Raw genomic sequence first — 288,358 nt, 5'->3', positions numbered from 1 at the left:
TACACTGGGAAAGGAGATATCATCCGTATGGTATGATTTTTTCTGTCTGATCACCAAAATAACTGAAGATGGCCGAAGTAGACAGAATATAAAATGTAGACTGTCTGAATATACCTATAAACGTATGTCAGGCTACTAAGCCGTGGTCGGAATAATTTTTTGCTGAAACCAAACGTGTCGTCCCAGTCTGCGGAGGACTTCTTCAAGAGCGTTTCTAGCTTATTCGAAGATCTAATTTACGTCTTGGCTCGCTACTGACGGAAGTAAATTTCCGTTTGCGGCGGCCTGATGTAACATGTTTTGAAAACTAGAGCCCAACTGGCCCGTTGCTGTCATCTGCTGTTGCCGTCACCTCAGGATGGCTGGCTGGTAAACATCATCTTCATCATCTTCAGCAGTGGTATTTAGATGCCGTTCAGTTTCACACCCTCCTCCTTCCGATAAAAATGATTTGTGTGTTTAATGATCTCTATGGCCTTCCCGCCTGTGGCTCCTGGCTACAAAGCATGTTCCGGAACTGCAGATCTACCTGTTCTCCCTTCAACACTTTCCCTTGTATTGTTATAGTATTTTTTGATTATTCTTTTAGTTTCAACCACGTTCCTGCTCACATTCACTATTCAACCATTATCCTGTATATTCCCGCTATTTCTAGCGGTTTGCCAGCATCCTTGGCCGACTTTAAGTGTTCCTGTATCTCCCAAGCATGTTTGTAGATTATAGCGTTATGTTTTTCCGTTAGCATCTTTCCTACGCGGTCGGTTACGCCTTTAATGAACGGCTGGAACACCTTGGATTTTGCAGACGCTCGTACATCTCCATCATCTTTTCGTGGCTGTGTTAACGGTCTTTTTCTATTTCAACGGCCGAATGCCCATTCTTCAGCAACATATTGCTGAGATACTCCAATTTCGTGTCGAAAATTTTAATTACATCATTACAACAATCACATTCGCTAATGAAATTCGTCATAAGTAATCCGTCACAATTTGGGAAGAATAGTGATGTCTACACCTATAAGAGTAGAGGACAAAACGACCTTTATTACCTATGTATAAAACGGTCAGTGTCACAGAAAGGAGTTCTATAACCAACAGCAAAAATTCTTTATCTTTCGCTAAATAACATAAAATGTGACAGGTAGCAAAGCAAAATTTAAATCTAACATAAAATCATTTCTGCTAGACAACTACTTCTATCACATGGACAAAATTCAGTTTAAAATCGGGTAGCCAAGATGAAATTGATGAATCACTATCAAGAACTACTCTGATGGCTGAATGAAAGACCGTTATTTCTTAATGAATGATACAACAGGGTTTCAGATCTTACGTAAAGGGTAACAACACTTGTCTCTATTTATAAGATTGTCAGATAGTCGAATTTCAATGTATTCTTTTAAAACACAGTCCCAGTAGCGAGTTGCAGGGACAACCATTTGTGTCTATTCATGCAACATTTTATGTCCCTCGGTAATACAGTGCTCTGCCTCCGCAGATTTCTCAAGCTGAAACAAACGTGTATGCCGCTGGTGATAACACATCAGTCTTCAATGGTACAAATTGTTTGAACAGTTGTGTACACACCGTGCTTCCTCAATCCCAAGCCATCCTTTACTGAGCCCAGGAGCGCTCTAATCATGGCCGGCAGACGAAAACCATTTTTTACCTCATATATTTTCTAAATTCTTCCTATTGTCGAAGACATGTTACAAGCAAAAGGTAGGAAGACCACCGATTTACATGTATCTTGTAATGGTTCCCGCAAAGGACAAAACTGGAAAGCACGACGAATCTATTAGGCTGTGAAGTCAATCTGCTTGAACACGTCTTTAAGGTTATCCAGCTCTTGGGTCCAACTTTCGGCGTCTGAAATGGCATAAGCTCTTCTTTCCGAAGTCCGCACAATCCCCATGCATTGTAACAATGGGTGGCACCTCGACTTATACAGGTAACGATCTGTGTGCGTGGGCCTTCGATAAACACTGTGTCCCAGTGTCCCATCACTACATCACAGCTCTGAAGCAAATCTGAGCGACCAAGAAACAAATACTTCAATCTCGATATAAGAACCATAGCATTGCAAATATGATGTTCACAGTTTCTGACTAGAGGACCAAGAACAGACGCTAAAAGTTAATATACGTTCTGGGTCATTTTATTAGTGCAGGTCACATACATTCTAGAGCAAACTTGACTGATCTATGATCCCCTCGCCATTTTTCCGCTAAATGGTTTATGACCCCCTGAGTGTTGATTTAAGACTCCCTGGGGATAATCCACCCTTCCGAGAACCCTCTCCCTGACCACTCCCCCTCTATCTCCCCCACCACTCTGGAAATCTCCTATCGGCCCCCTCCCTCTCACCAATACAAGCTTATTTTCAAAATGCCTCTGAGCACTATGGGACTTAACATCTATGGTCATCAGTCCCCTAGAACTTAGAACTACTTAAACCTAACTAACCTAAGGACAGCACACAACACCCAGCCATCACGAAGCAGAGAAAATCCCTGACCCCGCCGGGAATCGAACCCGGGAACCCGGGCGTGGGAAGCGAGAACGCTACCGCACGACCACGAGATGCGGCCAAGCTTATTTTCAGGTCTCACTAATTGGCAATGATTGTTGCATGGCATACCTTTTAAGATATTTACGTCCATGTACACGATGTAACTCAAATCAAGGAATGCATTGAACCTGTCCCATATCTATGGACTATTTGCCTTGGTGTGTCTATGGACACATTGGCAAAGTGCCCCACAGATCCCTCACTGACAGAAAATAAAGTGCAGCATTGAATTATTGAGTGATGGTGACATGCTTCTTTTCTTTACCAATTTATCCACAGGCATGCCAAGATAAATAACCTGTGGATGAGTGACAGGTTCAGTGCATCTCTTGATTCGAGTTACAGCATGTACCTGGATGCAAGTAACTTATATGGGCATACCATGCTGTGAAGCTGATCCAGGGTGTGGCTTCACCAGCACCTCCCATTCGTCCTTGCAGTATGCAGAGAGACGTCGTTATCTTCCATGGCATGGATGTGAGGTGCCGACTTTGTTACAGCACCCCGATCTTTCGAAGATAATACGGCTTTAATATCTCTGAAACTACATTGTAAAGGAGATTATAATAACTGTAGAGGATAAGCAGACCTCTATGATGCCTCAGATGGAGTTTTCATAGAAACATTTGAAGACAATTACGAAGAAATGTTTACAGCACACGTGAGAGGTTTAGATTCCAGATTAATACCGCTAGCTATGATTAGCTTCAAAAGTTGGCTTACGATTTGACAAAAAATTTTGAATTGCCTCAAGGATTTAACAGAGAAAAGAAATTGGCAGGTAAACATTTCTATCAAAACTTTATGAAGGAGCTCCCTGAAACATCGTACAGAAAACGACGGCCCACAAGTTTAACGTGTTGTGCCAGGTTCAGTAGACCCAAAATTCAAAGGCTTTTTAACCAAATGTATTTATTTATTATTCTGTACTTTTGTTATTTAAAAACATTAACCAGTTCGTGAACCACTTACTGGAGACCTAAAATCTCTGTAGCAATCAACATGGGTTCCAAAAACAAAAGTCGTGTGAAACCCAGCTAGCTGGTTTCGTCCATAAGACCCAGAAAGCAGTAAATACAGGCGGCCAGGTACATGCCGTGTTCCTTGAGTTCTGGAAGGCTTTTGATACAGTTCCGTACTGCAGACAAGTGAACAAAATACGAGCATATGGAATATCAGACCAACTTTGTGACTGGACTGAAGAATTTCTAGCAAATGGAACATAGCGTGTCATTCTGAACAGAGAGAAGACCTAAAGGAAAGCCTGGTCATGTGGGAACACGACATAAAATTAATTACGGGTAAGGCAGATGCCAGAGACATTCACTGGAGGAAATCTCAGGAGGTGTAGTCCATCAACAGAGTTAGTAGCTTACAAAACCCTCGTTTGACCAGTGTTTGGATATCGCTCGTCAGTATAGGATCCATACCAAATAGAACTGATAGGGGAAATAGAGAAGATCCAAAGAAGAGCACGACATTTCGTTACAGGTTTATTTAGTAAGCGTGAGAGCGTGACTGAAATGCTCAGCCAATTGCAGTGACAGACTTTGCAAGAGACGCACTCTGCATTACGATATGGTCTACTGTTCCTAGACGAGACAGCTAATATATTGCACCGCACGCGACTAGAACAGGAAAAGGGGGGAAGTTATATTGGTACTGAAAGTACCCTCCGTAACACAAGGTAAGATGGCTTGCAGAGTATAGATGTATATGTAGACGTAGAAACCTTTTTTTGTTTCTTAAAAACTATATTTTGTTGCACGTCCAGTAGTACCCGACACTTTTCGTAAGTTCTCCGCTTTTGAAGTCTTTGAGTTGGTAAGAGTTGATGGTAAAGTTCGAGTGTGGCAAAGACCCCACGTTGCCATGGACCTGGTTGTCAACAAGGCAATATGCAAGATGGCGGTGGCTCCATAATGGCTTGGCCTGTGTTTAGTGATCCACCTCAATCGATCATTGACTGGAAGTGGTTATGTTCGGCTACTGGGAGACCATACATGGACATCATGTTCCGAAACAATAATAGAAGTTCTGTGGACGACAATCTGCCATGTCATTGGGCCACAGTGGTTCGCGATTGGTTTGAAGAGCATTTGGCACAATTCGAGCGAATGATTTGGTCACACCCACATTACCCAACCTGAAGCCCATCGAACATTTATGGAGCATAACAGAGAAGCCAATTTGTGCACAAAATCCTCTACCGACAACACTTTCGCAGCTGTGGACGGCTATAGAGGTAGGATGGATCAATATTTCTGTAGGAGGTTTCAAACTACTTGACCATTCCTCAAGCCTTTTAGGCTTAAGATAGTTAATAGTTTATTTTGTCTCGGAATTACTTTACCTAAATAGCCTGAAATGATGCCTAATTGTAGTATTCACACGTCTCCCAACACTCGGGACATCACGTTTTCTACTGATGCTCACTTCACTGTTCTGCTCTACAGCAACGGTTAATACTTGACGTATTTAGGTAGTACCAAAGAAGATAATTTCCAGAGTAACAGAACATACCCAATGCGCGCTTCTACTCACGAGATGTTGCATCGCAGGATTCGCTATTTTACTGGTTTCCTCCTGCAGTGAGCAACCTCTAAACCTCCAGAGAGAGCTTCATGTTGGAAGCATTACCTGTATAGCATTCCCAGACTCCCTAGCGAGTGAGTTAATATATTCTCAACGTCGCCGGATAATCCTGTCGACGTTAGCTTCATTATCACCGGAGAAAATTAATTGCTACCGTGTGCTCTATCGCTGCATTTGTCTTCGGCCAAATCCAGAGCTGTGTGCAACAATTAAGCAGCCCAACTCAACAGGTTTCTGCCTCGCTTCCTCTCGGTCTAAACTCAGTACCGATAACTATCTACTGAGTTAGTGATATAAATAAAAGCGATGCAGTATTTTAAGTATTAAGTGAGGATTCCAGAAATATACTGCAAAGACCTACATATTCCTGCTGTCGGGACCATAAAGACAAGACTAGAACAATTACCGATCGTACCGAGGCATTTAAGCAATCATTTTCCCCACACTCCACACGCAACTGCTACGAAAAGAAGCCCTCAGTTACTTTGTATAATGTGAAGTACCCTCTACCATGCGCTCTACAATGGTTTACGGACTATGTACATGCTCTGTGTCAGATTTCTTCCTGCTGTAACTTATTTTTTGCGTTACATTCGAACGGAACACATAGAAGTAGTCTCTTTCTCCCTCTTTCTTAGACCTTGATACTTTCGTGTATTAGGGGAACGCTCATCCGAAGTATGAGAAACTATTTGTAGTATACTTTCTACATAAATCACGCGGCCTATGCTGTTGGGAAGACCACTAGGGCAGCCTATCACCACGGTGCTATGTTTCGCTAGTAACCACACTACGACAGAGCAGCAGCTATGACAAGGGCACGTATCCAGGAGTAGGGTTCAAACATCGTTGTGGATATCCTGAGTTAATCGTTTTAACATACTCCGGAAATATGTATGGGCTTCTCATCAAAGATTTCGCCTGAAATGCTTCCTTTTGTAGTAGGTGGCCGACATTTTCCTTGTAATTTTTTTGGCTGTAAAATAACTCAGAGTTCAACAATGATAAAAAATCAAAGCGTGATGTAATTTTAGTTCACTTTGCACCCAGAGCTAAAGTTAGGGACTCATTTCGTCGAGACAAGAAGCCTACTTGGCATGTAATTGAATAGCTTTTTTTCTTTGTTGACATTTGGTCATTGCCGTAAACCCATTCGTTACACTTACATAGCACATTCTTCATCATTATTCTGCTATGCACTTCATGAATTGGAACTTACAAAAGATTTACGAAAGTAAACTCCGTCCGAACAGGTCTTGGAAGGCTCAGTGATACCGACCGGCCGCCGTGTCTTCATCAGCCCACAGGCGTCACTGGATGCGGATATGGAGGTGCATGTGGTCAGCACACCGCTCTCGACGCCGTATGTCAATTCACGAGACCGGAGCCGCTACTTCTCAATCAAGCAGCTCCTCAGTTTGTCTCACAAGGGCCGAGTGCACCCCGATTGCCAACAGCGCTAGCCCAGCCCGACAGCGCTTAACTCGGTGATCAGACGAGAACCAGTGTTACCACTGCGGCAATGCCGTTGGTCTTGCAAAAGATTTGGGTATGAATAAATGATTGATATGGGAGGTATGTAAGAAAAGTAATGAGACTGACAACATTGCAAGCGACCTAGGAACGCTGTGTTGGTGTATTTGTGTAGACCGTTGTGTTCATCCCTTCCAAATGCTCAGTCTGACTTTGAGCTCCATACAGCCACCACGTGATTTCTGATTGCGCCACTAGTCCAGTTGTGTGTTTGTTGCGTGTTACCAAAACGGAAAAGCGGAATTCACGACAACATTATGCAATCAAGTTTTGTGTTAAACTTGGAGAAGCCGCGAGTGTGACCTTTGAAAACTTGAAACAGGCCTATGGGTAACATTTAATTTCAAGAGCACACGATTTTCGCCGTCTCATATCATTTTTGGAAAGCCTAGAACATTTTGAAGATGAATCTCGCTCAGGGACACGTATACTTCAAAAATCGACGGAACACATCGAACGTGCGCGTGCTCTTGTAAAATCAGACCGACATTTAACAATAACGATGATAGGTAACTTGTTAATCTTAAACAATTGTAGTGTACATCAAATTTTTACCGAAGTTTTCCACATGCGTTAGTTTTGTGACTGAATGGTACCAAAAAACCCCGCAGTGAGCAGAAGGACAATCGAAGAAACGTATGCGTTGATCTTCTGGAGAGGTTGCCAATGACCACAAATGGTTCAGCGCTGTGATCGCTGGTGATGAATCACGAATTTTTGGGTGCATCCACGAGACAAAGCGCAAAAAGTGAGGCGACACACACCGGGACATCTAGAATAAGCAAATCAAAGATAAAAAAAACGCTCATTTGCTTTTTTGATAGTAGAGGTATCGAGCAGAAGATTTTTGCAAAGATGTCCCTGAAGTGCTCAGGAAAAAGGATGAAGCGAGTGAGACCCAACATTTCGGACAAGTGAATGCATCATGACAACGCCTCATGTCATACTGCTGCTTCCGTCACGGGATGTTTGAGCTCAAAAGCCTCCCTATTGTTCCACAGACCCCGTATACCCCAGATCCGAGTGCTTGTGCCTTATTTCTTTTCCCGATTTTGGAAACTGCGTTAAAAGCATGTCATTTGAGGACTTTGTAAAACAAGGAGAAGAATGTGACCTACATGTTAAAGGCCCTACCAGCTGAAGCCTTCCAGTGCTGCTATCACCTCTGGGAACAATGTCTCTGCCGGTGTATTGCTGCCGAAGGGAACTACTACGAAGGGGACGATACTGTTGTTTGAAAAACTAAAAACTTTATCAGATTAAAAATCAGGCTCATTACTTTTGTCACACACTTCGGACGACACCACTAGAAACTACTTGCGAAGTAATTGTGGCACACAAAGTATCTTCACATCATGTTCACAATGTACCTAGATAGTTACATCACACATACATTCATCAAATAAAGTTTTGCATCACCCCTGTTCCCAGAACTATTGAAGATAGACGTTGACTGTGAATATTCTATCACAGACACAGTGTCTTTGACTGCTCAGAGATGTCACTAAACCCACCGAAAGATATAAACAATCATGCATGAGCTGCGCCTATTAGACGGAGGGGGTCCGACAGCTGATCAGTTCCAGTCATTCCACCAGGAAAGAGGTACAGCTTGTGTTGTCTGTAGTTCAACCATGTCCAGACGGTCAATATCGCGGTTAGATCGCGTCCGCATTGTTACTTTATGTGCGGAAGGGCTCTCAACAAGTGAAGTGTCCAGTGAGCCAAAGCGATGTCGTTAGGACATGGAGGAGATACAGAAACTGTGCGCAATAGACTGCATGATGCGCAACTTCACTCCCGACGACTATGGTGAGGCCCATCTTTCCAACCACGATAGCAGCGCGGTACAGGTGGACCTGATAACATAACGAATGGACCGCTCAGGATTGGCATCACCTTCTCTTCAGCGATGAGTGTCGTATATGCATTCAACCAGACAATCGTTGGACTCTTGTTTGGAGGCAACCCGATCAGGCTGAACTCCTTAGACACACTGGCCAGTGAGTGCCGCAATGTGGACGTTACCTGACGTTTTGAGGTGTCATTATGTGGGGCCAAAGTACTCCGCTGGTGGTCGTGGAAGGCGCCGTAACGGCTGTACGATACATGAATGCCATTCTGCGAGCGATAGTGCAACCTTATCAGCAGCGTACTGGCGAGGCATTCGTCTTCACAGACGACAATTCGCGCTCCCATCGTGTACATTTTGTGAATGACTTCCTTCATGATAACGACATAGCTCGACTAGAGTGGCCAGCATGTTCTCGAGACATGAAACCTTTCGAAAATGCCTGTTTATGGACGAAGTGACCCACCAAACACTCTGAGGGATCTACGCCGAATCGGCGTGGAGGAGTGGGTCAATCTGGCCCAACAGTGCTTTGATCAACTTGTGGATAGTATGCCACAACGAATGCAGGCATGCATCAGTGCAAGAGGACGTGCTACTGGGTATTAGAGGTACCGGTGTGCACAGCAATCTGGACCACCACCTCTGAAGGTCTGGCTGTATGGTGGTACAACATGCAATGTGTGGTTTTCATGAGCAATAAAAAGGGCGGAGATAATGTTTATGTTTACCTCTATTGCAATTTCCTGTACAGGTTCCGGAACTCTCGGAACTGAGGTGATGAAGAACTTTTTTGATATGTGTATTTAAGGGGTTAAAATGGCATTTAATAATCCTTCACTCCTTTGGGTAGACAATAACACTGCAGGCGATGTTGATGCATGTGCAAACTTGTTTACCACAGAGCAAAGCGTCCATACTAAACACATCGGCGCGTCCTCACAGCACTAGGCGGAAAAACTGTGTGTCGCATTGTCCACCGACAGCGTGGCCACTCTAACAGATTCTGTTTACCAAGGGATTATCTAGGGTGGCTCACCTTAGAAAAAGTGGTTCAAATGGCTCTAAGGACTATGGGACTTAACATCTGCGGTCATCAGTCCCCTAGACTTAGATTTCCGTAAAACCTAACTAACCTAAGGACATCACACACATCCATGACCGAGGCAGGATTCGAACCTGCGACCGTAGCAGCAGTGCAGTTCCGGACTGAAGCGCCTGGAGCCTCTCGGCCACAGCGGTCGTTGGCTCACCTTAGACTTTAGGCGACTTGATTAAGATATGTCTTCCAGTTCTCATCTTGTAACCTCCCCACAAAAATCATAATAAGAAATGAAAATGAACCATGAACCAGGTGTAACCTCCCCTCGGAAATAAGAATTAAATGAATTTTAAATATTGTAACCTCGGAACAAAATTGGCTCCCATTTATAATCTCTGTGCAGAAATGCATTCACATTTAATGTTCTCACAAAATTCTTTTCTCATTTAATGTTAAGTTCGAAACAGAAAAATTCCTAAACCCAAAAATAATAAAAAAGGGAAATTCAGTAACCTGGTAAATCTTATGACGACAGTAGCGCTGCGCCACGGCCCTGTATTCTGAATAATAAAAAAAAGCAAAAATTATTACCTCAATAAAAACTGCGAATGTATCTGCTCTTAACTAAAAAACTTTCGGCACAGCTCCGTGCAATCCTGGCGTATGCTTTGTGGCTCGTGAAAGAAATTAATTATTCATTGGATAAAATCTTTAAATTGAAATGAAGGCTTTTTTTTAAAAAAAATTTACTTTATATTATAAAAATTATTATTGGCGCATTTTTTGAAAGAAATTGGATGACAGTTAACATACATTACTAGATATACGCTAGGCTGTTTCTTTATCTTCTACAATAATACCCATCCTCCAGAGTCCCGACGAGAGCAGACTGCCGACACGCGCAGACACGCGCCGACTACTGCTGACTACTGCCAACTCACACAGACTACTGTCGACTACTGCCGACTCACGCAGACAACTGTCGACTACTACCGACTAATGCCGACTAGCAACAACTAACTACATACTGCTCTCTGATCAGAGACTCTACTAAGTCTTGCCTGTTGCAGGCAGCACATACATCGCATACCTCTTACATAACCCTCCACTGGGGGGGCAAAAATTTGGCAGCGATGATGAGTCAATTGGACTTGCCATTGACACCGGTGTGTCAGACCCACCATACTTGCTCCGGACACTGCGAGAGGGCTGTACAAGCAATGATCACACGCACGGCACAGCGGACACACCAGGAACCGCGGTGTTGGCCGTCGAATGGCGCTAGCTGCGCAGCATTTGTGCACCGCCGCCGTCAGTGTCAGCCAGTTTGCCGTGGCATACGGAGCTCCATCGCAGTCTTTAAAACTGGTAGCATGCCGCGACAGCGTGGACGTGAACCGTATGTGCAGTTGACGGACTTTGAGCGAGGGCGTATAGTGGGCATGCGGGAGGCCGGGTGGACGTACCGCCGAATTGCTCAACACGTGGGGCGTGAGGTCTCCACAGTACATCGATGTTGTCGCCAGTGGTCGGCGGAAGGTGCACGTGCCCGTCGACCTGGGACCGGACCGCAGCGACGCACGGATGCACGCCAAGACCGTAGGATCCTACGCAGTGCCGTAGGGGACCGCACCGCCACTTCCCAGCAAATTAGGGACACTGTTGCTCCTGGGGTATCGGCGGGGACCATTCGCAACCGTCTCCATGAAGCTGGGCTACGGTCCCGCACACCGTTAGGCCGTCTTCCGCTCACGCCCCAACATCGTGCAGCCCGCCTCCAGTGGTGTCGCGACAGGCGTGAATGGAGGGACGAATGGAGACGTGTCGTCTTCAGCGATGAGAGTCGCTTCTGCCTTGGTGCCAATGATGGTCGTATGCGTGTTTGGCGCCGTGCAGATGAGCGCCACAATCAGGACTGCATACGACCGAGGCACACAGGGCCAACACCCGGCATCATGGTGTGGGGAGCGATCTCCTACACTGGCCGTACACCACTGGTGATCGTCGAGGGGACACTGAATAGTGCACGGTGCATCCAAACCGTCATCGAACCCATCGTTCTACCATTCCTAGACCGGCAAGGGAACTTGCTGTTCCAACAGGACAATGCACGCCCGCATGTATCCCGTGCCACCCAACGTGCTCTAGAAGGTGTAAGTCAACTACCCTGGCCAGCAAGATCTCCGGATCTGTCCCCCATTGAGCATGTTTGGGACTGGATGAAGCGTCGTCTCACGCGGTCTGCACGTTCAGCACGAACGCTGGTCCAACTGAGGCGCCAGGTGGAAATGGCATGGCAAGCCGTTCCACAGGACTACATCCAGCATCTTTACGATCGTCTCCATGGGAGAATAGCAGCCTGCATTGCTGCGAAAGGTGGATATACACTGTACTAGTGCCGACATTGTGCATGCTCTGTTGCCTGTGTCTATGTGCCTGTGGTTCTGTCAGTGTGATCATTTGATGTATCTGACCCCAGGAATGTGTCAATAAAGTTTCCCCTTCCTGGGACAATGAATTCACGGTGTTCTTATTTCAATTTCCAGGAGTGTATATATAAGTGCAGAACATGAAATAAAATATAGTGCACATGCACGGAGTACAGAACATATCAAGCAATGACAAAATGTATACACAATGAGTACAAAACATATTAACAAATGGCAAAAGTGCAAACGCACTGTAGTACAGAACATATCAGGAAATCACAAAATGTATAGGCAATGAGTACAAATCATATTAACAAATAACAAAGTGCACACGCACTGTAGTTCAGAATATATCAGTAAATCATAAACTGTATACGCAATGAATACAAATCATATTAACAAATGACATAAGTGCACTCGCACTGTAGTGCAGAATATCAGGAAATCACAAAAAGTATACGCAATGAGTACAAATCATATTAACAAATGACATAAAGTGCACACGCACTGTAGTTCAGAATATATCAGCAAATCACAAAATGTATACGCAATGAATACAAATCGTATTAACAAATGACATAAAGTGCACACGCACTGTAGCTTTTCTTTTACTATTTTACAAGAACTAGGATAGGAAAGGGAAGGATTGCATCATGGTTCAAATGGCTCTGAGCACTATGGGACTCAACTGCTGAGGTCATTAGTCCCCTAGAACTTAGAACTTGGTAAACCTAACTAACCTAAGGACATCACAAACATCCATGCCCGAGGCAGGATTCGAACCTGCGACCGTAGCGGTCTTGCGGTTCCAGACTGCAGTGTCTTTAACCGCACGGCCACTTCGGCCGGCGATTGCATCATGGTTGTAGCACATTAGGTTGCACGCAGCTGCACTGAAAGTCCATATCTCTCTACAGATGCACAACACCAAGTGAGACAATCTGAAGTTATCTTCCTTGAAGTATTGATCAGTGTATTGATCGTAGTAATATTCCATGTTATCATTTTGGTAGTACATTAGGTACACCAAACAGTGGGACCATAATAACATCTCCATCGCTCAAGGTGGTGGACAGCATGTCGTGTCAACACCACGTTCTTGTAAGGTACACCAACGTAGAATTAGTGCAAAAACCAAATATAGTGCTCCATGAGCATGAGGATAGACAGGACAAACGGATATTGCAGTAATTTCTGGTAATTAGGTCAGAAGGTAATTACTTGTCTATCAAATGAGTTGATTAATTAGTGGCACTCATCGCCCAGTTACTGAACATTTCTGTACCATGTATGAAGTATTACAGAATAATGTTCATAAGTTATCTGTTTACAGAGAACATTGGCACTCATTGACCAGTTACAAACCATCAGAAGTCATCAATAAAAGCAGGAGCTAATGAGTGTAGCATGAGGCTACTAGTATTCATATATATAGCATAAAAGTGACATAATACAAATTTAAAATATAAGAAACAGTGGCATTCGTTGGCCAGCAAGTATTGAGTATTACAAAACATTTTTCCTCATTCAAGTGACATATGACATATTTAAAAATAATTATTGGCACTCTGTGGCCAGTTACAAACCATCAGATGTCATCATTCAAAACAGGAGTCAAAGAGTGTAGCATCAAGCTACTGGTATTCATATATATAGCATGTAAGTGACATAATATAAATATAAAATATAAAAACTGTGGCATTCGTTGGCCAGCAAGTATTGAATATTACAAAACATTTTTCATCATTCAAGTGACATATGACATATTTAAAAGTGTAACACACTGTAACTATTACTCAAAGTCTGTGATTAGAAAACATCATTCAGTATTACTCATAACTCTTTTAAACTAGTAGCAAAATTTGGGACTGGTAATACAATTTTTTTTTTGTTGCTAGCAATGCATTGTGTTGGGATCGATAATTAATTGCTGAGGCATAACAATATTCGCATTTGACTTATTGCTGCAAATGAAGATGGGTAACGTCATTCGTCATGAGCCAGCTGTAGCAAGGTTATGAAACAAATAGAGTATATGTGATCACATTCATGAATGACACACACAAATGGGTAAAAAAAATGCAAGTATAATGACCAACTGCTTACAGCACATTAATTTCATGAATAATTTCTCCTGCAAAAAATACAAGATGGATTATTAAGCTGAAAGAAGAAACGCATATTATGCTGAAAAGTAGTGAACTTCGAATTAACAGGTAATGAAATGTGTATTAAATATATATGTTCTCTAGCTGTCCTTTCCAAAACCTTCAGTCATCATACCATGCGACATAAGACAAACTGTCAAAACGAACTGCAACAAATACCTAAATAACTACATAGCATTTCTTAACTAACAGTAAATATATAAACTTCATCATTATTTTCATCTGCAAAGAAAAACTTCACTATCTATATCATCATAACTCCATTATTATCATCACCTGTAAAGAAAAACTTCATTATCCATATTAGAATATTCTGCATCACTATTCATCATAATTCATTATCATCTGCAAAAAAGTCACTTCATTATTCATTATACAACTATTCATAGTATAGAGTTCTTTATTTCTAGCATATTTCATCATTAAAACTAAGATGTGTAGTTCTGTCTGACAGTCTGCATCAATCGCCTCGTATTCTGAAAGAAAAAATTACTTAAGACTGCTATTATACGATGTGTATAGTATATTCTTGTTAATGCTTGTTAATTCTGATCCATTTACTGTTCGTGACGAGGTATTGTATCTTCTTTCGTTCATTCCGAAAGTGAAATTCCCATAATTTATTTATTTTGCACATTGTTTCTTTCTGAAAATGATGAACAATGATTAATGTCTTACATTTAAATCATATACCCATTAAATAAAAGCTGGTTTCTAGTGATATAATTAAGCATACAGCATAGTATGACACAAAACGTAAACATAGACAGTGTTCAGGTGCAAAAATGTACACAGAGTATCACAATGTAGCAGCAAAAAATGTAAAATAGTCACGATGTTGAGATATCATAAGACAAAATGTCAAAGTCAGTTGGTGTTTGTTATATCTTAAATATTTCATAGTGCATACAAACAAAACAGTAAAACAATCATACATACATGAAAAATGGAAAATGTGCACGGTCTAATGTGTAACAACAAGAAATGCCTCTCTTTGTTCAGCTTGTATGTTGTGTAGTTGATAGAGGCGAGAGTTGAAGACTTTAATGGAGAATGAATTTGATAAAATTAATATGTCACTAGATAGAATCGCATAATTGGTCATAAAATATGTAAGTTCATCTGGAAAAATGTGCACTTGTCAAGAAAAAATACGATAATCATAAGTAAGTGTTCATGTGAATAAAATTGCGTAAGTGGCCATAAAAAATCAGGAAATGGCATTACAGTGTGATAAATCATAAAGTATGTTCATTCAATAAAGTGTTTGATGTTGGAGATATGGTGATTCCCTTTGGTTTTTCTGTTTCTCAAAGTTTCGACGTGTACTACATTGGGGTGAGGAATGCTGCGAATTCGATATGGACCTGCATATAGAAGCTCAAATTTACTACATCTACTTTTCCTCTATTAGATAAATAATGTGTACGTACTAATACCTTCTGTCCAATGTGAAAGTCACGGCGTGTACAAACCTGTTTTTGCTGTCTTCTCCGGCGCTCTGCGGCACGTTTGATGTTGTTCAGCGCAATGTCAATTATTGCATGGTGTCGTAGTCGACGAGATGTAGGAAAGGTTACTAATTCTTTAATTTTGTTAGGTGGTTCAACATTTTTCAGTATAACAGTCGGAGATAGCATAGTAGATTCATTTGGTATGGAATTAATTACATCCTGGAATGAGAGTATGTGTGTGTCCCAATCAATATGTTTTTTATGGCAGTATATTCTATACAGTTTGCCAATTTCTTTCATTAATCGTTCACAAGGGTTCGAAGAAGCATGGTACCTGAATATACAGATCGGGGAAATGTTTCTAGCTCGTAACATACGTGTCCATATAGCAGATCGATACTGTGATCCATTGTCGGAAATTACTTTCAATACATGCCCTACATGAAATAGAAAATGTTTCACAAATGCTTTCGAAACAGTTTTAGCAGTAGCTTTGCGTAACGGAGTGAAGGTAACAAATTTTGAAGTGAGTTCAACAGCGACAAAGATGTAGCAAAAACCTCTATTAGTTCTGGGAATCGGACCAAAGATGTCTACAGCGGCCATGTGTCTCAATTTAACAGGTACAATGGGATGTAATGTAGGAATATGTGAAGTCGTATCTGACTTAGCTTTCTGGCAGATTTTACATGACGCTAAAACTCGTCGAATACGTTTCTCCATGTTGGTAAAATAACAGTTCTGTCTCAGTATAAGAAAACATTTTCTGGCTCCGTAATGTGCGTAACTTAAATGAGTATACCAGATTAATTTGTTAACAAGCTCGTCAGGAATGCATAATAACCAATTGTTGCTGTCAGGGTGAGAGCGGCGAAACAGAATGTCATTGCGTACAGTGTAATGGTTTCTAATGGTAACATTATTCCTATCTTGCCAAAGGTGTTTAATTTCTTTTCAGACGTTGTCTTTACTCTACTCTTGTGCTATGTCTTGTAATGACGACGAAATGAAATTTTCAAATGCAACTTGTTGAATGTACATGACGCTGAAATTTACTTTGCAGAAGTTCGTTGCGATGTCTTGCTGATTGTTGCTGAGAGGACGGGATAGTGCGTCTGCTACAATACCGTGTGCACCGGGAATGCGAACAATTGCAAAATCAAATTCCTGTAAATAAAGTTTCCATCTACTTAATCCGTCGTGTGCAAATTTAGCGGAAAGTAAAAACTGTATCGCTCTATGGTCTGTATATACGGTCGTATGTCTTCCATAAAGAAAATTCCGAAATCTCGTAAATGCCCATACAACACATAATGTTTCAAGTTCTGTAACAGAATAATTGCGTTCAGCAGGTGACAGAATGCGACTCGCAAAGGCGATGATTTTAATTACTGTGCAATCATCTTCCTCCATTTCCTGAAAAATGTGTACGCCTAAAGCGGTGTTAGAGCTGTCGGTGGCAATGGAAAAATTTCTAGTATGATCTGAGTAAGATAAAAGAGGTGCATTCAACAAGGCATGTTTCAAATAACATTTTCGTGAACAAGATTCTGTGTATCTGAAGTATTGGTTACGTTGCTGAAAGATGCAACCTGTACTGTATCTAGTCAAATTCTATCTGTCGTGCTATTATTTTCTGGAGGATGCTGTGGCATTTCCACTATTTGTACTGATCAGTTATTTCGTCCTGACGTATTACGTTCGGGATGATATCGACTGTCTGGTTCATTCATGATAATTTGTTGTTGCGGATGATTTTGCTGCTGGTAAGGCCGACTGTTATTAAACGTATGCTGAAAATTGTGCTCATTACTTTTACGTCTGTCATGATAGTCACTTCTATACGGTGCATTGCGATAGGAATTGAAATGGTGTGTTTTCTGTACGTACTGATTTCCTTGTTGCTGTGGGTTACTATTTCTTGGAGCTGACGCTATATGTGTAGGCGGCGAAACATTAAAGCTTGGTTGACCTTGTACATTACATTGTCGGTTAAGTATGCTAACCGGCTGGCTTTGATGCTGTTGCGGTGAAAAACGTCTATTGTTACCAAAATGTGTTTGCGACTGCTGACAATTTTGTATATACTTATGATTACAATTTTATCTGTTATTAAAATTAGTTTTGTAGTTGTCATTTCGGGAGTGTCTAAAGAGAACTGTCACTTTCGGTAAAATTTGTCATATCAGGTTTTCTTTACACGTTTCTAATTCTAGATAGATCGATAGTTAAAGAGCTACTTTGATAGATATAAAGGATAGTAGAAGAGAAGGCAGCAGTGCAGAAAACTAAAGATGAAACAGCACTACTACGGCTCGGGGCCCTGTGCACGCTATGGCACATATTCATTAAAGCGTAATGAATCCCCTGAGGTCTATTTCGCGCTGCCAATAAATTTTATTTTCTGCGTTACAGGCAATGCCGGTGAAAATTCGAAAGAAAATTGTTGTATCCAGTCCAATTCTAGTTTCTGCATTACAGGCCAAGCTGATAAAAATACAAAAGCAAATTGTCGTATCCAGTCCAAAGCGTGAACCTGTGTTCTCTCATTATTAAATACCTTAGATTTTTTTACGGATAAAAATTGCTTATAATCAACGTTATCGTATCTGAATGTCTGAACAGGTTCAGGATTGTATGAGAATCTATTTGTCTGTGATTGTTCGGAATCTAAGTCACGTACTCTCTGTAAATTACCTAAATTATACTGGCTGTGTGAGTGTGACAAATGTTCGGAATGTGCCGTATACTGTGACGTGTTATTGACTGAAACATTTTTCATCTCAGTCACTTCTTGTTGTAAAGTTGACAATTTTCTACGTAATGTATTATTGGACGAATCTATCTCACTGATCGTCTGGTGTAAATTTTGGAATTCAGGTGTTTGATTAAACGAAATCGGTGAAGTATCGTCAGATTTGGTGTCATTATTACTTTCAATAACGTCAATACGACTGGCCAATTCATCATATTTTTCAGTCAGTATTTTTACCTGATTATCGTTTTTAGTGTCACAAGCATTAATTTGTTTTTGTATTTTATGTGTGGTTTCGTTCAATTTTTTAATGTCTGCTTTGATGACATCGGAATCCTGTATTAGTTCTAATTGTTCAAGTCTGTCGGTCACTGTCTGAAAGTCTACTGTGTGTGTATCTGTTTTTGATTTAAGATCGGAAATTTCATCACGCAATTCGGTGTTCAACTGTTTGATAGTATTAATTTCGTCTGATACTGTAGCAATATTGTTGTCTACGTAGGTTTTTTCTTTCGTAAACAATTTACGTTTATCTTCCTGTCTCTGTGCGGTAATTGTTTCCATGACTTGTCGCTTTACTTTATTCTGTTCCTGTATAAATTTACGGTAACCCGTTTCACTGTTTTGTAGGTGGTGATTAAAACGTTCATCAATTTGACTGTTCTGTTGGTCGAATTTCGCGTCTACTTTTGCATCCAGTGTGCGCGAAAGTTCTGCTGACATTAATTTAAACTCGTCGCGTAACTGTGTTGCGTTTTCGGAGCATTGTTTACCGACTGCACTAATTACGTCTCTAAGTGATTCTGTTGTAGCTGCTTGGGTATTCCTTAATTCTTGAGCAACGGATCTAATTTCTTCACTACTTTTCCTAGCACAAGCCTTAATTTCCTCACGTAAATGTTATTTAGTATCATGACATTGCGCGGCAACGGCTGTAATCTGTTCACGAAGCTGTCTGGAATTGTTGTCTAATTTTTCATTAAGGTTGTCATGTTTTTCATTAAGTTGTTTGTTCTGTTCATTAAGTTGTTTGAAATTTTCATTAAGCTTGTCTTGTTTTTCATTAATTTCATTAATTTGTTGTTTGAGACTTTCACTAAGTTGTTTGTGATTGTTGTCATGTTCTTTCCTGTAATTCATGAAAAGGTTTCCCAATCGAATGTGCACTGTTAGTTAGTCACTACCTCGGAATCAAATAAATCTGTCGTATTTTGAGTACACTGTTCATTTTCGTTAGAAAAATTCATCTGTTCACAATTCAAATTTTGCAAATCGGGCGTGTCGAACTGGGCAGCGTTCATTGTAACAGAACGTCCCGCATCATCAATCGTCGTTAAATTAACAGAGGACACAATTGAATTTGTTTGCTCATCATTAGCATTAAAATCATTACTAGTGATCAGTACGCACTGACTGTCTGTAAATGGAGGACTATCATTAAGACACTGAGTGTCGCAAGTATTATCGGTCAAATTATTAGAGTCGGCTATTTCACTCATTACACATCGCGATGTACTGTTAACAGTTTTTCGCGGCATTTTCACAAATCAAAATTACGCATAACTGAAACAAAGACAATGCTAAATGCAACAAACACAATTATAACAAACAGCAACAAATTGTCGATGATCTGTGAAAGAATAAGTGACAAATTAGTAAATGCGTTGCGCCAGATGCAAACTACGTTTAAGTAAATAAGAGCAGATATATGACTACTTCTCAGAAGATTCACAAAGAAATACGATCCTGGCCGGATGTCGCCAAGTGTAACCTCCCCACAAAAATCATAATAAAAAATGAAAATGAACCATGAACCAGGTGTAACCTCCCCTCGGAAATAAGAATTAAATGAATTTTAAATATTGTAACCTCGGAACAAAATTGGCTCCCATTTATAATCTCTGTGCAGAAATGCATTCACATTTGATGTACCCACAAAATTCTTTTCTCATTTAATGTTAAGTTCGAAACAGAAAAATTCCTAAACCCAAAAATAATAAAAAAGGGAAATTCAGTAACCTGGTAAATCTTATGACGACAGCAGCGCTGCGTCACGGCCCTGTACTCTGAATAATAATAAAAAAAAAGCAAAAATTATTACCTCAATAAAAACTGCGAATATATCTGCTCTTAACTAAAAAATTTTCGGCACAGCTCCGTGCAATGCTGGCGTATGCTTTGTGACTCGTGAAAGGAATTAATTATTCATTGGATAAAATCTTTAAATTGAAATGAATGCTTTTTTTAAAAAAAAATTACTTTATATTATAAAAATTATTATTGGGGCATTTTTTGAAAGAAATTGGATGACAGTTAACATACATTACCAGATATGCGCAAGGTTGCTTCTTTACCTTATACAGTAATACCCATCCTCCAGAGTCCCGACGAGAGCAGACTGCCGACACGCGCAGACACTCAACTACTGTCGACTACTGCCGACTCACGCAGACAACTGTCGACTACTGCAGACTAATGCCGACTAGCAACAACTAACTACATACTGCTCTCTGGTCAGAGACTCTCCTAAGCATTGCCTGTTGCAGGAAGCGCATACATAGCATACCTCTTACAATCTAGAGATAAGTTACTCAACCAGTTTAAGTGAGTATGGTTCTTAGAGACAGACAAGTGCTTAAAGCCCCTGCACTCGCACAAATTTATCGGCCGACCTAACAACCGAACGACCGACCGACCAATTTCGTGGCAACCTACACACGTCCCGACCGACTGCACTCGGCGATTACGGCGCTGCACTATTGTGGTGATCTGCTTATCTTAATATCATTGTGTTTTATGTTTTACGAGGTCCCATTTCGTGTTATACAGAAACAAAACCGGGGGTTTGCCTTCGGTGCCTTAGAGGGGAAAAACGCCGAGCTAAGGCTGTGGGAAAAGAAGGGGCTAATGCAAGGAGAGAAATTCACCCCCCTTCTGTCAGTTAAGCAGTTAGGCACCGATGACTTTCGTCCTTATCTCAGAATGGATGAGTCATACATTTCGCAGCTGCTGAACATCATGAAAACATTCTTAACGAAAAGGAATACACTCACAAGAGAGGCTGTAAGCTGCGAAGAAAGACTGTTAGCTGTAGTACTCTTTCTACCCACCGGCAGAAGTTAGGACGATCTCAAATTCAGTGGTGCTGTATCCCCACAGTTATTACCTAAAATGATTCCTTAAACCTGAACCGTGACTGAGAAAATACATCAAGGTAAGGCAAAGTAAGGCAAAATAAATAAAACAAAAGCTGTTCGTGTAAACGTTATTAACTTATTAGTGTATGTAGCACAATAGTTGAGCTGTAAGTTTAAGAAACTCATTTCAAATTCGAAGACGAAAGACTACACATGGTGGTGGCGTACATTATCAAATTAATACAACAAAGATATAACAGAAGTCAAACCCTTACCAGCTGTCAGAACTATAAAAAAAGTAATAACAGTAAAAAATTCCCACATTTTGTTCTTCATAGGTAGAGCTTGGATACAGGAAGGACTTTTTCAAAACACTTATAACAATGAAGCAACTAAATTTTGTGAATGAACCTACTTTACATGTTGATATTTCAGTTTCTATATTTCATTTATGTCATGTATCGCAAGTAAAACCTAAATAAAGAGGCTTTTATGCTCTCTACGTTCCTCGCGAAACCATTAGGGATTCGTTAAACAAATGAAAAAATGCTTAATTTCTTGAATTTGTATTGCCATAAGTTACTCCTAGTACGACGTGCCCCATAAACATCGGCAGTCCGAAAATTTCTCCAGTGACTCTGTCCTTAACATTTCTTCCGTCTCGCACCCTGTCATGTATATTAAAACAGCATTTGACCCCGCGTGCAGTAACAAAACACGAACTCTTGTTGGGTGGTTGGCAGGGCAGCGCTACATACGCCAAAATTTGTTGCGTGGAGTGGTGGGAGTCAGCTGTTGTATGGTCCTACCTGCTCGACATCCCGACAAGGAAAATTTGTCAGTCTGTCTGTCGGTCAAAACACCTACACGTCCAATTTATCGGTCGGTCGGTTGGTGCGTGTTTAGGGCCGTTTATCACTGCCTGCACCAATACCAGGTGTAGAAGTGGGAAACTGGAATTTGCCTGCAATAATTAAACGTCTGTTGTTTGAAACTGATAACCAATATTTTATTCAAAATAATCTCCGTTGCTATTTATATATTTCTGTCACCCCTCCGGTAGGCTATGAATGTCACGCTAAGAAAGCAGTTCTTCTTTTGAAGTGAACCAGCCAGCGAGCCATTTTCGTACACTTTCAGTGGAACTGAAGCGTTGTTCAGCGAGAGCGTGTCCCAGTGATGGGAACAGATGATATTCGCACCAAGGCAAGTCCGGAGAATAAGGTGCATCCCAACCGAACACCTCGACCTTTCTCCTCACCCGTTTTTCTGTGTGGGATGAGAAGTTACCGTGGAGCAGTATGACTTTGTGTTGCTTTTTTCCATATTACTGTCTTTTTTCACTTAATGTTCGATTTAAATCGATCATTTGCTGTTGGTAGCGATGAGTGTTAACTGTTTCACCAGGTTTTAGCAGCTCATAATAGATGACACCCTTCTGATATCACCAAACACAGAGCATTGTCGTCTTTTCAAAGCGATTTGGCCTTGCAGTGGACGTCGATCGTTTCCCTGGATTCATCCATGATTGATGACGCTCAGGATTCTCAAAATATATCCATTTTTCATGACCTGTCATTATGCGATGGAGAAACGACTTTCTCTTGTATCAGCCGACCGCAGTGGACACGCGGTTCTAGGCGGTGCAGTCCGGAACCGCGCGACTGCTACGGTTGCAGGTTCGAACCCTGCCTCGGGCATGAATGTGTGTGATGTCCTTAGGTTAGTTAGGTTTAGGTAGTTCTAAGTTATAGGGGACTGATGACCTCAGAAGTTAAGTCCCATAGTGTTCAGAGCCATTAGAACCTCTTTTGTATCTCGCGAGCAGCATTTCACAAGCAGTCTTTCGATATACTTGCCGTTAATCATTCAGTTCATGCGGAAGCCATTTTCCCACCTTCTGCACCTTTCCCATAACTTTCAACCGAAGAGAAACGGCTTTCTGCGTCACATTCAATTGTTCCGCGAGTTCCTGTTCAGTATGAGTATCATCTTCATCCAATAAGGTCTGAGATTCGTTGTCTTCGAACTCTGTCAGTGGTTCCCCGCGCTCGTCGGTTCTCACGTCAAAATCACGACCTTCGAATTATTTGAACTACTCGAAACACTGCGTTTCCCAAAGAGCATGTTCGCTAAAAGCTTCGACAAGCATTCGATGCGCTTCTGCAGCATATTTCTTCAAATGGTAACAGAAAACGAGTGCTGTCCACAAGTCGTCGTTCGTGGGCACAAAACTCGACATGTTTACGGGTTTGAAGCAGATACCTAAGTATGAAACTTGGATTACTGAGTGCTGACATTCGTCGTCAGCCGTTACAAGGAGCAGATGGTGCTGCAGACGCGGTTTCACGGGCCCTACACTGACGGCTGTTGTTGTTGTGATCTTCAGTCCAGAGACTGGTTTGATGCATCTCTCCATGCTACTCTATCCTGTACAAGCTTCTTCATCTCCCAGTACCTACTGCAACCTACATCCTTCACAATACGTTTAGTGTATTCATCTCTTGGTCTCCCTCTACGATTGTTACCCTCCACGCTGCCCTCCAATTCTAAACTGGTGATCCCTTGATACCTCAGAATATGTCCTACCAACCGATCCCTTCTTCTAGTCAAGTTGTGCCACAAATTTCACTTCTCCCCAATTCTATTCAGTACCTTCTCATTAGTTATGTGATCTACCAATCTAATTTCAGCATCCTTCTGTAGCACCACATTTCGAAAGCTTCTATTCTCTTTTTATCTAAATTATTTATCTTCCACATTTCACTTCCATACATGGCTACACTTCATACAAATACTTTCAGAAACGACTTCCTGACACTTAAATCTATTCTCGATGTTAACGAATTTCTCTTCTTCAGAAACGCTTTCCTTGCCATTGCCAGTCTACATATTATATCCTGTCTACTTCGACCATCATGAGCTATTTTGATCCCAAAATAGCAAAACTCACTTACTACCTTAAGCGTCTCATTTCCTTATCTAATTCCCTCAGCATCACCCGATTTAATTCGACTACATTCCATTAGCTTCGTTTTGCTTTTGTTGATGTTCATATTATATCCTCCTTTCAAGACACTGTCCATTCCGTTCAGCTGATCTTGCAGGTCCTTTGCTGTCTCTGATAGAATTACAATGTCATCAGCGAACCTCAAAGTTTTTATTTCTTCTCCATGGATTTTAATTCCTATTTCGAATTTTTCTTTTGTTTTCTTTACTTCTTGCTCAATATACAGATTGAATAACATCGGGGATAGGCTACAACCCTGTCTCACTCCCTTCCCAACCACTGTTTGTGTTTCATGCCCCTCGACTCGTATAACAGCTATCTGGTTTCTGTACAAATTGTAAATAGCCTTTCGCTCCCTGTATTTTACCCCTGCCACCTTCAGAATTTGAAAGACAGTATTCCAGTCAACATTGTCAAAAACTTTCTATAAGTGTACAAACGCTAGAAACGTATGTTTGCCTTTCGTTAATCTATTTTCTAAGATAAGCACCCCCGAAATTCCGGTTTCGTACATCTACACGTGGTACATGACATGAAAGGTGTCTAACAACTAGCAATTTACGCACTGTACTAAAAATTCCGCTGTCTTGTAATATGCCACGATCGCACTCGTAGCTTCATATCGCTGATAACTCCTCTCCGTATCTTTCAAGCACCACACTGCCCCTACAAAGACGCTGCATCGTAGCGAAAACCAAGCAAAAACAGTGTCAGCTAGTGACAAAAGTTTGAAACACGTTTCGGAAATTTTCAACTGAGACTGGTGAAATGAAATGTCGTGTGGCGAGGACCACCCGTAGAGTAGACCGGGTGCCTGGTGCAAATCTTTTGAGGTGACACCACTTCGACGACTTGCGCGTCGATGAGGATGTTGACAACACATACCCAGTCCCTGAGCAGAGAAAATCACCGACCCAGCCGGGAATCAAACCCGGGCCCTCTCATGGTTCAAATGGCTCTGAGCACTTTGGGACTTAACATCTGAGGTCATCAGTCCCCTAGATCTTAGAACTACTTAAACCTAAGGACATCACACACATCCACGCCCGAGACAGGATTCCAACCTGCGACCGTAGCGGTCACGCGGTTTCAAACTGAAGTGCGTAGAACCGGTCGGCCACAGCGGCCGGCGCCCTCTCATGGCATTGTGCGACGCTGACCACTCAATTGCGGAGGCGGACACTGATACTGGTAGGGTACAGAGAATCTTTCGCCCAGTACAGTCAACCACGCAGCGTGCGAGACCCGGCCAGAGCTGAGTGCAGCGAGAGCAGGTTCGGTGGGACCGGCTGGCAGCGTAGCAGCGAGAAGCAGACCGGCGGCGCTCGCAGGCCGCGATATCCCGTCGTGTCGGACGCGGCCTCGCCGCCGTCACGCGCCGCCGCCGACGCACGCACACGCAGCACGCAGCGCGCGGCACGCACGCAGAGGTCGCCGGCCGAGCGCGCCTCAGGGACAGTCGCTCCGCATCCTGCACGCACCCACACGCGCCGGCTCCCACCGGAACGGCAAGAAACACACACACACACGTACTTGTTAGCGACATAAGTAACGCCAGTGTCACCAAAAGTTCGTGGTGAATTCTGCCACGTCGTGGTCCAATTTCCCAGACTCTGGGAACAGAAGTAAGGATGACGTCGAGCTGCTCCATGAAAGGAGACTGGGCAGGGATGACGTCAATCGGTTCGAAGAAAGGACACTGTCTCTATAGGTCTCTCAGAAACACCTCATGACCTCCTCGACCTAAACGCTCTTTTCCGAACAACGCAGCCCATCGGGGCAAAATCCTTTCCGTCCCGCACTGAACGAGAGACTTTTCCTGCAAAGTCACCCACCCACATTGAAGGGTTCCAACGACCAATTTCTTCAGCCTTACAAAGAAACGGATGTGAAATACACTGAAGCGCTAAAGAAACTGGTATAGGCATGCATATTCAAATACAGATATACGTAAACAGACAGAAGACGGCGCAGCGGTCGGTAACGCCTATAAAAGATAAGTGTCTGGCGCAGTGTTTAGATCGGTTTCTGCTGCTACAATGCCAAGTTATCAAGGTTTAAGTGAGTTTCAACGTGGTGCTACCGTCGGCACACGAGCAATGGGACACAGCATCTCAGAGGTAGCGATGAAGTGGGAACTTTCCCGTACGACCATTACACGAGTGCACCATAATATCAGGAATCCGGTAAAAGATCAAACCTCCAACATCTCTGCGGTGGGTAAAAGATACTACAACAACGGGACCACCGACGACTGAAGAGAAACGTTCAACGTGACAGAATTGCAACCCCTCCGCAAACTGCTGCAGATTTCAATGCTGGGCCATCAACAAGTGTCTGCTTGCGAATCATTCAACGAAACATCATCGGTATGGGCTTTTTGAGCCGAAGGCCCACTCGTGCACCCTTCATGACTGCACGACACAAAGCTTTATGCCTCCCCTGGGCCCGTCAACACCGAAATCGGACTATGACTGGAAACATGTTGCCTGATCGGGCGAGTTTCGTTTCAAATTGTATCGAGCGGATGGACGTGTACGGGTATGAATGCACGGACTGTGCATGTCAGCAGGGGACTGTTGAAGCTGGTGGAGGCTCTGTACTGGTGTGGGACATGTGCAGTTGGAGTGATATGGGACTCTGATACGTCTAGATACGACTCTGATAGGTGACACGTACGTAAGTATCCCGTCTGACCACCTGCATCCATTCTCGTCCATTGTGCATTCCGATGGATTTAGGCAGTTCCAGCACGACAATGCGACATCCCACACGTCCGTAATTGCTACAGAGTTGCTACAGGAAAACTCTTCTGAGCTTAAACACTTCCGCTGGCCACCAAACGCCCCAGACATGAACAGTATTAACCATATCTGGGATGCCTTGCAACGTGCTCTTCAGAAGAGATCTCCACCACGTCGTACTCTTAAGAATTTGTGGACACCCCTGCAATTATCATGGTGTCAATTCTCTCCAGCGGAATCCGTGGCAACGATTGAAAATGTGCACCACAGTGGGATTCGAACCCAGGACCTTCCACTTACTAGGCAGTTTAGCCAAGCGCTACCCGGACGCATTGTTGGTGAGTGGTGATGCTTGGTGAGAGTTTGGATCGGCCGAAACGCGTGCCGAGATAGTCAGCACAGTTACAATAAGGACTTCGTCAGGGTCGCGCAGTGGTGAACGCACCTGAGTAGTAAACGGAAGATCCCAAGTTCGAATCCAGCTGCGGTCCACATTTTCATTGGTTAGCGCTAATTGCGCGTAAAGTTCCATTACAGAAGACATCAACAGTCTCTTTCCTTTCTCTGCATTACACCTTCAGTTTGCATAACGGGTTTCTGTCCTCATTCTTGTGGCGGATATAGTAACATCACTTCGGATGAATCTATTACAGACACCCTGCATTCTGCGGTGTTTCCCCTTTTTTGGGGTGCAGGAATAAATTTAAAATTGTCTTGTCTATTTTTTCCACACTCCCGTTCCTAAACACACGTGCATCAGACTTGTAACACCCCACCCGTCACTTAGCTGGTTTTGGAGTGTGTTCACCCCACCTAATTGACTAACAGATCAACAGAGAGTGCAAAACTGCCGCAATATCGGATAACGCAAAAAAGTAATATGGCCCTGTGACTCCTGACTGAACTGCGGTGGCCGTGTTGACATTAATTTATTCAGAATTGATCACTTTTAATGAAAAAGGGGTGCACATTGATGTTATATTCAGCTATTGACACAGATGCAAATATTGAACATAAAATTAATTAAGAAAGTGGCTTGGGATTTCTACTACTTGATTGAAAACAGATGCAGTCGATTAGCACAGATTTATTTTAACTCATGACCTTCAATCATCACATTACATGACTCTTCTGTCAGGCAGTGGTAATAATTTGCGTGTGCGTGGAGTAACTCAAAAGTAATTCCTATCGACTGACCCAGGCGAAATGCGAAGTGTGAGAAGAATTCTACAGTAAACAGCCCATGAAACCCTCATGGAAACTTTGTCGATGTGATCCAACAAATTAATTAGTGGCCGGAGCAGGCGCGATATCATTGAATACAGCGTGGCGGAGCGGCGTCGTTGTGTGGACATCGGCCGACCTCATGGTGCTGCAAGGCTGCGCTCGTCTATTCACTCCTAGCTATCTTGCTCAGTACATAGCTCAACCAAAACTTTCTATCTCCAAGGTCAATCGTTCCATTTGCTAAGTCCTAAAACTGCCGCAATATCAGATAACGCAAAAAAGTAATATGGCCCTGTGACTCCTGACTGAACTGCGGTGGCCGTGTTGACATTAATTTATTCAGAATTGATCACTTTTAATGAAAAAGGGGTGCACATTGATGTTATATTCAGCTATTGACACAGATGCAAATGTTGAACATAAAATTAAATAAGAAAGTGGCTTGGGATTTCTGCTACTTGATTGAAAACAGATGCAGTCGATTAGCACAGATTTATTTTAACTCACGACCTTCAATCATCACATTACATGACTCTCCTATCAGGCAGTGGTAATAATTTGCGTTTGCGTGGAGTAACTCAAAAGTAATTCCTATCGACTGACCCAGGCGAAATGCGAAGTGTGAGAAGAATTCTACAGTAAACAGCCCATGAAACCCTCATGGAAACTTTGCCGATGTGATCCAACAAATTAATTAGTGGCTGGAGCAGGCGCGATATCATTGAATACAGCATGGCAGAGCGGCGTCGTTGTGTGGACATCGGCCGACCTCATGGTGCTGCAAGGCGGCGCTCGTCTATCCACTCCTAGCTATCTTGCTCAGTACATAGCTGAACCAAAACATTCTATCTTCAAGGTCAATCGTTCCATTTGCTAAGTCCTAAATTGCAGACATGCTCACTCTTTCTCAGGCAAGCTGAGTAAAGAACGCCACGTCCGCACTCTAGGCAAGCTGGGAACGGAAGACCCCTACTGAGACTCCTGCCAGTCCGCTATTCGCCTCGGTTTCCCCTCCAGCAAAATCACTTATGCCAATTGCAGCACAAGTTGCGTTAATTATACGTCGCTTTCCAGCGCCGACCAATGCCTGCTCTGAGAAGTGAACAAATTCCTACAAAATTTCCCTTCCTCTCATCTTCTTCTATTTAGCTCCCCCCAGGCCACCCATCAAGGTTAGCGTCTGCACAAACACCAAGTTTTCTGGAATTCTGACTCCCAGGAGAGTACTTTGAATTCCTTGGTCTTACGTTCCCATCGCAGGCCGGCGTATTTCATTCTGTTGCTCTTCACTTGATTTACTTCAGACTCTGTGGACCGTGAATTCAGCGTGAAGTTGCTATAGTCATGAACACGCATATTTTTACCTCTGTTGACCGCTCCACCATAGCTTTGCACGGCTTTCTCGCATGTTTCACAGAAAACGGGACGACGGACATTTATCAACAGGTGTACAAGTTCTCCGTCTGTTTCCTGGTAAACCAGCATGGAGTCGGGGTCAACCACCCACTCACTGTCACTCATCTTAAGGCGGCTGGAGGCCGCGCACCGTTACCGCTTTCTCAGAGCTTGAGCCTCCCTAAGGTGCCTATTGTCACTTCCCTTATCTGCTCCCCCGGCCGGCCATGGTCAACTCTAAATATTTCCCTGGGGTAAACTAACATCCAGTAAATCGACTCGTTTCCACAAAGTTTTCATGTTGTGTGAATTACTTTAAAACCATCACCCGACATTAATTATTCCACTAAGTCCATACTATACCCTCTAAAAGATGCATTGTGCCTTGTCAGTCATTTTGTTCAGCCCTACTGTTCGCTCAACGTGAGTTAGGTGATCTTTAATGACTTCATGTCAGGGGCATAGTTCTTGCCATCTTACAGACTGTGTCTTTAGAAAACTTTTTGCCTACACAAAACCTAAAGTTGAGCATTCTCAAACTTTCTACCAGTGCCGAAGATTAATTATGAGTTTCAGTTCTCGTGAATATTTTTAAAATTAATGAAAGCTGTTCTGTAAGTTAGTCATACAACAAATCAGAAACAGTTCATAATTATCACTGAAATAACCAATAAGAACCACAAGATATTGAAACACATTTGAAATGTATTTTCTAACGTATCTCAAACGGAGTGAATCTCGTATTTTCGCTATCTATCCTTTACAACATTTATATAGATATCATTGGAGTAAATGAGTTCGCTTACTGAAAAGCAGAGACGTTGATTCTTCGGTAGTCCAACACACAGAAAAAGAAAAATGGTGCTAGCTTTCGGAATGAATCCTTTCTCAGACAAACACGCGCGCGCGCGCGCGCGCGTGCGCACACACGCACACACACATATGAGGACGCGTGCGCACGTGCACACACACGGGCAAGCACAACAATCTGACCTGACACAGTGCGCTATTTATTTATTTGAGAAAAAGACGGAGCACAAGTTCGGATAGTGTCAATGATGGGGATAGAAATCGGCCTTGCCCTTTCAAAGGAACTCTCCCGGCATTTACCTGGGGAGATTTAGGAAAGTCACGGATAATTTAAATCTGGATTGCCGGATGACAAATCAGAGATTGGATAATTTTAATAATTTGTTGAATGACAGCAATGGCGTCCCGACGCACCTCGACAGCCAGGGCATTGTCGCCCTGCTTTCAGCGCACACGCTGACCTGGGCTGATACTTCCATCCCACGCCGCTTCCGACTAAAGCGTGTCCGACGTAACAGTTCTTTGTATAACATTGTTGGAAGAAATTAAGAAGGAAGTGATACACAATTAATCCATAAAAACAAGTAATTTATACATAAAAATTACTGAGCATACAGGATTACGTGCTAATGAAAAAAGGGTAAATATCTGATTATGAGCTACAAAATCCGAAGTGATGCATCTTTGGCAGCAAAAGCATTCGCTTTGAAGATAGCTGACCGCTTGAAGTAGGGAATATCTTTAGTAACAACGATACAACAGATATAAAAATACAGGTTGTATCGAAAAGAACATCCAATTAAAAAAAGATCATCACTACGAGAGTCACTCCAAAAGAAATGCACACTATTTTTGTAAAAATACAGTTTTCATTCTACTTGTGTGAAAGTCTTACAGTGTGTGGATACATCCTTCCCGCTTGTTTTCAAACTTAGTCCAACTTGTTCCCGTGAGCGGCGCCGTCACAGCATGTCTTCAAGATGGCCACTACATTTGACGTTCGTCGGAAGCAACGTGCTGTCATAGAATTCCTGTGCTGTGAAAACGAGTCAGTGGGAAACATCCACAAGAGGTTGTAAAAGGTGTATGGAGATGCTGCTGTCGATCGCAGTACAGTTAGTCGGTTGGCAAGCAGTTTACGTGATGAAAGCGGGCACAGCAATATTGAGGATTGTCCTCGCAGCGGCAGGCCTCTTACCGCACTTTCTCCAGACAATGTGCAAAGAGTTAACCAATTGGTGACTGCTGACAGACGCATCACAGTGAACGAATTGTCACGCTGCGTTGGGGTAGGGAAAGGAAGTGTCTGCAGAATACTGAAAGTGTTGGCGTTAAAAAAGGTTTGTGCCAGGTGGGTTCCCAGTATGTTGACAGTGGCTCACAAAGGAACAAGAAAAACGGTATGCAGTGAACTTTTGCAACACTGCGAGAATAGTGGAGATGAATTTCTTGGAAGAATTGTGACAGGTGATGAAACATGGCTCCATCATTTTTCACTAGAGACTAAGAGGCAATCAGTGGAGTGGCATGATGCAAATTCACCCAAGGAAAAAAAAAAAATTCAAAACCACACCTTCTGCTGGAAAAGTTATGGCTACGGTGTTATTCGATTCCGAAGTAATCTTGCTTGTGGACATCATGCCAAGTGGAACCAACATAAATTCTGATGAATATGTGACGACACTGAAGAAACTTCAAGCTCGACTGAGTCGTGTTCGACCACATCGGCAAAAGCAGGATGTTTTGCTGTTGCGCGACAATGCACGGCCACATGTCGGTCAAAAAACCATGGAAGCGATCACAAAACTCGGATGGACAACACTGAAACACCCGCCTTACAGTCCTGACCTGGCTCCATGTTGCTATCATCTCTTTGGGAAACTGAAAGACTCTCTTCGTGGAACAAGGTTTGAAGATGATGACTCCCTTGTGCGCGCTGCCAAACAGTGGCTCCAACAGGTCGGTCCAGAATTTTACCGTGTGGGTATACAGGCGCTGATTCCAAGATGGCGTAAGGCAGTTGAGAGGTATGGAAATTATGTGGGAAAATGAAAATATTGTTCCTAAAGCATGTATCTACACATTGCAAGACTTTCAAACATGTAGATTAAAAGACGGATTAAAAAAAAAAAAGTAGTGTGTCTTTCCTTTTGAGTGACCCTTGTGTTATGTTATCTGAGACATGTGCGTGAACAACGTATTGTTGGACCGAGCAGACTCTCCGGTTTTACATGGTTTGCGCTAGGTAGCAGCAGTGTGCGCCCACTTCCGTTCTAGTAAAAATAGTGTCCGGACAACAAAAAGTGTTTTGTGCTCTACGTTTTGCGCAGTGCGGGTCACTAATAACTGTTCAGCGTAACTTTCGTACCAGGTATAGTGCGGATCCTCCTCCAGCACAGAGCATTGGACGATGACATGAACAATTCCGAGAAACAGGTTGTTTGTGTAAAGGCAAATCGGCAGGCCGTTCCCGGGTGTCTGACAATAGACGTCGAATGCACCCGCCATTGTTTCACAAGAAGTCCGCAGAAATCTGTTCGCCGTGCAGCTCGACAGCTCAATATGCCCCCGATGTCCGTCTGGCGTGTGTTGCGTCGACCTTTACACATGAAACCATACAAAATTCGGCTTCTGCAAGCTCTTCGTGAAGCTGACAAACAACAGCGTATGGAGTTCTGTAATTTCATTCTTGGCAAAATGGAGGATGACAGTTTTATTCCACACTTAATATTCAGTGACGAGGCAACATTCCGCTTAAATGGGATGGTGACTCGTCACAATGTGAGAATATGGGGTACGGAACAACCACATAAAGTTGTACAAAGTGAGAGGGGCTCTCCAAAATTTTGACGTATGTCGTGCATTCTAAGGGGGCGTATTGAACACCAGTGGAAAGGAATGAAAAAAAAGGACTTTTGTTTCCTGATCACCAAAAAACTAAATTAACTGTATATGTTTATAAGTTTCAGAAATATGGATGTGTCCAATCTGAAGATTCTTTTTGATACACCCCGTATTCTTCCGTCTAGCAACAGCGAATGAATCACTTTTTAACTTTATCAATATTTTATGGAGAAGATCACTTAGTACTAACTTCAATATTCGCTTGTATCAGCTGACTGTTATGCCGGTAACACTGTACGGATGTGAAACATTAATATTTAGAAACAAGGATGAAGAAAAATTATTAATATTTGAAATAGAAACACTAAGAAATATTTTTGGATCTGTATGCGATGAACATAACATGGAATAAGAAAGAAATGGAGAATTACAAGTACTGTAGTACACACAGATTTAAGTGTCAAGAAGTCCTTTCTGAATGTATTTGTATGGAGTGTAGTCATGCATGGAAGTGAAACACGGACGATCAATAGTGTAGACAAGATGAGAATATAAGCTTTCGCAATGTAATGCTACAGAAGAATGCTGAAGATTAGATGGATAGATCATGTAACTAATGGGGGAGGTACTGAATAGAATTGAGGAGAAGCGGAATCTTTCGTAAAACTTGAATAGAGAAAGGGATCGATTGGTTGGACACGTTCTGAAGCATCAAGGGATCACCACTTTAGTAGTGAAGGGAAACGTGGAGGGTAAAAATAGTAGAGGGAGACCAAGAGATGAATGTAGTTGTTGTTGATGTGGTCTTCAGTCCTGAGACTGGTTTGATACAGCTCTCCATGCTACCCTATCCTGTGCAAGCTTCTTCATCTCCCAGTACATACTGCAACCCACATCCTTCTGAATCTGCTTAGTGTATTAATCTCTTGGTCTCTCTCTACGATTTTTACCCTCCAAGCTGCTCTCCAATGCTAAATTTGTGATCCCTTGATGCCTCAGAACATGTCCTACTAACCGGTCCCTTCTTCTAGTCAAGTTGTGCCACATACCCCTCTTCTCCCCAATTCTATTCAATACTTCATCATTAGTTATGTGATCTACCCATCTAATCTTCAGCATTCTTCTGTAGCACCACATTTCGAAAGCTTCTATTCTCTTCTTGTCATAACTATTTATCGTCCATGTTTCACTTCCATACATGGCTATACTCCATACAAATACTTTCAGAAACGACTTCATGACACTTAAATCTATACTCAATGTTAACAAATTTCTCTTTTTCAGAATCGCTTTCCTTGCTCTGAGAAGTGAGTAGTCCCCACTCGGAGATCCGAAAGGGGGACTATTTTACCTCCGGAATATTTTACTCAAGAGGGTGCTATCATCATAAAACCATACAGTAAAGCTGCATGCCCTCGGGAAAAATTACGGCTGTAGTTTCCCCTTGCTTTCAGCCGTTCGCAGTACCAGCACAGCAAGGCCATTTTGGTTAGTGTTACAAGGCCAGATCAGTCAATCATCCAGACTGTTGCCCCTGCAACTACTGAAAAGGCTGCTGCCCCTCTTCAGGAACCATACGTTTGTCTGGCCTCTCAACAGATACCCCTCCGTTGTGGTTGCACCTACGGTACGACCATCTGTATCGCTGAGGCACGCAAGCCTCCCCATCAACGGCAAGGTCCATGGTTCATGGGGAAGGAATGATGAATACACTAAACATATTCAGATGGATTTAGGTTGAAGTAGTTATTCGGAGATGAAGATGCTTGCACAGGGTAAAGTCGCATTGAGGGCTGCATCAAACCAGTCTCTGGGCTGAAGACCACAACAACAGCAACGTACACTGTACCACATGTAAAGAAGAGAAGATTGTACTGGAGTGGCCATACAGTAATAACGATGGAGAATAGATTGCGTAGAACAGCTTTCTGCAGTACTATAGAGGGAAAGAGAGGAAGAGGTAGACCCAGAATTAGCTGGTGAGATAGCATCGAGCGGGACACAGCTAGGAAGAACATCAATACTGAATGGACGAACAGTCCACTCGCCAGGAAGAAACAGATGATGCTCGTAGAGCAGGCTTATGTCCGATAAGGCCCTTACTACATGTAGAACAAAAAGTAAGTTAACACACGGTTTATTCCCCATTTATGACTTAGTTTGGTCGCTCAGCAGTGTTTCTTGTTACATTATCTTAGGCTTACTATTGGTTAGCGGAGTAAAACAGGTTTATCGGGAATCGAAATACGAGAATCGTTATAGTCTCTAGGTAATGGTGTCGTTTTGATTGCGTATAGTAAAAAAAAGGTGTAAGTTTCCATTAGCCAGGTGTTTCCGAACATTACTGTGACTGCCTTGCAAGAAGTACATTATATGCAGCATCGCGCCAGGGGAACAACCATAAATGCCATCTCCTTGACAACCCACGACGTCGCGGCTTCATGTCCGTGTACAGACTGCATGCGCGCGTCCTGACCACCTTGTAACTTGGTGCGTGCGTACATGCGGGAACCGGTATTCAAATATCCGCGTTTAATATGCAGTGGCCATCTGTTCTCCTCGGATTACCGCTCAGCGACCGGATCGAGAAGCTACGAGTTTGTACCAGTGCTGGAACATACACTAAATTATTTCGATGGAAAGTCTGTTGTTGGCTACAAAAGAAAATCTTTTAGGAACGTGGCGATTGCTCTAATCTGTCTCTGTTTCTGTCCACGGATAAGGGAATCTCCTATTACAACCCAAGATCTTCGAAATCTGGTGCAGGCAATTAAGAGAATAGGGTTCAACGGCAGATTGTCAGTAATAGAGACCGGATTATATGCATATGCATGTTGCATGGGCATTTGCTTATTTGGCTCCTCTTCACCGGTTATTGCAGATTATCACTAAAACTAGTGACGATGCACATTTTCGCTCTATCTTTAAAATATTTTAAAAATTTAGACTGGTGGTCTGTAGCTCGATGTAGTTTTGATGTCTCTCAGATTGACCGCGACCGAGAACTGCGTGGAATCGCTAACCGAGAGGTCACTAACTAGCGAAATCATTACAGAAGAGGAACAGGAACACGCAGACAGAGTCAATGCTCCCGCGCTCCCAGCCCCGGTTAAACCCCACCGCTATCATACCGTACGCGACGACAATAATTAAATTAAAGTACGCAAGCTTTTAGTCGCATGTCCATCGTTTCAGTTTAGCTTTCTATTTACTTGTACACAGCGGAACATATTAACGACGTGTAGTGTGTAACGTGTTGTGCACCATGTCGCCCAAAAAAAGAAACGTCGCTTCGTGGACAGCTGACCATCTTGGAACATTTACATCTGACGGAATTGTTTTATATTGACGGGTTCGCCAGAAAAATCGTTTCGTGCCAAAACAGTTTCGAATAACCAGCATGTAAAGACAAGTCTTTATATCGCAGGAATGCAGAAGAAAGGACCACGACAACAATTTCTTACAAAAGCAAGGTGCAGTAGCAGGGGTTTGTCTAAAGGTAACCGAAAAAAGTCGGATCTATGTGAAGCATTCATTGCAAGCAATATTACTCTTCACAAACTCACAAACCCTATCCTCAACGGCATTGGCGGATTTACATACAGGCCTACGAGGCACAGGCCTAGGAGCGGCACCTTAAGGGGGGCAGCATTTGATATTCTGTACTCATTTTAACCTTTTAGGTTTGAAAATAACTGCGCTTACAAACGACAAAAATTTTTAATATCGCTAAACAACTTGCTAGTTTAAATAAGCCTTAAGAACGAAATTCGACAATACAAACTTGGAAATATACATAGTTTTCTTGGTGACTGAGTGGAAATTTAACACTGGGTTTCTGTCTGGTATCGTCTTCATGATTTTTCAAAATATTCTGAAGTAAGCTGTTAGGACGGCAATCTACAATTCAATGTTTGAAACGTTATTAGTCCGAGAATGTTGTCGGCTTCTACTTAACCCCACCATATTTTCCCCGTGAAAATACCAGCACTCCTGAAAAGCTCTGATAAACTATTCAGCGTTTCTTGAACACTGTAACATGTGTCTGCCTCAGTATGTAAAACCCGACTCTAATTCAATTTTTTGTAGGAATTATGGAGAAGTAGCAGGTCAACCTCGCATTACTGTAATTAATGTGAAAACTCTGTGGTTTTCAATATCTGAGCTTTGATTTAATGACACCCGTTTAATAAAGCATGTTGATACTGGGAATGTTTTACATTTTTAAACACATGTTTATATATAAATGACCTAGTAGATAGTGTCGGAAGTTCCATGCGGCTTTTCGCGGATGATGCTGTAGTATACAGAGAAGTTGCAGCGTTAGAAAATTGTAGCGAAATGCAGGAAGATCTGCAGCGGATAGGCACTTGGTGCAGCGAGTGGCAACTGACCCTTAACATAGACAAATGTAATGTATTGCGAATACATAGAAAGAAGGATCCTTTATTGTATGATTATATGATAGCGGAACAAACACTGGTAGCAGTTACTTCTGTAAAATATCTGGGAGTATGCGTGCGGAACGATTTGAAGTGGAATGATCATATAAAATTAATTGTTGGTAAGGCGGGTACCAGGTTGAGATTCATTGGGAGAGTCCTTAGAAAATGTAGTCCATCAACAAAGGAGGTGGCTTACAAAACACTCGTTCGACCTATACTTGAGTATTGCTCATCAGTGTGGGATCCGTACCAGATCGGGTTGACGGAGGAGATAGAGAAGATTCAAAGAAGAGCGGCGCGTTTCGTCACAGGGTTATTTGGTAACCGTGATAGCGTTACGGAGATGTTTAACAAACTCAAGTGGCAGACTCTGCAAGGGAGGCGCTCTGCATCGCGGTGTAGCTTGCTCGCCAGGTTTCGAGAGGGTGCGTTTCTGGATGAGGTATCGAATATATTGCTTCCCCCTACTTATACCTCCCGAGGAGATCACGAATGTAAAATTAGAGAGATTAGAGCGCGTACAGAGGCCTTCAGACAGTCGTTCTTCCCGCGAACCATACGCGACTGGAACAGGAAAGGGAGGTAATGACAGTGGCAAGTAAAGTGCCCTCCGCCACACACCGTTGGGTGGCTTGCGGAGTATAAATGTAGATGTAGATGTAGATGTAGATACGAAAAGAACAAAAGCAGAATATCTAATAATATGTGAAATGCACTTCACAACACTTTAAAAATTTTGTTTATTTATTTACTTAGTTACACTTTTTTGTGAAAAAAAGAAGAAACTAACTTTCGTTTGTCTCATCTATTGTGCAATGTAATAGTACCTGGAATCGCAAATTTTATATTAAACTTCTTAACAAAGCTTTTTTTCTTCGAAGAAAGGTTATTTTTGGTTCAAATGGCTCTGAGCACTATGGGAGTCAACTGCTGTGGTCATAAGTCCCCTAGAACTTAGAACTACTTAAACCTAACTAACCTAAGGACATCACACACATCCATGCCCGAGGCAGGATTCGAACCTGCGACCGTAGTGGTCGTGCGGTTCCAGACTGTAGCGCCTTTAACCGCTCGGCCACTCCGGCTGGCCAAAGGTTATTTTTATTTTATGTTGGAACAAAAGGATCGTGTAGACATAACAGTATTGTTCACACAAATACAACACACCACACCAACTGCCAACAAGGCTACTTTAACTTTGCTATCTCCTCTGCCTACAGAAACCGCTAAAATGTTATAATTGGGATAGGAGTCGATCCAGTACATCTCACTGCACGAAACTGCAAAAATTATTATCTTTTTAAATCAGAAAGACAGTGTCAAGATTATGCAGAACATATTTGCGTCCCAGCTAAAATTCCGCCGACAAGGGAAACAGAAGCCAAAAAAGGGACTGTCCCGTTATCTTTACAAACGAATACCAGCCGGCAGATGTGCTTCTACTGTTCACTGACAACAGCGAAACAGGCATTGTCGTTCTTTCGTAGCACAGTTACGTTAAGTAATCAGAGTTGGTCAATTCGTCGCTCCGTGTTTACAGGAAAAATTTTTGTGCTCGTGTCCGTGTTTAAAGCAAAGATGTTTGTGCTCATTTGCGGCGCAGTACGATTAGAATTGGATACAGTCTTCCTTTCTTTCCTTTTTCAATTTTTTTGCTTTTGTTTTGACTTTTGGTTGACTATTTTGTGCCTTAACATGAATAACACTGAAAAATGCAAACATACAAAATGAAGTGGGGCAGCATTTCGGAAATTATCGAAGAAAAGGTGAGAACGACAAGCCAATGTTCTAAAAAGGCTTCGCAGAGTAGATAAATTATTCGCAAAAATGTTGCCGATTCGACTTCGAGTTCAAGTAGTAAGTTACACGTGATACATCAGCAATTCAGCTGTTGTAAAAGAAGTAAATACAGACGAAACAAAAGTTGAAAATGAAGAAAAGCAAATTGTTTCTGATATCGAATTTCACGAAACACTAAGTACCGAGTCAGACATTACAAAAAGAAAGTCCGCAGCTCGTGGTCGTGCGGTAGCGTTCTCGCTTCCTACGCCCGGGTTCCCGGGTTCGATTCCCGCCGGGGTCAGGCATTTTCTCTGCCTCGTGATGACTGGGTGTTGTGTGCTGTCCTTAGGTTAGTTAGGTTTAATTAGATCTAAGTTCTAGGGGACTGATGACCATAGCTTTTAAGTCCCATAGTGCTCAGAGACATTTGAACCATTTGAACAAAAAGAAATAACCTCGTTAGTGATGATCCTGCAGAATGGTGTGTCAATGAATCAACAATCGACATTCTCTTACAATGTGCCATTAATTAAAATTGTAACGATGATTTTTCTGATCCGAGAAGATCAATATGCAATAAAACCTGATATTTGAACAAAACTACATTTTACCGTAAACTTTTAAATGGTGAATCAAGTTTGCGTGATTTTCTAGTATACCCCTGTAGCAACGGTGCTGCTTTTTGTGCACCACGTAAATTTTTCGGAGGTAAGGCCGTGATTAATACTAATTGTATTGCAGATTGGAAAAAAATATTTAAAATATTTTATCTCATCATGAGAATTCACTGGAACAAAACAATTCTAAGTTATCACTCTTAACCAGAAAAAAGTCACTTGGGACAATGGATAATCATTTTGAGTCATATGTTGGGACAGAAAAAATGTACTGGCACAATGTGTTGAAAAGGGCGTTTGCAGTAGTGAACAAGTCGTAGACTTCCCATACGTGGACACATTGGAAGATTCCATTCATTACACAACGGTCAATTTATCATGTCTCTTGAACTTATAGCCGAGGCCAGCTGGTGTGACCGAGCGGTTCTAGGCACTTCAGTCTGAACCGCGCGACCGCTACGGTCGCAGGTTCGAATCCTGCCTCGGGCATGGATGTGTGTGATGTCCTTAGGTTAGTTAGGTTTAAGTAGTTCTAAGTTCTATGGGACTGATGACCTCAGATGTTAAGTCCCATAGTGCTCAGAGCCATTTGAACCATTTTATTCCTGAGTTTGACCCTTTTCTCGCAGAGCACATTGAACGATATCGAAATCCAGGGCAGGGACCGACAAGTTATCTATCTTCAACAATCTGTTATGAAATAATAAAGCTTCTTTCTGAACGAACAAAAAGAATTATCATAAGTGAAATAAAAAAGGGCAAAAACTTCTCTATAATAGTCGATTCTATTTCGGACATTTCACATATTGATCAATTATCTTTCGTACTATGTGAACGTGAATGGTGAACCTATTGAACGTTTTCTTCTGTTTTTGTCAAACCCGGGACACAAGTCCGAAAACTTAGCTGAGGCCGTACTAAAAGTGCTGTCTACAAATTCCATTGATATTACTGACTGTAGAGGCCAGTCATACGGCAACGGAAGCAATATGTCAGGAACCTACACGCATTAAAGAACGAAATCCGAAAGCGCATTATGTGCCTTGTGCAGCACATTCTTTGAAGTTAGTCGACACTAGTGACGCAAGCTGTTGTAGGGAAGCATGTTCATTTTTCAGTGTAGTGAAAATCCTTCATTATTTTTTCCCTGCTTCTACACAGCACTGGGATAAACTTCTCTCTTTCATGAAACCAGGGAGCAAAACAGTAAAAAGTTTATCAAAAACACGTTGGTTAGCAAGAGAAGAAGCGTGTGTAAGTCTATATTAAAACTGGTAGGGCGTTATCAATGCCCTCACACATATTGCCAACAATACATTTGAAAAACCACTTTTGCGAAATGAGGCTTCTGGTTTATTGAATCAACTCAGCAGACTAGAAACAGTATTCATGACGATAGTTTGGAAGGACATACTCCAGAGATTTAACAGTGTAAATCTGAAATTACTAAGTTTAAATCTTGAGACTAAAATAGTGCATGAGTTATATGACTCACTTGTATAATTTATTGAATCTATTCGCGGCATATTCGACAATTACGAAAATAAATCCATGGAGCTTGTGACTAATATAGACTATGAATCCACCTATAAAAGATCACGAAAAGCAAAATTCATGATGACCAAGAAGCGGACTCTGAAGAAGTTTTTCTGACTGGAAGGGAAAAATTTGGAGTAGAAACATTTCTCCCAGTACTCGACAACTTGAACGCCGAATTAGTGTGGAAGAAGGAAAGCTGTAGAACACTGTTGGACTCCTTCACAGTCTTCAGTAACCTTAAGAACAGTTCACCTGACGATATTGCTGAACGTGCAGCAAAACTCCAAGCGTCATATGGCGCAGATTTACAGCCTTCCTTCCCTAGTGAATGTGTATATTTCGCGGAAATTTTGAAATCTCCTGAGATTAGTGATATACCAGTCGAAATGAGTAAATTTTTATAGAAAGAGAGGTTACAGTCCGTGTTTCCGAATGTTGACATTGCTCTTAGAATATTTCTGTGTATGGCACTTACAAATTGTTCAGCAGAACGCTCGTTTTCATCTCTTAAAAGACTGAAATCGTACTTACGTTCTACGTTGTCTGAGGAGAGATTGAACGATTTGTCAATTCTTCACATCGAAGCCGACCTCCTAAGTGATAACCATCTGAACTATGAAGATATAATCAAAGAGTTTTATGCCGTCAAAGCACGACGCAAACTTTGCTGACTGGTGAGTTTGTTTATTTATTAATATTAGTTTTAAAAATTTAAGATTATAATGTGATTTTTATTATAACTTAGAACACATTCATTGGATTTACAAACTACGTATTAGCAATTTATTTTACAATTACCGTTGGCAGAACGCGGAACTAAATCCCGTTTACATGCAGACGTGGCCGAAGATCCCGACAATACTAAAGAATACTCGAATGACCAATGGAGCTCTGCGCTGTACAGTCAAGTCATACTGATACTGTAGTACGCGGTGTTCAAAAAGTCTCTCCGCAGTGCATATGATCGTTAGCCGCGCGTGCTGCATGCCGCAGTGAATATACCAAAATGAAACTCTGTGAAATACAAGTTATTAATTTATTGAATATTCATTTTAACTTAAAAATGTTCACATTAAATGTTGAAAGTGCCCCCCTCCCCCTGCTGTGAATACACAATTCAATTCGTTTAATCGTGTTTCCAAACAAAAGCTGTAACATTTCTTCTGTAACAGAAGCAGTGAAAGCCGATATTGCAGTTTTCAATTCATCGATGGAGTTAGGACGGTTTTTTTAGACAGTTGCTTTCTCTGCACCCCAGAATAAAAAGTCAGGTGGTGTTAAGTCAGGCGATCGTGGAGACCAAAGTCCCTGTGAAATTATGTGATCACAAGAACATCAGCAAGCAGTGACATTGAAACGCGGGTGCACCATTTTGTTGAAAATAACGTTCAGTATTTCACTTAACACAAGTTCTCCTATGAATGGGTACAGAATATCAGTGCAGTATCGTTATGCGTTTATTGTTTCGTTGAAAAATATGGGACCCACAATTCGACGTCTAGAAATTGCAATCTATACTCCTATTTTCACAGAATGAAGTCGTTCCTCATGAATACACAATGGATTTGCAGTACCCCACATACGAGAATTTTGCCAGTTTATGTACCCGGATAAATTAAACCACACCTCATGAGTGAAAAACGTTTTATTAAGAATATCTCTTCCATTTTGTTGAGCGAAATGTTTGAACCATAGACAATAATGTAGGCTCTTGCCTTGCCTTGCCCTGCATTTTTCAGTTCTTGCAGGACTGTCAGTTTGAATGGGAAAAGTTCTAATATTTTCCAACAGCTGTGCGGGCCGTTCCAACACTAACATCGACTGCCTGGGCGAGTCTTCTTACTGACTTGTTCAGCCTCATGGACATTTTATCGGAAAATTCAACTAGTTTATCCTCAGACATTCATCCTCAGACAAAACGCTTGGGCCGCGCGGTATTAGCCGAGCGGTCTAGGGCGCTGCAGTCATGGACTGTGCGGCTGGTCCCGGCGGAGGTTCGAGTCCTCCCTCGGGCATGGGTGTGTGTGTTTGTCCTTAGGATAATTTAGGTTAAGTCGTGTGTAAGCTTAGGGACTGATGAACGTAGCAGTTAAGTCCCATAAGATTTCACACACACACACAAAACGCTTGGACGACTAATTCTCGGTGCATCTGTTACTGAACCCGTACTTCGAAATTTGTTAGTCAAATCTCGCACAGGATCGCGATGTGGGAGTGTTGTCTCCGGGAAAACTTAATTAAATGTTTGACGAACTGAAACTGTGTATTTGCCGCCAGCTTTGGACACTTGTTCCACTAAAAACACACGTTCTTCAATGGTTAGCATTGTAACAGGGACAAAAGGGAATCAAACGAACAAAGAAACTAAACTTAAACGTTCGCGTTAACACGTAATGACACACATCAACGATACTACTGACGCTGGCTGTGATAAATGAAACAGTGGAATGGTGGGAGAGTCCACTTTAAGGGAAGTAACCCAGGCAGGCGAACAATCATATGGCACACGCGATCAATCATACGTCACTCCGGAGACTTTCTGAACACCCCGTATACTGCAACTGATGCGCATTCTTAGCGTCTGCTTAAATGGCTGGTTATCGCGGAAATATACGTTATCGGAAGTACACTCAGGTAAAACACTGTTAATAATAAAGTAGTTCACTTTTATCGATAAATACATAAAAGATTTGCTAATAGCGTTACCGCTGGCAAGAGCTATGGTGAGAGCAGTAGCTACGGTACAAAACTATTCAGCCCTTACATGGATTAAAGGTAGTGTGCACACTTACTGTGCAGCATCTAGCTACACAGACCCTAATGCTTTACACGTTAACTATTAGATTATAAAACAAATTTGATTTTTCCACACTAGTCTGTAAAATTATGTAATAGCTAATCCATTTCAGTGTTTGTTCGTCTGTATTTAGTTATTAGTTCGTGAACCGAAATCTCTATTTAATTTTTATTTCTTACCCTTTCCTATAGATTCACATATTAATGACGCACGTGTTTTTTTATCTGCTACACATTCAAGTTACAAAACGACAGTTTAATTTTAATTCTGAACGCATCTCTGTAAAAGTAGGTGTCAATTTCTAATGTATGACACGGTCGCTTCAATTTTTAGATCGTAGCACAACATTTTTTTTTTCGTTTTCAACGGTTTCGTGGAAGAGAACACATTAAAAGTGAATGTATAACAAAAATCCGTTGTCTCCTACACGCTCTGCTGAATTTTTAGGCCATAAAAGAAAAGTTATTTTCCTTGCGTTCGTTTCTGTTGTCTTTCGGCAGAAGGATGTGTTAACACCATGCAGTTTTAGGTTTGTTTTATCCGCTGCCGTACACCAAGTACAGTTTAGGAACCATATTATATTTCGATTGAGCGCGACTAGACCGCTGACGCGTCCTTTAGAACAACGAATAGCAAAATACGGAAATAGCTCACAGTGCTCCCACCCAAAACGGCAATTGTGAATTGATCGGGTGATATTATTTAAAACATGTGTTTCTCGAGGGGGGCCAAATTTTTAAATCCTCAACTGCTCAAAGGCTTCCTGGGCAATTATTGCTTAAATCAAAATATGCCAGATGAATCAAGATCGTGTAAAAATTACATACCGAGAATTTATGTAAATGTTCTGTAAGAAACACGCAATGAACCCAAGGACAGCATTATCTGGACTTCAGCTGACGAAACTACAGACACTTGTGGTCGTTACATTGAAAATGGTGCTTTAAAAGAAGAGCCTTCTTCTTCGTATTTAGCGGCTTGCGAAGAACTTGAAAAAGTAAATCATTCTACGATCGACAGATTTGTGTATGAGGGTATTAGAAAAATATGTCCAGAATCTTCTGCAGATGATAGGATGTGTGTCTTAATTCATATGCTGCTACCTGTATGATCAAATCAGGCAAAGCTTTCCGAGTATTTTATTCCAATTTGCTTCATGAGACGTGCTTTGCTCATGGAGTACTTCGCCTTGCTGTAGAAGTACGTTCCACGTTTGTGAATGTAAATAAACTGATGTCATCCACAAAGACAGTGTTTCTAAAGGTTCCTGCTCGCATCAAGACATACAAAGAAAAACTACCAAGTGTGCATTTAATTCCTGAACTAGTGGTAACTCGTTGGCGTACGTGGGTCGAAGCTGTGTTGTTTTTCAATGAACATATCGAGGCCATTAGAGGAGTAGTAAACGACTTTGATAGTGCGAAGGCTTTGGCAGTTTGCCAGTGCAAGGAAGATTTTAATGATTCCGGTATGAAGACAGGCATTGTTGTGATTGGCACACACTTTTCCCATATACCTGCACGTATTAAAAAGCTTGACACTCAAGGTTTGGCGCTGAATGAATCTATTCAGTTAGTGAATAAAATTATTCTAGTAAACTTCTAATTACCAGAGGTATTCCCAAGGAAAGTTTGAAAATATTTGAAATAATAACCAGTGTTTCAACACTTGTGCCAAATTTGATAGTTTTATCAATGGTACAGATAAACTTTCACCAGAAACAATAAGTGCCAACATAGCACCCAAATTCATATACTGCCCAGTTACCTCAGTTGATGTACAGCGGTCCTTCTCTGCTTATAAAAATGTTTTGAGTGACCGAAGACACAATCTTACTAACGAACGTTTGGAACAGTACTTGGTCGTTTATGTTTACAATAGTAGAAAAATGCAAAATACATTGTAAATGATGCTTTAGTCCAATTAAAAGAATGCTGTTGAAAAAAATTCATGATTGTATGTTGGTTTTTAATATAAAATATTACGGAATTTTTTAGCGTGCGCCTCTGCGTGCGATGTATCTCGAAGTTGGTCCTATAAATATGGATAGTTTCGCTGCGACTCACACGCATAGCAGCCGCTTGTTACCGACAATAGCAAATGGAAATGGAAATGAGCGTTTGGCGTCATTGGCCGGGAGGCCCCTCGCGGGGCAGGTCCGGCCGCCTTGGCGCAGGTCTTATTACATTCGGCGCCACATTGGGCGACCTGCACGCCGGATGGGGATGAAATGATGATGAACACAACACAACACCCAGTCCCTGAGCGGAGAAAATCTCCCGGGCCCGGAGGACGGCAATCCGTCACGCTGACCACTCAGCTACTGGGGCGGACCGACAATAGCAAAGAAGGAACAATAATAGAAACAAGTTATGCGACCCCATTTTGTAAATTTTTAGAAAATAATCCCAGAAAGGCCCCGTGACTAACTTCTACCAGAAAGTATTCAGAAATTATCAGCGTACCGATTTTTCGCGTGGCCGGTGCTCTTCCTCGTAATTGATATGCGCACTTCGAGATATAATGCAAGTAGTTAACTACCATAATTTTTTATTATTGATCTTTCATGTTTCGACACTTTTCATGCATTTTAGGCATTTTTCACGCATATTTGCATCCATATTTCGAGGTTCTTATGATGCACATAATCCGGTCTCAAGTCATGAACGTCTTCCCAGTTAAAGTCTCGTGGTATATGACACACAGCTTGCTTCTTCATCTAGAAGTGGGTGAAGTCTTGCAACTAGTTTAAGGTAGGATCTGAATACTAGAAATATATACTCAGAAAACCATTTCATGGTGTGTGGCAGTGGGTACTTCGGGTAGGCCTACCATTGTCCCTTCCCCCTTTTACTGTTCCAGTCACGAAGAATGATTCCTGCTATGCCTCTGCCTTTCTCGAATCCCTCTAATTTTACTCTCTCTGTCTTTTGGCGAGATATACCAACAGGAAAAACTATGCTAGTTCACTCTTCTAGGGGCGTACGCTTTCGGGACTTTAATAGTAAATCACCTCGTGGTACAGAACATTTCTCTTACACTGGAGTTGACAGACCATCTCTGTGACGCTTACTTAATGAACCTGTAGCGAAACGCGATGCTCTCCATCGTATCTTATCTATTTCCTTAATCAGTCATATCTGGTATGGGCCCCAGACCGACGAGCAGTACTCAAGTATTGATGGGAAGAGTGTTTTGTAGGCTGCGTCCTGTTCTGTTAATTTTCTAGGGGACTCTTCCAGTCAACCTCACTCTGGCGTCTGTCTTACCTACGATTAGTTTACGTGGTCGTTCCACTGTAAATCGTTCCTAGTTATTTTATGAAAGTAACTGCTTCTCATATTTCCAAGAGAATACGTTCCTAGAAGAGTCAACCAACGTGCTGCTTCCTGCGGCGTACATCCCGCGAAAATACCATGAAAGGATAATTAAACACATACGGGGTGTTCAGAAATTCCTGTCAGAAACTTCTAGGACTTGTAGGGGGCAGAGAGTATATAATATTTTGAATAGCATGCCCGGAAACGTCATCCAACGACGCTACAGAGCGTTATAGACGCCAGCGCCTGTGGGGTGGCAATGGAGGAGGATAGATGTGTCAATATGAGGAGCGCCGATGACCACGCTGTTCAGCGCCCGAAAACCTCTCTCAATATGAGGAACGGGTCCCTGTATCGGAAAAGAACGAGTCGAAAATTATAAGCGAAAACCGTTCTGATACCTCTGGCAGTGGAATACGCGTACCGATGCTGTTGTTATATATATTCGTAGTAACAACAGCATCGGTACGCGTATATATATACACTCCTGGAAATTGAAATAAGAACACCGTGAATTCATTGTCCCAGGAAGGGGAAACTTTATTGACACATTCCTGGGGTCAGATAAATCACATGATCACACTGACAGAACCACAGGCACATAGACACAGGCAACAGAGCATGCACAATGTCGGCACTAGTACAGTGTATATCCACCTTTCGCAGCAATGCAGGCTGCTAATCTCCCATGGAGACGATCGTAGAGATGCTGGATGTAGTCCTGTGGAACGGCTTGCCATGCCATTTCCACCTGGCGCCTCAGTTGGGCCAGCGTTCGTGCTGGACATGCAGACCGCGTGAGACGACGCTTCATCCAGTCCCAAACATGCTCAATGAGGGACAGATCCGGAGATCTTGCTGGCCAGGGTAGTTGACTTACACCTTCTAGAGCACGTTGGGTGGCACGGGATACATGCGGACGTGCATTGTCCTGTTGGAACAGCAAGTTCCCTTGCCGGTCTAGGAATGGTAGAACGATGGGTTCGATGACGGTTTGGATGTACCGTGCACTATTCAGTGTCCCCTCGACGATCACCAGTGGTGTACGGCCAGTGTAGGAGATCGCTCCCCACACCATGATGCCGGGTGTTGGCCCTGTGTGCCTCGGTCGTATGCAGTCCTGATTGTGGCACTCACCTGCACGGCGCCAAACACGCATACGACCATCATTGGCACCAAGGCAGAAGCGACTCTCATCGCTGAAGACGACACGTCTTCATTCGTCCCTCCATTCACGCCTGTCGCGACACCACTGGAGGCGGGCTGCACGAGGTTGGGGCGTGAGCGGAAGACGGCCTAACGGTGTGCGGGACCGTAGCCCAGCTTCATGGAGACGGTTGCGAATGGTCCTCGCCGATACCCCAGGAGCAACAGTGTCCCTAATTTGCTGGGAAGTGGCGGTGCGGTCCCCTACGGCACTGCGTAGGATCCTACGGTCTTGGCGTGCATCCGTGCGTCGCTGCGGTCCGGTCCCAGGTCGACGGGCACGTGCACCTTCCGCCGACCACTGGCGACAACATCGATGTACTGTGGAGACCTCACGCCCCACGTGTTGAGCAATTCGGCGGTACGTCACCCGGCCTCCCGCATTCCCACTATACGCCCTCGCTCAAAGTCCGTCAACTGCACATACGGTTCACGTCCACGCTGTCGCGGCATGCTACCAGTGTTAAAGACTGCGATGGAGCTCCGTATGCCACGGCAAACTGGCTGACACTGACGGCGGCGGTGCACAAATGCTGCGCAGCTAGCGCCATTCGACGGCCAACACCGCGGTTCCTGGTGTGTCCGCTGTGCCGTGCGTGTGATCATTGCTTGTACAGCCCTCTCGCAGTGTCCGGAGCAAGTATGGTGGGTCTGACACACCGGTGTCAATGTGTTCTTTTTCCATTTCCAGGAGTATATATATATATATATATATATATATATATATATATATATATATATATATATATATTCGTAGTAACAACAGCATCGGTCCGCGTATTCCACTGCCAGAGGTGTGGTTCTGTACCTCTGTACCTCGAGGTGGTTTACATGTATATATATATATATGATGTCCATTAGAAATGGACTCCAAAATGCAAACGTTAAGTGCTATGAGCACTTGTTTGTAATATCATCGCAGAATCATCCTGCATATGCATACATTCACAGACGCCGGCGCTTATAACTTAGATCGCCCTGTAGCGTCGTTGGACGACGTTTCGGAACATGGGTCCCTGTTCATAATGTAATGTACTCATTCCCCTCTAATGGTCCTAAAAGTTTGTAACGTGAGTTTCCGAAGACCATATATCGAAATTGGACTGTTGCTGACTGGAAATATGTTGCCTGATCGGACTAGTATCGTTTCAAATTGCATCGAGAGGATGGACGTGTACGGGTATGGAGACAACTTCACGAAGCCATGGACCGCGCATATCAGCAGGGGACTGTTCAGGCTGGTGGAGGCCTTGTAATGGTGCGGGGCGTGTGCAGTTGGAATGATACCACTCTGACAGGTGCCACGTGCCTAAGCATCCTCTCTGAGCACCTGGATCCATTCATGTCCTTTGTACATTCCGACGGACTTGGGCAATTACAATAGGACAGTGCGACACCCCACACGTCCAGAATTGCTACAGAGTGGCTCCAGGGACACTCTTCTGAGGTTAAACACTTCTGCTGACCACGAAGCTCCGTAGGCATGAACACTATTGAGCATATCTGGGATGCCTTGCAAGGTGCTGTTCAGATGAGATTTACACCCACTCGTACTCTTACAGATTTATGGACAGCCCTGTACGATTCATGGTGTCAGTTCCCTCCAGCACTTCTTCAGACATTAGTCGAGTCCATGACACGTCGTAGTGCGGCACTTCTGCGTCATGACAGTGATGGCCATTGAGTAGAACTTTTGCAAGTGAAGATAACCATTTCGCATTATATCTAAGTAAATGCAAGCACTTTAGCGTGTTTTTTTAATGAAAGAACTTATAAAGTGGCACTAAATACCCAAACAATCCCGTGCAGTGTGCGAGCAGGCGACGTGCTGTTGACCAAAACATCCATGTAACTGAGAATAATAGCCATCTCAAATCGATTGTGGCTCTAAAGTAAAACATTTAAAAAGTGTTTGTGGCTGGTTGCGTCGTTCACCAAGCATCATAAACTGTCACGGAGTTGACAGGATCCAACATGGATAAAATAATGGTTCAAATGGTTCAAATGGCTCTGAGCACTATGGGACTCAACTGCTGAGGTCATTAGTCCCCTAGAACTTAGAACTAGTTAAACCTAACTAACCTAAGGACATCACAAACATCCATGCCCGAGGCAGGATTCGAACCTGCGACCGTAGCGGTCTTGCGGTTCCAGACTGCAGCGCCTTTAACCGCACGGCCACTTCGGCCGGCGATAAAATAATATTTAAAACGATTGTCTGCAATGCTATTAATGTTAAATTAGTGCTGCCAATTGCAATAAGCTTTATGAAGCGCTACGAAACTTAGGATTACTTGATTGTCATCTGTTATTGTACGTTATATCGTTCCCCCAGAGGTTGCAGAGGTTGCAACTGGGAGCACTAATTTAACATTAATAGCATTGCAGTTAACCTTTTTAAATATTTATTTTGTCCAAGTTGGATCCTGTGAACTCTGTGACCGTTTATGATGCTTGGTGAACTAGTCAGATGCTATTATTTTGTTTTTGACTTGAGCATAGTTGCTCTAAATTATGACCATTGCTTTCTCGCAATGTAATTTTACGATTTGTCAAAACTTCATTCTGATGAAGACACCCTGTAGGTGTCGAAAACTAGGTCAATTGTACCAAAGAGTTATCTGCAACCGGCTGGCTGTATAACTCCTATGTTTGAAAACTGGATATGGGTACTGAAAAACAGCCATTTTTAAAACTGTTACATCTTTCCCGTACCGTGGCAGTAGTTTTGGTGCTGGTTTTCAGTCACAGCAGATGTGAAGCCTTACACTGCCGAGATAGAGTCCCCAGTCTTTCCTCTGCCACTTCCTCGTACAGGCCTTACTGAGTTACACAGCTGCAGAAAGGGGCAGTCCCAACACCAAGAACGAAGTAAACATGGCTGCAGGTGACCTACCCCACATCTGTCCCCTTTTCCCTGCTGACCATCTTAATGATGAAAGTTGTTTACCATTTATCTGAACGCTAAAAAGACCTGTCAAGGCTCCCTGAGAATATCCACAGTCTATAGAGATTTACCCGGTGGAAATATTGTGGTAGACTCTGAAGAACACCATCATCCAACAGTGTAGTAGTGTTCATACGTGGGTGTGTCAAGTGAAAACCTTAAATATTTCTTTAAATATTATTTATTATGCAGAAGTGGTACAAAGCTGTATCACTTTTAACAGAATCTCCCGCACGCTCAATGCAAGTTCTCCAGCGCTCACAAAGTGCATAAATTCATTTAGAAAAAAATTCTTTTGGTAGTCCACGCAACCACTGATGCACCGCGTGGCGCATCTCTTAATCAGAACTCAACTTCTTTCTACCCATTGTGTCTTTGAGTGGTCCAAACATATGGAAATCACTTGGAGCAAGGTCTGGTGAGTATGGTGGATGAGGAAGACACTCAAAATGCAGGTCTGTGATTGTTGCAACTGTTGTACAGGCAGTGTGGGGCCTTGCAATGTCATGTTGCAAAAGGACACCTGCTGACAGCAATACAGGTCGCTTTGATTTGATTGCAGGCTGTAGATGATTTTTTAGGAGATCTGTGTATGATGCACTGGTGACAGTGGTCCCTCTAGTCACGTAATGCTAGAAAAGAGAGTCAGTATAACCTTCCCTGCTGATGGTTCGAAACTTCTTTGGTTTTGGTGATGAGGAATGGCGCCATTCCTTGCTCGCTCTCTTCGTTTCCGGTTGGTGGAACTGAACCCAGGTTTCGTCCCCAGTAACTATTCTTGCAAGGAAGCCATCGCCTTCTCGTTCAAAGCGCCGAAGAAGTTCTTCACAAGCATCAACACGTCGTTGTCTCATTTCAGGAGTCAGCTGCCGTGGCACCCATCTTGCAGACACTTTGTGAAACTGGAGCACATGCTGCTCAATGTGGTGTGTTGGCTCATGACTAATCTGTAAAGATGCTGCAATGTCATCCAGTGTCACTCGGCAGTTTTCCTTCACTATGGCTTCAATTGCTGCAATGTTCTGTGGAGTCACAACTCGTTGTGTCTCACCTGGACGAGGAGCATCTTCCACTGAAGTCACACCATTTGCGAACTTCCTACTCCATTCGTAGACTTGCTGCTGTGACAAACATGCATCACCGCACTGAACCTTCATTCGTCGATGAATTTCAATAGGTCTCACACTTTCACTACGGAAAAACCGAATAACAGAACGCTGTTCTTCCCTGGTGCCAGTCGCAAGTGGGGCGGCCATCTTTATACTGATACTGCGACGGTATGTGTGCATCTGCACTATGCTGCCAACTACAGACCATTCTGCACGCTGTTTGTAGCACGCTTACCAACTTACAGGATAAGGGCGCGAAATATCGATTTGTTGATACTAATTTATGGTTTAAATTTGACTCAGCCACGTATATGCTTTTTCTATGCAACCAAACGCATTTGTCGAAATACCATTGTATTCACTGGAAGAGAGATTAGAACTTCTAAACAAAACAATATTGAACGGATAAGTACTACACGTTTGCAAATTCAATACCTTTAGTCTTCTCCCTGCCAAATTAAGGGAGTATTCTTGTCAGTCAGCTTCGAATATATCATCTGAGAACCCAAATTTGACGCTTCAAGTAGGAAGAAAGTTACGCGTCATTCAGTTTGGAAGCGCACGGCTTTTTGTCGCTCACCGGAGAGCAGTTGCGAATGCGAGCACGCTCGGCGAAAGATTTGATGGTACATACGAATGAATGCCTGTCGGCATGGGCCATCTGGCGGTTTACTGCAGAACACATCAACTGCAGCCTCAGAACTACTGAAATATCGTGTTTTGTGGCAGCTTTGATTTTCAACGAATGTTTCAAACCCATTTCGAAATGTCAGAAAATCATGGGAATCGACGGTCGATACTACTGAGAAACGTTTCCCATCCATCGTGACAATGATCGCCTGCAGTACGCCGACCGCTACACGTAGAACAATTCCCGCGAACCGCGGACGCCCAGAAAAAGTGGGAAATGGAAAAAAAAGGCCAGGTGACCTCTGCATCTGAGAAGGGCAAAAGAACGGACCTGCAGACTTACAGACAACAGCACTAATATAAGTTTGTTGCAGGGTCTATGAACACATTCTCATTTCGAATATAATAAAATTTCTTAACACTCGGAAGTTTCAGAAAGCATCGCTCGTGCGAAACTCAGCTGGCCCCTATCTCAAGTTATATACTGCGACCTATGGATGAAGGACAACAGGCAGATTTCATATTTCTAGACTTCCGGAAAGCGTCTGACAAGGTGCCCTGTTGCAGGCTGCTAGAGAAGGTACAAACGTGTGAAGTAAGTTCACAGATATGGTGCAAATGGCTCTAAGCACTATGGGACTTAACATCCCCTAGACTTCGACCTATTTAAACCTAACTAACCTAAGAACATCACACACAGCCATGCCTGAGATAGGATTCGAACCTGTGACCGTTGTAGAGGGGCGGTTCCGGACTGAAGCGCCTAGAACCGCTCGGTCCCGGCGGCCGGCGTTCACAGATATGTGAGTGGCTTGAAGACTTCTTAAATTACAGAGCCCAATACGTTGCCCTCGACAATGTGTGTTCATTAAACACTAGGGTATCGCCACGACGACCCCGTGAAATATGATAGGACCGCTGTTGCTCTCCGCATATATACACTCCTCGAAATGGAAAAAAGAACACATTGACACCGGTGTGTCAGACCCACCATACTTGCTCCGGACACTGCGAGAGGGCTGTACAAGCAATGATCACACGCACGGCACAGCGGACACACCAGGAACTGCGGTGTTGGCTGTCGAATGGCGCTAGCTGCGCAGCATTTGTGCACCGCCGCCGTCAGTGTCAGCCAGTTTGCCGTGGCATACGGAGCTCCATCGCAGTTTTTAACACTGGTTGCATGCCGCGACAGCGTGGACGTGAACCGTATGTGCAGTTGACGGACTTTGAGCGAGGGCGTATAGTGGGCATGCGGGAGGCCGGGTGGACGTACCGTCGAATTGCTCAACACGTGGGGCGTGAGGTCTCCACAGTACATCGATGTTGTCGCCAGTGGTCGGCGGAAGGTGCACGTGCCCGTCGACCTGGGACTGGACCGCAGCGACGCACGGATGCACGCCAAGACCGTAGGATCCTACGCAGTGCCGTAGGGGACCGCACCGCCACTTCCCAGCAAATTAGGGACACTGTTGCTCCTGGGGTATCGGCGAGGACCATTCGCAACCGTCTCCATGAAGCTGGGTTACGGTCCCGCACACCGTTAGGCCGTCTTCCGCTCACGCCCCAACATCGTGCAGCCCGCCTCCAGTGGTGTCGCGACAGGCGTGAATCGAGGGACGAATGGAGACGTGTCGTCTTCAGCGATGAGAGACGCTTCTACCTTGGTGCCAATGATGGTCGTATGCGTGTTTGGCGCCGTGCAGGTGAGCGCCACAATCAGGACTGCATACGACCGAGGCACACAGGGCCAACACCCGGCATCATGGTGTGGGGAGCGATCTCCTACACTGGCCGTATACCACTGGTGATCGTCGAGGGGACACTGAATAGTGCACGGTACATCCTAACCGTCATCGAACCCATCGTTCTACCATTCCTAGACCGGCAAGGGAACTTGCTGTTCCAACAGGACAATGCACGTCCGCATGTATCCCGTGCCACCCAACGTGCTCTAGAAGGTGTAAGTCAACTACCCTGGCCAGCAAGATCTCCGGATCTGTCCCCCATTGAGCATGTTTGGGGGACTGGATGAAGCGTCGTCTCACGCGGTCTGCACGTCCAGCACGAACGCTGGTCCAACTGAGGCGCCAGGTGGAAATGGCATGTCAAGCCGTTCCACAGGACTACATCCAGCATCTCTACGATCGTCTCCATGGGAGAATAGCAGCCTGCATTGCTGCGAAAGGTGGATATACACTGTACTAGTGCCGACATTGTGCATGCTCTGTTGCCTGTGTCTATGTGCCTGTGGTTCTGTCAGTGTGATCATGTGATGTATCTGACCCCAGGAATGTGTCAATAAAGTTTCCCCTTCCTGGGACAATGAATTCACGGTGTTCTTATTTCAATTTCCAGGAGTATATATATATATATATATATATATATATATATATATATATATATATATATATATATATATATGATTTTACGGACAGGGTGGGCAGCAGTATGTGGATGTTTGCTGATAATGCTGTGACATACTGTGAGATGTTGAAGTTGAGTGACTGTAGGAAGATACAAGATGACTTAGACAAAATTTCTAGTCGGTGTTATAAACGGCAGCTAGCTTTAAATGTCGAAAAGTGTAAGTTAATGCGGATGAGTAGATAAAAAAAAAAACGAAATGTTCGGCTACAGCATTAGTAGTGCCCTGCTTGACAAAGCTGCGCCGTTTCAATATCAAGGCGTAACGTAGAAAAGCCATATGAAATGGAACGAGCACGTTGAGAACTGTGGTAGCGAAGGCGAATGGTCGACTTCGGTTTACTGGGAGAATTTTAAGAAACGTCTGGCTCACCCGTAAAGGAGACGGCATATAGGACGCTAGTGCGATCTATTCTTGAGTACTGTTCGAGTGTTTGGGATCCATACCAGGTCGGATTGAAGGAAGACAACGAAGCAATTAAGTGGCGGGCTGCTAGATTTGTTACCGGTATGTTCGAACAATTTGTAAGTGTTACGGAGATGCTTCGGGAACACATATGGGAATCGCTGGAGAGAATGTGACGTTCTTATCGAAAATCTCTATTGAGAAAATTTAGAGAACTGGAGACCTGAAATCTACTCTGTAGAAAGAATGAGATTTTTACTCTGCAGCGGAGTGTGGCCTGATATGAAACTTCCTGGCAGATTAAAACTGTACTCTGTAGAAATCAGCATGGGTTTCGAAAAAGACGATCGTGTGAAACCCAGATCGCGCTATTTGTCGACGAGACTTAGAGGGCCATAGACACGGGTTCCCAGGTAGATACCGTGTTTCTTGAGTTCCGCAAGGCGTTCGATACAGTTCCCTACAGTCGTTTAATGAACAAAGTAAGATCATATGGACTATCAGATCAATTGTGTGATTCGATTGAAGAGTTCCTTGATAACAGAACGCAGCTTGTCATTCTCAATGGAGAGAAGTCTTCCGAAGTAAGGGTGATTTCAGGTGTGACACCGGGGAGTGTCGTAGGACCGTTGCTATTCACAGTATACATAAATGACCTTGTGGATAACATCGGAAGTTTACTCAGGCTTTTTGCGGATGATGCTGTGGTGTATCGAGAGGTTGTAACAATGGAAAATTGTACTGAAATGCAGGAGGATCTGCAGCGAACTGACGCATGGTGCAGGGAATGGCAATTGAATCTCATTGTAGACAATTGTAATGTGCTGCGAATACACAGAAAGAGAGATCCCTTATCATTTAGCTACAATACAGCAGGTCAGCTACTGGAAGCAGTTAATCCCATAAATTATCTGGGAGTAGGCATTAGGAGTGTTTTTTATGGAATGACCATATAAAAATTAATCGTCGGTAAAGCAGATGCCAGACTGAGATTCATTGGAAGAATTCTAAGGAAATGCAGTTCGAAAACAAAGGAAGTAGGTTACAGTACACTTGTTCGCCCAGTGCTTGAATACTGCTCACCGGTGTGGGATCCGTACCAGATAGGGTTGATAGAAGAGATAGAGAAGATCCAACGGAGAGCAGGGCGCTCAGCTACAGAATCATTTAGTAATCGTGAAAGCGTTACGGAGGTGACAGATAAACTCCAGTGGAAGAGTCAGTAAGAGAGACGCTCAGTAGCTCGGTACGGGCTTTTGTTGAAGTTTCAAGAACATACCTTCACCGAGGAGTCAAGCAGTATACTGCTTCCTCCTACATACATCTCGCGAAGCGACCATGAGGATAAAATCAAGAGAGATTAGAGCCCACACAGAGGCATACCGACAATCTTTCTTTCCACGAACAATACGACACTGGAATAGAAGGGAAAACCGATAGAGGTACTCAAAGTTCCCTCCGCCACACACCATCAGGTGGCTTGCGGAGTATGGATGTAGATGTAGATGTAGATTTGAAGCTGACTGCGGAACAATTCTCTACTGCTTCCAACACACATTGGGCGTAGGGACCACGAAGATTATATACGAGAAATTAAGACATGTACGGAGAAATATGGACGGACAGTCGTTTTTTTCTTGCTATGTTGGCGAGTGGAACAGGAATGGTACAGAGCAGAGAACCCCCTGCCACGCACTGTACGCTGGATTGCGGAGTATCTATGTAGATGTACATGTGGAAACTTGTCTGTGAAGCAGCTGGATTCCGAGGTCGCGGAAGGACTCGTTTCCAGGACAGCAGATTGACCGTGAGTATGAACACATTCAAACAAATTCATTTTAAATCTGATAGTAATCATATTTGTATCTTCAAACACGTATTGCTCGAGACTGTGCTCCTCAAGCTGACAGAATGGATTGCAAATATACTAATAAATATCTTTCTTTCTTTCTTTCTTTTGCTACCACCTTTATCCCGCATTGTGCGCAGGGTCGGCAAGGTTAAGTACGGAATTGGCATGGTTAATTTTAAGGGGTGGCTGGATGCCCCTCCTGCCGCCACCCCATACCCACCCACTACGGAAGTAGTGTACTCCAACTGTCTGCGTCGAGTGGAAATCGTGAAATAGTGTGAATGTGTTTCAGATGTCTGCGAGTCATGTAACTGAGGCGGGTTGTGGGGTCCAGCCCGGTATTCACGTAGGACGATGTGGAAAACCGCCTAAAAACCACATCCAGGCAGGCCGGTACACCGGCCATCGGCGTTAATCCGCCTGGCGGATTCGATCCGGGGCCGGCGCGCCTACCCGAGTCCAGGAAGCAGCGCGTTACCGCTCTCGGCTACCCTGGCGGGTGAACTTACTAATAAATACACTCCTGGAAATGGAAAAAAGAACACATTGACACCGGTGTGTCAGACCCACCATACTTGCTCCGGACACTGCGAGAGGGCTGTACAAGCAATGATCACACGCACGGCACAGCGGACACACCAGGAACCGCGGTGTTGGCCGTCGAATGGCGCTAGCTGCGCAGCATTTGTGCACCGCCGCCGTCAGTGTCAGCCAGTTTGCCGTGGCATACGGAGCTCCATCGCAGTCTTTAACACTGGTAGCATGCCGCGACAGCGTGGACGTGAACCGTATGTGCAGTTGACGGACTTTGAGCGAGGGCGTATAGTGGGCATGCGGGAGGCCGGGTGGACGTACCGCCGAATTGCTCAACACGTGGGGCGTGAGGTCTCCACAGTACATCGATGTTGTCGCCAGTGGTCGGCGGAAGGTGCACGTGCCCGTCGACCTGGGACCGGACCGCAGCGACGCACGGATGCACGCCAAGACCGTAGGATCCTACGCAGTGCCGTAGGGGACCGCACCGCCACTTCCCAGCAAATTAGGGACACTGTTGCTCCTGGGGTATCGGCGAGGACCATTCGCAACCGTCTCCATGAAGCTGGGCTACGGTCCCGCACACCGTTAGGCCGTCTTCCGCTCACGCCCCAACATCGTGCAGCCCGCCTCCAGTGGTGTCGCGACAGGCGTGAATGGAGGGACGAATGGAGACGTGTCGTCTTCAGCGATGAGAGTCGCTTCTGCCTTGGTGCCAATGATGGTCGTATGCGTGTTTGGCGCCGTGCAGGTGAGCACCACAATCAGGACTGCATACGACCGAGGCACACAGGGCCAACACCCGGCATCATGGTGTGGGGAGCGATCTCCTACACTGGCCGTACACCACTGGTGATCGTCGAGGGGACACTGAATAGTGCACGGTACATCCAAACCGTCATCGAACCCATCGTTCTACTATTCCTAGACCGGCAAGGGAACTTGCTGTTCCAACAAGTCAATGCACGTCCGCATGTATCCTGTGCCACCCAACGTACTCTAGAAGGTGTAAGTCAACTACCCTGGCCAGCAAGATCTCCGGATCTGTCCCCCATTGAGCATGTTTGGGACTGGATGAAGCGTCGTCTCACGCGGTCTGCACGTCCAGCACGAACGCTGGTCCAACTGAGGCGCCAGGTGGAAATGGCATTGCAAGCCGTTCCACAGGACTACATCCAGCATCTCTACGATCGTCTCCATGGGAGAATAGCAGCCTGCATTGCTGCGAAAGGTGGATATACACTGTACTAGTACCGACATTGTGCATGCTCTGTTGCCTGTGTCTATGTGCCTGTGGTTCTGTCAGTGTGATCATGTGATGTATCTGACCCCAGGAATGTGTCAATAAAGTTTCCCCTTCCTGGGACAATGAATTCACGGTGTTCTTATTTCAATTTCCAGGAGTGTATATATTTCTGAAATTTGGCTGAATTAATCCCAGGGAATGTGCGGAAGGAGTAATGGGATAGTTTTTTTGTATTTTAATTTATTAACTCGTTATTGCAAAAAACGTGATCAGAAAAACACTAGAAAACAATTTTTTCACACATCTGCCGCTCTATTACATTTTCAAATTAAAAAAAAAAAAAAACTGTGCTATTACTGCGTCGGAATTTGCGGTAGGTGAAGAAAATCTCTTTCTTTTTTTTTAAGTTTCAGGAAAGATTTGCAGACTGTAAGATTTTCATCATGGGGACCCCTCATTTTGGACAGAGCAGCTTGAGCTCCTAGGAAGGGGGGCTTACTAATGACTGAATTTCTTATAAAAATCAGGAAACGTTGTCCAATAACTAATAAATAATGTCCAAAAATATTATCATTGGTTGCCTTATTACTTTTTCCTACAAAAAGATCGTAAAATGACTAACTGAGAACAATGGATCCTTAAGTTCTTAGGGCACGAATATTTTATATCAAGAATGTCAGTTTTAGAATGTTGCCACCTTTGCCCCCTCCCGGACAAATTTCAGCGGACGCCCACGGAGTCAGAAACTCTCCACGCTATAGGACGCCTCTGTCTACTGCAGAGAGAGCGGGACTGCACGCGCCCTTCCTGGAATTTGCACTCACCCCGCCGCCCACTGCCACGTGCGCACCGCCACGGGGGTCCAGACGTCAGACGTCGCAGCGAGAAGCGAGCGGCGAGCGCCGGGCGGCGAGCGGCGCGGGGGCTTCCGCCCCTGACCCTGCGGCGCGTGGCGCGTTGCTAGGAGACGCACCGGGGCGGCTGGCGCGAGCCGCAGGCCTGCGCCCGTTGCTAGGCGACGGGGCCATCCACGTGCCGCCCACCACGCCCACTCCCCGCAGCTGCCGCCGCCGCCGCCGCCTAGGCCCAACTTCCGCTCCGCGCTGCTGCGCCAAAGCATATTGCCCGGGAACTCAGTTCCGGAGGAGCGCTTTGATCCCCGCCTCGCCGAAATTAAAACGTATTCCACAGAGCTAAACATCGTCAGCACTGCCCTTTCATTCTATAGAGTAATCTAGTTTCGAACTAAAAACGAATATTGCTGCTGTTTCCACGTTCGAACGAGCTTTGGTTTATGACGGTGGACTGCCTTCACACTGTAAAGGTACAGATGTCGATAACGCCACAATGCGTCGGATCTTACCCTTATCATTCCAGGCCCTCTTGACTATTATCTGTTTCATAATGACTAGCCACTGACTCTGAGCTCATATTCCGGTAACATGACATAAAAAAAGTCCTATTATACCTTACCGCAATCGTGGAAAAGTTTACTTTTATCTGGTGTCCGAATATCATGTTGTAGATGAAAACGCTCAGGCGTACACTATAATACGAGAAAATGTACTTCATCGAGAATTTTTTGGCGAGTGTCAGCTTTGAGGAGTCACGGAAACCAGATTGTAATTAGGAGAAAAACTGCCTTTTCACAGTCTGAAGATACAACCATTCTCTACCTGTAGGCAAATTTCCGCTGGTGTCGTGATAATGGCGGATGCAGATTGCTGCTATTCGGTTAATGATGATACGCATGAAGAAGAAAAAAGTGTAAAATTTGTGCTACAAACATGACTCTACATAAAGCGCCAATAACACGTGTTTAATTTATTAACTTTTGAGCCCCCATGCATCGTCTACTCGGGTATGGTATGTTTCCGGACCTCTGAACAGTATTTGCAGTTAAGTATTCATTATCGCAGTGTTTACATCGTGGCTTTCTATCAGACAGGAAAAAATCTTACTGCCATTCTTTATTGTATACTAATGTGAGATAGTCTTCGTGATATTATTAGTTGGCTTGTAATTGTGTCATGCATCACTTACAGAACATTCCATTTTGATCAGTGCACGTGCTTGCGTTGATGCCGAAAAGAAAATAAGGCTTCAACAGTTCCGTACCACAACCAGTAAAGAGTAGTTCTCAGAGTCTCGGTATCAGTGAAAGTACAGAGAAGCGAATTTTGTAAGAATGCAGAGAAACTTCATGTCTTGTATCACTAAACAAAGAGTACTGGCAGGCGGCAGAAGTATGCACCGGACGAGCTTTCACAGGGAGTCATAAGAGGAAAATTCCACGACTTCAGTGTCGAAAAGCAGTTTTCAATGCTAACATCTGTATTCAAGAAGATGAAGATTGAAATGGAAGACTTTCCTGATATGAAATTAAAACAAGATGCACAGGGCTACACTGCGATAGCACCCTCTGATTCTATGGCGTAATCTACACTGAAGAGCCAAAGAAACTAGTGCACCTGCCAATATCGTGTAGTGCCCCGGCGAGCACCCAGAAGTGCCTCAACACGACATGGCACGGACTCGACTAATGTCTGAAGTAGTGCTGGAGACAATTGACACCCTGAATCCCGCTGGGCTGTCCACAAATCCGTGAGAGTACCAGGGGGTGGAGATCTCTTCTCAACAACACGTTGCAAGGCATCTCAGATATCCTCAATAATATTCATGGCTGGGGCGTTTGGTGGCCAATGGAAACGTTTAAACTAAGAAGATCGTTCCTAGAGTCACTCTGTAGCAATTCTGGACGTGTGGGACGTCGCATTGTCCTGCTGGAATTGCCGAAGTCCGTCGGAATGAACTATGGACATGAATGGATGCAGATGATCAGAAAAGATGCTTACGTACGTGTCACCTGTCAGAGTCGTAACTGGACGTATCAGGGGTTCCATATCATTCCAACCGCACACGCCCCACACCATAGGCAGGGTCCATGGATTCATGAGGTTCCCTCCATTCCCGTACACGTCCATCCGCTCGATACAATTGGAATCGAGACTCGTCCGACCAGACAACATGTTTCCACTCATCAACAGTCCAATGTCGGTGTTAATGGGCCCAGGCGAGGCGTAAAGCTGTGTGTCGTGAAGTCATCAGGGGTTCCGGATTGGGCTTTCGTCTCCGAAAGCTGATATCGATGGTCTGTCCTTGAATGTTTCGCACGCTGACACTTGTTGATGGCCTAGCACTGAAATCTGCAGCAGTTTGCGGAAGGATTTCACTCCTGCCACGTTGAACGATTCTCTTCAAAAATGGTTCAAATGGCTCTGAGCACTATGGGACTCAACTGCTGAGGTCATTAGTCCGCTAGAACTTAGAACTAGTTAAACCTAACTAACCTAAGGACATCACAAACATCCATGCCCGAGGCAGGATTCGAACCTGCGACCGTAGCGGTCTTGCGGTTCCAGACTGCAGCGCCTTTAACCGTACGGCCACTTCGGCCGGCACGATCCTCTTCAGTCGTCGTTGGTTCCATTCTTGCAGGATCTCTTTTCGGCCACCACAGCGCTGTCGGAGATTTGATATTTTATCGGATTCCTGATATTCACGGTACACTCGTGAAATTATCGTACGGGAAATTCCCTCTTCATCGCTACCTCGAAGATGGTGTGTCCCATCACTCGTGCGCCGACTATAACACGGGGTTCAAATTCATTGAAATCTTAATAACCTGCCATTGTAGCATGAGTAACCGATCAAACAACTGCGCCAGACACTTGTCTTATACAGTCGTTGCCGACCGCAGTGCCGTATTCTACATGTTTACATATCACTGTATTTTAATAAGCATGCCCATACCAGTTTCTTTGGGGCTTCAGTGTAGTTTTGTACTAAAAATGAATCATGCCCCTGTTTTCACGTTGAGGCATCGAATCTTACCCTTACCAATCTCTGCGGGATCCGGGATGCCTCGCGTAAGGTTTTGGCTCAGCTTCCTCTTCCTGCAGAAGGGACGTGAGGATGTCGGTCGGTTAGGTCGGTGGGTAAACATACGAGTCACGGAGCGTTCTCCGTTGACGCGAATAGATACGCGGCGTATATGTTGTATGCTTAGAATAACGCACATGGAACTATATGCATTTTCTATTGTCTTCAGTCCGAAGACTCATTTGATATAGCTCTCCATGCTAATCTATCCTGTGCAGGCTCGTTCCTCCCCCCCCCCCCCCCCTCCCGCCCATAACAACCACATCCTTCTACATACGTTTGAACCTGCTCACTATTTTCAAATCCTTAGTCTCCTTCTACAGTTTTTACCCCCACACACTTCCTTCCGTTACCAAATTGACAATTCCTTGATGCCTCAGGATGTGTCCTATCAACTGATCCCTTCCTTTACTCAAGTTCTGCCACTAATTTCTATTCTCCCCAATTCTATTCAGAACATCCTCATTAATTATGCGATCTCTCCACCTGGTCTTCAACGTGCTTCTGTTGCATTACGTTTCAAAAACTGCTACTCTGTTCTTGTCTGGACTATTTATCGTCCACGTTTCACTTCCACACATGGTTACACTCCAGGCGAACACCTTCAGAGGAAAATCTTCTCAATACTTGAAGTTATATTCGATGTTAACAGATTTCCCTTCTTCAGAAACGCTATTTTTTCCATTGTCAGTCTGCATCTTATATTCTCTCTGCTTCGGTCTCCATCAGTTACATTACTGCGCAGGTAACAAAATTCATCTGCTACTCTCCGCCCCCGGTAGCTCAGTGATCAGCGCGACAGAATGTCCCTCCAAAGGGCCCCGGTTCGATTCCAGGCTGGGTCGCAGATTATCTCCGCTCAGGGACTGGGTGTTGTGTAGTCCTAATCATCAACATTTCATCCCCATCGATGCGCAAGTCGCCGAAGTGGCGTCAAATCAAAAGACTTGCACCCGGCGAACGGTTTACCCGTCGGGAGGCCCTATTCACACAACAGTGATATTTTATCTACTACTGATTTCCGAATCTAATGCCCTCAGTGTTATCTGCATTACTCCGACTATATTCCATTAAACATGTTTTACTTACATTGATGTTTACCTCATAATCTCGTTTTAGGGACACTATCTACTGCCTTTAACAGCTTTTCAAAGTTCTTAGCCACGTCTCAAATACTTACTGATTTATCAGTGAACTATTCGGTTTTTGTTTCTTCTTTGTGAATTTTAAATTCCCTTCCAAATTTCTCCTTGGTTTTCCTTACGGCTTGTCTAACCAGCACTTTGAATACCTTTGATGAACCCTACAAAACTGTCTCACTTCCTTCTCAACCACTACTTTCCTATCATGTTCTTCCACTCGTACTCGTACAAGTATGTCTCTACATTCTCCGGAATACAAACCGAACTTATCCAATGTCTGCTTCTACCAGTTTTTCCCATTCTTCCGTAAATGATTCGTCTCAGTATTTTGCAACTATGACTAATTAAATTGATGGTTCGGCAGTATTTACATTTTTCAGCAACTGCCTTCTTTTGAAGTAGAATTAATGCCTTCTTTCCGAGGTTAAAGGGTACCTCCCTTGTATCACATATGCGGAACACCGGATGGAATAATATTCAAATTTGTGTGAAATCTTATGGAACTTAACTGCTAAGGTGATCAGTCCCTAAGCTTACACACTACTTAACCTAAATTATCCTAAGGAGAAACACGCACACCCATGCTCGAGGGAGGACTCGAACCTCCGCCGGAACCAGCCGCACAGTCCATGACTGCAGCATCTGAGACCGCTCGGCTGATCCCGCGCGGCAGAATAATTTTATCATGGGTAGCTCTCCCAGCGATGTTAATGATCCAGAGGGAACGTCATATACTCTAGGGGCCTTGTTTCCGCTTATGTCTTTCAGTGCTGTGGCCAAATTCTTCTCGTAGGATCGTATCTCCCATCTCCTCATTACCTACTCCTTGTTCTCTTTCTAATATACAGGGTGAACATTAACAAAACCGACAAATTGCAGAGACGGATTCCAGACTGGAAATGGAGGAAGAAATGTCTTATGAACACGTGTCCAGAAATGCATCGTTGCCACGGTAGATGGGGTTGACGAAAGGAAGCTCTTCTCACCACGTGACGCGTGTTCCTTGTGTGTTGCAGGCTGTGTGGCTAGCACAGCGTACTGTAAGCAGCAGAATGGTCCGGTATTCATGCCGGGAACAAGCCGAGATGGTGTTTGTGTACGGCCAAGCAGATGGAAACGGTCTAGAGGCAGCACGGCTATACGAGAACAAGTACCCCCATAGACACCAACCTCACCATACAACATTTCAAGCCCTCGTTTGGTGTGTGTGTGATCATTAGTCCTGTCAGACAGACGAAAGTGCAGGGAGGCGGAGGACTTTGCGAACACCAGATTTGGAGAACCGGCTTCTACAGGATGTTGAGACGAAGCCTAGTACATGCTCTAGTCACGTGGCCTGCCAAAGTGATGTAAACCAAAGTACGATTATGTGCATCCTGCATGACAACCGCTACTTACCCTATCCCATGGAGGCCACTTTGAACATCTGCTGTGACGTGCATGAAACGCAGCTCTGTACTTTGTTCTGGGACAATTTGTTGTTGTTTGCACTCACACCGTCCATTTCAGGGCACATACTCATAAGACCGCTTTCCACCCTTATCCTCCATTTCCATTGAGGAATCCTTCCCAGTAGTTTGTTTTATTACTGTTCGCCCTGTACTGTTTCCTAGTGTGTACCCCTTATATACACACTGTATATATTCCTTCCACTTTTCAGCTTTTCCTGTATTTCTCGTTACTGGCTTCCCATCTGAGCTCTTCATATGCATACACTCGCTCTCTTTTCACTGAGAGTCTCTTTACATTTCCTATAGAGAGCATGTACCTTTCACCCCCGTTACACACGCATCTACAGCCTTGCATAAGTGGTACGGGGTACCTTATGCTACGCGCCGTAAGGTGGATAGCTGTGTATCGATGTAGATATAGATGTAGATTTGCCCTTTAGCAATTCATGGTTAGCCGTTTTCATTTTGTGTCAGTCTCAATTTTTAAACGACTGTATTCTGTTCCACCTGCTTCATTTGTTGCATTTTTATATGTTATTATTTCGTTAGTTGAATTCAAAATATCCTGAGTTACCAAGGATTTTTACTGCACCTCATCTTTTAACCTATATGATCCTCTAATGCTCCCCTTATTTCATCCCATAAAGTCACCCATTCATTTTCTGTTGCGTTCCTTTCCCCATTTCAATCCAGAGTTGCCTAACGTTGAAAGGTCTCTGTTGGATTTCTTTCATGTTTAATTTCTTAAATCTGTTGTCATTTACGGCATAAATTCCTCTTCTAAATTTACTGTGGCGTTTCTGACTATCTGGGAGGAGACTGAGTAGTGGAACGTGTTAGTTTTACGCACAAACAAGAACGATCTGTCACACTACCACACTTTAAAACACAGTTTATATGTAATTCATGTCACACAGTCTCATACGGAACCTACATCCGCTTTCTTTTATATACTGTATATGATAAGATACTGTCATCCCCCTTCCCATCTGTGTGAGAGGATGAATGAGCAAATGTATTTGTAGTTGCATGCCTCAGGGTAGCAGACAAGCCTGTCTGCTAGAGAACAGTAGGACCAACGTCGGAACAGGTAGCTACGCTTTCTAAAAGCAGAGAGGTTTCTATCCTTAGTATGGTTCTGTCCGTCCGTTGTCATGTTGGTATAGGAAGCTGCCCCTCTGGCCACTTCCGTTTTGTATTTGGGGAGCACGCTCGGTAGGAGCGCAGGTCAGTCGGTCTGGGGCGAGCGTCTGAAGTGGTAAGATCTCCGGCTAAGGGCGTGTCTGCTAAGTCCGCAGGACAATGGATTTCTTAAGTTCAGCCTAACTGAAAATTTAATCACCTTTATTTCAGGTTTAGCTCTAAAATATCTAATGTTATCTTAAATTGCAGCGGAGTGTAATTCTTGTGAAGTTCAGATTATTTTCTGGTAGTTGCTTTGTCACTACTTTGTGAGTAAAGTGGAACCACGTGTTGATCAGTAACTCTAACTAAGATCAATCTTAAATGCGAATGCTTGTGTGATTATAACGTCTCGTCTTGACATCATTTTTCAATATAGCAACTTTTCTTTATGTTCAACCCACGTGGGGTGTACTTTGCGAGACCAGTACCACGTGCTTATATAACTGTTTGACCCGTCAGGTTAACAGTAAGACGTTAGTAACCAGTTCGAGGTTTTTCTTTTGTAAATTGCTTTTCGATCTAATTTATTTTAATTATCAAAATTATTGTGGAGTTACACTCTTTGTGTAAACCAAGTTGACCACGTGAAGCATGTGGTGTAATCATCAAAGTAGCCCTCAGCTATTCTTTTCGCGAAGATTTCATAAAGAGTTAATATGAATTTAGTATACCAGTGTGTGGTAATTACATGATGGACAGGATTGTGCTACGAACGTAATTTCTTTGGGTGAAAATTTGAACCTGTTGGTAGTGGTTAACTTTCTCTTGCATACGTTTCAACGTTGTTTGTGTGTTGTTTTATGAATGCAGTGTTGTATGCAGTCTCCCAGTCTTGGCTCCATAATTGATGTGTTCCGTAAGATTGCAGTCTCACATTTTCTCAATCCTAAATAAGGCACCAGTTTAGTTAGGAATCAATTTTAATATGCTGAAATTTCAATGATCAATCTTAAAATAAATTTCCAAATATAAACTGATTTATTTCTTTTTATTTAAATTCTCTCTTTTATATATATATCACCGGTTGTCGTATGACTATTAAAAGATTATATAATTAATGTTCGTCTGGTTGGGAATTTGGTAAGCTAGACAGGATACCTGGTGAAACAGTTGCTTAGTAATGCAAGATTAACTTCCCCAGACAGCTCACAGCTTTTAACCCGCTTTTATTGTCCATCAGTACCGCTTTCATCATAGCAAATTAAAGTAACAACCTTACAACGTTCACTCTCAAGCCTCAAAGATCTCTGTTTCCTTAAATTTATCTAGGTCCCAGCTACATAATTTCCTCTCTTTTTGCAATTTCTTCACTTTTCATTTTCAGTTCATAAGCAATAATTTATTCTGAGAGATCACGTCGTCACGTAAAGAATATCTTACTCTTTAAAGCTTGGTTTCGAAATCTCGGTCTTACCATTATGTAATCAATCTGAACCCCCCCAGTGGCCCCAGGTCTTTTCATGTATACAACCTTTCATAGCAACCCAGCGGAAACTTATAGGATAATGACTAACTCAATTGAAAATACGAATAGAGTGCGTGCTCATGTACTCTGAGTGGACTCTTAGATCTTCGTAGAGGCCTTTATGGACAGAAAACATAATAAATCTATTGTCAGTCATAAACTATTTAATTCAAAGATCCCTTTTCATGGCTCTGAGCACCATGGGACTCAACTGCTGAAGTCATTAGTCCCCTAGAACTTAGAACTAGTTAAACCTACCTAACCTAAGGACATCACAAACATCCATGCCCGAGGCAGGATTCGAACCTGCGACCGTAGCGGTCTTGCGGTTCCGATCCCTTTTCATGATAATGTGTTCAGTGAGTACGTTATGTTGAAGAGAGGCGATTGTATACTGAGAAAACACGTGCTACATTGGCATACCGTTAGGAAATTATTACAGTTGTACATAAACCTGGGAAGTCTATCGTCCGGAAATGGTTCGGCAGAGTGCCCGATGCCGAATTAATACGCCAGCTAACAACAGATCAAAAGGAACAGTTTATAAAACCGTCAACGACTGGGCAACGCACAGCTCCGAGACGATCTCTCTGTGTAGCTTCTTCATCGTTCTCTACGGCTGGAGCACTACTGTACTAGCAGGACTATCCGGAAAGGAAACTGCGTCAGGCTGTTCATAAATTATTGGCATAATTATAGCAGAGCTACTATAACAACTTAAAACTAAAGCTTTCTATTACACAGGCCAATCACTGCACCTTTAGGCAAAGAGCCGTAACAATCCTTAAACCTGACAACAAAACAAACTTTTCGCTTTACTTTTCAACCTGATATAAGGTATCATACCTGGTCCCGACCTCTGAGAAAGGCATTGTCAGATGATCTGTTCAAAGAGAACGAAGGGCATAGAAAAATAGTAGAAAAGTAAAAGACAAAATGAAACTAGCTTCTGTACAAAACTACACGCAGCTGTGTACGTTACATAGAATAAAGTTCGTAACTTTTAAATACGAAATATGTGATTAAATTGTACATGATTTAAAACTGATTGTTACATATATAATGATCTCAAAGTCAAAATTAATAAAACATCACACAAGAAAGGGTGTAGGTAAGCTAGACGTATGCCAGGAACAGGTTAAAGACGTCCACCATAGACTAGACTTGCGGTCACATCACGTGAAGTGTAGAGAAGCTAGTAGGACAGAACTTTTATGTGGAACTAATACGAGAGAAGAGCGAGTCTGCAGAGAAAGGAGCCTTAGCAGAGGGAACACGCAAAAAGTAGGGAGGAGTCACATAGTAACACTTGAGAAAATACGTAGACAAAGTCTTTCTTAGGGAAATAGCTCTGTTCATTTATTAACGGAGGCGTGTATCTTTAAAAAATAGTTAAATAAATAAAAACAAAAATTCAAGCTCTTCAAGTGCATCCAAATGGCCTCCTTTAGGGAGATAATGACAGATAAGAAGATGTTAATCTATGTGTCCTACTCTGTATCCGCATTTTTAAGCTGAGAACCAACTCCGGGGCGTTACAATGTTCTCCAAAGCGGATAACAGAAGATGCGTTCGTTTGAAGCATTAAAATTTCGGTCGGGCACCACATTTTATATTATATGTGAGGACGGATTATTGTCAAAGGAGGCTAGGAAATTTATTATGTGTGTGGTTCATATCCCGATATTATTTATGTATGAATTCCACTTAATATCAAAACATTTGTATTCTCCTTTCTTCTCTCAACGTAGTGCACTAATGAACAACGATACTAACGCGTGCTCAGATGAACCCAAATGACATCATACAGAAAGTTGTTGTACCGCTGGAATTCTCATTATGTTAGCGGTAGACAGAGACGTCACACCTTCATTGGCAGCGTCCATTTCGTTGCACGTGGTAATCCGGTCAGGTCACTGGACTGATATTCTCGAGGCGCTACATTGAAATCAATCTCCATCTCTTGAGTTTATCGTTTTCTGTGGTTTCCATCATGGTGAGTGTACAGATGGCTCTTTTCTAAAGGATACGGCACTTTTCTTAGTCTATCCTCGTCCAAACAGAAATGTGCATCACCATTGATGAGCACATTATTGACAGGACATTCAACCCAATTTCCTCTTATTTTAGTTTGGATTTAGATAGAACAGTTACCTGTGTAATTACGATGGCTTATTAAGTCATACAAGAATTAGATGAAACGTGTGATTGTCAATAAATTGGATAAATTAAGCGTTTTTATATGATTAATAGCTTCAGCTCTCCTCTTACATCGGACCAAGGTTTTACACATATGCTGATCAGCCAGAACATTATGACCACAGACAGGACGTCCGAGCTGAGCATATATATATATATATATATATATATATATATGGGGATGTTGCTTTCCACAGGAGCATGACAACGTCACGCAGGCTGTTCATAGAGACACGCGCCGTTTATTGATTAGCATTGTACTGTTGAAGAATGGCAACACGATAATGTCGCATGAGAGGTACCACGTGATGAATCAGGATGTCTGTGATGTATAGTTGTGTCGTCAGAGCTCCATCAGTCTGCACAAGCTGTGGTTGGAAGTCCTATCCAATGTGTTCCCACTTCATGACATTGCTGTGCCTCTACAAAACAATGTTTAATGGTGGCTTTTTATTATTATTGTTTATTATTCGGTTTTGTAATTAATATTTAATTTTATACTATTCTGACTTTTAAAATGTTTGAACTATAATGCAAATCTGAATCAAATTAAAATTATCTTCGGCTAATTGAGTCTTCAACTAAATCAAGAAAAATTATGTACTAGAAACATCAGGTAAAAATTTTTTTAAATGTTGAAATTCGAATTTAATTACTACCATCATGGTTTATATTTTTAGCTTGGCTCCTCTATCGAGATTGTCTGTTGGCGAGCATAATTTTGGGACGTGATTTACGACTAAAAGATGTCGGACTTAGTTTTGTGAAAAGTGAAATTTTAGATGCAGGTTCTATTCTCAAAGCAAACCAAATATATTACACTCATTGATGCCGTTAATACACGATTATTCAGTAACAGACATCCCTACACAAAGTGAACAACATTAATTGTCAAATTCATGAAAAAGTGAAGAAAAAGGTATGATTAGTCGTCATAATAAACAAAATGAAATTAAATAGTTATTATTATGCAAAATGAACACAAATAACTAAATCTCTACATAACACATGTAACGTTTCCTTGGAAAAATTTATAAATAACAGTGCTGGGAAACTTCTACATTATTTGATTTTCAAACGCTGAGCAAAACTGAACGTATTCAGACATTTCTCTCTTTACTTATTCTGATCAACACAAAACTGACACACATTTTTTTTTAGCGGAACGCAAATAATCCCTACAAAAGAATGGCCCTGACTAACAATAATCTATACCTTTCATGAATCACTTACCTCACAAAAATCTTCGTTACTGAAACTACTGCAATACTGCGAGCGCCAATACTGCCAGCTAAATAAAAGATTCTAACTATTGAAGGCACTAACTATTAATAGGCATAGTTAGCAAATGAAAGATTTTGATGGAGAGCAAACAATATATTTACCTTAATAGTGTTTAAATGCCATAATATATATATCAGTTCCTGATATCCAGTCTTACAAATTTCGTTTTTCTGACGGACACAGGTCCAGATCGTCCGCTCTCAAATCTCTGCCATCTCTCTCCCCACATCCACCACTGCTGGCGGCTCACCTCCAACTGCGCAATGCTACGTGCTGTTCACATCCAACTTCCAAAGACTACACTAGCGAATATTGCAACAATGCCAACTAGCCACAGACTGCCCACAGCACAGTCAGTGATTTTCATACTGAGCGCTAGGTGGCGTTACCAACATCAAAACCTAAACAGCCTACTTACACATAGACCAAGCAATACATTTGATGACCGTACAAGGTAATAGCTGACCAGGAAGAGAGAAAACAAAAAAGTTGCGAATCATTGTTCGCTTAAATTACATAGATAATCGCAGTGTTTTTCGTCAGCGATAAAATCGTCTCAGTGCCTGCACGAAAACACACAGTCACGAAATCCGCTAACACTTGGGTAAAGATTATAAATGGAAGAATTGGACCACTCACGAGGTCATTGCCGCACACATTGACGATGATCATCTTGGGTAGCGCGTAACTGTGATTCACCTCTGAGCATAATATGACGCCATCATCGGCTCTCCATGCTCTGCTGTCACTGCAGCACAACACGGCCACTCGCGCTGCGTGGTGTTAAAGCAACTCATTGCGAGATCCAACCTTCTATATGTCGTCAACCATTAGTCTATAATCTGTACTCGTACATCCATTACATATATTCTCGTTACAGGAGACACAGTTTACTTGAAAGTCGCTCGCCAGGTATCAGCAGATACAGGGTGTTTTAAAAATGACCGGTATATTTGAAACGGCAATAAAAACTAAACGAGCAGCGATAGAAATACACCGTTTGTTGCAATATGCTTGGGACAACAATACATTTTCAGGCAGACAAACTTTCGAAATTACAGTAGTTACAATTTTCAACAACAGATGGCGCTGCGGTCTGGGAAACTCTATAGTACGATATTTTCCACATATCCACCATGCGTAGCAATAATATGGCGTAGTCTCTGAATGAAATTACCCGAAACCTTTGACAACGTGTCTGGCGGAATGGCTTCACATGCAGATGAGATGTACTGCTTCAGCTGTTCAATTGTTTCTGGATTCTGGCGGTACACCTGGTCTTTCAAGTGTCCTCACAGAAAGAAGTCACAGGGGTTCATGTCTGGCGAATAGGGAGGCCAATCCACGCCGCCTCCTGTATGTTTCGGATAGCCCAAAGCAATCACACGATCATCGAAATATTCATTCAGGAAATTAAAGACGTCGGCCGTGCGATGTGGCCGGGCACCATTTTGCATAAACCACGAGGTGTTCGCAGTGTCGTCTAAGGCAGTTTGTACCGCCACAAATTCACGAAGAATGTCCAGATAGCGTGATGCAGTAATCGTTTCGGATCTGAAAAATGGGCCAATGATTCCTTTGGAAGAAATGGCGGCCCAGACCAGTACTTTTTGAGGATGCAGGGACGATGGGACTGCAACATGGGGCTTTTCGGTTCCCCATATGCGCCAGTTCTGTTTATTGACGAAGCCGTCCAGGAAAAAATAAGCTTCGTCAGTAAACCAAATGCTGCCCACATGCATATCGCCGTCATCAATCCTGTGCACTATATCGTTAGCGAATGTCTCTCGTGCAGCAATGGTAGCGGCGCTGAGGGGTTGCCGCGTTTGAATTTTGTATGGATAGAGGTGTAAACTCTGGCGAATGAGACGATACGTGGACGTTGGCGTCATTTGGACCGCAGCTGCAACACGGTGAACGGAAACCTGAGGCCGCTGTTGGATCACCTGCTGCACTAGCTGCGTGTTGCCCTCTGTGGTTGCCGTACGCGGTCGCCCTACCTTTCCAGCACGTTCATCCGTCACGTTCCCAGTCCGTTGAAATTTTTCAAACAGATCCTTTATTGTATCGCTTTTCGGTCCTTTGGTTACATTAAACCTCCGTTGAAAACTTCGTCTTGTTGCAACAACACTGTGTTCTAGGCGGTGGAATTCCAACACCAGAAAAATCCTCTGTTCTAAGGAATAAACCATGTTGTCTACAGCACACTTGCACGTTGTGAACAGCACACGCTTACAGCAGAAAGACGACGTACAGAATGGCGCACCCACAGACTGCGTTGTCTTCTATATCGTTCACATCACTTGCAGCGCCATCTGTTGTTGAAAATTGTAACTACTGTAATTTCGAAAGTTTGTCCGCCTGAAAATGTACTGTTGTCCCAAGCATATTGCAACAAACGGTGTATTTCTATCGCTGCTCGTTTAGTTTTTATTGCCGTTTCAAATATACCGGTCATTTTTGAAACACCCTGTAAGTACGATATTGCAGTGCACGTATTATTCCAAATTACGATGCAAAGTGCCATGTACGCATGTCCGAAGCAACATTGCATCGCAATTTGGAATAACACACACACGCTGCAATATCGTACTTATCGGTCAACACCGGGCAAGCGACTTTCAAGTAAAATGTCTCCCCTATGCAGGAATATACGCAATGGATATACGAGTACAGGTCGTTGGCACATGGTTGACGACATAGGGAAGTTTGAAAGTAGCCGTCAGTCCTAACTGGGTAGCCAAATGGTATGGCGACCACTACTGATAAGCGGGAAATCTGGGTTCGAGTCCCGGTCCGGCATGAACTTTCACTGTTACTACTGCACACTCGTGGTCGTTCTGCCTGTCAGAGAGAACTGAACCACTACCGCCAGTGCTGTGTTACGCGAAGACCCGAATATGTCCCCTGCGTACTTTACTGTTTTTTCGCCACGCAGTGCGTATCACAAGTAGAAGGACGTAAACTAAGTGTTCTGAGTTCAGTGACGAACAGTTAAATGTTTCAGAGGTAGAACGCCAACATTTTGCATTTGCGTGAGACGCGAGCTTGCAGACTATTTACATTTAATAATAAACAACTACCTGCCACCTCGACATTGGTGGCGCTACCTTGAAATGAAGTGAAAAAATAAATAAATAGAATAAAATAAAAAAAATACAAAAACACCTCAGAGGAATTACCGGAATAGGACGTTAATCGGCAGATGTAGTGTACACGTGCAGACAAGGAAATGATGGTGACAATTTCAGAAAATCTGGATGATTTATTCAACAGAGAGGTCTTCACAAATTGAGTACGTCAATAACACGATGGTCCACCTCTGGCTCTTATGCAAGTAGGTACTGATTGATAGAGTTGTAGGATGTTCTCGTGACGATCGTCGCACCCAATTCTGTCCAACTGCCGCATTAGATTGTCAAACTCAAGAGCTGGTTAGAGCGATCCGGCTGTTATGCTTCTAACTTTCTCAGCTATGGAGAGATCCAGCGCCTTTGTAACTCAATGTAAGGTTTGGCAAGCACTAAGACAAGCAGTAGAGACTCTCGCGGTGTACGGGCGGGCACTATCTTACTGAAATCTAAGCCCAGGATTACTTGAAATGAAGGATAACGTAATATCCGTCCGAAGAGGGCTCGTAAGTCCCAGTGGTACCGACCGACCGCAGCTTCATCGTCCGTTGACAGGCGCCATTGGATGCGAATATGGGGAGGCATGTGGTCAACACACCGCTGTCTCGGATGTATGAAGGATAACATGATGTTCGTCCGAAGAGGGCTCGGAAGACCCAAAGGTACCGACCGACTGCAGCTTCATCGTCCGTCGACAGGTGTGATTGGATGCGATTATTGGGAGGCATGTGGTCAACACACCGCTTTCCCAGCCGTCGTCAGTTTTCATGACCCGAGCTGCTACTCCTCTATAAAGTAGCTTCTCAGTTGGTCTCAGAAATGTTGAGTGCATCCCGCTTGCTAACAGCTCTCGGGAGACACAGATGGTCACCTATCCAAGCGCTAGCCAAGCATGACAGCGCTTAACTTCGGTGATCTGAATGGAACTGGTGTTACCAGTGCGGCAAGGCAGTTGGAAGGACAACATAATTGGGAGTAGAGTGTCATCGACGTACCATTGTGCTGTAAGGGTGCTGTGTATCACAACCAAAGTGATCCTGCTGTGAAAATAATGGCACCCCAAACCATTTCTTCTGGTTGTCGGACCGTATGGCAGCGACAGTCAGGCAGCATCTCACTGCCGTCTGGAGCGTCTCCAGACTCTTCTTCGCTTTCATCGGTAGGGGAAGTTGGGGGAATTACACGCATGTGGGTAATCCCACGCAGGCTGATTTACCTAGTTTGAATGGCGCAAGCTGTTCCCAGTTGGTGCTACACCCTGCCGGCAGGAGTAACAACTACTACGCGGCTTACGCCAGCCATTTTCCAGTGGCATTGTTGGAGCAGTGAAGTATTGTTTATTTTAGGCGTGTCTCATGTAATTTTGGTCAGCTGTATTTTGCAAGGTAAGTGCTACTATAAGTTGCTTTAATGTAATTCTTGCGTATCAACCGCTAACCCTAGATGAAACCTTTAATTTAATTGTAGATTTGTCCCGCTATTTGAATTATGTCCCGAGTTACGCTTAGGTTAGTCATCGAACATACAGTGGGGTTGCAAGTGCGATCTTTTCTGTATGAGAAAATGACCTCTTTTTACATCAATAAAAATGTAAAAAACGAAAATTATAAGAGATGTTTGTAGAATTACATTATTTCGTTCTTAAATATAGTGTTTACTATTTTAGTAACTAATAAGCAAATAAAAATATCAAGTATTGTACATTTATATGGTTTGTTTGTTTTACGTGTTATTACCTAGTACTTTGCGTGTCATTACCCTCAGGGGTGGGGAATACCACGCCTCTGCACTTATTTTAATGTTCAAAATTAAGGTACTCTTATAACTACTTACAGACGCTTGGAATATGTGGAGAAATGTCAATTGTATAGTATGTTCTTATTAGGTTTTAATGATGTAACGAATGGTTCACATATATTTTTCCTTAGGTGCGTGTATTTCCCCCACTCTCCCCTACTCCATTCGAAGCGGGAAGATGCGTGAAGACAATTCTACTCCAGTCAGATTCCAGGCCGAAGATGTGTCTGGAGATGCCCCGCACAGGGGTGGGACGCCTACCCCACTGTCATACGTCCCGACAACCAGGAGCGATGGTCTGGGGCGCCATTTCTGTTCATAGCAGGACGCCTTTGGTTGTCACCCAAGGCACGCCTACAGCACTGTATTACGTCGACGATATTCCACGTTCCGTTTTATTGGCCTTCATGGCAAGCCGTCCTGGGCTTACATTTCAGCAAAATAATGCACACCCACATATGGCGAGAGTTTCTACTGCCTTTCTTTGTTCTTGCCAAACCCTAACCTGGCCAGATAGGTCACCGGATCTCTCCTCAGTTAAGAACTTTTGGAACATTATGAGCAGAATCTTCCAACCAGCTCGTGTTTTTGACTTTCTAATGCCGTAATTGAACAGAATTTGGTGCGGTATCCCTCAGGAGGACATTCAACGACTCTACGAGGTGCATTCAAGTTCTAAGGCCTCCGATTTTTTTTCTAATTAACTACTCACCCGAAATCGATGAAACTGGCGTTACTTCTCGACGTAATCGCCCTGCACACGTACACATTTTTCACAGCGCTGACGCCATGATTCCATGGCAGCGGCGAAGGCTTCTTTAGGAGTCTGTTTTGACCACTGGAAAATCGCTGAGGCAACAGCAGCACGGCTGGTGAATGTGCGGCCACGGAGAGTGTCTTTCATTGTTGGAAAAAGCCAAAAGTCACTAGGAGCCAGGTCAGGTGAGTAGGGGGCATGAGGAATCACTTCAAAGTTGTTATCACGAAGAAACTGTTGCATAACGTTAGGTCTATGTGCGGGTGAGTTGTCTTGGTGAAACAGCACACGCGCAGCCCTTCCCGGACGTTTTTGTTGCAGTGCAGGAAGGAATTTGTTCTTCAAAACATTTTCGTAGGATGCACCTGTTACCGTAGTGCCCTTTGGAACGCAATGGGTAAGGATTACGCCCTCGCTGTCCCAGAACATGGACACTATCATTTTTTCAGCACTGGCGGTTACCCGAAATTTATTTGGTGGCGGTGAATCTGTGTGCTTCCATTGAGCTGACTGGCGCTTTGTTTCTGGATTGAAAAATGGCATCCACGTCTCATCCATTGTCACAACCGACGAAAAGAAAGTCCCATTCATGCTGTTGTTGCACGTCAACATTGCTTGGCAACATGCCACACGGGCAGCCATGCGGTCGTCCATCAGCAATCGTGACACTCACCTGGATGACACTTTTCGCATTTTCAGGTCGTCATGCAGGATTGTGCGCACAGGACCCACAGAAATGCCAACTCTGGAGGCGATGTGTTCGTCATTCGGCGATCCACCAAAACAATTCTCTCCACTTTCTTGATCATGTCGTCAGACTGGCTTGTGCTAGCCCGAGGTTGTTTCGGTTTGTTGTCACACGATTTTCTGCCTTCATTAAACTGTCGCACCCACGAACGCACTTTCGACATATCCATAACCTTATCAACACATGTCTCCTTCAACTGTCGATGAATTTCAATTGGTTTCACACCACGCAAATTCAGAAAACAAATGATTGCACACTGTTCAAGTAAGGAAAACATCGCAATTTTAAGTATTTAAAACAGTTCTCATTCTCACCCCTGACGGTAAAATTCCATCTGCCGTACGGTGCTGCCATCTCTGGGACGTACTGACAATGAATGCGGCCTCATTTTAAAACAATGCGCATGTTTCTATCTCTTTCCAGTCCGGAGAAAAAAAATCGGAGGCCTTATAACTTGACTGAACCTCGTATCAATCAATGCCAAACCGAGGAAGTGCTTGCATAAGGGTCAGAGATGGACCAACGCGTTATGACGTGATCAGTTTGTGAAGATCTTGACTAAATCATCCACTTTTTCTGAAATTGTAATCATTTGCTTGCCTGCACATTTACATCACCTTTACCGATCTCTGCCCCATTCGGATAATTCCTTCGTGATTACTCGTTGCTTCTTTTTTTTTTTTTTTTTTTTTTTTGGTTTTCTCTCACAGGGTACTTTCCGCAGGTGCAGAATGCTTTCTACACCGTCGGGTTTCTTTGCTGCTTGAAATGAGTTGAAATCGCCCGCAGACTAATCGGTAACACCATGTAATCATGTGCTCGCTTTGTCCACAGTTAGTTACGTTTGTAGACAATCTGTGGCAACTCGGTATCCACAGTCCACCAATGGAACGACAGAAAAATCAAACTGTTGTTGTTCACGTTATAAAGCTTTCTGTTTCTGAAAATCTGCTTTACTCCGAAGATGGCGGAGTTATTAGTTAAGGTTACGATGTATTTTCTCCAATCATATATCCGTCTACCTTATCATACCGTAGTTTTGCTTCTGGCTGTCGATAAAACTGTATACAACGCCAGAGAGACAGTGCTCATATTCTAGATAGCAAGCAACACATACTCCTTCGATTGTCCTCATTTCGCTTTTACCAGTGATTTCCCTACATTACTTCAAGCGGACATCGGGGTCCCATCAAGAAAAACGTGGATAACTTCCTTGCTGCTGCAGCAAATTTTCATATGTTACAATAAAAACGTTGCCAATCATATTTTTACTGTTGCGAGCTTAGTTCCATATACAGTAGATGTTATCTTAATAACGTTTACCTCTCTCTGTTGCAGAGTTTTCGCTGAAACAATTTTCCTAGGTGTCTTGCAGCTGCGGCGGACAGTGGCCCAAAAAGGTAGCCTTGGGTTTCCCGGGAGTGCGTTTCCAGTTGAGTTGTTCCAGTGTATCTCTTGCTCCGCAGCCACGCTGCAGAATGTGAGTACATCTAATTCTCCGCGCCCCGAGGAGAGAAAAGCTTTTAACGTTTTCGCAGCAGAACCGACTACACAAAGCATATGTTGGAAATCGGCTTAACTGCGGAATAAAAGTCGCTTTTCATGAAACTACCACTAGCTCTTCAGGGAATCCGCACTCGAAAGCGCACGCCTGAGGTAATGAGTTCTGTTCTCCCCTGCGAGCTCACACGGCTTTCTGCGTTAGGTCTTTTACTGAGGGAGCTGTGTAAGGTTAGCCGGAGACTTTCTTCTGAATATCTGGGTGCAGGGGTAATGTACCAGTAAGCTGGAATCGTGACCCTGACAGAGTGGTTGTTCTCGGATTGAATACTTGGCAGACTATTATCCTACGCAGCCAGAGTTCGAAGCTCCAGTCCCCATTCTACAGCCTATTTATATTTCTCATGAAAATACATCTCGATTTCTTGAAGGCAGGCTAACATTGTGTTAACAATCGCCAAATTCTTTTCTCTCCTGTAACTAACGAAGGGAATTTAAAATTTAACGTCCCATCGGCGAGCATCTAGACTCACGCTCTAAAATTAAGGATAATGCTGATACATGGTGAAACAACGATAAGGTGGGCGGTTTGCGGGTTAAAATCACCTCAGGGTATGCGGTGCTTTTGACCTGCGGTCGTCGCACCGTGGCGCTGACAGCACTCCACATACACAGAGGTTTGTTGGTGCATGTCAGAGTACGGTGCAGCGAGCAAGTGTGCAGACGTTTTCAGTCGTGCTAATGGTGACTGTGTGTTCAAAATGGCTCAAAGAACACATATTGATTACGTTATGAGGGGTAGAATACTAGGGCGACTGGAGGCTGGTCAAACACAGCAGGTCGTAGCACTTGCCCTCCGTGTGCCACAAAGCGTGATCTCAAGATTATGGAAACGATTCCAGTAGACAGGAAACGTGTCCAGTCGCTACAGTTCGGGACGTCCACAGTGAACAACACCTCAAGAAGACCGATATCTCATCAGTTGCCAGCAGATGGCCACGGAGCACTGCAGGTAGCCTTGCTCGGGACCTTACCGCAGCCACTGGAACAGTTGTCTCCAGACACACAGTCTACAGACAACTGAACAGACATGGTTTATTCGCCCGGTCACCTGCAAGGTGCATTCCACTAACCCCTGGTCACAGTACATGGTCATTGGAACAGTGGTCCCAGTTTACGTTCACGGACGAGTCCAGGTATAGTCTGAACAGTGATTCTCACAGGGTTTTCATCTGGCGTGAACCAGGAACCAGATGCCAACCCATTAATGTCCTTGAAAGGGACCTGTATGGAGGTCGTGGTTTGATGGTGTGGGGTGGGATTATGATTGGTGCACGTACACCCCTGCATGTCTTTGACAGAGGAACTGTAACAAGTCAGGTGTATCGGGACGTCATTTTGCACCAGTATGTTCGCCTTTTCAGGGATGCAGTGTGTCCCACCTTCCTCCTGATGGATGATAACGCACGGCCCCACCGAGCTACCATCGTAGAGGGGTACGTTGAAACAGAAGAATCAGGCTAATGGAGTGGCCTGCCTGTTCTCCAGAACTAAACCACATCGAGCACGTCTGGGATGTTCTCGGGCGACGTATCGCTGCACGTCTTCAAACCGCTAAGACACTTCAGGAGCTCCGACAGGCACTGGCGCAAGAATTGGAGGCTGTACCCCTGCTCGAGCAACTGATCCCGTTGTACGGCCTGTGTACGTCTGCATGGTGATCATATCCCATATTGATGTCGGGGTACATCCGCAGGAAACTGTGATGTTTTGTAGCACATGTGTTTCGGGACGGCTTTCTTAATTTATCACCAATACCGTGGACTTACAGATCTGTGTCGTGTGTGTTCCCTATGTGCCTATGCTATTAGCGCCAGTTTTGTGTAGTGCCACGTTGTGTGGCACCACATTCTGCAATTATCCTTAATTTATGAGCATGAGTGTAGTTGGGAACAGAACAAAAGCTTGGATTCGGCATGTTACACACTGGTTTTCCTCCATTTATTTTCTTTACGGCTGATGAAAGAGATCAGCAGCGCCATTTCCTACACTCGGTCTCTAACTGGTTCAGGGAAACCATGGAAAACGTAAATCTGGAGGATACACATTAAACCAGTGAACTATGGCTGTTGGGTGATGGAGCCGTATCGAACTATTCCTGTTGCCATAACGTTTCAATCAGACTCATACTATCAATTAACTTGATATACAGGAGGTGGACGAAAATAAGGAAATACGAACAACAGAACACATTCCATGCCCAATACGGCGTAAAAAAAGTCGTTGGCATTCTCACCAGGTTCCACCCGTCTCGCAATATGTAGAGACGGTTCCCGTGTGGTTTTCAAGGTAATCTTACACCATTGTTTCTACAAAATAGTGGCAAGTTTAGATAGCGATGCTGGAGATGAATAGCGAACACGCACTCTTCACTCTAAAGTAGACTACAGAGGCGCAGTGTTATTGAAATGTGGTGACTGTAGAGGCCAGAAGAGTTGCGACAGTTCATCCTTATGCTCATAAAACCAGTCCTGGATGATGCGAGCTCTTTTACAGGAGTCGTGTTATCTTGGAACACGGCATTACCAATGGGGAAGACCCGATCAACCGAGATGGCCACATAATCCTTGGCATAATCCTTGTACCCGTAAGTCCTTCCGAATACCTTGATATGGGGACCCAAACTGTCACCTCCGTCATGATCCACCGTTGGCACGTAAGCTCAGTCAGTAGTTGGAAAAAGTGTGCAATAAAACTCATCCGAGCAAATAACTTTCTTCCATTGCTCCACAGCCCAGGTCTTACGGCTTCGGCACCACGTTTTTCTGCTTAGAGCAACTGCATCACTAATGTCTGGTGAAATTTCTGCTCGCCCTGCAATTCTCACCCTATGGAGCTCCCTACGTCCTGATGATGATGATGATAATCATTATTATGATGATGTTTGGTTTGTGGGGCGCTAACTGTCCGGTCATCAGCGCCTGTAGGAAGTCCCAATTATTACACAGTCCAATTTTTACGCAATGCAATCTAGCCACTGTCACGAATGATGATGATAGTGATGATAATGAAATGGTGAGGACAACACGAACACCCAGTCCACGGCCAGAGAAAATCCTCAACCCGGCCGAGAATCGAACCCGGGACCCCTTGATCCAGAGGCAGCAACGCTAGCCACTAGACCACGAGCTGCGGAATCCCTTCGTCCTGTTTTGGGGCTGACAGCGTTCGTGAGTTCGACACTTAGCTCTGCAGTAACTTTTGCAGCTATCGTCGTCTTATTTTTTCGTCTCAATCCTCTTCAAAGACCGTCTGACACGATCACTCAACTGACATTTTCGTCCGCGTTGTGACGTAGAGGATGATGTTTTACTGCTGTCCCTATATGCGGTGCAAATCTTCGATACGGTGCGTCTTGAAACACCAAACACTTCGGCTGCATTGGTTACAGGAGCACCCACCATACGAGCGTCAACAACTTGCCCACGCTCGAGTGCAATTATCTCCGACACAAGGAACTCACAGTTACACGGAACACTGATCTGACCACGACCCGCGCTTGAAGCGTATTGAGGACACTGGACAGGTGTTATCCGCTGTCATATACAAAGGCGCCACCTGCACGTTTGGCTAGCATCTTCATTCATGTTCAAGCAAGCATTTGTCGCGGTTCTCATATTCTTGCCCAACCTCTATAGGTGACTATTTAAATGAAGAGAACAGAAGCTCCATTCTCTGTGCTGCTTATCAGTTCTCCTTATAAACGTCCATCTACATTTTTATCAAAATGTGATACATGACGAAATAGTAGTCAAGAATTTACTTCATTGAGGAGGAAAGGGTGGAAGGCTTAATAAACGGTCTGTATTCCTCGCGGCTCTACCACAAATAATCACGCACGCCTAAAGTTGGCGCTTGCGGAATACAGTATTCAAGAGAAAAGGACGTTCATATTGCTCGAGGTTAGGTAATCACAGTATTTACTCACTACGTCGGAAGGTCAAGGTCGTGTACCACACGAGAGGACGACACAGCCTGCCTCATACAGGTACACTTGCTGGCCGTGCGTCTTCTCCTACTCCTGTTTAACACAGCCATTCTAGAAATGACAGTAATCCGGTTGCTACTCTCCTCAGTTGCGATAAAAAGACCGTGTCTGTTCCAAACTGACTGGTGTCGTTTTGGTTATTATTCAAAACATCATGTTCATTTCCATTGACTTCTGCAAGTAACAGAAAAAGCTGTTCTAAATTTCGACCCAGTATTTATACAGCACTGATCATTTCAGCACTGCAGATACTTCGAGAGGCGTTCAATAAGTGAAGCAACGCTTTTTTTTCCTGAAAGCAGGTACTTTATATTCAGGATTCCAATACACCATATTATGCCACACTGTTTTTTTTTCCCCCAACATAATCTCTGTTCAATGCGGCGGTCTTATACCTCCTTACCGGCAGGGACTGTATCCCGTATGGTACCACTGTAGTGATCGACGTCGGAGCCAACGTCTTGCAGCATCAATGGCCTCCACATCATCTACCTACTGCTTCTCGTGGAATGCATCCTTCACTGAGAAACAGATGAAGTGCCCAGCGGGCACACACATGTGAGTAACCCAACTGGTGGGCGAGTGTATCAGGACTACCAACAGAGACGTCCAGCTGAGGAGCAAGGTATTTGACTGAGACCAGTCGATCACCTCGAATGAGAGTGTCCGCACGTTCCACCATTGTAGAGGTCATAGCTGTGTGCGACTGGCCGGCACGCCGGAGATCGGCCAGGTTTGCGCGACCTTGTTGCGATAATGAGGCCCCCTTGCCCAACGACTCACCGTGCTTTTGCTCACTGCCAGGACTTCGCAGAATTCTGTAAGCGACTATGAATATATAAGATGCTCTGCTTTTTTGGCAAAAGAAACTCAGTGGCAGATTTCTCTTAGAAAGCAGCTCCGTTGCAGACTCTATTTTGAATGTTATATATAGCTCCGCCAGCTGTCGGATCCTCATCAAACTATAGGGGCTGAAGCCGGAATATTCGAAGGTGTCCAACAACAAATATCGCATTTTTCAACCGAAAGTGGCCGAGAAAAAGAATATTTTGCATTAGTTATTGAACACCTCTCGTATATTATCATTGCCACGAACATCCAAATGACCAGCCAGTTACATGCTCATCTGTAATATTTAGTGCCAATGGTGCTGGAACCTCCCTCAAAGACGAATAAGAACGACAAAAAAAGGCTGGTAACTTACAGCGAAGATCACAAGAAATGCATATTAATAAAAGTAATACAGACATAGTAACGTGAAGTGTAATAGACCTAACCTATAGCCCAACCGTTGCGTTTGCATATACAGTATTGACATTCATGTATAAATATTTCTATATAATTTAGAAAACCCAATCTCATTAACTATCTAAACACAATGATGATAATGGACATTAGCAGGTGAATCATGGTTGAATAGTCCGCCCCAGTAGCTGAGTGGTCAGCGTGACGGATTGCCGTCCTCCGGGCCCGGGTTCGATTCCCGGCTGGGTCGGAGATTTTCTCCGCTCAGGGACTGGGTGTTATGTTGTGTTCATCATCATTTCATCCCCATCCGGCGTGCAGGTCGCCCAATGTGGCGCCGAATGTAATAAGACCTGCGCCATGGCGGCCGGACCTGCCCCGCGAGGGGCCTCCCGGCCAATGACGCCAAACGCTCATCATCATCATCATCATGGTTGAATACAAAAATTTGTATAAATTCAAATCTAAACACAATTATTACCAGAAATACAACTAAACAACACACGTTTGGTTTTGCCTTGTGAACTACTTTCTTTGCTCGGAGATCGGTAAGAATTTTTAGACGTCAGCGCGCATCTTAGCGTCCTTGTTGCGGGGGTATTTCTCTCAAGCAAGAAAACGTATTTCGTTTTTAGATTTATGTTAATTTCTCCATAACAATTTACACTCACATCATTCCTGTATTCCACACTATGCGCTATTTCAGGATGAAAAAGCATAATTATACACATATCTAGATTTTCTGGTACCCTCCGCATTCTTTTTACGCGAGGGGATTTTCGAAAGCGGTTCATCTCACACTATGGTTTTAAGAAAGTGACTTCTCTGAAGTAAGGACGGTAAAATATTTAGGCCGTCACATTTGCAGGTACTCAGTCCTATCATGGAAAACTCGGTGCAGCTAAATCAAAAATAGCTGTCATACTGAAGGCATGAAGTTCCTATTTCATACGGAGAAATTCAGTGGACGACGGTGAAATGTAGCTATAGTGAGAGATTGACTTTCTTTCAGCTTAAAATCACTGTACTTTCATAACTGGTGCTGTCATTCATATTATTACGCTATATATGTGTATATGCTAGCTATGAAGTATATTAATGTGAACTCCACTGAAACTAAGTGAATGTATAAAGAATAAAATACAGGTACAGCAATGAAGCATAGTACTACTGTAATACTATACAGATTTCCTTTGTTTTCCCTTGTGAAATACTTCATGTAACTAAAATCAACGTTATGAGGTTTGGCCAGAGGTCAAACATAAAGGCAATCTGGGTATTTTCTTCTGTACAACAAATGAAGTAGAGTTCTTCTTTTGTTCGCGTCGTACTTGGACGTCTTTTATCCCCGGCAATTGTAACGTAAGCATCCACGTTTCTATGTACCTTAATTCTGATATAAACTGAGAGCATTGTTTACCCTGTTTGTGGAGTTCATGTACAATATCAGACCTGATTTTCTCCCATGCTAATAACCATAACTTTGAACGATTTTTTTCAGAGGCCGTAAAGAAAAGATCGGCGACGAATTGTTCGAAGATATAACGATCAAACACATTACGTGATCTTTCGTTATTTATACTGTATTGGTAATCAGAACCTCCGTGAGTCTGATTATCCGCCCATTTCTTTTAGTTCCTTGTATATATTTTTTCCGTAAGAATCTTGTTAGGTTGCACGGTCAATTGCTTTCGATCAATGACGTCGGTAGTCGCTTCACTGGCTTGGTTTATAGTATTCCAGTCATAGACTGACATAAAACAGAGAAGACGAAAAAGGCACAGTCTAATAAATACACTCAAGACACTCTCTGGTGCGAAAGTTGTTACTGTTCGACAGATGGAGCGATAGTAGCACTCCAAGCGGTGAGAAAGCAGGCACATACGTCGTAAAGATAGTGTGTGTTTTTAATTATTTTCTACTTAATTAACGGAATAGTTCTTATGTATTGCGTTCGATGCGGTAGTAGGTTACCAAGAGACACGAATTATCGTGCAGCCGCATAACACTGATTCATTGACATAAGCTACTACTCATTCATGAAGAAATACTTTCGAATATATCTGTATTCGCTGCTTATTCCGCTGAAATCAAATGAATATAAATAAATTTCATGCATCAGAAGCATATATTTCCGTTATTGGCTGTTGCTATTATCACAGGCACTTCCCATTACACTAAAAAAACTTTTATGGAATCCAATGATTCACTCAACTTCTTAATTTACGAATATTTGTGTAAATATAATTACTTTTTCTTCAGAAGCGAATGCGTTGAAAATTTTTGCCGTTTGTAACTCAGGTTTAGCAATAATTTTGGAACTGGTATCTCCTGTGTTCCGAAACAGTTTTATTGTTGTTAACTATTATCACGTCTGTGTAGGTTTTCCCTTAAGCTACAGTTGCTGTGGCTTATATGATACGTTTAATAATGTAGGTATTTCATTCCGTATAGGTTTCCTACGTTCCACATTCAATGATTTGGCTGAAACTGTAGCGAACAAAACTCTGCTTTCTTGTGTACATAGACGACTTTCTATAAAAGTTCAAGTCTTCTGGTGTTTACTAGAAATGTTTTACTGTTACAAGACAACGACATCATTCGTAAATAAACTGTCTTGTAATGCACCGTTCTGTATCTCCCAGGGTTCCTAGGAAACTAAATAATCAGAAGTGTGATGTAATATTTCAGTTGTTTTCGATTTTATGGAACTACATACGCTTCATATTCTAAAAACTATGTTATAAATCTGTCTAAACGTTAGTATTCGCACTCATCCGATATCGTCTTCAGAAGTGCAGCTTGCTGGCCGATGTGGGAGCTGCTATCGCTGGTGGTAACAAAAACGAGGGGAGGTGTCGCGACTGTCAAGTTGGATTGTGGATTAGTTGCATATCCAAACAAGGGAAGGCCGACCTAGGATGCTCTGTAGCCGTGGGTCGAGTGAAATGTCTTTGAGAGCATAGGCGGAAATAACAGCGGAAGTTGAAGCAAGGCTCGGGGCTCTAGTCTCGGCATTGCAGCGGCGCGGTTGGCGCCATTTCGTGGCATCGAGATTTGGTGATATCTCCACTTTGCCTATAGAGCTTGCGGAAAAGAAAATGAAAAAAGTAATCTTTCATATGTGTCATTCAGAATTCTCCCATCACATGTGAGTTCTTATTACTGCTTGTTAGCAGGTTCATAAAATTGGTAATTAGAGTTCATTGTTTTGGTACCGTTTCTTCTGAACCCATCTGGCCTTTAGTCACGTTTTTTGTTTCACCTTCTCTGTGTTAACTCTTTGCACTGCGGAACCATTTTAACAGTAGTTTCAAAAGATATGTTTCGTGAATAGATTTATAAATTCAAAGACTGGAGTTTCTTTTGTTTGTTCGCTTGTTTAAGCACATGTAACGTTTCTGAGGCTGTATTACTGCCACGATTAGCGTCATGACAATGCAGTCATTTAGCTGATATACTATGTTTATCTGTGACATTTCGGAGGTCATTAATGAGAACTGCAACAAGTCCTTTGCCTCATCAGATAACGTTTAACGACGTCTAGTGAAGTGTAACCTCGACCGAAAAATGTTGTTGTTTCAGAATGTGTAGAGATGTATCACTGCTTTCAAGTTACTCTTCGAACAATCTCATTTAATAATCGTAGGAAAGCGGAATTTATTCATTGCACAACTGCATTCTTTGCACATTAATTTTGGAGAGGTGACTATATATATCTAGTAATATATCACAAAAGAAAGCCACCTCTACATTGATATGAAAACAGACGTGGCAGTCTTACGCTGTAATAACAAAAGAACAGCAACACTTACTCTCCAGGAGGATTATTTCATACAGAAGGCTAGGTATTTCTGAGACACGGCATACGGAACAGAGGGAAACGTGGACTAGCGGCATAATACGGTTCGATTTATCACCTACTGTGCTACACACAACAATCAATAAGACAGATAAGCAGGATATATTTTCATTGAGATCAAATGTTCAAAATGTGTGTGAAATCTTATGGGACTTAACTGCTAAGGTCGTCAGTCCCTAAGCTTACACACTACTTAACCTAAATTATCCTAAGGACAAACACACACACCCATGACCGAGGGAGGACTGGAACCTCCGCCGGGACCAGCCGCATAGCCCATGACTGCAGCGCCCCAGACCGCTCGGCTAATCCCGCGCGGATGAGATCAAATCACGTAACAGAAAGTTCCTAGTTTGCATCCTTTATAGACCTCCTAAAGTAGGCGGTGTTGCCTGCTTTAAAGCTGCTCTATTAAATCTCGAATCGGTATAGGAGCGACAAATGACCCAGCAGTTTGGTCCCTTCCCCCCCTTTTAAACCAAACAACCAACATAGGAGCATATAATTATAGCCGGTGACACATATAGATTTTCTATTCAACAGTCCTTACAGTGTGGAATTTAAGCGGATGATTTTGTATTCAATTGTAACGTTACTTCAGCTCACATCTATCTAACACGCAACCAGTAGTCACACTCTCATCGACATATTTGTAACGAAATCTACAAACAGAGTAATTCTTACACACTAGCTGCTCCTAGAATGTCTGCTCATGACATAATTTTCATGACGTGCTCCCTAGAATGCCCCAGAAAGAAACCACCACGAACTTAATACCGAGAATTCAAAAGCATAAATTTCTCAGAACTTGCAAATGGGGCGCAAGAAAGAGTCTGATGGACAACTTCTATTCCCCTGCTTGAATCTTGATGGATTTACTATCAAACTTAACTCATCTATATGAGAACTATGCTCCCCCAAAAACCGGAAAGGTAAGGAAACCTGCACCTTGGCTAACTGAAGAACTAAAACAGCTCATGAATCTCAGACGCTGCACATAGAGCGTACAAACTACGCACTACTCCTGAAAATCGTACTGAATACAAGCAGAAGCGGAACAGTGTCAGTCAAGCTACGAAAAATATTAAACTCAGACACGCCCATGCATTAACAGACAACAGATAGAGAGCGACTATCCTACTGAAAAACCTGCTTGGTCTTGATACAGGCAAACCAAAAGCTGCAGCTGATCGTACCACTACAGCCGAAGAACTGAACCGGTACTTCAAATTACCTACACCTACAACTGAACCGCAAACGAAACAGAGGCTCATTGATTAGTTCGTGAGGATAGACGACTATAGCCACGAAAATTTCTATATAAAGCATGTTACGTGCAATACCATCAGAAAAGCCACCGTTCCTGTCGTATCAGCATCTACCGCACACGATGTCATGACAGTCCAAATGATGGAGCTCATTATCGACCTATTACTGCCCACTATAACAGGCATCTTCAATCTCTCCTTAACCACAAGTGCTTTCTCTGAGGCCTGGAAATGGGGACTAGTTAATCCACTAAGTAAAAAGAACCTTGCCACACCACCCTCTGATTATGGACCTACACTATGTCATCAAAAGTATTCGGACACCCACAAGAATATACGTTTTTCATATTAGGTGCATTGTGCTGCCACCTACTGCCAGGTACTCCAGTGACCTCAGTAGCTATTAGTCATCGTGAGAGAGCAGAATGGGGCGCTCACCGGAACTCACAGACTTCGAACTTGGTCAGATGATTGGGTGTCACTTGTGTCATACATCTGTACACGAGATTTCTGCACTCCTAAACATCCCTAGGTCCACTGTTACCGATGAGGTGCTGAAGTGGAAACGTGAAGGGACACGTACAGCACAAAAGCGTATAGGCCGACCTCGTCTGTTGACTGACAGAGACCGCCGACAGTTCAAAAAATGGTTCAAATGGCTCTGAGCACTGTGGGACTTAACTGCTGAGGTCATAAGTCCCCTAGAACTTAGAACTACTTAAACCTAACTAACCTAAGGACATCAAACACATCCATGCCCGAGGCAGGATTCGAACCTGCGACCGTAGCGGTCGCGCGGTTCCAGACTGCAGCGCCCAGAACCGCTCGGCCACCCGGCCGGCCCCGCCGACAGTAGAAGCAGTTCGTAATGTGTAACAGGCATACATCTATCCAGACCATCACATAGGAAATCCATACTGCACCAGGACCCATTGCAAGTACTTTGACAGGCGGGAGGTGAGAAAACTTGGATTTCATGGTCGAGCGGCTGCTCATAAGTCACACATCACGCCGGTAAATTCCAAACGATGCCTCACTTGGCGTAAGGAGCGTAACCATTGGACGATTGAACTGTGGAAAAACTTTGTGTGGAATGACGAATCACGGTGCACAATGTGGCGATCCGATGGCAGTGTGTGGGTATGGTGAATGTCCGGTGAACGTCATCTGCCAGCGTGTGTAGTGCTAACAGTAAAATTCGGAGGCAGTGGTGTTATAGTGTGGTCGTGTTATTCAGGGAGGGGGCTTGCACCCCTTGTTGTTTAGCATGGCACTATCACAGCACAGGTCTATATTGATGTTTTAAGCACCTTCTCGCTTCCCACTGTTGAAAAGCAATTGGGGGATGGCGATTGCAACTTTCAACATGATCGAGCACCTGTTCATAATGCACTGCCTGTGGCGGAGTGGTTACACGACAATAACATCCCTGTAATGGACTGGCCTGCACAGAGTCATGACCTGAATCCTATAGAACACCTTTGGGATGTTTTGAAACACCGACTTCGTTCCAGGCCTCACCGAACGAAATCGATACCGCTCCTCAGTGCAGCACTCCGTGAAGAATGGGCTGCCATTGCCCAAGAAACCTTCCAGCACCTGATTGAAAGTATGCCTGCGAGAGTGGAAGCTGTCTTCAAGGCTGAGGGTGGGCCAACACCATACTGAATTCCAGAATTGCCGATGGCAGGCGCCAGGAACCTGTAAGTCAATTTCAGCCAGGTGTCAGAATACTTTTGATCACATAGTGTTCTTCTATATAGCATTCTTGATGGACTCTCCAAGCAGTTACAATATATAGTCAACGACCAGCTAACATACTAACTACAAACAGCCTACTAGACCAATAGCAAACCGGTTTCTGCCTTAGAAAAGGTAACAGATTATCTGAGGTCTTCCATGAATGGACTGTCATGTGACTTCAGCAAAGCCGTTGACACTCTCGACTTCGACATTTGACTTGTCAAACATAGTAGACAAACTTTCTCACCAAGTGCAGTCACCAGCAATGCGTCGTGTCCAGCACCATAATGTCACAATGGAGGCAGGTAGTACTAGATATCCTCCAGGGCTAAGTACTTGTCCTATAGTCTTTTCATAAACATCACTTTTATGCTGATGACCTCGAATTCTATGTAAGTACAGAACCAATAAACCTGAAGAAAGCTGTCGAGAATTTCAGTGCTGAAATGTATGCACAATGAAAATAAGCATATAATATAGGTTAAATCTCAACCCATCCAAAAACCCAAGTTGTTCAGGTTGGTCATTCTAGGCTCTTTAGCAAGACATATGGGGAATTCCTGCTAGTTTAAATCCTAAGTGGGATAAATATAAACTTCTCTCTCCCAGCAAAGAGCCTAGGAGTAATAACAGAAGAAAATCTAAATTGGATTGAATACGTAATTGCAATGTGCAAGAAGGCATCAGTACGTTTTCTGTAAAAACGCTCTTCCCTCCTGACCTTTAAAAGGAATTTTTACAGAGTCTTATACTTACAGTTATATTATTACGGTGATGCTATCCTGCAAGGACATTCACAGAAAAGCTCGGTGAGTCTGGAACTGGTTATGAATGTGTGTGTTATACCCGTGACGTTCGACTGTTTAATCATATTTCGCCATCACATGCACAAGTACCTGGCTGCGTGCAGACAAGAGACTAGAGTTCCATACAGTCTGTCTACTCCATTGTCTTTCCAGTACACGCTGACCCTCACATCTCTCCTCGACATCATCGCTCTTGTCTGAACAACATGGCAGAACAGCCGTTCCCATCAGAGCAAATTCGTTTCTGTCCCACTTTATCGCTCAGCCACTTTCACCAAGTCCTTCTCAGTAGCGGGAACCCGACTGTGGAATAGCCTCCCGCATTATTTTGGAGACCTGAATAACATTTCCAGTTTCGGGAGACAGTTAATGATATATCTACTAAATCAAAAATAATGATTACCAGTGTCCCTGTACGCACTCGTTACTCTTGTACATCTTCTTTCCAACCAAATCTTTCTCATTTCCCAGTACTCTTAGGTAGTGAACTATCCTTAAATTTCCTTTCCCAGAACGCACTACATGAGTTAACGTCTGTTTAGCACATCTATAAATTCTTTTTTTATCTACCACCATCGTTATTGTTGTTATTCTCCTTATTGTTAGTATTATTATTATTATTATTAGTGGCATCAGCAGTAGCAGAAATATTGCCAGTACTAACTTTATTAGCTATTCGTACTGTATATTCACACTGTCTTTGCAGACACTCATATAATTTTACTAATAATTGTTATATTAAAATTATTGTTACCTTTAGATAACTATGATCTAAAAAAAGGTACTGTAAGTGTGAAACCAGAATCCGATGTAAGAGAGGGTCTGAAGGGCCTAATCCGATCAGGTTAAATAAATAACTAAAAATATATAAATAGAAATATCTCAAATGACAAAAAAGCAATAACAAGAGGACAATAATTTCACTAATTAATAACAGGCCACAATTTTTTTTAAATGGAAAATAACAAATATACACACACAGTGTCCCCCACAACCTACCCTCCGTCCATCCTCACCCCAACGCCTTGCTTCATTCACCTCCTACATCTCCCATGATGCCCCAGTCACCATGCAACATGTGAGCAAGCCAATGTTCAATGTGCAAGAGGATATTTTATGTACTTTGAAGTGTTTAAATGTGAACAATGAGCTCCATACCTGTACTGTGTACATCTAACACCTACACAGAAACAGAACATTCAATTCCAACAGGCGGAAATTTTCTTATCCCTGTCACAAACATAATCTAAAATAATTCAAGTTAAGAGAAAGTAGGCAAGGTAAGATATACAGTTCGTTCCGGTGGCCCGTAATGGGGACACCCTTGATAATTCGAAGAGAACCAGGAAAATAGTAATACTTGATGCATATTTACCGTCATGATAATGTTCCTTACGCATCACCAAGGTGAAACAGATATAGTGGATGAGTGTAAGTCAGAAATATTTAACATTCGTGGATATATGTTCCGTCTTTGCAGCTTAAAGAAGGCAGTTTTTTTTCAGTTGGAATTAGCTGAAAAGACGGAGCATACCTCCATGAATATTGAAGCAACTAAGGAACTGTGGAAAACGGAAAAAATACAAAAATTTAACATATTTACTTTTTCACATTAATACAAAAGCAACATATGTAGATAACTGCTAGGCTGTTGTACCAAAACGTCGTCAGCAGAAAACAGCTTACAGTTCTTAAATACATGGACCACATTACTGCTTTGAAGATGTACAGAAATCTACCCATAATTTGAACCGATTTCAGTAAAACCGGGGGTTTAATGAATAAAATCAGAGTAGGTGCATTACAGCTCCAGCTTTGTCATTGGATTGAGAAGCTTCATGCAGATATAAATCGAATCGAAACGTCGTTCTCAAGTAGGTGAAATTAACATACACTCCTGGAAATTGAAATACGAACACCGTGAATTCATTGTCCCAGGAAGGGGAAACTTTATTGACACATTCCTGGGGTCAGATACATCACATGATCACACTGACAGAACCACAGGCACATAGACACACGCAACAGAGCATGCACAATGTCGGCACTAGTACAGGGTATATCCACCTTTCGCAGCAATGCAGGCTGCTATTCTCCCATGGAGACGATCGTAGAGATGCTGGATGTAGTCCTGTGGAACGGCTTGCCATGCCATTTCCACCTGGCGCCTCAGTTGGACCAGCGTTCGTGCTGGACGTGCAGACCGCGTGAGACGACGCTTCATCCAGTCCCAAACATGCTCAATGGGGGACAGATCCGGAGATCTTGCTGGCCAGGGTAGTTGACTTACACCTTCTAGAGCACGTTGGGTGGCACGGGATACATGCGGACGTGCCTTGTCCTGTTGGAACAGCAAGTTCCCTTGCCGGTCTAGGAATGGTAGAACGATGGGTTCGATGACGGTTTGGATGTACCGTGCACTATTCAGTGTCCCCTCGAAGATCACCAGTGGTGTACGGCCAGTGTAGGAGATCGCTCCCCACACCATGATGCCGGGTGTTGGCCCTGTGTGCCTCGGTCGTATGCAGTCCTGATTGTGGCGCTCACCTGCACGGCGCCAAACACGCATACGACCATCATTGGCACCAAGGCAGAAGCGACTCTCATCGCTGAAGACGACACGTCTCCATTCGTCCCTCCATTCACGCCTGTCGCGACACCACTGGAGGCGGGCTGCACGATGTTGGGGCGTGAGCGGAAGACGGCCTAACGGTGTGCGGGACCGTAGCCCAGCTTCATGGAGACGGTTGCGAATGGTCCTCGCCGATACCCCAGGAGCAACAGTGTCCCTAATTTGCTGGGAAGTGGCGGTGCGGTCCCCTACGGCACTGCGTAGGATCCTACGGTCTTGGCGTGCATCCGTGCGTCGCTGCGGTCCGGTCCCAGGTCGACGGGCACGTGCACCTTCCGCCGACCACTGGCGACAACATCGATGTACTGTGGAGACCTCACGCCCAACGTGTTGAGCAATTCGGCGGTACGTCCACCCGGCCTCCCGCATGCCCACTATACGCCCTCGCTCAAAGTCCGTCAACTGCACATACGGTTCACGTCCACGCTGTCGCGGCATGCTACCAGTGTTAAAGACTGCGATGGAGCTCCGTATGCCACGGCAAACTGGCTGACACTGACGGCGGCGGTGCACAAATGCTGCGCAGCTAGCGCCATTCGACGGCCAACACCGCGGTTCCTGGTGTGTCCGCTGTGCCGTGCGTGTGATCATTGCTTGTACAGCCCTCTCGCAGTGTCCGGAGCAAGTATGGTGGGTCTGACACACCGGAGTCAATGTGTTCTTTTTTCCATATCCAGGAGTGTATTAGAATATTACTTCGAGTGCACTTCAGTCGAGAGTCATACGTAAATTATCTGGTGGACACTTTTGGAAGATTGAAACTCTGTTAGGCAACTGCTTATAAGAAAGTCACACACAGGAGAAAAGTGTGGTGAAATGCTGGAAGAACTGAAAAAGGACCGACGCTTTGTGTAGGCACCAGCAGTTGATCGTCATCGTAAGCAAATATTGTGAGCCATGCACAAATAGACTAAAACTATTTCAGTGTTTAGTCACAGGTTAATTCTCACAAAAAAGTAAAAAAGGAAAGAAAAAATGAGCAGCCACTGCCAGTAGTGCTATTTACTGAGAACAAATGGCGCCGTCATCAGTTTAGAGCAGACGAGATTATCCTCTGAAGGATGATCATGTTTGAAATTACGTTTAGCTTACCACATATAATGTTGGATATCCTCCATTGTGGAGAGTAGGGGTTCTGGCGCCTACAGCAAAAAGTGACGTAAGAAAATGGCTACTTCACTGTAACTGGCTCTAACAAACAACTAAAACAACGTAAACATCTTTCTACAATAAGAAATGAATTAATTTTCTGTTACTATGCATAAAGAGTGCATCATTTTATTGCTTTTTTGGCTGTGTTTCAAGAAGTTCATATTTTGCGGAATGATAACAAAGAATCAACACTTTTGCAACATCAGTGGTTATATACAAAACTAGCGGTTTGCAAAGACGAAATACTGCAAAACTATGTGCCTGTCGGAGAAGTTACAATACGTATGTAACTGTTGTAACACAAGATTCACAATGCATAAATTTTTCCGTAAATGCAATATTCATTGAAAGATCATTAATTATAAATAAGAACGGGTGAAAATTATGTAAGCCAACAAAATCTGATAGGTTGCGCGGCGCATTAAAATAAATATTTTTCTCTAACGTCAGAATTTCCTGTGAGCGTTACTGAATCCGGTAGAGGGCATTTCCACTCTTCAGTTTTAATGACTGATTGCTCTAGCGGTTGCTGTTGCACCGGTAGAGGACACAGATCACTCTTGTCGTTCACATTTAGTTGCACGTTTTGACCCAGCATAGCACTTGCTTACTAATGGAGCGATACACCTGGAGTGAATACACAGTAAATGATGTGCTTGGTGCTTACTATATAGCGATGGGGTTTTCTGCACCCAAAATTCAATATTTGGAGTGAGTTTAATCTACTTGCCGTATTTACTCATGCTCATCAAGTGCGTTTCTACGCTGGTGTGTGGGCAGATGTCGGTGACTGTTCCATTGGGTCATACACCTATCGAGGCCATTACATGGCACCAAAAATTACAATTTCCTAGCCAGCGCATTGCCAGAGTTGCTGGGTGGCACGCCACTCGCTAGAAGACAGTGCATGTGGTTCCAGCATGACGGGGAACCGGCATATTTCAGTCGTCCTTTGTGTCGATTCTTGCACCGATAGTTTTTCCAGAAAAGTGGACTGCCAGAGGTGATCCTGTGCCACGGCCTACTCCTGGCTTCTTTGGTATGGGGAGAGATGTACAACCTTGTTGACAAAACCTCTGCTCAATCCTGCTTGCCTGGGTAGTAGCAGCAGCAGGAGAAATTAAGAATACCCCTGCAGTCCTTGACTGTGTTAGACAGAACATGGCCCACCGGTGTAACCTTCGTTTACAAGCCAGCGGAGGCATTTTTGAATTTCTACTGTAAGTGAAGTAACTGTGTTGTGTTAATGTTGTTTCTTGATAAAAAATGAAAAAATTCTTGTGTTATATTTTGTCACTGTGAGCAAGATCTGGTATTCTCATGAAATGGTGCCTCACAGGAAAACTCATTAGAAAAAGTGTTTTTAATGTCCAGTTCAACCTCCCATAATTTGTTGGCTTAATTAATTTTCATCCAGAGAAAAGTCCTTCTGCAGGTGTAAAACGTCTTCACAGGAAAATATGATATTAGAGAAAAATATTTGTTTTGATGTCCTCTGCAACCTCCCAGAGTTTTCTAGTCTAAATAACTTTCACCGTATAGAAACAAATAATGAATAACAGTTAATCATGAAAATAGTGCTGAAATAGGTTCTGTCTAATATTATGAAATAAAAATACAGATTCAAAATGTTAATGAGATACTGCTCCCTATATATGAATTTTATGACAGTAGATATTATAACAGCTTGCTGGCTATTTGCGTACGATAGAATATAATTGTGTATCATACAATAGTCGACTGATGAAATACAATTCTACATACAAAAATATTACGATAGTGCATACAAAATGAACATCGTGATAGCGAGATGAATGTTTAAATTAACTTAAACAATTATATTATCTTATGATGTATGAATTACATGAAATATAAGGTTGTTATACAGGATGTTTCACAGTTCCTGTTACACACTTCTAAAGGATGTAGAAGGGACTAAGCAGATCAAGTCTTACATGGGAATCAATGTCCGGAAGCAACATCCAAAGGTGCCACAGAGCGTCAAAGTTACAGGCACCGACGTCTGTAAATGTATGTATATATAGGGCGATTCCGCGATGATCTTACAAACTTTCAAGCATGATGGAAACGAATAAATGTATGAATTTGCGGTAAGAGACCTTGTACTTGAAACAAACGAGTCGAAAGTTATAAGTGAAAACCATTATGATAACTCTGACAGTGGAATATATATGTGCGGGTACTTTTGTTGCTAAGAAAGTAGGGTAGGCAAGTTTCAGACATGGTAATATTGACTAAAATAAGTAAAACATGTCTAGTAAACATGGGCTGTAAAATGAAAACCTGAGAAGCTACGGGCACTTGTTCAATAGAGTAGATGTGTTTCACACTAGCGAAGATAAACAAGTGTACATAGCTCCTTAGGTAGGCATTTTAGAGCCAATGTTCATTGGACATTTTTTCTTGTCGTGGTCCAAGCTACCATGTCTGAAAGTTGCCTACCCTCCTTTCTTAGCAACAACAGTAACGGTTCGTGTAATCCACTGTTCGAGGTATCTGAACGGTTTTCGCATAAAACTTTCGATTCACTCGTTTCCGGTGCAGGGACCCTGATGTCACATTGATACATTTATCCGTCCCAGTCATTCCTGAAAGTCTGTAACATCATCACAGACTTACCCTTTGTTTACATATACTTACAGGTGTCGGCGTCAATAGCTTTAATGCTCTGTAGCGTCGTTGGATGACGTTTTCGGGAGATGGGTTCCTACGGAAAACTTGTCCCCTTTACAACATCTAGAAGTATGTAACATGCATTCTGAAACACCCTGTACATTAGTACGGTCCTCAGTGTCAGGTTAGTGTCTGAGTGTTCTTACTGTCGATAAGAGGAGTGTAATTTTATGTTTAAAAGTGAATGACAACTGAGTAAATTTCTTTACAAAGGCTAGATTGGATAAATCCTGCTGTTCATTGAGAAGGAATACTACACCTACCCTACCTTCCTTTGGGAAAAGATAAGGCATATGCAAAGACAGTACTCAAAGATGACCCTCCCATTAAATAAGACAAGCCCGGAGAAGTTTCGAGACCCGATTCAAAGGACAGGTAGTTGCCTTAGGTCGGAATCAGCAATACACACAACCATCAGTAGGCACTGAGAAGCAAGCATTACAGACAACCTCCAAGTAATGCACCCTGCTGAAAATGGTAGTTTCAAACATCAGATTGAGAAGGTATAAATAATGTACATAGTTAACCACGTCGTCTTATAAATGAACATGTTGAGTTATCGAATTCAGTACGTTTCGCAAAAAGGGATTGAATGATAAGATTATAGAAATTATAGATCATACTAAGAAAAATGAAAGTAAAGCGACAGCGAAGTCATTAGAGACGGAGCTCAAGCTTGGAATGATGCAAGGATGAGGAAGGAAATCGGTCGTGTCCTTTCTAAGGAACCATCTCGGCATTTGCCTTGAGCGATGCACAGATACCACGGAAAACCTAAATGTGGATGGACGAACACGGACTTGCACCGAATATGAGTCCAGTGTGATAATAGCTGCGCCTCCTCCAATGGTGACTGTAAGAAAGCAATAGGGATATGTTACTACTACTCGAAGTATTCGATGGCGCACCCCGTAATATAGCTCGCGTGGTATCGACGTAGAAAACCTATAAACCCTAAGTCTGAATTTCTATACATTGAGGTGAAAAAAGTCATGGAATACCTTCTAATATCGTGTCGGACCTCCTCCTGCCTGGGCTAGAGCAGCAACCAATGTGGCACGGACTTTCCTGCGCAGATATTGAACCATGCTGCCTCTATAGCTGTCCATAATCGTGGTGCAGGATTTCGTAGTCGAACTGACATCACAATTATCTCCAATAAATTTCCGATGGGATTCATGTCGGGCGACCTGGGTGGCCAATTCGTTCTCTCGAACTGTCTGGAATGTTCGACAAATCAATCACGAATATTTGTGGCGCGGTGACATGGAGCATTGTCATCCATAAATATTCCTTCGGTTCCTTCGGTGTTTGAGAACATGTACTCGATGAGTGGCTGCAGATGTTCTCCAAGCAGCCGAAGATAACCGAATACCCATTCCGTTCCATGTAAACACAGCGCACATCGTTGTGGAGCCACCACCCTGCTGCAGAGTGCCTTGCTGACAACTTTGGTCCATCGCTTCATGGCGTCTGCGCCACACTTGAACCCTACCACCAGCTCTCAACATCTGAAATGTCCGCCCCTGGTAGCTGAGTGGTCAGCGCGACAGAATATCAATCCTAAGAGCCCTGGTTAGATTTCCGACGAGGTCGGAGATATCTCCTCTCAGGGACTGGGTGTTGTGTTGTCCTGATTGCCATCATTTCATCCCCATCGGCGCGCAAGTCACCAAAGTTGCGTCCAATCTAAAGACTTGCACCTGGCGAATGGTCTACCCGACGGGAGGCCCTAGTCGCACTTTTACATTTACATTTACCATCTGAAATCGCGTCTCATCTATCCAGGCCAGTTGTCTACGGTACAGCCGATGTGGTCCCCATAAAAGGACAGGCGATGTCGTGCTGTCTAAAAAGGCACACGCTTTCTTTGTCTGCTGTCACAGCCCAAGGACGCAATATTTCTCTTCGCTGTCCTTAAGTTCGTAGTGTGTCCCACGCTGATTTCTGCCATTATTTCACGCAGTGTTGCTTGTCTGTTAGCATTGACAACTCTACAGAAACGCAGGTACTCACGGACGTTAAGTGAAGATTGTCGGCCACTGTATTGTCCGTGGTGAGAGGCAATGCCTGAAATCTGGTATTCTCAGCACACTCTTGTCACTGTGGAGCTCGCAATACTGAGTCTCCACAAATTTTCTAAATGCATTGCCCCATGCGTCCGTCTCCAATTACCATTCCGTGTTCAAAGTCTGTTAATTCCCGTCGTGAGGCCATAATCATGTCTGCCACATTTTCACATGATTTACCAGAGTACAAACGGCAGCTCGACCAATGCACTGCCCTTTTATACACTACTGGCCAGTAAAATTGCTACACCACTAAGATGACGTGCTACAGACGCGAAATTTAACCGACAGGATGTAGATGCTGTGATATGCAAATGATTAGCTTTTCAGAGCATTCACACAAGGTTGGCGCCGGTGGTGACACCTACAACGTGTTGACATTAGGGAAGTTTCCATCCGATTTCTCGTACACAAACAGCAGTTGACCGGCGTTGTCTGGTGAAACGTTGTTGTGATTCCTCGTGTAAGGAGAAATGCGTACCATCACGTTTCAGAGTTTGATAAAGGTCGGATTGTAGCCTATCGCGATTGCGGTTTATCGTATCGTGACATTGGTGCTCGCGTTGGTCGAGATACAATGACTGTTAGCATAATATGCAATCCGTGGGTTTAGGAGGGTAATACGGAACGCCGTGCTGGATCCCAACGGCCTCGTATCACTTGCAGTCGAGACGACAGGCATCTTATCCCCATGGCTGTAACGGATCGTGCAGCCACGTCTCGATCCCTGAGTCAACAGATGACGTCTGCAAAGCAACAACCATCTGCACGAACAGTTGAACGACGTTTGCAGCAGCATGGACTATCAGCTCGGAGACGATGGCTGCGGTTACCCTTGACGCTGCATCACAGACAGGAGCGCCTGCGATGGTGTACTCAACGACGAAGCTGGGTGCACGAATGTCAGAACGTCATTTTTTCGGATGAATCCAGGTTCTGTTTACAGCATGATGATGGTCGCATCCGTGTTTGGCGACATCGCGGTGAACGCACACTGGAAGCGTGTATTCGTCATCGTCGTACTGGCGTATTATCCGGCGTGATCGTATAGGTTGCCATTGGTTACACGTCTCGGTCACCTCTTGTTCGCATTGACGGCACTTTGAACAGTGGACGTTACATTTCAGATGTGTTACGACCCGTGGCTCTACCCTTCATGTGATCCCTGCGAAACCCTACATTTCAGCAGGACAATGCACAACGGTATGTTGCAGGTCCTGTACGGGCCTTTCTGGATGCAGAAAATATTCGACTGCTGCCCTGGCCAGCACATTCTCCAGATCTCTCACCAATTGAAAACATCTGGTTAATGGTGGCCGAGCACTGGCTCGTCACAATACGCCAGTCCCTACTCTTGATGAACTGTGGTATCGTGTTGAAGCTGCATGGGCAGCTGTATCTGTACACGCCATACAGGCTCTGTTTGACTCAATGCCCAGGCGTATCAAGGCCGTTATTACGGGCAGAGGTGGTTGTTCTGGGCACTGATTTCTCAGGATCTATGCACGCAAATTGCGTGAAAATGTAATCACATGGCAGTTCTAGTATAATATATTTGTCCAATGAATACCCGTTTATCATCTGCATTTCTTCTTGGTGTAGCAATTTTAATGGCCAGTAGTGTACTTTGTGCAAGCGATACTGTCGCCGTATGTGTATGTGGATATCGGTCTCCCAAGGCCTACGTCACGTCAGTGCAAATGTTTGTAACCCCACTATTCCCAGCCTTCGCTGTAGATAAAGAAGATGTCGTACCCGTAAATATTGCAAGAGGTGCGACGAGTGAAAGAGATTTGTCAGGAGCGACAAACGACCACCGACGTGGTGGTAGTCGTGGGCGAGCAAATAATTAGCTGCCTGTTTGCCGAGGGCGCGGGAATGCGGCGTGTCTCTCCGCCTGTTGGCAGTCTTTGCTGCTCGGAGCCGCCGACGTCCGCGGCGCTATCGAAGAATTCCAGGAAGGCCCATAAATAAAGCTGTGCCGCGAGCTAATCTGGCTGCGCCCTGCCCGTGTTTTTACCTTCCTGCTCCGAGTTATGGCGGCAGCGCACGCACCAGTCTGCCTGCCTCTAGCCGCCACCATCACCACCAGCGGCACTACACAGTCACCACAGTGGCGTCCTCCCATCTCACCGGCAGTGCACCATGCGAAACAAATCACAGCATTATTGAGCTATGAGTTAGGTGTGACTGAAATTGCACGACCGCACTTACCTGTAATTACGTGCCAGAGTTTGTTACAGAAAACGGTTTGACGTTTTTGGGGATGTTGACTGTGCTTTTCTGTTTCGCAAAGTGCGGAAAGGGAAGACCATGTTAGATATGTTATACACCAGCTTTCGCTACTGTAATAAAAGATTTATTTCAACCATGTTAGTTTCGATTCATTTTAGTAACTGTAACAAAGTGGTTCATCGTACACATCTGCTTAGCAAGATCGTAAACAGTTATCACGTCTTAAATTACTACACTTAAATAGTACTAAATTACTATTATTATTCACTATTTCTTTCGCTGCTTCATTCGTAACATTCTTTTACATATAGGTGTTCGATTTTAGTACAATGCACTTCAGTGCCACGAAGTATATTTTCATTTTCATGCTGTGTAGATCCATTTATATCTCGTCTGCTTTGGTTAGTTACTGCAGGAATCCACAGCCTTTTGATTTGTGGTTCTGGAAGTGTGTGCCATTCCTCCCCCCCCTCCCTATCTGTGTGTGTGTGTGTGTGTGTGTGTGTGTGTGTTTGTGTGTGTGTGTGTGTGTGTGTGTGTGTGTGTGTGTGTGTTTTTTAATATTTTCTGACTGATGTGTGTGTGTGTGTGTGTGTGTGTGTGTGTGTGTGTGTGTGTGTGTGCAAGAGAAGGGGATGACATATCACGTGTGTTTGTGGAAAGGTGGTAGGCATGTCCACCCTTGTATGTGTATGTGTGTGTCTGTGTGTTCGTATGTTTTTTGCGTGGAATGAGCGTATTTTGTATCCTAACTTCTGTATGCACAGCAGCCATAAAAGTTAAACTAACAAAAAAATTCACTTAAAGAGGAGCGTAAAGGATTTATTGGTGGCCAACTCCTTCTACTCCATTGATGAATTCCTTATTGGAAACAACTGATGTGTCTGTGTGTGTTACTAACATAAAATAATGCTAATATTAGTAGATTCTGACATCCGTACAAGTTCAGTGCAGTAATGCGATCATTGTAAATAAGTGTTGTAAAATGACTATTATATTTAGTGTTTATTGCTTCATGAATGAAAATATGTTTAGAAGTCTTCTGGTTTATTCCTCATCCATGACGATCATGCCACTTGGAGTCTGTGGAAGGTTCATTAGTATAGCCATATTTGTTTTCCATTGTAAATATTTATTGTGCATTCTTGTTCTTCTGACATGTTCTCCATATTGGAGAACCTCCTCACTACAGATCAATTAGAACGAAAAGTACATTTGATCTAGTCATATACATATATATATATGTGGGTCTGAAGTGGCAGGCAGTCTGATTATTAATAGCATAGTATCATACGATATCCGACTATATGCTGTTCACGTATTTATACCATCATTCAGTCTCCAAGTTTGTCCAGAAGGTTTAAGATTTAACCACTGCAATGAGTACACTTCATAGGCAGCAAGCCCCACAACCCCCTAACGGCGCTAAATATTGTAATTTGTAATTCAGTATTGATTATTATCGTCTTTTATCGCATTTAATTATAACAGGTTGCAGTAATATTCCGAGCATCTTCAGATCTGTTAAAGCAAATAAAAGATATGCTGAATTTGATACTGCATCACTAATCTGAAACACTCTTTTGATAAATATAATAGTGTGTACCATACTGATTGTAGCCGAAGAGCAGCCTGTCAGTTTTATTCGTTCTGCCCAGCTTCAGTGTTTTGGAATTGTAGAGGAAACTGGGCAAGCATATTAGGATGTGTTGTCTTCTATATGTGCTGCATCAATCTGATAAAATCATTGTGGCAAAACAAAACAGTTATAAAGATGAAAGTAGGGTCAGTAGATTAAAACAAACTAGAACGGTAAAACATCCCGCAGTTCTCATGTCGTATACATTTTCCTGCATCTTGAATCTTCAGTTTGCTTCTTTTTGGGAGCATTATGCGAGAGGGCGTCGTTTCATTGGATCGGGAACACATTATCTACAGGCTGAACTCTGCTAATCGGTTGGACCCGTTGCCCCATCAACCAGTGTAGGCATCGTAGTGGAGTATCTGTTCCAATGTTCATGTGGCGGCACGTGTCTTTTAAATATCTTTGTAAAGTAGTCTGCCTCCTTCGAGCGATGAGCGAAAATTTCAATTTCGTTTAGTACATTCAGGAACGGACACTTTCGGAGTGTATACATTACATCCCTGTGCTGTTTTATGCACGGTCCAGGCACATTAACATCACCACCGCCTATTTTCGACGTCAGCATGCTTTAGGCACTCACCGACGGCAAGTGGCAGTAGCAGTAGTGGAGGGTACATAAAGCATGTCGGGAGACGTGGGAAACAACGCAGTCGTTGTCGTAATACGAAAATGGAGCTATTTATCTTACTTTCAAAAGGGCATGAAAATTGACTTTCGGGCCAAGGGTGGAAACATTTCCGAAACGGCTAAGTTTGCAAAACGTTCGCATGCCGCCGTGGTTAAATTATACCGTACATGGCAAAATGGCGCTATCCAAAACTGGCGCCGAGGCAACTGGTGGACCATGGGCCATAGGTGACAGGGATGAACGGCGGCTGCAGAGATGTGTACGGGTGAACAAACTTGCCAACTGTTGAGCAAGTGACGACCTCGATGAACCAAGCTGCTACCAACAGCGTCTCCTCAACGGCCATTCGGCGAACGTTGCTGTGCACAGGCCTCCGGAGCATACGCCTGATTCATCCACCCATGCTGACTGCTGCTCATCGGTAACGAAGGCTGGATGTGGCACCGTAATACCGCATCTGGACGTCCACTAAGTGGCGACATGTAGCGTTCTCAGATGAATCATGTTTTGGGTGCCATGGGATGGATGGAAAACACCATCCAACAATCGCCGAAAGGGTCCAGGTGGGAGGAGGTAGCGTTATGGTCTGGGGAAAGTTTTCGTGAGATTCCCAGATGATAATACAAATATGCATCTGTCCATTTGGACCGTGTCCACCCTTACAGTTTGTTTTTGCTCAGCACGATTGCATCTACTGAGCCGGTGCGTTTCTGGCGGCAGTTTCCATAGATCGTCATTTTGATCTTTGAATCGACTTAGATGCTTATTTGTCTTCTGCTCATCTTTGGCGGCGCGGATTGAACGGCAGCGCGAGCGCTCTGCTGGGGAGGTGTGTCGGGATCGGCGGTGAGCGAGAGTCACGTGGGACTGTGTACGTAGGCAGGACGGCAAGATGACGAGTCGGACAACGAAGGAGCGGGGCCAGCGGCTACGGCGTGTTGAGTCGGGAGGGCAGATCCGCCGCCCATGGTGATTTGGTTTTCCTGGAGGTCGGGAGGACTAACTCCTTCGAGTTTGTTATAAGCTACGCCGGCCGGTTGAATTGGAGTCACCGAGTTGCTTCGGTGGGTTGCGTGCGGCTTAATTGAGTATGCCAGTGTACTAAAAATCGTTTGGAATTGTTTTAGTTGTTTATCACTTACCTCGGTGTCGTGACTATCTTGACGGCAGTTGAGGAAGTGTGGCTACGCCCTATATGAAGCGTGGTTAAAGACGTAGCTAGAAGTGCAACGAGTAGTGAGGAAGTCCGGCTCTGGCGTCTCAAGACACACCGAGATACGTCCTCTGTTTTACCTTGTAGTTCATTTGGTATTTTGGCGTGTAAGTGTGCGCAGAGATAATTCTTGTCATCTTAACTTTAGGGCATGATTTTTAGTGAACTTATTAATAAAAATTTAAGGGCTGGTACTGGCCATGTAACTCACGGAGGCTAATTTGTTACTATTCAGTTGTATTGATCACCTGTTCTCTAGATAAGATTGTGTAGTTTATGTCTCAAAATATTGTCTGCCGTTGATGTGTGTTGTGTTACAGACAATTGGCAGCGGTCGACGCGAGCATACTGGCAGCTGAGCACCACGGGGGCAGAGAGATATTTAAGGCCCTGTCTTCTCCTTTACATCTAGGGTTATGTTGTCACGGTTGCGTGAATCCATCTTTCCGGCGGAGAATTAAAGCATCTGAAGTCCAATTGCAGTGCAAAGTTGAGTACATTTCTATGTCATTTCCTGTCTCGTGGATCTCTCGTTTTGATTTGAATCCTTGGTCTGCTCGCGTCTATCGCTAATTCACACGCGATATTGAAGTAACCTCATTTTAGGGGTATTGTCATATGGTCATGTTCTAGTTGTAATCATTGTAAAAATATTGTTGATTACTCAACTGAGTAAGTAAATTTGCAGATTGGTTTGGTAAAAATTAAAGCAGGTCCTTAATTTTTTTAGTCATTTCTATATAGTTTGTTTAGGAATGTTGGCTAGCCAAACCTTAAAAGATCTGTGTTCTTACCCTTAATCTGTTCCTCAACTGATTGGCGGTAATGAGAGTTCTGATGGGAATTGTATGAACATTTTTACTATTTAAGTAAGGCTTTATCTGAGTATATTTACCTAGTCATACTCAAATTTCAAGTTTTATGGGTCTTGTTCCGGTTAAAGAAAGTTATTTGTTATTTGTACAAGCGATCTGGCCTTGTAAGGCAGTCTCCTGTATTATTGTGATTGTGATTTTATAATGCTTTTGATTGTAATAAAATACGTAGCAATTTCAACGGATTACTATTGTGATTTTGGTGTGTCACTACCTTTACCATTACACAGCAGGACAATGCAACGTATCACACAGTTTTCAGTGTAAGTTCGTGGTTCTAAGAGCACCAGGATGAAGTTACTTTCTACTTCCCAGGCTATCGAACTTCCTGGCTTAAAACCAAGTGGAGAATGTGTGAGACCACCTCGATTACGCTGTTGCCGTCATGGATCCTCGAGAGAAAAAGCTAGCGCAGCTGGTCACAGTAATGGGGTCAGCATGGCTTCACAAACGGTTCAAATGGCTCTGAGCACTATGGGACTTAACATCTGAGGTCATCAGTCCCCTTGAACTTAGAACTACTTAAACCTAACTAACCTATCGACATCACACACATCCGTGCCCGAGGCAGGATGCGAATCTGCGACCGTAGCGGTCGCGCGGTTCCAGACTGAAGCACCTAGAACCTCTCGGCCACAACGGCTGGCATGGCTTCACATCCCTGTCGGTATCTTACAGACACTCACTGACTCGCTTCATGTACGTCCCGGTACGGAAGCTGGTTGTTCTGAATTTTGACATATGATCACGTTACTCTTACTGCGTAGTCTATTTTGTATCGTATGCTTCGCGTCGTTTAACTGTGCACCGAACGCATTGTGCCTACATGTTCCTTAAATCGTGTTTGGAAATAGCCGATCACTTGAGGGATCCAGACTAACTGCTCAATAAACAAAACGATTCCACATTCACGGCTTATTCTAAAATTTAGATAATTTTCATTTACTTGAGCCTTTCATGTGTCGCATCACTAATGTCGTTTCTGTTATCATACTGAAGAATCGTACATGTACACTGCTTGACAGATGCTAAGAAACAACTGGCAGTTGCTACGGGACAACCAATAACTGCTCTGGAACATCCGATGATATTGAAAGAAAATGTAGAGGGCGGCACATCTGGACTGCAATATAGCCTGTGAACGAACGCTCTGTATGCATTCGACAGTTCATGTAACACATTTTGACGGAGGCTGTTGTGGAACCGATTAGTGCGACGTTCGCTGTAGTACGGCAATATGTCTGCAAGGCATCACCTGGGTGCTTACGATCGTGGGCGAGCAGTTGGACGACTCAGCGAATCTGAGCATCGCTGCTGTGGCCACGCTTAGTGGGTGTGTCCAAACATGTCACATCGTGAGGGTGGAAACGCTATGCGAAAGAACGCCGGTGGTAGCAGACGCATCACCACACCACAAGAGGATCGATATGGAGCCCTGGTATCCGAAAGAAACGGAGTTCTCACTCCTGAGCAGACCGCTGCAGACCTCGCATCCGCTACCGGTAAACATGTCTCTGCCAGAACCATTCCCTGCCAGAACCATTCCGTGACGATGAAATCGGGCTGGTTTGTATGCTTGTAAGGCTGCATAAGGCATCCTACTTCAACTACGTCATCATCAAGAAAGAGCTGTATGATGTAGGGTCAGCAACAGTGATCCACAGTGGTGTTCTCCGACAAAACCCTCTTGACTGTGGCAAGTGATTCTGACCGCCAAACTTCATTTACCGTAAGGACCACGAGGATAAGACACGAGAAAGTTGGTCTCGAACGTAAGGCTTTTGGACAACCGTGTTTCTCTTGCTCTATTTGCGAGTGGAACAGGAGAGAAAACGACTAGGAGTGGCATAAGGAAACTTCCGCCATGCAACGTACGATCTTTGGCTATGTATGTAGATGTAGATAGTCTCCAAAAACTATCTGGAAATAGCTGCTTTCAGTCACTCACTCTATTTTTTATACATGAATTAACTGTGAACTGTGACAAAAACATTCACTGTTACGTTAATTTACCAATTTACCAACTGCGCTCTTTAAATCATCGAGAAGGACCATTGTGTGCAAACTGTGAGTCATAAATGGCCAGCATTACTAAACGTCTGTTGAAGAAAATCATAATAATTACTAGTAAGGCAGTCATTCAGTCTAGCATGTGATGATAGCTTCCAAAGCTGCACAGCTTGTCACGCACAGTCTGAATATGAAATACCCACATTACAATTAATCGCGAGCTGTCACGCCCGCCTAGTGCAGTTTTCATTCAGGTGCTTCCGGTAAATACTCTTTATTGCACATGATACAACGAGAGGCATCAGTGTGGGATAAGTCTAGAGTCACTGAAGATCATGTTGCTCGCACTTTGGCTCATAAATAAATATATAGCCCGAGCAATTTAAGTAGTTAGCTGAAGAGATAACGGTGCATTTTTGAACCGGCTGAGGTATAGCACACCACAGAAAGAGATGCATGTTTCTTTATGTTACAGATAGCTGAGAAACTTGGCTATCTCATAGTATTTATCTATTACACTCTTCTAATAGTCCACCTCCTCCTCCCTGCCCTCTCTATCAAGCTCCTCCTTCTCCTTCTCTTTCTCCATCTCCTGTTTCCCCTCTCTCAGTCCACCTGCTCCTTCCCCTCTTACTGTACATCTCCCCCACCCCTTTCCTTTCTGTGTACATCTCCTACTCCCAATCTTTCTGTCTATATCCTCCACTCCCTCTCCCTGTTTATCTCCTCCTTCTCCTCCTTCTGCGGCATTAGAAGGAATTAGGGATGCCACTGTATGCGGCACCACATAGTCCAACAGGATCTGTTCGATGTACTGCTTGGCTTTAAGGCCAAGAGTAGAAAATCGGATGTACAAAATTACCGGCCAATTTCACTGACATGGATTTGTTGTAATCATGGAATATATTTTGTGTTCAGTCATAATGACCTTTCTGGAGTCTGAGAAGCTCATCTGCAGAAACCAGCACGGTTTTAGGAAACAGTGGTCATGCGAGACACAGCTGGCCCTATTGTGCATGATATACAACAGGCTCTAGATACTAGCTCCCAGATTTATACCATATTTCTCGACATTCGAAAGGCATTCGACTCAGTTCCGCACTGTCACTTGCTACAAAAGCGCGTGCTTACGGTCTATCCGATGACATAAGCGGTTGGATAGAAAGTTTTCTAACAGACAGAGAGCAGTATGTCGTCCTGAACGGGGAGACTTCGACAGAAATAAGCGTAACTTCCGGTGTGCCCCAGGGCAGCGTAATAGGTCCTCTGCTTTTTACGATTTACATAAACGATCTGGTTGATGGTATTGACAGTGGCCTTAGACTGTTTGCCGATGATGCTGTAGTCTACAGGAAAGTAGTATCACACAAAAGTTGTGAACAAATCAATGAGAATTTGCAGATCATAAATGCTTGGTGTAATGACTGGCAGTTATCTCTCAATATTAGTAATTCTAACCTTCTGCATATAACAAGGCGAAAATCCCCATTAATGTATGAGTACAAAATAAATGCCCAGTCTTTAGAAGCGGTAATGTCCGTCAAGTATCTGGGTGTGACTATTCGAAATGATCTCAAATGGAATGATCAAATTATACAAGTAAGGCGAACTCTAGATAGCGGTTTATTGGTAGAATCCTGAAGCGATGCAGTCCTGCAACTAAGGCAATAGCTTACAATACGTTAGTTCGTCCAATCTAGGAGTATTGTCCGTCTGTATGGGACCCTTACCAGTTGGGTCCGATTTAAGAGATTGAGAAGGTCCAAAGAGGAGCGGCACAAGATTCGTTACTGGTACATTTAGCCATCGCGAGAGCGTCACAAATCTCATAGAAATTTTGAAGTGGGACACACTTGCAGATAGACTGCGCGCTAAACAGAAGGGGCTGCTCACTAAATTCCGAAATCCGATCTTCACCGAGTATGTAGAGCATATATTATTATCACCAACTTTCAAATTGCCCAATAATCCCCATTCAAAGATAAGGGAAATTAGAGCTCGTACTGAGGCATTCAGACAGTCGTTTTTCCCTCGCGCGCGATCCGCGAGTGGAACAGAGGGGGGGGGGGGGGGGGGGTCGGGGGAATTCAACACTTTGTGCCCTCCGCCACACACCGCTTGGTGGCTAGCATATATGTAGATGTAGATGTAGAAGGCCACCATAGACAACGACAAAATCTATATTGCTCTCAACACTGAAGCCTCCCCACACACATCACAGAACCTTGGAAATCTGTGGCTTTCCGGACAACATTTGGCAGGTACCGCTCCACACACGAACGTAGCCATCACTTTGCGTCAGAGAATATTTGGACTCGTCTGTGAATAACACATTTCGCCAGTCACTAAGTTGCCAGTTGACTTGAGAACGGCAGAACTGAACGCGAGCTGCAAGATAATGCTCTGTCAAGCGGGTTACTCCACCAGAATGTCTGAGTTTTAAGGTCCTTTCTCTTACACTGATCGGACACAGCCACTCCAGTAGCCTTTCTGAGATCGTCTAGCAGTGCCCTGGCGGTATCCGTAAGACTCCTCAACACAGAGATGGCCAGATATAGTTCTTCACGTGGAGATGTAATGCGTCAGCGAAGTTGTCCAACTCGACTTTTGTACTAACCTGTCTCTCTGTAGCGCGTCCACAACTTACGGATGGCATATGGAGACTCACTGGCATCTGCAGCAATGGACCGTAAGTCCATCCGTTTTGGATCAAACAGCCCGGCCTGGCAACTTATACTGCATCAAGACATCGCACTGCGTGTGCTTGAAAACAACGTCCAAAAATTGACAATCGCCGTATCTGTACCTCACTATCAAACACTGGGACACCGGTACTCACCTCCTTCCGAGGTGTCACCTGATTCTGAGTGCCTAATACAGCCAGTAGATTTTAATTGTTGCGGGAACACTGTGTCTTGACGTCTAGATGCGTTTACATATTTTTTTGTTTCTTTAGTCCTTTCGTTATCCGTAAAAGAGCCTCTCCCCTTTCATGTAGTACAGCTCTTTGAAAACTGAATTTCAGCTAAACTTAGCACTCGTTAAAGTCAATCCTAAGTAAGCTGAGGGAGGTAACATAACACTGTTTTACATGATCCTCACAGCTTGTTCGTACAAAACACCTCACTGAAATCTGTCGCCACCGATTATCGTACCCTGTCTATATTGCAATATTCTGTATCAGAAAACAATTGTAAGTTAAACTGTCTTGTTGAGATTCATCTTTGCAATAGTACAACAGTGTACGAAGGCTTTGGTAACTTTCTCACTGTAATTTCATTACCTGAGAACGTCTATCATAGTGTTTGCAAGGCAGAGCAAACTGATGATAATCGGTAGCACATTTCTGCATTGTCTTTTTACTTTTGCCTTCCCAGGGGACACCGCCTTATCGAAGGTACCTTCAGTGACGGGCGGAAGGATTTGCGTGCTCCGATGAAGTCAAGAGCCGTGTCGGCGGTAGCGTAGATACTGGCAGGGTCACCCAAGCCGGAGTGTTCTTGACGAAGGAGCCAGGCAAAGTGTGTCCCGCAACATAGGGCAGGGAGAGCTCTATAGGCGTAGTGAAGCCAGCTTGCGTAAAGTAGTAAACCTAATACAAATCCTGGTCCTCCAAGTTGGGGATTGGGCAAGCGGCTACCAACCCCTACCTGTAAAAAAAAAAAAAAAATCTTCTTCAGAAACCTCAGAGTAAAGAATCCGGGCGGATTTATGGACGACGACGTGGCATTGTTAAAGGCAAACGAAAACGAAAAAAAAAAGATGTGTTTATTGGAACCTGTAACGTAAAATCACTGTACAGGGCGGGGCCCCTGAGGTCAATGCTAGATCAACTCGATAAAACCAAGGCAGGCATAATTTCCCTACAGGAAATACGATGGAATGGACATGGAGTGCTCGATATGGGAAGCTGGATAATTTTCTACCATGGTCTAGAAAGGCACCATGAATTTGGTACAGGGTTCGCAGTAACACAAAAGTTTAAACACGTAGTGAGTGGATTCACTGGAATAACGTCTAGGATCTCACATATGAGATTGAAGACCCGATTGTCAAACTACTCATTGATCAATCTACATGCACCCACAGAAGTATCAGAAGACCAAGGTAAAGACACCTTCTCTGAGAACCTCGAGAGAACTTACTACAGATGTCCTGTGTACGACACTAAAATAATTATTGGAGACCTCAGTGCACAGATTAGCAAAGAAGAACATTACCTCCCAGCAATAGAAAAGCACAGCCTCCATGCATACACAAATGACAATGGCCACAGAGTCATTCAGTTTGCACTGTCACATAACATGGCTGTAGGTAGCGCTATGTTCCCACACAAAAGGGTTCATATAGCAACATCGTGTAGCCCTGATCAGCGTACTTTCAACCAAATTGATCATTTAATTATTGATGGCAGGCATTCCTCATACTTACTAGATGTACGAACTTACATCTACATCTACATCTACATGATTACTTTGCAATTCACATTTATGTGCTTGGTAGAGGGTTCATCGAACCACAATCATACTATCTCCCTACCACTCCACTCCCGAACAGCGCGCGGGAAAAACGAACACCTAAACCTTTCTGTTCGAGCTCTGATTTCTCTTATTTTATTTTGATGATCATTCCTGCCTATGTAAGTTGGGCTCAACAAAATATTTTCGCATTCGGAAGAGAAAGTTGGTGACTGAAATTTCGTAAATAGATCTCGCCGCGACGAAAAACGTCTTTGCTATAATGACTTCCATCCCAACTCGCGTATCATATCTGCCACACTCTCTCCCCTATTAATTGATAATACAAAACGAGCTGCCCTTTTTTGCACCCTCTCGATGTCTTCTGTCAATCCCACCTGGTAAGGATACCACACCGCGCAGCAATATTCTAACAGAGGACGAACGAGTGTAGCTGTCTCTTTAGTGGACTTGTTGCATCTACTAAGTGTCTTGCCAATGAAACGCAACCTTTGGTTCGCCTTCCCCACAATATTATCTATGTGGTCTTTACAGCTGAAGTTGTTTGTAAGCTGGGTAACACCCAGGTACTTAGTTGAATTGACAGCCTTGAGAATTGTACTATTTATCGAGTAATCGAATTCCAACGGATTTCTTTTGGAACTCATGTGGATCACCTCACACTTTTCGTTATTTAGCGTCAACTGCCACCTGCCACACAATACAGCAATCTTTCTAAATCGCTTTGCAACTGACACTGGTCTTCGGATGACCTTACTATACGGTAAATTACAGCATCATCTGCGAACAACCTAAGAGAACTGCTCAGATTGTCACCCAGGTCATTTATATAGATCAGGAACAGCAGAGGTCCCAGGACGCTTCCCTGGGGAACACCTGATATCACTTCAGTTTTACTCAATGATTTGCCGTCTATTACTACGAAATGTGACCTTCCTGACAGGAAATCACGAATCCAGTCGCACAACTGAGACGATATCCCATAGGCCCGCAGCTTGATTAGAAGTTAATGTAGATTGAGACCACAACCTCGTAATTGCAAAACTAAGAGCTTGAATATCCAAAGCAAGAAAAGTCAAAGGAACGCCCCAAAGTACTGTGAGAAGGTTTTAGAGAGTCTTGAATTATACACCCCTAGTGTAAGTGATAACCTGTATCAGGAACGGAACGCTTGCAGGGATGCAGTCATTAAGGCAGCAGGAGAAGTGCTAGGGAAAGAAGGAAAACAACCGATAAATACCTGGTTTGATGAATAATGTAAGAGAATAAATCAGGAGAAAAATCTGGCACACAGGAAAATGCTTGAGAAATCCTATAATCGTTAAGCAGTAAGACATTATCAAGGTAAAAGGAAAGAAGAGAAACTGCATCGGAGAAAGAAAAAGGAATGGGAAAGAAAGCAGATTGAAGAACTGGAGACAACTGGAAAAACAAATGATGCTAGAAAATTTTATCAGAAGATTAATAGTGAAAGAAGAGCATTTAAGCCACGCATCGATCTGAGTAAAAGTAAAAATGGGACACTACTAACCGATGATCAAGAAGTACTGGAGCGTTGGGTAGAATATTTCAGTGAACTGTTGGATGCTTCAGAGTCCCCTATTGAAGATATCCCACTCGCTCCAGAAGACGATGCCATAGTACCTCCCCCTTCCCAAGGAGAAGTGAACAAAGCAGTTGCCCTATTGAAGAACAATAAAGCACCAGCGACTGACAATATAACGTCTTAACCATTGAAAATTGGAGGAGTTGAGCTAAATCGTAGGATCTACAAGATTGTGTGCCTCATCTGGGAAAAGAAAGAGTTACCAGAAGAGTGGAATGTAGGGATAATGTGTCTGGTGCATAAGAAAGGAGATCTATTTGAATGCAGCAACTACAGAGGCATAAAACTTTTAAATATTATATATAAAGTACTATCAAATATCTTGTTTAGTAGACTTTCATATATATCAGAAGCCATTATTGGAAGCTATCAATGTGTTTTCAGACCAGGAAAGTCAACTGTAAACCAGGTATTTACTCTCCGACAAATAGAAAAGAGCAATGAATTCAATGTTGCTGAGCACCATCTTCTAATTGACTTTAAATCTGCATATGGCACAATAAACCTGGCCAAACTTTATGAGGCAATGCGGGAATTTCGAGTGCCTGGAAAATTGGTGCATTTAATAGAGGTCACCCTAAAGTATGCCCAGGTACGGTGCGAGTGCAGTCAGGGCTATCACCTGAGTTTCCCACTCTAACTGGGCTAAGGCAAGGAGATGGGCTTCCCTGCCTACTTTTCAACCTGGCGCTTGAAAAAGTGGTACGCGAATCGGGTGTTCAGACATGAGGAACCATCTGCTGTAAGTCTGTACAATTGCTGGGATATGCAGATGACTTGGATTTAATGAGCAGAACACTTAGAGATCTACAAAGTGCATTTTCAGCTCTAAAGCTGAGTGCAGAGAAGATGGGCCTCTGAATTAATCAAGGAAAGACGAAGTAGTATATGTATAATGGCACTGGAAAGTGGAAATGAGCGTATGGCATTGTGGGACGGGAAGTTCGGGGAAGTTCGGCCGCAGAGGGCAAGTACTTATTGCATTCGACGTCACATTGGGAGACTTGCGCGTCGGATATGGGGATGAAATGATGAGGAGAACAACACAACACCCAGTCCCTGAGCGGAGAAAGTCTCTTGCCCCAGCCGGGATTGGAACCCCGGCCCTTGGCGTGGCATCCCGCCACGCTGACCATTCAGCTAACGGTGGTGGATAAAGGCACTAACCAACCATTACAGCCCACAATAACCCTTGATGAAATGACGTTTGAGCGAATGGAATGTTTCACCTATCTGGGCTCAAAGATAGAAGCAAATGGCACTACCTTTACTGAGATTATGGCTCGCATAAGTGCTTCTAACCGCTGCTACTTTGGAATGTTGCGACATTTTAAATCCAAGCTTATATCACGATGGACAATGTGCCGACTGTACAAAACACTGATAAGTCCAGTACTTGCTTATGGCTCAGAAACATGGACAATTACGAAGCAGGGTGAAAACAAACTGAGATCACATGAAAGAAGTATACTGAGTAGGAGTTTTGGATATGTATATGGAAATGGGACCTGGAGAAGGCGAAGAAATGACGAACTGTATGACTGTTATAAGGAGGATGATGTGGTAAGGTTCATAAAGCTGTGTAGACTGAAATGGGCTGGACGTGTAATGCGCTGTCGACGACGACATGAACTCATGTCAGATAGTCTTATCTTCTGACAGAATGTAAGTTGTGTATATTTCTCACCAATTTTTGTAATTATGCTACTATCTTAATGAAATGTTTGTTTCATTGTGTATATACACGCTGTGCCTCATTTTTGTGTTTTTTTGTGTTTAGGTAACTTTAGCAGTGTTACTTGAAAATGGCCTCAAGGCCGAAATTGCAATCGTTATAATAAATATTTCATACAGTCAACGGCGACTATGATGTCTTTTAAGAAATATTATATGACTGTGAATCCCAACCATGAGATGTTAATCCCGCTCCTTTGCTGGTCGTGAATTTCGGTCCGACCAGCTGCAAACTTTCTACACCACTTGCGAACGTTTTTGACATCCATGCACGACTTACCATACACTTTTGTCAATTGGCGATGGATTTCAATCGGCGCAGTGCCCTTTGCGTTCAAAAACAGAATAACTGCGCGCAATTCGCTCTTCGCGGTAACATCCAACGGGAGCTCCATTCTCAACGACTACCAAGCCAAGACTGAGCGCCGCAGCGCGGCGTGCGCATGTTTACACACAGGGCGTGAAGCACTCTTCACAACAGTGTGACCAACTGCCACACAGAGTTCTGTACTTATAAAAAAAAATAGGAGACCTTACTTTTGGGATTACCCTCGTATCATATCCAAGAATAGTAATTATTAGACGATTAATCTGTTTTTGTGTGGTTTGAGATCCGAAAATACATCTTTCGTATTATATGTAACCAAAAAATTCCGCTATAATAATGTTTGGTCGAAAACAAATTTGTTTTTACAAAGGAAATGTATTTATAGTTAAAACGTTTTAAGCAAATGTTATATGGTTCTTGACAAATGTTGGAGCCAATATCCTAAGAAAACTTTGATGTACAATCCCGTAAGTTGACCAGCGTAAAAAATATTAATTTATGCTTGAAAATCCTGTAAAAAAATTTAATATTACTGATCACAAAGAGAAAAGGTGAATAACTTGTAACACGAAAATCTTATACAATTACTACAATTACTTTGCTATAGTGAGTTGATTATGAGTCATCCTGTAATAACGAATTGTGTTGTACCGGTTGTTATAAAACTGTAAAAATAAACGTGGGAGGGTCGCAGGTTCAAATCCTGCCTCGGGCATGGGTGTGTGTGATGTCCTTAGGTTAGTTAGGTTTAAGTAGTTCTAAGTTCTAGGGGACTTATGACCTAAGATGTTGAGTCCCATAGTGATCAGAGCCATTTGAACCATTTTTTAAACGTGGGAGATGCCGCTGGGGACTGTCGTATTGAGACAGATTTTTGAGCAGACCGTTTGTGACTGGTTTTGTGCATTGTTGATTAAATGAGAGTTCGCAAAAAGTCAAGTGTTACATGTTGAAACGACGACACCCTGCGCCAATGACGAGTATTTAAAATGTAGTGTGATTTAATGAGTTAACAGTTCTCTCTCGATCTCTGGCAGTGTTATTGCAACTCTGCAGTAACGCACGAGCTGATTACATCGAAGTTCACCCTATTATTATATTTTAAAGCTGATTTACATGGGCTGGGCTTCAAAGCCTTCGGTGTGTACGTGGCCCGCTGCGCCGTGGTAGGACCACTGCACCAGCTGCAGGACTTTCATTACGAGCGCCGCGACTCGGTGTACCAATGAGGCTTCCGCAGAATAATTTAAAGCAGTTAATTATACGGCGCAACCGGTCGCTCTCCGGCGACATCACTTATTAATTCCTCAATACTCGAGCGAGTTTCGCTCAAAGACTCTACTTTGGAACGAAGCATTAACTGGCGTACTGTACAGCGGTACAAATAGAGCGACGACAGAATTAGCGTGCGAGACTTAAGCCCCTTGTAAATGTTGCGTCGCAGCCGTGGGTGGCTTCTGGCGCTTAGTCTGTACCTAACTGCACCTACCACGAGGAAGATCGTTTGATCCGGAACAGGTTACGTGGAATCCCCGATGAAATGCGAACACTTTTTCACTTCATTTGTATGCATCACGTATTCTGTACTCAATAAGTCATACTAGCAGGGCGGCGGTCGGCTTCATCCGCATTACAATGTTGATTGCCTGCTGCTGTGGAAACGGCTTCATTCAAAACAGCGTGGTTGACTCTAAAGTTGATTAAACAACAAGCGAAAACACTATTTCGCGCTTTGTCCTTTTTCGTGAACTCCATAGCATGGTTTTGCTACGGCTCTGAGATACGGAGAGTATTAATCAAAGTCCGTAAATGATGAACTGTGTCATCATTTATGGCTCCCACGAAACTAATTTTCTGTGGATTCGTACTTTACATGTACGAGTGGGGCAAAATGAAAGCGTCGTGAATAATTTCATTACTCCACTGCATCGTTTTGGAACAGCTCTGAGCTACGTAAAGTACTAACAAAGGTCAGTAAATAATATACGATGTCATCATTTATGGCTCTCACTAATTTTCTGTGTATTCGTACCTTACGTCATGTACTGGTTGGGCAAAATTAAAGAGACGTGGAAAATATTTCTAGCACCTTAAGTTAGGCAACCTAACTTACATATTCTTCACCAGAGACAGGTGACAATGTTGAGCTGCCTATCTTAGGGTATATATATAATATTTTTCATGCCACTTTAATTTTGCCTACCCAGTAAGTTTTTGTTGGCGTTACTGTTACGATACGTATAACAGAAACGTTCTAGGCAAGTGGAAATAGTCGCGTGGCATTATTGGCCGGGCATTAGTCAGTTAGTTACACATTCCATAGATCACTTGAATGAGTCTGTTATTGAAATCATGCTGAACAAGTTAGTTTAGGAGATACGCATACTTCATTAGTATTAACATTAATGAACACATTATTATTTTTGGTCTTACTCTCACAACTACTTTCTTTTTTACTGGCTATCAGTTGTCCAGGAGAAATGATTTTGAATTTGATTTAAAACTTGCTTCAAGACATATCAGAAATTTTATGCTGTAGGGAAAATGGTAAATATTTTTGTTTCTGCATACTGAACACCTTTCTGAGTCACTGACAGCTTTAACAATGAGTAAATGGAAATGAGCGTTTGGCGTCATTGGCCGGGAGGCCCCTTACTGGGCAGGCCGGCCGCCTTGGTGCAGGTCTCATTACATTCGACGCCACATTGGGCGACCTGTGCGCCGTATGGGGAAGAAATGATGATGAATACAACACAACACGCAGTCCCCGACCCAGCTAGGAATCGAACCCTGGTCCGTAAAACGGCAATCCGTCACGCTGACCATTCAGCTATCGGGGCGGACGACAATAGGTAATAAAGCTTATCTTTCCCTCTAGTCTTATAGGTATGAACATCACTGTTCTTATTCTGATGGACTGCTTATTAAAAATTTCACTAGCGAATATGTATGTTGTGACTACGCAGTTAAAATGCCTGTCTCCTTCAAGAGGCATGATATCCGTGGGTGAACACCACGTGTTATTATTACTGCTCAGTTTTGCTGGAACCAATACATTCTTTTTAAGTGACGAGTTACCTCAGAACATTGTCATGTTTGAAACGTTTGTTTCCAAGATTAGCAACTATACAAAAAGAGTAAAAGTAGCAGAACATAATTTTTTAGAAGCTCTATAATATGCTTCTTCTACTTCAAGTTTTCATCAATAAGTACACCCAAAATTTGGAGCATTCTGTCCTATTTACTGACTCATGCTCATATGCCATATAAATTTTCGTATGACTCTACTGTTGTACAGAACTAAATGCAGTACTTTTTTTTCAAATTTTAGGGAGAGGCCCTTTTCAGAGAACCACTTGATAATTCTTTGGAAATATGGTTCATCAACTCTTCTGTCGCTTTCTCTTTAATGGAATTTATTACAACATTAGTATCGTCTGAGAAAATGAGAAAAGTAGCAGTTTTGTTTGTTGAATGTTAAGTGGAAGGTTATTCACGTATATGAGGAACAGGAGAGGACCCAAAATTACAACTTGTGCATCTCCCTTTGTGATTTTTTCCCACTCACTAAAATGTTCTAGCTTTCCGACATAGTCTGAATTATTCAGCACAACTTCTGAATTCTGATTGTTAAGCATGGTTCAAACCAGCTGCGCGTAAAGCCATCAGTTCCATAAAACTTGAGTTTTCTAAGGAGGTAGCATGATCTACTCAGTCACGCATCTAGGAAACATCACAAAAAGTACCAGTTGGCAATTAACACAAACACCCAGTCGTCGAGCGAGCATGGGACCGTATGATCTAAAGGTAGTGACCCTATTCACTAGACCACTTTCTACATGACGGAATAGTTCATGGTGCGCTGCCGAGCTTACCGCCGAGGTGTCGGCACCGTGCTTTTATCTCCCCCCCCCTCCACCCCTCCAGGTGTTCCCATACTGGTCCGCGCCCAGGCACCGTGCTTTTATCTCCTCCCCCCCTCCACCCCTCCAGGTGTTCTCACACTGGTCCGCGCCCAGGCGCGGATCGTCTAGCATACGTTCCGTTCGTGGTCCATGCTCAGTGGTGCACGCCGGATCTGCCTGTTCTCGAAGTCAGTTCGTGGTGGAATGTCTTCTTTCTCCTTTTAATCAGATTCAAAGCGGGTTCGCAGGTCTTACTAAGGATGTAACCGCTATCTCGACGGACCAGCGGTTCCCATACTCGAATCTTGATAGATTCTTTAATGTCACAGTCCCACTACTTGGACGTCTGTGCCAGGACCTTCGTCTGGTCGTAATTCGTTTTGTGTAATACCGAGAGGCAATGTTCAGCAACCGACGACTTGTTAGGCTGCTGCAGTCTGGTGTGCCGTTGATGTTCTTGGCAACTATCTTCGATTGTACGCACCGTTTCAGCTATGTCAGTCAAGCCACATTCGCAGGGGGTCTGGTAGACTACGGATTTCCAATGTTCTGGATCGTACTTGACATTACCAAGCAGTACCTCTGTCTTAATTGGTGGGCGGAAGAGAGTCTTCACTTGATGTTTTTGAATAATTCCCGATAAAGCGCCACAGAACGGAATAAATGCCATCAACCCATCCTGCTGTTTCCTCTTCCCTTTCCTCCGGTCGTACAGTCGGTGTGGGACGTAGAGCTCTCCGAATTTTCTTCTCTGTGTAGCCGTTTTTCCTGAAAATCGACCTCAGATGTTGAAGTTCTTGGTTAATGGACGCTGTGAACCAGCGTTTTGAGGACGCCGTTTCTCTGCACTGAATGGTGGCAGCTGTTTGCATTTAAGTAAAAGTCGGTGTGCGTCTTCTTACGGTACACGCTGTGACCCAATGTGCCGTCAGCTCTTCTTCTAACCAGGACATCCAGTTAGGGGAACATTCGATCCATTTCGACTTCCACGGTAAACTTGATGTTTTTGTGTATGAATTGAGATGTATGAGAAACCATTCAGCTTGTCTCTGCCATGTATCCATATGACAAATGTGTCGTCAACATAGCGGAACAAACAGGTTGGTTTCCACTGCGCTAAATCCAGGGATTCCTCCTTGAAATGTTCCGTGAACAAGCTGTCGACGACTGGTTAAACTGGACTCCCCATGGCTACTCCTTCCGTCTGCTCATACTATCCACCGTCGAAAAGAGTGTATGTCCATGTCAGGACGTGCGTAAAGAGACTCATCGTCTTTGTGTCAAGTTTCTGAAGTCAAGGATTCCTGCAAAGGCACCCACATAAAGAGAGGGACTACATCGAAACTCCCAAGGATTTCCGAATCACGAAGTCTGAAGTTGTTAAGACGCTCGACAAAACCACTGAGTCGGGGATATGATGTGTACATCTTCCGACTTAACGGGCTAAGCATACCCTCCAGGTATTTTGCAAGTGAATACGTCGTCACTGCTGGACGCATCGCGCCAGGGCACAGACCGCGTTGGGAACACCTGGAGGGGGGGGGGGGGAAGGAGATAAAAGCCCGGCGGCTCGGCAGTCTCCCCGCCTCCTGGTCGGCGCCGAAGCTGTGTGCGATCCTGACGCTAAGACCAATGCCTTGGCTGATATTCTCGTGTGCAGCTTCCGGTCGACGACCCAATTGATCCCGCCCATGTCCGCATGGTCACGGCCCGAGTCCACCAGTTTCTCGGCACACATCACCCTGCTGACCTCATCACCCCCGTCACGGATGAGGAGGTTACCCGGGAGCTTTAGTCCCCTCCACCCTCGGAAAGCCAGCGGCCCTGACACAATGACCAACCAGCTTCTTGAACAGCTTCCCCAAATCTCCGTTCCCATCCTTACCTCCACTTTCAATTCCATCCTCTCCACAGGTCAATTCCCTTCCGCATGAAAACATGCGAAGGTGATCGCCATTCCTAAACCTGGGAAAGACCCTCGCTCCCAGTTATCGTCCCATCAGCCTCCTTCCCGCCCTCTCCAAGCTGTTTGAGAGGCTATATCCTAAGCGAGTCCTTGTCCATGTCGCCCAGGAGCGCGTACTACCCGACGTTCAATTTGGCTTTCGCTGAGGACACGCCACCACGCACCAGCTACTCCGCCTCGTCGAGGAGGCACTGGACGCCATTGAGCGTCGGGAGCACTTCGGGGCCATCTTCCTCGACGTCTCCCGGGCCTTCGACCCCGTCTGGCATGTGGGTCTGCTTTGTAAGCTCTTTGGGCACGGCTTCTCCACATCCCATGTCCATCTCATCGCCATCTACTTTGAAGATCGCACCTTCCATGTCTGGATCCCAGGAGGCACCTCCACCAGGCGGCGCATCAGGGCGGGTGTTCCGCAGGGGAGTGTGCTCGGGTCTGTCCTATACAGCCTTTTCACGGCCGACACGCCCACCATTCCACAGGTGCATCTGGCCCTGTATGCCGATGATATGTTGGTCTATGCTCGCTACCGGAGCAAGGCCCTCCTCCGTCAAAAGCTCCAGTCTGCCACTGACGGCCTCGTCGAGTATGCCACGAAATGGCGCCTCGCATTTAACCCAGTCAAGACACAGGCGCTCATCATGTGTCAGTGCCGGTGGCCCATCGATTACACCCCAGTCACTGTCCTCAGTACCCCTACCCCGTGGGCTGGGACTGCCAAATATCTTGGGATCACCCTGGATAGGGCCGTCACCTGGCATCCCCACATTCAGGATATAAGGTGGAAAGCCTTGTGGCGCATTGGCCAGCTCTATCCTCTCATCAATACGATCTCCTCCCTTCCCCAGCATCTTGGCATCCTCCTCTATACGTCCCTGATTCACCCCATCCTCGAATATGCTTCGGACATGTGGAGCAATGCCGCGCCTACACATCTCCACAGCCTCCAGATGGTGCAAAGCCGTGCTCTCCGGCCTGTCCCCCGCGTCCTCTACCGTTTCCCCACCCGAGAACTTCACTTGCTTGCTGGTATCCCCCTTCTTCACGACCGTGTGTGTTCCTCCGCCATTTCCTTTTACCACCAATCCCACCACTCTGCCAATCCTCTCATCCTCCCCCTTAGCACCCACCTCCATCGCCTGGCCACCACCCGTCAGCCTGACCTCCTTCTCCACTGATCCCTCTTCACCACTTCTCCCCTCCACTCCTGGACCCTCGTTCCCTATCTTTCTTTCTCCCCCCCCCCCCCCCTGCCGGGTTGATGCACCCCTCTTCCACGCTCTTTCGTCCTTTCCCTCCTTGTTCTTGTCCTCCACTCCCTCCATAGTCTCTCCACTCCTGGACCACTCCACTCCCTGCCTCAGTTCTCCTGCCCCCTCACTTTGCTAGTGTCTGCCTCGCCATCAGTTTGTCGACGACCGGTCAATTTGGCCTTCGTTTTTATGGGCTTCCTTCTTCTCTCACTCTCTCTACTGCTTCTTCTCTCCTCTCTCATTCACTCACCGGCTTGTCAAATGAGCCTTTCGTTTTCCTGCTTCTCGTACGATCCCTTCTACTATCTTATTCTATTTTTAAAAAAATACCCACCACCAGGCCAGCCACATGAGGCCTTTCGTTTCCCTCCTCTTCCACTGACTCACTCTCTCTCTCCTGTCGTCTTTGGTTAAAAATAAAATGCATGTGCACACCACCGTGCAGTTCCATACCTCCACGTCACTACTCGCCACACCGCCAAGAGGAAGGCGAAGAGCCACAGGGCTAGAACTTCCTACTCAAGTCGAGGGTCCACCCTCGTCAGTGCAGCGTCAGCGTCAGCGCCTCGGCAGTCAGCGGCATTCCGAGCTGAGATGCCATCGCGTGCGGACAGCAGTGACGAAGCGAACGGTGTGGCGGATCGCTGTCCGGTCGAGGTCGCTTGGCCGGCGGCCCCATCCGGGCCCCCACCAAGGACGACCCCGCAGACGACAATCGACTCCGAAATGGCTACGGGAATGCGTTCGAGAAGTCGTTATGCGGCCGCGGCTTCGGCCGCGGGAGCGCGTAGCGCGGCGGATCGGCAATCAGCAGAGCTTGCTCTGCTGGAGGTCTCTTCCTACCCGCTACCTACGAGGGATCGGCGCATGGAAACGGAGTACGAGGAGAATGCCACTGCTGGGTTGGAGCGGCGTTATGCGGACGCAGCTACGGCTGTGGAAGCGAGTGGTTCGGCCTTTGCCCGTCACCTACGACGTTACGAACTTGAAAGAATAGCGCAACGCAGCAGAGATGGCACGTTCACTCTGCGGACGTGGGTTTTCCCTTGAACGCTGTTGCACGTGCACTTGATGTTGGAGGACCTCCTACCTCCTGCCCCACTACTACGAGCAGTGCTGCGGACCAAGTTTCGACTCCCCACCCTACGGCGCCGGCATCCCGTCCCGTGGCCACGAAGAGCAACACGACATCGCAGGGCACGTCTTCAAAGACGGGCGTTGACACAGCACCAGAAGCAGGGGAGGGCCTTGCCCTACTGCTGGGCCTCATACGAGGGGAAAAATCGGCACATGAGAAGATGTAAGTGGAGCAGGTGTCGTGGAAGCGCCCAGCTGACGCAAAAGCGACCACAACCAGTACGAAACGGCCACAGGCGCCGTCAGCGGCGCGCCCACGGTCCGCACGCAGCATAACGCATGCAGGAAGGGGACCGGGGCCCCACAAACGCCAGACGAAGACCGCGTCGTGAAGCCGAAACCCAAGCACACCGCCAGGACGGTGGTGGTCGCAACAGCCGACAACATCGGCACCGATAACTGATTCTCTGACCTCACCGAGGATGGTGGGATGACTACAGAGAATCAACAGCAGAAGAAGACGCCCCCATGTCCGCCTATCGTCATACAGTACACGGGCGCCTTCAAAACCTTCGAAGAGAAGATAAAATCGGTCGTGAGGGGCAACTCACAACTCGCGTGACAGGACGCGAATTGTACAAAGTGGTCACACACACGACTGACGACTACAAAGGGCTCATAGACTTCGTGATGAAGGACGGCCTGGACTGCTTCACCTACTCTTCGGAGCCAGTGAAAACGCTGAAGGTGGTCTTCCGCAAACTCCCCTTCAGCATGGACCCAGCATACCTAAAAGAACTCTGGGTGTTGTGTGATGTCCTTGGTTAGTTAGGTTTAAGTAGTTCTAAGTTCTAGGGGACTGATGACCATAGATGTTAAGTCCCATAGTGCTCAGAGCCATTTGAACCATTTGAACCTAAAAGAGATGATGGAAGCCATGGGCTACAACATTTGTGCTACGTCACGAATGAAGTCGCCAAAAGACAACTCCGACACACCACTCTTCTTGGCCATCCTCGACGACAACTTGAAAAATAGGAAGATTTTCGAGATCAAGAGAGTGGGCAGTGTCGGAGTTACGGTTGAAAAACTTCGCAGAATAAGAGTGCCTGTGCAGTGCTTTAACTGCCAGGGCCTTGACCACATCGCGAAGTTCTGCCAGCTGCCCCCACGATGCGTGAAGTGTGCAGGAGCACAGCTCAGTCGAGACTGTACAATCCCAAAGGCCGACCCACGACGTTTCTGCAACTGCCAGGAGCAACACGTGGCGAACTACCGTCGATGCAGCGCCTTAAAGCGCGCAGCCGAAAACCAGAGGGGACGGATGGCCCCTTCGAGGCCAGTACAGCAGGGAATGAGCTACGACACAGCAGTGAGAGCAACAACAGCCGGGCCAACGCGACGACGTCCAGACGCAGCCACAGACGACCTTGGCCGCGGACGACAGACGGAGCACGCTACTGCCGCGGCTGACGCGACTGGGAGCGGATCCGAGACGGAGCAACACCAGCAGACACCTGTCAGGACGGACCAGGGGTCAACGACCGTCACGGGCCGCCACCGACCCACAAACAGCCGAACGAGCCCAACAGACGACACCGCGCCAGGAGAAACCAACTGCAACAACCGAAACAGCAAACTCGAGGCGATGCTAAACGAGTGTAAACAGCTCGCTTTGCAGATTCCGCTGATTATCGTGGCTGGAGTGCAAGCGGTCACCCAGACCAACACCACAACAGCAACTCCAACGCCCAGAAATGGCTAACACGCCAATACTGGGAGTCACTGCCTGCGTCTGGAACGCTAACAGCATCCGCACCGAGAAGGCGAGTTCCGGCAGTTTCTGCGCGATGAGGCAGTGGACGTTTGCCTCGTCACGGAAACTCACCTGAAACCAGGTGTCAACGTGCGGGCAGCAAATTACTGCTGCTACCGCACAGACAGAGAAACGGCGGGAGGTGGAACAGCGGTGTACGTGAAAACATCGTTGCGACACCACCCTGTACAACTTCCAGACCTGGCGACGGTGGAAGGCACTGGCGTCGCAGTCAGTCCGTCGGCTGGGAAGATTACGTTCGTCGCAGCATACCGGCCAGCGAGAGGGACACTACAACCAGAGGACTTCGAGGCGCTGCTGGCAATACGCGGTAACCTCTTCATCGGTGGCGACTTCAAAGCCAAATACTCGGAATGGAGCTCCCGAATAACGAACAACAGCGGACGGCGGCAACTCCGAGCGGCCAGGAACCACGATGCGATTGTGGTAGGTCCTTACGACCCTACCATATACCCACGACGCGGCCTTCACGACGTCGTCGACGTCGCCATCATCAGGGGGGCCGCCCACAACACAGTCGCTTCTACCCGCTGTGCCCTGTCGTCAGATCACTTGCCAGTGGTATTCGACATGGACACGGGTGGGGTAGCACTACCGGAGAGCCGCATACCGCTGCACAACACCGACTGGCACGGAGAGTCGCCGCCACGCCCGACCCGGACGTAATGGGAGCAGACGAGGCCATCGCACCATTGACGCGTCTCACGATGGATGCAGTAGTTGTAGCCACACCGCAAGGCCCGAGGAAACCAAGGGACTACTTCCTCCAGACACTATTTATTCATTTATTTATTTATTGCCAAATTATAGACCTGTTACCTGATGTTTAATCTTACAATTTTCGTTTTTCATCTTTTTACAGTTTTCTTTCCTTTTGTTATATCTACAACATTTACAAAGAATGATACTTTTCATAATAAGGATAATTTATGGTTGAAATATAAATAATTTTTTTAAGAAGAATATAAAAAGAAGACAGGATAGAGGATAGATTTGTTAGTAACGTCACCGAATGTGACTGACGGGGAATACTTCGGAATGGTTTCTTCGAGCCGTTGACCGCCAGTCACACACACACAGCCGGTCGGAGTGGCCGTGCGGTTCTAGGCGCTACAGTCTGGAGCCAAGTGACCGCTACGGTCGCAGGTTCGAATCCTGCCTCGGGCATGGATGTGTGTGATGTCCTTAGGTAAGTTAGGTTTAATTAGTTCTAAGTTCTAGGAGACTGATGACCTCAGAAGTTAAGTCGCATAGTGCTCAGAGCCATTTGAACCACCACACACACACACACACACACACACACACACACACACACACAAATGGTTATTAGTAGAGAAATAATGTTGCTTATCCTATTTATTACTAATCCTATGTATTAACTACTTTAGGTGCCCATCCATGTACAGCATTTGGTGTTTTCTTGGCTAGATTGCCAGCACTTTTGCTTATTTACTGTCACATCTCAGCTTCCTCCTCCTGTTCCTCCTCATTGTCACTATTTTCGCTGTCACTGTGGGTATCGCTGTCCATCCTCTGGAGGTTGCTGTTACGCTGCACATAGGCAAGTCTGTAATGTCGTGTCCGCATATACTCTTCATTTGTCGTTTTTGAAATACTGTTTGTCAGTGCGTTTAATTGTGCCCATTGTTCTTCGTCTCTTATTGCTGTGTATATATGTATGCCTGTGTCTGTCTAGTCTAAGTGTAGTGTATGTCTGTTGTTCGCGTATTGCCCGCAGAAAAAGACAGTGTGTTCCGGGGAACCTTCTTCCTCGCATGTGCATGTGGGTGTCTGCCTCAGACTCACGCGGTTTAAGTGTGTGGTGTAAGGTCCGTGTCCGGTTAAGAAATGTACCATACCGCGGCTGGAATCGATATGTCTCATTCTCAACCGCTCCCTTATGTCAGGGAGGAAGTCGTGCAGTCTACGTCCCTTATCACTTACATCCCACTCACGTTGCCATGTATCCAAACGCTAACTTTTAAGGTGACGTATCGTCTCTATGGGCACACCGGTTATTGTGTGTACCCTGTCTAGTCTCTCCACCTTTAACCAGTACCTTGCAACTCTGTATTTGATCGCGATATCTATGGGGAATATTTCGAGCACCACACACAGTGCATCCGCTGACGTGGTACCGAAGGCTCCAGGTAGCCTAAGTAGGACACTTCTCTGTCCTCGTCTGACGGATGGTTTGTTGGTGACCACTTTTAGTCTATGTGCCTACGTGCTAGCTGCGAAGCTGAGTACTGATTCGAAGAGCGCACAGTGGTATGTACGTATGGCTGGTAGAGGACATCATAGACGCCAGAAGAATTGGCTCTTTCCTGACTGGCTGGCACAAGAGACCCCTCCGCAAATCGAGAGTTGAACCGGCGCCGCCGCCACATTGCAGCCGCAGTAGCAGACCACCGAAACGAAGACTAGGCGGGGCGGTTTTCAACGCTCAGGATCGATGATGGCAGCGCATGCTAAACCACAAAGAGGTTCCTGCGACGCCGCCAACGCATTCCGCCGCTGCACGTGGGGCGTAGGCCAGTCAGCCTCCTACCTTCCAACTCCAAGGTGTTTGAGCGCCTGTACGCGAGAAGTTTGCGCCGCCACGTCAGCGAAGAAGGACAGCTTCCCGACGAGCAGTTCGGGTCCCGCCGAGGACACTCGACACAACAACAGCTGCTGCGACTCGTGGAGCAGGCGATGGGAGCGCTGGAGCGTCGTTAGCACCTAGGGGCGGTGCTACTGGACGTCGCTGGCACCTTCGACTGCGTGTGGCACAATGGCCTCCTGTACAAGTTAGTTGTGCAGGGAGTGCCAGTGTCGCACGTCCGCCTACTCCAATCATACGACCAATAACGCACCTTCCACGTGCGAGCCTACGATGGGAAGTCTACAACACGCCCCATCAGAGCGGGAGTACCACAGGGGTCCGTCCTCGGCCCTCTACTGTACTGCCTCTTCACTGCAGACGTCCCGAAACCGCCGAGGGTTCACCTGGCGCTCTACGCGCTGTTCGCGAGGAGTATGAACGCGCAACTGCTGCTTCGCCGCCTGCGACGAGCTCGGAGCATGGGCCACCAAATGGTGGCTCAAATTCATCGCAGGCAAGAGCCAGGCGGTGATTTTCACGCGGAAGAAGGTGCCAGCGGACGTCAGGCCGGTGCAGATCATGGGTGGCCCATACCATGGTCACGTACTGATCGATACCTCGGCGTTACCCTCGACAGGCACCTGACGTGGAAGGCGCATATTCGGGAGGTGCGGGCAAAGGCGCTGGCCAGGATGCGCCTGCTGTACCCGCTGCTGAACCCAGAGTCGACATTTACCTCCAGACTGCGGCAGAACAGGCCGGCCGGTGTGGCCGTGCGGTTCCAGGCGCTTCAGTCTGGAACCGCGTGACCGCTGCGGTCGCAGGTTCGAATCCTTCCTCGGGCATGGATGTGTGTGATGTCGTTAGGTTAGTTAGTTTTAAGTAGTTCTAAGTTCTAGGGGACTGATGACCACAGATGTTAAGTCCCATAGTGCTCAGAGCCATTTGAAGTTTTTTTTTTTTTTTTTTTTTTTTTCTTTTTTTTTTTTCGGCAGAACACTCCATCTAACGCTCATCAGGCCAGTGTTGGAGTACGCTGCCGCAGTCTGGGGAAACGCGGCTGACACTTCAGTGAAGATGCTCCAGACCGTGCAGAACAAATCCCTCAGGCTCGCTCTGCACCTGCCACGCGATTTACCCACGAGGGATTTGCACGAACTTGCCGGAATACCGCCACTTAAACAGCGCTTCCGGCAAGCAGCGGCAAGGTTTTACGCGGCAACGACTGAAGCCCGACAACCAACTCGTCAGAGGACTTGGGAATCAAATCCACTGGCGGCCGACCACACGCTGGCCGGACCTGCTGCGCGAGTAGCGACTACGCACCAGCAGGAAAAGATGAGGAAGACCTCACTAGTGACACCAAGACTAATGGAAGTCATGGCAGGGTCGGCAGTCAATTCGTCTGCGCGCCTTATGTTGTCAACGTGGTCGCTTGCCGAAATATTGTGAACGTTGGACACCCAGCTGTTCACCCATGAACTCTGTCGTCACAAAGTATGCCGGGAGAAATTGAAGAATCACACTTTCTAGATATTCATACAGAACGCTTTAGGAGGATCCTCACAACTGGATACTCATCGGCAGGGTACCAGATTTCATTTCAGTGCCAAGACATAGCGATTGTGTATCCATGAGCCGTGGCAAGCCGTTAGATGGTAGTCCAGATACTACTACTTGCAGTGGATGACCGCTAACTACGGATTATGACTTGGAGGAACCCTCACAACAATGCCACCATGTTGAGTAGTGTCTTTCGTACAGCCACAGGACGTCGTCACAATAGGCTGCATGATGCGCAACTTCATACACAACGTCAATGGCGAGGTCCATCTTTGCAACCACGACACCATGCATCGCGGTACAGATGGGCCCAACAACATGCCGAATTGACCGCTCAGGATTGGCATCACGTTCTCTTCACCGATGAGTGTCGCATATGCCTTTAACCAGACAATCGTCGGAGACGTGTTTGGAGGCAACCGGGTCACGCTGAACGCCTTAGACACACTGTCCAGCGAGTGCAGCAAGGTGGAGCTTCCCTGCCGTTTTGGGGTGGCATTATGTGGAGGCGGCGTACGCCGCTGGTGGTCATGGAAGATGCCGTAACGGTTGTACGATGCGTGAATGCCAGCCTCCGACCGATAGTGCAACCATATCGGCAGCATATTGGCGAGGCATTCGTCCTCATGGACGACAATTCGCGCCCCTATCTTGCGAAAGACTTTCTTCAGGATATCGACATCGTTCGACTAGAGTTGCCACCATGTTCTCCAGACATGAACCCTATCGAACATGCCCGGGATAGATTGAGAAGGTCTGTTTATAGACGACGTGATCCACCAACTACTTCAAATGGTTCAAATGGCTCTGAGCACTATGGAACTCAACATCTTAGGTCATAAGTCCCCTAGAACTTAGAACTACTTAAACCTAACTAACCTAAGAACATCACACACACCCATGCCCGAGGCAGGATTCGAACCTGCGACCGTAGCAGTCCCGCGGTTCCGGACTGCGGCGCCAGAACCGCACGGCCACCGCGGCCGGCCCACCAACTACTCTGAGGGATCTACGCCGAATCGCCGTTGAGGAATGGGACAATCTGGACCAACAGAGCCTTGATGAGCTTGCATCAATGCAAGAGGACGTGCTACTGGGCATTAGAGGTACCGCTGTGTACAGCAATCTGGACCACCACCACCACCTCTGAAGGTCTCGCTGTATGGTGGTATAACATGCAATGTGTGGTTTTCATGAGCAATAAAAACGGTGGAAATGATGTTTACGTTGATATCTATTCCAATTTTCTGCACAAGTTCCGGAACCGAGGTGATGAGAAACTTCTTTGATGTATATATGGCCGTGGCTTGGCAACAGGAAAACGCCCAGATTGTCGTTGAATTTGACACGAAGACAAGCCGCTATGCGAAAATAAACAGACGCGCGCTCGCTCGCAAGCAGCATAACAGTCGAGGCGCGCAAACAAGGCGTGCTCGCATCACCACTACCGAAATCAGATTGCCGATTGAACCACCCAGACACGATTCACGATCCATTCTCAAAGCTTTACTTTCGCCAGTACCTCGTCTTCTGTCTTACAAACCTCACAGAAGCTCTTCTGCGCAACTTTCATGACTAACACGCATGGAAGAAGGCACTCCTGGTGAGGCACTGCTTAGTGGCATCCTGGGGGAAGTTTACTGAATGATTTCTGGGTGTTTTCGGTTGCCAGATCACAATGTAGTAGTGATGAAGAGTAGGCTGAAGTTCAAGACATTAGTCAGGAAGAATCAATACGCAAAGAAGTGGGATACGGAAGTACTAAGGAATGACACGATACGTTTGAAGTTATCTAACGCTATAGACACAGCAGTAAGGAATAGCGCAGTAGGCAGTACAGTTGAAGAGGAATGGACATCTCTAAAAAGGCCCATCACAGAAGTTGGGAAGGAAAACATAGGTACAAAGAAGGTAGCTGCGAAGAAACCATGGGTAACAGAAGAAATACTTCAGTTAATTGATGAAAGGAGGAAGTACAAACATGTTCCGGGAAAATCAGGAATACAGAAATACAAGTCGCCGAGGAATGAAATAAATAGGAAGTGCAGGGAAGCTAAGACGAAATGGCTGCAGGAAAAATGTGAAGACATCGAAAAAGATATGATTGTCGGAAGGACAGACTCAGCATACAGGAAAGTCAAAACAACCTTTGGTGACATTAAAAGCAACGGTGGTAACATTAAGAGTGCAACGGGAATTCCACTGTTAAATGCAGAGGAGAGAGCAGATAGGTGGAAAGAATACATTGAAAGCCTCTATGAGGGTGAAGGTTTGTCAGATGTAATAGAAGAAGAAACAGGAGTCGATTTAGAAGAGATTGGGGATCCAGTATTAGAATCGGAATTTAAAAGAGCTTTGGAGGACTTACGGTCAAATAAGGCAGAAGGGATAGATTACATTCCATCAGAATTTCTAAAATCATTAGGGGAAGTGGCAACAAAACGACTATTCACGTTGGTGTGTGGAATATATGAGTCTGGCGATATACCATCTGACTTTCGGAAAAGCATCATCCACACAATTCCGAAGACAGCAAGAGCTGACAAGTGCGAGAACTATCGCACAATCAGCTTAACAGCTCATGCATCGAAGCTGCTTACAAGAATAATATACAGAAGAATGGAAAAGAAAATTGAGAATGCGCTAGGTGACGATCAGTTTGGCTTTAGGAAAAGTAAAGGGACGAGAGAGGCAATTCTGACGTTACGGCTAATAATGGAAGCAAGGCTAAAGAAAAATCAATACACTTTCATAGGATTTGTCGACCTGGAAAAAGCGTTGGACAATATAAAATGGTGCAAGCTGTTCGAGATTCTGAAAAAAGTAGGGGTAAGCTGTAGGGAGAGACGGGTCATATACAATATGTACAACAACCAAGAGGGAATAATAAGAGTGGACGATCAAGAACGAAGTGCTCGTATTAAGAAGGGTGTAAGGCAAGGCTGTACCCTTTCGCCCCTACTCTTCAATCTGTACACCGAGGAAGCAATGACGGAAATAAAAGAAAGGTTCAGGAGTAGAATTAAAATACAAGGTGAAAGGATATCGATGATACGATTCGCTGATGACATTGCTAACCTGAGTGAAAGTGAAGAAGAATTAAATGATCTGCTGAACGGAATGAACAGTCTAATGAGTACACAGTATGGTTTGAGAGTAAATCGGAGAAAGACGAAGGTAATGAGAAGTAGTAGAAATGAGAATAGCGAGAAACTTAACATCAGGATTGATGGTCACGAAGTCAATGAAGTAAAGGAATTCTGCTACCTAGGCAGTAAAATAACCAATGACGGACGGAGCAAGGAGGACATCAAAAGCAGACTCGCTATGGCAAAAAAGGCATTTCTGGCCAAGAGAAGTCTACTAATATGAAATACCGGCCTTAATTTGAGGAAGAAATTTCTGAGGATGTACGTCTGGAGTACAGCATTGTATGGTAGTGAAACATGGACTGTGGGAAAACCGGAACAGAAGAGAATCGAAGCATTTGAGATGTGGTGCTATAGACGAATGTTGAAAATTAGGTGGACTGATAAGGTAAGGAATGAGGAGGTTCTACGCAGAATCGGAGAGGAAAGGAATATGTGGAAAACACTGATAAGGAGAAGGGACAGGATGATAGGACATCTGCTACGACATGAGGGAATGACTTCCATGGTACTAGAGGGAGCTGTAGAGGGCAAAAACTGTAGAGGAAGACAGAGATTGGAATACGTCATGAAAATAATTGAGGACGTAGGTTGCAAGTGCTACCCTGAGATGAAGAGGTTAGCACAGGAAAGGAATTCGTGGCGGGCCGCATCAAACCAGTCAGTAGACTGATGACAAAAAAAAACCGGAACCATGATCGTACCGAGATGTGTATCTCGACGTCCAAAGGAAATCGAAGGCATTGAATGTGTTTATTAAGGACGTCAGATATATGGAAATCGCGTGAGGGGACATCGGGACTATATGCAACATGTGTAAGGGCTTCCAAGCGGAAGTGTGGTCGAAACAACAGCCACGCCAGCTCCGGGAAAGTCTTGATGACCTTTTTTTTTGCATGGTCCCGCTGCTGACTGGCTTTCTACAAGACGGATCACCTATAGACGCACAGTGGTACGTGGACACTTTGCCAAAAGTGAAGTGCGGCATCAGGTTTAAACGCCCAGGGATGTTGAAGGAGGGCATCATCTTGTTGCAAACAATAGCCGCGTACATGCTAGCAAGGCTGTTTCAATTACGCTGCAGAAGTTTCACTGGGGACCCCTTATACGTCTTCCATACAGTCCCTACCTCCACCCATGAGATTTCCAAATTTTTCAAACCATGAACGAAGACACGGCCGTCGAACTGCTTCGGACGACAAGACGCATGCTTGAGTGCAATCATGGCTCCAAAAGCAACCTCAAACAAATTTCCTGTCCCACAGTGGGCAAAATGATTAGATTGTTGCATACGTTCGTAGCGCTTTTGTTTTGGATGTTACTTTTCCAGTTGCTATGGGTTTATTTATCGGTTGTCATTTTTTATTCGTAGTTCTCTGTCCCTATTTGTTGTTTACATACGGGTATTGTAATTTTATCATTTGCAGATAGTGAGTAGAGCTATGGAAGGTAGAAAATGGAGTGCCAAGCGGAGAAGTCGGAACATATCTAACATATTTTTCTGTTTGATTTCAACAGAGGGTAGAGTATGGTTTTCTCGTTTTAAGGAGGATCGTTTTCACGTTACTGACTATCCACTTTCAGAAAGATCTTGCGGGTTTGTTGTTCTTTGAAACGCGTTAATCCTCAATGATCCATGTCAGTGTACTCGATAACTGGCAAATGTAATGAACTGTGATCATTCCGCCATCGTACGACAGTTACGTGCAATGGGGAAGGTTAAAAACATCTGGTATATGATTACTGCATGCTCTAAACCAAAACCACAAAAATCAGCGGGTGGCTATATGTGGAACATTGCTTGCTCGTCGTAAATTCGGTTGTGAACAACACCGACCATTCCCATCCTGTATCGTTACTGTTGACGGGAAATGCTTTCTTCATACTAACAGTAAGGGAAGGAATGGAATGTTTGAGCTCAAATGTGCTGTTTTCTGCGAATTTCTTCCCGATGTGTAATCTTTACTGTTGACATTTATTGTCTACAACTGAGACGTCTTGCAGACAGAATCAAGAACAACGACCAGTAAGACTGTGTGAAGTAATGATATTGCACGATAACGCCCGCCCACATTTTGCTGCCTTATTCACCCGATTTTGCACCCTCAGATTTTCTCCTTTTCCGCTCTCTGTCAAACAACCTTCAAGAAGCCTCTTTTCCTGAAGGAATGCGCTCCGAACGTGGCTAGACGACTTCTTCGCAGCCAAACCAAGAGATTTGTACAGTCGCGGAATCGAAACGTGACCCTAGCGTTGGCAGACTGTTGTAAATAGTAAAGGAGAATATACTAAACGGTCAGAAAATTGTGACCACCTACCTAATGGGCGATATGGCCACTTACGGGACGGATAACGGCGGTGACGCTTCGAGAAATGGAAGCAATGAGATCTTGGTAGGTCGCTGGAGGGAGTTGCATACAAAAGTCGCCTAATTATCATAAATTCGATGAGCTCTGACGTAACATTCAATCAAATCCCAGATGTTTTCGATCGGGTTCCGATCTACCGAGTTGGAGGGCCAGTACATCAATTGGAATTCGTCGTTGTGTTTCTCGAACCACTCCATCACATTCCTGGCCTTGCGACATGGCGCATTATCTTGTTGAAAAACGCCGTCGCTGTCGGGAAACATGAGCAGTACGTGGTCTGCAACCAGTGTACGATACCCTTGGCCATCATGATGCCTTCCACGAGCTCCACTGGACCCATGGCAGCCCACGTGAATGTGAATAATGGGAATAATGGAGACGCCGCCAGCTCATCTCCGTACTGCTATTCTCTTGGAAGACGACGTATTCGCAGCCCGCCCACCGGTATGTTGAAGAAGGTATCGGAATTCATAATGCTGTGCCACTGCGCCAACGTGCCAATTTCAGTCGTAGCTGCCGATGCCGTGGTGTTAACAGTGACACATGCATGGGTCGTCGGCTGCGGAGGCCCATTGTTAGGAGTGTTCGGTGCAATGCGTATTCAACACACTTGTACTCTGACCAGCGTTAAAGTCTGATGTTAGGTCCACTATAATTCGCCAACTGTCCTGTCTTACCAGTCTGCCCAGCCTACGACGTCCAACATCTGTAATGAGGGGTGGCCGCCCAACCCCTCGACATCTGGTCGTGGTTTCACCTTGGTTTCGCCATGTGTTGGAAACACTCACCACAGCACGCCTCGAACACCCAACAAATGGTTCAAATGGCTCTGAGCACTATGCGACTTTACCTTCAGAGGTCATCAGTCGCCTAGAACTTAGAACTAATCAAACCTAACTAACCTAAGGACACCACACACATCCATGCCCGAGGCAGGATTCGAACCTGCGACCGTAGCGGTCGATCGGCTCCAGACTGTAGCGCCTAGAACCGCACGGCCACTCCGGCCGGCCACCCAACAAGTAATGCAGTTTCCGAAATGTTAGTGCTCATCCTTCAGACCATCACAATCTGCTCTCAGTCAGACTCAGATAGATCGCGCTCCATCGCCATACTGCATACGGACAGCTCGCTCGCTGATACTACATGCACCGTGCGTGTGGCTGACTAGCAGTCATTCCTCGCTAGATGGCACTGCTTTCGCCTGGACGGATTTATATCAATAAGTAGGTGTTCATAAAATTCTGGCTAGTCAGTGGATATTATTGATGACTAAAATCTCTGTCATGTGTATCTATTCCTTTTATTAACTAATGGAAAAATGCTATCAATTTATGCACCAATGTAATATTAACGGTTGTGGCGATTACTTTTGAGATAATAAACTCTTTATTTACTTTTTTCCACTTGCCTCATTTCCATTTGTCTGTTGCTTGTACTACCGAAAGAAGTTATTGTATCAGATCCAAATCAACGTTCTCCTTGCCGAAGAGCAACAACCGTGGAAAAATAAGTCAGCACATAACACAGTATTGAGAGAAATCCTAAACAATAAACGGCAAGTCGACGTATGCTTGATAAAAGGTCAGTGAGAGATAAACGGAAACGAAATTGCAGGTAGTCTGGCCGAACAGGCAGTATTTGAATGCAAAGGAAAACCTCTTAAATTACGACAAACGAGTCCCTACAACAATAAAGTCGACTAACAAGAAGTGGAATACAGCATGCGCACAAACCTCGAAATCTGGACGCCGACATAATGCCAATATGTCACTAGTAATAACAAGCAAAATTCGGTGTACGAAGAAATGGCGTGGCAGAAAGTTTGCACCCACTATAGCACGATAGACATTCAATAACGCATGCTTCCAACAGTATCCACATTGCACGATGCTGTTGAGTCGCCATTTGTGAATGTTCTCCATTTTTCTCTCTATTTTATTTCAACTGGCTTAACATAGTTCCACATACTGTCTATTTCTGAACATTCGTTTTAACTATTTATTTCTCTCCACGTACTTAAGCGAAGTTGTTGTATCTGACCTACCTAAACTAGCTGAGAAACGTATTTAATAAATGTAAGAATTAAGTATTAAATGATAAAAATTGTATGTAGATGACTGTATGGGTAGAGCCTTAAGGGTTACCAAAAAACTAAAGGTATTGGGAACAAGATGGTGAAGGAAAGCAGCTCTGCCTGTTTCAAAGGAACCATCCCAGCATTTATATGGTGTCATTTAGGGAAATCAAGGAAATTTAAATATGGATGACCGGAGGGGATATGAACTGATCGCCAACCGATACAATAAATGACGTTTGTTTAACATTAACAGTAAACTAATATACCGTACAGTATGCTATTTTGAAATGATTTTCATTACCTTCCGTTCACCACACTGGCAGCCCATAATTAAAATAATTTCCTCAATGAGTGTTGCAGAATTAGTAACTATGCAAAAAACATATAAATGTAAACCTACATTGTTATTACTACGTACTAATCTAAGGGCATGCTGTCAAATACGTTTGTGTCCCTACTCTTAATTTCTTGAGAATAAATTATTTAAGTTCATTATCGGTGGGTCACATCTGACGTCTTCTGGGGACAGTGTTTTGTCACAATGCCATTAGACATCACTTGCGTTGCACATTCTGTTGTCACCTCGCTGGTCACTGTAACAATTTTTGGTTAGCAGATACTACAGACCTGCCCCGTGCCACGGCTTCGAACGGTAGCACTTAGTAGCCACCGCCGGAGGACTTGTCCGTCGTAACGTTAATAGAGTATTATCTGCACAAAGTCTATCTATTTCGGTATGAGGATTCCTACCGTATTTCCTTAGCCTTCACATAAAAGCGGAAAAACGCAGCGGGGGATTTTAATTCAGTAATATGTACAGGAGATTACTTTAGTAGTGGAATGTGTCTGTGAGAAGATCGATGTGTGAAGCATACAGCTAATACCACCTTCATATATTAGGAAAAGATCTGACAGAGAACGCGAGAAAATTATGTTCCTATTTAAAATCGCTAAGTGGCTCTAAGTCTTCCATCTAGTCACTTGTTGACCAGTTTGGTGTGGCAGTTGAAGATAGCAAAACGAAAGCTGAGGTTTTAAATTTCTGGTTCAAGAGGTTTCACGCAGGAAAATCGTACAAACGTAGCGTCATTTGACCACCGTATTAACTTTTCATAGCTGGAATTCACAGTCATGTAAAATTTCTCGAAATACATCATGTTTACGCCAATGACTGTTAAACTTTTCATTTCCACTATTGCAATTTCGGCCTTAGGCCATTATCAAGTGCAGACGTTTTGGCTTTAAGCCATGTCTACTTTATCCAAGCTAACACATTTATATGTCGTTGTCATTTTCTGTTATATACATTCGTATCGCTGCCAAGTAGTGCGAGCACACATGTTCATATATCGTAAAACGCCACAGTCTGTACATACATATGTTCGTTCCACCATCAATAGCAGCTTTTGCACTTAACCACAGCAGTAGTTCGCTGCATATGTCAGCTTGTATAAAGTAGACATGGCTTAAGGCCAAAGCATATGCACTTGATAATGACCGAAGGCCGAAATTGCAATAGTGGAAATAAGAAGTTTAACAGCCATTGGCGTAAACATGATGTCTTTCAAGATACTCCCGTATGGACGACTTACTAATAAACATGCTTAGCACAGTCACAATTGAAGGAATTGAAAACAAATAAGTCAGCAGGTCTGGAAAGAATCATAATTCGGTTTTTAAAACAGTCCTCTACGACATTGCTCCCTCGCCTAGCTTCCATTTGTCGTTAATCTCTCGTTCAGCGCCAAGTCGCAAACGAATAGAAAAATGCGCAAGTGACTCCTGTGTATAACGATCTCCGGCGGTACACCGCAAGATTGCCGCCCTTCGATAGTGCCATTCCAGCGCTAATCGAAGGGCTAGGTGTTACAGGTGTCAGCCAGCCAGCCCAGCAGAGCCGCAGCGGTCCAGCAGCAGCAGCAGCAGCAGCAGCAGCAGCGGTCCCGGTCCCGGTCCCGGCCTGCAGCAGCGGTTCCGCCGGCCGCAGCCAGCCAGCCAGCCAGCCAGCCAGTCCTCCTCCTGTGGCAGCAGCAGCAGCAGCAGCCCCGGCCCCGTCCGCGGCAGCAGCAGCTGCGGCGTTCCTGCCACCCGCCGTCGCCGTCGCCGTCGCCGTCGCCGTCGCCGTCGCCATCGCCGTCCGACCTTGGTCTTCGTCCGTCTGCGTCTTCCTCCGTCTTTGTCTTCGTCTGTCCCCAGTTTGTGTCCTTTCCTTTTCGTCCTGTGCGTTTTTTCTCCCTGTCGTCATGTCCGCCCCCACCACCACCGCCACCACTACCACCACCGCCATCGTCTATACATCCCCTTCCGCCGCCTCCATCACTATAACATGGTGTGCCCAGTCACACCCCCCTCCTTCCATCCCACCTCTCCTCACTCTCCCTTCGCCCTCGCTCTTTGTCGCCCCCTCACCCGCTTCTTCCTCTCGCTCCTCTCGTTCTGATCCTTTCCCCCCACTCCCCCAGCCGGCCGCGGTGGCCGTGCGGTTCTAGGCGCTCCAGTCCGGAGCCGCGCTGCTGCTACGGTCGCAGGTTCGAATCCTGCCTCAGGCATGGGTGTGTGTGATGTCCTTAGGTTAGTTAGGTTTAAGTAGTTCTAAGTTCTAGGGGACTGATGACCACAGCAGTTGAGTCCCATAGTGCTCAGAGCCATTTAAACCATTAGAACCCACTCCCCCAGCCTGTCACTGCAGCTCCGGCTAGGGTGGTGGCCCGTCGGGCCACTGTCCACGCCCACCTCTCCCCGTCGCCTTCGCCATCACCGCCGCCACCGTCATCATCGTCGCCGTCGCCTTCGCCTTCACCGTCACCGTCACCATCTCCGGCGCCGATTGCTGCGTCCACGCCGGGACCTGTCCCTTCCCATCACCTCCCTATAGCTCCCGTCCCTCATATCACCACCCGCCCTTCTGCCGCTGTTAAACGCCCTAGTGGCACCCCCACCTCCTCCGCTCCCAAAAAGGCCCCACCCCGACCTCCATCCCCCCCCCCCCAGGGTGCCATGGATGTCTCCCCACCTGGCCCTGCTCCCTCCTCCTCCTCCTCCTCCCCCCTCCTGTTTATACAAATACCTCCTGTCCCATTCCGATCCTTCCTTACTCGAGGCCCGGAATCTCTCCCTCCTCCTGCGCCAACACTTCCCTGGTGCCCCCATCTCTCTCCTTACTCCCAGACGGGATTCTGTTCTCATCTCCTCCCCCAGCCCAACCCTCCATACTGACATCCTCTCCCGCCTCCCAATCACCCGTTTTGGCCCCAACGCCTCCCTCACCCCTGCTCCTTCTCCATCTCCTACCTGCCAACCCCAACACCCGTGTCGCCCGCCGACCCTCACCGCCGTGATCACTCGGCTCAGTCCATCGATAACAGAGGAGGAGGTGTTGGCGGAGCTCAAGGCACATCCCACGCTGGAGGTGCGGGCGGTCCGCTGCATTTTCAACTTGGCCGGCCCCACCCGCCTTATGCGGGTTTTCTCCGAGGACGCCCCCTCCATTGACCGTCTCCTGAAGGAGGGTGCCCTCCTCTTTAACCAGCAGTACAAGGTCGACCCCTCCCGTTCCCCTCCTCAATCCCTGCGCTGCCAGAGGTGTCTGCACTATAATGCACACCCAACAGCTGAGTGCCATGAGGCCCCCACCTGCCCGCATTGTCGGCAAGCGCACTTCCTCCGGCAGTGCCCTAATCTTCAATCCCCTCCCTCCTGTAATACCTGCAATCTCCCCCATCCCACCTACTCCCAAAAGTGTAAAGCCCAACCCCCTCCAACCGCTCCTGAACTCACCATACCTGTCTGTCCTCTGGACGCCCCCACCCCTCCTGGCAATTCCCTTCGTCCCCCCCCCCCACCGCTGAGGACATCATCAGGTCCCTCACCATCGTCCTCCAGAATGTTCATCCCTTTCAGCGCCCCACACCCTCCAACAGATCTCCCTCGCCGCCCGTTCCATTTTCCACCTTAAAATGTACGCCACCTATTCCAACAACCAGGCCCATTTCACCTTCTCCCGTCTTGACACCCTCGTCTAAATCCCTGTCATGGCACGACAGCACCATATCCTTTTCAACAATATCTGCTCCCTTCCCGCCAACAAGAACCTCTTCCTGCACACCCTTGCTACCCACCATGTGGATGCCTTCCTCCTCAATGAAACCTTCCTCCAACCCCACCACTCCATCCACACCTCCCCCTATCTCCTCCACCGCTCCGATAATCCCCTCCCAGTTGCGCGTGACGGAGTTGCCATTGGTCACCACCGCCAGATCCCCGTTCGGCTCCAACCTCTCCTTCCTGACCCCACCGAACACCTGATCCTTAGTCTCTTCTTCCCCGGTCTTACCATTACCTGTGCCACCATCTATGTCCGCCCCAACGCCCCCATTCCTTTCACTTCCTCTCCCACATCGACCGTACCTTCTCCTCCTACGTGATCGCCGCCGACCTCAACATCCATAGCCATACCGCTGCCCAGTTACAGCGGTGGCATCGGTTCCTCTCCTCCCTTCAAGGCGACCTCCACCCCATCCCCCAGCACACCCGTCCCGAATCCAACTCCACTCCCGATGTTATTCTCTCCTCCCCCAACCTCCTTGGTCGCATTACGGTGGATGTCCTGGAGCCTATTGGTAGCGACCATCTCCCTGTCCTCCTCACCGTTTCAGACGGTCGTCGCCCCCGCCCCGACCCTCGTCATGACCCTCCCCCTAAATACGTCCATGACTATTCCCGTGCCAACTGGAATGCCTACCGGTATACCCTCTCCACCCAGGTCGATAGCCACCCTTTCACCTACCACCATCCCGATGATGTCACCCATGCCGCCTCCTTTCTCCAGCAGACCTTTTCTGAGGCCGTGGAGGCCCACGTCCCTACTGTCGCCATCCACCCCCACCGTCATACCTTACCCCCACAGGCCGTCCTCCTCCTCTGTGAATCCTGCCGTCTCTACCGTGCCTTCCTCCGCACGCGTGACCCAGACACACTACGACGCCACCGGCAACTCCAGCGACACATTCGTAATTTGCTCGCGGCTAAGAAACGCCGGGACTGGCGACAGACATGCACCCGTTTAAATTCTACCCTACCTATCAACTCGTCCAAGTTCTGGTCAGCCTTCCGTCGCCTTACCAGAACTAAACCCTCCCCCTACTATCCTCTTCTCCATGATGATCACCCCTTCCCTGACGCCTTTAGTAAGGCCAATCACTTTGCCTCCTACCTCTCTGATGTCTTTTCCATCCCCGATGATCCCCAGTTCGATTACTCCCTCTTCACAGATATCCACGATCGAACTGATACCTCTGTCCCTCCCCTCGCTCCTGGTTTTGCAATACTTGGACAACATTGCACACATGGAACTCAATGCCCCTATCACTACACAGGATCTCATTGCTACACTCCACACAAAACGCAACACCGCTCCTGGTCACGATCGTGTCACCTACCGTCACCTTCGTGAAGCTCCTGTCTCTTTCCTCTCCACCCTGGCCAGGCTCTACAATGTGGTCCTGTCCACCGGTTACTACCCCGACCTGTGGAAAACCTCCCATATCCTCATGTTCCTAAAACCTGGCAAACCACCGTCCGCCGTCTCCTCCTACCGTCCCATCAGCCTTACCTCGGTCTTCAGCAAGGTCCTGGAATCTATCCTCACCCGCCGCATCCACCAGCATCTCCGCTAGCACCACCTCTTTCCCGTAACCCAGAGTGGCTTTCGGTCGTCCTTCTCATCCAACGATCTTCTCCTTCACCTCACTCATCTCCTTTCCAACCAGCTTAATTCCCGTCGCTCCGCAACCTTCCTCTCCCTTGACCTCGAACGCGCTTATGACCGCGTATGGCATTCCGGTCTCCTCTTCAAGCTCCAAACCTTCGCCCTTCCCATTAACTACGTCCGTCTGATCGGTTCCTTTCTCTCCCGCCGTCCTTCCTATGTCACCATCCATAACACAGATTCCTACACCTTTTTCCCCTCCACTGGTGTGCCCCAAGGCTCCGTCCTCTCCCCCCTTCTGTACCTTTTGTACACGGCGGACATGCCGCCGTCGTCACCCCCCCGTCCACTTTCTCCAGTTTGCCGATGACACCGCCTTCCTTGCCCTTGCCCCCACCCTGCAACGCTCCCAACACCTTCTCCTATCCCATCTTCACCGGTTCACTGCTTGGTGCAACCAGTGGTTTCTCAAGGTCAATCCCTCCAAAACCCAGGCGATCATTGTAGTCAAAACCACCCCTTCCTACCGCCTCCTTGATTTCTATCTCACCGTCTATGGCCGTCCTATCGCCCTCACTCCCACCCTTAAGTACCTTGGCGTCACCCTCGACCTTTGCCTCTCCTCGACTCCCCATCTCCAGACAATCCAACCCAAGGCACGTTCCCGACTCCGTCTCCTCAAGCTCCTTTCCGGCCGCACCTGGGGTCTGAACCCCTCCACAATCCTCCACACCTATAAATCCCTCATCCACCCTATCCTTTGTTACGCCCATCCAGCCTGGATCTCCACCCCCCCTCCCTTTTATAAATCCCTCCAAATCCTTGAATGCCATGCTCTCCGCCTTGCCTATCGCATCTGTCTCCCCTCCCCCACGCGGATCCTGTATGATCTCATCCCCTTCCCCCACCTCCTCCTTTTCCTTGAAAGGATACGGATCCTGTACACCTCCCATAAACTTGATCCTCCTCACCCGCTCACATCCCCGATCCTCTCCCATCCCCGCCCACTGCCGCGCCTGTATTCCCACGTCCCACCCGGTCTCCATCTCTCCACCCTCCTTACCCTCTCCCAAGGTGGCTTCCGCCAGCTCCCCCTCCCTGATGATGTCCTCGTCCCCTCCATATACCCCTCCTATCAACTATGACCCTGCCCCACCCCCCACTTCTGGTGTCCTTTCCTTTCGGCACCCTCCCTCCCTTCTCTTCTCTTCCCTTCTCTTTCCTTTTCCCCCATCCCCTCCTTCCACCCCTCTTCCCCTGGGCTTCCCCTCCCCCTTCCTCCCTCCCCCCTATCTCCCCTGCCTGTGGCATCTCTGCTCTCCCCTCTCGCTCTCCCACTACCCTTCCTCCTCCTCCTCTCTTGGCAGGTCCCCGGACTCGCACACGCATTGTGAACATTCGCGCGCCGGAGATCATCGCCTTCTGTGTCTCGTGTGTGTGACGTCGTTTAGTGTTTTTAGTGTCCGCCGTCCCGCTACTACATTCACTTGTGCTGTCGGATTCATCAGTGTTTTGTGCGCCGTGTCAATGTGTCTTCAGTGTTGTTATCGTCACGTGTGAACGACTCCGTGTTTTTTGTGCCTCTGTGACCTCTCTCTTTTGCCCATCACTATGTTCATTATCATTCTCCGTTCTTATACTATTGTCAACACTATGGCTGAAGAGCGGCGTAGTGTGCCGCTGCCAGCCTGCCTGATTTGTACAGGTATTAAAATAACAATAAAGTAAAAGAAAAATCCTGTGTATAAGAAGGGCAAATAGCGGACCTGAAAAATTACAGACCTATATCCTTAACATCGGTTTGCGGCAGAATCCTTGAACATATTCTCAGTTCGCATATAATAAATTTACTAGTGACCAAGAAGACGATGTCCACGAATCAGCATACTTTTAGAAAGCATCACTCGTGTGAAAATTAGCTTGCCCCTTTCTTGTATGATATACTGCGAACTATAGATGAAGGGTAACAAGCACATTCCATATTTCTCGATTTCTGGAAAGCTTTTGAAACGGTGTCCCACTGCAGGCTGTTAAAGAAGTTACAAACATATGAGCCGGTCGGGGTGGCCGAGCAGTTGTAGGCGCTACAGTCTGGAACCGCGCGACCGCTACGGTCGCAGGTTCGAATCCTGCCTCGGGCATGGATATGTGTGATGTCCTTAGGTTAGTTAGGTATAAGTAGTTCTAAGTTCTAAGCCTGACGACCTCAGAAGTTAAGTCCCATAGTGCTCAGAGCCATTTGAACCATTTGAACCATACAAGCATATGAAATAAGTTCACAGATATTACTTCTTAAGTAATAGAACCCAGTATGTGGTCCTTGACGGGGAGTGTTCATCGGGAACAAGGGTATCGTCAGGAGTGCTCCAGGAAAGTGTATAGGAACGCTAATATTCTGTATACACACAAATGATTTGGCGGACAGGATGGTGAGCCATCAGCGGTTGTTTGCTGATGATACTGTAATGTACTCGTACGGTAAGTGTCGAAGTTGAGTGACTGTAGGAGGATGTAAGATGACTTAGACAAAATTTCTACTAGTTTTAAATGTAAATAAAAGGGTAAGTTAATCCTATAATTGTTCGCATACAGCATTAGCAGTGTCCTGCTTGACACAATAGCGTCGTTCAAATAATTGGCAGCCGGCCTGCTTTGGCCGAGCGGTTCTAGGCGCTTCAGTCCGGAACTACGCGGCTGCTACGGTCGCAGGTTCGAATCCTGCCTCGGGCATGGATGTGTGTGATGTCCTTTGGTTAGTTGGATTTAAGTAGTTCTAAGTCTAGGGGACTGATTACCTCAGATGTTAAGTCCCATAGTGCTTAGAGCCATTTGAACCATTTGAATTTGAAATAATTGGACGCAATACTGCAAAGCGATATGAAATGGGAAGAGTGTGACGATTTTGGTAGGAGAGGCAAATGGTTGGCTTCGGTTTATCGGGAGAATTCTAGGAAAGTTTGGTTCATCTGTAAGGGAGACCACATACAGAAGTCTAGTGCGATCTATTCTTGAGTACTCCTGGAGTGTTTAGGATCCGTACGAGGTCGGATTAAAGGAGGACATCGAAACAGTTCAGAGACTGCTGCTAGATTTTTTACTGGCGGGTTCGAACAACACCCAAGTGCTACGGAGATGCTTTAGAAGTTCAAATTAGATCTCTGGAAGGATGGCGACATTCTTTTCGAGGAAATCCATTGAGAAAATTTAGAGAACCGACATATGAATCTGATTGCAGAACGATTCTACTGCCCCCAACATATATTGCGCGTAAGAAACACGAAGATAAGATAGAAATTATGGCTCATTCGGAAACATTTGGACAACCGCTTTTCTCTCGTTCTATTTGCGACTGGAAGAGGAAAGGTAATGATTAGACATGGGGTACCCTCCGTAAGCGGCGTACGGTGGATTGCAGAGTATCGATGTAGATGTACAGGTAGAAGTATCTACTTTTGAATTTTGAAACAAGAGCGATTGTCGTCGGTTGATTAGATCATTAGAGTATAAATTCCTGATTGAAAATTCGATGGGTTACTAGAATTCATCGTCGCTCAGCAGGTACTGGTATTCGATCTTCAGAATGAATGCCGGGAATCGTCGCTGCTGAGTCGAAGAATAAAGAGAGACGGAAGCAACAAGACAAAGAGGTACCACTAAGGAGCGGACCAGACAGAGAGAGGGTATCGTAAAACCAGAAACTGTTTCAGATACAACACGCACTGCGATGGAGGTCGCAGAACTGCATCAAATTCTGTCCCTCCCATTATTTGTTACACGTACGCCGAGATGGTAACACTTTGGGGTAAGTGATCGGAGAACAGAAAATTAACCTCAGTTGCTCATTAGTCGAAAGGCATCGGATCGGATGTCATACGTATGAGCTTCTATGAAGATCATGCGAAAGAAGTAGCTGCCCTTCTAGCGTGGTTTATCTTAGGTCGCTGAGACAACGAAAGGTAGCAACCGAATGGAGGAAAGAGGTCGTCTCCGCTTTCTAAAAGGCTCTTCGGAAACATACACGTAATTGTAATCCTACATCGCTGACGTCAGTGTCCTGAAGATTCATGGGACGTGTTTTATACTCACGTGTCATGACGGCTTTAGAGAATAAAAATCTTCTCTACAAAAATCCGTAAACAAGGATCTCGCGAAGAGAGTGCCTGAGAAGCTCAGCTCTCTGTTCGTCCATGAGATTCGTGAACGTAGTAGGAAGCGTTCAGGTTGACTTCTAGAAGGCATTTGATACAAAAATGGTTCAAATGGCTCTGAGCACTATGGGACATAACATCTGAGGCCATTAGTCCCCTAGAACTTAGAACTACTTAAACTTAAATAACCTAAGGACATCACACACATCCATGCCCGAGGCAGGATTCGAAACTGCGACCGTACAAGTTGCGTGGTTCCGCGCTGAAACGCCTAGAACCGCTTGGCCACCGTGGCCAGCGCATTGGATACAGATTCCCGCTTTCATTTAATGAAGAAAATACGATATATCTGGGTACAGGAGCCAGTCTGTGATTACATTCATGAATTCCTTAGAGAAGGACCACAATATGTCATTATTAATGGTAGTAAGTCGACAGATGTGAAGTCGGCAAAGTTATTCGCTGAGGATGCTGTTCTTTATTTATGATTACATTCATGACTTCCTTAGAGAACGACATCGATACGTCGTTCTCAGTAGAACAAGTTCGCCATAAGTGGAGGAAATTTCGTGTTAAGGAACTAACTGCTGCTTACGATACAGTGTGGCTGGATGGACTAATGCAAAGTGTACCTTGCGTAAGGCTAACAATACTGTTGTCCAACATGTTGAATGGCCTCTATTTCCGTGTCTCCCTTCATGACAAAACGAGCATGTCGTCCACAGTCAAGAACGTTCCATCACAAAGATCTGTCCTAGCTCCATTGCTGTTAAACATGTACATTAGTGACATGCCGGACACTGTATCCAAGAAGTACTGCTACGCAGATGATATTGCCTTTGCATTTCAAAGCAACGACCTAGAGGATGGAGAAAATGCGCTCACACAAGACCTGCGACTACTTGGTGAATATTACAGAGATTGGAGATTATGCTCTAACTGTACAAAAACTGAAGTGGCAGCCTTCCAGCTCAGCAACTGGCTTAGCAGGCCAGTCGCTAAAAGTCACTTTGTGCAACGAAACGATTAATAACAACTCTCACCCTAAGTAGCTCGCAATTACTCTGGATCGTTCACCTGACATCACCTGCAGATACGTGAAAGGCCAGGAACACTACGATCCGGAAACTGGCTGGAACTTCTTGGCGGGCTCAAGCTGATACTCCCCGTACAGCGGCCTTGTGTCTCTTACATTATGTGGCTGAGTGTTGCGCACCAGTATGGCACAAGATTGTGCGTGTAAGTAAACTGGAAGGTACCAGTATGGCACAAGATTGTGCGTGTAAGTAAACTGGAAGTTCTTTTGAAAGAAATCATGAGGACCATAACGGGCGGTTTGAGATAAACTCCTTTAACTTGGCTGTCTGCCATCTGAAAAATTGCTTCACCATATTTGAGACGACAGAATCAGTGACCCTTGAATGGGAAAAGATTAATAACTTAGTGTTTTCACAAAGGCTCTCCGTCCAGGAAATTTTGCTCAGTCGATCCGGCTCGCGTCTCAAGTCACGGAAACCATTCTGGACAGCTCGTAAGATCCAACCACTGAAGACCGAAGATGTGTGGAAGAGAAAAAGGAAAAATAAAACCAGCATACGTCGTCATGGCCTCGAAGAACCCCCACGCTTGCCACTGCCTAGAACAACTGTCAAATGAACAGAATCCCTTGTGCACACGGAAGAATTAAGTCCTTCGTATACAAATGGGGACTCTCAGACACCCCACTAGCTGATTATGAAGCTCCAGAGCAGACCGTTGACCACAATGTACAGGAACGTCCCACGATATGTTGCAGTGGAGACGGAAGGACATAACCAATGCCTCTCCAACAACACCGGACTGGAGAGACTCCATTGAGATAATTCTACAGTAGACTGGAGAGACTCCATTGAGATAACTCTATAACGTCAGTTCAGACCAGAGCTCTTGCATTTTCGTTTTGTACTTCAATGTGCAAATAATGCTGTGAACTGTTATATGTTTATCCATACGGTAAATAATAATATAGTGCATAACTACGTAATTTCTGTGGAGTCCTTTGTAGGCAGTGTTGTGTTTACAGGATGATTACAACAACTCTGCGCTGTAGCGATATGAAGGAAGAGACCGTACAGGAACTTGTAGTTGAACCCGAACATAAATAAGCGTAAAGTTCTGCTCGTAAACAAGCTAAGAAGCCCATTACTACATTGTTACATTATTCATGACAAACCGCTGGAAACAGTGACTACCATAAATTACCTGGGAGTAACCACACGGAGTGACCTGGAGTCGAACGCACACCTAAAAAAAAAAATGGTACGAAGAGCTGGTATTACGCCGAGGATCATTGGGAAAATATTAACATAAAGCAATAATAATCCAATAAGTCGTTGAGTATCGTTCATCAGTCTGGGACCAGTACCTGGTTGGATTAGTAGAAGAGGTAGATAAGACCTACCGATGCATCTGGGAAGCATGCATGGATAGCCAGAGTGGATATGGCGACATCTCACGATAGGCGGAAGATCCGGATTCGAGTCCCGATCAGGCACAAATTTTCATGTGTGACGAATAAAATATACATCTCACGTCGAACCGTATTCGCAATTTACGAACGCATTTCGTAGTATTTACAACAGCTCCGAATCGTCAAAAAGTGTCTGCTCCTTCAGACATTTATGCACGTCTGAAGGGAACTGCAGTGTTATACAGGGTGGTCCATTGATCACGACCGGGCCAAATATCTCACGAAATAAGCGTCAAACGAAAATACTACAAAGAACGAAACTTGTCTAGCTTTAAGGGGGGAACCAGATGGCGCTAAGGTTTGCCCGCTAGATGGCGCTGCCATATGTCAAACGGATATCAACTACGTTTTTTAAAATACACTCCTGGAAATTGAAATAAGAACACCGTGAATTCATTGTCCCAGGAAGGGGAAACTTTATTGACACATTCCTGGGGTCAGATACATCACATGATCACACTGACAGAACCACAGGCACATTGACACAGGCAACAGAGCATGCACAATGTCGGCACTAGTACAGTGTATATCCACCTTTCGCAGCAATGCAGGCTGCTATTATCCCATGGAGACGATCGTAGAGATGCTGGATGTAGTCCTGTGGAAAGGCTTGCCATGCCATTTCCACCTGGCGCCTCAGTTGGACCAGCGTTCGTGCTGGACGTGCAGACCGCGTGAGACGACGCTTCATCCAGTCCCAAACATGCTCAATGGGGGACAGATCCGGAGATCTTGCTGGCCAGGGTAGTTGACTTACACCTTCTAGAGCACGTTGGATGGCACGGGATACATGCGGACGTGCATTGCCCTGTTGGAACAGCAAGTTCCCTTGCCGGTCTAGGAATGGTAGAACGATGGGTTCGATGACGGTTTGGATGTATCGTGCACTATTCAGTGTCCCCTCGACGATCACCAGTGGTGTACGGCCAGTGTAGGAGATCGCTCCCCACACCATGATGCCGGGTGTTTGCCCTGTGTGCCTCGGTCGTATGGAGTCCTGATTGTGGCGCTCACCTGCACGGCGCCAAACACGCATACGACCTTCATTGGCACCAAGGCAGAAGCGACTCTCATCGCTGAAGACGACACGTCTCCATTCGTCCCTCCATTCACGCCTGTCGCGACACCACTGGAGGCGGGCTGCACGATGTTGGGGCGTGAGCGGAAGACGGCCTAACGGTGTGCGGGACCGTAGCCCAGCTTCATGGAGACGGTTGCGAATGGTCCTCGCCGATACCCCAGGAGCAACAGTGTCCCTAATTTGCTGGGAAGTGGCGGTGCGGTCCCCTACGGCACTGCGTAGGATCCTACGGTCTTGGCGTGCATCCGTGCGTCGCTGCGGTCCGGTCCCAGGTCGACTGGCACGTGCACCTTCCGCCGACCACTGGCGACAACATCGATGTACTGTGGAGACCTCACGCCCCACGTGTTGAGCAATTCGGCGGTACGTCCACCCGGCCTCCCGCATGCCCACTATACGCCCTCGCTCAAAGTCCGTCAACTGCACATACGGTTCACGTCCACGCTGTCGCGGCATGCTACCAGTGTTAAAGACTGCGATGGAGCTCCGTATGCCACGGCAAACTGGCTGACACTGACGGCGGCGGTGCACAAATGCTGCGCAGCTAGCGCCATTCGACGGCCAACACCGCGGTTCCTGGTGTGTCCGCTGTGCCGTGCGTGTGATCATTGCTTGTACATCCCTCTCGCAGTGTCCGGAGCAAGTATGGTGGGTCTGACACACCGGTGTCAATGTGTTCTTTTTTCCATTTCCAGGAGTGTAGGTACCCCCATTTTTTATTACATATTCGTGTAGTATGTAAAGAAATATGAATGTTTTAGTTGGACCACTTTTTTCGCTTTGTGATAGATGGCGCTGTAATAGTCACAAACATATGGCTCACAATTTTAGACGAACAGTTGGGAACAGGTAGGTTTTTCAAATTAAAATACAGAACGTAGATACGTTTGAACATTTTATTTTGGTTGTTCCGATGTGATACATGTACTTTTGTGAACTTATCATTTCGGAGAACGCATGCTGTTACAGCGTGATTACCTGTAAATACCTAATTAATGCAATAGATGCTCAAAATTATGTCCGTCAACCTCAATGCATTTGGCAATATGTGTAATGACATTCCTCGCAACAGCGAGTAGTTCGCCTTCCGTAATGTTCGCACATGCATTGACAATGCCTTACGCATGTGGTCAGGCGTTGTCGGTGGATCACGATGGCAAATATCCTTGAACTTTCCCCACAGAAAGAAATCCGGGGACGTCAGATCCGGTAAACGTGCGCGCCATGGTATGGTGCTTCGACGACCCATCCACCTGTCATGAAATATGTGCGTGTCTGCATCTCGTGGTCGTGCGGTAGCGTTCTCGCTTCCCACGCCAGGGTTCCCGGGTTCGATTCCCGGCGGGGTCAGGGATTTTCTCTGCCTCGTGATGGCTGGGTGTTGTGTGCTGTCCTTAGGTTAATTAGGTTTAAGTAGTTCTAAGTTCTAGGGGACTGATGACCATAGATGTTAAGTCCCATAGTGCTCAGAGCGATGAAATATGCTATTCAATACCGCTCCAACCGCAGCGAGCTATGTGCCGGACATCCATTTTGTTGGAAGTACATCGCCATCCTGTCATGCAGTGAAACATCTTGTAGTAGCATCAGTAGAACATTACGTAGGAAATCAGCATACATTGCAACCAAGTAGATTGCCATCGATAAAATGGGGGCCAATTATCCTTCCTCCCGTAATGCCGTACCATACATTAACCCGCCAAGGTCGCTGATGTTCCACTTGTCGCAGCCATCGCGGATTTTCCTTTGCCAAATAGTGCATATTATGCCGGTTTACGTTACCGCTGTTGGTGAATGACGTGCAAAAAATCTGTCATCGTCCCGTAATTTCTCTTGTCCCCAGTGGCAGAATTGTACACGACGTTCAAAGTCATCGCCATGCAATTCTTGGTGCATAGAAATATGGTACGGGTGCAATCGATGTTCATGTAGCATTCTCAAAACCGAAGTTTTTAGGATTCCCGATTCTCGCGCAATTTGCCTGCTACTGATGTGCTGATTAGCCACGTCAGCAGCTACAACACCTACTTGGGCACCATCATTTGTTGCAGGTCGTGGTTGACGTTTCACATGTGGCTGAACACTTCCTGTTTCCTTAAATAACGTGAAACGTCCCATTACAAAAATTTAATGAATTGCTGTGCTGATAAACCTCTTACATTATTTGCCTTTCAGACAGCTGAGCAAAACTGAACGTACTCAGACATTTCGCTCTCTACCTATTCTGGTCAACACTAAACTGACACACAATATTTTTAGTGCAACGCAATCTCACTGTCAATAATCCCTACAAAAGAATGGCCCTGACTAACATTAACCTATACCTTTCACAATTCACTTACCTCACAAAAATCTTCGTTACTCAAGCTAATGCAATACAGCGAGCGCCACTACAGCCAGCTAAATAAAAGATTCAAACTACTGAAGGCACTAACTACTGATAGGCATAGTTAGCAAATGAAAGTTTTTATGGAGAACAAAAAATGTATTTACCTTAATAGTGTTCAAAAGTCAGAAATATATATCAGTTCATGATATCCAGTCTTACAAATGTACTGCTTCTGATGGACACACGTCCAGATCATCCGCTCTCAAAAATCCGCCATCTCACTTTCCCACATCCACCACTGCTGGCGGCTCATCTCCAACTGCGCAACGCTACGTGCTGTTAACGTCCAGCTGCCCAACACTACAATAGCAAACAACAATGCAAACCAGCCACAGACTGCACACATCACAGCCAGTGATTTTCATACAGAGCGCTACGTGGCGTTACCAATAAAAAAAACCTAAACAGCCTACTTACATAGCCCCCATACTCCCCACAAAAAATTTTACAAGTTGTTTTGGGCAGTGGCCAATACAGATTTGAAAAAAGTTTTTCATAATTACAATAACAAAGAAATCATATGCACACACTTATTGATACAATGTTGGTCAAAAGATAAAATTTTCTCACAGTCCATAAAGACAGTCCTGATCATACATCACAGTAAAATTGCAATGTTTTTCTCAAAGTCTGAGTAGTAAAAGAAAATGCACACGGATGTAGTGGATTTCCATGCAGTCTTGAAGAAGTAGTGTTCTCCTTCCAACGGAAAGACAGTGCTGACTCTTGACATGCAGACAGGTAATGAGCCACAACAGAGCAAACCCACCGCAGAGTCAGTCGAAGTTTTGAAGAATATTGGTAGGTAGGTCATCACAGAGCAGACCCACTGTAGTCCCGGTAGATATTATGGCATTGGTGGGCCACCAGAGGTGCAGACCCACTGCAGTCCTTGTAGAAATAATGATATTGGTGGGTCATCAAAGGTGCAGACCCGCTGTAGTCCTTGTAGAGACGGCCAGCAGCCATCTGTTGAGACTGTGCAGATGTACAATCACCATCGAAGTGTCTTGCGGATAATATAGCAAGTCTATGAACCACCACTTGCGCACTCACAAAAATTTTTTTTGAAATGTCCTTAGAACCAGCAATGCTGTTATCCAGTCCCTTGCTGAATTATTAACATATGTGCGAACACTAACAGTTCCAACTTCTCACATACTGTGCATATACTATGAACAACAGAAATATGTGCAGTGAAATGAATGCTTACAAGTTACTTAATCTGATGAACTGGTGTCAATTACAATTTTATAACATGAGAATACAATTACAAAGATACAGAAAATATCATTAAAACATAATAATACAGATAACATTTTTAGTAATACAGGCTTTACAAAAGAACAGAAATAAACATATACATCAGTGTTACAGGAATTATGACATAAGTAAATACATAAAATAATGAGAATAATTTTCGAAACATTAATTTCACACATGAGCATAAAAACTGAACAGAATAAATAATGTCTAAACATCTTTACAAAGTAAATAACATAGTATTAGAAAAATTCTACAACATAACTCTCATCAGACAAACACATAAAGACAGGAAGAACACAAATACCCAAGGGTACACACATAGCGGAATTATACAAAATGACAGGACAGGGTTTGTTTTCAGTGTGACATTTGGTACTGCAGTCCAACCCAAAACTTCATTTCATAGATCTTTCCTCTTATTTCAACATTTGTTTCCACCAAAAAAATCCTATCCAAGCATGCTTTCTGTATTTATATGTTCACATATTTTTTACCTCATTATTTATTTTCCATTGTCTTACCTCATCATTTATTTCCAAGAAAATCTTACCCAAACCTGTTGTCCCTTAACCCTAATATTTGTTCATATCCTCTTTCAAAATCCTTTTTTGGCCAAACCATTTTCTTATAGCTTCTCAAAGCATTTCATCCAATTCATCACAACTCGTTCTCATATATAGCCTACCCCATCTTACGCTAACTTAAATCTACTGAGCTCAGATATATATACTAAGGGACGAGGCAATGCAGCAGTACAAAACAATTAACACAAACAGCAATGACAAAAAATGCAAATTGGCAAAGCAAGCAGCAGTATATCTAAATTAGCAGAGCAAATGCAACATTACAACGAATATGAGCCAATGTGCAGCAACAAGAAAAATAAATCAGTAGTAGAACTGGCTTAACAGAGTAATACAAAGTGAAATTCAGTAGCACTATGCCTGGCACACAGCAGCTGCAAATGCAATAACATATACCTAAACATGACAAAACTCAAGCAGAAAAAATAGTACACTAAAGACAACAATGCAGATAAGTGAAATGTCTATTCATATCTTAATGTCTATGTCATTAAAGTGGTGCACCACAACTTATTCTACAAAAGAAATTACCAAGTACTCGAAAAGAAAATTATTTATGCAATTCCTGTGGAGGGAAATGTCTTTTTGTGCTCCTTCGTTTTTTTGAAGTAGATCATAAAGTTATTATTTACTGGATCTGTAGGCATAAAATATTTATATTAGTACATCTATAAAATTTTATTTTAACCAATGCTGCAGTGGAGCTAGATACTAGATATTAAACAAAGTGAGCAATCTCTCAACTACAAAGGCAATAGATGTAAAATGTATCTCATCATTTCATTAGGCATTTTAGTAAATATCATAAATTACGAGCTCCAAAGTGTAATCATATATTTTCAAGTTTGAGCATGTCGTATTTGTGATGCTTTCTACAAAGAAATGCCAATAGCGAGGATAATGGCCTCCTTTTTTCTCCACCTGTGCTTCTGAAAGGCACACACTAATGGCTTCTTTTTCCAGGTGACTGTCGCTTAGCTGGGTCTCCACAGCACATTATGTCAAGGTCATCTACCTTCTTTACTGAAATATTTGTGGCAGCAGTTTCCACTACAGTGACAGTCTCATATAAAATAAAAAAAGTTCAAAGGTTAGGAATTTACATTAGAAGTGTGTAGAAACACAATCTCATATATGACAGTGTCCAAAGAGTTTTGTCAGCGTTGTGGTATCTAACATTCACGTATGTACACACATTTCATAACTCTTAAAGTATGATTCTTCGTTTCCAACATCCTTTTTCACAAATCAGAGTCCCTAGCCACTACTCATTATTCCTTACCTTCTTACACATATACATCTTCGTCAACACTTCTTCAATATTTCATCATAACAGATATGTAACATAATGAAATTCCCCATATAGCATCAGCTTATTGATCATAAACATACCTCAACAGCATAATACACATCGCCATAGTAATAATAACATCACAATATGGTACAGATCAATCACACCTCAAAATCGTCGCAATTTCTTTCAATAATTTCAAGACCTTCAAGAAAGTCATCCACCTCAAACATACTTTAAAAATCATGATCCCATACCAAATACATCATTCAAAGCTCCCACAGTATCACGATGGTTCCGAAAAGATATGAACAGTTCACATAGTGCACACAAAATACAATTTCATAAGTGTGAAATAATCCAACTGCATAATTGCATAAACATGTGTCACTGACATAGTAAAAAAAAATGTTTGTTTCTCTGTTAAATAATCAGATAGCTGTGTAACTCTGCGTTAGAGGAATATGGTACTGATGTGTAAAGTTGTATAAGCAAATACCATATTAGCTAGGGCTCCTTGTGCTTGCCAAACACGTGGTACACAAAGTAAGCGTGTACCCCCCCCCCCCCCTGAGGATTAATGTATTTATACCCTCAGGTGTTACAGTTTACAGCAATGGAATGAAATGTATCACAGAAAACTTTCTTAGTAATTCAAAAATCTTTAAAAATAAATGTTTTAAGTACAAAATTAATCACTCAAATATGTGTACTGCCACAGTAAATTGTGCATCTTGTTGTAACATAATCTCTGTCATTACTTAAGGGTAAGAAATGTGCTAAGTGTCGTAATTATCGTCGTCTGTAAGCAAAGTTCTGTGGAAGTCAGTGTACTTACCTCATCATACACGAAAGTGAAATGCTTTGCGTATATATATCGTAGTTATTACGTACCTTACCATGATCAAGAAAGTACTATAATGTAATGTATTGTTGTGCTACGAAAAAGGCTGTCTCGTTGTAGCTATACCACAAAAGTTATTACTAAAACATGTTTTACTTTCCAGAATAATACACAAAAACTGTGCAGATATAAAACAGATGCACCGCAAAAGCAACAATGTAAATTGTGTCACATATTAGTAGCATCGTGATATAATCGTGTAGCTGTCAATGAAACCAAATGCTAAGTCATCTTTAATCTCACAGAAAGTACTTCAAATCCAGAATGTATTCTCAACTAAACCAAAATTTTGCAATAAAATCTCATCAGAAGTACTGGTGTATGCTGTAAGTATGTGAGCCTTATTGTTGTTATGTAGTCATACAACTAACAAGCAAGAATGTACAAATAACAACACTGTGTCGCCTGTTCACTTTAACAATGCATTCGTAATTTCTGTTTAAATAAGTTGTCTTAGTTCTTGACTGGATATTTAACTTCAAACATTGTTGCTTGATAACAGTTTCTTAAGTCTGACAAAGCATACTAGCAATGTGAAGTGAAAAGTTATACGGCAAAGACAAAGTTAAAAAGCAGATTATCTTTCAATAAACGGTTTTACATGTGAAATGTGGTGCAATCTTTAACCCTTTCTAGTGTGCAGAGTTTCAACTTCAAAGCAATTATCATGTTATGTACGTCGGTAGGGAATGCTAAAATTTTTCTCAAGCTTAGCGTCTATGTTATTTTTCTCTGAGCCAGCTGGCGCACCTGACTGCCTGCGGTGCAAGTCATTGTCTGTCTCTTTGTTAGCACGCGTCAGTATTAGGATTAGGAGACCTAACTTCTACAAATTCACCTTATCGAGAGGGTCCTGCCCTGTTTGAATCCCGCCAGTTCTGATGCAATTCAGGTCTGTCGTTACAATTATATCGTCTGTCGTCATGTCGGTAGATTCCATAATTTCTTTCTTGTCAGTCACGTGGTGGAGAATTTCTCCCTGAATCGTAACTGTGCGCTGAACTGTTGCGTCTGAAGTTATTCTGTCTCCCTTGATAATAATTGTTTTGGTTCCCATATTGTCTGTTTCTATGGTTTTCTCTGTCATATTCATTACTATGGAAATGCGATCTTTCTCTGTAATTATTACTACTCTGCTAACGGTTCTCATACGGGTGGTGTCTGTTTTGGTCACGATTTGTGTTGTGAGAATAGCCTTGTCGTGTCCAGTTATTATTTCTTTCATCGCGGAATTGTGACGGATGTGACCTGTAATTGTTGTGTTCCTGTTTTTGCGTCCCGCGATTGTCAGTGTCGATTTCCAATTCTTGTAAGAGTCCCTGAAAAGCTTCAATGTCGTCTTTGCAACGTTCTGCCAAAATAATATGTCGTAAATGTTCAGGTAATTTGATTAAGCAAATGCGGATGAGTTCTGAGGGGCTGTATGGGTTTGACAGGTACTGATTCTTGTGCAACATGTCTTCAAAATATTTCACAAGACTGGAAAATTCAGATTGTTCGAAACGTTTCATCATTATGATGCTATGTTTTACTACGTCTTGTGTAGCTTGAGACCAATATGCTGAGAGGAAGGCATGATTAAATTCTCCTTCACTGTGGCAATCGTGAATGACCGATCGCATTCTTACCGCTGGTTCATTCTCGAAATAGCCACACATAAATTCTAGTCTGTGCTCAAATGACCAGTTAGGAAGAAAACAATGAAAGAATTGATGAAGCCACGCTTGTGGATGAATGTCGTTGCCGGAATTCTTAAATGTTTTGAATTTACGTGTAGTAATAAACTGCTTATAGTCAAAATCATCATGTCGGCGAGTCGCATATCTGTCATTGTTACTTCGTTTCGGTGGTTCCATCTCAAAAGTCGGTATACCTTGCCAATTTCCTTCATAATTTCCGAAGTACCCCGTGTTATTATTTTGTGGCTGTTCCGTATTTCCATGTCCCTCTTCCCGTATTGGAGCGCGAGTGTCCTCTGAAATACGTAATTCTTGTATTACCTGTGTCACCTGATCTTGTACTTCCCGGATTTCTCTTTGGTGTTGCGTATTAATTTGATTCTGATTTTGTTTGAATTTCCTAATTTGTTCGCAATCTTCTGTGTCATTAAAGACTACCGGTTTTGTGTCATTCAGATTATCATCTACTTTCGTAGATAAATTATTTAGCTGATCTGAAAGTTCAACTACTTTCTCTGATAATGAACTAATTTCCTCCATGTGTCTTTCTGAACCAATTTTCAGAGTATCTACTGTGTCCTTTATGTTTTCCTGAGTTTTTGCAAGTTGCGTAACCGAATCGATAGATGCAACCGTGTCAATTTTAGCTTGCAAGGTCTCATGATTTTCATGAACAATAGTTTGCAGTTCTTTTATGGCTGCTCCGTGATTATGTAATGCATTTTCATTCCGCGAAAAAATAGGTTGGAAATGCTCACAAGTTTGTGTTTTTACGTCATTACAGACGTTTTGACATTTCGATTCAATGTTATGTAACTCAGTAGTGAAATATTCACGTGTTTGTTCAAGCGTGGTGTGTAACTTCCGAAGATTTTATTCCCTTGTGTCTAACTTTTGAAGCTTTAGTTGTGTTTGTCTCTGATTTTGTTCTGTTGTGTCTAACTTTTGAAGGTTTTGCTGTGTTTGTCTCTGATTTTGTTCCATTTGTTGCATTAATTGCAATAATAATGTATTAGTGTCTGGAATCTGTTTCTCTATGGTTTTTGCAGTGCATTTTCACCGGCAGCATTCACATTTTGACAAGCAGAAAATGTGTCTTGACTCATTTGAGAAAACGGTGAGGACCCAAAACCTGAGTCTACAGTATTTGCAATATTGTGTTCTGTCATTTCGGATTCCTGAGGCGAGCTGTTGCCAACCGATCGATCGATAATGCTTCCCTGCTCACTACTTGTTTCACTGTCTACACCATTATTTGCCGCCCGCTGCATTTCCCTATGCACAATTACTAAATTACTACTTTGAATGTCTGTTAATTCATTACACAGTGGTGCTGGTAAGCTACACTCGTCGTCACAATAATTTCTCAGTTTACTTTGGAGCCTAATGTTACGTTTTTTCACACGCCATTATTGTCACAATATTTCACACGATATCACAGAAAAGCACAATTTGAAGAGCAAAATTAAGAGAACACATTAACATAGCACTGAAAATAATATCTAGTTAATTGCAAGCGCAGCTGCGAAATACTTGGTGCAAATCTACATGCATGCCACAACTGTTTTACTGTACAACAATGAAAGACAGCAACTACAAAGGAGTTTATACAATTACGCGCTAGCAATAAACAAAAGCTACACTAATTACACAAACTACAAGAAGAAAATCAGAAGATTCCAGGGAGGTATCCTCGGCAAAGGGTCGACCTATGAAACGTCCCCTTAGAAAAATTTAATGAATTACTGTGCTGATAACCCTCTTACATTATTTGCTTTTCAGACAGCTGAGCAAAACTGAACGTACTCAGACATTGCGCTCTTTACCTATTCTGCTCAACACTAAAGTGACACACAATATTTTTAGCGCAACACAATCTGACTTTCAATAATCCCTACAAAACAATGGCCCTGACTAACATTAACCTATACCTCTCACAAATCACTTACCTCACAAAAATCTTCGTTACTCAAGCTACTGCAATACAGCGAGCGCCACTTCTGCCAGCTAAATAAAAGATTCAAACTCCTGAATGCACTAACTACTGATAGGCATAGTTAGCAAATGAAATATTTTAGTAGAGAACAAAAATTTATTTACCTTAACAGTGTTCAAAAGTCATTTTATATATATATATATTAGTTGATGATATCCAGTCTTACAAATGTACTGTTTCTGATCGACACACGTCCAGATCATCCGCTCTCAAAAATCCGCCATCTCACTTTTCCACATCCACCACTGCTGGCGGCTCACCTCCAACTGCGCAACGCTACGCGCTGTTAACATCCAGCTGGCCAACACTACAATAGCAAACAACAATGCAAACCAGACACAGACTATACACAGCACAGTCAGTGATTTTAATACAGAGCGCTATGTGGGGTTACCAATAAAAAAACCTAAACAGCTTACTTACATACGTAACTATCCGGCGAACGGTCCGGACACTTGGATGATGTCGTCCAGGATACCGAGTAGCATACATAGTACACGTCCGTTGGGCATTTTGATCACAATAGCCATACATCAACACGATATCGACCTTTTCCGCAATTGGTAAACTGTCCATTTTAACACGGGTAATGTATCACGAAGCAAATACCGTCCGCACTGGTGGAATGTTACGTGATACTATTTGCTTATACGTCTGTGACTATTACAGCGCCATTTATCACAAAGCGAAGAAAGTGGTCCAACTAAAACATTCATATTTCTTTACGTATTACATGAATATTTAATTAAAAATGGTGTTCCTATTTAAAAAAAAAACGTATTTGATGTCCGTTTGAACTATGGCAGCGCCAGCTAGCGGGCCAGCCATAGCGCCATCTGGTTTCCCCCTTCATAGCTCATCACTTCTGTCTCAAAGTGGTCGTAGGATGGTGTTCCAAAAATGAACAGCATAGAGACAGAAGTGATGACACTTTCTGGAGGAACTGACCATCATTTTTCAGGTCAATGCTCAAGCACGTACAGTGCAAGCTGTTACTGATTTGTTTGACTGATAGGGCTGCTAAGTGCTATACCACCTACTGCAATCCCCTGACTTAAGCCCACGCACGTTCAACTCGATTTCTAAACTAAAGGAAACACTTCACGGCATTCGCTTCACAACTGCTACAAATTCGTCGGGCCGCTCGAACTGTCAACAGAACTGGCACTGCTAAGAGAATCCTACGACTTCCACATCGCTGGCAACGGGTTATACACAATGCTGGTGACCACTTTGAAGGTCAGTAAAACTTTGAAACACGTATCTATCTGTAAATAAATAGTTGCCGCTATTAAAGTTCCAACCCTCGAACATGTCGCGTTTGAGAATAATAAATGTCATGCAGAAATATTTTGTTAGTAGCACATAAATGAAAAGGTTTCCGTCATCAGTGATTAGCTGTTTTCTTAATGCGGAAACGCAATGTGACGATGGTTGCTTCAGGGTGAATCTGAAACAGACATGGCTGTTAAACGAAAGTGGATGCACGTAGGAATTATTATGGAAGTGTGTTACATGCTAAAGGAACAATAAAGCAGAGTAGTTTGACACGACTGTAATTATTCCTCAGTGACATTTTTCATTGTTAAATTAAATAATTTTAATTTTTTCAAAGCATAAGAGATATGTATTCGTATTAGGCACATCGTCAGATTATTTTTGTAATGAAACTTGACCTCTCAGTAAAGCCTCCAAACTCTAGTCCGATGGCCACAAAACACACAGTATCAAGTTAATGTACAAAATGCATGTTTGACCATCAGCTGCTTTTTTATTCAAAAACCAGTATACTGGAATTGATGAGATGCTCTACACATGACACGTGGACATTATATTAGTAATGACAGATGTGATGTTATGGCTTAAAGTGTTTTAACCCTGATCCGTGAAGATAGTGTGTGACGGATACTGGTCGATATTAGGATTTTAAATGGAAGAGTCGAGGAGATCGGTTTGCCAGATAACAAAAAATTAACAAATGATAGTGTGGACAGTTGAAGGACAAGCAAATATTTTAGAACAAGAGGAGTTGCAGAAGAAGTAACGTGAACCAGAAGAGTCAGTGCATCTGACGATGGCGACATGTCTGACCGCCGACACATCGTGCGCGCTGGACACTATGAACTGGCAGTACAACCATGGACTGTTCGTTCAACAAATACGCCGGGAAAACTGAAGAATAACATAAGAGCCGTTGTTAGGTGAATTTAGAGAAAATCGAAGTGATGGAAGTTTGGAAGAATACAGAAAATCCGAAGGCACAAGGGAAAATATCTAAACAGCCACTAACAGCTGAAAATTTGTTCTCGTCTCCCCGAAGGCACCACGCCAAACAGAACAACAAAGACCTGTAGAACGTGTCACGGACCAGACATACATACTGCATTGTGTACTGGATCAAGAAGATCGGAAATCGAAAAACAATTACGAAAATATACACAAGTCACAAGAATTGGACCGTGGAGAAACAGAAAGGAGAGAATCCAGAAGAACATCTCGATACAGAACAGAAGCGAAACAGCAAGCGAAAAGTAAGCTGACAGAGAAGCCGAGCCGTGCGTGGCTCTTGTTCCCGCCATCATATATTTTACTCCCTGTTTTTAACGTACTTCCACCTCACTACGTTAATTTACATTACTACTGTCACTGAGTTACTGATTTGCCTGACCGTGAACGGCGTTAGCAGCGCTTATCGATATATCCCCCCTCGTATTATCTATGCTTGGCTGCTATCACTTCCAGATGGTTGTCCGTTGTAAGGAGTTCGCGACGGCAGTTCGTCGGCAGTTCACCCGACGAGTTCGGGTCTGCCAGTCAGTTGGAACGTGTCTGGAGCAGAGTCCGACGTTCCACTCTGGGAGTTGCAATGCGGCAATAGTGCAGTCAGGTTGGAGCAGTAAGGTCTGCGTCGACATGGCGCGCCCGACCATTGCCGCCACGCATCACTTGAGCCGGGCCACGGTTTTGGCTCGCCGATCGTTCATGAGTCGGCTGTGTGTGTGTGTGCAGTCGGCTGTGTGTGCAGTGTTTGTCAGGTTGTGTGTGTAGTTGGTGTTACTGTCGGGAGACGCACCGGCAGTGCAGTCGCGACGGAACAGCAGTCGCGGACGGACCTGCAGGCAGTCAGTCGTTTGTTGCGGACGAGGGAAGTTATCTCCTCGCGGTGCAGTCGGCTGGGGACGCTGGCAGCCCCTGCGCAATGTCGGAGCGTGTGTGGAGCTGTGTCCGATCGCTACGAGCTTCGTGGTTCACCAACTCAGAACGTCAAAGTTGAGTAGTGGTTTCAACTACCAAAGCCACGTCCATTCATGTTTTGGTGGTTCGTTTCGGTGGTTTCCTGTTGGGGAGGTTCTCCTGTGAGCGACACAGAGTATTTCTCATGCTGAAATTTAGCCACCATGCGGTGCAATTAACTATTTTGGTTGACTACAATTCGAGTGCATCACGGAATTTTCTGCCTTGTGGCCGTTAGTGTTCTGGTTACCTTCCCTGACCACTAACGTAATTTCAGGCAACGTCCTTTCCTCACCTGTTGTCGCTGTCCGACATGGTGTGTAGTTTTGACAGCTAATACAGCCTCCATTGTGGATTATCACGTTTGTAACCTTTTCTGTTTGAGTTCTAATGTACTGAATGACGGGAAGCAAGTCGTTGTGTTGGTCGGTCCGTGGCTGTCCCCTGGTTGGGTTCCGACAGACCAGGTATAGTTGGTCTCACCACCTGTCTCGCCTAAGTGAACCAGGGCAGACCGACCTCCCTGGAGACTTCTGAGTGCCACCAGTGTCTAATCATCTGTTGTCAGCTACTTTAAATTCAAGGCTTCTGGTTATTTTTTTATTTTCTTAAAAATTTTGCAAAATTAAATTTTAAATTTATCTTTCAAGCTTAAACATTGAGGCCTTCTGCCTTTAAAAGATTATGGTAATATATTTTTAAATTTTAAAACTTAATTGTGGCTTTCATCCATTGGTATTACACCTTGCATATGTATATCCTATCTGCTTATCCTTAAGGCTTTCCACATAGCCATGATACGTTTCTTTATTTATTTGGTTTGCCTCTTTAAATACATTTTAATCTTGTTGATTTTTAAGATTTCTTGTTGTTAAACATTCTGGCCCTCTACTTTTAAAAGTCTATGGTAATATATTCTAAAATTCTGAAATTTAATTGTGGCCCTCAGCCATTTCTATTGCACTTTGCATATGTTTGCTGTTTTTTTAATTATTTTATTGTTATCTTAACTGGATTTTTATTTGTTGATTTGTTCAGATTCTTGTTTGGAGGCCTTCAGCCGTGAAAGAGTTGCATTCGGTAAAGGTCCGGCTATGTGCCACTTTGGTTGTAAATGTTATTAAATTACAATAAATGACAATTAGAAGGAGAAACTGACCTCAACCTTTGGCCCTTTCCACAATCCTGTTACCTGTTCTGCCCAGCGGGCTTACCGGGCGTCTCAGAAGTGATAAGTTTCCGATACTGCGAACGAAGGGCACCACAAATGGTGTGAGATCAGACCCAGTGTCTTGGAGGATCAAGTATGAAGAGGGCGAGAACAAAGTTACGGAGAAGGCAGAAGATGACGATTACAGAACTGCCTGAGTGAAGGCGACTACAACCAGCGCGCACAGTAAATATTCTTGGAGTGTATTAATGGCCATAAATTGCCTAACTGTTTCAGAATGAAGCATCAATGTAAATAGCTGTCGCGTTTATATTTGGCCATGGAGAAGCGGCTTCCGTGAGCGGAAGAACGGTAATATACTGTAACTGCGGGAAATCCATGCCGTGTTCTATTGAGCTAAAAGCTGAAAGGGGTTGCTGCGTGGGCCGCTGTTAGCGAGTGAACGAGGAAATAGTAAGGGCAGGACCGTATCTGGAAATGGGGTAACTACATAAAGTATAAAATATCAGAGTGGAATTTCTACTGCATTAATTACAGGCAGCTTAGCAAGGCTCCCGACAAAAGGATAAACCACACAACCGTAGAATCAGGCAAGCAACTCCCCACATTCTTTTTCTACTGTAAATACGGAAAGTCATGGTCGCGCTTTTGTCGCGTGGCACCATGTACGCCATGGGTCAAGGAAATGATACAGACGCACTGCTTCTTGACTTCTGAAAAGCTTCGACTCTTAACCACAGTAAAGTTTTACTAAAAAAAGTACGATTATATCGAATATAAAACAGAATTAGCCCCTAGGCTGAGCATTTCTTGGATGAGTGGTCTCTGGTACACTATGGTACGATGGCATCGCGAATCGGCTACGTTGTAGACTATGACAAAGCGAGAGTTTCCAGAACAAAAACCATTGAATTTCGTCCTACAACAAGGAAAAAATTTGAAATTTATCACACAATGAAATATATTTATTGACGATATTATGGTGCTATAAGCTTACTCTTCTTTCATATTTCGGGAACTAAATTACTAATCACACAAGCTGACTCTCAGTGACATTTTCCTTCCGTGGCTACTTTACAGTAAAAAGAATGGGTTGAAGATCTATAAACTCCTCAGGTACTGAGTCAGATTGTCGTCTATTAATCTTATCATTTGATGAAACGAGCAACAAATGTGTACACTATCAACGGAATGACTGATAGCACAGACATCCACAACTTGTGTGGCACTGCTCTCGCCAATAGCTGGAATGCACTGACATAAATTAGACCTACGTTATCAGCTCTTTATTGCTCTGTGTCTGAATATTTTTTACATATAAAATAGTCCTTTCTGGTATGAATACTGGAATAGAAATCAAAATACGTCAAAGACAGAAGTCTAAGGTTTTAGGATTCCATAAGTCAATTGGTAAAACCAGAACGCTTGTAGAAACATTTTGTTCTATATGTATTGTAAGAGGTCCGAGCAGATGTAATTTCGATGTATTGCTCATGCGCTGCCTGCGATATGCAAGGTATAAGAGAATCGCTGACCAGAGAGCAGTGTTGACTGAGTAGGAACTGTGTAGCTTTAGCAGTAAGTTGTTGCTAGTGGCTAGTCTGCAGTCTGCTCTGGTCTGGTATAGTGTATCGTGTTGGCTGGGCCGGTCGCGGTGCAGCGTTGCCGGAGCCTGAGTATTATTGTATAAGGTAAAAAGCAGCCTCGCGCGTATCTAGTAATGTTATCTGAACTCCCATGTAAATGTTTTAAAAAATGTCCTAATAATAATCTTTCTCATATAAAGTAATTTTTAACAAGTATTCATTTCAATTAAAAGAATTTACTAATTTCTCCAGTCCATGATCATTCCGAGTGTTGCAAAAGAAAAATCAGTTGCTTCCTTTCATAAATGACAAATCTATCGGCCAGCATTGCACAGGGCTGTGCTAAAAACAATTTATTGTAAGAGCAGACATATATGCGTTATCCGGCGACTTCATTGAGGTAAGAATTTTTCCCTTTTTATTCAGAATGATCTTTCAGGGCCATGACGCAGCACTGCTGACGTCCAAAATTTACCAGGTTAAATTCACAGTCAGTTATTGAAAATTTATAAGTGAGCGACAATGTAATTGAGAGGTTTAGGAATTTTTCTGTTTTGAAGTTACACTAAAATGGTAACGAAATTTTGTAGGGAGGTTACAAATGTGAAGGAAAGAATTTTGTGGGGAGGTTACACTTGGCGACAACCGGCCAGGATCGTATTTTCTTTGTGAATTTCTGAAAAGTAGTCATATATCTGCTCTTATTTACCTAAATGTAGTTTGCATCTGGCGCAACGCATTTACTAATTTGTCACTCTTTCTTTCACAGATCATCGGCAATTTATTACTCTTTGTTGTAATTGTTTGTTCTATTTTTGCATCGTCTTTGTTTCATTCTCGTGATTAATTTTGATTTGTGAAAAATTCCGCGAAAAACTGTTAACAGTACATTGCGATGTGCAATGAGTGAAATAGCCGTCTCAAATAATTTGACCGATAATACTTGCGACACTCAGTGTAATAGCGATAATCCTCTAATTACAGATAATCATTGCGTGCCGATCACTAGTAATGATTTTAATGCTAATGATGAGCAAACAAATTCAATTGTGTCCTCTGTTAATTTAACGACAATTGATGACGCAGCACTTTTCGTTACAGTGAACGCTGCCCAGTCTAACACACCTGATTTGCAAAATTTACACAGTGAACAGATAAATATTGCTAATGAAGGTGAACAATATACACAAACCACGTCAAATCTATTTGATTCCGATGTAGTGACCAACAGTGCACATCCGATTGGCGAACGTTTTTGTGATTCATACAATGACCAAATGGTTGCCGGTACACAAAACGTGACATATGAAGATACACCATCACACAGCACAGTGAATACAGTAGCTAATTTTGGCATGGATCGATTTATGGCTTTATTGCTACAACTTAATGAAAATCTCAAACAGCAAATTAATGAAAAATACGACAACCTTAACGAATCGAACAAACAACTTAATGAAAAACTAGACAGCAATTCCAAACAACTTAATGAAAAACTAGACAACAATTCTAAACAGATGAATGAAAAACAAGACAACAATTTCAAACAGCTTAGTGAACAGATTACAGCCGTTGCCGTGCAATGTCACGATACCAAAGAACAATTACGTGAGGAAATTAAGGCTTGTGCTAGGAACAGTAGTGAAGAAATTAGAGCTGTGGCACAAGAATTAAGTAATACACATGCAGCCACAACTAAATTACTTAGAGATGAAATTAATGCAGTCGCTAAACAATGTTCTGAAAACGCAACACAGTTACGCGACGAGTTTAAATTAATGTTAGCAGAACTTTCACGCACGCTGGATGCGAAAGTAGACGCGAAATTTGACCAACAGAATAGCCAAATTGATGAACGTTTTAATCACCACCTACAAAACAGTGAAACGAGTTACAGTAAATTTGTACTGGAACAGAATAAAGTAAAGCAACAAGTCATGGAAACAATTACTGCACAGAGACAGGAAGATAAGCGTAAATTGTTTACGAAAGCAAAAACATACGTAGACAACAATATTGCTACAGTATCGGACGTAATCAAACAGTTGAACACCGAATTGCGTGATGAAATTTCCGATCTTAAAACAAAAACAGACACACACACATTAGACTTTCAGACAATGACCAACAGACTTGAAAAGTGGGAACTAATACAGGATCCCGATGCCATCAAACCAGACGTTAAAAAATTGAACGAAACCACACGTAAAATACAAAAACAAATTAATGCTTGTGACAATAAAAACCATGATCAAGTAAAAGCACTGACTGAAAAATATGATGAATTGGCCAGTCGTGTTGACGTTATCGAAAGTAATAATGACACCAAATCAGACGATACGTCACCAGTTTCGCTTAATCAAACACCCGAATTCCAAAATTTACAGCAGACGATCAGTGAGATAGGTTCGTCTAATAATACATTACGTAGAAAATTGTCATCTTTACAGCACGAAGTGACAGAGATGAAAAATGTTTCAGCCTCTAACACGGGACAACATACGCCACTTTGCGAACATTTGTCAGACTCACACAGCCAGTATAATTTAGGTAATTTACAGAGAGTACGTGAGTTAGATTCCGAACAGTCACAGAAAAATAGATTCTCATACAATCCTGAACCTGTTGAGACATACAGAGACGATAATTTTGACTACAAGCATTTTCTATCCGTGAGAAAATTTAAAGTATTTAAAAATGACAGAACACAGATTCACCCATTGGATTGGATACAACAATTTAGCTTTGCTTTTCCACCGACTTGGCCCGTAACACATAAACGTGAATTTATTTGCAGTTTTTTGGAAGGTGAACCGGCAATTCGTATGAGACCGATCGCGAGACAATGCTATTCGGCAGAAGAATTTCAGAATGCTTTTCTGCCAGCGTATTGGTCGAAGACGACACAGCGCGGAATCAAGGATCAACTAATTAGTTTACCGAATTATGAGAACTCAAATTTTCCCACTGTCACGCAATTTTTTGAACACATGGTCCAACAAAACCAATACTTAAGTGAGCCATACAGTGAATCTGCACTTATCCAATTATGTATTTCTAAATTACCACGATCATTAAGAGTATCACTTTTAACAGGGCAGCAGAGAGAAAATATTTCGGTGTTTAGAGATCTGTTACAGCTTTTGGAAGTTCAGCAATCATATTATTCCTTCATAAACAAAATTTTTCACATCATAACCAAGGACAACCAACATACAATAATTACGATCAGTCACGGTGTAGTGTAACGACGTATAGGTTTTGTTTAGGAATGACTTTCGTTTATCATATGACCATGTGCAGACTTCGTCACCTACGTCAGTTACAACCCACTTCAAAATGATTTATATTCTTTTTTAAATTGTCACAGAATGGTTCGTGAACGAAACTGTAAAACATCAGTTGAGTCGTAAGCAAAGAATTTCGTCACTTGGGACAATTGGTTTGCGTAAACTCTTGCAATTTAAATTTCGTTTGTTTCTCCTCAGAACTTATATTGACACACTTTATCTTGACTTAATCGATATCAGAATCACACATTGACTAAACCTTTTAGATTCAAAGTTGCGATGACCACTGTCAAAATTCAATAATCTTGTCAAATATACTATTTATCAGTTCACATAATTCTCCATAAATAAATCCTCAGAACACATGTTTCAACTTTAGTAGTATCCACTATTTTATTAACTTCCTACATACAGACGTTCTGAACCTGAGGCTTAACAGAATAGGACTGACTTTCCAACAAGATTAAGCTCTATATGACGTCATTGTTGTACAAAAAGAGTATACAAATTCATTTTTAATTTTTAGAAGCACGACGCAACAACTCGGTTCCAGGATCTTCTGTTGCTCCTCGGCTGTCGACCCGCGACGCATAGCGGCCAGCAATTTCCTCTTTGGTCGCGGCAACGAAGATGCTGTCTCCGTTCGTTGCGCCGCCCTCTTCGTACATGAAACACATAAAAAAAATACAAAACTTTTAGATAATTCACATCTACTACCAATAATAAGAAAAATATATAAACAAACTAAATTAAACTTATAGTCACCTGCAAACTGGGCTGACACTGGTGGATGGGTGACGCTTCAATTTCGCGTCCCACTACATACCCCACCCACAAGCTCAGTTTGTCAGGTTTTTAACCGAAAATAAGACCTTTTCTATATACCATATTTAACTGTTAATACATTTTCCTCACATTTTACGTAATCTAGAGTCCTTGTTCTCAGATAGATTTAATCCTTTTAATACGATATTTTTGTGACTATTTGTCATTTACTCTTAATTGTGCCATTGTGGTAATTCATAACCGAATATATGGAGATTACTCCTCTTCATTTAATAGTTGCTCGCAAATACTAATTTAGTACGTTCTTTAACGTTGTTACATTAGGACAGAGCGTTCAAATTGTGGTAAATTAGTCTCAGTTTTATTCATTTACTAGAGTTACTCTTTCCTAAACTGTACATTACTAATTAGTTTCTCACAATAACTAATAGTACTACTTACTTTACTTCATTCCTTTCCCTAATACCTTATTTATGCCTGAGGTCAAGAAGAAATCAAGCAAAACTTCCTTTAGAATCTCGGCACGGCTTTCTTTACCTTCGGACACCTTGTTGGGTAATGGCAATATATTTAGGAGAAACATGCGAGAGAGCCCCGTTTGGTGTGTTCTATATTAACACTATTACAAACCTCTATTAAAGGCACTCTGCTATGTTCTCGTGAGCCATATAGCTCTGGACGCCCATGGTCCCTAAACTTATTGACCATCCCCTTTGGTTCCTACTATCCGAGTAAACATGAAAATATACAAAATTCCTTTTAACCTAATAGCAAAATTTCTTCCATATAAATCCCCCTTTTTGTTATCTTTCTCTTTTTGAAGTACCAGTAGATTATTGTAGATCACTTGTTTAAGCTTTCTGTTTAATTCTTTAAAATAATACGTAACTATCACGAAAACTTCACATGAATAAACTATGAACGCTCTTCCGTATGTAACATATACTAAATATTAACTTATTTAGGAATGAAGGGTTTCATTTGATCAACACTATATAATCCTTTAATTACATCTGATGAAGGTTCCATAAGAAGTAATGCTTTGGGATGTACAATCTTATGTACAACATATGGACCTTCAAAGATAAAGAAGAATTTTCTACATTCCTTACCGATCTTAGAACTTTTAGGATGAGATCGTACTAGCACAAGATCTCCTACCTGAAATGAGGGTTCTATAGCATGTTGATTATAACTTTTAATTCTCCGTTCGGCATTTTTAATAATCTGTTCGCAAACTTTTTCGTCTGGGATGCATTGTTGGATCTCATTTACTGGTGGCAAAGGTAGAGCAGCTAGTAAAGGCTCACCTATAATTCGTAGAGTAACATTTTTCTTTCCTTTACATAATACGGTAATCCACTAATTAGGACTCGTATTAGATGACTTTCAATCATTGGGTCTCCAATTAATTTAGCACGGTTTAAATGCCATTCAAAATAATTCCTATAACCTCCCCACCGCTTAGAATATGGAAGAGGGTCTAACAACTCTAAAGTTAAGTGTTGTTGTTTTCCTCTTGACCAATAATGTTGTTTAAACTGCTTAACAAAATCATCCCCGTCCCTGAATTCAGTTCTATGCAGTACTGCCCATTCCGCAGCTTCTGCTTCTAAATGTCCTATTACAAATTGAATGCGTTTTTCATTACTCCATTTGGGAGATAATGATGTTTCAAAAGCTTTTATAAAGATTATAGGGTGAAGTTCGCCTCCTGGTTTGAATACAGGAAATCGACTTGCTACATTTGAATTTGTCGTTATATCATCCAGACATTCTGCGAGAGAAATAGTCGGATTTTGTTTAGATTGCGGAGACGGAGTTGCATCGGATTGGCTTGCCGTGATTTCTTTATTCATATTGTTGTCGTCCGAGCTAGCAAATTCGATGCGACTGTTGTCTCTGATTATGTTATTACCTCTGCTATCTGAAAGGTTTTCGTTATTATTTAATTCCGATAACCGTTTAGTAATTTCCTGTATTCGCATTTCTGTATTGCAAACGCGATTAGCTAATATCGATTCTTCACTGTGTTCACGATGTGAACGCTCTGTACCTTCGTCAATGTTATTATCTTTGGCAGTCTCAAGGTTACTGCATATTTCAGTAATTAAAAATTTCATGTTTTCGATTTCGGTATGGTTCTTTTCTACTTGATGAGTTAATGTCTCTAATTCTACATTATCTATTGAAGAAATCTCTACAGGTTTGGTAGAGACCTCTTTAATAGATCCCAATAATTCTCTACGAACAGTTTCCGTTTGCATAGAAAATTCATCTCGTAACGTATCGTTATTTTTCTGTATTTCATTTACAACTAAGATATTGACACTATCTAGTCTCTCGGTTAAGTCAGTAATATCGTTTCGCATACGAGCTTTTTCCTCTCGTGATTCCTGGATATGTTCTTCTAACCTTTTACAATTATCAGCAATCTTATTACTAAGTCCTACTAGTATTTCCTGCATTTCAACTTTAGAAGACTCTATTTTATCACTTAATTCTAGGCTGGTTTCATTAAGATATTCCTGTAACCTGTCCGTAGATTTTGTTAGCTCCCCTCTAAGTCTAGCAGTAGATTCCTCGTTAGACTGTTTTAACTCCTGTTTTAGTTCCTCTTTCAATCTAGCAGTAGATTCCTCGTTAGACTGTTTTAATCTAGCAATAGATTCTTCGTTAGACTGTTTTAATTCCTGTTTTAGTTCCTCTTTTAATCTAGCAGTAGATTCTTCGTTAGACTGTTTTAATCTAGCCATAGATTCTTCGTTAGACTGTTTTAATCTAGCCATAGATTCTTCGTTAGACTGTTTTAATTCCTGTTTTAGTTCCTCTTTTAATCTAGCAGTAGATTCTTCGTTAGACTGTTTTAATTTAGCGATCGCCCTAAAAAGGGATCTCATGCTCCTATCGGGCATAGACTGCTCTTCGTCTGACGTTTCACTTCCCGACATTATTGTAAGATATTAACTAGTTACACACGCAGACTTGTAATCAACAATCCCGTAAAAGCACACTCCCTATGTACAACACTGCACTTCCAACTTGAAACAAACTCACCGGACACTAATATTGTAGTTTGTAGTTCTCGGTGATCAGTGTGCTGCTATGGGCTGCAGATATAACAGCCGTCGATGCAGCCGCTGAGATGCTGCGACCCCGCTTCCGCAACCGGCAGGACGCTGAGTCGAACACCGGAGACGTCACTGGCTGCAACCAGGCCCGGCACCGCCGTAGACAGGCGAAGCCCTCAGCAACACCTTTAATACCAGCCGGAGGAACACCCCGCAGCTGACGTACTGGGCCTGTTAGTTTAGGGAGAAAAAGGGTTGTCGGGGTTTGCAGCGTTCAGCTGCTGCCCAACAGATGCGCCTTCTCGTGGAATAACTGCGTGACCGTACTGCTTGGCTGCGCTCCGTCAGATGCCCACACCCGCGAAGTCGCCGCTGGCTGGTGAAGGCTCCACGAGAACTCGCGTTGGCTTCCGAAGGACTCTTGATGTTTTGTTTCGTACCCGTGTGCCTTAGTTGCACACAAGTCCTGTTTATAAGGTCGCCACGGTGTAGTGTAACGACGTATAGGTTTTGTTTAGGAATGACTTTCGTTTATCATATGACCATGTGCAGACTTCGTCACCTACGTCAGTTACAACCCACTTCAAAATGATTTATATTCTTTTTTAAATTGTCACAGAATGGTTCGTGAACGAAACTGTAAAACATCAGTTGAGTCGTAAGCAAAGAATTTCGTCACTTGGGACAATTGGTTTGCGTAAACTCTTGCAATTTAAATTTCGTTTGTTTCTCCTCAGAACTTATATTGACACACTTTATCTTGACTTAATCGATATCAGAATCACACATTGACTAAACCTTTTAGATTCAAAGTTGCGATGACCACTGTCAAAATTCAATAATCTTGTCAAATATACTATTTATCAGTTCACATAATTCTCCATAAATAAATCCTCAGAACACATGTTTCAACTTTAGTAGTATCCACTATTTTATTAACTTCCTACATACAGACGTTCTGAACCTGAGGCTTAACAGAATAGGACTGACTTTTCAACAAGATTAAGCTCTACATGACGTCATTGTTGTACAAAAAGAGTATACAAATTCATTTTTAATTTTTAGAAGCACGATGCAACAACTCGGTTCCAGGATCTTCTGTTGCTCCTCGGCTGTCGACCCGCGACGTATAGCGGCCAGCAATTTCCTCTCTGGTCGCGGCAACGAAGATGCTGTCTCCGTTCGTTGCGCCGCCCTCTTCGTACATGAAACACATAAAAAAAATACAAAACTTTTAGATAATTCACATCTATTACCAATAATAAGAAAAATATATAAACAAACTAAGTTAAACTTATAGTCACCTGCAAACTGGGCTGACACTAGTGGATGGGTGACGCTTCAATTTCGCGCCCCACTACAACGGCAAAGGTAATAGACGCTCCAGGAACGACAACCACCAGAACTTTAATAACAGACAAAATTTTTATTATCAGTATCGTCAAAATTATTAGCAACAGGAACCAGATTTTGGTAACAATAGACGCTTTCCACCGCAACTGCATCAAAGCCAGCCGGTTAGCATTCCTAACCAACAATGTAATGTGCAAGGTCAACCAAGTTTCAATGTTTCGCCGCCTACACGTATAGCGTCGGCCACACCAAATAGTAACGCACAGCAACAAGGAAATCAGTACGTACAGAAAACACACCATTTCAACTCATATTGCAATGCACCGTATAGCAATGACTATCATGACAGACGTAAAAGTAATGAGCACAATTTTCAGCGTACGTTTAATAACAGTCGGTCTTACCAGCAGCAGAATCATCCGCAACAACAGATTATCATGAATGAACCAGACAGTAGATATCATCCCGAACGTAATACGTCAGGAAGAAATAACAGAACAGTACAAATAATGGAAATGCCACAGCATCCTCCCGAAAATAATAGCACGTCAGATAGAATTTGACTAGATACAGTGCAGAATGAATCTTCCAGCAACGTAAGCAATACTTTTGACACACAGAACCTTGTTCACGAAAATGTTATTACTTTTGACGACATCCGAGACACTCTTTTGCAGGTAAAAACAGTTATTCAAAAAACCATTTCACACCCTGTCATTGAAGTAAAGATTGGATCATCCAAATTTTCAGCAGTAATCGATTCTGGATCACCTATGTCAGTTATAAATGAAGAAGTTTTCAACGAATGTAACAAAGAGAATACCTATCCTACGTTACCATTAGACAAAACTAAAGTAAAAGGAGCAGTATCTGGTAAAGGAGTAGCTGTAGAATTACAGACAAATTTATCATTTTGTATTGCAGGTCATACATTTCACTCAAATTTTTGGATTGTTCCCTTATTGACAACAGACGTTATTTTAGGTACGAATTTTCTGGTACAACACGACGCAATTATTGACGTTCAAAATTCGTATTTAATGTTAAAAGATGAAAATGTACAACTGGCATTAGAATTTCAGCACTCTTTATCTGCAGAAGAACAAACAATTAATTGTACAGAGGTTATTTCCGCATCACATAACATAGACTGTCATTCCACATTGTTCACAGATACGTACGTACACAACTATAATACTCCAGACGAAGCCGACTATGACGTTATACAGATGATTTCTGATAAAGTTAAACAGAGCAGTGCAAATACAGACGACGAACGCACGCAATTACGCAAAATTATTTTAGAGCAAGCTCCAGTTTTTGACAACGTCCCTGGTACTATGTCCGGTTTTATGTATGATTTTCAAGTTAAACAGCACGACAGATTTGAAGCCAAACATTATCCCATTCCGTATATTCACAGAGAACAAGTTAAGAAAGAATTGCAAGCTATGCTTGACCAAGGAATTAATGAACCGGCAGTTAGTCCGTACATAAACCCACTCCATATTGTTAAGAAAAAGGATGGTTCACTTCGCCTCGTACTTGATTCGCGTCACATTAACGACATTATTATTAATGAAACAGATCGCCCACAGACACTAGAAGAACTTCTACAGAAATTTCATGGTACTGCTGTTTGTTCCACATTAGATTTGAAATCGGGATTTTGGCAAATTCAGCTCCATCCGAACTGTAGAAAGTACACAGCTTTTCTCTGTTTTGGTGACTGTTACCAGTTTTGCAAATTACCGTTCGGTTTAACAATTTCTTCAGCAGCATTTATTCGCGGTTTGAATACTATACTTCCGACAGAACTTAAAGACAGAATCACAACGTATGTTGACGACATTCTTATTGCAGAAGCTAACTGGTCTGAACACAATCTAATTCTTGAACAACTGTTACGAACTTTTCGTGCACAAGGACTCATGACCACTTATGCAGTTATATTTATTTGAACGCTTACTGATGATTATCATATTTTTTCCTGGCAAGTGCCCGGCAAGGTAAGGTTAGCAGGTCGCTTTTCGTGTCGTTGTATATCAGACCATGCACATTTTCCATTTTTCGTGTATGTATGATTGTTTTTCTGTTTTGTTTGTATGCACTATGAAATCTTTAAGATATAACAAACACCAGTTGACTTTGACATTTTTCGTTATGATATCTCAACATCGTGACTATTTCACATTTTTTTGCTACTACATTATGATACTCTGTGTACATTTTTTTTGCACTTGAAAACAGTCTATGTTTTTGACATAATACTTTTCTGTCATGCTATGCTGTATGCTTAATTATATCACCAGAAACAAGTTTTTATTTAATGATATTAATCCTTATTCATCATTTTCAGAAAGCAATAACGTGTAAAAAATAACTTAAACAAACCACAGTGGATTACTATGTAATGGGAATTTCACCTTCGGAATGAACGAAAGAAAATGCAATATCTTGTCACGAAGAGTAAATGGATCAGAATTAACAAACATTAACAAGAATATACTATACACATCGTATGATAGCAGTCTTAACTAATTATTTTTCTTTCAGAATACGAGGCGATTGATGCAGGCTGTCAGACAGAACTACACATCTTAGTTTTAGTGATGATATATGCTAGAAATAAGAAACTCTATACTATGAATAGTTGTATGATGTAAATGGTAATATGAATAATGAATAATGAATAATGAAGTGTCTTTTTTGCAGATGATAATGAATGGTGATGAATAGTTATATGAAGAATATGCTAATATGGATAATGAAGTTTTTCTTTGCAGGTTATGAAGTTATGGAAATATGAATAATGAAGTTTTTCCTTGCAGATGCGAATAATGATGAAGTTTATATATTTACTATTAGTTAAGAGATGCTATGTAGTAATTTAAGTATTTGTTGCAGTTCGTTTTGACAGTATGGCTTATGTCGCATGGTATAATGACTGAATGTTTTGGAAAGGACAGCTAGAGTACATACATATTGAGTACCCATTTCATTATCTGTTAATTCGAAGTTCACTACTTTTCAGCATAATATGCATTTCTTCATTCAGCTGAATAATCCATTTTGTATTTTTTCAGGAGAAGCTATTCATGAAATTAATGTGCCATAAGCAGTTAGCCATTAAACTTGTTCTAGTACTTGCATTTTATTTTACCCATTTGTGTGTATCATTCATGAATGTTATCACATATACTCTACTTGTTTCATAACCTTGCTACAGCTGACTTATGACAAATGACGTTATTAATCCTCATTTCCAGCAATAAGTCAAAAGCTAATATTTTCATGCCCCAGCAATTAATTGTCGATCTCAACGCAACACATTGCTAGCACCAAAAAAAAAAAATGTATTACCAGTCCCAAATAATGCTACCAGTTTAAGAGATATTTCTAGTTCTAAATATAATGCAAATTTCTCAGATGTATTAATCCATTATATCTATTTATTATTGGACCACAGACCTTGAGTAATAGTTACAATGTGTTACATTTTAAATATATCCCATGTCACTTGAATGATAAGTTCTGAGTAATACTGAATAATGTTTTGTAATAATGCATATATGCTATGCCAACAATTTCTGTAAATAATATTTTTGTTGTACTAGATAAATGCTATGCCAATAATTAACTCTCATTTTGAATGATGACTGCTGAATAATACTGATTAATGTTTTATAAAACTATACAAATACTTTGTAATTGGCCAATGAGTGCCAATAATTATCGCAATCAGATGAGTTATGAAAAGTGTTTTGTAATATTCAATACTTGCTATATGTTTAGTAACTGGCCAATGAATGCCACTGTTTCTTATATTTTAAATTTGTCTTATGTCACTTACATGATATCATATATGAAAACCAGTAGCTTGATGCTACACTCATTAGCTCCTGTTTTGAATGAAGACTTCTGAATAATGCATAAGAAATGGTTTGTAACTGGCCAATGAGTGCCAATAATTACCACAATCAGATGAGTTATGAATAGTGTTTTGTAATATTCAATACTTGCTATGTGTTTAGTAACTGACCAATGAATGCCAATGATTACTATAATTAGATGAATTATGTAAATGCTATGCCATTAATTAACTCTTGCTTTGAATGATCACTTATGAATAATGCATAAAAATGGTTCGTAACTGGCCAATGAGTGCCAATATTTACTGTAATCAGATGACTTATGAATAATGTTATGTAATACTCCATACATAGTACAGAAATGTTTAGTAACTAACCAATGAGTGCCAACAATTACTCAAATCGGTTGACAGACTAGTGTAATTCTCAATGATGACTAGCATAAGACATAATGTCCTTCACCTTCTGACCTAATTACCAGAAATTACTGCAATTTCCGTTTGTCCTGTCCATCCTCATGATCATGGAGCACTATATTAGGATTTTGCACTAATTCTACGTTGATGAAAGAGTATGGATTCTACAAGAGTGTTGTGTTGACACATCATGCTGTCCACCACCTTGAACGATGGAGATGTTATTATGGTCCCACTGTTTGGTGTACCTAATGTACTACCAAATTAATACATTGAATATTAATATAACATTTCGGTGTCTTGGCTACACTGATTAATACTTCAGGGAAGAGAACTTCAGATTGTCTCACTTGGTGTTGTGTTTCTGTAGAAAGATATAGACTAGTGCTGCTACGTGCAATCTACTGTGCTACAACCATGACGCAATCCTTCCCTTTCCTTTCCTAGTTCTTGTAAAATGGTAAAAATATATATAGTGCGTGTGCACTTTATGTCATTTGTTAATATGTTTTGTACTCATTGCGTATACATTATGTGATTTCTTGATATGTTCTGTACTCAGCTCACCATCGCTGCCAAATTTTTGCCCCCCGACCCCCCCCCCCCCCCAGTGGAGGTTTATGTAAGAGGTCCGAGCAGATGTAATTTCGATGTATTGCTCATGCGCTGCCTGCGATATGCAAGGTATAAGAGAATCGCTGACCAGAGAGCAGTGTTGACTGAGTAGGAACTGTGTAGCTTTAGCAGTAAGTTGTTGCTAGTGGCTAGTCTGCAGTCTGCTCTGGTCTGGTATAGTGTATCGTGTTGGCTGGGCCGGTCGCGGTGCAGCGTTGCCGGAGCCTGAGTATTATTGTATAAGGTAAAAAGCAGCCTCGCGCGTATCTAGTAATGTTATCTGAACTCCCATGTAAATGTTTTAAAAAATGTCCTAATAATAATCTTTCTCATATAAAGTAATTTTTAACAAGTATTCATTTCAATTAAAAGAATTTACTAATTTCTCCAGTCCATGATCATTCCGAGTGTTGCAAAAGAAAAATCAGTTGCTTCCTTTCATAAATGACAAATCTATCGGCCAGCATTGCACAGGGCTGTGCTAAAAACAATTTATTGTAAGAGCAGACATATATGCGTTATCCGGCGACTTCATTGAGGTAAGAATTTTTCTATATATAATGTTTCTACTTTATGTATATACATGTCTACAAGCGTTCTGGTTTTACAAATGGACTTGTGGAATTCTAAAACCTCACACTTCTGTCATTGACGTATTTAGATTTCTATCGGTAGCAGCATCAATTATTGACTATTGCTGTCACTAGTAAATAAATGTGTAAAAGCCAAGCAAATAAGTTAAACATTAAAATTTCAATCTTAGCGGAAAACATAAACAAACAGCATAAGAATAAAACAGGTGGCAATTTACGTTGGATGTTGGCGACGGACAGTATGGTCAGTCCACATAAAGGGTGGTCAGAAACAGTCTGAAAAGCTCTAAGGGTACTGCAAGGTAGACTGTGATGAGATATAATTATTAAGAAAAAAATTCGATACTTTGCACCGTTTTCCGCGCAAAAATTCATGCTGTCCGCCAGAGACGGTGTTGCAAACGATTTCTGCGTCTGGTTTCCTAAAAACGAACAAGAGAGTCATACAGAAATTGTTCGTGGGACGGCAGTAAGGAACAAACACGAGCCAAAGACTGAGTTGTCTCTTGCGCCATCACCTACGCCATGAGAATCGCGTGAATTTGCGGGCGCTAGAGGGTAATTGGCTAGCTTCAGTTCTAATTAACTTGGAAACGGGGCAACGTATCGAATTCTTTTTCCTACCAATTATCCCTCAGTACAGCCTACACTGCAATACCGTTACAAGCTTTTCAGACTGTTTCCGGCCACACTGCACAGTCCTGGTCTATTGTTATAGTCCATCGAGATGTAAACCAAAAACTTATCTTGGAGGTCCTATTAGCTACAGTATTAAAATCAGCTTCTTTGTTTTTGCAGTTATCTGTCAGTTAATAATTCTTCATCACATTTTTAATTTGCATTAAGGTCCAATCAATATTCCTCTTCGTCAGTAAATAAAGTTGAAAAGGTTAAACAATGAATGGTTTTACGTCTAGATGTTCACAGATTATTAGGATTTTATTAGTTTAGATGATGTACACAACATGTACATCAGACGTAAAAACACCGAGCATGTTCTCCTACGAATTGATAACAGGAAACGGACGTAACTGTGACTGACATGTAATTCGTTTTAGTATATCACCATACGTTAATATATATTTTATTGCATAGCAGTTCGAAATAATACATAGTATCCGGAATGCATGTGGTAACACTCAGGTTATAGCGCGTGAGCACTCGGATTCTCAGAACAGTTTTTCTCGCCACCCTGCCTGTTTTCAGCGTCTTTACATCGCCAGTACAGACAGATCCAGTTTCAAAAGTATTGTGAAATACGTACACACTGTTCATAGGAATCTTAACAATTTGCACTGAATATGGGAAATGAGCTTGGCTTTCATGCTTCGAAGAGATAAACACCAAGGAATGTTGCTTGTTTTCAGGAAGTGTCTAAACTCGGATTTCGGTATGTGAAAATAAGGGATTATCTACGTTATTTATAGGTGTAATACTGCAAGTTGGTGTTAACGCATTTCACTACCTTTTCAGACCTTTAGGAAAACTAAAACTTGAATCTCACGTATATGCATCATAAGTAGTTGTAATACAGTTTGGCCGTCCGTGGTGGCCGAGCGGTTCTAGGCGCTTCAGTCTGGAACCGCGCGACCGCTACGGTCGCAGGTTCGAATCCTGCCTTGGGCGTGGATGTGTGTGATGTCCTTAGGTTAGTTAGGTTTAAGTAGTTCTAAGTTCTAGGGGACTGATGACCTCAGATGTTAAGACCCATGGTGCTCAGAGCCATTTCTTTTTTAATATAGTTTGCTGTTGTGATTGCTTTAGTACGTCCGTAACAGCTTGGAGCTCATTATAATCCGGAGGAATTAACACGGAATGTCGTTAATAAGCCATACGTGCAGGTGAAGATTACTCGCAATTTGTGTACATTCGATGAATTGACCAGCAGCACACTCGCGTACTACGAATTTATCTGGCACTTCTTTCCTTCATCTTCTGTTTCCCTGTCCAAATCTCGTATCACCACGACATGGGCTTGTAAATATGGATTGGAAAACGTTGGTAGTACAGGACGACCGTATGCCCTTCATGTCGTCCTTAGTACAAAATGTAAACAAACAGTTTTACAGGAAATTCACATAACAGTCACGGTACACTATGCTCGCTCGATAGGTGTTTCTGCTCTGTCGTATCTGCTTGCGATATCTGGCTGTAGCTTTGATGTGCCGGTGGCTAGTTCGGCATCTACGATTGCCAATTGAGACGCCCCTGCGCTTTAAAAGAAGCAAAAATTAATACGCATTCATTAACGAAAGGTAACAAATATACAACGTAACACACGAAATCAGGTTAATCGCTTGGCTAATACACTGACCAGCCAGAATATTATAATCACCTACCTAACAGCCGGTGTGTCCACCTTTGTCACAGATAACGCCCGTAACGCGTCGTTGAATGGAAGCAATGAGGCCTTGGTGGGTCGCTGGACTGAGCTGGCATCACATCTGCACACACAAGTCAGCTGGTGGCCGTAAATTCCGGGGAGGGTGGCGATGAGCTCTGACGCCACATCCCAGATGTGTTTGATTGGGCTCAGGTCTGGCAAGTTGGAGGGCCAGCACATCAGTTGGAACTCGCCACTGTGTTCCATGAACCACTCCATCACACTTCTGGCCTTGTGACATGGTGCACTGTCTATATGAGAAACGCCACTGCCGTCTGGAAACATGATCGTCATTAAGGGGTGTACGTGGTATGCAACCAATGAGCGATACTCCTTGACCATAATGACGTCTTGCACGAGCTTCAAAGGACTCATGGACTGTTCCCCAGAGCATAATGGAGCCGCCGGCAGCTTGTCTCCCTCCCGAAGAACAGGTATCAAAGAGCTGTTGCCCTGCAAGGTGATGTATTCGCGCCCCGCCATCAACATGATGAAGAAGGTACCGAAGGTCGTCAGACCATGCGACGTCCAGTGCTGATAGTCACGTGCCCATATCAGTCGTAGTTTCTGATGTCGCAGTGGTGACATTGGCACATGCATAGGTCGACGGCTGCAGAGGCCCATCGTTAGGAGTGTTCGCTGTACTGTTTGCTCAAACACACTTGTACTCTGACTAGCATTAAAGTCTGATGTTAGGTCCACTACAGTTCGCCACCTGTCCTGTTTTATCAGTCTGCCCAACCTATGACGTCCAACATCTGTAATGAGGGTTGGCCGCCCAACTCCACGACATCTGGTCGTGGTTTCTCCTTGGTTTCACCATGTGTTGAAAAAAAAAAAAAAAAAAAACACTCACCACAGCATGCCTCGAACACCCAAAAGTAGTGCAGTTCCCGAAATGCTCGTGCTGAGCTTTCGGGCCATCGTAATCTTCTCTCAGTCAAACTCGGATAGATCGCGCCTTCACCATTCTACACACGGACAGCACGCACACTGATACTACATGCACTGTAGCAGTTATTTCTCGCCAGGTGAGGCTGCTACCGCCTGGACGAGTTTATATCGATAGTAGGTCGATGGTCGTAATGTCCTGGCTGATCAGTGTATAGCACTTTAATCTACAGGTTATGTCATAATTAATAAAAGCAAAGCATTACCAGTAAATATGGGTGCTCAAAGGACGCGTCCGCGAAGTAATTGCGAAAGTGCCACTGACTTCAAAATCATGTGCTCTTCCAATTAGTACAATTCTGTTTGAGATGTATACTTTTCGATTACGTCTCCATTTAACTCAGCTCAAATTTCACCCATCGCTCGTCGTTCGGAAAATTGGTACATGCATGATGGTGCATCGATTCATTTTGCTGCTGATGTAACACGACATCTAAGGTCCTAGAGGGGTCAGAGATGTACAGGACGAAAAGGACCTGTTGCTGTACATCGACATCCATACGATGTAACCAGCTTTGAAGTGCATGGGAGAGAATACTTCCTGTAGGACAAGATATTAAGGCTCTTTCCCGTTCCATTCACGTTTGGAGCGCGGTAGATACGACATGTGTAATCTTGTCCTGAGGATTCCTCTTGGGGTGACACGTTGCGTGTGTAATCTTGTCCTCACTATTCCGCTGGGCGTGACACATAGCTAACTGTAGTGTTCTCCTAGATGCATGATTTTTAAAGGCGGCGCTTGACACTGTGTAAGTGTGCTTCCTAGGGGTGGTTTGAGTCTACCTGCAAGTGTCTGCCAGTTCCGTTTCTTCAGCATCCCCGTGGCACTTTTCCGCAGGTCGAACAAACCTGCGACCACTGTTGTTGCTATTCTCTGCATACGTTCAGTATTCCCTGTTGGTCCCATCTCATTATAATTTTCGAATCTTATCTACATCTCATTCCAAATTTCTGCAGATCTTTTTCAGATTGTACTTCATAATAGAAAAATTCATCATGTGCGAAATGTCTGATGAGACTGTTTTATCTAGACTGTAGAGGAAAAATCATAAGCACACAGACATAATTAATGTAGAGTAATGACGCTTCGGCGGATTATTTAAGTGATTAACATTGCAAGATCACAGGTTAATGTAAGAGCGAGATAATCCATTGCAAATGTGAAATGCCGGTACGTTAATAAGCGGTGCAACCGTCAGAATGTTGGATGAAAGCATGCAAACGTGCACGCTTTTTTTTTGTACAGGTGCCGGATGTTAGTTTGTGGGATGGAATTCCATGCAATTTGCAGTTGGTTGGTTAAAACAGGACCAGGTAAATGCTTTTTGTGAATGACGCTGCAGCTGTTGCCTGTTGATCATGTCCTATATGTCCACGATTGAATATAGATCTGCTGATCAAGCAGGACAAGGCAATATGTTGATACTACAACAGCGGTATGTGGTCGAGCGCTATGCTGTTGGAAAACATCCAGCGAAAAGCTGCTCATGATGGCAGCACAGCAGATCGAATCACCAGACTGACACCCAAATTTTCAGTCAAGGTGTGTGGGATAACAACGAGGGAGCTGTTACTGTCGCACGAAATCGCTCCCCAGACAATAACGACATGTGTAGGTAAGTTCAGTGTGTTTATCACCCAGACAGGTTGGTTGCAGGTCCTCAACTTGCCTCCTTCTATCCGACACAAGGCCATCACTGGCCCCCAGGCAAAAACGGCTTTCATCAGAAAACATAACAGGCCTCCACCCTGCCCTCTAATGAGCTCTCGCTTGACACCACTGAGGTCGCAAATGGCGGTGGTTCGGGGTCAGTGGAGTGTACGATGCATGGCGTCTGGCTCGGAGCTGTCCGTGACGTAAGCGGTTAGTAACAGTTCGTTGAATCACTGTGGTGTCAACTGCTGCTCAGATTACTGCTGCAGATGGAGTTCGATGCGCCGGAGCCATACGCTGAACACAATGGTCTTCCCTCTCGGTAGTGCCTCTCGGTCTTCTTCTGACCATACATTCTCGTGACAACCGCTGTCCGCAGTCATGTACAGTGGCTACATTCCTACCACGACTTCCTACAATGTCGCAGAAGGAACACCCAGCTTCTCGTAGCCGTATCACACGACGTCGTTCAGATTCAGTGTGATGTTGATAATGGAGTCTTTGTCACCTGAAAAGCATTCTTGGCTAACATCAACTCACAACGTCCAATCTCAAAGGTTACTGACACTCACGACCTTTGCAGCGTATATTTAAAGCAAACCTGATTTGCATCCAAGAGCCACTTTTATGCGACTGGCGCGAAATTTGAATAGACATCATCTTCCGGATGTAGAAACATTCCTACCAGCTTTCGTCTATGTCGTACAACTCCTTCTTGAGGCTTCGATTTTTTTCCGTCAGTATATATCGTTTTCCGTATCATTAATATAGGAAATGAACAACAAGGATCCCAACACAATTCCCTGGGGCACGCCAGAAGTTACTGCTGAATACGTGTATGACTCTTCTTCCATACTAAAACGCTGTGTCCTGCCTTCCGAGAAGTCCGCAACTCAGGCACAAATTTTGTTTGATAACTCATATAGCCGTATATTTGTTAGTAAATGATCATATGTTAACGAGTAAAATGCTTTACGGGAATTCAAGAAACAGTGCACCTAATTCATTTCCTTGATCCTTAGCTTTCAGGATATCAGGTGAGAAACATGCGACTTGCGTTTCACATGATCGATGATATCGTAATCCTCTCCCGTTGGTACAGAAGAGGTCATTCTATTCGAGAAACCCCAATACGTTTAAGATCAGTTGGCTGTAATGACCAGTGCTTTCTTCCAGCAGCTGGGCTCGCGTTTTGTTCGAGCAATTTACGGTAGTTTACGGTTAAATGAGGAACTAACTCAACCGCAAATTCGGTATACAACATCACAGGCATTCCACCGGGCCCTGGAGCACTAGTGGCCCCGAGTATCAGCAACCTCATTCCTTGGGATGCTTATTTTGTAAACCCTCGTCGCCAGTTTTGTAAAGGCCTCGTCGCTACTGCTGTAGACGCCGAGTTGCCACTGTTATTATGTATGGTTGGCAGCGTTTGTGATTTGGTGAAACGACTTCTGGTGCAGTACACCGCTAAGACAATTTCACCCTGCCACTATTACACAGCTGTGTCCCAAATTAGATGTAACTGGATAGGAGAACGAAGGTTCCACAACACTCCAACAAATTAGTCACAAGTCACACAAATGAGTTAAAAACGTTTGATTATCTTTGTGACTTGTTGATTAATGAAGTCTGCAACACTGTAAATAGTACAACACGGAAAGTCCCTCAATGGCCAACTGCCAATAATAGTAGGTAAACTTCACAGTTCGTAGCAAATTCAATTTACAACTGTCTGTTCACTTATAAGTGTTCATTAAACTACGTTCCCTGTCTAAGTCGGCTATGGACGACGATCTATAACTAAGTGGGTGTGAGCTGCTCTTCTGTCTTCCGAGTAGGCTTCTGTCCTTTGTCGTCCGGTCACTGGCGGATTGAACTCGGCCGGTAATTAGCCGAGGCGAAGTCGATATCTTCATCCTCAGTGTGGCGCTTTAGCCCTGACTGTGTCTTGTTCGGACGACACAGCTATTTCTGTCTAATGCCATCCCAAAAGCTAATTGGAACAGAAAATTGTACAGCCTTGTCAAGGCTCACGAGATGATCCGGCTGAGTTTGAAAGAACAAATAGTAACTTGTCACATCTTGAGGCAGTACTGTATTTCTTGTTAAGGTGAGCCATGGGTGAAATCAGACCTCACGTGGTTTCGGACTTAATGGAAAAGATTTAATTTCAGATACAATTGTACTGAGCAGGAAAGTATTTCATAGTGAATTTGGTACAGACAGTGACCACAGATTTGCCATCTTCTTGTGAACAATTAGTTTGTGGTGCTACGTTTGCTGCAAACGTTTTTGCTTCTACTGCCGGATATTTCCACCTGTGTTATTTTTCTTTACTAATGATACAGATACCATATAGCGTATTGTTTTACCTTCTCCGTTCCACAGCAGTGCCCATGTGTGAGAGTATGTATTTGTTCGTTTGTTTTTTATGTGGTCTAACCGTCACATCAACTTTCCCCTTTTGTAGCCGCCGTCTTCCGTGCTTTCCTCAAGCGCACTGCGTCGCACAAGACCGGGCGCTCTTACCCTTCACGTTTATTGTTCCGTAACCACTGCAAACTACTGGGTACTCCTCTCCCAGACACAAATATTTGCGTTGGACCTTTCAGCGAAGAGCTGCAGAAATTACACAGCCGGGCAGTGCTAGACGCAAAATTGCCCCGCAGTGCATACACTTACGCTATCTGCAAAGCAGCTACAAATAACAGAGCAGTGAAGCACGCACGATGTTCTAAACTCCGCCGCTGGCGTGTGCAATTCGCGGAATGTGACGAACAGCCAGCCAGTGCGAAGACCACGTTAGGGCACCTAATTATCTTTTAAGGCCCTGAATGACGTTCGCACAACGGTATTCAGTGTTTTGCCGGCAGGTGCAAAAAGTGCGTCACACAGAGTTGCTTTTTTTCTGCGAAGCAGTGTAGTTCAGTGACCAAGGCATTCATTTTCCAACTATAGAAAAAAGAAGGACACTGACTGACCAAACAAGTGAATCATCCAGAAGATATGGTCTGATGTCAATGTAATATCGTAAACATGCACACCATCGGTGGGTAAATAACTGATTAGAGTTTTAATTCTCAGTGGCAGGTACAACGCCACCAAAATGCATTAGTGTGGTTCGTGTTTAGTGTTGTTAGCAGGCCTGGTACGATGTATACTGATGTGACAAAATTCGTAGCATATTCACAACAAGTTGGAAGTCCCCTCCAGAAATTTTGAACCATGTTGTCTCTTCAGCCGTCGATGATAGCGAAATTTTTGCCGGTGCAGGATGTTGTGAGCGAAATGACCCATACATTATGTCCCATAAAGATTAGACGGGATTCATCTCTGGCAATCTGGGTGGCCAACGATTCAGTCGGACGGTCCAGAATGTTCTTCAAAGGAATCACGAAACGTTGTGGCCTAGTGACATAACATCGTTGTTTGTAAGTATGAGGTCCTTGAATGGCTGCAAATGGGCTCGAATTTGGCGAACATGACCATTTCTAATCATTGATCGGTTCAGTTGGACCAGAGGACTCATTCCATACCATGTGAACACAGCCCCCACCATAATGGAACTATCAGCAGCTGAGACAGTGCCTTCTTGACAACCTGGGTCCACAGCTTGGTGGGAGCTGCGCCATACTCGAATTTTGGTACCAGGTGTTACCAACTGGAACTGCAGTTCATCTGACGAGGCCACAGTTTTCAAGTCGTCTAGGGCCCGACCAATATGGTCACAAGCCCAGAAGCTCCCACAGGGTTCAGTCTTGGGTCCCTTATTGTTCTTAATATATATTAACGACTTGCCAGTGTATATTCATGAAGATGGAAAGCTATTTCTTTTTGCTAATGATACAAGTGTAGTAATCACAACTAACAAGCAAGAATCAGCTGAGGAAATTGTAAATAACTGAAACGTCCCCTTAGGACAAATTATAGAAGACTGTGCTTAAACTGACACACAATATTTTTAGCGCAACGCAATCTGACTTTCAAAAATCCCTGCAAAAGAATGGCCCTGACTAACATTAATCTATACCTTTCACAAATCACTTACCTCACCAAAAATCTCCGTTACTCGAACTACTGCAATACAGCGAGCGCCACTACTGCCAGCTAAATAAAAGATTCAAACTACGGAAGGCACTAACTACTAGTAGGCATAGTTAGCAAATGAAAGATTTTAATAGAGACCAAACATTGTATTTACCTTAATATCACCAAAAGTCATAATATATGTAATTTCAAAACTCCGCCATTTCCTTCCACACATCCACCACTGCTGGCGGCTCACCTCTAACTGCGCAATGCTACACGCTGTTCACATCCAGCTGCCGCTGCCCAACACTACAATGGCAGACAACAATGCAAAACTAGCCACAGACTGCACACAGCACAGCCAGTGATTTTCATATAGAGCACTACGTAACATTGCCAATAAGAAAACATAAACAACCTACTTACATAGCCCCCATGCTCCCCACAAAAAATTTTACAAATTGTGTTGGGCAGTGGCCAATACAGATTTGAAGAAATTTTTCATAATTACAATAACAAAGATATGAAATGCACATAGTTATTGATACAATGTTGGTCAAAAGCTAAAATTTTCTCACAGTCCATAAAGATAGTCCTGATCATTCATCATAATAGTAGTTACACATTTTTCACAAAGTCGATCATTCATCATAATAGTAATTACAGTTTTTTTCACAAAGTCTCATTAGTAAAAGAAATTGCACACAGAAGTAGTGGATTTCCATGCAGTCTTGAAGAAGTAGTGTTGTCCTTCCAACGGAAAGACAGTGCTGACTCTTGACATGCAGACAGGTAATGGGCCACAACAGAGCAAACCCAAAGCAGAGTCAATCGAAGTTTTGAAGAATATTGGTAGGTAGGTCGTCACAGAGCAGATCCACTATAGTCTTGGTAGAGAGTATGGTATTGGTGAGTCATCAAAGGTGCAGACCCACTGTAGTCCTTATAGAGACGGGCAGCAGCCATCTCTTGCGACTGTGCAGGTGCCACAATCACCACTGAAGAGTCTTGTGGACAATATAGCAAGTCCATGAACCACCACTTGTGCACTCACAAAAATTTTTTTTGTAATGTCTTTGGAACCAGCAATGCTGTTATCCAGTCCCTTGCAGAATTATTAACTCACGTGGAAACACTAACAGTCACAACTTCTCACATATTGTCCATATACTATGACCAACAGAAACGTGTGCAGTGAAACGTAACTTACAAGTTACTTAATTTGATGAACTGGTGTGAATTACAATTTTAAAACATAAGAATACAATAACAAAGGTACAAAATACATCATTAAAAACATAACAATACAGATAAAATTTGTAGTACAGGCTTTACAAAAGAATCGCAATAACATATACATCAGTGTTTCAAGAATTATGACATGAGTACATACATAAAAGATCAGAATAATTATTGAAACATCAGCTTCACACATGAGCATTAAACCAAAACAGAATAAATAATGTCTAAGCATATTTACAAGGTAAATAACATATTATTAATGCCAATTATATTTGAGGATAACAGTATTCCTCATCATAATTCATGTAGCTGAGTATTAGAAAAATTCTACAACATAAGTCTTATCAGATAAACATATAGATACAGGAAAAACATAAATACACAAGGGTACACAAACATATAGCAGAATAATACAAAAGGAAAGGACAGGGTTTGTTTTCAGTGCAACATTTGGTACTGCAGCCCAACCCAAAACTTCATTCCATAGATCTTTCATCTTATTTCAACCTTTGCTTCCACCAAAAATTCCTATCCAAGCATAATTTCTGTATTTATTTCACATATTTCTTACCTCATTATTTATTTCCAAGAAAATCCTACCTATACCTGCTTTCTGAATTTTTCTCGTATAGCCTCTCAGTGCATTTCTTCAAATTCATCACAACTCTTTCTCTTATAGGCTACCCCCTCTTAAGCTAACTTAAATCTACTGAGCTCAGATGCTAAACTAAGGGACGAGGCAATGCAGCAGCACAAAACAATTAACATGAACAGCAATGACAAAAAATTCAAATTGGCAAAGAAAGCAACAATATTACAACTAATATAAGGCAATGAGCAGCAAACAAGAAAAATAAATCAGTAGTAAACTGGCTTAGAAGAGTACCACAAAGTCAAATTCAGTAACACTATGCCTGGCAAACAGCAGTAACTTATACCTAAACATGACAAAGCTCAAGCAGAAAAATATTACAGTAAAAATGGCCATGTTTAATACCTATGTCACATCTTAACACTAGGGTGATGCATCACAAAAACTTACTCTGCAAGATAGTTACCAAGTGATTAAAAAAATTATGTATGCGATTCCTGTGAAGGGAAATGTCTTTTTGTGCTCCCTCGTTTTTTTGAAGTAGATTACAAAATGGTTATTTACTGGATCTGTAGGCATAAAATATCTATATTAGTACATCTATTAAATTTTATTTTAACCAATGCTGCAGTGCAGCTAGAAACTAGATATCAAATGAAATAAGCAACTATGAAAAGCAAAGCATAAAAATATCATTCAATAGTCATGTGGCATTTCATAAGTTAGTAGAAATTCTCTCAACTCTCATAGAAAGTCACTTGTCATAATCAGGTGTGCAGATGTAAGAATATTTCGCATCAATTAATAAGCATTTCAGTAAGTAGCACAAAGTACGAGTAATCATGATTCCAAGTAATGAGCGTGTCGTATTTGCGATGCTTTCTACAAAGAAATGTCAATAGCGAGGATAATGGCCCCTTTTTTTTTCACCTGTGCATCTGAAAGGCACCAATGGCTTTTTTCCAGGTGTCTGTCGTGCAGCTGGGTGCCCACGACGTATTACGTGCAGGTGGTCACTTAACTTTCTTATGGAAATGTTTACGACAGCAGTTTCCGCTACAGTGACAGTCTCATATAAAAATATTTCACAGGTCAAGAATTTGCATTACAAATGTGTAGAAGCAAAATCCTATTGATATAACAGTGTCCAAAAAGTTTTCGTCGGCATTGTGATACATTCACGCATTTACATACATTTCATAACTCTTAAAGTACGATTCTTGGTTTCCAACACCCTTTTTCACAAATCAGCGTCCCTAACCACTATTCATTATTCCTTATCTTATTACACATATACATATTCGTAGACAGTCTTCAATATTTCATCATAATAAATACATAGCATAATCAAATTCCTCATATAGCATAATCTCATTGATCATAAACATACCTCAACAGCATAATACACATCGTCGTCATAATAATAACATCATAACACCTCAGTCAAACCTCAAAAACGTCGTAGCTTTCTGCAATAATTTCAAAACCTAAAGAAAATTCTCTGCCACTTCAATAGTGTCATCTACCTCAAACGTACTTTAAAAATCATGATCCCATAGAAAATACATCATTCAAAGCTCTCATAGCACCACAATGGTTCCGAAAAAATATGAACAGTTCACAAAGTACAGACAAAATACAATTTCATAAGTGTGAAGTTACCCAACTGTGTAGATGCGTAAACATGTGTCACTGACATAGTAAAAGGTTTGTCTCTCTCAGTTAAATGATCAGATAGCTGTGTAATTATGTGTTAGAGAAATATGGTACCGATGTGTAAAGTTGTGTAAGCAAATACCATATTAGCTAGGGATCCTTGTGCTTGCCAAACACATGATACACAAAGTAGGCGTGTACCCCCCTGAGGATTAATGTAATTATACCCTCAGGTGTTACAGATTACAAGAATGGAATGAAATGTATTACGGAAAATCTTTGATCATTGTACTTCAAATATCTTTAAAAATAAATGATTTAAGTACAAAATTAATCACTCAAATACGTGTCCTGTAGCGCTAAATGTGCGTCTTGCTGTAAGATAATCTCTGTGAAGTGTCGTAGTTATTGTCTTCCGAAAGCTAAGTTCTGCAGAAGTCAACGTACTTACCTCATGATAAACAAAAGTGAAATGCTTTGCTCTTCCTAGTACGCGAAGTTTCAACTTTAACGCAATTATGATGTGGTATACGTCTGTAAAGAATACTGGAATTTTTCTCAAGGTTAGCGTCTATGTTATTTTTCTCTGAGCCACTCGGCGCACGCGGCAGCCTGCGGTGCGAGTCATTGTCTGTTCCTGTGTTGGCGTGCGTCGTTACTGGGATTAGGAGACCTAGCTTCTACTAATTCACGTTGTTGAAAGTGCCCTGCTCTGTTCGAATCCCGCCAGTTCTGATGAAATTCAGGTCTGTCGTTATGATTATCTCGTCTGTCATCATGTCGGTGTTCCTGTAATTTCTTTCTTGTCGGTTAAGTGGTGGAGAATTTCTCCCTGAATCGTAACTGCGCGCTGAACTGTTGCGTCTGAAGTTATTCTGTCGCCCTTGATAATAATTGTTTTGGTTCCCATATTGTCTGTTTCTATGGTAATCTCTGTCATATTCATTACTACGGAAATCCGATCTTTCCCTGTAACTATTATTACTCTGCCAACGGTTGTCATATGGGTGGTGTCTGTTTTGGTCACGATTTACGTTGTAGGAATAGACTTGTCATGTCCAGTTATTATTTCTGTCATCACGGAATTGTGACGGATGTGACCTGTAGTGATTGTTTTCCTGTTTTTGCATCCTGCGACTGTCTGTGTCAATTTGTAATTCTTGTAGGAGTCCCTGAAAGACTTCAATGTCGTCTTTGCAACGCCCTGCCAAAATAATATTTCTTAAATGTTCAGGCAATTTCATTAAGCAAATGCGTATGAGTTCTGAGGGGCTGTATGGGTTTGACAGGTACTGATTCTTGTGCAACACGTCTTCAAAATATTTCACAAGACTGGAAAATTCAGATTGTTCGAAATGTTTCATCATTATGATGCTATGTTTTACTCGGTCTTGTGCAGCTTGAGACCAAAATGCTGAGAGGAAGGCATGGTAAAATTCTCCTTCACTTTGAGAACCGTGAATGACCGATCGCATTCTTACAGCTGGTTCATTCTCCAAGTAGCCACACATAAATTCTAATCTGTGCTCCAATGACCAGTTGGGAGGAAAACAATGAGAGAATTGATGGAGCCACGCTTGTGGATGAATGTCGTTGGCAGAATTCTTAAATGTTTTAAATTTACGTGTAGTAATGAACAGCTTATAGTCAAAATCATCATGTCGGAGAGTCGCATATCGGTCATTGTTACGTCGTTTCGGCGGTTCCATCTCAAAATTTGATGTACCTTGCCAATTTCTTTCATAATTTCCGAAGTGCCCTGAGTTATTATTTTGTGGCTGTTCCGTATTTCTATGTCCCTCTTCCCGTATTGGAGCGCGAGTGGCCTCTGAAATACGTAATTCTTGTATTACCTGTGTCAGCTGATCTTGTACTTCCCGGATTTCTCTTTGGTGTTGCGTATTAATTTGATTCAGATTTTCTTTCAGTTTCCTAATTTGTTCGCACTCTTCTGTGTCATTAAAGACTACCGGTTTTGTGTCATTCAGATTATCATCTACCTTCGTAGATAAATTATTTAGCTGATTCGAAAGTTCAGCTACTTTCTCTGATAATGAACTAATTTCCTCCATGTGTCTTTCTATTGTGTCCTTTAAGTTTTCCTGAGTTTTTGCAAGTTGCGTAACCGAATCGGTAGATGCAACTGAGTCCATTTTAGCTTGCAAGGTCTCACGATTTTCATGAACAATAGTTTGCAGTTCTTTTATGGCTGCTTCGTGATTCTGCAGTGCATTTTCATGACGCGAAAAAATAGGTTGGAAATGCTCACAAATTTGTGTTTTTACGTCATTACAGACTTTTTGACATTTCGATTCTATTTTATGTAACTCAGTAGTTAAATCTTCACGTGTTTGTTCAAGCGGGGTGTGAAGATTTTGTTCCATTGCGTCTAACTGTTGCTCTGTTTGTCTCTGGTGTTGTTCCATTGAGTCTAACTTTTGAAGATTTTGCTGTGTTTGTCTCTGATTTTGTTCCATTGTGTCTAACGTTTGAAGCTTTTGTCCCATTTGTTGCATTAATTGTAATAACAATGCATTGGTGTCTGAAACATGTTCCTCAGTGCTTTTCGGCAGTGCATCTGAACTGGCAATATTCGCAGTTTGATAAGCAGAAAATGTGTCTTGACTTATTTGAGAAAAGGGTGAGGACGCAAAACCTGAATCTACAGTATTTGCAATATTGTGTCCTGTCATTTCGGATTCCTGAGGCGAGCTGTTGCCGAGCGATCGATCGATAATGCTTCCCTGTTCACTAATTGTTTCACTGCCTACGCCATTGTTTGCCGCCCGCTCCATTTCCCTATGCACAATTACCAAATTACTAAGTTGAACATTAGTTAATTCATTACACAGTGGCACTAACACACTGCTTTCGTCTTCACTGTCATTTCTCAGTTTACTTTGGAGCCTAGTATTACGTTTTTGACACGCCATTATTATCACAATATTTCACAAGACAACACAGAAAAACACAATTTGAAGAGCCAAAATAGGGGAACACATTAACATAGCACTGAAAATAATATCTCGTTAATTGCAAGCGCAGCTGCGAAATACTTGGTGCAAATCTACATGCATGCCACAACTGTTTTACTGTACAACAATGAAAGGCTGCAACTACAAAGGAGATTCTCTCTACAATTACGCGCTAGCAATAAACAATAGCTACACTAATTACACAAACTACAAGAAAAAATCAGAAGATTCCAGTGAGGTATCCTGGCTAAGGGTCGCCATATGAAACGTCCCCTTAGGACAAATTATACAAGACTGTGCTTAAACTGACACACAATACTTTTAGCGCAACGCAATCTGACTTTCAAAAATCCCTGCAAAAGAATGGCCCTGACTAACATTAATCTATACCTTTCACAAATCACTTACCTCACCAAAAATCTCCGTTACTCGAACTACTGCAATACAGCGAGCGCCACTACTGCCAGCTAAATAAAAGATTCAAACTACGGAAGGCACTAACTACTAGTAGGCATAGTTAGCAAATGAAAGATTTTAATAGAGAACAAACATTGTATTTACCTTAATATCATCAAAAGTCATAATATATGTAATTTCAAAACTCCGCCATTTCCTTCCACACATCCACCACTGCTGGCGGCTCACCTCTAACTTCGCAATGCTACGCGCTGTTCACATCCAGCTGCCGCTGTCCAACACTACAATGGCAGACAACAATGCAAAATTAGCCACAGACTGCACACAGCACAGCCAGTGATTTTCATATAGAGCGCTACGTAACGCTGCCAATAAGAAAACATAAACCGCCTACTTACATAACGTCACTAAGAAAATTGTTAAGCGGTTCTCAGCAAATGGACTCTCACTAAATTTTGAGAAAACACAGTTTATACAATTCTGTACAGTATATGGTATAACACCATTGATCAGTAAAGACTGTGAACAGAAGTCTGTTGTTAAGGCATAATATTCAAACTTTCTGGGTGTGTGCATTGATGAAAAATCGAACTGGAAGAAACACATCGATGCTCTGCTGAAACGGTTAGGTGCAGCTACTTATGCTATTAGGGTTATTGCAAATTTTGGCGATAAACATATCACTAAATTAGCCTAGTATTCCTATTTTCATTCAATACTTTCATATGCCATCATATTTTGGGGCAATTCGTCATTAAGAGAGAAAGTATACTTTGCACAGAAGCTTGTTTTCAGAATAATAGCTGTAGCCCACCCAAGATCATCTTGCAGACATTTATTTAAGGAACTCGGAATATTCGCATTACCTTCGCAATACATATGTGCGTTTATGAAATTTGGCATTAATAACCCATCCCAATTGAGAAATAACAGCGACGTGCATAGCTAAAACACAAGAAGAAAGGATGATCTTCACTATTCTGGATTAAATCTCATTTTGACACAGAAAGAAGTGATTTATGCTACCACAAAGGTCTTTGGTTATTTGGCAAATAGCATTAAAAGTCTGACAGAGAACCAACCAATATTTACAAGCAAATTAAAAGTATTTCTGAATGACAACTCCTACTCAACAGATGAGTTTTTAGATATGAAGTAGTAACTGTAAGAAATAAATAAATAAACTGTTCTGTGTAAAGAAAACTTATGTTAAAGCGACACGTTCCACAGTATTACGAAATGTCGTATTCGTGATCTTTGGAACAAAGCTCACCGGCCATTTGACCATCTTATTCTGTGCGGATGCACAAACAGTGTCCGAACTCTTACGGGAATTGGCAGTAAAGCCGCGAGTAATGAGTATAATGGGCAGGGGCACTATGAATATAGTGTGGGACAATAAGTTGCGAATGTGGGTCGCACGGGAGGTGTGCCTGGGATAAGTCCCTACAGTTGCACTGTCCCCTGTGTGCTTGGTGGCTCAGACAGGTAGAGCGTCTGCCATGTAAGCAGGAGATCCCGGGTTCGAATTCCGGTCGGGTCACACATTTTCAACTCTCCCCGTTGACTTATATCAAAGCCTGTATGCAGCCAGGGGTATTCATTTCATTGTAATATGTATGTATGCATGGAGCGGCGCTGCAGGCGATGTCGTGCTGTTAGCAAAGTCGCTTGCATCGGTCGTCTGCTGCCATAGCCCATTAACGTCAAATTTCACAGCACTGTCCTAACGGGTACTTTCGACTCACTTCCCACATTCCTCAGATGTTAAGTCCCGCAGTGGTTAGAGCCATTTCAACCTTTTGAACTTCCACCATTGATTTTGGGGTTATTCCACGCAATGTTGCTTGCCTATTAGCACTGACAAGTCTATGGTAACGCCGCTGCTCTCTGTCGTTAAGGGAAAGCTCCCGGCCATTGCGTTGTGTCCGCGATCAGAGGAAATGCCTGCAATCTGGTATTTTCGGCACACTCTTTACACTGTGGATCTCTGAAACCTGAATTCGCTAACGATTTCCGAAGAGCAATGGTCCATGCGTGTAGCTCCAACTACCAATCTGCGTTCAAAGTCTGTTAATTTCCGTCGTGCGGCCCTGAGCACGTGGGAGCGCTTTTCACATTAATCACCTGAGTAGAGATGACAGCTCCGCCAATGCATTACCCTTTTATACCTTTTGTACGCGATATTACCGCCATATATAAATGTGAGTATCGGTACCCCATGACTTTTGCCCTACGGTGTATAAAGGGTGTAAGCTACATCATATGGTGAGTGATCATCCTGAAGGACACGCAGATGTCAGGTAGTCGAGTGAAACAGCGTCATCAGCACGTAACGTTTGAAAGTTGCCTCGTTATGAGTCGCTATTTGGCTGCCTGATCGAATTGTGCAGTATCAAAATCTGTGGGTTTTTTGGATGCGACAGTGGCCCGATATTGGACTATGTGGCAACATCAGGGCAAGCATATTCGTCACAAATGTTCCAGTGTATGGCGTGTGGTTACTGCAAGAGAGGGTCGTCATATTGTGCACCAAGTACATTGACAACCCTTCACATTTGCGTCTGGCATCCGAGAACCAGTAATGGACCCTCTGGAACATTTGTTTCATCCTACACCATTGGTCGGAGACCTTCAACAGCCCGAGTAGGTATTATCGTTCAGTGCCTAGGCATTGGCAGCATTTGGTGTGATGTCGTGAATGGAAAGCATGAACCCTTGACGAATGGTATCGCATTGTGTTCAAGGATCAATCGCAGTTCTGCACTGCCCAGTCTAACCATCGAGTATGGCGGGAACCTGGGAAGAGGATTCATTCTTCGAGTGGACCACAGCACGTGGTCTAGGGGTTAGAGTTGCTACCTCTGGATCACAGGGACCCGGGTTCGATTCCCTGCCAGGTTGTGGATTTTTCTCTGCCCAGGGACTGGGTGTTTGTGTTGTCCTCATCATTTTCAGCATCATCATCATTCACGACAGTGGGTGGATTGGACTGCGTAAAATTTGGACTGAGTAAAAACTGGGAATTTGTATCTGTGCTGATGATCGCGCAGTTGAGCGCCCCACAAACCAAACGTCATCATCATCATCTTTTTTCCAGTGTTTCGGATAGGCACAGCTATGTTATTCCTGGCGTCTCAGTGTAGGGAGTCATTGGGTATGACTTCAGTCACAGCTAACATTTACTGTCTTGTAAAGTCATTAGAAGATCAAAATGAATGGCAAAATTTTATATACGCAATATCCTTAATGTGAGAAATATGACAATGGGGCCTCTACAATAACAAGCGTTACATCCTCGACATAAGTGCTAAACAAATTACGTTAAATTTCCGTTACACGATAACTCTCATACATTTTGAAGGTTTCGATTCAGGAGAGTATCTAGGTACTGCTTATGCGGAAATCTCATTTAGAAAATGGCGTCAGGAAGTCGAACCACATATCGGTCTTATTGGCAGGACGCACTAAGATGACGCAAGAATCTTCTAAAGAGAGCGCCTGCACCAGCCTCGGCCGTATTCTTAGGAGTACTGCTGCGCAGTACGGAATTATTACCAGAGAGGACCTCGAAGAAGTTCAAAGACGGGAAGTTTGTTTTTGTATTGACGTGTTATAAGGGGGAGAGTGTCACGAATATGGAAACCCAACCCGCTTATCTTGGGTGCCAGTCATTATGATAAAGACAATTTTCCTTGTGGTGAGATCCTTTGACCAAATTTCAGTCACCAACCTCCTCCTCCGAACGCCAAAACGTTTCGTTGTCTACCAACCGCACAAATACCATAGAAAAAATACAAGGGAAATTAGAGCTTGCACGGAACGATTTATATGTTCATTACTCCCGCCTGCTACTCGATGTCGCAAAGGTCTAGAAACAGAAATCTATCTATGAACACTCTGCCAGATAATTAAGTGTGAAATGTAGAATAATAATGTAGATGTAGTTGAAGCGTAACCACTAATTAATGCATTACACAATCCATATCTTTCATGAAGAACCCGATAAATTTGTATATTTTTATCATACGGTTTTGGCAATAATATATAGTTATGAATACGCAGTAAATAGCTACCGTTAATGATTTGAATATTTTATATCGTACTGAATTTAAATATTGAGATCATAAAAGCTAAAAATTTGTGATGATAATACGGGAATAATGAGTACTATGTAGTTTTAAGCAATGTAAACCTACAACAGTACAAACATTAGGAGGGTGATACAAAACCGAGTATGTGTGATTATATATTACGTGCAATTAATGAATGTAGATACTTAACAAACCTTAAGACAAATAAGAAATTTAGAAATTTCGTAAAAGAAAAACAAATTTAAGTCTTAGCAAAAATATCGTGTATTTGTGTAAGAGAGGCGAATTTTGTGAAGGAAATTTGTGTTAGCAAATTTTAGAAGAATACTAAATAACATGCCACAAGAAGTCCGTTAAAATTGTTTGGTTATATCAAAACTAATTGCATAATAATATTGAAGAAATTAAAAATTTTGTGCCCGCCCGGATAGCCGTGCGGTCTAACGCATATTTTTATTATCTCCTGTCAGTCGCAGTAGGGGTCCTCACACTCGTCACGATGGGACTCGAGTCAATAACCTCGCTCTACGCGTTTCCACGTTGTATCTGTTTATAACTTAACACAAAACTGATTCGTAACCATGACGAGCAAGCGCCGACACTGGTACGATGACATTATAGGAAAAATACGTAATTTGCATTAAACGCGAACGGACATGATCTGTCGGTCGTTGTGGGTTATTCGCTCATTATTGGTCTCGCAGTTAACAATGATTAAGATTTGACGGTGTTCTCTCGCACAAGGAAGTTCGACTGACGAGCGGCAAGACCTTTTCATGTGAAAATATGTCTCGGTAGTGTAACCCATAGGTGTAGTGTAGTGTCGTATTCGTGTTGCAGACGATGACAACAGGGAGAATGTGAAACACGATGCCAACACGTAGCCTACAAAAGAAAGCCAATAGGTCCGTCAAGCTTAACGATCCTACCCGAAGGATGGGTCAAAGTCAACTGTCTCACACGCCCTCACTTCATGAGACATGGCGGAAAGAGTTTGAAATTTAATCCAGGACATTTGCGTAATGAGGGACTTCACGCCACCATCCGCCCTGTCCCCTTCGTTGTAAAGGCGAAGGGAAAATTGTCAACAACACACGACTTACATGGACGGCCAACCAACCAACTACTGGCCACAGTCAATGGTGCTTAATGTTGGTGATGTGGTAGGAACCAGTGTGTCGACCTCTGCGTGGCCGTTGAAAAGGTAACGGTAATGGAGATGCAGAGCGATAAAGAATACTTCTCCTCAAAGTGTAAAACCAAAGGTCAATATTGTTGACATCTGGTGATAGTGGTGGCCATGGGAGATGGGACACTTATTTCTTTTGTTCACAGAACCAGTGCTGGTCAATGCGAGCTGTCGTCCCGGAGCACAGCTTCACCACTGGGGGAACAAACATTGTATCATGGGATGCACCTCGTCAGCCGAAATGATCGCATAATCCTTGGCAGTAATGCGATCTTGAAGAGTAACCAAGAGCTCACGGAATGCCACGATAAGGCTGCCCCACTCATCCCCGAACTGCTGCCATGTTTCACTTTTGGGGCGAACACTCAGCCAGATGTTGGAAATAGTTTGAAACAATAGTTATATGAACGAATGCTCCGTGGTGCAGGGTTTCTCGCCGGCCGGGGTGGCCGTGCGGTTCTAGGCGCTACAGTCCCGGAGCCGAGCGACCGCTACGGTCGCAGGTTCGAATCCTGCCTCGGGCATGGATGTGTGTGATGTCCTTAGGTTAGTTAGGTTTAATTAGTTCTGAGTTCTAGGTGACTGATGGCCTCAGAAGTTAAGTCGCATAGTACTCAGAGCCATTTGAACCATTTTTTGCAGGGTTTATCACTTTCGCACCACGTTTTCCTGTTACGAGTATTTGCGTTACTGATGAATTTGTAACGGAATTCCTGCTCGTTGTGAAATTTCCTGTTTGTGGACCTCCTATCGTGTAGTTTTGGTGCTGACACGGTCCTCGAGCTTAACATTCAGTTCTGCAGTGTCTTTTGAAGCTAAAGTCCTCTTATTTTTCGTCACACTCCTCTTCAATAACGGTCCGTCACGGCCACTCAAAACAAACACTCGTCCAAAGTTTGACTTACCGGATGATGTTTTCCGCTTTCCCTATAGGGGGTATAAAGCTTCGATACGATTCCTCTTCAAACCCCAAAAATTTCGGCAGCCTCTGTTACGGAAGCACCCACCATAAGAGCACAAAGAAAATGCCCTCGTTCGAAATCACTTAGCTCCAATATAACGCACTCACAGATGTACAGGATACAACTCTGGCCATGACTGTCATTTGCGAAACGATGTGGGCATTGCATGGGTGCCGTTAACAGTGAGATACACGTTTCGGTCTCATTAATGTGACCATCTCTCAAAAGCCGGAATAACCATCTTCTGTAACGCGACACGTGCTGGAAGAGAGTCTTTGACGTTGAGGAGGGTACCGACATGGATGTGGAGCCGTGCCGACTCCAGCGCCGTGACCAACTGTGCTACGTTTCTCGGTTGGGGATCCATGGCGCGAACAGACCGATCGAGGCGGTGCCACAGAGTGTCGATTCGGTTTAAATCCAGAAGTATGGTAAACTCATCCTGGTGTTCTTCGACCCATGCACATACACTGCAAAATGTGTGACTCAATACATTGTCCTGCTGGTAGATGCCATCATGCCGAAGAAGAGGGTCCAGGGTTCGAATTCCGGCCGGGGCGGGCATTTTCTCCGCTCGCGGATCGGGTGATTGTGTTGTCCGCATCATTTCATCATCATTCGTGAAAGTGGCGAATATGGACTGTGTAAATATTGGGAATTTGTATAGGCGCTGATAACAGCGCAGTTGAGGGCCGAACAAACCAAATATCATCATCATCACCAAAGAAGAAACAAACTGCATGTACGGTGTACCGCGTGACGTCATGCTCCAGCACGCCAGTCGGGAACGATAGAGGAGAGATGGCTGTGGGAAGACGTCAGCCAATCGCACTCGGACTGACCCCTCTCCAGGACAACGCGACAGCAGCGGCCCCTTTGCGAAGAGGATATGAGCGCCGCGCCCGACTGTCCTCGGCCCGGTTCTACAGCACCTTCCACACTAGCAACTTGGAAAGAAGCGGCAACTCTAATCTCTTGCTTGTACTGTCTGTGTAACACGGACTTGGAAATTGTTATACTGAAGAGATTTCTTATTTTGTCTGCCGCCCTTTGTTTGCGACACACCTGTGTAATCACAAATTAAGTGTTGTAACCTTTTCTTTTTGTAATAAAACTTGTTAATACGATTTGTTTTAATTTTTTTAGCTATCCCAGAAACCAGGTTTTTCTAGACACCCTGTATTTGACGACGATCAGTGAGACATAATAAATGACAACTAGGCTGGCTTTAACATATGCGTGGACGTTGCCCCAAATGACTCGTGATGACTGGGTGTTGTGTGATGTCCTTAGGTTAGTTAGCTTTAAGTAGTTCTAAGTTCTAGGGGACTGATGACCATAGATGGTTGGTTGGTTGGGGAAGGAGACCAGACAGCGTGGTCATCGGTCTCATCGGATTAGGGAAGGATGGGGAAGGAAGTCGGCCGTGCCCTTTCAGAGGAACCATCCCAGCATTTGCCTGGAATGATGTAGGGAAATCACGGAAAACCTAAATCAGGATGGCGGGACGCGGGCTTGAACCGTCGTCCTCCCGAATGCGAGTCCAGTGTCTAACCACTGCGCCACCTCACTCGGTGACCATAGATGTTAAGTCCCATAGTACTCAGAGCCATTTGAACCATTTTTTGTTGCCCCCAAGGAAAGATGCATTTTTTTGTTGATCCATTGTGCTTTCCAAAATGAGATCACCCAGGGAAAGCCTCTGAAACATTTCCCAGACCAAAACGCTCCACCTCTGGGCTGTACACTTCCGACAATCCAACGACCATCTGTCCGATGAAGCATAAAACGTGATTCATCTGAAAAGCCCACCTATCACCACTCAGTGGACGTCCAGTTGCGGTATTGGCGTGCAAATTCCAGCCCTCGTCGGCGACGAAGAGCAGTCAACATGGGTGCATGAACGTGGTGTCTGCTGCCTGGGCTCATACGAAGAAACGTCTGCTGAGCAGTCTTGAGGAGACATTGTCAGTAGCCCCTTGCTTCATCGGTCAGTTGCTCAACAGCTGCACTTCTATTCACCCACAAACACCTTTGCAGCGGTTGTTCACCCCCTCGTATAACGACAGTGGTGCACCACAGTGGCCTTGGTTCCGGTTTTGGATACCGACATTATTCCATACACGCTGTAATTCAACCAAAGCGGCACACGAAGAGTTTACAAACTTTGCCGTTTCGGAAATGCTTGGCCCGAAAGCCCATGACCATCCAATTTTGAACGCCAGATAAATCGCCACCTTTCCACATTACGACAACGACTAAACGTATTCTAATCGTCCCTCTCCCGTCTCGCCCCGACACCCTTCATATACCGTCCATAGAGAGCCAATATAGGGAGAGAGTGGCCAATCGGCCCGTGACCGCCATATTTTTATCAGATTACGCGCGGGACTTGCAATTAGGTAGCAACGCAGGCAGGAAGTGTTCTGTACATAGTTCCGCGTAGTCAGCGCGTACACAACTTTCCCACTAGAGCGCGCCCCGCTAAGCTCAACAGTGCAGGCGCAGCGCTCGTCCGTCTCCACACTACGAGATGGCGCTGCCTTAGAGATGGACCAAGTTCTGCTTCCGCCAATCCACGTATTAATATGTAACGCAGCCAATGAGATTGCTGCTATCGTAGAACCTTTTCTCCTTGCGGATCACACTCGCGCAGTGATACATGAACACGCGAGGTATTATAACGAGTGTACAGACCTCCGATTAGTCAGTCTGCATCAGTCTGCATTAGTCTGTACGAGTCTGCATTTGTCTGTACCCGTCTATAGTCTAGTTTCAGTCTGCGCCTAATAAGATTACCATATTCCTGTACATAGCCATGAAGATAAATGTATACACACTTTTGTCAAGTATTGGTGATATGTGAGAATAAGATTAACGTACCAAGACCAAAGGAACTTCAGACTGTCAATTGTAAACAGCATTCAGAATCAAGTTACGTAATGTTTACGCTTTTTATTATTTTAATAAATGTGTGTAAAAATTAATCAAGTTGTGTTTAAAGTTGGTCACCGTCAATCTGCTACTCTAAGCGTGCAAGTGGCATTTCTATCGTCTGACATAGTGGGAGAAGATAAACACACCACGATAAGACCACGAGACATATCGCTGACACTCGCCTACTTCGTTAGAGCGACAAGTCAAATAATCTGATTGTGTGTACCGAAGGTCTTACAGTATGCACACCACAGAAAGCTAGCCACTTCACGAGTAAATTAATGCATGTGTTTGACGCATGAGACCAAAGCAGATCTTCTAGCTTAATACTCGGTGCATGATTAAAACAAATGCCATTCATCTGTCTTTATATAGGCCTAATAAATTTGTGAGCAAGTGGAAGTATAGTGAAGCAGTGTGTTTGTCTGCCGAATTTCAAAAGCTGTATTATATAATGCTATATAAACATTGACAACTGATTAATAACATAAAGAAGTTTCATTCAATGTATCTCAGAGTACATGATGCTATTTCAGATTTTTCCGTGCGGACATACATCGGTGAAATTAGTAAACTCTTGTCTCTTTTCCGTCCCAACATACTGCATTCTATGTGTGTGTCGATCTTATAACATTTTCTTATACTGGCAAAACACGTCATTCCGTACACACTTTTAGGGACTCTGTACCACAGGAAATGAGAAAAATATCAATACTTAGGTACTCTACTGAAACAGCAGAAACTAATTCAAATTAGGTAACTGAATATCCACACGATAATTATAATTTACACTAATGTGAATAGCCAAGACTACAGAGCCAAGTGCGAGTCGCCAGTCGGAAGTACGTAGACTTAGGGTTCCGTATACGTGTTAAAACACATAGTGTCACTCAACAACCATTAAAAGTCTAGAAAATAACGTTTAAAGAAAACCTGGATAGATCAGGATTCCGACTCACGACGTTCGGATTAAAACGAGCATCATACATCCATCTTTACTTCGGTGTTTGCACCCAACAGCGGAGCAACGAGGCATTCCTATTCACTGTCCTTTATGATTTTTAATTCATATTATTAGTGACACTCAGTAAATCAGTTTAAATAAAAATTTTGCCTCTAAAATTGCTGTGAAGTTCTAAAAGTATCGACATAGATACGAGCAACAGAGTGACTGTAAGGTAATTTACATAACCTGTACATAATTGTACAATGGTATTGGCGTTTGAAGTGTTGAAGAGAACCAATAGTAGAGAATCACACACAGTATCTATTTACACTCGTGCCAAGTCAGCGTCAGTTTGGTTTAAACATGGCGTCGTCGGCTCTCAGCCAATCGGCAACGCTGTCACCATCGGCCACTCTCTCCCTCTATATAGGCTCTCTATCCCTCCATTGCTACTGCCGCCACCTGCCGTCTGTGAGTGATTATTGGACAGTGACGTCGAACACAGGCAGCCTTAACTAACATCAACATGTATGTCCATGCATGCATTTCTCGTAAAGTTTCCATATTTTCGTCCGACCCCTGTAGGACGAGCACGCTCTGCGTTATCAGCGGTGCGCAGCGCACCCGTTGTGCCGCACTCGCGTGCTGTGTTTCCGTGTGACTGCGCCTAGGACTGCACACGCTGCAGCAGGAGCAGCGGCAGCAAGTTTTCATTAACCAGCCAGGCAGGCGGAGCCGTGTTAACGCCTGGTGTGTCGCGGACCGCAAGTGGTCGACGCAGACAGCAGAATCTACTGTGCGCTCCGGGGCCGTCGCCGCCGCTGCCTGCTGTCTCCCACTGTCTGCTGGTTGCTCGTCGTTTGTTCATGTTCCCGGCGACGCCGATGCAGCCGCCGGCAACGGCTTTCCCTAGTGTACAACTTCGCGGGAGCGTACAACAGCTGCCCCGCGTCCTCTTCTTTTTCATCCCTCTTGCGCCCTTACATTCTCCTATTCACAAGTACACGGGTCTCCTTGTCTCAAGTCAGAAATGCACCTCGCTGTATTCATGTGTTGGTAGCTCTGAAGTTAAGTCTCCTTTTTAAAACATATCTAGTAGAAAACGTCGGATGCTCCTTAAGGCTATTCGCCGATGATGCAGTTGCCTATACCAAAGTAGCAACGACAGAAGATAGTAAGAATCTGCAGTACGACCTACAGACAACTGATGAATGGTGGAGACTCTGGCATTTGACCCTGAAAATAAATAAATGTTACATATTGCTTATACATAGGGATAGAAATCCACTACTGTACAGCTACACTATTGATGAAAAACAGCTGGAGACAGCGTCTGCCATAAAACAACTAGGCGTAACTATCCAGAACGACCTTAAGTGGAATGACCACATGAAACAGATAGTGGGAAAAGCTGACACCAGACTCAGATTCATTGGAAGAATCTTAAGGAAATGTAACTCACCCACGAAAGAAGTGGCTTATAAGACGCTTGTTCGGCCGATTCATGAGTATTGTTGATCCACCCGGGATCCCTATAAGATAGGACTGATAGAGGAGATAGAGAAGATCCCACGAAGAGCGGCGTGTTTCGTCACGGGATCGTTTAGCTGGCGAGAGAGCGTTAAGGGGAAGCTAAACAAACTCCACTGGCAGACGTTACAAGAGGGGCGTGGTGCATCACAGAGAGATTTACTGTCGAAATTTCGGGACAGCACTTTTCAGGAGTTGTCGGACAACATATTACTTCCCCCAACATACATATCGCGTATTGACCACGAGGAGGAAATTCGAGAAATTAGAGCCAATACAGAGGCTTACAGACAAGAATGCTTCCCACACCGTATTCGCTAGTGGAACAGGTTGGAGGGCTCAGATAGTGATACTGAAAGCACCCTCCGCCACACTCCATTAGTTGAACATTTTTTGCATTTTGGTGCATTCACAACAGAAACGTACAACTTGATTATTAGTAAAGTGGAGCTACTCACTGAGGTCTACTGTGGACTGTAATTATGGTATGGCAGAGAAACTTGGTAAATATGCTAATGCGTTTCTGATAGCTTTATCCTAAATTCTTGAAAAAGTAATGTATTCAAGAGTAGCATCACGCATTTGTAAAAATGATGTACTAACAAAATGTCAATTTGGTTTTCAGAAAGGCTCTTCAACAGACAATGCTATATATGCTTTCACTGATGAAATATTAAATGCACTGAATAACCCAACATCACCTGTGGGATATTTTGCGATCTGTCAAAGGCTTTTGATTGTGTGAATCATGAAATTCTTTTAGATAAGCTTCAGTATTGTGGTATGAGTGGGATAGTGCACAAATTGTTTAATTCATGTTTACCTCGAGTAATGCTGAAGGTTGAAATTAACAGTACAGATAGTCTACAAAAATCAGCAGGGTCCTCCGACAGGGGAGGTATCAACAACTGAGTCCCACAGGGTTCAGTCTTGGGTCCGTTATTGTTCTTAATATATGTTAGTGACTTGCCGCTCTATATTCATGAAGATGCAAAACTAGTCCTTTTTGCTGATGATACTAGTGTAGTAATGACACTCAACAAGCAATAATCAGCTGAGGTAATTGTAAATAATGTATTTCATAAAATTTTTAATTGGTTCTCTCCAGATGGACTGTCACTACATTTTGAGAAGACACAGTATATATAATTCTGTACAGTAAATGGCATAACACCATTGATCAATATAGACTATGAACAGAAGTCTGTTGCTAATGCAGAATATTCAAAATTTGTTGGCATGTGCATTGATGAGAAGTTGAATTTGAAGAAACACGTTGATGATCTGCTGAAACGATTAGGTGCAGCTACTGATGCTATTAGGGTTATTGCAAATTTTGATGATAAACGTATAAGTAAATTAGCCTACTATGCCTAATTTCTTTCAATGCTCTCATATGGCATCATATTTGGGGGTAATTCATCATTAAGAGAAAAAATATACACTGTATAAAAGCGTGTAATCATAATGATAGCGGCAGCCCACCCAAGATCGCCTTGCAGACATTTATTTAAGGAATTTGGGATATTTGCAGTACCTTCGCAATACATACATTCACTTACGAAATTTGTTATTAATAATCCATCCCAATTCAAAAATTATAGCGAAGTGCATAGGTACAACATGAGAAGAAAGGATGTACTTCTTTATTGTGGATTAAATCTGACTTTGGCACAGAAGGGAGTGATTTATGCTGCCACAAAAATCTTTGGTCATTTGCCAAATAGGAGCCAACCAACATTTAAAAACAAATCGAAAGAATTTCTGAACGATAACTCCTTCTATTCAACAGATGAACTTTTAGATACGAAGTAGTAGCTGAAAAAAATTAATTATTTTTGTAAAGAAAACTTGTGTTAAAGCCACACGTTCCATATCGTTACGAACTGTCGTATTGATGATATATGGAACATGTGATAACGTATGTAAGAGTTAGTTTCAATTTTGGCCGCCAGGTGCACGTCTGGCGCCGTACGATGTTTATATGATCGTATGACATCCACGCTGACATTTGACAAGTCATAACATGAGTGAGCAGCATCGGTATCGAGAAGTTAGACCGTGCTTTGTTAATGAAACTACTGTATGTGTACCGCAGTATTTACAGTCCTGCATTTAGAGAGTACTGCCAACTGAAAAGTCTAAGGAGAGGCCCGATGTGATTAAATGCTTTAAGGAAAATGATAACGGAACTCGAAAGCATGGATGACCTTGATGTGACACCTAGAACAGGACATTATCCACGAGGTCGCTGTTGCTGTAAGTTACCAAAATGGTTCAAATAGCTCTGAGTACTATGGGACTCAATATCTGTGGTCATCAGTCCTCTAGAAGTTAGAACTACGTAAACCAAACTAACCTAAGGACATCACACACATCCATGCCCGAGGCAGGATTCGAACCTGAGACCTTAGCAGTCGCGCGGTTCCGGACAAATCGCCTACAACCGCTCGGCCACAGCGGCCAGCATGCAAGTTACCATCCAGCACGTGCGGGTACTGCTAGTGCTCATGAAGTTTCGCGAGAATAGTCCATCCCATGGTCAACAGTACGGGAAGTTTTGGAGCCTATTTTACACTGTTACCCGTACAAGATCCAGACAGTTCAGGAAATAAATGGTCCACAGCAACATTCTGATTTCGTTCTTCGGCTCGGGCAATATTCTATGGAGTGACGAACGACATTTTACGCTATAGGGTGCAGTGAATACACTGATCTGCCGAATTTGGGAACGTGTTAAACCGAATATTGTGCACGAAGAGCCAATGCAATTCCGGTATGAGGCGATGCGGTGTGGATTCCCGAGCACCTCTATCCTCGGTTCGTTCTTCTTGGAAGAGAATACCGTGACGTCTGCAATTTATCGAGACCTCCTTGTTTAGCATGTGATTTCTGCAGCGCAGTTGTATGGAAACGACAGGTTTCATCTAATATCGGGCAACATGTCATGTCGCTAACCCAGTGCAATATCTGCTAAATGCTGACTTTCACGGACGTGCTATCTCCAGAGGTTTACCAAATGCTTGACCTGCAAGATTACCTGATCTGTATCCATGTGATTTTTGGCTATGGAAATATCTAAAAGAACGCGTTTACCAGGAACATAGGCACGCTGACACTTGTTGATGTCTCAACATTGATATCTGCAGCAATTTATGGGGAGGTTGAAGTTCTGTGGCGTTGAAGGATTCTCTCAGTCGTCGAGGATCCCGTTATTGCACGCTCTTTTGCCAGCCGCAGCGTTGTCGGAGATCAGATGTTTTACTGGATTCCTGATATTCACAGTATACTCGTGAAAAGATGGTACGGGAAAATGCCCATATTATCACTACCTCGGGAATGCTGTGTCCCATCGCTCGTACACCGACTATAACAGTACGCTGAAACGCACATCTTGATAATCTGCCGTTGTAGGAGCAGTAATAGATGTAACTGCGCCATACCCTTGTTGTCTTACATAGGCTTTGCCGACCGGAGCGCTGTATTCTGCCCTCTCACATATCTCCGTCTTTGAATACACATGCCTATACTAGTTTCTTTGGCGCTTCAGTGTATTTTTAATCACTATATATGCCATATACGTGGTACGAAGCCCCATGCAAAATGCCAAGTGCATCGACGTAAAAATCAGAAAACTTACCTTGTGTCTTAATTTCCACCCTCACTTAGAAAGTAGTCATTTCGCGCCTATATGTCATGCTTCCAGCGTTTTGTGCAATTGTTGAAAGCGATGATGGAAGTGGCTGAGTCGTCTTCAAAATAATTTGCGATTCCATTTGAATCTCTTGTGTGGAGTCATCTTCGGTTTTATTTTTTTTTACAGGAAGCACTCGCAGGATCTAGAAAAGGCGAGCAGGGTGGGCGGGGGAGAGCTTTTGCGTCCTTTTTTTGCCAGGAACACTAAAAGCGAGGTGCGTGCAGGAGCAGTGTAAAGATGCAGCAAGTAGTGTTTCTTCTCCCGTATCTCAGCCGTTTACGTCTAACATCTTTCCTGAGTTTCCTACAAACATCACAGTAGGACTTTCCTGTCCCGGTGTAGGAAGAAATTCCTTGTGGGCCATTCCACGATTGCGTCTACTTTATGTTGCTGCGAACCTGGTGCGAATTTCTGAGCTTCGGAGGTAATTGCTGTCTAGTTTCAGGGTCATAACCGTACACCCATGATTCATCGGCAGTTATGATCCCAGACAGGAAATTTACATCAACTTAAACTGTTTGCAGTTCAGTGCACATCCTGAGCCGATGGCCACGGCAGTCGGCGGTGGAAGGACGAGGAATGAAGTTGGCAGGAAGTCGCCTCCTGTTCAATTCATCAGCTGTAACACGTCGGCATGTTTCTTGTTGAATTCTTAAGCTTTCACGAACATCGTGGATTGCCTGCTTTATGTCCGTGTGGAACACTTCACAACTTTTGTGATAGTTTCTGGAGTTGTGCGTGACGACTGTAGGCCCGGGTGTTTATCAGCCTCCAGAGACACCCGATCTTCTTTAAATCGGCGAAACCACTCAAATGAGCTCTCTAGTTTCAAAGCATCCTCACCAATAGTTTTCTTTAGCATATGGTAGTTTTCAGTTGCAGTTTTGCACAGCTTAAAAGAAAACTTAAGGCAAATCCGTTGATCCTTCACCGAGCGAGGTACCACCGTGGTTAGCACACTTGACTTGCATTAGGGAGAACGTCGGTTCAAACCCGAGTCCGGCCATCCTGATTTAGGTTTTCGGTGATTTCCCTAAATTGCTAGAGGTGAATACCAGGACGGTTTATTTAAAACCGCACCGGCGATTCCCTTCCCCATCCTTCCCTTATCCGCTGGGACCGATGAATTCGCTGTGTGGTCCCCTCCTCCCCCAAATCAACCAAGTCAGTCATATCCAAATTTGCAGAATCAGTAGAACGAAGTGGAAGGAAATCAGCAACAAAATTCATAAAAATGCATTCCTACTGACTGTAAGTGGCAGAGGAGTCATCCACCAAATTACAGGCCCATATCATTAACGTCGATATGCAGCAGGATTTTGCAACATATATTGTGTTCGAACATTATGAAATACGCCGAAGAAAACAGTCTATTGACACACAGTCTACGCGGATATAGAAAACATCTTTTGAAACACAGCTAGCTCTTTACTCGCACGAAGTGTTTAGTGTTATTGACAAGGGATTTCAAATTGAGTCTGTATTTCTGGATTTCCGGAAGATTTTTGATACTGTACCACACAAGCGAGTTGTAGTGAAATTGCATGCTTATGGAATATCGTCTCAGTTACGTGACTGGATTTATGACTTCCTGTCACAGAGGTCGCAGTTCGTAGTAATTGACGGAAAATCATCGAGTAAAACAGAAGTGATTTCAGTCGTTCCCCAAGGTAGTGTTATAGGCCTTTTTCTGTTCCTTATCTATATAAACGATTTGGGAGACGATCTGAGCAGCCGTCTTAGGTTGTCTGCAGATGAGGCTGTCATTTATCGACTAGAAAAGTCATCAGAAGATCAAAACAAATTGCAAAATGTTTTAGAAGGGATATGTGTATGACGTGAAAATTGGCCATTGACTCTAAATAACGAAAAGTATGAGGTCATCCACATGGCTGCTAAAAGGAATCCGCTAAACATCGGGCTACACGATAAATCAGTCAAATCTAAAGGCTCTAAATTAAACTAAATACCTAGGAATTACAATTACGAACAGCTTAAATTGGAAGGAACGTATACAAAATGTTGTGGGGAAGGCTAACCAAAGACTACGTTTTATCGGCAGGACCCTTAGAAAATGTAACAGATGTACTAAGGAGACTGCCTACACTACGCTTGTTCGCGCTCTTTTGGAATACTGCTGCGCAATGCGGGGTCCTTACCAGATAGAAATGACGGAATACATCGCGACAATCCAGTGAAGGGCGGAACGATTTGTACTATCGCGAAATATGGGAGTGAGTGTCACTGAAATGATGCAGGATTTGGGGTGAGAATCTTTAAAACAAAGGGGTTATTTGTTGCGGCGGAATTTCATTCACCATCTTTCTCCTCCGAACCTGAAAATATTTTGTTCTCGCCGACCTGCATAGCGCGAAACGATCACCATGATAAAATAAGGTTAATCAGAGCTGGCATGTGTAGCGTTCCCTGGCAACATTCACACTATTAATAAAATAAAATTTAATTGTACTATATACGCCGCTATGAAGCAATTTGTATATACTGTAATTATTTAACAAAAAATATTATTTGATTTTGTGTAAAGGACATTCGTTATTATTGTAATATTTTCTGTAGTAACATTCTCGATGTATTTATGATTGTAATATTTCTATACTCATAATGTAATTGTGAAATGTGTCAATATCTGCGATAACAAAAATGTAAAATTCAGAGATTTAATTTTCAACTAAATATTCTTAATCAGTTAATATGAATTTATCACCATGAGAGGGTTGACTAAGTGCACGTAATTTTAAATATACTTAATTTTGTCTAAATGAATTTTTATTACCACACGTAAATAAGGGGTTCTACAACAAAGTTCGTACTGAAAGAAACAAAGGAAAAATTAACAAAAAACAATTTAGAAAAAAAGTAACTTTTTTTCATTTAATTTCATTAAACACGGAAAGATATAGGTGTTCGTTTTTCCCGCGCGCTGTACGAGATTAGAATAATGTAGAATTGTGACTGGTTCAAAAATTTGTTCAAATGGCTGTAAGCACTATGGGACTTAACATCTGAGGTCATCAGTGGTTCGGTGAACCCTCTGTCAGGCACTTGAATGTGATTTGCAAAGTATTCCCAAGAATAAGCAGCTTTCACTCAGTTAATACTCGGCAGAAATCAAACCTGCATTTGGATCGGACTTCCTTGACTCTTGTGCAAAAAGATGTGCAGTATACTGCTGTATCCATTTTCAATAAGCTACCAGTCGAATTCAAGTATCTTAGCAGTAATCCACGCGATTTCAAATCCAAACTAAAGAGTTTCCTTATGGGTCACTCCTGTTCTGTTGAGGAGTTCCTTGAAAAATTAAGCTGATTCTTATTGTATTGTTGATTGCGTTTACTTAACCTTATGGACTGATTTTTTTCGGATTTATAAATCTTTATGTTTGTCTGTTATTACTTTTATGTTGTAATTTAATGTACTGACACGTTCCATGACCTTGGAGATTTGCTCCTCAATTTGGTCCTACGGAACTTGACGTGTAAATAAATAAAATAAATATAGATAGATGTAGATGTAGGAGTTTCTAAAGCTGATTCTTTGGGCGGAATATTCAAATGACCGGAAATATTGGTTAATGCACTGAATAGTGCCGCCTGAATTGTATGTACACTATATGGCAGAAAAAGAACATCTTATGAGTTGTGGGATCATTTTATTTTTGACGTCTGAGTGACCTTCACTTTAGACCGTGGAGGGAAAAATTGGGACATTGACACGTCTTATCAGAACGTGAGACACGCTCTGATACTTTACCTGGCACGGTGGTATTAATTACAAGAGTCGAACGATATACCAACCCGGACGCGGTACATAGTGGTAATATCTCGCGAGCAATAGGCAAAGTATTCGGAGGCTGTGCAGTCGGCGTTAAATGCAGATTTTCTTTTGGCACCCGCTACCAGATGCACTAAAGTTAGTTTATCGTGTCGTGCAGTTGTGGAGTGGCCAGTTCGTCAGCATGCTCGGTGCTTCCGCAGCAATAACCGTCTCGTTGTGTCGGACAACCGTTTCACGACTTACCGATGCGGGGGCGGGCAGAACTTGGATGCCAATCACGGCTCGCCAATACGTCATCTGAGGAACGGGGCTGACGACAATGCTAGCAGACAGGTGGTCTCGCATCGCTAATCGGCGGCAGCGCCTTTGATGTGCCAGGCGCCTCGCCTGACATGTGTCACTCGGCCCACGGCGAGTCGATGACGTTTCTGACTGATGTGCACTTCTTCAGCTACTCTTTATCACAGGCTGAACTTCTTCTTCTGCGTCGGAACAATGATCCAAGCTGGTACATTATGAGTAGTGAATTGATAAGTTTCGTCATCATCATCATCATCGTCATCGTAGTCGTCGTCGTCGTCTTCAATGACTAGGAATTTAGGCCCACTCCGCATCAGAACTGTTCACGTCGCTTCTTTAACGGACGTCTGAAGTTTCTCTTCCCTGATGCTTTAGTTCTGCTGTTATTAGACATACGCTGGCCACACACTTTCTAGTTCTCTCTGTAGTTTTCAGTTGTCATTGTAACGGATTCTACATGTAGTTCCTATCTGATGTGGGTGTGTCTTTAATGATCCAGTAATGAATATCCTGCAATAAGGTGGAGGAACTGAATCACTGATAGCTTGATTTGTTGTAACTGGTCTGATATTAGGGTCCAACATCCGCCCTCATACAACAGGAAAGTCAAGGCTGTTACACAGTAAAGCTTAATTAATGTTTCTTTCCGTACCTTATGTTTTAATGTACGTCGTATAGTTCCACACGAGCGTCTCAATATTGGAAATCTGGAAAATTCAAAACTGCACGCTAGTCATTTAAACTCTTTTACCCATGTTCAAATATTTGTGCACTGATGTGTTACTCCACTATAGTTTTGCTTGACCATAAGGTTCTCAAGAGTGGCAGTCATTTTAATTTAATGGCAATTGAAATAAATAGAATTGTTCAACAAAAATGCATCCATCGTCAGATAGAGAAACACATCATTTAGATGGTGGGTGGACCCATATGGCCTTAATAACCCACCGCTATTGTGCGATATAGCCACATACTCTGCTCAGTAAAGAGTATAGTACGCGTGGGGAAATTGGAGTCAGAAGAATTTGTAATAAATAACGGACTTAAGCAGGGAGATGCCCTGTCTCCGCTACTTTTTAATTTATTCCTAGAATATATTGTACGAAAGGCAGCAGATAATTCAGAGGGTGTAAAGCTATTAGGGTATGCAGATGATCTGTACATCATTAGCGATAGGAAAGAATCTGTAACAGCAAATGCGAATGCGTTAATCAAGGCTAGTGAAGATGTAGGTCTAAGGATAATTGAAAACGAAACTAAATACCTGGTTACTACTAGAATGCCAACAGCAGTAGATCAGGATATGTTAAGAGTTGAAGACATGCAGTTGGAAAAAGTGAACACATTTAAGTATCTAGGCGTAGACATCACTTCGAGAAATGAATCCGAACTGAAGAAGAGATTACGGGCGGGAAATGCATGCTACTTCTCACTGAATAGATTACTTTCATTACGGATGTTGTCTAGGAATTTAAAGATTACAATATACAAAACTATTATTCTACCAGTTTTGCTGTATGGGTGTGAGACTTTGTCTCCACTGTCCAAATTAAAAGCCGTTTCAAGTATTTGAAAACAAAATTTTCAGGAAAATTTTCGCAAAAAGGGATGACGTTAGCGGAGAGTGGCGAAAACTGCATAACGAAGAGGTTTACGAACTCTATTCAAGCCCTGACATAATCAGTATTATTAAATCACGTAGGCTGCGATGGGCGTGTCACGTAGCTCGAATGGATGAGGGCAGGGCAGCGCGCAGAGTACTGGTAGGGCACTTAGAGAGAAAACGTCCTGTGGGGAGACCGAGGCGTAGACGGGAGGACAATGTGAAGGCTGGTTTGAGGAGCCTAGGTATTGAAGGTGAATAGAAGGAAATAGCCCAAGACAGGGACAGATGGCGAAAATACGTTGCTGCGGTAATGGACTCTCGAGTCCGGTACGACCAGTGAGAAAAAAAGAAAGAAAGTTTTTTATCAGCCACCGTCCGTCACCATTACTTAGTGGGGCCTGAATCCGATGGGATCGAAGCCCAACAGCATCGCTGATCAGAGACGAATGACCAAATCATTCGTAGTAATGCACGTAATAAGTGCAAGGCACATTAATCTGCATCTAATCCCATTCAGCTTGCTATGACCAGTAATAAATTAATGACTGGCCGCAATGCTCTTTCCACCATTATGTCTCTTCATAATAATCTGCCGACCTCACTGTTCCAGCCAAAACGACCTCAAACAGTTTTAACTGCTACACAAACATGTAAATATTCACAGTAGGAGAACTTAAGAGAAGAATAACAACGACAATTTTTTGTATTTGTTTCACATTTAATTCTAAGAGGAAAATCAGCGACCATGTATACACTTACAGTAAGTGTCTGCTCCCCAAGGATGGCGAAGGAAGAAAACATGAAAAATATACAGAACTTCGCCCTTAAGGAAAGACAAGAGGAAAACAGATTCACGCAGCCGTTTGGTTCAGCCTCAGGCTGGTTTTACATCATCAGTTTTGTGTTGCGATTAGTTTAACATTAGTTGTCCTTCACTTACAAATATTTACATAAACTCTAATATTTTTTTGAAAAGCGCACATTTCTCTGAGAAGTAGGTTCCTACTGATTACTCGAAGAAAAAGAAGACCATTAAATAAGGTAATACTTTATCCACCACACTTTAGGCCCTTAAAAGTTCTAGTCCATGGAACGCCATCATTCTGGTTTTATCTGTCGATATTCTCATTCCGTATTCACCTGCAATTTGACCCAACATACGGACTTCAATTCGAATCTTTTCATCACATTTTTCTATTAGAAGCTGATCATTAGCAAATAACAACGTTATGAAACTAAAGTTATTACTCCTTCTACATCCACATCTCAACTCTGCAAACCAATCTGAAGGGCAGAGGTTATGTCTCACTGTGCGAGTTATTTGGGCTTACTCCCGTTCCATTCAGATAAGGACCACGGGAGGAACGATCCTTTAAATGCTTCATTGCTTGTTGTAACTAATCTCATTTTGTCCTTACCGATAAGTATTCCCAAACACATCGTTTAAAGCCGGTTCTTAAAATTTCCAAGTAGGCTTTCTCTGGATAGTTTATGTCTATCTTCAAGATCCTGCTACTTCAGTTTCTTCAGTACCTCTGTGACACTCTCCCGGATTAAGCAAAACTGTGACCAATGGTGTCGCTCTCTCTGTACACGTTCAATATCCCATGTTAGTAGTATCTGTCGTTTAATACATTGAACCATTTATGAATGATATCTACAATACAAACATCGAAAAGTGTGGGTGCCAGTCGGCATCCATTTCTGGCTCGTTGATTAACATCATCATACTGTCTCTCGTTCCTTACACTACACATCTTTGTTTCATTATTTTCATATAATGACTAAATTGCCGTAATCAAATGTGTTAGAAGTCCTATTTCCTTTAATGTTTCCCGTAGCATTTTCCATTTCACCTTGTTAAACGCGTTTTCGTGATCAACAAAAACATAATAAACTGGTAATCTGAATTCTCTTATTTTCTTAGGTCCTTGTGCCAAACAGAACTTGATCTACCTTCATTCTAAACATACTGTAAATCTAATGAGTGCTTCTAGTATTAGTGTTAAGCTCTTACTTATAATTTCAGCATACAATTTCAACAGGAATTTTACGGGAAGTTCATTAGAAGTAAGCACAAAAGTGTTTTAGGAAACGAAAATTTATTTCTCAAAATGATCTCCATTGACCTCAGTGCATATTGTTGAGTGATATTACAACGTTTTACTGGCGATTTGTGTAAGTACACTATGCAACCATTCATACAGACAATGGACTGCAAAATAAGATAATTCACAATAGTAAATGACTAAACAATATCAACAAAAGTCGGCCACATATAGACTCGCATGCGCATCTCATGATTTCATACCATCCTAACGGCTGATCTATGAGCAGAAACACTCGCTTGCTGCAAGAATACTAACGGCTAATCTTAGTCTACTTACTATTCAAATGACTCAGCAACATTGGGTAACAATAAACAGTCACTCTTATTCCATTTCCACAATAGTTTACCGTAATTATACTCCTGGAGTTTCATTAAAACATTACACAGTACTTTTCTCACAGACAAAATGATTTCATGTGTTTGTTCTGATTTGATTAAGACGGCTCAATGGTTGTACTGTGATTTCCTTTCTAGTATTTGTCAGTATATCACTGATTCTTTTATCTAGTAACTATACCACAAACTTTTCGGGCTATGTTTTAAGTTTCACAAACATGATTTTGAAAGACCATTGCAGAAGCGCTTTAGGTTTGTTACCTAATATGCAATCGTATACAGAAAGTCGTTCAGGATCCAGTGTAAATGTTCATATGAGATATCTTCCAAAACACTTACAAATTTTAATTCTGCAGCCCTCTATCAAGGTATCATAATATCATGACTTTTGTCCATACTCTGTACTTGTACGAAAACAGTTTCTTTCATGGTTTTTGTAGAAACATAAGTTCCGGCCTTTCAAAAACGAGAGGTTATAGAAATAATAGCTGTATATTAGTTATCTCTGTTGGTCGCCATAATGGTGTGATGTGCTTCCTGTGATAGCATAATTCATTCTCGGGATGATACCAGTTTGGTGCCAGGCCCTGTGGGGAGGGGGGGGGGGGGGCGAGAGCGTGAACGCTTCTGCTATAACCTCCATATGCCCAAATGCCCTGAACTACAATTTCCAACCGTGCATACTCTTCCAAGCTGCTGGTACTGAGGAGCTCTGAACCGACTTCGTGTGCGTATCGTGTGGTGCCAGGCCCTGTGGGGGGGGGGGGGGGGGGAGAGAGCGTGAACGCTTCTGCTCCAAGCTGCTGGTACTGAGGAGCTCTGAACCGACTTCGTGTGCGTATCGTGTGGTGCCAGGCCCTGTGGGGGGGGGGGGGGGGGGAGAGCGTGAACGCTTCTGCTATAACCTCCATATGCCCAAATGCCCTGAATTAAGTACAATTTCCAACCGTGCATACTCTTCCAAGCTGCTGGTAGTGAGGAGCTCTGAACCGACTTCGTGTGCGTATCGTGTGGTCAAAACAGGGTAAAAGCAAATGGGTCTGCATAATCACTTACGTGTAACGGAGACCAAGCTTTTCTATTGTTTATATTTGAGTGACTGTAAATTTCCAACTGCGAGAGTAACCAAACATATTTGCCTGCGAGAATACAATACGAATTCGGCCCTGTTTTATAATCGTTCTAAAGAAATGTGCAAAATGATTAAATCCTGAACTTTGCTATTAATCTCTTTTATTAAACAAAGTGGACCCTGCGCGTTAGTGATCTGACCCATAAAGCTGTTCATGAAATGGTCGCTGTGAGTTGATAATTTTCATAGCAAACTGATCCTGAAATCAAAATATCTAACCTCGTAATGTAATTGCTTGGAAATTTAGTGCTTGCTGCACTCTGTGCGCCAGCTGCAAATTTCTGACTACCGTTGCTGTGAGCTTAGTGCAATTGTCCAGGCAACAAGTAAACTATTTTTTACACATCATGGAGTGAGACACTCCTTTAAATAAAAATGACCGGGATCGGGGATGTGGACAATGCTGTTCGGTAAAATACTCCTTCAACAAATTGTTTTTAGACTATCTGATATATCATTAATTGTATGAAATTCATGTTACAACACTCATTAACATTGACAAAGAGCAACATTGATGTCAAAGTCGTAATCTCACAGATGTTAGACAAATATCTGATAAACATAAAAAATACCTTGCAGTGAAAATTACACAATATTTCATGAAAAAATCTAAAGTTCCCTAATATTGATGTCTCATTAAACAATGATCACTAACTATGCTTGACTGCAGTGCCACTAAATACAAAATATTACCTATATTTCTTTTTATACTCTTTTCTAGTCTCATTTCATTCTACATCACTCATCGAGTGTTTCTCCTCTGTTCCACGGTATTCAAGCAGAATAATTTTGCTTAAACACAGATGTACCTTGCTTTAAGTCTACAGTGTCACGAGTTCTCTGCTCGATGTCTGTCTCACTACCCGTGTCACTATAGAACACCCGCTCTCCTCACTGCGATGACAAGAACAAGCATATCTTCCAGCGACACAGCTACTCTAACCAAAGACTGCGCACTAATAATAAGCGATTCAAAATTGATGCTTGGCTTTTGAGACATCCAAAGTGTGCACAGATTCCAGAATTGCAAATAACAAACTCCCAATAGACCTGTTTTTTTTTTATACACTCCTGGAAATTGAAATAAGAACACCGTGAATTCATTGTCCCAGGAAGGGGAAACTTTATTGACACATTCCTGGGGTCAGATACATCACATGATCACACTGACAGAACCACAGGCACATAGGCAACAGAGCATGCACAATATCGGCACTAGTACAGTGTATATCCACCTTTCGCAGCAATGCAGGCTGCTATTCTCCCATGGAGACGATCGTAGAGATGCTGGATGTAGTCCTGTGGAACGGCTTGCCATGCCATTTCCACCTGGCGCCTCAGTTGGACCAGCGTTCGTGCTGGACGTGCAGACCGCGTGAGACGACGCTTCATCCAGTCCCAAACATGCTCAATGGGGGACAGATCCGGAGATCTTGCTGGCCAGGGTAGTTGACTTACACCTTCTAGAGCACGTTGGGTGGCACGGGATACATGCGGACGTGCATTGTCCTGTTGGAACAGCAAGTTCCCTTGCCGGTCTAGGAATGGTAGAACGATGGGTTCGATGACGGTTTGGATGTACCGTGCACTATTCAGTGTCCCCTCGACGATCACCAGTGGTGTACGGCCAGTGTAGGAGATCGCTCCCCACACCATGATGCCGGGTGTTGGCCCTGTGTACCTCGGTCGTATGCAGTCCTGATTGTGGCGCTCACCTGCACGGCGCCAAACACGCATACGACCATAATTGGCACCAAGGCAGAAGCGACTCTCATCGCTGAAGACGACACGTCTCCATTCGTCCCTCCATTCACGCCTGTCGCGACACCACTGGAGGAGGGCTGCACGATGTTGGGGCGTGAGCGGAAGACGGCCTAACGGTGTGCGGGACCGTAGCCCAGCTTCATGGAGACGGTTGCGAATGGTCCTCGCCGATACCCCAAGAGCAACAGTGTCCCTAATTTGCTGGGAAGTGGCGGTGCGGTCCCCTACGGCACTGCGTAGGATCCTACGGTCTTGGCGTGCATCCGTGCGTCGCTGCGGTCCGGTCCCAGGTCGACGGGCACGTGCACCTTCCGCCGACCACTGGCGACAACATCGATGTACTGTGGAGACCTCACGCCCCACGTGTTGAGCAATTCGGCGGTACGTCCACCCGGCCTCCCGCATGCCCACTATACGCCCTCGCTCAAAGTCCGTCAACTGCACATACGGTTCACGTCCACGCTGTCGCGGCATGCTACCAGTGTTAAAGACTGCGATGGAGCTCCGTATGCCAAGGCAAACTGGCTGACACTGACGGCGGCGGTGCACAAATGCTGCGCAGCTAGCGCCATTCGACGGCCAACACCGCGGTTCCTGGTGTGTCCGCTGTGCCGTGCGTGTGATCATTGCTTGTACAGCCCTCTCGCAGTGTCCGGAGCAAGTATGGTGGGTCTGACACACCGGTGTCAATGTGTTCTTTTTTCCATTTCCAGGAGTGTATATTATATGATGCGTACGACAGAGTGTTTTAGGTGGAGGATAGCGTTCTGAGAAACAAATGATGTTTCCTGATCTGTATTTCAATCTGTTGGCTAATTTTAGCATCGCATAAATGAATAACACTAGAAACCACCGTAAGCAGTTTCCGGCAATTTCTATTGTTTCTTCATTGTGTTTTTGTTGTTGTCAGATACGAGGTTGTGTTTTAAGCAGTGTTCGTAAATATTACGAACTCTACATACTTAAGTGCTGTATGATGCATTAAAGCTATTTGGAGGATGTTGTTAATTATTAAATTACAGAGTTTTATGGCGAGTAAAATCTTGTACATCTTCAAAACTAGATATATAACACATGGACTGTTAAGTCGTATCTTCAAAAGGAACGTCTGCTGCCACGGAACACGTGATATTTGCGAATCAACTGAGCGTCTTTGATGTCCTTACAAAGTCCCCTTTCTTGTAAATTGAAATTTGCGTTGGTTGCGAACAGCTTGTGTTTAAGATGTTTTTAACTTTTAATTTAGTTTCGATAACACTACTTCTTAATCCGATTTCACTGAATGATTGATGATTTGTACCAGAGTAATAATGTAACACGTAAATTATCAAATAGAATATTCGCAAGATTTTTCCGATTTCTAGATTTAGAAATGCGGATAGAATATTTGTTCGGAGGTACGTGTTCATGTTGTACCTTCGAACTATTTTCCATATTTGGAAAAACCTTACTTTTCCGGGGTAAATTTCGTAATTTCACAAAAAGACTGCAGCACACATAAAGTTAATGGTATCATTTCAAAATGGAATTCATCCATATTATTAAAAAATATTTGTATGTATGTATATGTGTGTGTGTGTGTGTGTGTGTCTGTGTGTGTGTGTGTGTGTGTGTGTGTGTGTGTGTGTGTGTGTGTTTCACACGTTCACCTAGACCACTGGACCGATTTCAACAAGGCTTGGTACACATAACCCTTACTGCCAGGTAACAGTTGCTGTAGGGTTAAGAACTACCTCCCTACCATAAGTCAGGAAATATGACGGCATAAACTATTAGATGGGTAAAAAAGTGTCATATTAGGCATAGGCATTACGTTTAAATGTATAGCTGTTGTGCTACAGACTGTGTTAGCAACAAATTTCGCAGATAGTATCCACATATGCCGCTAAATGCAGCTACGGTAGTGTATCGTGGTTCCACTCATAGTTCCGGATATAAGACATCATAAACACTGAGATGAATGAAAAACTACGGTGTTGTGCGTGACGTTTAAATTTATTATTTCTTTTCTATTAATTCTATTCACAACGCATTTTGAGAAAGCATCTACTTATGCCGCTAAATGTACCTACAAAATTATTTCATTGTATGACACATATGTCAGAAGATATTACGTCATAAATACTGAGTGCATGGAAAACTGTGCATAATGCATGACGTTTAAATTTATTATTCCTATGCTACTATCTATATTTGCAACATATTTCGCCGACAGTATCCATATGTGCTGCTGAATGTACCTACACAATTATATCCTTGTACGACTCTATTTCAGGAGATATGCCGTCATGAACACTGAGAAGCGTGAAAAAATGCCGCATCGTGCTTGAAGTTTTAATACATTTATTCTTTACTATTAAGACGCTTCTACAGTCGAGTCAACTTAAGGAAATACCTGACACCTGGCAGCGCTTTTGACTCTTTTCAACTGCGAAGTGCAAACGGCTGTAGGCGAAAACGTTGGCCCTTTGTAGAGCTTTGATGAGGAATTGCTTGGAGGCGTTTACAACATCGCGTTTTAGAAACGCGAAGGAGCTGCACCCAGCGTACACAGACTTTCCGGGATCATTTTTCGTAATTAGGGTACTGTACTTACGCATTTCTACATTTACGCATATTTCTGTGTACTACTGCTTCTAATTTCAAAGGGTGTTTTCACGGATTCGTGGAATTTTTAGAATGCTTCACTACAAACACAGTTCATGTTTGGTTTCGTTGTTGATAAAAAATAAAAAAACAAAAAAAACAGGCAAAGCGAATACGTGGGCAAGGCCAGATTCGTCAGCTAGTAAGAGACTATATCAAACTCCTGTTACAGGGCTCCCTACAGGCGAAAGTCTGAGAAGTGTTCCGAGCTGCTGCACAGTCCCCTGCATTGTGTTATGGTAGCCACTATGATATGTATGTTACAAATAACATTCCACTTTTTATATGTTTGCTTCGTTCTGGTGCTATACATCCAGATTTAGTACGAACACATGTATAACCGTATGCATTACGTGAGCCACATTCGTTATCTTGCTAAATCTTTGATAGAAACTGACGGATAGAAAAGATGCAGTACACTCAAGGATTAGTACAACATAAATGAAAGCTGGTAGGCATGTTTCTACACTGAAACGCCAAAGAAACTAGTATAGGCATGTCTATTCAAATACAGAGATATGTTAACAGACGCTGCGGTCGGCAACGCCAATGTAACACAAATTGTGTCTGGCGCAGTTGTTAGATCGGTTATTGTCGCTACAATGGCTGGTCATCAACAAAGTGTTATTGTCGGCGCACGAGCGCCGGCACACCGCTTCACCGAGGTAGCGATGAAGTGGAGATACTCCCGTACGACTCTGTCACAAGTGTACCGTGAATATCAGGAATCCGGTAGAACACCAAATCTCTGACACCGCTGCATCCGGAAAAAAGATCCTGAAGGACGGCACCAACGACGACTGAAGAGAATCGTTCAACGTAACAGAAGTGCCACCCTTCCGCAAATTGTTACAGATTTCAATGCTGGGCCATCAACAAGGATCAGCGCGCGAACCATCCATATGGGCTTTCGGAGCCGAAGACCAACTCGAGTACCCTCGATGACTGCACGACACAAAGGTTTACTCTCGCCTGAGCCCGTCAACACCGACATTGGACAATTGATGACTAGAAACATGTTGCCTGGTCGGACGAGTCTCGTTTCTAATTCTGTCGAGCGGATGGACGTGTCCGTGTATGAAGATAACCGCATGAATCCATGGACCCTTGATGTCAGCAGCTGGTGGAGCCTCTGTAATGGTGTGGGATGTGTGCAGTTAGAGTGATATGGCGCCCCTGATACGTATAGATACCCCTGTGACAGGTGACACGTACGAAAGCATCCTGTATGGTCACCTGCTTCCATCCATGTCCATTGTGCATTTCGACAGGCATTGCCAATTCCAGCAGGACAATGCGAGACACGACACGCCCATAATTGATACAGAGTGGCTCCAAGAGTACTCTTCTGAGTTTAAACACTTTTGCAGGCCACCAAACTCCCCAGAATTAAACATTATTGAGCATATCTGGGATGCCATGCAACGTGCTATTCAGGAGAGATCTCCACCCCCTCGTACTCTTACGGATTTATGGACATCCCTGCAGGATTCACGGTGTCAGTTTCCTCTAACATTACTTCAGATATTAGTTGAGTCCATGCGAGATCGTGTTGCGGCAATTCTGCGTGATCGTGGGGGTGCTACACGATATTAGGCAGGTGTACCAGTTTCTTTGGCTCTTCAATGTACTAACCTGTGGTCTTGCAATGTTATTCACCTAAGTATGTTACCTAGATTAATGTATTCCCAAAATTTAATTACTGTCCATTAAGAGCAGTTGAACGGAATGTAAAGTGTCTTGAAAGGAAGCTATAAGATGAACATCAACAAAAGCAAAACAAGGATAATGGAACGTAGTCGAATTAAGTCGGGTTATGGTGGGGGAATTAGATTAGGAAATGAGACACTTAAAGTAGTAATAATTTAACGTGAGGCAATACTGACCTCACGACTTATCTTAGAAGAAAGATTAAGGGAAGACAAACCGACGTTTCTAGCATTTGTAGACTTAGAGAAAGCTTTCGACAATGCTGACTGGAATACTCCCTTTCAAATTCTGAAGGTGGCAGTGGTAAAATACAGGGAGCGAAAGGCTATTTACAATTTGTACAGAAACCAGATGGCAGTTATAAGAGTCGCGGGGCATGAAAGGGAAGCAGTGGTTGGAAAGGGAGTGAGACAGGGTTGTAGCCTCTCCCCGATGTTGTTCAATCTGTATATTGAGCAAGTAGTAAAGGAAACAAAAGAAAAGTTCGGAGTAGGTATTAAAATGCATGGAGAAGAAATAAAATCTTTGAGGTTCGCCGATGACATTGTAATTCTGTCAGAGACTGCAAAGGACCTGGAAGAGGAGCTGAACGGAATGGACAGTGTCTTGAAAGGAGGTTATAAGATTAACATCAACAAAAGCAAAACGAGGATAATGGAATGTAGTCGAATTAAGTCGGGTGATGCTTGGGGAATTAGATTAGGAAATGAGACATTTAAAGTAGTAAAGGAGTTTTACTAGTTGGGGAGTAAAATAACTAACGATGGTCGAAGTAGAGAGGATGTAAAAGTGGACTGGTAATGGCAAGGAAAGCGTTTCTGAAGAAGAGAAATTTGTTAAGATCGAGTACAAAGTGTCAGGAAGTCGTTTCTGAAAGTATTTGTATAGGGTGTAGCCATCTATGGAAGTGAAACATGGACGATAAATAGTTTGGACAAGAAGAGAATAGAAGCTTTCGAAATGTGGTGCTACAGAAGAATGCTGAAGATTAGATGAGTAGATCACATAACTAATGAGGAGGTATTGAAGAGAATTGGGGAGAAGAGGAGTTTGTGGCACAACTTGACAAAAAGAAGGGACTGGTTGGTAGGACATGTTCTGAGGCATCAAGGGATCATAAATTTAGCGTTGGAGGGCAGCGTGGAGGGTAAAACTCGCAGAGGGAGACCAAAAGTTGAATACACTAAGCAGATCCAGAAGGATGTAGGTTGCAGTAGGATGAAGTAGCTTGTATAGGATAGAGTAGTATGGAGAGCTTTATCAAACCAGTCTCAGGACTGAAGACCACAACAACAATAATAATTTTTTGGTGTTGGTTCGTCTCGTGGCACCTACACTAATGGCACTGCGTCACATGGACGTTATAGAGTTAATAGTACCATTCCTTTCTCGGACAACAGTTTTAGCGTTTAATGTTGTAAGTCGCGTACATGCAAGTACAGGAGACAGAAAGAGGAACTGCGCTGTGGAGACGAGTAGTGGTGGACTGGGTACAGTGGATGCAGGCACCGGCGCGGAAGCCACGGCGCCACACTTCACGCGTGGAGAATTCCAGACTGTCGCTGTTTTGTATACAGAGGTAAAGAGCACTCGCGCACCGTAAGAGTGGCCGTCGCTCGTAACTCGTAGAATGGAGCGCAGTTCGTCAACCTAACTAGCAAAACCGCCGCCGCCGCTCTCGGTGTAGAGCTGCAGAATGTAATGACCTGATGGCAAATAAATTATCTCGGCAAATTGTCTAGAGTGCACCGAGGGATGGAAAGAACAGCGTAGAGACAGAACACGACAGAGAAAACACCGTTACCAACTAGATTAATGTTAGAGTGGAACAAGTTTCACACTTGCTTTTTTTAAGTGTGTTTCGCGCAGAACTCGTGGCTTGTTTCAGACGAAATTTCGTTCTGTTTTTTTCGTGTTTTAGCGCATCACTCCCATGGCGGAAGATAATCGCCTTTACTTGATGCTCTCAAGGCGACTCCAAAGATGTTCCACAACGTGAAACGTGATTAATATCTTTTTCTTCTTTATTGTTACTTCATCCCCTCGCCCCATACGGGTTCCATTGCTACAATATCCCGTTCTTCAGCCTAGAGAATGATCAAAAATTTGATGAAATGACAAAACATATTTTTGGATGCAAAAATTTACAAAGCTGCTCAGATACAATGTAGAGACGATTACAAATACACTGAGGTCATAAAAGTCGTCAGATGTCTCCCAATATCATGTCGGACCTCCTTTTTCCCGCCGTGATGCAGCAACCCGTCGTGGCATAGACTCAACAAGTACTCTGCAGAAATATTGAGCCATGCTGCCTCTATGGCTTTCCATAATTGATAAAGTGTTGCCAGTACAGGATTTGGTGGACGAATTGACCTCTCGATTACATCTCTGAAACGTTCGATAGGTAGGCGCATCATTTGCTCGAATTGTCCAGAATGTTCTTCACAGCAACCACGAACAGTTGTTGCGCAGTCACATGGCGCATTGCCATCCATACAAATTTCATCTCTGTCTGGGAACATGAAGTCATTAATCGCTGCAAATGGTCTCCAAGTAACCGTGCGTAACCATTTCTAGTCATCGATGGACTCAGTTGCACCAGAGGATCCAGTCCATTCTATGTAAATACAGCCCATTCCATTACGGAGACACCAAAAGTTTGCACAGTGCCTTGTTGACAACATAGGTCCGTGGTCTGCTGGTGTCTGCTACACACTCGAGCCCTACCATCAGCTCTTACCGTCTGAAATCGGGACAAATCTGACCAGGCTACGGCTTTCTAGTCGTCTAGTGTTCTACCGATATGGTCACGAGCCCAGCAGGCGCGCTGCAGGCGATATCTTACTGTTAGGAAACGCACTCACATCGTTCGTCTGCTGCCATAGCCCATTAACACGAAACTGCGCAGCACTCTCTTCACAGATACGTTAGTCGTACGTCCCACATTGATTCCTGCGAATATTTCCCGCAGTATTGCTTGCCTTTGGCGCTCTCTACGCGAAGACCGCTGCTCTTGGTCGTTAAGCGAAGGCCGTCTGCCTCTGCGTTGTCCGTGACGAGAAAAAAAAAAAAAGATTCAAATGGCTCTGAGCACTATGAGACTTAACATCTGAGGTCATCAGTACCCTAGAACTTAGAACTACTTAAACCTAACCAACCTAAGGACATCACACACATCCATGCCCGAGGCAGGATTCGAACCTACGACCGTAGCAACAGCGCTGTTCCGGACTGAAGTGCCTAGAACCGCTCGGCCATAGAGGCCGGCTCAGCGACGAGAGGTAATGCCTTAAATTTTGTATTCTCGACACACTCTTAACACTGTCGATCTCGGAATATTGGATTCCCTCACTATTTTCGGAATGAAATGTCCCATGAGAGTAGCTCCAATCATTGTTCTGTGTTCAAAGTCTGTTAATTACCGTCATGCGGCCATTGTCACGTCGGAAACCTTTTCACGTGATCACTTGAATACAAGTGACAGCACCGCCAATGCTCTGAACTGTTGTAGCTTGTGAACGCCGAACTGCCGATATCTGTATATGTGCATATCGGAATACCACGGCTTTTGTCGCCACAGTCTATAAAGAATGGTTTTCTTCGTTTAAAGTTAGAAAAGGAAATAAAATGTCTGACAGAAGAAGACAAAAAGAGAAAAATCGACATTTAAAACTTTAAAATGAAAAATGACCTGGGAACGTCCGTTAATATGAAGCAGTGCACTTTCACCAAAGAGCTGAAGGAACTGAACTGGGTGAAACACTTGTGGGGAGAAAACGTGGGGATTATAGGCCTACCTTTGTAAGTCGTTGGGTGCTATCTGTAGAAAGAGGTAGGCAATAATGTGGGTACTGAAAAAGCCAGAAAGGAAGGAAGAGTCTGCTGGATGGGCAGCATCTTGATGCCGCAAGAGGAAGGGAGGGTGTGAAATAGGAGAGGGAGGTGGGGAACCCCTGGTCTGGAGTGGACTCATGTTTACTATTTATTTTGTTTATTTATTTGCAACATGCTTCATTGAATATTTGTAATATTACATGTATGTATGGTTTGTGTGTGTGTGTGTGTGTGTGTGTGTGTTTGAGCATGTGCGTATGTGTAGAGTGTAACATTATATTGTTTGTGTTCTTTGATGATGATGATGATGATGATGATGAGAGAAGTGAGAGTGTAAAATCTGGGGCCACACATAGCCTACTCCTTGCGTATAACAACACGCAGGCCGTCAAGCTTAACGTCTGCATCCAACAGACAGATCACCATCAACAGTGACACATGCCTTCACTTTGTGGGACATTGTGGATAGATTTAGTATTTAATCCAGGGCATTGGCTCAAACGCTGGTGATCAGGAACTTTGCACTACCATTTATCCTCCCCCCAAATACTTTTTCCCCCTTCCAGGGTCGAACCAGTTTATCCCCCCCCCTGGTAGAACAGCACCGCACAAGTGTTAGCGACCTTGGCCCCACAAACCGGTTGCTGGTTATCAGTGGGAAAACCTGTTGCTGATAGGATGGATAAATATGGGAGTGGATTTCCTTGTCTGGGTGAGGGAACCTATTGAAGTTGTGCTGGGACAGGATACGGATTGTGTGTAGATGTAGGGCTGGTGGGACATGTCTGTAAAGGGGCAGCAGCACAGAGGATTGGTGATTAAAGGAGAGACAATTGGGTTCTTCTAGTCTAGGTTGAGGATATTATAGGAGATGCAGAGATGTTCTATGTGAATGAGGAAGGGTGAGAATGTGATGAGCTGCTAGAGGATCCATGAAGGGGAAGGTAAAGAGATGCAGAAATAGAAACAGAGTGCAAGGCATTTCAGCATCTGAAGGGATATTTTGAACATGGTTGCACTACATCAGCGGTTACAGAACAGCAGGTGTAATATACAGCCAACCAGTTGAAACTATCTGGCTGTGTATTGTACCTGCCATTTGAATGGACTTATAGACTATGAAAGAACGGTGATCCTTGCAACATTTGCAGAGCAGAGGATGGGTTGGATCAGGCATTTGTAGATGTGAAGAATAGTGGAAGGGTGTAATACCCAAGGTCGTCCTCTTCATAGTTTCAGTGTGTTGTGGGTTTTCTGTTGGATGGCCAGTAGTCGAGGTTACTTGCCAATAGACTGTTCGTCCAAGACATTTTAGTGTATTAGTGAACTAGATAGGATAGTCATAATGGTAAGATAAAAGTCATGGACATGGAAGGTGCATGTGGTTTGTCCTATACTAACGCCTGGGTTTTGGAGGGGCTGATCTTGAGGAGACATTGGTTGCAGCAGGAGATCAACTGACTGAGATTGAGGGACCTTTGGGATTACTGGGTTGTTGGGTAGATGTTGAGGAAAGCGGTGTTATCAGCATAGTGATGGAGGTGGACTGTGCGGGTGCTTGGAAATCTCAGCTGAGGAGATAAGGGAGAGGAGAAAGGATAGAGTGTTGTGTCACTCTTTCAGTTGGACGGAAGGTGTGAGAATTAGTACTGTTGAGAGTGATAAAGGATGGGAGATTAGAGAAGAAGGATGCAATAGGGCGCACGTAACGAATTGTAAGTGCATATGTCTGGAGTTTGAAAATGGAAACTGGTATGCCATATGTGGTCGTAGGGTTGCCCTAGGACGATAGAGACCAAAATAGCAGATTTATGGGAGTTGAGCTGGTTGGCTGAGGGATGCACCTTGAACAGGAACTGGCCATCAGAGGAGTAATTGGGATGGAAACCACACTGGTTAACGAGAAGGAGGTGGTGTCGGTTCGGGCGTTGATGGATGCATCACAAGAGGATGGATTCGAAGACTTTGCTAAACACTGAGGTGAGGTAGATGGGGTAGCAGCAGTATGTACCAGTAGGAGGTTTGTGTGGTTTGAGGAAGTAGGTTTCTGGAGGGTTTTCGTTGGTGGAGATAGTAGCCTGTGGGGAGGATGTTGGTGTGAATGCTTTCGAGGGTGACTAGAAAAGAGAAGAGACATCCTTTAAGATGTTGATAAGTAATGCAGTCCTTTTTTGTGGAGTACTTGTTTGGTGTCATGTGCTGTGGGTGGTGTATTTAATTTTTTTTATGATGCGTTATCCAAGTATGAGGGATGGGACAACGGTAACTGTATGTTCGTGGATGGTAGGGAGTGGGTGATATCTGTACAAATTACTAAATTAAAGCTTCCCGTCACGTTTACCTGTCAGTATCAGAAGGCTAATTTCAAGAACTACTGCAGGGATTTCGACAGGTTTTTCTATGGTGTTCACTAATACATAGACTGATTGAAGTGGAGGGTCTGTGTGATGAATGAGTAACACATGTATTTTTTCTTGTTCAAACTTGGGTAGCATTTGGGGCGACATCTCGTGGGAAATACGATTCGGTCAGCTAGAGAGGAGGCTACATGTAACAGCAGTTCATCAGACCAGCCATTCATCACAGCTGAAGTTTCCAAGTCCTCCACAAACGAACGCACTTCCTCAGAAGCCTTGCCAGGAAACAGAATAATCATACTCGCGGTGGCTGGTTCAATCTCCTGCTGTGGCACCCTAGGCTAAAACGACTGATCCAATGCAGTTTTGTGCTCACTTCTACATGTTAATTGACTTCTCAACTGCGTATTGTCCGCTGTTAATTGTGCTACCTTTAGGAACAAAATCCGTACCCCTTCTGGTTCCGGCACACCTTGCATCCCTGACTCTGCCATTGTGTTGCTTTCATTCCCAGTTAGTCCAGAAACAAAACATTTAAGTACAAGAATAACCTGACTTCCTACAGCTCTGTAATCATCATACTCAGTATCATCATACACCAATACAAAAGTAATTCAATGCCTCAAGAAACAACATCTTACAGCCCCGAAACCCACGAACACTTATTCTGACAAAAAAATAATATGCCTCCAAAAACATCTAAAATGACCTGCCAGGAGCCATACTCAAAACACAAACAAAAAAAGAAAAAAAAACATCCAACTCTCAAAAAGATAAATTGGTCAACATTCAACACATTTTGTGACTAATGCAGGTGGTGGGCTCAAACACCATAATGTGACGACCGCCACTATTCTGACACCAAATATTGAGGTGATGTTGGACGAGGATGGGCTGTCCGGATGTGCCATATTAAAACTCGTCCGAGTTTCCCAAGTAATTTATTATTTCCAGTTACGGTGCCCCCATTCCTCTCGGTCTGCATCACTATCAATTGGTCCCACAATGCTGAAGAAACCACTTCACTGTCTGAAAAATGGATTGGCGCAGAATGGCTGCCTCAAAGACCTGTGCAGTGCTCTGCTGTGTGTCGGCCTTGTACGGCCGCGGAGCTGTAATGATGTCAGTACGTGCTGGCAGTCGACTCAACAGTCTCCATCCCTGCCACCTCAGCACTGACCACTGGGAGCGGCAAGGTGGCCCGCGGCGTGCTTCCTTCCTCGCCTGTGTGGCTAAGATCGTGGCGACTACAAGCGCCTGCGATCCGGCATCTGAATCTGCGGACCTCCCCTCGGGATGCCTCTGGCATGTGTTGGGAGTGAATAAAACTGCCCACAGTAGCGAGCCATGGCGTGGCCCGACGCTGGCTCGCTGCGGACCCCACGTAAGCTTCACAGGGTCGAACCAGCGACCCGCCATGGACTGGAAAGCTGGCACCCCATCTGCTGCTGCGTGTAGCCGGTGGTGTGACGCACTCCATCATCCAGTGCAGCAGTCACCCTTGAATACCTTGTTAGTGAACCAGCGACTATTTATACGCGGCTGTAGGCCTCTGTTTTGCTAATGTGCCACTCCGAGTCATGTAATCATAACACCTTGGTTGGCCCAGTGGGCCCCTTCTGCTGTAACTTGCTCCATGCAAGCTGCTGCATTTATTCCTTTCAGCGGCTATATGACTCTGTAGCCTCCATTCTACTTCACAACCGCCGGGAGCATAACTTACTGTTAACACGCCCACACCTGTCTGTAACTTGCGCACTCTGAAATATTGATCCAAAGCTAATCTTTTTTCATCTTAAACGGTGGTGCCGCTACATATGGCAGGGAAAGCAGTAAACAGCCGCCACAGGCCCAGAGTGCAATGGAGCGCGGCCAGCATCTGCACAAACACTACCTGATCAGAAGTATTCGGACATCTATTAGTGGACTTTAGTGTATGGCGTGTCTACCCTTTACCTTTATGATGGCGTTAACTGTTCTAGGGACACGTTCAAAGAGATGTGTACAGTGTGGTTGAGGACTGACTCTCATTTTTAACAGTGAAAACCTGAAAAAGTAGCGATGTTGGACGCTGGAGTCTGGAGCATACTCGACGTTATAAATCCCAAAGGTGTTCCATTGGGTTCAGACCGGGAGTCTGGGTAGGTCAGTCCATTTCTGGAATGTAATTATCCACAAATTAATGCTTCACAGACAGGGTGCCCTGTCATGCCGATAAAACAGCCGTAGCCTCAGAACTGTTACCTTCATATTTCTCTTAAGTGTAATGAGGTGACCACATCCTAATCTTCACAAACAGCGCCATACCGTTACACCACATCCTCGGTAATTCGCTCTTGGCACTACATATAATGCCAGATAACATTACCAGCCATTCGTCAAATACTAACCCCTGCTTCGGATTGTCACACACTGAAACGTGATTCAGATCTTTCGTTTCCAGGCATCCACTGCTCAGTGGCGTCGCTATTTACACTACCTCAAGCGTCGGTTGTCATTGGTCAAAAAGCATATGAGATATGACGAGATGGCCGACCATTGCACCCCAGCCTTTTTTTACTTCAAACGCACAGTCACTGTGATAACTGGACTACTGGTAGCACATCGAAACTCACGAACGGTTCCTTCTGCTGATATCACGCGATACCTTACAGCTACCCTCCGGAATGCTCCACGGTTCCTGTCCATCAGTATATAAGATCTATCTGGTCTTGGTTTATCTGTGGTTGTTCCTCGCGTTTCCCTTTCACAATAGATCACGAACAGCTCTGGGAGGACCGAAATATGCTTCATGGGCCTGTCACTCAAGTGATATCCAGTGAGAATTTTAAGTTAGAACTCACTGAGCTCTTCTCACCGACCTATTCTTCTGTTACTGCTTCTCTACTTGCGTTCTTGCTTTCACTGATACCATCTACCGCGCTGACACAGGGTCAGCATTGTTAGGAACGGGTTTGGCAAGGTCAGTGGAAAGGGGTGGCCGGATGCCCTTCCTGCCACCACCCCGTAAGCCCCCCCCCCCCCCCCCCACCAGGACGGAATTAGTGTATCCCTGCTGTCTGCGTCGAGTGTAATTAATGGAACAGTGCGGGCGTGTTCAGATGTCTGCGAGTCGTGTAACTGAGGCGGAACGTGGGGACTAGCCCGGTATTCACCTAGCGGGATGTCGAAAACTGCCTAAAAACCTCATCCAGGCTGGCCAGCACACCGAGCGACGACGGTAACCCGCCAGGCGGATTCGACCCAGGGCCGGTGCGCCTACCCGAATCCAGCAAGCGCTCTCGGCTGTCCTGGCGGGTCTGTTACTGCTTCTCTACTGACAACAGAATATTCCCCGCCTCCTTTTGCAATGGCGAGTTCACCTCTCGTGTCGTCTAGTGGTTGATTCCGCAATGCGTAGGGGTGTCAGAATAGGTAAAATTTGGGGTATAATAGGGTAGCTAAGAAGAAACCTTGCTAAAAATGACAATTTTAATTGTTGCGACTTCAAATTTATTTCAGAGCAAGATAAATAAGGGGAAGTTAGAGAATAATTGTGTAGCTTAGGGAAGAGATAGATAAAATCACAATTTTCATTGTTGACACTTCAAATTCGTTTCAGTGAAAGATAAACAAGTCATAAACGAGACATATGAACTATGAGGACTTGTTTTTGAGAGTTTAAATTCTATTTAATATAACTCCGCGCTACGCAATATGCTGTTATACCCCACATCTTGGGGTAAAATCAGCTACTCTGTTGAGCACAAAAGGGCAGTGTTATGTTTTCCGTCTGAAGCGTGGTACACAGTAGTACTCACACAAGTCATCTTCAGTTCACCCTGTACAGTTATTATGCACCCACTTCTCACACTTTAAATACTTCACCTTTTCTTGTTGACGAATAGTTCTCATTGAACAGAGGACAGGCGATTTCACTTTGACCTTCAGAAGAGCTGTTTGCCTCACATGTCTTCAGACTCTTCTGACTCTCTTTTACGGTGTAGACCCAGAGCCATTCAACAATTTATTTCAACTTGCCGGGAGGATGCTTCTGTTGCACTGAGTTCATTTTTGTAGGTAGACTCTGTGTCACGGCGCATTTTATTCTTCACGCGGTTGATGATGGTCTCTCGGAATGAGGAATTGGCTTTGCTTTCTCCGCTGACACAGTGAATAAAGACTGTTATTGCAGTATCAGTCGATGGTCCAGGATGTTGACAAGCAGCAGTAAATGAATCTGTTGTGTTCTTCTAATCTGGCATTATCCTGTCTCCTTAAGTAATAGAACCCAGCATGTTGTCCTCGACGCCGATCGTTCATCAAAGACAAGTCTATCGTCAGGAGTGCCCTAGAGAAGGACCGCTGTTTTCTCTGTATGCTTGAATGGTTTGGCGGACAGGGTGAGCATCAAGCAAGGGAACTTGCTGTTCCAACAGGACAATGCACGTCCGCATGTATCCCGTGCCACCCAACGTGCTCTAGAAGGTGTAAGTCAACTACCCTGGCCAGCAAGATCTCCGGATCTGTCCCCCATTGAGCATGTTTGGGACTGGATGAAGCGTCGTCTCACGCGGTCTGCACGTCCAGCACGAACGCTGGTCCAACTGAGGCGCCAGGTGGAAATGGCATGGCAAGACGTTCCACAGGACTACATCCAGCATCTCTATGATCGTCTCCATGGGAGAATAGCAGCCTGGATTGCTGCGAAAGGTGGATATACACTGTACTAGTGCCGACATTGTGCATACTCTGTTGCCTGTGTCTATGTGCCTGTGGTTCTGTCAGTGTGATCATGTGATGTATCTGACCCCAGGAATGTGTCAACACAGTTTCCCCTTCCTGGGACAATGAATTCACGGTGTTCTTATTTCAATTTCCAGGAGTGTATTTAAAATATTGTGTCTAATATCAGTTTGCACATGCGCATTATCCATATTCTCGATGTTGCAGTGCCTGCCATCACTCTGAAGTAACGTACATCACATGATTTTCAACGTCATCCAAGGAGTGTATTCCTTGTCAGCATATGATGATTATCTTCAGCCCTCTGTACAATGATGAGCGAAAAGTTTATAACCACTGCCCACCGCGAGGTTGAATGCCTCCTATTGCGTGCACGTGACGCCGTGCGGAAAGAACGTAAGCGGAAGAGAGACGAATGGGCAAGATACGGGCCGCAGATGCAGAATAGACTGATATAAGGGTTTTTGACTAAGGGCACATTGTAATGGGCCTGTGACTGGAAACGAGAATCTCTGAAACGGAGAAGTTGATCGCCTGTTAGAATACTACTGTCATGAGCACCTATTGAAAGTGGCTGGAGGATGGTGAAATAACGAGTAGGCCGTACAGTATTGGACGACCAGGTCTAATCAAAAACGTAGAGGCCGGAGGATCCCCCACTGCGTAATCCACGATAGGCAGCGATCCGTGGCGGGTCTAACGACGGAGTACAATATCTGGTGTTGGCACAAGTGTTTCGGAGCACAGCGTGGAGTCCCACATCACACGACCCCTACGAGTTACCGTATTGACCCAATGGCATCCTCAGTTATGACTGCAGTGGGCACAGCGTCACTGAGTTTTACCGTGGATCAATAGTAACGCGTCGCCTGTCGAATGAATCACATTTTTTTTGTTATACCAGGTCGATGGTTGGGTCCCTACACGCCGTCATCCAAGGAAATGGCTGCACGAAACGTATACCGCGCCACAGATATAGGCCGGTGAGGGCATAACTATGCTATGGGGTATGTTGAGTTGGGCTTCCATGGGGTCTGTGGTGGTAATCGAAGGCGTCTTGCGAACGATGAGGACATTATTGCGGACCATCTGCATCGCTTCATGCTTAAAGTCTGAAGCCACGGCGATTACATATTCCAGCAGGATAACAGACCATGTTAACTCAAACTGATGTCTTGACCAGAAAGTGGGCCTGATCTGTACTCATTAGAACACATATCGGGTGCCAGTTTTGCGCCCGTAAACCACCATCCCATAATTTACGGGAATTGCTTGACCTGTGCGTAGACTTATGGTGCCACATGCTCCTGGAATCGTGTCGAGGACTTGAAGAATCCATGCCAATTCAAATAATCCACGTCTGTTTTACTGTGTTTGAAAAGTGGAACAACACGCTTTTGAACAAATACTCATAATACTTTGGCTCGTCGGTGTTTGTTCCTTCCATAAAGACTCTGACGATAAATCGTCTCTAATATCAGATCAGACAGCAGCATTTGTATCACACTTTACCCCTAAATGGACTGGCTAGGAATCTTAAGATATCGTACAATACATAGTAACAAACACCTTTCACTTTACAGGGATTTACAGATGTTGATTTAGAAGACGTGTTTTAGCGGATTATTTCTCGCACGAGTAACTGGCTTCAGCATTTTTAATAAGACTATTTTCTTGTGTACTTCCTCAGTGGAATTATATCATTAGTTGCCGACTGCTACAAAGGGTGCATTTCACATTATCGGTTTCGAGAATGTTCGTGGGCCACAGCAGTGTTTGTACCGATAGAACAACACTGTATGTATACTATAATAATAGTATACAGGCTCCTCAACTGCCTGTGTTCTAGCTGATGCTTATAGTAAACAAATGTCAAGTTTTGGTTGCAAGACTACAATAGCATTCAGTGTTTGAACGACTGAGATGAAATATGACGAGCAATGCTCCAGGACCACTTGTATTTTGCTGTATCGCTTGTCTGTTTACTTAGCCCTAATGTGCTACACAAAATGACGGAAGACGGAACAGTATACAGCAGTAAAGATTTAACGATTCTAGTCTAGTTTGTTACTAATAGTTTACTTTTCGGCAGCAACAATATTCGTTGCGTGATAGGACACACACTCCGCAATATCCAATGTTACCTATACAAACATTATGCTATTAAAGTCAGCTGCACTGCTACGATTAATTACCTCTCGTGGGTACGTCATAAGCATACTAAAGTGAATAAGTCCTCCTAGATACAAGACTAAGAATATATACGGAAAGTCAGGTTCACATCCAAAATTATTTTACTTCTGTATCACAAACAAATGCAAACGGTCCCATACCTCACCACCAAAAGTTAGCTGTAATTATATTGTAGAGGGTAGGGAGGACTGACTGTTGCGGTGTGATGAGACAATCTTCTCTAGCAACTTGACTCAATGTCTTTTTCTGTTTTTATCGTGTTCGTAAATCAGTGTATGAAATCTTCTCATGGCCGTAGAACGAGTTGGTTTACTGAAGACTACAGTTGCTTATAATGTAAAATACTGTAAGATATGATAATTCATGATTCTTTTAAAGCGTATAATTGAAACCGCAAATGTAGAAAATAGCTAACCATAAGGATGATTATAACAAAGGGAGTGTGAAAGGCAAATAACAAGAGGCTGGGACAGAAAGATCAGCCGAACTATTTCTGTAAAACAGTGCAGCAGACGATATATGCTGCTGGTGAAGCATAAAGCGTATGCTGAAAACTTGAGACACAGGGAAATTAGCTAGGCAGATGCTAACCCACACGTCAAATTAACTACGTAAGTGTGATTTGCTGAGTACCCATGTAGCTTTAGATGTAGATTGGCCAGGTTTTCTTTATTTCTTTATGGTTCGTTTCCTGTTTGTTGCTGATATAAATGCTCCACTTGCGTAACGACTATCCGCCACACATACTACTACATCCTATCCATATTTCTTTTAATTAGCATTAGTATTTACAGTATAAAAAGTACGTAAAAATAAGGTAAGTACACGAAATACATTTATGAGGACTATGATGGTATTCACTTTGAGACGGAGATGTGTAATGTGAAATGGAAAATGAAGTCCCATGCTTCTTTACAGAGCGTAGGGGAACGATGCGGGAGACCCGCACCGCCTTACTAGGCAAGGTACTAATGAAGGTGGTTTGCCGTTGCCTTCCTCCGACCGTAATGGGGATGAATGATGATGATGAAGACGACACAACAACACCCAGTCATCTCGAGGCAGGAAAAATCCCTGACCACGCCAGGAATCGAACCCGAGACCCCGTGCTCGGGAAGCGAGAACTCTACCGCGAGACCACGTGTCATGTGTAATGTACCGAGCAGTTTTAAACTGCTGTTCGTCAAATTGGTTGTATAGATGGATTTTTCTGCTGGAAGCGAGTTACTTGCTCTCAGAAACTTTATATGGGGTGTTCAGGAAGGTTGTAAGGTGATTGGATCTGAGTGGTGGGCTTTTCGTAATGGGATATAAGTGTAGAGCATTGATATACAAGTGGGACTAAAGATTGATCAGGAGGTCTTGAGAGTATTTCCGCATTATTTCAGACGATAAGCGTGATGGTTCTACGCCTCCGACTCAGAATCGAAGCATGAAGATTTAAAACTCACTATCATGCTGAGTACAAATACCAGACTTATATCCAGCTGATGCATACAGCCAAGTGTCTTCTCCTTAATGTAAGGCTACACTGTAGAGTCATGACATATATCTAGTCAAAGAATTAGGTAACTTGTGTACACTGGAATGTGTCAGGAAACTATTAAAACATGCAGTGCTACACACGTTTGCAAAGGGAACCATGATTTAAAAATTCACAAAATATGTTTGTAAAATACCAACAGATTGGTAACTCCAAAATGCTGGCATAAAGACTTTTTCAAAATGTTGTCGTATTATGAAGTACACTTATTAAAAACAATGTCGAATATTGTATTTGGTACACTGACAATGCTTCAAAAATAAAAGAACGGAAATGCTTGCAGCACGTACACAGCAGTCTCTCATTCAGTTGCAGAGATGGACTGCACGCACAAAGGAAAATCCAAACTAACATCATTCACTAAGAGACTACGTGCTGACGTAGGAGATGAGACCCAAAATGTTACTCCTTGAACTTCAGAAACGCACACTGGGATATATGGAAACACAAGAGAGGAACGTGAATGACGATTACGACTTTGCAATGATTCAAGTACTGAGAGTTACGAATGCCTTTAAAATATAAAATTATCTTCAGTGCAGAGACTGCCTAGCAATACTTGATACAGGGAATAACGTAGTCATGTATTTCGAACTGTTTGTAATTCTGTACGAAGAACAGCTTCAGCAACGGAAAGACACGTGTGGTGCTAGATCAACACATTTCGGCACCAAAGAAGCTACATGTTAATTGCTGTCGCCAGAGCAAGTAGAATTTCACTATTTTTACGCTTTGGGTGTTGTGAAACACCTTAGTACACCGATTAAGTATTTGTCTTTATTTCAGCAATAAAAGGAACTTATTGAATCATCACCTCATAAGAATGGATATTGACTGGATCTAAAATTACTTGTGGAAATATTTCTTTAATTATTTAAATGAAGTTTGGAAATAATCGGAAATAGGAGATAATACTGAACAATATGACACTAAAGCTCAATGAAGGATTTAGAAAATCAACCTATCCCATGTAGTATCCACTAGGTATTACATTGTCCAAAAGATGTTTCAGTTAACCCTTGATGGTGAATCCGAAAAAAACATATGCCGTGAGAACATGTTGCCTTTTTCATCTTCAAAACACAGAACCATTCATTATCCAGGAGTTTTTCCGTAACTTTTAGCACATAAAGGATATCATGCCTCGCTTTGCCAAGATGTGGTTACACCTTGGTTGTTCCTGTACAGTACCTCAAATGTACTCGATTGGATAACTCTATTTTCGCACACGCTCAACCTTTTACAGTCACACTATTTTGTCTCCATACCATAGAGTACAGGGCTACATTGATGTTTTAAGCACCTTCTTGCTTCCCACAGTTGAAGAGCAATTCGGGGATGGCGATTGCATCTTTCAACACGATCGAGCACCTGTTCATAATGCACGGTCTGTGGTGGAGTCGTTACACGACAATAACATCCCTGTAATGGAATGGCCTGCACATGGGCCTGAACGGAATCCTACAGAATACCTTTGCGATGTTTTGGAACGCCTACTTCTTGCCAGGCCTCACCGACCGAAATTGATACCTCTTCTCAGTGCAGCACCCCGTGAAGAATTGGCTGCCATTCCCCATGAAACCTTCCAAGACCTGATGGAACGTATGCCTGCGAGAGTGGAAACTGTCATCAAGCCTGAGGGTGGGCCAATACCATATTCAATTCCAGCATTAGCAATGGGGGGCACCACGAACTTGTAAGTCATGTTCATCCAGGTGTCCGGATACTTTTGATTACATACTGGAAATAATTCATTGTGAAGCCGTGTTCAGACTGAACATACACAAAGAGAATTAATTACAGTTGTAGTTGCTCATGGAGTTGAATGCTTGACATGATCTTTACATTGAGGGTGAATTACGGATGATATGGCTGAGGTGTGTATTACCAGCGTCAGGGAAAGAATTAGCTGGTCCGCTGATGCTGTACCTCATAGGTGCATGCTTTGTGCCCGTCAAGGTGTTTCTGTCTGTCTTATTGCCTAAGATACACGCCGTTCTGGCAATATGCACCATCCTCTGCCTAAACTTGTAGGAGATTACAACCCGTACCACGTCCCACCTCAGAATGTCAAACCTTGCACTTCATATCCCGAAACAGAAGATAGAAATCTTCCCTTATAAGAGCAGAGTACAGCTACACTCACCGCTCTCGTCCATTATCAATTAGACCACCTTCCACACCTTCTCTCCTGTTGGTGAAGATAGCATTTTCTATGATCAGGCAGTAGCGCAAGGCACTGGAGGAACGTGGCGTTCCTATTGACTAGAAAAAACCGCAGTTCATGCCAGGTGTCAAGAAGTGTCGTCGAACAGACGATCGAAGCTACAGGCCTGTATCGATGACGTCGATCTGTTTTAGAATTTTGGTACACGTCTTACGCTCGCGTATTATGACATTTCTGGAGACCTAAAAGCTCCTCTCTAGGACTCAACACTGATACCGGAACAATAATTTTGTAGAACCCAGTTTGCTCCTTTCGAGAGACAGAAAAATGCGGATACCGGCGCCCAGGTTGATGCCGTATTCCTGGACTTACGGAAGGCGTTCAGTACAGTTCCGCACCGCTGCCTAATGAGCAAGTTAGAGACGTGCGGAATATCAGACCAGCTGTCTGTCTGGACTGAAGAGTTTCTGGCAAAGAGAAGCTAACACGTCATTCTCAACGGAGACATCTCTTCAGGGATGAAGATAATGTAGGACGTACACCAAGTGGGTATTCACAATATAGTTAAATGGCCCAGTGGATATCGTTAGTTGTCCCACGAGACTTTTCGGGGATGACGCTATCGTATACATACACTACTGACCATTAAAATTGCTACGCCACGAAGATGACGTGCTACAGACGCGAAATTTAACTGACAGGGAAAAGATGCTGTGATATGCAAATGAGTAGCTTTCCAGAGCATTCACACAAGGTTGGCGCCGGTGGTGACACCTACTACATACTGACACGAGGAAATTTTCCAACCGTTTGCTCATACACAAACAGCAGTTGACCGGCGTTGCCTGGTGAAACGTTATTGTGATGTCTCGTGTAATGAGGAAAATGCGTACCATCACTTTTCCAACTTTGATATAAGTCAGATTATAGCCCATCTCGATTGCGGTTTATCGTATCGCAATACTGCTGCTCCTGTTGGTCGAGATCCAGTGACTGTTAGCAGAATATGGAATCGATGGGCTCAGGAGGGTAATACGTACTGGATCCCAACAGCCCCGTATCACTAGCAGTCGAGATGACAGGCATCTTATTCGCGTGGCTGTAACGGATCGCGCAGCCACGTCTCGATCCCTGAGTCAACAGATGTGGTCGTTTGCAAGACAACAACCATCTGCACGAACAGTTCGACGACGTTTGCAGGAGGATGGACTATCAGCTCGGAGACCATGGCGGCGGTTACCCTTGACGCTGCATCACAGACAGGAGCGCCTGCGATGGTGTACTCAACGACGAACCTGGGTGCACGAATGGCAATACGTCATGTTTTCGGATGAATACAGGTTGTGTTTGCAACATCATGACGGCCACATCCGTGTTTGGCGACATCGTGGTGAACGCACATTGGAAGCGTGTATTCGTCATCGCCATACTGGCGTATCACTCGGCATGATGGTATGAGATGCCGTTGGTTACACGTCTTTGTCACCTCTTGTTCGCATTGACGGCCCTTTGAACAATGGACGTTACAATGCAGACGTCTTACGACGCGTGGCCCTAACCTTCATTCGATCCCAGCGAAACCCTACATTTCAGCAGGATAATGCACGACCGCATGTTGCAGGTCCTGTTCGGCCCTTTCTGGATATAGAAAATGTTCGACTGCTACCCTGGCCAGCACACTCTCTAGACCTCTCACCAACTGAAAACGTCTGGTCAATGGTGGCCGAGCAACTGTCTCGTCACAATACGCCAGTCACTACCTTTGATGAACTGTGGTATCGTGTTGAAGTTGCATGGGCAGCTGTACCTGTACACGCCATCCAAGCTCTGTTTGACTCAATACCCAGGCGCATCAAGGCGGTTATTACGGCTAGAGGTGGTTGTTCTGGGTACTGATTTCTCAGGATCTATGCACCCAAATAATGTGAAAATGTAATCACGTGTAAGTTCTAGTATAATATATTTGTCCACTGAATACCCGTTTATCATCTGCATTTCTTCTTGGTGTAGCAATTTTAAGGGCCAGTATTGTAGAAGTCAAAACGCTAGAAAATTGTAGAAAAACGCAGGAAGACCAGCAGAGGATCGATCCTCGGAACAGGAATTGTCAGTTGAGCTTATATACCAACGTAATTACCTGTTGCGCACAAATAAGTAGAAAAGCATGTGTTGTACGATTACGAGATTGCAGAACCATCCCTGGAGGCAGTCACCTCCATAAAATAGCGAAAAGTATGTGGGCGGAGCCATTTAGTGTGGTATAACCGTGCAATCTTAATGACAGGTAAGGCATATGTCAGACTGAGATGCATTGAAGTGTACTCCTCCCACAAACGACATACTTACTGAACTTTCGTTCCATTATTGTTTCAATATTCCTCGTCAGCCTAGAGTCCGTACCAGATAAGACTCATACAGGATACAGAGAAGAACCAAAGAACAGCAGCGTGTTCCACTGTGTGCTCATTCAGTAAGCGATAAGGCGTCACCGAAATACTCAGCCGAATCCAGTGGCAGACGCTGCAAGAGAGGCGTAATGAATCACAGTGTGCTTTACTGTTAAATTTTCGAGAGCGTAGGATCCTAGAAGACTCAACTAATATATTATTTCTTCCTAGGTATTTCTCGAGAGAAAACCATGAATGCAAAATTAAAGATATTCGAGCCCACACGGAGGAGTACGGGGAATTGTTCTTCCCGCGAACCGCCGACCGGTGTGGCCGAGCGGTTCTAGGCGCTCCATTCTGGAACAGCCCGACCGCTACGGTCGCAGGTTCGAATCCTGCCTCGGGCATGGATGTGTGTGATGTCCTTAGGTTAGTTAGGTTTAAGTAGTTCTAAGTTCTAGGGGACTGATGACCTCAGAAGTTACGTCCCACAGTGCTCAGAGCCATTTGAACCATTTTTTTCTTCCCGCGAACCAATCTCGACTGTAACGGAAAGGGGGAAGTCACAGTCGTACCTATACAAAGTGCGGACTACCACAGACGGTAAGGTGGCTTCTGGAGTATATTCAGATGTAGATATAGATGCTGTATTGGGTGACAGCCTGTGACGTTGCCAGCGACTGGATGTTACTTCATTTCTCTGTCTCTGGTGAAATTCACCTTTCGGTCCCCGATGATTTCGAGCCGACTCACGGCAGCAGAGAGATATTTTCTAGGCTCACTTCTCATCTCTGGTCGCAGTTACTAGCAAGACACCCAACGTACATGCTCTTCGGAGAACATGTACATGCTGGGACTGCCTAGTATGTGCAAAACGCTTCTGCCTTTCCCCAATTCATGCAGGTAGTATGCAATTAATTCTTCCTATGTTATCTGAGCCGTTGTGAGTCAACAACTCTTCTCATAGTACTAGGCTGGGCGACGCTTCATTAGCCGTCCCACTGACGTACCTTCTGTGGGCAATCATTCGATATACAGGGTGTGTCAGGTGCAAAGGTGTATGCCTTGAGAGGTGACAGTATTAGCGATTCTGAACAGAAAACTTTGTATGGACATATGCCCTCCTCCGAATGTTTCCAGCGATATTTCTCATCACTTTCGTATTTTTTCTTGAATAATACGAAAACCGCACCCTCCAGCGAAAACCTGTCGCAGTATAAAAGTAAACTACATTAAATTTACTACGTCGAATTCATTTCCTCTCTAGGACTAAGTCTGCGTAAAGAGAGCAAGATAAACTTGAAAATATCGTGCGTACACTGTAGCTTAGGTAGTTTTGTAGGCCAAATTGACGTAGTATTTTAGCATAGTCTACAAGTGTTCTGTATCGAATCATTCGACTCGGATTCCCCTACACCACTATCATACGTTGTAAACAATGACAGTGTTTGAATAATACAGAAAACAAATAAGAACGTACATTAGATCCGTTATACACTGAAAAACCAAAGAAACAGGTACATCTGCCTAATATCGTGGGGGGGCCCCCGCGTTCACGCAGAAATGTCACAACACCACGTGGCTTGGACTATACTAATGTCTGAAGTAGCGCACGGAGGAGCTGACACCATGAATCCTGCAGGGCTGTCCATAAATGCGTAAGAGTAGGACAGCGTGGAGATCTCTTCTGAACAGCAGGTTGCAAGGCTTCCCAGATATGCTCAATAATGTACACGCCTGGGGAGTCTGGTGTCCAGCGAAAGTGTTTGAACTCAGAAGTGTTCCTGGAGCCACTCTGTAGCTACAGTTCCTGCTGGAATTGCCCACGTCCGTCGGAAAGCCCAATAAACATGAGTGGATGCCGGTGATCGGAGAGGATGCTTACGTACGTATCCTTTCTCAGAGTCTTATAAGCGCGTATGGGGGTCCCATATCACTCCAACTGGACACGCCCCACACCATTACAAAGCCTCCACCAGCTTGAACACTCCCCTGCTGACAAATGGTTCAAATGGCTCTGAGCACTATGGGACTTAACATCTGCGGTCATCAGTACCCTAGAACTAATTAAATCTAACTAACCTAACTGCCCGAGGCAGGATTCGAACCTGCGACCGCAGCGGTCGCGCGGTTCCAGACTGAAGCGAGTAGAACCGCTCGGCCACCCTGCTGACATGCAGGATCCATAGATTCATGAGGTTGTCTTCATACCCGTACACCTCCTTCCGCTCGATATAATTTGAAATGAGACTCGTCCGACCAGGCAATATGTTTTCAGTCATCAACAGTCCAATGTGAGTTTTGAAGGGCCCAGACGAGGTGTAAAACTTTGTGTCGTGCAGTCATCAAGGGTACACGATTTGGCCTTCGGCTCCGAAGGGGTCGCACGCTGACGCTGACGCCTGTTGACAGCCCAGCACTGAAATCTGCAGCAATTTGCGGAAGGTTTACACTTCTGTCACGTTGAACGATTCTGTTCGCTCGTCGTTGGTCCAATTCTAGCAGGATCTTTTTCCGGCAGCACCGATGTAGGAGATTTTTTCTTTTACCGGAGTCCAGATATTCACGGTGCACTTGTGAAACCGTAGGAAAATCCCCACCTTATCGTTGCCTCTGAGATGCTGTCACATAGCTCGTGCGCCGACCGTGAGACCACGTTCAACCTCACTTAGATCTTGGTAACCTGCCGTTGTAGCAGCAGTAACCGATGTAACATCTGCTCCAGACACTTGTTATCTTCTATAGGTTTTACAGCCCGTAACGCCATTATCTGCCTGTTTACCTACCTCTGTATTTGAATAAACATGCCTGCACCAGTTTCTTTGGCGCTTCAGTGCATATTGGAAACCATTGGAAAAAGGGCATATGTCCATATGAAATTTTGTATTCGTAATCACTAACGCTATCAATCCTCAAACCACTCACTTTTTCTCTTGACGCACCCTGTACAAGAGGACACGGCAGCCGCTGCATGCGTCTGGTACCCGGACTGGCGTTCTCTGGTTGCTAGGCGTCGCCGAGAATTTCCTGTGATGTCGGTGAAGTGGCAGTTTTCGCCTATGTACGGATGTCGCTGCAGCAGTGTTAGCGCTTACTGTGTGTCTCATGCGAGCCTATAGTGTGGCCTGTTATAAGTTGCGGTGCAGTACTAACGGCAATTTCTCCCACTGCAGAAATTGCCGCAATACATCGCACGTATTTGAAGGCAGTTCGTCATGCTGTTGTTCGACTCCAGCGATTGTGTTGCCATGATATGTTATTTGAAGGCAATACAGGATACCAGGACATCGTTGCGTTACGGCGTAAAGTCAGCGCCGGCATGCCAGTCGGGAACGACAGAGAAGAGAAGGCTGTGAGAAGAGGTCAGCAAATCGCACGCTGATCGACCTCCCTCCAGCACGACAACGCGACAGCAGCGGGCCCTGGGTGAAGACGACATAAGCGCCGAGCCCGACTGGTGGCAGCCCACTTCGATAGCAACTTCAGTGTTAGACGCTTCGTTAGCGGACGCATCGTAGCCTCTTCATAAGGAATCTCTACGTAGCACAGTTAGAGATCAGCAATAACTGCAATTCAGTTGATAGCGGTCGCTAGGACCAGAAGTATTACTTGTGTTTTTCTATTCTGAGGAAGAGTGATTATTTTGCATGTCACCCTTTGCTTGTGACACATCTGCGTATTTGCGCTTGTGGATGATCATGTTTAATGGACTAACGAGAATTTTGAGATTAAAGTTAGGTATCTGTATTTGTCTTGTTTTAATAAAACTCATTAATACGGGTTGTTTGATTGTTTGTCTAGCGAACCGAGTGTGCAGGATTCCTAGACACAACACGCTGTACCCATGACAGCGTTTTGTTTTATGTGTTCAATTTTGTGTGTTCCTTTCCTCTGACCGATAGTGTTGGTTAAGCAGTCTTACGTTACGTTGTGGTCTCATCTGCTTTGAGATTTTATTTCTAGTTCTTGCCTGTTCTTTGGATTGTTTGTTTTCGCATTTGCCTCATATAATAAGGGAGAAAAACCAGCTGGAATTAGATCCCACTTATACCTGTAGAATAGCCGGAGCACGTGATCTGTTACACGGAAGTTGATAGTAATACTTGGAACGTATTAATGAAAAACTGATGTCTTGTGTTTGTGTACAAGGCTATGAAAATCCTCTGTTTGACCAGGGAACCATCTTATAACTTCAGGTGTTTGTTTTACGTCTGTGCTTTTAAAAATCTCCTTCTTTCATCACGTTCTATTAAATTTTACAGCTTGTTTTGCACTTGGAATTAATATTTGTTCCTCTAAAAACTTTTTCAATTTAATAAATTCCAGGTGTTTACCTAAGCACCATTTCTAATAGGTAATTTTAATTTCAGAAATTGTTTAATGAAATGTGTTAAATATTTTGGAAGGGAAAGTGTTAATTACAGTTTAGTTAAAACTCTGAGTTAACCTTTTTAAAAAGGATTGGGCATAGGAATACAGTCACTGTCAATTGTAAATACTTGTGCAGCAAGTTCTACTTATGGCTGTAGTAACAGACAGTACCGGTTCCTTAAATACTGTAAGCCAGAAGCAGATAATCCAGCAAGTTCCACTTCCAAAACCCATGTATCTCCTGTCTCATTATCAATACAGTATTTTACCGTTGTATTGCTTCATTCGGTTACGTTTCCTTCTCTCTGTGAAGGACAGGTTCTAGTACCTGCACACCCTACAGATTCTGGGTAGATATAATTTCTAGAACAGCGTATGATCCAGTTATCACATATGTGTGTAATGTTGTTTATCGAACAGGAATTAGGATCAGTCCTTAAGCTGCTCACCTTTCCATATTTACTGAGAGTCTGGTCCCTGGAGGTTCTTCTAGACGGCGAAGCCTTGGGAATAAAAGGTGCCTGGCGCAGTGGCGTGGGCACGCCTTGCCTTCCCGCAGTTCCGGAATTGATCGCGGCCGCAGGCGCCGAAAATACGCGCCCACCTACCTCCACCCCCTCCCCCTCCCTGCCCTCCTGGCCTCTTCTGCACGCACACCCGCCCTCCACCTGGCCCTCCGAGGCACGCCCAACTGCGCCGGCTACAATGGACGCGAGACTCTGGACACGCAGTGTCTCCTCGGCAACATCCCTGGATACCTCTGAGAATTTCTTTCCCGTAGCGAGGCATCAGTTCAGCTGCTGCAACACTGTAGCTTCGAGATACTTACACTGTCGGACGAAAAGAGTGGAATGGCTCTGAGCACTATGGGACTCAACTGCTGTGGTCATCAGTCCCCTAGAACTTAGAACTACTTAAACCTAACTAACCTAAAGACATCACACACACCCATGCCCGAGGCAGGATTCGAACCTGCGACCGTAGCAGCAGCGCGGCTCCGGACTGGAGCGCCTAGAACCGCTCGGCCACCGCGGCCGGCGAAAAGAGTGAAACGCTCAGAAAGGATGAAAAAACAAAATGGAACTTAACTTGTAGAGAGGAGGTGTCATGTCAAAATCTACAAAGAACTTGCCAGTATGAGGACTCAACGTGTACACTAATTCGATAGGGAAGGGTCTGATACAGCCTCTTCTGACAGGAGAATTGGTCCCAACATGTTCTATTGAGGAAAAATTGGGAGATATTGCTGCCTGTGGATTATGGCAACATTACACAGAGAGTTTACAGACTCATGTACCGTATGTCTACGAGCAATTTAGTGTTTGAAAATGGCACCAGGATACTGTCATGTGACAGGTAACACATGAGGAAGCAGGGTGTTCATGACGAACCACTGTGCTGCTGCCAGAACTCCCTCAATCATTAACAGCCATGACCTGAGTTTATGCCTGTTCGCTTCACACGCCATGACTCTAAGACTAACACCGCTGGACCGCTCTCAGAAATTGGAAGAATGCAACTTCTCCACGGGATACCTCCACACTCGCCAACGATGATCATCCAAGCTATTGCAGAGCCGTGATGCCATTCATCAGAAATTCAAGCATCTCTGCAATAGAACCACTCCAAACATAGCCTTCTATGTTGCGGTGTTAACAAAAGAATATGCATGGGACAGTAATTCCCTAGGACCTGCTACTAGTCTCCAACCAATGGTACCAATGGCGTGGGATGACGTAGAATGTTGCAGGGAGTCCATTACCAGTTCTCAGCTGATAGGTTGTAACACCATAGCTCTAATGCTCTACTGATTTATTTTGCCTTTTGTTTTGTTCAACATCCCATCGTTAAACTTATTTAATTAGTGTACGGTTAATTCGATACTGCAACGAAGTATAATCTCTGTAATGATATGTTTTGTCTTTCTTACATAATCTCTTTGGGTCCAATTAAAATTAAATAATTTTTTGTAGAAATACTAATATGTGCAAATGTTCTGTTTTATTGAAAATGTTTGGTTGCTCTTATGTAAACTGCTGATCCTCACTTAGGGTTCTTAGTCTTCCTGTATGTAAAAGGTAGTGTGGTTCCCCTCGGGAACGGAACTTAGTAGCACGCGCAAATTGTGGTTGGCTTGGTAGAAAAGGTGGAACAAAGAGTCAGTCGGGGACGAGCTATCAAACTGTGCACTGCCCATGTAAAAGTTGTATATTGTGCTGGTTCCGAGAGAGGCTTTTCCTGCCGCTTTCCAATGCCTTGGATGGATGGATAAATAGCTGGAACTATTCTGGAATTTGTATCTATCATCGCCACCAAGAAATGACAGAGTCCAGCAATTCTATCTGCAATTCCACCTACCAACATGCAATCGCCGCCACATTGCGCAATCACTGTAATGGAACACTGTAGTAATGTACAGTGAAGGATCAGCTCATTAGATGTTTTAGTGTGCACAAATATAAGGTAACTTATAACCTACCTTGATTTTTTTCCTTATCATAACACCTTTCAGGTACCTCTCCGTTTGAACTAAAGTGATTACCGAGTGTCCTTACTGAAAGAACATTAAAGCCCAGTATTTTGCTAATTAATGCCTCTTGAACATAGTAAAAATAAAGTTAAAATAAATGTGGCAAGAGAGTGAGTTAAAGTAAATGATGCTTGCTGAAAATAGTTTTCCTATTAAAACTGCTTATTAATATGTTGTTGCCAACTTCAGAATTAAAAGTCCTCAAGGCTGAGGCTCATTAAGTTTTGCTTAGTTAATCATCATAGTGCTGCCTGTAGTAAATTCTTAAAAAAGTGAGTCAGTTTCTTGCAAATTTGTCAACATTGTGTCTCACTGTAGTAAAAGTCGTGAGTTGCATTTATGGAAAGTTATATACTCGTTTGCTAAGTGTTTGTCTCTCTTGTGTATTGGAAGTGCATATTAATAGTGTAACAGGATCCACAGTTTGTCTATTGTGATAATGCAAGGTAATAAGTAACGGGAAGACCACTATCTATGAAAACATTAATTTCTTTATTCAAAAGACAGTGAGAAGTAACCTGTTAATGAATTCCATTTAACCTTCGTTCTTAATAGAAAACAATTTAGTTGAGAGAGACTTACCCTGTGATCAGTCCATAATTTTGCAGTGAACTACATTTATAATTTTATGTCAGCTAGGAAAATGTTTGAACAATAATACTGAACATTGTCCAATTATACTAAAAGATACTAAAAGGTATCAGATAGATTATATAATGGTAAGACAGAGATTTAGGAACCAGGTTTTAAATTGTAAGACATTTCCAGGGGCAGATGTGGACTCTGACCACAATCTATTGGTTATGAACTGTAGATTAAAACTGAAGAAACTGCAAAAAAGTGAGAATTTAAGGAGATGGGACCTGGATAAACTGACTAAACCAGAGGTTGTACAGAGTTTCAGGGAGAACATAAGGGAACAATTGACAAGAATGGGGGAAAGAAATTTAGTAGAAGAAGCATGGGTAGCTTTGAGGGTTGAACTAGTGAAGGCAGCAGAGGATCAAGTACGTAAAAAGACGAGGGCTAATAGAAATCCTTGGGTAACAGAAGAAATATTGAATTTAATTGATGAAAGGAGAAAATATAAAAATGCAGTAAATGAAGCAGGCAAAAAGGAATACAAACGTCTCAAAAATGAGATCGACAGGAAGTGCAAAATGGCTAAGCAGGGATGGCTAGAGGACAAATGTAAGGATATAGAGGCTTATCTCACTAGAGGTAAGATAGATACTGCCTACAGGAAAATAAAAGAGACCTTTGGAGAAAAGAGAACGACTTGTATGAATATCAAGAGCTCAGATGGAAACCCAGCTCTAAGCAAAGAAGAGAAAGCAGAAAGGTGGAAGGAGTATATAGAGGGTCTATACAACGGCGATGTACTTGAGGACAATATTATGGAAATGGAAGAGGATGTAGATGAAGATGAAATGGGAAATATGATACTGCGTGAAGAGTTTGACAGAGCACTGAAAGACCTGAGTCGAAACAAGGCCCCGGGAGTAGACAACATTCCATTAGAACTACTGACGGCCTTGGGAGAGCCAGTCCTGACAAAACTCTACCATCTGGTGAGCAAAAAGTATGAGACAGGCGAAACACCCTCAGACTTCAAGAAGAATATAATAATTCCAATCCCAAAGAAAGCAGGCGTTGAAAGATGTGAAAATTACCGAGCTATCAGTTTAATAAGTCACGGCTGCAAAATACTAACGCGAATTCTTTACAGACGAATGGAAAAACTGGTAGAAGCCGACCTTGGGGAAGATCAGTTTGGATTCCGTAGAAATATGGGGACACGTGAGGCAATACTGACCCTACGACTTATTTTAGAAGCTAGATTAAGAAAAGGTAAACCTACGTTTCTAGCATTACTAGACTTAGAGAAAGCTTTTGACAATGTTGACTGGAATACTCTCTTTCAAATTCTGAAGGTAGCAGGGGTAAAATACAGGGAGCGAAAGGCTATTAACAATTTGTACAGAAACCGGATGGCAGTTATAAGAGTCGAGGGGCATGAAAGGGAGGCAGTGGTTGGGAAGGGAGGGAGACAGGGTTATAGCCTCTTCCCGATGTTATTCAATCTGTATATTGAGCAAGCAGTAAAGGTAACAAAAGAAAAGTTCGGAGTAGGTATTAAAATCCATGGAGAAGAAATAAAAACTTTGAGGTTCGCCGATGACATTGTAATTCTGTCAGAGACAGCAAAGGACTTGGAAGAGCAGTTGAACGAAATGGACAGTGCCTTGAAAGGAGGATATATAGATGAATATCAACAAAATCAAAACGAGGATAACGGAATGTAGTCGAATTAAATCGGGTGATGCTGATGATTTAGATTAGGAAATGAGAGACTTAAAGTAGTAAAGGAGTATTGCTATTTGGGGAGCAAAATAACTGATGATGGACGAAGTAGAGAGGATATAAAATGTAGACTGGCAATGGCAAGGAAAGAGTTTCTGAAGAAGAGAAATTTGTTAACATCGGGTATAGATTTAAGTGTCAGGAAGTCGTCTCTGAAAGTATATGTATGGAGTGTAGCCATTTTCGGAAGTCAAACATGGACGATAAATAGTTTGGACAAGCAGAGAATAGAAGCTTTCGAAATGTGGTGCTGCAGAAGAATGCTGAAGATTAGATGGGTAGATCACATAACGAATGAGGAGGTACTGAATAGGATTGGGGAGAAGAGGAGTTTGTGACACAACTTGACTAGAAGAAGGGATCGGTTGGTAGGACATGTTCTGAGGCATCAAGGGATCACAAATTTAGTATTGGAGAGGAGCTTGGAGGGTACAAATCGTAGAGGGAGACCAAGAGATGAATACACTAAGCAGATTAAGGAGGATGTAGGTTGCAGTAGCTACTGGGAGATGAAGAAGCTTGCACAGGATAGAGTAGCGTGGAGAGCTGCATCAAACCAGTTTCAGGACTGAAGACCACAACAACAACAACAATGTCCAATTAATGATTCTGCAGTGAATATTAATAGTAACGTTATAGAGACCATTCAGTTTGAATAAGCCCTGAAAGTAATAGTGATTTTCGTTATCGGTTATATTTTTGCAAATAGTTTGTGCTGCTCTATCTGTTAGTTCCAACCTTGACGTTAATATACGCAGGTGTTAGAGTTCATTGCAATCGCGTGTGGTAAAGTATAGGTTGAGTTTATCCGTATTGTTACTTATACCTACTTTCTTAAACAAAAACGTTAATCTTTCTCTTGCCTAATTAGGTAGGCAACCGTTTTTCTTATTCTTTAAACAGTGTAGCTAGGTAAAACATGATATGTTACTGTTTGAATAATTACGTAATTGTTACTTTCTCTTCCGATAAGCCACCTCCGTTAGGTACAACGCGGTCAGTATAACAGAATTCCTCTCAGAGGGTAACACTGCTCTGCTTATGCATACTATACTAGAATAAGAATAATTTCTTTATACGAACTGCCATAGGCTTTGAGGTTATGGTATAGTAGTAGCAGACAGGTGGTGTTATAAGTTGTAGGCTTGAATGCGTGGTCAGAAGTGATCAGTCGGAAAACTAATGATGTATATGCCTGCACTCAAGTTTCCAATCAGTTTGACGTCGGCCCATTGTCACATAAGAATGCCACACTAATCTGGATATTGCACAAGTCGACCAGTGAGCCAGACAGAGACCCACAACAAATCTTCTTTAAAACTCTGTCAGGTGCTCATAATGCTGTCTCACTTAAGTATATGGTATCTCCACGACTTCCACAGTGATCACTCTGACGCTGCTCATGCCCATTTGATACACTTCCTGGCCTGTTAACAACACCAAAGATGAACAACACCAGTGCACCCTGGTGGCTGTTTTACCTTGAAAAGCAGCACGCCATTCAGCTTGTTTCTTTTCATTCAATATGGTAATTAATTCAACTACAAGCTACTGAGGGGACAGGATATAACAATAGTAGCATTTAAGAATAAATATGGCTGCATTGACTGTATATACTGACTTCTTGGTGACTTCTTGCCTTAAATAGAACATTCCCATTTAACTTGGTGCTTGGTCTATCCTTTTGTTTCCTGAGAGAGCTTTGGAACTGCATTAACGTTGAGCTCAGCGCAGGTGATGCAGGGTCTGGGAGAAAAAAGCTGGACTTGGTATGCAACTGAGAAACAAAGCCAATCCGTTCCGCAGATAGAGAGAGAAGCGTTGTCTGGGTGAAAACAACATTTTCTAGGCAGCTCCCTGGCGGACTCAGTTATTTTCCAGTTTCTGACATGTTTCCACTCTAGGCAGGTAAGCAGAGAGCTATGGATTAGGAGAACGAACTTGTATCAGCTCGGGGCTGCATCATTGTCTGTGCTAAGAACAGTGCCTTAAGTGCGTAAGAATCTCCAGCTTTTTAAAAAAAAAAACATGAAGGGGTCGCAGAGTTAGCAGTAGCCTCTGGCACAGTTCTTTAACTTCCCCAGGATCTGGGAAGTGAGGCTTGCTGTTGTACACAAAAAAGTCGTTTGATGAAATGCATGTGACGCCATGAGGTGAGATCATTTAGAGAGAAGCTTACTAAATAAGGAGAGAGGATAGGAACGCTATTGGAAATTTTTAACATGACACACTTTCTTGGTGGGATATTTTTCTGTAGAAGCAATTACGCCAATGGTGAACAGAGACTACTTGTATGATGATTGGTGGTCATGTTTCCTTAGTGGTACGAAGAGAGCAGGCTGTTGGATTCAGATAGGCGAGATGGACGTCGACGCGGGTCGTGACGTTGACCACGCCTTAGTAGGCTGCGGTCTACACTGGAGCAGCTGATTGGGAGTCCTAAGTTCGAGTCTGTGGACGTGCGATCCTACCATTGTGTTTCAGAGAACCGGAACCAGAACAAAGACTCTGCTCATGTTGTGCTGATGTTTGTTAGTGAACAGTAATGACAGCACTGTCTTGTTAGGGTAATTCCTCATCACAATTCAGTCCGAAAAATGCAATCAATTGTCCATCTACATTCAACAGTGCATTGGAAAATGCATGTGGTCCTCTCTCCCTCTTTGCGTTCAGCGAAGCAGTCACTGTACTCGATCAGTAGGAAAATCGACATCAGTTGCGGTTATAAGTACCCATTTCAGACTCTCACAGTAACGTTGCCAACAGGAAGGTTCACTGTTTTTGAAGTTCATGGTACAACTCTTTGGATGTTATACATTGTTTGTTGTCAGATAGCCAGATTCATTTCCGTATTTGTGCTTTATTTAACTAAATTAATGTCTTCATTCAAATATTGTTTTTGTTGGCACCTTAAATATTTTAACTTTAGATATTACGCAACTAAATTCATTTGGGGGTTGATATTTCTTTTCATTAATTAACCCGTTTGAGAGCTCTAATTATGCTTAGGTCTTAAGGGTGTGTTTATCTCAACATTAATTGTCTCTTTTAGGTTATTAAGTTCTAAACATGCTGGGCTTTGAAACCTGTCACAGTGCGTTCTAAAAAGTTGCAGTGACGTCCTATTGTGTCTTGTGAGTGCTTCACATTTTTTTATCAGGCAGTGTATTTTGACTTAGGGACCTGTTTCAGCAAAGAATTGTGACGTTTTTATGTGATTTAAACTGTTAAAATAGGAAAACATAACATTGATCTCCATTGAAACGCAGTGTTCTCGTAAAGGGCTAATTAAGTTAGACCCATGGCCCCAACAGGCATTTATTTATTTCTTCGTACTTATGTTGAGCAGCAGAAAATATTAGTATTTTCTAGATTGAATTTCGGCAAGTAACACAGCCGTTGATGCCTCTCGGTTGAATACGAAATGTGTATTAATGTTCTTGTATCACACAGGGCTTTTCACAATTCCTATTACAGACTTCATAGATAGCATATTGATAACGAACGCATGTCCGGAAATGTACCGTTTGGATGTAAAATAAGTTTTAGGATCGGAACCGTTACTGATCCTCCCAGACCTGGCTTCTGCGAGAGTCCCGTATTCTGGTAACAAAGTTCTGTATTGCTTTATAAGTGATTACAATGAGTAGTTTAAGAATGTTAATATTTGACTTAAGGAAATGAGTCATCATTTTGTCCTCAATTCAGAAAATGTAACTTTATGTGAGATAACATCTTTATTGGAGTAAAATTACTTTTTTTTTTTGTAACCAGAAGTACATCAATCATAAGACCATTAGGGTAACACGTTAATCGCACGGAACAGTCTCGAGTAGTGACACATTGCGTTGCACTGTACTTGGCCTTGACTACACGTGGCGGTCGGCAAGTTGTTTACAATTGGCTACGTGTCCTTGTCAGTGGTAATGCACTTCAATTACGTAGTCTGTTGCAACTACGTAACACATGAAATATGAGACTACTAGTAACTGCTGCAACACAATTTCATTTCTAACGAAGTCGTTTGCTCTTTTTTATCTACATTGCTACCTTCATTATAGAAAAATAACCTCTAATGTATGTTAAGGGGGTACGATTAGGTAATCGGCAAAAGTTTCTCAATGACAGTGAAATTACCGACAGTAAAATCACCCAAAGCGTCCTCAATGAGAAACAAAAAAAAAATCGCAAATAACGAACATGAAGAAATTAATACCGAATTAAGGAATGCAGTACTGGCAAGCGAGTAGTAAATTTAAAATTTGTAACTACAGAGAGAAATCTGTTATATCCACCAATATCACACTCGTCAACTCAAGTTTGTCAAAACTTAAAGTTGAAAGCAAGTTTGGTATGATACGTGACTGTCAAGAAAGAAAGTTGTATGAAACCTAGATCATACATAGAATGGACTGCTGCAGTATCGTACAGAAGATAACTCACAGGAACTGAGTGTGACGAACAGAAATGAATCTTAATTCAAAGACAGTAAGTACAGTGAAGTCATCGCGATTTGTGATGGTCTCCTGGTCAATGAAAAAGGCGAGACATGGATCTTAATACGGTGTGTGGCCACCAATGCGATGGTGACAGATGCGTCGCCCAACCACTCAGCGTGCTTTTGTTCACCAATGCATGCTCTGGAACGAGCTCGTATGCTGGCCACAAACTTGCTGAAGGGTTCATGTGGCAGGGCGTTGCATTCCTCCGACAGCGTGGTTGGCAGCTGCTAAATGACCGTTGGTGGAAGTGGATGTGATGAAAAACGAGGGCGTTCAGTTAGTAATGCACCACATTTTTGTTCTGAAAGCAGATTGATTTGATTCAGGATTCCAATACACCACGCTGTTCCAAACACTTTTGGCTACAAAGCCCTTTTTTTTTCAACATAATCTCCGTTCAATGCGACTGCCTTTCGCCACCTTACTGAGAGTGCCTGTATGCCAGCATGGTATCACTCTACTGGCCGACGTCGGAGTCAAAGTCTGGCTGCATAAATATCGTCCCCGCTATCCACGTACTGCTTCCCGTGGAGTGCATCCTTCATTGGCCTAAGCACATGGAAATCGGAGAACGCAGCAGCCACACACCTCTGAGTACCTCAGCTGGTGGACGAGTGTGTCAGAACTACCAAAAGACACGTGCAGCGAGGTGTTTGACTGTGATCCACCGTCCACTTCGAATGAGAGTGTCCGCACGTTCCAACACTGCAGGAGTCACAGCTGTGTGCGGCCTGCTGATACGAGGGAGATCAGACAGGTTTGTGCGACCTAGATGCGATGGTGACAAAACCCTCGATCAACGACCCACTGTGCTTTTGTTCACTTCCAGGTCTCCGTAGACACTCTGCAAACGCTGTGAATGTCGACGATGCTCTCTGGTTTTCCGCCAAAACCAACTCGATGACAGCTCTCTGCTCCGAATGCTGCTCCGTTACAGACGCCCCTTTCAAGGGTATATATAGCACCATCAAGTATCGGAACTTCACCTATCGGGGCTGAAGCGAGGATACTCCACCGTGTTCCACAACAAATTCCGCGTTTTTTCAACTGAAACGGGCCGAGAAAGAGTGTGTTGCATTACTTACTGATCGCCTGTAGTACGTCTCCCCAATGCTCCCAAATGTGCTCTATGGGATTTAAGTCGGGGAATGGTCAGGACAGTAAGTTAGTCAAATATCCTCTCGTTCCATGTGCGCTGTCCGCTGTTCGAAGCAGTCGCGCATTATCCACCGTAATAATGAAGTCAGGTTCCTGAAAAGGCGCACATTGGGGAGGATAACACTGGCCAGTGAGAGAACCATGTTAAAAGATTTGGAAATCAATACACCCATTCAACATTATGCCTCCCCACACCACCTCACCTACACCACCAAAACTATCATGTTCCACTATGTTCTTCATTTGGAATTACGTTCAGAATCACTACTCACACTGAATATGCTCTAATATGACAAGTGCATGTGACCCCACACCTCGTTGTCAAGACTCTATGCTATTGGCACCACCGCAAACGGTACCACCGATGTGAGGGTGCGAAAAGAACCCAACTTACTGGTCGTCGGTCAAAGAGACCACCCCCATGCCTTACGCCTGTGGAACGAAGACTGCGTGTCTTGCAGTCTTGTTTAATGTGTTTCGAATTGCACTCGCTCTTTGACGTGGCTCTCTTCTTGTCTGTTGCACAATGTAACGATAAAATGATTCAAGTGGCGCTGAGCACTATGGGACTTAACATCTGAGGTCATCAGTCCCCTAGGACTTAGAACTACTTAAACCTAACTAACCTAAGGCATCACACACATCCATGCCCGAGGCAGGATTCGAACCTGCGACCGTAACAGTCGCGCGATTCCGGACTGAAGCGCCTAGAACCGCTCGGCCACCGCGGCCGGCAATGTAACGATCATGTGCTGCTGTAGTTCACCTTAGTCGACCATTCCGTCTCGTTAGGGCAGTAGTTTCTGTGGTTCGAAACGCTACCAATGCAAGTAAAATAATGATGTGAGCACTACCAAACTCTTGGGCTACAATCGGCTCACCTCATTCCTCTTCCAGTTTCCCGATGATTCTTCTCCATATGAAGTCGTTCACATGCTGCCCGGGCCATGTTATAATGACGAACACCAACAAAATGCATGGCAGCTATCTCTGATTGACACTCACTGTCTTTTCCCATTTCTTCGGATGTGTTGTGCTGAGTGGTCAGTTCCATTTGGTGCTATAGCTACGCTGACCTCAGGCTATGTCACGTCCAGCCTTCTGTGTACTACTGGAAGACCTCTCACTGCAGGTTCCCGCAGTTTCATTAATTTCTATGGAGTACTTAATATGCTGTGTTACCGTCCATAAGTTTTACACAGCAGTATAGTTCCACCAAAGAGTCGTCCAGTGCACTTTCTCTGGAGTTTCTGGACATAACTGCAATTTCGTTTTACTAGTGTCAACACAAACAAATACTGCTCATCACGTCTTTCATGAGGCGCTTAGTACCGCGAAATGTGTCAGTTTGTATCTCATTACGAAAATAAAATTATTTGCAAAGCGGAATTTTTCATTCGCGGTCGATAGGGCGGCCCCAAATGAGTCCAGTGCGATATTGGTTCTATAGACACATATTAACACGATCAGTAAAACACGAAGAATAGCCAATACTACACCATTGCCGAGGCCCACACTGACTGATACCATGGTCCAAATGCTTCAAATCGCTCTGAGCACTATGGGACTTAACATCTGAGGTCATCAGTCCCCAAGAACTTAGAACTACTTAAACCTAACGAACCTAAGGACATCACACACATCCATGCCCACGGCAGGATTCGAGCCTGCGACCGTAGCGGTCGCCCGGTTCCAAACTGAAGCGCCTAGAACCGCTCGGCCACACCGGTCAGTACCATGATCCAGCAGCGCTGCTCGGTCGTTGCTGGAGTACTGGTTACTCTCCGAGCTATACCGTCCCTGCCAGTACACACCAATAAAATAACTATCGCAATAGACTACTGCTTCATCGAAAGGGCACATAAAACTCCACTTTGAAAATCATTCTAACGGTGTAAGGTTTGGAGGTCAGAACAACAACTAAGTTGTAAGTAACTTGGTTTAATGTTGCAATGTTGCAATGTTGCAGAAGTACAGGCAATTGCACATTTTACAATGTGACAATGTTATGACAGTTGTCAAACGAATGCATCTCGTCCTCAGAGAGTGAAATAATCCTAAACACCACAATGGTAAATTTTAACGGTGTAAGGTTTGGAGGTCAGAACAACAACTAAGTTGTAAGTAACTTGGTTTAATGTTGCAATGTTGCTATGTTGCAATGTTGCAGAAGTACAGGCAATTACACAGTTTACAATGTGACAATGTTATGACAGTTGTCAAACGAATGCATCTCGTCCTCAGAGAGTGAAATAATCCTAAACACCACAATGGTAAATTTTAACTAGAACTTTCTTTACAAAATTATTCTTACGACTACATCGTGATGTTGGCAAGTACTACAATAAATCATCTGATTCTGGTTCAAAGTTCGGTACTATTTAGGATGACAATCAAGTCTACAGAGGATGGTTAGTTTTGTGACAAGTTGAGCAAAAGATTACCCAAGGTCACTCGAGTTTACAGTGGACGCAAGCTGGTGAACCAGCACGTTTACTCCTCTGCTCGCAATATTTACCTTAGCTGCGATGAGCTGTTGTCTACATGACTGCTCTAGCCCTCTGACATTCCTATAAAAACTAATTAAGCCCTTGCTGATGTTTCCAGCAGTAACTCTACCTATGTTTATCGTTATGCGAGAAAACATGTACTCATCCCTAGTCTTGGAAAATGGCGATATGCACGTGCATGGCTGGAGCAGCCTACGTATTAAAATGCCTTCTCAGTCCTCGCAAGAACAATTAACTAACTGGCTGGTTCGTTTCTCCACAGTTGGAGCTCAACGACACTACAGCTAATATCTACCTGAATGTCAGCCACAGTGAACGCAGTGTTCACACTAATTTCTCCTCATCATCGTACAGAGCGTTATGCGCCCCGTTCTGCACTTGATGCCAGTTCAGAGAACAGTCCCCGAAAATTTCGCTCTCATCTTTCTCGTAGCTGAACTCTCTCCCCACCCGGGTTCTTCAGTTCTCCATGCCACGGTTTTTTTTGACCAATAGGAGTGTTCCTCTTATTATGTGGAAACTCTCTGCCAATAGCAAGGGCCCTACCACTGAACTGCGTCGAAATCTTGGCACTTTACTCTTTCCTAGTTCGTTTCTGCCAATCGGACGTTTCGTGCCCGGTCATATTTGTACCATTCGCTGTTCATGTGATCAGCTGCGTCACTGGTTTTGTTCTTATCCATTTGGAATTCCAAAACACAGTTTTCTAAAGCGTCTTTCTGTTCTACTTTTGGTGGCCCGTTACTTGTTCTGGAGTATGTGTCACTTGTCTGGTCGCTGATTGCCGCCGCCGGACGCCCCCTACGAGCTCCCATAGTGTGGCCTCTGCGTCTGCCCACACCTGCTTCCACATAAAACGTTTCTTCTCGCTGCTTGTTTCTCCTTCTGCTCACTAACATTACATAGGAGCAGTGTGTTAATACTATCGGTTGAGTCTCATCTGTTTTGCATTACGTACTTATAGGCAAATCTGTTCATTACCGCCGAAGTAAGTTAGGTGTCATATTCACCTTCCCGTTACAGTGCATAAAACTCTTATGTAAGATGCGAAATTGACCATCATTTATTCTGCCACCTTACAATAGGAAACAACACGACTCTCCGTCAACACTTGTTATTGCATGAACGATTTGTTTCGGCTGTCTCCAGTAACGCAGTGTGAAATCCAAATTGGAAATGTCTACCAAAACATGAGAGAAAATGCGACTTAAGAGGGTCTTCCGGTATATATATATAGGGTGACTCAGCTGCCCCTATCCGTGGGTTTTATGTAACCTGCAATGCCTTCAAATACCATGCACAAGATTTTAATATTCTCTCTCTTGCTACATAAAAAATGAACAAGGCCTTTTTGTAGGAAATTAAATGTTATTAAAGTTTGTAGCAGGATGTATTACCACTAGGCGCCGTACTTTTCGAATTATTAAAGTAAAAGGGTAAAAACTGGCTTTCAAACGAATTTTTCTTGAATACCTCGAAAACCGTGACCTCCAGCGAAAATGGGTTCCTGTACAAAATTTAACTAAATCCTATTTCCTACAGAAAGATCCTCTTAATTTTTTCTGTAGGACTAATAGTTTGCTTTTAAGAAGTAGCCCAGCTTCATGGAGACGGTTGCGAATGGTCCTCGCCGATACCCCAGGAGCAACAGTGTCCCTAATTTGCTGGGAAGTGGCGGTGTGGTCCCCTACGGCACTGCGTAGGATCCTACGGTCTTGGCGCGCATCTGTGCGTCGCTGCGGTCCGGTCCCAGGTCGACGGGCACGTGCACCTTCCGCCGACCACTGGCGACAACATCGATGTACTGTGGAGACCTCACGCCCCACGTGTTGAGCAATTCGGCGGTACGTCCACCCGGCCTCCCGCATGCCCACTATACGCCCTCGCTCAAAGTCCGTCAACTGCACATACGGTTCACGTCCACGCTGTCGCGGCATGCTACCAGTGTTAAAGACTGCGATGGAGCTCCGTATGCCACGGCACACTGGCTGACACTGACGGCGGCGGTGCACAAATGCTGCGCAGCTAGCGCCATTCGACGGCCAACACCGCGGTTCCTGGTGTGTCTGCTGTGCCGTGCGTGTGATCATTGCTTGTACTGCCCTCTCGCAGTGTCCGGAGCAAGTATGGTGGGTCTGACACACCGGTGTCAATGTGTTCTTTTTTCCATTTCCAGGAGTGTATATTGTGAAAAGCAATGGTCCCATAACACTCCCCTGTGGCACGCCAGAGGTTAATTTAACGTCTGTAGACGTCTCTCCATTGAGAACAACATGCTGTGTTCTGTTGGCGAAAAAGTCTTTAATCCAGCCACACAGCTGATCTGATATTCCGTAGGCTCTTACTTTGTTTATCAGGCAATGTGTTCCAACATGACAAGGCCCCTGTTCATAAAACTCGCATCGTGCAGGATTGATTTTGTGAGCATGAGGATGAAACATCTCTGCTGGCCACCTAAGCCACAAGATTTTAATATTATCGGGCCTTTGTGCTCTGTTTTGGACAGAAGGGTGCATTATTGCTGCCCACGTCCATCAGCTTTACTTCAACCTGTGAATTTTGCAGGAAAAATGTTCTAAGATTCCGTCGAAAACCTTATAGGACCTGTACGTATACATTTCAAGACGGCTAGAAGGCGTTTTGAATGCCAATGACTTTCACACAGTGCGTTAGCCATGGTGTTGTGTTGTGTTCTTAGTGTTTCCATATTTTTGTGCAGCCACGGTGGTGATGATGATGATGTTCCATACTCTGAGGAGCGTAGGGGACGATGCGGGAGACCCGCACCGCTGTACCTAACAAGGGCCTAGCGAAGGTGGTTTGCCATTGAGACGACACAACACCACCCAGTCATCTCGAGGCAGGAAAAATCCCTGACCTCACCGGGAATCGAACCCGGGACCCCGTGCGCGTGAAGCGAGATCCCTGCCGCAAGACCACGAGCATCACCTAATGCTTCGGTATCAGTCCGTGTGCTCAAGTGGGACCCTCATTTATTTTCACGCTCGCGATATCTAATTACCGCCGGTTGCGTAACACGAGTTTACGGTGCGGCGATGTGCTCCAACCGGCTGGGAGCGCCTCGAGACTCGGCACCACACGAACTTGGCTGCGGCCGTGTCTTCACAGCCAGGAGGGCCGTTTTTGCCGGAGTGTAGCGAGAAAGAGCGAGCGACGCGGGATTTCAGTCGATTTGCCGCGCAGGGTCCGTCAGCGCGGCCCCGCGTCACCGCCGGACCCCTCATAAATATGGACGAGCCCGCATCGGCGGGACGGGGCTGCCTGTCGAGGGAGATTTATCGCCCGATACGTGGCCCGGACCTCCGCGGCGCTCGGCGGTGAAAAAGGACACAATTAGCGGACGAGCACTGCGAGGTTGTAAATAACCCGCACAGCGGGCCGAAGCGATGCCCGGCGGTCGCGCTGCAGCTACACGTGTTCCCCTCCCGCCCGCTGGGGTGTTTCCCGTATTGTCTCCCTCAACTGTTTCCTACAAAATGAAAGTCGCGTCACGTGCGCCATTTCCTTACTGTCTGACTTTCAAAAAGATGAAACATTAAGGAAAGTCAAAGCTACATTTCTGGCATTTGTAGACTTAGAGAAAGCTTTTGACAATGTTGATTGGAATACTCTCTTTCAAATTCTGAAGGTGGCAAGGGTGAAATACAGAGAGCGAAAGGCTATTTACAATATGTACAGAAATCACATGGCAGTTATAAGAGTCGAGAGGTATGAAAGGAAAACAGTGGTTGGGAAGGGAGTGAGATAGGGTTGTAGCCTATCCCCGATGTTATTCAATCTGTATATTGAGCAAGCAATAAAGGAAACAAAAGAAAGTTCGGAGAAGGTATTAAAATCCATGGAGAAGAAATAAAAACTTTGACGTTCGCCGATGACATTGTAATTCTGTCAGAGACAGCAAAGGACTAGGAAGAGCAGTTGAACGGAATGGTCAGTGTCTTGAAAGGAGGGTATAAGATGAACGTCAACAAAAGCAAAACGAGGATAATGGAATGTAGTCGAATTAAGTCGGGTAATGCTGAGGGAATTAGATTAGGATATGAGACACTTAAAGTAGTAAAGGAGTTTTGCTATTTGGGGGGCAAAATAACTGATGATGGTCGAAGTAGAGAGGATATAAAATGTAGACTGGCAATGGCAAGGAAAGCGTTTCTGAAGAAGAGAAATTTTTAAACATCGGGTATAGATTTAAGTGTCAGGAAGTCGTTTCTGAGAGTATTTGTATGGAGTGTAGCCATGTATGGAAGTGAAACATGGACAATAAATAGTTTGGACAGGGAGAGAATAGAAGCCTTCGAAATGTGGTGCCATAGAAGAATGCTGAAGATTAGGTAGGTAGATCACATAACTAATGAGGAAGTATTGAACAGAATTGGGGATAAGAGGAGCTGGTGGCATAACTTGACTAGAAGTTGGGATCGGTTGGTAGTACATGTTCTGAGGCATCAAGGGATCACCAATTTATTATTGGAGGTCAGCGCGGAGGGTAAAAATCGTAGAGGGAGACCAAGAGATGAATACACTAAACAGATTCAGATGGATTGAGGTTGCAGTGGGTACGGGGAGATGAAGAAGCTTGCACAGGATAGAGTAGGATGGAGAGCTGCATCAAACCAGTCTCAGGACTGAAGACCACAACAACAACAATAACAGTATAATAGGCTTGCCAGGTAATCTTATGTAACGTATCTTGTGGCGTTCTCTAAACTCGAAGTGAATAAAAAGTTGTAAGCTGAGCCATAGTCGCGAATTGAACAGTCACCCGAATCCAGAATAAATTTCCTTTACTTCACCTCTATGGTCAGAAGTTTTTTGTCATCAGATTACAGGTTTCGGTCTATAATGACCATCTTCAGATCCACAGCAAAGTATGGAAAAAACACAAATACACTAGTAGATTGTCTACAGCTTAAAACAATAAAATGTACCATAATGAAAAATATTACCGACATACAGTGCATATATGAGCTTTAATCACGAAGAGGCATACCTGTTTTATAAGAACATATCCTAATATACTGGAGCCATAGTGGCATTGTCAAATGTTAAACACAAAGTGAGCGCCAGCATCAACAAATATATAAAAATAACAGAACATGCAAGAGTCATCTTGTCATCAGCAGTGCAGTTCAAAATGAACTGCCGTACAGTAGCCACAAAATGTTCGTGTTGCAAGTTCGCCAGATGTCGCTACTGTATATATTCTTCAATGATTAATTGTGCGAAGAAGATAAAGGGGCATACAATCAATAAAGTCTGTAACGGGATTATAACGTGTAAGAGCCATTACAGTAATAATGAGCAGTGAAATAAAACACGACAAAAGTTAGATTGTTAAAAAGGAAAAAAAGTTAAGATAAGTAATTGACAGATGCTCAAGTGACAGTATTTGAAATAGTGACATAAATGATAAACGGTTTTCCAAGTGCACAGAATAATATATATACACACACACATAATTTCCTCATGTACGGGGTTTTATCATTCTTTTCTTGCAACGGCGTGCCACAGGGTAAGAGGGGCCCTCCGGCGGTCACGTTCCTCTAACTACTTCTCGCTTATGCGTTATTCTAGCGATAGCGCTAACAGAGGGCGCTGATTATATGCGGCAGTCTATTTTCATTATTGCGTTTCTTTAGCTATTTGTTTTGTAATTTGCACTCGGATAGCTGTTTATCATTTACATCATTATCTCAAATATTGCCACTTGAGCGTATGTCAATTACGGCCTCTTAACTTTTCCCTTTTTAACAATCTAACTTTTGTCGTGTTTTATTTCAGTTCTTTTTATTGCTTTAATGCCTGTTACACCTTATAAGCCCATTAAGGACTTTATAGATTGTATCCCCATTTATTTTACATCTCGAAATTAATTACTGAAGAATATGTGTACGCCTACAGCAGCGATATCTGGCGAACTTGCAACACAAACATTTTGTGGCTACTGTATGGCAGTTTGTTTTGAACAGTAGTGCTGTTGACAGGATGACTCTTGCATATACAGTTATTTATATATATATATTTGACGATGTCGGAGATGATTTTGTGTTTAACATTTGACGATGCCACTGTGGCTCCAGTATATTAGGACATGTTTTTATAAAACAGGTATGCCTCTCCATATTTGAAGCGCACAAATGCACATGTATGTCAGTGGCACTTTTCATTGTGGTATATTTCATTGTTTTAAGCTGTAGACAATCTGCTAGTGTGTTTCTGTATTTCCCATATTTTATGCTGCCGATCTGAAATTGGTCGTTATAGACCGAAACCGGAAGTCTGACAACAAAAAATTAGTGACCAGAGACGTGAAGTAAAGGAAGTTTATAATAAAAAATTAAATTGTGATCCACCATTCAAGTGATGGCATAAATACAACTTCAGCGTTTCATCAATAACATGATGAATTAAGGGGTCTATCAGTGCCTTATCCTGACAATGTTAAATTTAACGTACGCTGCTGGGGGAAAGAGAAGGGCTAGCGGTGTGTGTGTCTGCAGTCCCACTACTATTAACTGGTTCGCGTTGACACATCTATGCTCAGAAGCCACCTTATCTGTTGCGTGGTAGCTGTACAATAGGAACGCGTCGTCCGCCAACACATAGCGTACTGGCACAGCCAGAAGGCTCAGCGTGGTGCAGACGTGTGACGCAAGCACCTATCGTGCCACAGAGACGCATTCGTGACTTCTACAGCCAACCGACCGAGTCTGAAAGGGGTCATACTGTCGCCCTCCGAGTGTCATAGCACACCATCGGTTGTAGAGTATCCCCAACTTACTAGGCAATAAGTTCACAGATATGTGAGTGCCTCGAAAACTCGTAATGATGTCCTCGGCGGCGAGTGTTCATCAGAGACAAAGGCATCGTCAGGAGTGCCCCACGGACGTGTAACAGCGTCGCTCTTATCCTCTATATACATAAAGGATCTAGTGGTCGTTTGAGTAAGAATATGCGGCTGTTTTTTGATGATGCTGTGGTGTCAGGGAATGTGTGATCATTGACTGACTGTAGATGGATGGTTTGGACGGAATTTATATTTGGTGTGATGAATTGCAGCTGGCTCTACATTTTATAACACCCCAATGACCCCCTTAAAGTCAATTAAGACAGAATATCATAATATGAAGTAGGGAAGAGTTATCTTGGCAAATATGACATCTTTGCCGATAAGCTAACACCAAGAAGTTTTGATAACAAAAACGTTAAACATCACTGAGAGTTTTTGTTGTGAAAGAGGAGGAAGAAACCTCGGATTTAATTAATGGACAAATATCCAAGTGATAATTGCAATTAATATCTTAAAAGCTAAGGCCATGGTGATGTTAGTCAGAGATAACTTTTATGTGGAAGAGAGTTGTAAGCGCAAAGAAGAAATGCAGTGCGCCTACAATACTCTTTCACAGAAGAAGTCGCTTGCTGGCTCTCGTCCTCTAAAGACGTGCGAGAACAATTCTTGTCTCAGTTATTGAGAGTACGGAACGCGACGAGATTGTTTTGCGTTCAGAAGTGTTTCTTGCGCCACGTGATTCACGAACTTCGGAAACTGATTTTCTGAGCAGAGACAGGAACTGATAGACGCGTTTAACCGTGCGTAACGGGTTAATTGAACTTTATTGACGGAACTAGTCAATATTGGACTGGACTTTCAAATAGATGGAACTAAAAGAAGAGTGGAAAGTATATCAAAGGACTACACTCAATTAGTCTCGAGTAGTACACAATTACACGACTTCAGGAAGATAATATTATTACGCTGAAGAGTCAACTTGTCGTAATTGTCAAGAATTTTAATTTTAACAGAACTGACTTTACCAACCAACTGTGTGTGCGTGTGGTGCGAAAGTTATAAAGTATTTAGTTTCAAGTGAAATATCAAGCGTGGACTACATTATTAAGTGATTTAACCAATGATAGTTAACCAACGACTGTTGAACAGGGACAATTCAATCTGAAATTCAAAATACCTACTTCATTAATAGAAAAGAGAACTTTTGAACATTTATTTTAACATTACGGAGTAGGTTCACTCAGACGTGATCAAAGAGCATCTGTGGATCTCACTTCATACAGGTTCAACAACTCCATAGCAACGAGCCAACAACGTACGAGAAGACTGATAATTACAATGTTTCTTCGCAATTGGTGGTGTGTACGATGCGGATGAGATAAGATTTAACAACTACTGCATATCCGGGCAATATATCATTCAATCTTAAATCAGAAGAAGCATCCATCATACGAGTTCGCATTTCTGTCTCCCGTTCACCAACGGGGACCTATGTCATAGCGCATCGTGTCTCAACTCCACTGCGAGAGCTGTGGCAGTAGCATCTCTACGGCGTCGGCTGGAGTGCGGGGACGCCACAATGTGGAAAAATGTAATTTAATGCGGATGAGTAGGAAGGTGAAACCCGTAATGTTCGGTTACAGTATTAGTAGCGTCCTGCTTGACAGTCAGGTCGTTTAAATATCTGGACGCCACATTGCAAAGCGGTGTGAGATGGAACGAGCATGTGAGGTCATAGGGAAAGCGAATCGTCTACTTAGGTTTATTGGGAAAGGATTTTAGGGAGAGTGATTTACCTGTAAAGGAGACCGCACTTAGGACGCTGCTCGACCTGTTCTTGAGTACTGCTCGAGTGTTTGCGATCCGTAACGAGGTCGGATTGAAGGAAGGTATCGAAGCAATTTAGAGGCGGGCTGCTAGATTTGTTACAGGTAGGTTTAGACGCAAGATGCTTCGGGAACTGAAATTGGAATTTCTGGAGACGTTCTTTTCGAGAAACGCTATTGAAAAAATTTGGAGAGCTGCCTAATGATTCTACTGCTGCTAACATACGAGGGCTATTTGGTACAGAACGATAGGTCGCGAAATGGAAACCACAGTGAAATCAAAACCGTTTTATTTGCAACAGTTAGCTACTACGTCCAGCTACTTATCTCTATAGTCGCCGATCCCATTCAATCGTTTATTATAGCGTTGTACCAACTTTAGAACACCCTCGTTATAGAAGGCAGCCACCAGTGCTTTCCGCCAATTCTCTACGCTGGCCTACAGCTCATTGTCTGTGCCAAAATGTTGTCTTCACAGCCAGCGGTTCATGCAAGCAGAGATGAAACTCAGACGGAGGCAATTACGGGCTGTATTGTGGGTAATCAAACATTTCCAATTGAAAACGATGCCGGAGCATCTCCATTGCCCCTGCAGAATGCGGCTCAGAATTGTCTTGAAGAAGAAAACGCACGACAGTAATGTAATGTTGGCTGCGTAGCTTCAGTCGAAATTTCCCGCCGGGCCCTCGTACTTGGAGGGAGACTATATTGTTCTAGGTATCTTTATGTGCTCCCTGTGTGCGCAGAACTAGAAAGAACGGCGCAATGCGATCGACGAGCATACTGAAGGCACTGCCCAACACACTTGCGCAAAACGTCATCGGATTTTCACTGTGGTTTCCATTTTGCGGCCGATCGTGTCTTACTTTCCTAATAACCCTCGGACATTGCGCGTAAGGACCACGAAGATAAGATTAGAGAAATTAGGGCTCGTATGGAAGCTTGTAGACAGTCGTTTTTCCCTCTCTGTATTTGGCAGTGGAACAGAGGAAGAAATGATTAGTAGTGATACAGGGTACGCTCCGCCACGCACCGTACGATGGCCAGCGGAGTATTTATGTAGATGCAGATCAAGGCTTACGGTCCGAAGCGTAGGTTGCCTTTAACACCAAACCACAAACGGCTGTAACATCGTCAGATATTGTTGTGCTGTTGCCCTCAGTTGCGGATAATATCGCGGTAATTTGATAATTAATAAAACGTGACATCAACACAAGTGTTCTGTTTCTAATGCTGTGAAGTCTGAAAAACTAATTTTCGGATGGTAGTTATAAGAAGGGGAACAGCGCCAAAAATGCAACAAAAACGCAACATGTAGGACAACATTCACGAAACGTACCGCTGAAGATGCCTTGAAAAGAATAAGGGTGAAACGCGTATGGCAGGAATTGCGTTTCATTCGGTTGTAATTAGACTATTTCGTCCATAAGGGAGGGCATTATCAGCGCTACGACTGTTGATCAGTTCACAAGGCATGTAATTAAACAATTCTCCACCTGAAGATGGCGGTGTGAAACATCGAAACGCGTCGTATCAAAATAACCAAGTGACTGACTCAGGAACTGTTTTATTTGTAATTGGACTATCCAAAAGTAAAAAATTGCCGACATACCGTCCATACTGTCCATGCATGCCAAGTGCCTCCATGAACTGACGGTGTTATGTTGGGGTGTTTCCGTGGCGAGCAGGATCCCCTGATTTGTTGCCGGTAGGACATACACGGGACCAGCTCGGACGTCAGATGTCTCTCGGTGCCAACGTACAGAAGATCCAAGACATATAACAGCCATGGTCTCCAACCATGTCATCATATGACTAAACTGCAAGTCAAAACGATCGTGGCCGAGCTTGCCCCGGAAGAAGATGAGATGGTTTGACGACACCCTTCCCTACCTAACAATGCATGCGTTCAGGCCAAGGGGAGGAGGGGGGGGGGTTCACAGTCATACTGATAACAGGTCTCATACCGCCATTTTCTTTATAAATGTGACTGGAGTTTGTAATCAGTGAAATATCATCATGTACCATCTCAACATGTGGGACTTTCATTTCGTTTCCTCCTGACCTTCTGGACGCTTCCTCATTTTTCTGGCGGTGAATATTGTGGTGTACGCAGCGTGTAAATAAATCATTATAATGATATACGCATAATACTTCGATACGCGTGATAGGGAGATCAATGATTGTGGATGGTTACAGTTATTCGATTACTTGTTGCATCACTTAAAGAAATGTTACTACAGGTTTCCTGTAAATTCCACTACGGACTCCTCGGCTGCAGGCAGAATCCGTGTGAACCGGTCTGCCTCGAGGCTGTCTGTGAGCGGTTCGCAAACACATCAGCAATCAGAGGCACCTGGGCAAACACTTAGCAACTGTCTCTCTCTCTCTCTCTCTCCTCTAGCTGAGCGCACTGAGAGGGAGTCGCTAGCACGTTCCGTTTGCCGCAGCTGAGAGCTTCTACTGTCGCTATTACGTGACGTCAGTGCTTACAGTTATCGTTAACAATGCCGTACTGTGACGTTCAGGCACCGATCAGGAAATTAAGAAATCAATGCAGAGAATTAGGCACTGCCAGGTAACATCACGCTAACATGTGCAGTCGTCGCCACCCCCTCCCCCTCATAAACTGGTGTGTAACACTTAATGACGGAAGTAAGTTTTGTACGACCAAAGATCACAACTCGATGAGGCTTGTATCATAAGAAGGACGCTCAATAATAAATGCAACATTTTTATCTCTTGGCCAATTTCGGTTGAAAAAAAGGCAGAATTAGTTGTGGGACATGGTGGAATATAACCGCTTCAGCCTCTATAGTTTCATTAAGTACCGACAGACGGAGGTGATATAAGTAGCCTTCAAAGTGACGTCTGTAACGGAGGTGCGTTCGGAGCAGAGTTACTTTTGGCGGAAAATCAGAGCATCGCAGGAATTCATAGGCGTTTGCAGAACGTTTACGGATATCTGACCGTGAACAAAAGCACGACGAGTCGACGGGCGAAACGTCTGACATCAGCGCAACGAGGTTGCGTAAACCTGTCCGATATCCCGCGTCCCTGCCGGTCGCACGCAGCTATCACTTCAGCGTGTTCGCCGCCACAGAAATGCATACGAGCATCATATTCTCCATGTCAATGCAAGGCCTCACACAAATCTGCACATCGGAAAGGATCTTACAAACCTTCAGTTGATGGTTCTTCATCATCCACCCCACAGCTCCTTCCGATTTCCACCTCTTTGCCCCAACGAAGGATTCACTCCGTGGGAAGGACCCCTTGGATCATCCAGTACACTCAATGAACAGCTCTTCACTGTACACTATGGCGCGTCACCGGACAGACCAGGAAACTTCTGTCGGCCAGCAAAGCACCCAGTTAGTGCTCCTCTTGTAATCTGAAGCCTCTGTCTTTGTCTCCTCTGGAACCACCGTACTCTCGCCTGGGAAAAGGCGACAGCGGCGACACTTAGTTGTTCATGTCCACACAACGGCCACATTCCGCACTGACACGGAGGCCTGTTTTTTGTTGAGTTGTTAGAAACAATAAACCAAAATGAAAGTGTATGCGGAAGATGCTGTAGCCATTTGGCTCTTGGTACGTCGTTTGGAGAAGGAAAGACGCTGTAGAAGAATAAAACACAGATACCGGATGCAACCTTTCCTGCAGAAAAGAAATGACAGTGGTACTTTCGTCGCCCTTTTACAAGTAGTTAAGAAACTATGAGGATTAACCTTCAGTTGAAACTTCCGGGCTGAGAGGCCGTGGTCGATGTATAAAATTTCCACCTGACGACTGATCTCCATCTGCGGGAGAGGAGAGGGAAACGATTCTACGGGGAGGAAGTGACAGTTTTGGTTCGGCGACTGGAGGGACTGCGCAAGAAGAAAGCACAACAACTGTGTACGCTTACTTTCCTGCTACGCTGCCGGGACACCGCGACAGTGCCGAAGTTTCTGAAGGAGAGGAGAATGTTTCACTCGGCGCAAACGCACCGTATTTACAACCGCATGGAACTAGCGATGCTACGGGAACGAATTCACCATATGCGGCGAGAACAAGCGGAAACTTGCAGTAAGCTGTTACATCTCCATTTATATATCAGTAACATAATGCAGTGTTATGACTGGAATAAGGTGGACTGTCTAACGTTCAGGACCATGGAGCTCAGTGCATAAATGGCAACTAACAGGGACAAGAGGAAATTCTATAGCCTACAGAAAGGCAGAGGTGAAACATCAGTTGCTGGCAACTCTCGAACTGTGTTTAACAAAAGAGAGAACATTCAGTTCTGTCGAAAGGAGGCAACTTTGCAGTCACGCCACTAAAGGTTCAAAAAATGGTTCAAATGGCTCTGAGCACCATGGGACTTATCTTCTGAGGTCGTCAGTCCCCTAGAACTTAGAACTACTTAAACCTAACTAACCTAAGGACATCACACACATCCATGCCCGAGGCAGGATTAGAACCTGCGACCGTAGCGGTCACGCGGTTCCAGACTGAAGCGCCTAGAACCGACTAAAGGTTCCTACAGAGGACATTATAGCGAATGTGGAGGCAGGAATCAGATTGTTATCATCGCCTTCAGCGGATGAAATCAGAACTGAAACAACCAGAATATTACGCCAAGCGAAACCACCTACCAGCAATTTGTCTCAATCGGAAGGAGGGCACTGAGGGAGATCAATGTCGATAAGAGCATTATTGTACTGGCAGCTGATAAAGGAAATGCTACGGTTTTGTGAACACCGAAGGTAATCACAACAAGATTAGTGACCTTTTGGATCCCACTACGTACAAAAAGCTTCAGAAGGATCCTACAACCAAAATTTTGTGAAATACCAATCAACTGGTGAAACAATCTTCTCTTTCTTCGGATGATAAAAAACAACTCTGCAAAACGAAAGCTTATCCACCCAGACTTTATGGACTCCCAAAGGTACATAGACCACAGGTCCCGTTGAGACCGATTGTGAGTGCCATAGGATCTCCAACACAAGAGGTGGCCAGGTATCTTGCCTGCTTGCTGCAACCACACATCGACAGAATGGACAGTTACATCAAAAACTCGGCGCATTTTATTGAAAAACTGAGGGATATTAACGTCAGCCCAAGTGATATTCTTGTGAGCTTTGATGTAGTGTCATTGTTAACCATGGTGCCTGTAAACGAAGACATTTCATATACAGCAGATATTTTTACGACTGACATTGTGGCTTTATTTAAACACTGCCTGAAAACAACTTATTTCCAGTACAACAACGAGTTTTACGAACAGATCGACGGGGTGGCGATGGGAAGCCCTCTCAGCCCAGCTGTTGCCAATTTATTTATGGAGATCTTCGAACAGCGAGCGCTGCAGACTGCCAGTAAAAAGCCTGCTAAATGGTACCGCTATGTTGATGACACATTTGTAGTGTGGACTCACGGTGAAGAAGGGTTGGATGTCTTCTTGGTGCATCTGAACAGTATTAACCCGAAGATACAGTTTACGATGGAGAAAGAGAGCAGCGGTCAACTAAATTTCCTGGATGTGTCAGTAATTAAACGGGTGGATAGGACGCTGGGCCACAAGGTATTTAGAAAGAACACTCACACGGATCGGTACCTCCACAAGGAATCTAACCATCATCCTAGACAAAAAAGAGGTGTCATTAAAATCTTGGTGGACAGAGCCAACAAAATCTGCGAGCCAGCTTACTTACAAGATGAAATGAGTGACCTACGGTCAGCCTTCATCAAAAACGGATATACCAGCAAGGAATTTGATCGAGTCCTCGATCAAAGAAGAAAAGAAGCCAGACGTCCAGAGCAACAACGGTCACCTACTGGAAAAGTTTCCCTACCGTTTATTAATAAGGTCACGGACCGTGTCGGGAAAGTTCTGGCCAAGTATGGGATCGAAACAATCTTCAGACCCACCAAGAAGATTAAGGCATATTGAAGAACTGCAAAAGACGCCCGACATCCCCTAGCAACACCTGGGGTATGCAAAAATTCCTTGCAGTTGTGGACAAGTATATATTGGAACAACGAAAAGAAGTGTAAACACCCGCTTAGCCGAACATAAAAGAAACTGTCGCTTAGGACACATCGAAAAATCGGCCGTAGCTGAGCATGTTTTTCGAGATGGGAATCACGAAATTAAATTTAATGAGAGAAGCGTTCTAGCACTGTAAGTAGGCTGTTTAGGTTTTCTAATTGGTAACGCCACGTAGCGCTCTGTATGAAAATCACTGGCTGTGCTGTGTGCAGTCTGTAGCTAATTTGCATTGTTGTCTGCCATTGTAGTGTTGGGCAGCGGCAGCTGGATGTGAACAGCGCGTAGCGTTGCGCAGTTGGAGGTGAGCCACCAGCAGTGGTGGATGTGAGGAGAGAGATGAAGGAGTTTTGAAATTTGTTATACTGGATATCATTACTGCTATATACATTGTGACTTTTGAACACTATTGAGGTAAATACATTGTTTGTTCTGTATTAAAATCTTTCATTTGCTAACTGTGCCTATCAGTAGTTAGTGCCTTCCGTAGTTTGAATCTTTTATTTAGCTGGCAGTAGTGGCGCTCGCTGTATTGCAGTAGTTCGAGTAACGAAGATTTTTGTGAGGTAAGTGATTTGTGAAAGGTATAGGTTAATGTTAGTCAGGGCAATTCTTTTGTAGGGATTTTTGAAAGTCAGAGTGCGTTGCGCTAAAAATATTGTGTGTCAGTTTAAGGACAGTCATGTACAATTGTTCAAAGGGGACGTTTCATATGGCGACCCTGCCAGGATACCTCACCGGAATCTTCTGATTTTTTTTTCTTGTAGTTTGTGTAGCCGGCCGCGGTGGTCTAGCGGTTCTGGCGCTGCAGTCTGGAACCGCGGGACTGCTACGGTCGCAGATTCGAATCCTGCCTCGGGCATGGGCGTTTGTGGTGTCCTTAGGTTAGTTAGGTTTAAGTAGTTCTAAGTTCTAGGGGACTTATGACCTAAGATGTTGAGTCCCATAGTGCTCAGAGCCATTTGAGCCATTTTTGTAGTTTGTGTAATTAGTGTAGCTATTGTTTATTGCTAGCGCGTAATTGTAGAGAGAATTTCCTTTGTAGTTGTAGTTTTTCATTCTTCTACAGTAAAACATTTGTGGCATGCATGTAGATTTGCACCAAGTATTTCGCAGCTGCGCTTGCAATTAACGAGGTATTATTTTCAGTGCGATGTTAATGTGTTCCCCTATTTTTGCTCTTCAAATTGTGTTTTTCTGTGTTGTCGTGTGAAATATTGTGACAATAGGTTCCAAAGTAAACTGAGAAATGACAGTGAAGACGAAAGCAGTGTGTTAGCGCCACTGTGTAATGAATTAACTAATGTTCAAAGTAGTAATTTGGTAACTGTACATAGGGAAATGGAGCAGGCTGCAAATAATGGTGTAGGCAGTGAAACAATTAGTGAACAGGGAAGCATTATCGATCGATCGGTCGGCAACAGCTTGCCTCAGGAATCCGAAATGACAGGACACAATTTTGCAAATACTGTAGATTCAGGTTTTGCGTCCTCGCCGTTTTCTCAAATAAGACAAGACACATTTTCTGCTTTTCAAAATGTGAATTTTGCCGGTGCAAATGCACTGCCGAAAAGCGTAGAGGAACAGATTCCAGACACTAATGCATTGTTATTACAGCTAATACAACAAATGGAACAAAATCAGAGACAAACACAGCAAAAGCTTCAAATGTTAGACACAATGGATCAACACCAGAGACAAACACAGCAAAAGCTTCAAAAGTTAGACACAACGGAACAACACCAGAGACAAACACAGCAACAGATCGACGCAATGGAACAAAATCTTCAAAAGTGAGACACCACACTTGAACAAACACGTGAAGATTTAACTACTGAGTTACATAAAATCGAATCGAAATGTCAAAAAGTCTGTAATGACGTAAAAACACAAATTTGTGAGCATTTCCAACCTATTTTTCCGCGTCATGAAAATGCGTTACAGAATCACGAAGCAGCCATAAAAGAACTGCAAACTACTGTTCATGAAAATCATGAGACCTTGCAAGCTAAAATTGACTCAGTTGTATCTACCGATTCGGTTATGCAACTTGTAAAAACTCAGGAAAACTTAAAGGACACAGTAGATACGATTTCAACACAAATGGACACTCTGAAACTTGGTTCAGAAAAACACACAGAGGAAATAATTTCACTAACGGATAAAGTAGCCGAACTTTCAGATCAGTTCACTAACTTATCTACAAAGGTAAATGATGATCTGAATGACACAAGACCTGTAGCCATCACTGACACAGAAGAGTAGGAACAAATTAAGAAATTCAAACAAAATCAGAATCAAATTAATATGGAACACAAAAGAGATATCCGGGAAGTACAAGATCAGTTGGCACAAGTAATACAAAAATTACTTATTTCAGAGGACACTCGCGCTCCAACTTCGGAAATTACGAAAGAAATTGGCAAGGCACACCGAATTTTGAGTTGGAACCGCCGAAACGACGTAACAATGACCGACATGTGACTCGCCGACATGATGATTTTGACTATAAGCTGTTCATTACTACACGTAACTTCAAAACATTTAAGAATTTTGGCAACGTCATTCATCCACAAGCATGGCTCCATCAATTCTCTCATTGTTTTCCTCCCAACTGGTCGTTAGAGCGCAGATTAGAATTTATGTGTGGCTACTTAGAGAATGATCCAGCTGAAAGAATGCGATCGGTCATTCACGATTGTCACAGGGAAGGAGAATTTTATCATGCCTTCCTCTCAGCATATTGGTCTCAAACTACACAAGACCGAGTAAAACATAGCATCAGAATGATGAAACATTTCGAACAATCTGAATTTTCCAGTCTTGTGAAATATTTTGAAGACATGTTGCACAAGAATCAGTACCTGTCAAACCCATACAGTCCCTCATAACTCATTCGCATTTGCTTAATCAAATTACCTGAACATTTACGACATATTATTTTGGCAGGACGTTGCAAAGACGACATTGAAGCTTTTCAGGGGCTCTTACAAGAACTGGAAATTGACACTGACAATCTCGGAACTAGAAAACAGTAGCACAACAATTACAGGTCACATCCATCACAATTCCGCGATGACAGAAATAATAACTGGACGCAACAAGGCAATTCTTACAACGTAAATTGTGACCAAAACAGACACCACCCTTATGACAACCGTTGGCAGAATAATAGTTACAGAGAAAGATCGTATTGCCGTAGTAATGAATATGACAGAGACAATCAGAGAAACAGACAATATGGGAACCTAAATAATTATTATCATGGGAGACAGAATAACTTCAGATGCAACGGTCCACCGTGCAGTGATAATTCAGGGAGAAATTCTCCACCACGTGACCGACAAGAAAGAAATTACAGGAACTACCGATATGACGACAGACGATATAATCATAACGACAGACGTGAATTTCATCAGAACTGGCGGGATTCTAACAGGGCTGGGCCCTCTCGGCAAGGCGAATTTGTAGAAGTTAGGTCTCCTAATCCCAGTAACGATGCGCGCCAACAAAGAAACAGACAATGACTTGCACCGCAGGCAGCCACGTGCGCCAGCTGGCTAAGCAAAAAATAACATAGACACTAACCTTGAGAAAAATTTTAGCATTCCTTACCAATGTATACAACATGATAATGGCTTTGAAGTTTAAACTCTGTCCACTAGGAAGAGTAAACGATTGCACCACATTTCACATGTAAAACCGTTTATTGAAAGATAATCTGTTTTTTAACTGAGTCTTTGCCATAAAACTTTTCACTTCACGTTACTAGTATGCTTTGTCAGACTTACAAACTGTTAACATGCAACTATGTTTTAAAGTTAACTATCCAGTCTAGAACCTAGGGAACTTATTTAAACAGAAATTACGAATTCATTGTTATAGTGAACAGACGACACAGTGTTGTTATTTGTACATTCTTGCTTGTTAGTCGCACGATTACGTAACGACAATAAGGCTCACATACTTAGAACATTTACCAGTACTGCAAATGAGATTTTAATGCAACATTTTGGTTTACCTGAAAATACATTCTGGATTTAAAGTACTTTCTGTGAGATACCAGATGACACAGTGGATAGTTTACATGACAGCTACACGATTTTATCATGACACTACTAATGAGTGACAATTTACAATGTTGCTATTGTGGTGTTTCTGTTTTATATCTGCACAGATTTTCTGAATTATTCTGGAAAGTAAAACATGTTTTAGTAGTAACTTTTGTGGTATAGCTACAATGAGACAGCCTTTTCCACAGCACAACAATATGTTGCAGCACAGTAATTTCTTCATCACGGCAATAAGCGTAATAACTAAGATATCTATACGCAAAGCATTTCACTTTTGTTTATCATGAGGTAAGTAAATTGACTTTTGCAGAACTTAGCTTTCGGAGGACAATAACTATGACACTTCCACAGAGATTATCTTACAGCAAGACGCACATTTAGCGCTACAGGACATGTATTTGAGTGATTAATTTTGTACTTAAATCATTTATTTTTAAAGATATTTGAAGTACAATGACACAAAGGTTTTCCGTAATACATTTCATTCCATTGTTGTAATCTGTAACACCTGAGGGTATAATTACATTAATCCTCAGGGTGGTACACGCTTACTTTATGTACCATGTGTCTGGCAAGCACAAGGAACCCTACCTAATATGGTATTTGCTTATACAACTTTACACATCAGTACCATATTTCTCTAACACATAATTACACAGCTATCTGATCATTTAACTGAGAGAGACAAACATTTCTTTTTACTACATCAGTGACATATTTACGTAATTACACTGTTGTATAACTTCACACTTACGAAATTGTATTTTGTTTGTACTTTGTGAACTGTTCAAATTTTTTCAGACCCATTGTGATATTATGAGAGCTTTGAATGATATAAATGGTATGGGAACACGATTTTTAAAGTACGTTGGAGGCAGATGACACTTTTGACATGAGCAGAGAATTTTTTTAGGTTTTGAAATTATTGGAGGAAGCTACGACGATTTTGAGAGTTGACTGAGGTGTTATGATGTTATTATTACGAGGACTATGTGTATTATGCTGTTGTGGTATGTTTAAGATCAATAAGCTGATGCTATATGAGTTATTTGATCATGCTACATATCTGTTATGATGAAATATTGAGGAAGTGTCAACGAATAAGGTAAGGAATAATGAGTAATGGTTAGGGACTCTGGTTTGTGAAAAAGGATGTTGGAAACCAAGAATCGTACTTTAAGAGTTATGAAATGTGTGTAAATGCGTGAATGTATCACAATGCCGGTGAAAATTTTTTGGACATGTTATATTCATAAGATTTTGTTTCTACACATTTGCAACGCAAATTCTCGACCCGTGAAATTTTGTATATGAGACTGTCACTGTAGCGGAAACTGCTGTCGTATATATTTTGCTAAGAAAGTTAAGTGACCACCTTCACATAATGCGTTGTGGGCACCCAGCTGTGTGAGAGACGTCTGGAGAAAAAGCCATTAGTGTGTGCCTTTTCAGAGGCACAGGCTGAAAAAGAAAGGGAGGCCATTATCCTCGCTATTGACATTCCTTTGCAGAAAGCATCGTAAATACGACACCCTCAAAATTGAAAACATGATTACACTGCAGAGTTCTTAATTTATGATGTTTACTGAAATGAAATGATGAGAAACATTTCATGTCTATTGTCTTGCTAGTTGAAAGATTGGATACTGCATTATGAAATGCCATATGGCTAGTGAATGACGTTTCACGCATTGC

The sequence above is a fragment of the Schistocerca cancellata genome, chromosome 7, assembly GCF_023864275.1.
Source record: "Schistocerca cancellata isolate TAMUIC-IGC-003103 chromosome 7, iqSchCanc2.1, whole genome shotgun sequence".
Lineage (NCBI taxonomy): Eukaryota > Metazoa > Arthropoda > Insecta > Orthoptera > Acrididae > Schistocerca > Schistocerca cancellata.
Note: the sequence above shows the minus strand (reverse complement) of the source record.